General features: G+C 49.7%; 5 protein-coding genes across 6 annotated transcripts; 2 read left to right on the plus strand and 3 right to left on the minus strand.

Annotated features, from left to right (window-relative positions):
* Window positions 1-4,814: 4,814 nt before the first annotated feature.
* On the minus strand, window positions 4,815-103,781 carry SMARCC1 (SWI/SNF related, matrix associated, actin dependent regulator of chromatin subfamily c member 1). The gene is made up of 28 exons (XM_054991283.1): window positions 103,509-103,781; window positions 98,431-98,550; window positions 93,650-93,735; window positions 89,534-89,615; window positions 87,617-87,709; window positions 86,208-86,277; window positions 80,241-80,310; window positions 79,429-79,504; window positions 74,893-75,018; window positions 73,999-74,117; window positions 72,163-72,287; window positions 69,426-69,485; window positions 68,191-68,228; window positions 67,114-67,235; window positions 59,288-59,359; window positions 51,600-51,713; window positions 48,526-48,679; window positions 47,553-47,666; window positions 46,424-46,483; window positions 43,676-43,934; window positions 42,537-42,698; window positions 33,982-34,043; window positions 32,340-32,451; window positions 29,331-29,485; window positions 26,856-26,990; window positions 20,057-20,315; window positions 7,539-7,700; window positions 4,815-6,702 (listed from the first exon to the last, which is right to left on the minus strand). The coding sequence occupies exons 1-28, from the start codon at window positions 103,764-103,766 to the stop codon at window positions 6,617-6,619; spliced, it is 3,351 nt and encodes a 1,116-aa protein (XP_054847258.1). The 5' UTR covers window positions 103,767-103,781; the 3' UTR covers window positions 4,815-6,616.
* A 5,844-nt stretch (window positions 103,782-109,625) lies between these two features.
* On the minus strand, window positions 109,626-145,351 carry LOC129337375 (KAT8 regulatory NSL complex subunit 1-like). The gene is made up of 16 exons (XM_054990976.1): window positions 145,313-145,351; window positions 141,994-143,022; window positions 140,549-140,633; window positions 137,110-137,788; window positions 131,830-131,971; window positions 130,067-130,264; window positions 126,413-126,543; window positions 123,379-123,586; window positions 121,199-121,364; window positions 118,745-118,882; window positions 117,733-117,899; window positions 116,849-116,970; window positions 115,106-115,160; window positions 113,945-114,057; window positions 111,460-111,670; window positions 109,626-110,748 (listed from the first exon to the last, which is right to left on the minus strand). The coding sequence occupies exons 1-16, from the start codon at window positions 145,349-145,351 to the stop codon at window positions 110,467-110,469; spliced, it is 3,765 nt and encodes a 1,254-aa protein (XP_054846951.1). The 3' UTR covers window positions 109,626-110,466.
* Window positions 142,431-180,692, plus strand: DHX30 (DExH-box helicase 30). Of its 2 annotated transcripts, none has more exons than XM_054991282.1 (20): window positions 142,431-142,522; window positions 154,220-154,274; window positions 161,985-162,115; window positions 163,121-163,231; window positions 164,188-164,543; window positions 165,813-165,936; window positions 167,952-168,101; window positions 168,610-168,762; window positions 169,918-170,739; window positions 172,009-172,087; window positions 172,379-172,483; window positions 172,822-172,997; window positions 174,006-174,212; window positions 174,554-174,635; window positions 174,788-174,981; window positions 175,081-175,240; window positions 176,556-176,713; window positions 177,598-177,701; window positions 178,609-178,748; window positions 180,359-180,692. In XM_054991282.1, exons 2-20 carry the CDS (start codon window positions 154,247-154,249, stop codon window positions 180,592-180,594), a joined length of 3,516 nt encoding a protein of 1,171 aa, XP_054847257.1. In that variant the 5' UTR covers window positions 142,431-142,522; window positions 154,220-154,246; the 3' UTR covers window positions 180,595-180,692. The 2 variants fall into 2 exon arrangements, with proteins under 2 accessions (XP_054847257.1, XP_054847256.1); XM_054991281.1 differs by having other exon boundaries at window positions 142,511-142,522; window positions 172,012-172,087.
* Window positions 180,693-184,050: 3,358 nt separating this feature from the next.
* On the plus strand, window positions 184,051-199,541 carry LOC129337376 (zinc finger protein 250-like). The gene is made up of 5 exons (XM_054990978.1): window positions 184,051-184,083; window positions 186,928-187,287; window positions 192,003-192,123; window positions 195,147-195,260; window positions 196,275-199,541. The coding sequence occupies exons 1-5, from the start codon at window positions 184,051-184,053 to the stop codon at window positions 197,609-197,611; spliced, it is 1,965 nt and encodes a 654-aa protein (XP_054846953.1). The 3' UTR covers window positions 197,612-199,541.
* Window positions 199,542-207,105: 7,564 nt separating this feature from the next.
* LOC129337999 (tigger transposable element-derived protein 3-like) lies at window positions 207,106-210,459 on the minus strand. The gene is made up of 2 exons (XM_054992036.1): window positions 210,399-210,459; window positions 207,106-209,078 (listed from the first exon to the last, which is right to left on the minus strand). The coding sequence occupies exons 1-2, from the start codon at window positions 210,436-210,438 to the stop codon at window positions 207,106-207,108; spliced, it is 2,013 nt and encodes a 670-aa protein (XP_054848011.1). The 5' UTR covers window positions 210,439-210,459.
* Between the last annotated feature and the right edge of the window lie 2,386 nt (window positions 210,460-212,845).

A 212,845-nucleotide genomic window follows, 5' to 3' on the forward strand; every position in this document is an offset into this window, starting at 1 on the left:
AAACATGGCAGTCAGCTTAGAAAATATTTTAACCCCACCTAAAAACAGGCTCACGCAAGGCCAATTCTGCTGAGATTCCACATCTGGGGTGGGGTGCCATCACTAAGGCCCCCCCCCGACCAACCTCAGAAGACAAGGCCACAACAGACAGAAACCCCCGAGAACATGCAAGGCCAGGTGACATTCAAGTATTCGCTTTGGAAGTCAAAGCCGCTCCGGATTCTATGTAGTAACCAGCCGGAAGGCCTCACACTGGAGATGGGCTCGCTGTGGCGGTCATGTCCTCGCCTTCCCCTCTGTGTGACACTCTTAACCGATGCGCCTCTCTTGGACTGGCTGGTGTCTGAAACTCAGCGCCTGCTCTTCTGGTCCCCTGCTAGGTCTGAGCAACGGAGGACATGCGCTCCCCTCACTGTGTGCTTCTGTGCTCCGATGAGGAGGCAGCCAGGGTGACATGACAGCTGAAGGATGGGCCAGGATCACCAAAGGCAATACAAAGTGGAGCCAACTGGCCAAGAAAATACTGATGGAGCAGGCGGGCTCCATCTATTTGAGACCTGCGACCTGCTTGTGCGAACTTGGTCCCTCCTGGCTGTTTACATCTGGGGTGGGGTGGGGTGCGTGTGTGTGTGTGTGTGTGAGAGAGAGAGAGAGAGAGACGAATAACTTCTGTCCGGTTTCAAATGTACTATTCTTGTGCAAGGGGATGGAACAAGTGATGGCTGAGCAACATCAGGGATTCCTGAATGAAGCTGTTTGGATCCACTCCAGTCTGAATGCAAGCCTGGTCACGGGGCTGAAACGGCCTTGGTCACCCTGGGGGATTACTTGCACTGGGAGATGGACAAAGTAGTGCGACCCTGTTAATTTTCCTGGACTTCTCGGTAGCTTTTGCTACCATCAATCTGGACCACCTTTCAGGGTTGAGACTGGGAGGCAGAGTTTTGCAGTGGTTTTGGTCCTCCGTGAAGGCAGGCCTCTGAGTGTGGAGCGGGGAGGGGGGGGGACTGCTGCTGTGCCCCTTGGCCTCTTCCCCATGGGGATCCACCACGTTCTCTCCTGTCCCCGCACCGTTCGCCTGCCCCACAGGACAGGGGGTGGCCGGCTGCCCCATCCTGCGGGGCAGGCGAATGGCACGGCCGGCCCCGCGGCCCCCCGCGCTGCCTTTTGCCTGCCCTGCAGGACAGGGGCTGCGCGGCAAGCCGGCTGCCCCATCCTGTGGGGCAGGCGAAAGGCAGAGTGGGGGGCTGTGAGGCGGGGGGGCTGCTGCCTGCGCCCTCTGGCAGCTGCTCCCGGCGCTCCCTCCCTGGTGGCGCCGGGGGCAGACTACCCCCCCCTTGATCCGTCCCTGCTGCAGTGTGCTGTATGTGGGGCTGCTCTTGAAGACTGTCCAGAAGCTGAAATTGGTACAGAATGCTGCAGCCAGAGCGTTGACTGGCGTGGGTCACAGGGACCAAATCACTCCGGTCTTGTTCCGTCTGCACTTCCTCCCAATTTTGTTTCCAGGCACAACTCAATTTGTTGGTATTGAACTTGGCTCAGGGCCAGCATACCTTAAGGGCCACCTTCTCCTTATATTAACCTACTTCTCAACCGCAGTAATCTTGAGAGGCCTTGCTTTGGGTGCCCCCACCCTCTAAGACTAGATGGGCGGCAATCCTGAGAAAGGGCCTTCTCGGTGGTGGTGCCAAAAGTTGCAATTTCCTCCCCAGGGAGTTTTGTCTGTGTCCCCGTCATTGTCTTCCACCAGCCGGTGAAAATTTTTGTTTTGTTTGGTGTACCCTCAGTAATCTTACTGTTCCTCCTCCCTGGCTGTGTATGTGTTATATTTTTACTGCGTTTATTACTGAATTTCTATATTGTTCAAAATGTAATCACTGGTTTAATGTATTTTGTTAGCCCAACGGTGGCCCATTCAGTCCAGTATCCTGTCTCACACAGTGGCCAACCAGTTGCCCCGAGGGCCAAAAGAGCAGGTCGAGGCAGTAGCCTCTTCCTCCCAGCACTGGGATTCATGTTGACTGCCTCTGAATATGGAAGCTCCCTGGATTCTTGCTGAGAGCTCAGGCAGCAACACCACCCAGCACTGCAACGTCTGCTGGCTGTTCCATAGGCTTTGAGGGTCTCTTCTGCTAGTGCTTGCTCCCCGGCTTTTGTCAGCACTGCCCAGGCCCTCTGGAAGAGGCTCCCAGAACTTGGCAGCCCCCTGGGTCACAAGGCATGCAAGACAGAAACTGTTGAGATCTTTGGAGCCTCCCCTCATACTGGAAAAGATTTGGGACTTCAGGGGCAAGGATCTGTTAAACGGATGTCATTTGGGTTTTGATACTTTTTTGGCATCTTACCTTGTTTGAATTTTTATTTTTACTAACTGCTTTGAGTCCCAGTTATCCAGAGAAATGGGTGGCTTTAAGTATTTTAAATAAATAACCTGCCTCCACCCCAAACCAGCGCGCAAGTGGTGTGGCTGGAGAATAGGCTCTGCGCAGGACGGGACTTCCCAAAGCATCTTTGGAGAGGAAGAGTGCATTTTCTTCCAGCAGGGGGCATGCAGGAGATATTTCCAACTTGCCCAGTTCCTCTCAAGTCTCCTTGGGAAGAAGTTCCTCACGGGGGGAGAAGTCTGCTAACTGCCCTGTGCCTTGATATGCCTTTTCAGTTCCATAGGAAAGAAGTCCTCTCAACGGAGCGGCGACCACAGGACAAGCGTGGTCAGCAGCACTCAGGCACCCCTCTTCCTGCTCATCCTCATGTGGGGCTCCCTAATTTGGCCAGAAATGAACCTCCTTAAACCAAGCACTCATGAAGGATGCTTGTTTGGGGAAGACCTCAATTTGTGATACAGTCTCGTTTTATTTCCATAAAAGGTTGCTGAGAGGATCAATTTCAGCTTGCAGTGAGAGCATTACACAAGCCCCCTCAAAGAAGAGAGCGACCCCGTCTTCAGCTTTACAACCCCCTGAAGCCTGGGAAGGGGGAGGCCACACTGGAGCAGGGCGGCACCCACAATGGGCAGTGCTGTTCCTAGAGAGCTGGGCCAGGCCTGGACTTGTGGTAGCCAAGTCACTGACAGGCCGCCGTGCATACTAAACCGAGAGAGGCCCCCCGTGCACCTTCCCAGCCCGCCAACCTCTTTCAAGGGCTCATTGTTCCCAGCAACAGGATTGGCTCTTTCAATGCAAAGGATTAGTTCCATCCGTTCGGGAGCCGAGGCGCTCAGCATCTCAATGAAGGCCAAACGAAGCTCCAGTAGGAAGGGGGGAGAAGACGACTCGGAGCCATTTGAATGGTGGCGCTAACATGAGGCTGGGTGAAGCGAAGATACTTGCCCACAGGACTTTCCCCTGGACACGATCGACTTCCAACAGGGTTGTCACGCATGCAAAGCAACTATTAAACAAAATGCCCCACCAGCGCAAAGACTTAAAGACACTTCTGCCTCATCCAGTGTTACACTTAAATCAGCAGACACACACACACACACACTCTTGACTTTAAATATTAGGACACGAGAAGCCCTGCTGGTCAGACCAGTGGCCCATCGATCCCTGCATCCTGCTTCCATCAGCAGCCAGCGATACGCCAGAGGAGGCCACAAACGGGCCTGCATCTGACAATCATGGGTATGGCCACCTCTGAACCCAGCGGTCCTCTTTTGTTCTCGTGGCTGACAGCTGGCAATCAACCTCTCCTCCATAAATCTCTCTCGCCCCCTTCTAAATCCATCCGAGGCGCTGGCCATCACACCTTGTGGCAGTGAATTCTGCAGGTCAACTGCCTGGTGTGTAAAACAGTTCCTTGCATTGTCTGCCCTGGATCTGCTGCTAGTTTCACGGGGTGAGCCACTACTCTGTCCACTTTCCCAATACTAGGCCCGTTTCATACACCGTTATCGCGTTATTCCCCCTCAGTGGCCTTTTTTCCAGCTCTAAAGCCCCAGATGCCTCCTCTTGTAGTGGAGCTGCTCTGACCCCACGAGCCTCCTCCCCCTCTGGAATTTCCTTTATAAATGCAATGACCGGAACTATACACACGATTCCAAATGGAGCCTTTCCAGGGACTTGAGTAAGACATTACTTTACTCGCAGTTTAATTATTTTCAGGTCCTTCCCTGAGGATTTCTCTCTCTTCTATAGCAGGAGTTGCAGAATTGAAACAGGCATCTACTTTGGGGGCCCTGGCACTAGCTCCCCCCCCCCGACATTTATGCTCCTCAAACCTCATTGTAGTTCTGTAGAAAGAAACACGGATGAAACCAGGAGGCACAAAACATGGCATCTGCTCAACGTGAAGCAAGCAAAGCCCGAGAGCCCACTATGACCCCCAGGTCTCTCTCCTTCTCCGTCTCAGCAAGTTCAGACCCCGTTCGCATATTCTTGAAGTGGGTTTTTTTTTTGTTCCAATGGGCATCACCTCACACTTACCTATCTTGAACTTCATTTGCCACATTGTTGCCCACCCACCCAATTTGGCCACTAGACTGTTCACCCCCCGTTCCAGATAATTTATGAACAAATTAAATAGCGCCGGCCCCAATCTCGATCCTTGTGGGAGCCCACCGCTTATGTTCCTCCGTTGTGAGAACTTTCTATGCCTTCCTACTGTCTGCTTCATGCCCTTCAACCCATTTTTAATCCCTAAGAGGACCTGGCCGCGTACCCAGAAGGCATCGGTGAGGAATGTTATCAAAAGCAAGGGGTGTGGATTTTCTGCCCTGGGCACTGAAAAGTCTGGGTCCAGCCTTGAGCAGAGGCACAGTTTGGACTGCTTTCCATTTAGCTCCCCCTCAATAAATCCACTGGTCAGAGACTTACTTGTCTGTTAAAAAAACCCGCATTTTTATTTCACAAAATTGGGTGGCTGCGCTGCAGGAACAAAGTTTGTTTTTCCACACATTTGAGCAGACTGGAAGAAAAAAGTCACCCCTTTGTTCATTTGTACAGAAAGACGACCGTGTGAACCGTTCGGAGGACAGCGCAGGACACAGTCAAAAGCTGAGTAAAAAACAAGTTCTCCATCTAGAACTTTTACATCTGAAGTGGATCTCGCTAAAAACAACCTGAGGATATTAATCTAAAGAGGACATTGTTTGGAATCTCCATTCCACGCTGTTCCGAAGACGTGGGGAGGGGGGGAAGGAAGTTTCCCCTCGGAGTGGGTGGGGGCGCGTGCGCGTGGGGGGGGGGGATACGTCACAGCAGGGGGACAGAGTCGCTCTCCTCCCCCAGGCAGCCGGAGCGGATTCTCAAAGGCAGCACAGGGAGAATAGGAAGTAGCAAGGCAGAACCAGTCCCGAAGCCCATCTTCTTTCCTGCTGCGATGGAGCTATAAGCAAAGTTGTCAATCCTGGCTTCCTTTTGGGGTACACAAGGAAAATGAGGAGGGACCCTGGTGCCTGCCAGTGGGAACCACCTTGCCATGAGAGGTAATGGTGTGGACAGGCGTACCGGACAGCTTAGGATGAGAAGGGTCCCTCTGCAAAGTTGACAACAGGTTGCCATCTACCCTAACTGAAGTTTCCCAGCTACACGGGAACTTCTTGGAAAGTGGCAGACAACGGGAATGGTAATGGGATAGAGAGGAATGCCCAAGAAGCGGGCACAGAGCAGGGAGGGTGGCAACCCAGAATTTTACTGGAGTAGAAAAGGATACCCCTTTGTCCCACTATGTAGTACCACGATTGCTATCCTTGACTAGGCCTGGGGAATGGATGGAATGTGTTGAAGATCAGCAGGTGGCAGTGACGGGGTGGGTGGGTGGGAGGCCTACGTGAGAGGAGGTGGCAAAATGAGTAGTATCTTTCTCAACTACCATCAGGGCAATTCCAAAAAGGAATCAAGTACCGTTTTTTTCCCTTGCTGACTGTGCTGCCCCATCCCCCTCACCTGGCTGCAAGAGGTAGTTCTGCTAGTGACACCCAACATGGTCTCACGTGCTAGCACTTCACTGCTGCCTACAGGCATCCACTGGCTTGCTCACTTAGAAGAATCACACACAAGGTATGCTCAAAAAAAGGACAGAGAACAGTGGATTTCCTTCCTCCCTCGGCTGCTGCACTGTGTACAGGAAAGAGCGGGGGGGGGAGAGGAGTCATGTCAGCCGCTTCCCCTCTCCCTTTGCCTGCTGAAAAGACGGGAGCTGGAAACACTGCCACCACTGCAGAGGGCTTATGCCAATCGATCCGGAGCCTGGCTAATCGAGACTTCCTCTTCCCACTCCAGAGCTCAGCCAGGCTCCTGAAAACGGCCCCCTGCAGACCCTCAAGCCAGTGCGAATCAGGCTGCTCAGGCCAGGGGGATCCCCCTTGACCCCCCCATCCTTTTGCACCCCTGCCCACACTGCAGCACCTTGGTACTTTGCTGAAGCAGCCCCACTGGAGAGGCCGTCAGCTGAGCTGAGAGAGCCCCGAGGCCGAAATACAAAGCACCAAGAAGCGGCAGCAGAAGCCTGTTGTGTGGCCCTGGCAGGCAAGCAAGGCCCAGAGCGTGGAGGCCAAGCTGCCTGCCGGTGCGCCCAGGGAACCCAAGCCGTAGAAAGGAGGGGCGAGGGACGGAGGAAGGGTGGGGTTTTGGTTGCTACTGGCACAGCACGACCAATTCCTTGTTGCTGGACCGCGTCAGGGAGCGGTGGAGGGCGGTGGAGCTCCTGCAGGAGGCGGAGTTACCCCGTCGGCTGGAGGTGGCTGCTGTGGTGGTGCAGGATCTGCAGGGAAAGAAAGGGGTCTGACATAACGCTCAGCAGCAGCAGCAGCCGGCGCTGTCCCACACAAGCTCTGCTGGCAGCAAAACCCTCGTGTTACTGGGAGGCTTTTAAAACTGAGGGTAAATTTCCAATTCTTCTCAACATCCAGGCAGCAGAACCCACACCTGGAATTGCACCATCTCTTTGCCAGTCTTTGGAACCCCCTCTCCAGGGAGGGGAAAACGGTTCTGTCCTGCTGTCTTCCCCTTTCCTGAAGGAAGCTGGTATCCGGTTTCCTTGTGTTTCACTAGTGGACTGGTTTCATCCAGTTGGTGGTTGCCCTTAGCACTTTAGTGAAAAAGGCAGGCAGAAATATTCTAAATAAGGTCAGAAGAGTGAACTTGTCTCCTGGCCACTAGGCAGTGCTACCCCAGAGGCAAAGACTGCCCTCCACACAACTAAGAGGAAAAGAAACTTTTAAAATAGAAAATTTTCATTGGTAAAAGAAAGACAATGAAGACAACATGCATCCAGGACGCCCACTGCCTCCTACTGGGCAGAGAGGGCAGCGCATCGTATTAGCCCCAGCTCAGCCCCAGCTCCTTGGCACGTGGGAGCTAAGCAGGGTTTGCCGCCGCCGCTAGTACTTGGATGGGAGAGCACTAAGGAAGACGGGGGTTTCTAGGCAGAGGAAGGCAACGGCAAACCACCCCTGATCATCTGTTGCCTGGAACGCCCCACAGACTCATGAGTCTGCTGTGACTCGATGGCACGTGCTTCTTAAGATCAAGGAAGATCACGCATTTCGATGAGTAGATGGGGCCCGATGGCGTTCTGAACACGTGAAGGCCACTTACACAAGCCGTTGGGAGAAGCCAGTGGCCCCCGAGGTCCAGCCACGTTCCCTGCTGCTGGTGATGTACCCGGCTGCGGAGTGCTGCCGCTGGCTGCCGCTGTCTGCATCATCCGGCTGGGCATGGGCTGCCCAGGAATCATGGAGCCTGGCCCCAGGATCTGACCTGCAGAAGGGCAAAGCAGCGATTAGTGCAGAGCGGAAAGAAAATCTGCAAGGAAACCAACGTGGAAACCGACCGACAACAGAGGCAGTCACTGTGCAATCTCTGGAAAGGAAGGAGGTGGCCGGAAAGGCAGCACAAGTCACAGGGACCCACAACCCAGGTGGCCCAGGAGGCCCGGCTCTGGGGAGGACCTGCGAGTGGCCCAAACCCTCTTCGCTGGGAAAGGGAAAGGCTTTCCTCCCAAAGGCCAGCGGTGCGCTTCAGGAGAGCCCTGGGTCCACAGGCTTGAGTGAGTTTCCCACTAGGATTATTATTAATAATAGTGCTGCTATTCAAGGGCAGACTGGGGAGAAACAGCCCCCCAAAGGAGGGAGGGGGAGCCTGCCCAGCAGCCCCCCCCCACAGGGCAGGGGGTGTCCTTCTTCCCTGAGGCTCTGGCGGGGGGCATCCCCCCAGGCCACTGCCTCAGTGGGACTTCCAATGGCTGTCATGTAGGCCATCAGCACATGTTGGGAGACCCAGAGCCAACCCATGGGAAACCAGGTCTCGCTTGGCTCTTGTCAGAGTCCACGACAGCACTGAGCTAGATGGACCAACAGCCAGGTGTGGTGTAAGGCAGGTTTTCATGTGCAAAATGAGATCCCAGCCTAAGGGACAGCAATGCAATTGAACAATATTGTTCTGTAACAGAGAGTTTGGGGCCCTTTGGGGAGAACAGTGGGCCGTAAATGTTTTAAACCAATCAATGACAGAATTAGCCCCTGCACCCTCAAGAACAACGAATACTCCGTTTACTGCTTCAGGTTCAGCAAGAAGTGACAGAAACGGGTGAGAGGAAGGCTCCGGCTGGCTGTGTGCTGCTTTGGAAGCGGAGGACTGGCTAGTAACCGGGGGGCTGCAGCTGCCCACTCTGTTTAAGCAACGATCCTCCCAGCCAGTGCCAGACCCTTACAGAGAAACCTCTAGCCCCGGCCTGCTTCTGCACTCGTCCTTCAGCCCAGCACCACCTCCAAGAGGCCTCTCAAGCCAAGGAATCCCACTGCAAATGAGTTATGGCCGCGGCGGGGATGGAAGCCAAAGAATTTCCCAGCTGAGCTGCCTGCCAAGTTATTGGCTGCCAGTCCTAACACCCACTTGTGGTCTGTTACAGGGACTGTTTTTATTAGCATCTCGTCAGCATCTGCCACTACTTGTTTGCTTCCTGAAAAAGCCCAGATCTATCTATAGACCAAGCCAGAAGCTCTGCAGAGACCTCCTCTCTGTATTGGACAATGACACCATCTTTCCAGCAAGCCGCTCTCTCCGCTCCATTCGCGGCACCCCACTGGAGCTGGCTCACTTTCCCTTGGAGCAAGAGTCTACAAGGAGCCCCTAATCCAAGCAGGGAACAGATGCAGAAAGACTCACTTTGGAGAGGTACATTTATGCCTTGCGGCCATGAAGGGGGCCTCCACGAGAGGGTTCCCAGGTGAGCTCCCACCCAGGCCCTGGCCAAACCCAGACCTGCTTCCGCACACGGGCTGCCTCAGGTGCCTGCAGGCCAAGCTGGGGCAGTGCTTGACCTTCCTGGGCTTGGAGAGTCCTCCATTATGCCCCCGGCATCATCTCCAAGGCACACACACATGCCATATACACCCAGCGCAACTAATTGTAGCTTTCTAATCCAACAGCCATCAGCCCCTCCCTTGGAGGGGGGAATTCCAGTATTTCCCCCCCCCCTTCCGTGCAGATATCTTCCTCTCTCCCCCTTCCACAACAAAGAAAAACTGTGATATTTTTTCCACAAAGCAGACTGAAAATCTCAAAACACAGCCTAGGCAAAGGTTCTCAGATGGAGTATTGCAACTCACGCATGCAGACCACGCAGCCTCTGGGTAGCGGTAGCAGCCTCCAGTGTAGAGCTATGAGATTACCGCCACTCTCTGAAAAAGCAGCAGTAGCCAGCCAGAAACTCTGCAAGGAGCCCAGCCATCTTTTCTTTGTTGCCTTCCTCCCAAACAAAAACAACTTCCGCTTTGACACCTATGAATTGCACAATTAAGCTCTTTTCACCCCCCAGGTCTAAAGGAGAAAGCAGTAGCAAGAGATTGGGCCCAAAGCCATTGAGGAAAATTTCCTCCAGGCCTTGAAAACTCCGGAGTCTCTGACCAGGTGAATAGATCCAGAGGAGTTAGCTGTGTTGGTCTGTAGTTGCAAAATAGTAAAGAGTCCAGTGACACCTTTAAGACTAACCAACTTTATTGTAGTATAAGCTTTCGAGAACCACAGCTCTCTTCATCAGATGTATCACCAGCTTTCGAGCTCACTTCTTCAGATACCTTCTTTTTCTTCAGAGATGAGCTGCGACTCATGAAAGCTTATAACCTACCACAAATTTTGTTAGTCTTATAGGTGCTACTGAACTCTTGCTCTTTTCCCCTGGGGCTGACAGCCTGGCTCAGACCAACAGCAGCCCACTGGAACTCAAACCACAGAGGTCAGCACTGGCAGAAACGATGCAAGCAGGAGAAAGACGTTCAATACCCAAGAGAGACGCCACTTGACATAAGAACTGCTCAGTCTCAAGACCGTTTGAGTAGAGTTTGTTGTAGTCATTGATTTAAAACATTCGTATCCTGCTTTTCCACCCAGTAAGAGCTCTTAAGGCAGTGAACAATTAAAAATTCACTTTAAAGTAGCACACGCACACACAATCACACGAAACCAGCAATTAAAAACACACAAGGAAGAGGGAACCCCAGATGAAACGGAAGTCTTCACCTGCTAGTTGCCAATACGTGAGGCAGAGATCAGAGGCTGGGTGACGCTGGCTCTGAAGTGACTGCTTGGCCTGCGCGTGATTCCAGCCGCTGACTCCAGGTGGAGGACCACAGCGGGAAGGGGCTGCTGAGCCCTCTCTGCAGAGCAGGCTCCGTGTGGCAGACAAACGGAACAAGCACCTGTATGCTTTCCCCCAGCCTTCTCCTCCAGGGACGCTGCCATTTCCAAATGTGAAAATGCAGCTCAGCTCTCCCTCGAGAACTTGAACAGCACAAATCATGTTTTGTTCTCAAGTACCGGAGCCCCAATCCTTCCCTTTCCGTTAAGAAAAGCCTGGATGTGCAGACCCCTTTCGCAGACGCTGCAGCTGTAGATCCTTCCGGATCAAGGACAAGAGGTGGCTGGGCTAGATGGTTCACTAATGGGGGAGCTGCGACACCAAAACACACAGAAATCTACAGACAGTTCAACTACTGGCTTGTAAAAAGCAGCTATCATCTAAAAGGAAGCATTTGCACACTTGCCTGGCAATAATCTTAAAAGGGAAAAGCGGAAGGAAGGTGATTTTCCTATTTCCAGCCCTGAGCCCAGCTCCCAGTTGCAAGCACTCGTCTTCAGGTTGCAAAAGGCACTTTGCTTCACGGCGCTCAGCTTTCTGTCTCCATCCCTTTGACCCTCTCCCTGGCAGTGTATTAATAGCAGCCAGCTTCAGAGGTCGCCTTTGGAAAAATTCAAGTCTATTCCCTGATACTCGTGACGCTCGATACAGGCGAAACGCCTTTCTCTGCCCCCAAACTGATGAAATGGGTTCCCATCTTCCTTGACAGATCTGTTAAGCCTGAGATTTTCTAAGCCGAATGGAGACATCCACGGGAATAAGAAAGGACTGTGAATGAGCCACCCGCTTAACCCAGTGAACACGACACAGGGCTTCTAGGAAAGGTGACTGCAAAGATCAAACTGAAGTTTCCAGTCACCGAGGCCTTCAGCCAGGACTCCTACTAAACGTGCCCAAACCAGCATAGCTGAATATCATGTGCATGCTCAGCCTTTCGAGTGCCCACGCACGTGGCAACCCTTTGCTTATTTGGTTTTGCATTTATTTCGACATTCAACTCGTCTCGCTATCGAGGGCCCAACAGGCTTTCATCATTCTCCCCCTGTCCGTTTAATCCTCCTAACAGCCTACTGAGGTGAGCTGCAGAGAGTGCCAGGCGCAAGGTCAACCAGGAAACGTGCCCAGCGGAGCGGGAACTTGAACCGGGCCTGCCCACAACCAGGGAAGCCTTCAAAAGGCAAGGGGAAGGAGGGCCGAGGAGGAAGAGCCAAGCTGTGCTCTCGGTGAAGGAGACGCATTTCCAAGAGTCTCCCTCTCCTCCCCCTCGTAAGACGCCTGCCATTCACATCTTCGCAAAAGCCCTGCCTTCCAAGGCACCCAAAAGCAGGGACAGGGGGGACTCAACCAGCAAACAACTCCGCGCCATCCTCTCTCGGACAGTCCTTCAAATACTTGAAGAGGGCTACCGTATCACCTCTCCAGGCTAAACATACCGAGCTCCTTCAACCTCGCCTCACAGGACTTGGGTCTTCCCTCACCAGCGTTGCCCTCCTCTGGACATGTTCCAGCTTGTCTACATCCTTCTGAAACTGTGGTGCCCCAAACTGAACACAATACCCTAGGTGGGGGTCTAACCAGAGCGGAGTCGAGCGATACCATCACTTCTCGTGATCTGGACACTCTGCTTCCATTGATGCAGCCCAAAACCGCATTGGCCTTTCTAGCTGCCACATCACACTGCTGACTCATGTTCAGCGTATGGTCTTATGAAGACCCCTGAATCCTTCTGGTACGTACTACTGCCAAGACAAGTCTCCCCCATCCTACAATTGTGCCTTTGATTTCTATCTAAACGCAGAACTTTGCATTTATTTCTGTTGAAATTTATTTTGTTAGTTTTCACCCAGTTTTCCAGCCTTCAAGATCATCCTAAATACGATTCTCTCCTTGACTGTATTATCTACCTCTCCCAATTTCGTATAGTCTGCAAATTTAATGAGCATCCCCTCTAGTCCTTCATGCAAGTCACTTATAAAGATGTTGAACAACACGGGGCCCAGGGCACACCCCTGAGACACTCCAATTGTCGCTCCTCTCCAAGAGGATGAGGAACCATTAACAAGGACTTTTGGGGTGTGATCCGTCAACCAGCTACAGATCCACCTAACAGTGGTAGGATCCAAAACATATTTTCCCAACTGGTCAAATGGAGAGGAGGGGCATTATTCCTACACTCTCTTCCCTCTGGCTTTCAGCTGTGTCTCCTTCATCGGGTGTGCAGCTTGGCTCTTCCTCCTCAGCCCTCCTTCCTCAGGCCTTTGAAAGGCGTCCCTGGCTGTGGGCAGGCCTGGGCTCTGCTTCCCAGTCCACACATTGGAGGCTGTCCGCCCCCCCCCCCCCCGGAGACGCCAGGCCCCTCAGTCCCTCCCCTAGACCCTCCCAGGGTCTGCACACTGATTCCATCTTTTCTAAATAATCAAGGACTGACTGATGATTTGTTCTGAACCCTTTCCAGGTACAGATGTCAAGCTGACCGGCCAGTAATTACCTGGATCCTCTTTCCCCCCCTTCTTGAAGTGGGACATGTGCCCACCTTCTTCTTCTGGCACCTCTCCGTTCTCCAAGAATTCTCAAATATGACAGAGGCCCCAAAATTACACCTGCAAGTTCCTTCAGTACCCCAGGATGCAATACATTTAGCACCGAAGCTAAATGTATTTCGTTTAAAGAAGCCAGGTGTTTATGTATTACCCCTGTGCCTATCCTAGGCCGCAATTCCCTTCCTTCATGTGTTCTTTTTGCCAGGTTGAGTAGTTTCCCTCACAAGAGATGGAGACAAAGAAGGAAATAAGCAGTTCTGCCCTCTCTTTATCACCAGTTAAAATATCACTTTCCTCTCCCTGCCGTGGGCCTAACATTCCCTTGTTCTTTTTCTTGCTCCGAACATAACCAAATAACCCTTTTTTTGGTTGTGTTTAGCATCTCTCTTTAGCCTGAGCCAATACCGCGCTTTAGCCTTTCTAACACTCTCCCCCTACAAGCACTGGCTGTTTGTTTATATTCATCCCTTGGTTATACAGTCCTTATTCCATTTCTTAAATGTGTCTCTTTAAATTTCCAGACCTTTAGAAAGCTGTTTATGAAGCCACCCCGGCTTCCCATTTTTCCTTCTCACTGGAATCGTTTGTGATTGTGCCTTCAGTATCTTGCTCTTAAGAAACTCCCACACATCTTGAACTCCCTTCTCCTTGAGCATTTCCGAGTTTGGGATTCTACCTGGCGTAACTCGGAGCTTGTTAAAAATAGCTTCTCTAAAATCCAGCCTACACGTCTGACTATGTTCAGTTTTTCCCTTGCTCAAGAAGATCTTAAACTCCAAAAGTACATGGTCACCACTACCTCAGCTGCCCGCTGTTTTCATCTCATCAACCAGTTCTTCCCAGTTGGTGACAATCAGGACCAAGACAGCAGGCCTCCTCGTTTCCTTCTCCAGTCTGGAAGATGAAGTTGTCAGCAAGACAAGACAGGGCCTTCCTTACATTTAGACCTCACATTTTTAGCAGTTTGACTTCCAACAGGTATCAGGGTAATTGAAATTTCCCGTGATGTCCTATCTCTGAAAATTTTGTAATCTGGTCTAGCAGTATATCATCCAAGCCCTCTGCCTGACCTGGCAGTCTGTAGCAGACCCCCACCATAATATCACTATTATTTCTTTCTCCTTTTATTTTTACCCAGAGACTCTCAACTGACCATCAATGCTCAGATTCATGTATTTCTTCGCAAGTGTAACATCCTTCACGTATTGCTGCTCCTCCCCCTTTCCTTATTTGTCTATCCCTTTTAAACAAGTCGTATCCCTCAATCCAAGCATTCCAATTGTGAGTCTCATCCCACCAAGTTTCAGTAATGCTTATTAGGTCACAGTCCCCTTCCTGTATAAAGACTTCAAGTTCCTCTTGTTTGTTTCCCATATTCTGTGCTGGAATCCATGGTTTATGCCCCCCCCTCGGCTGCCTGACTATTGTCCGTACCTCCAAATTAACGGGTCCCTGCATATGTGCCCCTCCCTGCTCACCATTAGTGCTCTTCTTTCCAGTTATTGGTGACATACTAGCTTAACCTAGCTTAACTAGACTATTTTATTTGTGTTTTTACATTTCTGAAAATGAGCTTTTACAGGAACATTCATTGAGCATGGCCCTACAAAATATTCAAAATTCTTATTATCAATGTTTTAAGTCGGAGTATATTTTGAGCAGTAATCTGTAGGCTTTATACATATTTTTAACACAGGAATCGGCAGCACCTTAGTAAAAAAAATTGTATGGCTGATCAATGATGAAGACAGCTTTGTCAAAATACATTTCACCTTTTAGCTTAGAACTGACGGCATGAGAGTTTTATGTTATGATTGTTTTGTTACACATACAGTAATTAAGGGGGTTGATCTTTTAACACCGTTTTACAATGTTTTTAATCTGATAACTTATTTTCAGATGCTCAATTTTATCTGCTATGCTCTGGATGGGTTTTTTTTTTAATTCTGGACTTTGATTAACAACTTTTAAGGTTGTATGTTTTTATGATGTTTTATTCTGTAAGGCAGTTTGGGCAGGTTCCCTGAAGAGGCAGCATAAAACCTGTCTAAATATTTATTAAAGGGTGCTGATGTATTAGTTTAGAATTAAAAGCACGGTGTTAAAAGCACGGTGAGGAACGTGGCCTCAGAGGACACAGTCTTTCTGCAGGACCTGCTGGCGGGCACTGTTCTCCCCGCCTGGCATCTGAGGTCCTATTACTGACCTATGATACTCAACGTGGCTGTTAGAAGGACTCATAAATGTGTGCAAAGGACTCTGAAACCACCACCCAAGAAGAAAGGCAGCTGGCTAGGCAAAAGGTTGGGAAAGAAGCCCAGCCCCACAGCGACTTTCAGCTGGAAAAATTATGGCCTATATCACGAGCAATTGTGCGGTTTCGTTTTCCAATTCCCACCCCCACAACACTGCACCCAGGAAACAGCTTCCCACCTCTCCAATAACATCTCCTCTGTAGGCTATTTTTGCAGCAGAGACGAGATTATCTGTTAAGGACAAGAGATGTTTGCAGGTGACTTTCCTATCCTATCACAGGCAGCTTTCAAACTGAGAAATAATGCAGAAGAGCCCAGCCAGCGAAGACAAAAATCCCACCTAAAACCTGGATTAAGCATACATTGCAGCCCACAGCGCAGAACAAAAAAGACCGCTTGCAGGGAGGAAGAGAAAAATATGGCTTGGAACTCTCAGAAGCTGAAAGCAGGAAAAAATGATGAAATGTGACCTATATAAGGGGAAAGAGAGCTTAAAGAAAAACAGGCAGATGTTTCACGGGAGAGAAGGTAGAAAGGGGTAAAAGGCAGCCTGCTGCCCCTTCCCTCAGGGGTTTGACTCTCTCTCGGCTTGGCCCCCAAAGGCCCACTGCGCACCGTTCCTTTCAGAGATATGCTGCACGGCACAGGCATGGCCACCTGTGGGCTCGCAGGGAAGGATCTGCCTGAAAAGGGCTTCAGGGACAGTCCCAAGAGCTTTCTCAGCTGCTCCCTCTGCTAACAGCCGCAGGCTGCGTAGCTGCGTGTCACGCGACAGGCTCGGGAGCCCTCCAAGGAGTCCTGGTGCACTGTGCTCTCAGCTGTTAACCCTGCACCGTGAAGCTGGCACACGCAGCTAAGCATTTGTGCACAAGCACTCAGAGCGTCTTGAATTAGTCTACCTGGCCCTGACAACTTCCCTGGTTGCATAGTCCCACTTCAACGTCCCTGCATGGGGGCTGAGGGAATCACCGATGTCAGAGCACCCTGGGAGTTCATGGCTCAGGTGAATCTGACCTGGAGGCTTCCAGGCCCACAGCCCTGGCTCTTAAGCAAGTCCACTAAACGAGCAATGTTCTTACGAAGGAAGATTCTGTGGTTAAGGGGAAAGAAGTGGGCGCATGTGCAGGTGCCCACCCAAGCGCAAGGGGAGATCGCACGTCTGCAGAAGTCTCTGAGGAGCCCCCCCACAGGGAAATGCTGCATCAAGAGACATGCCGCCCCCACCCCTAAATTATGAATGGGCTCCACACAGTAGAACTGAAAGTCCAACACCACAGCCGCCCTTCCAAACCTGCCCTTTCTACAGCACGTCCTCCTCAGGAGATGCAGAGAATCGCAGGACCAGGCATGGAATAATTAAGCACAGCAGCTCACTTCGCACTGAGCCTCCTGCCTCTCCACCGCAAGGACTCCACTCTCTGCCAGTCACGGGCAGGCTAAACTGAGCCCTGCCTCCCCCGTCCACCTCTTCTATCCCTCATGCGGCAAGCAGTGGGGTATTTTGCAAAGCAGCAGCTGCTGCTGTCAGGTAGGTTAAGCGACGTGCCAGGGCTGACCTTTCAGCATGCGCGCCTCTCCAATCAAACATCATTATCAGGAGTTACCAAGCACTGAAACGTAGTTTCAAGTAACAGAAAAAGCCTCCATGGACCACTGCGATAAAACATCTCCTGGCATCGGCAGAACTGATGCCTGCTTCCTGACACCCCTATTGCTAATTCTAGGACAGAATGCATCTTTTTATGCATGGGCAGCTTTCAGCAAGTTACTGCAGGGTTAGGTGACACCATCCAAACTTGCTACCTGGAGTGGGGGCCAGAGCTGGCCAAAGACATGTTGCAGCCCGGACCAGGTGCACTGCACAGTTGTTGAAGGGTCTCCCAGGACCCCTCGAGATGTTGTGAGGATCAGCATGCAGAATCAAAAGCTGCAAGCCCAGCATGCCTGAGACCCGCCCAAGGGCTTTCCTGATGGCACCATGGAGGCCACGGTTAAAGGCAAGGCAGCTGCCCAGCCCACAGCCCAAGGCCAAACCCCCAGCACTTCCCCAGCCAGAGTTTTTCAGTTTGCACAGGGGAATGGGGTGTGGAGGACTGTTTAACCCAGGAAGGTCTGATTCTGACCACCTTGGCAGGAACACATCGAAATACTGGCCAAACCAGGCTTGCGGCTCGATTCCCAAGCACTTGGAGAAAGGAGGACAGCGAGGAACGGCTTGAAGCCTGTGGTCCTGTTTTCCAGTTGCACTCAAGAATGAAGACTACTGTAAACTGTAGCTGTTCTTTGCCTTCCTGGCCAATAAAGGTTTTATAAGCCCCTTTGGTCCCCTTATTCTGAGCTGTTTCCCAGCCCTGCCAGTCACTCAAGCAGCGCTCAGCCTCACGCTTCTCTTCGTGCTCTGCTGCATTCACAGGGCTGTGCTTTTTATTTGTCACAAAGCAGCAAGCAAAGCTGCTGGGAATCCAAGCGAGAGCCAGGCTGTCTCAAAGGTCAAGGGGGCTAGTGGGACCTTCTCATTCTCTGCCCTCAACAGGCGGATCTGAGGGTGACAACCGCAAGAGGCAGCTAAACACTTTTGCCTGCAACTCGCCTGCCCCTTCGCAAGCTGCCCAGATCACTCTGGCAGAAATCCACCCAGCAGCCCATTGGCAGCCGCTCCTTTGCGGCTAAACGGCCAGACACAAGGTGACCACACACCGACAAGCTCTTGCCTGGGATCCAGTTGACCCCAGGCTGGAGGGCCATGAGTGATCGTCAAGAGATGAGGCGGCAGGGCCAGGTGACAATCTGAGGAGATCAAGGTGGTGTGCTATGAGCAGCCACTTCGGAGAACCAAGGCAAGGGAGCATGGGATATCTAGAGACCTTGCACCATCACAGCAGGCGGGCCACCATGACAACTTCCACAGACTACCTTTTAGTGCCATGCGAATGCAAGAGGAGCCCTGCTGGACCAAGCCATTGGTCTGGGCCAGAGTTCTGCCTGGTGCCCCTGGAAGCTACAAACACAGCACAACACGGGCGAGGCTCCCCTGTGTTGCAAGGCAAACTCTCCCTTGCCCAGTAAGTCCACCTGGTCCCTGGGTGGAGCTTTCCACGTGCAAAGAGCTTTCCAGCCTTCTCTGTCCACTCCCTTAATACTGCTGCAAGCAAGACCACTTGGCCTTTGGGACCACTCCTTCAAGGCTGCACATGGAAGGCGGTTCACAGGACACTTCTCCAGCATATGCCACCTCGACAGTTTCGATTAGTTGTGCTGGAGGGTTTGCTAAAACTGCAGACTGGGGGGGGGGGGAACCAAGGGAAAGCGCTTGAACAAAATAAACCTACCCAAGCTCGTGCTTTGTAACATCATAAACTAGCAAGCACTGCACAACTGAAGAAAGTAAGAGGGACCCGACTTCCATCTCCTTCCTACAGAAGCACAAACAACACTTAGTTCTCTGGCATAGACCTGACATCTCCTACTGCCTCTTCTCGAGTCCCCAGCAGCAGCCCCCTGCCCACATCTCTACTTATTCCCCACAGAGCTCCCCTGGTGTTGCCACCAGGGACCCCTTCCACACTGACTGCTGTAAACTCCACTCCTGATGTCCTGGTGTGTTTTTCTAGAGAAAACTTGAGAGGCAGCTCCACCACCCCCTTCTCTCATTAGCTGAACACAAAGTCTCTTGAGCTCCGCACCATCTTCCCCAAACAGATCGACCACGTTCAGGTTGAAAAAATCTGCCCTGACTCCCAGTGAGAAAGGCAGACTATAAACAACAAACAAACAAATAAAACTAGTATCTTTTAGTAATCTGGATCCGCGGTTCTCAAGCCTGCTGTGACAAGCTTCTGAATTGGCTGTACTTTTGGAGAACACCCCGGCAAAGTAACCCCACGTTACCTCCCCCCCCTCTACTTACCCCACAGAGGTCTCTGATTAGTTGACAACGAACAAGTTTACATTTTTATGTTTTCCATTTTTACATGAATAGCCTAATGTTCATCAGCTTTCCCTTTCCCCGACAGGCTAGCATGGCCCCCTGGGAGTTGCTACCGAGGGCCAAGGGACCCACAAGAACAGTATGTCAAGTAGTAAAGAGCCCAGTAGCACCTTTAAGACTAACCAACTTTATTGTAGCATAAGCTTTCGAGAACCACAGCTCTGTGGTTCTCAAAAGCTGACGATGCATCTGATGAAGAGAGCTGTGGTTCTCGGAAGCTTGTGCCTATATAAAGTTGGTTAGTCTTAAAGGTGCCACTGGACTCTTTACTATTTTGCAATTACAGACTAACTCCTCTGGAAGTAGGTCAAGTGGCACAGAAGGCTCTGGGGAAAGAATAGGCACACGGCAGGGAACACCCTCTCCCCCTCTAACATGGCGGACCTCAGATATATGGTTTTGAAATGTACTTGGCTTGTACAAGGGGGTGGGAAGCTCATTCTTGCCCCTCTTCTTGCATGCTGCCCACCCCCATGGCCCACAGTTCTGGAAGGCTCATCAATACTGAACACTAGAGCTTTCGGGGACTGCAGGCAGCAACCGACAAGTGCTGCTTATGGGATCTTCTCCATTCAGCGCAGCAGCGGATCAAACCAGACAAAATCATGTTTTTCAGTCCCGAGTTCTGAATTTCAACCATCTGGCATGACTGGGACCCAACCCCCTTTTAAGCACGCATGATTTCCAGCCCTTACCTGGCGGTGGGGGGTGAGGAGGGGGCATTTGGTGGTGCATCATGGGATACGGAGGCGGTTGCTGGGGAGGCATCAGGCCCGGGTGTCCAGGCGTCCCCAGGGGGTTCATGCCCGGGCCACTGGAATGCTGGTGAGACTGCTGAGCGTTCTGACTGTGCTGCTGCTCCAGCTGCTGGCGAGCTCGCAATTCCGCGTATTTCAGCTGCTCCATGTGAAAGTTCTGGCGCTCCGTCAGCAGCTGCTGCCTCTGCTGCTCCAGCTAAGGAAAAAGGAAGAGCACGCACTCACGCACCGTAACACATGAAAACCAAGCCATAAACGTCCCCGTGCCTTCCTGCTCTGCAAAATGTCTCGATCAGTTAAGACAGACCTAGAATTGTGAGCTCCTGGGTCAGGGACAGATTCACTCTTCTTGATGTTCCACATAAACGGCAGAACAGGAGAGGGTGGCCCCAAGGGCAGGCCCCCAAGTGCCCAGGACATTCCCAGCTGGGCCCCGGCACAGACTGTGAGCCCCAGGCCACTGGACCCCACCATTCAGCCTTAGCTGGGCACAGGACTCCTTCGTTTTCACCCTGCTTGCTTCATGTGTGCACAGCACAGCCAAAGTTTCGACACGGGGAGCTGCTCCTCCACACATGCGAGCTGAGACACAGGCCAATGTGCGTAAGCACTGAAGGTCTGAGCAGGCCTAACCCCTTCGAAGGGGTTCTAGAGCCCCTCTGCTTCTGACTGCTTCTTCACCGCCCAGAGCCCCTGGGGATGGGCGGTATAGAAATTGAATAAATAATAATAATAATAATAGCTGCAATAGCGTGGGGGGGATTTAACTGCCCCCTTCTGCTTTGCTGAACTCAAAACTGGACCCCTGCTTTCAAAAAACCACAACAGTTATTGACTGGGGAGGGAGCAGTTAACACGCCACGTGGCAGGCTCTTTCCATCTCTCTCAACACCTTCCGTCTTCCAGCCAGACCTACTAGAACAAACTGAAGGCCAATCTAGGTCAGTATTCCATAATCAACAGGCCACCCAGCTGCCTCTGAGAACCACGGCTCACCTGCAACACCCCCATTCCGTATCTGGAGCTCCTGTTTAGCCATCAGGACTAGTAGTAGCTACTGCTAGACCTTGGACTGGATTAATCCCCCTTCCAAAGGGTCCGAGTGAGCAGCCACCACCACATTCAGAGGCACAAATTAATTCCTTACATGAATTCGGCGTTGTGTGAAGCACTCACGCTCATTAGCCTGTTCTGAATCAACCACCCATCACCTGTGCTGAGTGACCCAGTTGTACTATGAAGGAGAAAATTCTCTGCCTTTCTCCACATGCATAATTGTGTATAAACCTCTCCTCCTCAGTTGTCTTCCCCCCTTAACTTAAACAAGCCTGGGAGCGCTTCAGCCTGTCTGCTTCAAGCCCTCGTCCATTTGGGGTAACCTTTCCTGCACCTCCTGCTGCTTTAAGGCATCCCTTTTGAGACAGGCAGCTAGAATAAACAGCGCTGCTTCCATTATCCGTTTGGGTACCAAAGCCCTCCTCTCTGAGCTTAGCAGCTGGACCTCGGAATTCCAGCCCATCGCAGCAGAGCTCCCAGCGTGACGGTTTGCAGGGGGCTGCATTCCATGCTCTCTCGGCAGCACCACCCCTGCCCCATTTTTAAGAACAAAATCAAACGTGTTCCATCATCTCTGGCCTTAGCCGCCAAAGACATGCCTGTTCTGAGACCTCGTATAAGGATGGACACCACAACCTCCACACAGCGCTTCTGGGGGTCCTTTTGGAGCCCAGACTCCGTGTGTTTGATGAGAAGATGCTGCACAAATTCTCCTGGGGAAAACAGCAGCAGCAGGCCAGGGCTAGGCAAACACCCTGCAGCACCCCCTCCCCCCCAAAAAAGGATCAGGGCTCCAGTGGGTGGCCAGGAGACCACGGCGAGCCCAGTGGTTCACGGTCAATGGGCAGATCGTCGGACAGAGTGACCCCTGCGGGGCCTGCTCTCAAGTGGCCTTCAGGGTGCAAGAACCAGGCAACCTAAGTGGAAGCTGGGCATTCTCTCCTGCACAGATCCAAGGAGACCCAAATTCTGCAATCAGACATGCTAAGCGAGTTATGCACATTTTATACACATCGGCCTGGCTTACGCTGATTATTGCAACCTCTGAGTTTTCAGAGCATTTGGATTTCTGTTGCTGAAAGGCAGTAAAGGGAAGGAAGGCCCGCAGGCGAGAGATCAAGTCTCACAGAACAGCGGAAAGACAATAACCAGATACTCCCCACGTATCCTTCAGTTTTTCTGTGCAGCTTAAGAAAAACAAAGCAGGGAGAGAAAAGACTCTGGGGGTGTCGTGTTTTGCACAAAAGCGAGATCAGAGTCCAGTGGCACCTCAGAGACCAACAAGAGGGCAGCTCTGGCGCTCAGAAGCTGAAAATCTCTGGTTGGTTTCTCAGCTGCCGCTGGACTCAAATCCTGCTGTTCTACAGCAGACCAACATGGCCACCCGCCTGAAATTATATTTTGCACAGGACAGTGAATGGGGTGGGCTCACGGCTCAGTGGATGAATGTTTGCTTTGCATGCAGAAGGTCCCTGGTTCAGTCCCTGGCAGCCTCTCCAGATCAAGGAAGACCAGCAGGAGGTGAAGAGTGGGCCCACAAGCCGGGACCCCGAAGAGCTGCTTTCTGGTCACAGCAGGCAACACTGGCCGTGACTTGGTGTAAGGCAGTTTCACGCGCTCACAAACACCCTGACATGCGCCCTAACGCGAACGCTCTCCTGAAGTGACGACCAACAAAATCCCTGTGCCCCGCAGGTGCTGGGGGTCAACCTCCACAAGATCTGCACTCAGGACTAACAGGGCAGCCCAACACACGGCTTGGTTGTATGGCTGGACAAGGGCTAGATAAAGCACCGGGGACTTGTCAAAATGACACACCCCATCTCAAACCCAGCCTTCCGAGGTCACTGTCCGCTGCATTCTGGATCAACAAGCGTTCTATTTTGGCAGCCTTTGCTTGAGCACAGTGAGGGCCGGCAGCACCGGAACGGCTTCTGTTCACAAGCTCAGCACAACCTGAAGCTCCTATTCTGCTGCTCCCCTCCCCAGCACTAAAGAAGCGGCTACCCCGACGATGCTCTGAAGGGTTCCGGCTGCGACAAAGGACAAAAGCCATATTTTTCAGCGGTCAGGAGCTTTCTGGAGCGACATGGGTAATGGTTTTGTTTTAAGGGAAATGGTCCAATGCCTAAAAAGCAGGGTGAAACAGGCCATCTGCAGCACGGCTAAGGAAATTCAGGGAGAACCTGCCCCTTAGCAACAGCCCTTCCTTCTCCGCCAATCAGCAACAGGGAATGCCTGCAAATTGGGGGGGGGGAGTGCAGGCAGGCCCAGCAGGATTGCCGAGGAGGAGAAGCTGCGGCTGTCGCCATGCCATGCGGCTGGGACACACAGCCAGCCTGTCTCACACTCTGCCTGGCTAACGCCAGCCAGCGGGAAAACCCAAATCACATCCAACTGGCTCACTTGGGGGAGGGGGAGAAAGCGTTACTGCTCAGCTCCTTTGGGCACCGCTTGGCCCTTCTAAGCGAAAGCAGAAACCAGGGGGAAGCCCCCAACTCTCCCTCCTCTCTCAACCCCACAGCGAGGGGGCTCTGAGCGATCCAGAAGGCTGCTGCAGAACAAACTGGCAGGATGAGTTTACGTGGGGGGGGGGGAGAGCGGGCTGTCATGGGAGTTCTCCCTCCTGAGCCCAATTCAGGAGCGCAGGCAACCACTGTGAGGGAAAGCCCGTTCAACAACCAAGCAAGAGAGCTCGTGGAACAATCGCAGAAAGGGGCTCGATGCCAACAGCCTCAAAATGGATGCACCTCTCTCCAAAGGGACCCCTGGAGCAGAAGACTCCGGCACCTCTCCTCGGCCAGGAGTCCCGTGGGGCCGAGGAGAAATGTTTGTGCGGGAGGCGGCCCCTAAAGCATGGCCTGGAGCAGCAGGGGGCTCCACAGTGACCTTTTGCTGCATCTGTCTGCCCTCCTGGGGGAGCAAGCACAGCCCCATCGAAAGCTCCCCCTCCAGACGCTTGCCTTCTTTCGAAATCGTGGCCAGGCACTCAGTTGGCTCTGGCTGTTGAGGGCTGGGGCTGCACTGCTAGACGGACAGTGTGACACTTAAACACAGAGTTGCTGTTTGCGGATATTCCCAGGGAGTTCAGAACCTATGTTAAAAAGGAACTGGACCATGGGGAAGCCAAACAGTAAAATCCCTTCAGAGACAACTGTAGTAGTAACCTGCATCCAAAATACCCACACGAGAATACAACTTTGCCGTGTGTCAAGCAGAGAAGAGAAAAGATAAACATACACGCAGGACTGGTTTAAGAAACCATCAATGCACATGCAAAGACATGCTTAAAATTAACCGCATCTTATCCAGGAGAGGCTGCACTAATGCGTGCAATATAACGGCAGGAAGTTCTGTCTCACGACCACAAAGACTCCAAGCAGAGGTAGCGACAGGCTGGCTGTACACATGGAACAGCTCACCAGCACTTGTATTGGAAGAAAAGCCGAACATTTAGACATTGATGAGCAGCCCAAACGTAGAGCCCGTGTAACCCCTGTGAGGTAATTGGTTTAGCCCAGCAGGGTGGAGTCAGTAGCTAGAGCCAGGCTGCTGAGGAGGAGGCTGGTTGCTGGGGGGCTTAATAATAATTTATATGCTCTTATCACCTTGAAGAAGGTAATCAAATGTTGTATGTGATCAATATCCTGGGTAAGGTGATGGAGCGGGTGGTAGCAGAGCAGCTGCAGGTCTTCCTGAATGATTCCTCATCCCTAGATCCCTTCCAGTCTGGCTTCCGTCCGGGACATGGGACGGAGACATTACTGGTCGCCCTGATGGACCATCTCCGTAGACAGCTGGATCAAGGCGGGTCGGTGCTGCTGATATTGTTAGACCTATCAGCAGCATTCGACACGGTCGATCATGACCTGTTGATTCGCCGTCTTGCCAATGTGGGGATTCGAGGGACGGCCTTGCAGTGGTTCATCTCTTTTCTCCACAGTCGGGGACAGAGGGTGTCACTAGGGGAGAAGTTCTCATCCTGCCACCCATTGGTGTGTAGTGTCCCTCAAGGGGCAATTCCCTCTTGCTATTTAATGTATATATGCGCCCCCTCGCCCAGCTGGTATGGAGTTTCAGACTTGGGTGCCATCAATATGCAGATGACACCCAACTGTATCTGATGATGGACGGCCAGCCCGACTCTGCCCCAGATGTCCTGGAACGTGCCTTCGGAGCTGTGACTGGAGGGCTGAAGCAGAGCCAGCCGAGACTGAATCCCTTGAAGACGGAGGTCCTGCATGTGGGCCTAGGGTCCATGGGTGCGGGACTCCGACTCCCTGCTCTCGACGGAGCGCCACTTATGCCGGTGTCGAGAGTGAGGAGCCTGGGGGTGGTCCTGGATACTTCGCTGTCTATGGAGGCACAGATCACAGTGGTTGTTCGATCCTCATTTTTCTAAGACAGGCTCAACAACTTGTCCCTTACTTGTCAAGCCATGACCTTACGACAGTGATCCAGGCAATGGTCACCTCCAGATTAGACTACTGTAACTCGCTCTACGCAGGGCTTCCCTTGAGCTTGATCCAGAAACTGCAGCTGGTTCAGAATGCAGCTGCACGAGTGGTTGCCAGAGCGCCAATCATGGCAAATATAACACCCATCCTCCGTCAGCTGAACTGGTTACCAGTTGAGTACCGGGTCCGGTTCAAGGTTCTGGTGTTGACCTATAAAGCCCTATGCGGACTGGGCCCAGCATACCTTTGGGACTGCCTTTCCCCATATGTTCCCTGGAGGTCGCTTCGATCAGCTAACAAACAGCTGATGGTCCCTGGCCCCAGGGAGGTCCGCCTGGCCTCTACCAGAACCAGGGCCTTTTCGGTCCTGGCTCCAACCTGGTGGAACTCTCTGTCTGAGGAAACTAGGGCCCGGTGGGATTTGTTATCTTTCTGCCAGGCCTGCAAGACGGAGATGCCAGGCATTTGGTGGGGGCTGGGCTGTCCTCTCGCTGGCCATACCACTGAAGACTGTCCACCACCCATGCAGGAGCTCGTAAGTGTGGCACAGGGCATGGTGCAAGAGCCAAGCCCTGCGCCTAAAATGCTGTATTTTAATATCGATATCTGCCAATTGAGAAATTTTTATTGTATGGAATTGTGTTTTAATGTTTATTTATTATGTTTTTACTGTTCTTAGACTGTATGTTGCAAATTGTGTGTTGTCACACTGCCCTGAGCCCGTCTGACGGGGAGGGCGGTCTAGAAGTGCAATAAATAAATAAATATGACTTAAAGTGGTGAATGTGTATTGTGTTTAGTTGGTGTTACTGGGATTGTATTATTTTTGCGGGCTGTAATTCCCCAACAATTACAGCCCTGGGCTACAGTTGCTTCAAATTAGTGAAAAAGGACTCGCCACTTTGTGGACTGTTGAGCTGTTTTACCTTTTCGAAGACACTGCTGATTTAAAGTTTTCTGTATGGTTGCACTTATGAGTTAGTTTAAAAAATAGCTGTATTTTATTAATTGTTTCAAAAGTTTTAAAAAGAAAAAAATCTTTCTTAACTTAAATCTGTGTGAAAGTTTCCTTCCTAAGCCCCACAGAACCCACGAAAAGAGAAGCCACGCCCACAAAGGCCGATGATGCCCACGTGGAGAGAGACACTGCCGGGCTCTCCCGGGCTTCCCGGGCCAGGTGGAGCAGGGCGAGCATTTAGACGAAGGAAGCTTCCAGTTCTCACCGCCTCTTTTTCTCGGTCCATGATTGTTTCCAGCTCCTCGAAATGGCGGAGTTTGATCTCTAGTTTCTTCATTTGAGTTTCCACCAGGAGGGCAACCAAGGACTTGATCTTCCTCTCCTCGACTGCTGCCAGATGCTGCGGAAAACACAGACATTTTACTTACAAACAGTCAAGACAGGCGTAACCTTTGAAGTGCAAACAAAATGCAAGGCGGCCTTGATTTTTTCATGTGTGCCAAGCATTTCTCTCGTCTCTCCCCGCTCCCGCCCCAGCCTCTTAACCCTGACAACTGTAACCTCCTTGGCTTTCTAGACTCTTATCCAGTAAATCTGATTTTGCTCTGAAGTCCTTTGAAAACATGAAGCGGCCACTGTGTGTGGTGCAAGGACTCAGGCACAACAGCAAGCTCATGGTCATTTATTTATGCTGCTACGGTATCTGCATGGACAGCCGCTTCAGCCAAAGACTTCAGAGCGCCTACGCTAGTGGCCTAGAGCACTGATCCATCAGCAACTGGATAAGTGAATCTGCAAAAACAGAACTAGTTCAAGATGAAGCTTATTATGACTATTTACAACAGGAATGAAGATAAGATTTCCACTAATGTAATAACTTGGTTTATTCAACTGCTTCTGCAAATGGAACCACTCATATTAGCAGACTTGCAAGACAGTTCAAGACAGTTCTGATTATTGGGACCTCGGAAAACCTCCTTCACGCTCTGATCGGACATAACTGGGGTGATAGAAAACACAACGTGCCACAGGCACCAGGTACGGCTTGCCAAAGGTCAGATTGTATGCCAGGTTTCTTTGGTGCCCTTTTGTTCTAATTTGCCACATGCAGGCCCAAACGGCAAGAACTCACTCCCTCTTCTAGGAATTCATGAACACCTTAGTCATTATGGAAGTCAAAACGACCACATTAGCTAGAACCCTCCTATCTTTACCTGGGGGGGGGGGGAAGGGGGCTTTAGGTGGTATGGAAGGCTCTCCTCTTCCCCAAGACTGCATTTCATCATGCAGGAGGGAAAGCATAATAGCTGCAATATTTCGCTGAGTATTTTCTTTTCCTGTTTCAGGGACTTTATAAAGTGTGGGCACGGCCAGAGACACAAGCCCTATGCTACTGGATCAGCCAGCCAATGACTGCAGGAAAAGGACAAACGTAGTGCTATTTTCTGTGGCTGATTTTCCACTCCTTCCTGCTATCCACGATGATTTTTTCTGTTTTTAAAGATTCATTACACTGCCATGCTGCGAAGTCATCACCACGTGACACGAGAGAAGGGCAGGATACAAAGCAACTGATCAGAAGGGAAAACCAAGAAGCTAGCAGCAGGAACAGACAGCCAGCCAGCCGTGGTATTGGAAGCTGCCCACTCGGAAGGGTGCGGCAGCAGCAACAGTTCCACTGATGCCCCAAAGCCAGTCTCAGTGAAGCTGGAAGGGACAGCACAACGTATCCTCCAGAAGGGGCAGGCCATCGGCTCCCTGGAGGGTTTTAAAAAGTCCTCCCAGACCAGGAGGAGGGCAGTGCAAAGCAGGGAGCGAATGGGAAAGAAGCGGCCCCAGAGCACCTTCAGAAAAGCATCTGTCTTCTTAAGGGGAGACCAGGGGAAGGTGAAGAGCTGGGAAATCATAAAGGACCCCCTGGGCAGGCTACAGAGAGGCTTGCTACCCCATGGCTCATCAAACAGGACCCCCCCCCTTTTATGAAGGAATACGGCAGGGGATGGGCTGTCAGGCACTCCATGACTGAGGGCAAGAACAAGGAAGCTAGCAATGCCTTAAGTCTCCCATGCGGCATGTGGCTGGATCCTTGGGCACTCAGCAGGGAGATCACAGCAGCATTGCTGAACCTGTAAGCTCTGAGGTCAGCACAAGCAGAAAGGGGGTGGCTGTGGCACGCTGACGTTTAGAGAAAGACATCTCTGAACTGCCTTCAAAACCATTTGAGAGGAAAGGGAGGACAGGGCTTGAGGAGAAGAGCCATTTGTGGCCAGCAGCGAATCAGGAAAACGGAGTGAAAATTCCTCCAGTCTAGTACACCCTGCACCAGATTTTGCTAGCAACCACTGTGATTCAACTAGTATGCAAAAACCACCTCTTAAGATAATGTGAATGGGCTTCTAAGGAAGGAATACTTGGCTTAATGCCTGAGATTTAACCATCAGAAGAAACAGCACGTCACTTTCTGAAAGAAGCTGACAAATTTTCTGGAAGGGGGTCTCTCAGTGCTCCTTTCAGTAAGCCTACAATGGCCGCCTTAAGCCATTCACAAGAAAACAACATTTCATTTAATGATGACACTTGTACAGCCGAAGCCAAGGAGCACAAGCAGAGCATTTTAAGGCCCTGGAATGGGAAACAAGACCGGGGGCTTTGAAACAAGGGGGCCATTCGACAGGCATTCCCCCCACCCCCCCGAGCAGCACCGGAAATCAGACGCGGTGGAAACGGGCACACGCCGAACCTTGGCTTTGGTAGCAGCTGAAGCCAGAGCGGCAGCTGCGGCCGTTGCGACGTTCCCTTCGGAGGTTCCGTGCTCCCCTCTCTTCTTCCCAGCGTCGCTTTCCTTGTCTTTGCACAGATCAAGGTTCTCCTTGTTCTCTTCTCCTTCCCTTTCATCTAAACAAAATGATCCTAGTTAGCCTCGTACTTCCCGCCCCCCAGTTACCATCACGGTCACCATGACACCAACCTCAGTATTTGGGTGGTACTTAACTTCTAGCATAAAAGATAGTTAGAAATTTTAAAAAACCTACTTTCACCACCGCTTCCTTATGTTAACTGTTTATTCTCTTGCAATAAACTTGTTAGAACAGCTAACAAAACGAACACCTTGTGAGCTGCTCTGCCTTGACCTTAAAATGGAACATAGGGCCCTGCAGCTGTTCAAAATACTCCCTATTAATTGAGAAAATAAAAAGACTTGATTTCCTAATGCCCATCCTTCCAGAGGCATTTCTGCACGCCAACTCACAGGGCACCTTTGTTCACTGCACTCTCACTTCCTGTCCTTGTGGATTCATCACTTGACTGTAGCTTTCTTACGAATGGTAACAGCAAGGGATTTTCCAGCAAGGAATCTGCTATTTCACTTTCTTCTCATTTCTCTACCGCATTGCTAAAACCTACCAAATCCAATGGGTTGCCTCTTACCACTCCGCTCAGCTAAGTGTGGTGCCTCCCTCCATACTTAGCTGAGTGGAGTGAAAAGTGCAACCCATCATACATACAAAATTTATTATTCAAATATCCAACAGACAAAATTATTCTAAAGCACAGAAAAATATACAAGTATCGTGTGAAGAAATGCCCTCCACTCTGGAATCTACCCTGATCATTCTATTCACTGGGACTATGTGCTACATGCACTCCAGAGGCTGCAGCACTGGCAGAAGACGGACAGCAGGAAAACTATGAATGGTTCTCTCATTATCACAGGTAACTGATTTCCTTTACAGAGGCGGGGTCAGGGGGAGTCCAGTGGCACCTGGCGTGGGCTTTCGAGGACCACGGTTCTCTATGTCAGATGCATCTGGCGGGGAGGACTGTGCTTATCGAGGGCTTGTGCTGCAGTGGAATTGGTTGGTCTTGGAGGTGCTGCTGGACTCTTTTTGATTTTGCTACTACAGACTAGCACGGCAAACTCCTTTGAACCTTTACACAAGCAAACTGATCCCCACACCAAAAGGAGCTGCCTGCATCTCCATATCAAAGGAGTTGTTTACATCCCCCCTCTCCTCCTTCCCCCCTTCTCCTCCTCTATATTTGGCCAGTTTCCTTCTGCCCTCCATGCATCTGACGAAGAGAGCTGTGGTTCTCGAAAGCTTATGCTACAATAAAATTGGTTAGTCTTAAAGGTGCTACTGGACTCTTTTTGATTTAGCAGGAAAACTATAGCTGTTCTCTCTCCCCCAAGCTCCAAGCACTCCAGGGCTTAGTTATGCAAATGGCTCTGGCCAAAGTAAGAACAAAAGGTTTACCACCTCATGCCCTTGCTGGAATGTCACATCCCTAAAAGGGACAGAGATTGGGTCAGCCAGAAGGCTAGATAGTAATTTTTTTCCTCTTGGGGTAAAGAGATTACTGACACTGGAGCGGGGATGGACTCTGAAAAGGGAGATTATAAATTCTCAGGAAACAAGGAAGAAGCTCTCATATTTTTCATCTTTTGGCCAAGGAGGCACAAACCATAAAGGGACTAAACCTTTATAAAGGGAATTCGTTTTAACCATGCGTCAAGAGAAAATCCCAGCTCCAAGAACTAAAGCAATGATGAACTTTTAAATGCTGCAACTTCTAGAATTACTAGCCTATCTTAATTAACCCTGTTTAGGATAAGTACAGGGTGTAGGGTGAATGTACTTTGTGTTTTCACCTTTTCTTTGCACCCATGCTCAGCCTGATGCTTCAACAGACCATGTGTACCCTTTTAATTAAACTTTCTCCTATTTAGAATGCTGGACACCTGATTTCTAAGCACACCATGCCTATTTGACCTTGCTATCCAAAGAGCAGTAAAGGGGAGGGGTGGCAGGTAAGCTCACCATCCCTTGAGCACAATGGTTCAAAATTGCAAAGGTATGACTGATTGCTTCCCTGCTAGCTAGTACAAGCGAAATGGAAGATGCAGCCACTATAGAAGGCTAAATGGACAAACCTGTCTAGTAGTAGACGCTTTCAGAGCTGTTGTTGACCGTTACTCCTGGGGTGGTGGTGGAGAGAGTTTGGTACCCCAGGAGTAATGGGGAGGGGCAGCAGTGCTGGGCAGAGACCTGGGATGGCCATGTGCCTTTTCCAAGCTCCCAGGACCAGAGGAAACAGTGTTTGCAAGTTTGTTCCTTCACATATCTAAATAACAGAAAACTGTAACAGATCCAGAGGATTTAGCTGTGTTAGTCTGTAGTTGCAAAATAGTAAAAAGTCCAGTAGCACTTTTAAGACTAACCAACTTTACTGAGGCATAAGCTTTCGAGAACCACAGATGCATCTGATGAAGAGAGCTGTGGTTCTCGAAACCTTATGTCTCAATAAAGTTGGTTCGTCTTAAAGGTGCTACTGGATTTTTTACTATTTAGAAAACTGTTAAGGCACGTAAGAAGTCGCTTAACTTGGAGACATGAAAGGCGACAGAGGGCAGCCTGCTCTCCTGTTCTTCTAGATTAGGGCTGGACCCATGGCTCAGTGAGATGGAAGAACAGGCTTGATTTGCAGAAGCCTGGGCTGCTTTAGCTCAACTCCCGTCAACTGGAGCACACAACCAAGACGAAATGAGTCCCAAAATGAAGCATGAAAGGATTTCAAATCAAGATTTAGCACCAGAGCCAGGCTGCAAGATAAAGCCTGAATATTTAGTGCTGTAAGCTCCAAGAAGGGAAATGCACCTGGGGCAGCTAAATTTGGGTGATATTCCTAGAACAAGAGAGAGCCTTTTAAAGGCAACACGCAGTGAGGAAGGCGAAGCTGCGTTTCTTACCTGGTTTAGTATCCAGAGGGACGTCACCATCTTGCTCCTTTTCTGCATGTCTCTCCTCTTCTCCTTCCAGTACTTTGTTCCCATCCATTTCACTCTCCCCTTTGTTTTCTACCTAGAATGCATGAAAGGAGAGTGAGAAAGAAACAAGCTTTCAGACGTTGGCATGTTTCTCAACAACACCCCAAAAGAGGTGGATATTATCAAAGATTATTTATTTATTTATGTATTTATTTATGTATTTATTATATTAGATTTTTAGTCCGCCCTCCCAGCCAATGAAATTTTAAGTTTCCCCCAAATATTTTTTAAAGTTTCAGCATGACAGTGGTATACATTCCAAGATAAAAGTGGCAGCAAGTAACTGCAGAAGTAAGACATCGCAGCACATGGAAGTGAAGGACACAGATGCATGAGAAATGCCCAATTTTTTAATTGCTAGAGACGCAAATGCCACTAATTTCAGCAAAAAGGAGGGTGAAGGCAATTGCATTTAGGCAGATTCTGGTCTCTTCCAAAAGCCAAGCCAAGATGCATTTCACTGTGCAGACCAGAAGAGAATGGCTTGCAGCTCTCAGAGTGGAGGCCACCGTTCAATTCAGATGGTCAATACAAAACAATAAATGAAAATACAACCAATTCATTCCAGCACGGCACATACTATCTCACTCATCCAAAGACATTAATTAACCTTGGACGCAAAAGAGGAAGGGCTGGTAGAGCAGAGGGCAGCTGTCACTACACCTTAGGACAACGCCAAACCCAATCGAAGGCCACTGGTCAGAATCCAGCCCATGTCTCTAGTGCTCCTAGGTCAGCAGTTGCCTGACAGTCAAACAGGCATGCTGGTTGCAGCGATGTAACTGCACTTGAGCTAAGCAGATCGGGATCCTCAAAGAACAAGCCTCCAAGGCTGAGATGGAACTCTAGTCCCTCTCTTTTTAGTTGGTGTGTTCTCAGTTTGAGGTAATCTGCAAGACAGGGCCGTTGAGACAACGCTGCCTGTGATGCCCACGCTCGCTCGCTCCCTGGAAGCAGAAAACTAAGGCAGGAAATCCATAACGCTCATTTTCCAATGTGGCCAAGCTGAACTCCACAACTGAAGCGGGCACACCCATTCACTGCCACTGGGTGGGGGGGAGCATCGGTCTCAGAGGACTTGAGGGGATCCCATGGGGAAATTTCCTCGTCTCCCACCTGCTTTCCCTTAGGAACACTCCCTGAAATCCTGCCGTGCCTAGAGACCCCAGAGGAATGCTAGCGAGTGAAACGCAGGCCGTTGCTTCACCCCGCCCACGCCAGAACACGCCAGGGCACCGTGTGTTTTCAACATTTGCTGGGGCCTGCTGTACGCACAACAGCCTCTTGCGGTCAGGAGAAGAAAGAATTGCACCGGTCCCCCACATCTGAAAGCTCAACAGCAGTTGTAAGGGATGTATCCCTACAACAGGCAGAAAAAAGGGGGCCTGAAACTTCCATTCAGGCAGAAAACGAACAGCTTTCCACTGCGATCTTGTGCATAGTAAACATGCTTAGAGGGCTTCATTGTCATACATCTGGCTCCAGAGGCTATGAGTGAAGTATTTACTCAGATTCATGAAAGTCTTGAAGTGCATAACGAAAACTGTATCTGAAGTTACCAGACCTTAACTTTTTCTGCCTGTGTCCCATCTATCTCTGTTTCCATTTTTTCTTCTTCAGAACCATCTGCAAGGTAGAATACCAACATTTAATGCAAAGCAGACCACATGGCAAAACAAATGGTAAATCATCATAGGATTAACAGGTTTTTCCATCTTGGTTTTTTTCAGCACTTGCACCTAGCATCACTCTGCCGGGCTACCAGACTGCATTTCAACTCACGATCCCCCTGGATTAAAGCAAACCAACCTTCCAAAGTAGACGAATGCATTAAAAAAGTCCCCCCTCCCCCAGCACATGCTGCTTCTCAAGAACAGGATGACAAGAGTCTAAAAGCAAACTATGACGGGCAGCCTGCAGGGTCCCGTCGGGTTCCTCTTTAAAGCAGCCCGTGTGCCTTTAATTCATTCTATGAAGTCAGATGAGGTGGAGGGGTTTGTCTGGCAGTACTACAGGAGAACTATTCAGACTCCCGAGTTGCTCTCCAAATTCCCTATTAGGCCCACAGAGCCTCCTTTACTCACAGAGGTTGTATCCAGCTGTCCACTGCCTGCCCCGCCCCACCCATCAAAGGCCGCTGTCTCGAAGGTCGGCACCTTCTACTGACTGCCTTCTCAGTAAGGCCCTAGACAACTACTGCGATATCATCACGTTCCAAGAAGTCATCCCCTCCCATATACATCACTCTCTCCAGATAGTAACTTTCCTCTACAATCTACCAAGGGCTCTTCTAGGTTAACTCCACCATGCCGATTCCCATCGGGATTGCAAATGAGTCCCTGATGAATTGCTCTCATTATCTTCGGCAAAAAGTGACTTGTGGAGCCCAGCAACACCGTCCGACAACAGTGGAAGCTGCAGTTCGCTACAGGGATTTGTAATTATTTTTCCGAGGCACCAGGTTTTTGCTTCTGTTGGAAGACAGACTTAAAGGCTTGGATGCAAAACCCCAAATCTGGCATTGAGAATAGTTTAAGCAAATTAACTGCATTTATGCACATTTCCTTAATTGCCCTAATTTATAGGCCCAGGATCGAACATCTTGGCACACAGAAAACAGTCCTAAGTAATTGCCACTCAACACCTCCACGCAGCCTGTAAAACAAGTTAATGAGATATATAAAACTCTCACAGTGATCAATTAAAAGAACAACTCACAGCAAACACTTGTTAGTGGGTAGCTCGAGGAAGCCTTCCTCAGTTCCGGCCCTCTGCGCTCCCATTCACAAAAAGGACTCACGTTACGCTTATCAGAGAATATAAGTATTATCAGAGAAGATGCCTAGAAGCCTAAGCAAAGCACTGAAGGGGAAGCCTGACCTCTCAAGGACACTGAAATGCTCCCGCGGTCCTTCTCCGTGGCCCTGAGCCTTATTCAACTCTATCAGCACCTTCCCCGATTCCTTCACTTCTGCAGCTTAGCCAGCCAACTGTCCTCTGCTAGGATCCGCGGCTCGCCTCCTCTCGCTCCAAGATGGCTGCTGTTCACCTGGACCCTGTCCACCCACAGGAGGCACTGCTACCTGGTTTGGTGTCTCCTCTTCCCACTCTTGGCTTGGTGCCTTTTGCTGTGTTGCTGCCTTTATCTAGAGGAGATTCCCATTCTTCAAGAAGAGAAGGAGCCAGCTAACCCCAAATGGTAGCCCAAGACGGGACAACTCTTACCAAAACAATCTGTCAAGCCACTTCCCACTCATCCCTCATGTTTTCAGCAAAGGCACCTGGCCTTCCTCCTTCCACTCTCCATTCAACTCTACTCTTCTCTCGTCACAGCCCCGAATCTTCTTTTTCCTTCTCCCTGCTCTGGCTGTAGAGTCTATAAACCTTCTGGTTTAAAGGACTGGGTAGTTCTGTATAGCACCTAGCTTACTGCTGGTAATGAACCTTCAGACATATGTATGCCACAAGTCAGTCCATCACCCACCCATCCCTCAATCGACACCTGCCCACCGACGCTGTGCAGCGTCTGGCCAGCAGGGTGGATGTCAGTGGGGGACCCATCTTACTCTACTGTGGTAAAACAAAATAGAAGCCCCCTGGCACCTTATTCCAGTGGGAGCTTTCATGAGTCAGAGTTCACTTCTTCAGATACAATGGAAAGAAAGAAAAACATTTCCCTTATTATCACATAGAAAATTACAGAAAGGGAGCAGGGAAAGGGAGGACCTGAGCAAATGGCAGCCTGGCATCCTAAACCAGGCAGGATACTCTATGTTGGGAATCTGAACAGCTTGGCTAGTTAAAAGAGATGATGAGAGAGGCCAGAGGTTCTAGTAGACTCTCACATGTGGTGGGTGAAGATAAACAAAAGTGCAATGAAGTAGGGAAAATAAGCAAATGAAGGAAGAGGCAGTTTGACGCGTGAGAGAAACGACCGACACGTTAAGAACAGTCTACTGAAGTTTCTAAAAAGAAGGTCCTGTTGCGTTATTAGAAATGATAACGAGTGAGAAACTCAAGACTTGGTTAAGCCAGGATGACAGAAGGTGCTTAGTGTCTTGATGAGTTCTAATTCGGCACTTTCATGTTGAGTCCATCATCCACTTAAGCTCACTGAAGGCCTCAGATCTGGCTCAGCTTAATGGGACAGCTGCATGTGGGAGGGTACCTGGTTTTCTGGAAAGCACAATGTATCTGCTTATTGGTTAGTTCTTATTTACAGCCCATTTTTCTCCCTGATTGCAACCCAAAGCGGCAGTGAGGCAGGGTCTCCAGGTAGGGAAGAAACAGAGATTGTGTCACTAAGCAAGAGAAAGTCTTTAAGTAAAAGAGAGGGAAGGGGGACAAACAGTACACGTTGATAAGGGACAGGAGACAAACATGCATCGTACAAATACAGCTGCATTCATGCCTTGATGGATTAGGTCCCAGAAGTGGGCCAGAGGATAGAATGGTTGCATGAAACTCAGACCTGTCTATACTGGCCAAGCTATTACTTGACAGCTTCCAGTCCTGTGAAATTAGTCCTTCATTCACTTGTCACTGTACAGGTTACAACACAGACTGCTACTCCTGCAAGGTATTTATTATGGACCAGCAGTGAATACGTTACTGCTTAATACTGGGGATCTCGTTTCTATTCCTGACCTCATGTACAAACGTTCGGCAGGAATGCCTGCATGCCAGTGACTGCTGTGCAGAACCCAAAGGTGAAATACGGGACACAGGTCAGCAATCTGTATTCATCTCCATCTCAGCCTTCTCGTCCTTATTAGGCTGGGGCACACACACAGCAGGTTCCTGTTGCAGCCTCAAGCTGGAGAAAGGAGGACTTAATAATAATAACAACAACATTCAATTTATATACCACCCTTCAGGACAACTTAATGCCACACTCAGAGCGGTTTACAAAGTATGTTATTATTATCCTCACGACAATCACCCTGTGAGGTAGGTGGGGCTGAGAGAGCGCTGAGAGAGCTGTGAGTGACCCAGGGTCACCCAGCTGGCTTCAAGCGGAGGAGTGGGGAATCAAACTCAGCTCTCCAGATTAGTCCTGCCGCTCTTAACCGCTACACCAAACTTCCAAGAGATGGAGAGGGTACAAAGACTTCAGGCACTTGTATAGTTCTTTGTCTCGCCCACCTCCTTGGGGAGAAAAGAAAATTACACATTACTTCATGTGTAATTTACTGAAGTCACAGAACATGAAGAACATGAGCATCCTGGTCACAGAATACGGAACGCCCCAGCTGTGTCTGTGCCTTGCTTTTCACATCTGCGCTAGAGAACAAAAGCAGAAAACACTTGAACATCTCCAATTTTATCAGAGATCCGTTTTTTTAAAAAAAACCCCAAAGGATAAAGGAGTAAAGGAGGATAACAAGGCGGAAGTTATCACAACCTCTTGCCCTTATGCCACCCACAGCTGGATCAAACAAAAACCGACAACTGTCTGGCACAGATGACAACGCGTCTGGTGTACACGTGGAGCTCCTGCCCTCTCCAAATGCCTTTTGCTACCACTAAAGTGAGCCTCGGATGGTAAGCGGGGTGAAACCTTTCAAAATAGCACAGCTTACTGGGAGCCTCGCTTGAAGCAAGCAGAATTTGCTCGGATGTGAGAGACTGACTTGTGTTTACTGTGTGCATACTTCTGATGTGCACCTGCTGCACACACAAAATAACAAACATTGCAACATGGAACATGGCCCTTGGTTCATGCTGCTGCACGGTTCAGACGCAGGCGCGGCGGGGCTGGCAGCTGAGCAAGCGAACCAAGGGGGCTCCCCTCCAGGTCCAGAGTCACAAACGGCAAGCGGCTCCAGAGCTTGCTTCATTGCACACACTATGGATAACCTTTTCATTTTCTATTTATTTCTTTAGAATATTTCTGTGCCGCCTCTTCAGAAATCCGCTTGAAATGGTTTACAGTTAAGACAACATCACGTGATCAAAAACAAGCCGCTGGACATAAACAGCATAAAAAGGATCACTGGAGAAGCAGGACGCGAGTCCCGTGGCACCTGAGAGGCCAACAAGATTTTCACGTTACGAGCTTCCGAGAGTCAGAGAGTCCCAAGGCATCAGATGGAAAGAGACAATGTAGTTGGATTAAAGGGAAGGGATGCAGCAAAGGAAGACGTCAGGATGTAGAAGTACAAACGTTCCACCTAATCAAGCTGCTTTGTACCTTTACATCCTGACACTGTCCTTTGTGACGCCACACCCCTCTTTGACTGGGATATAAAGGCTCGAGGATCTCCATTCCTACTCGTGTCTGAAGAAGGGAGCTCTGAGTCTCTAAAGCTCACACCCTGGAAATCTTGCTGGTCTCTAAGGTGCCACTGGGCTCAGATCTTGCTGTTCTGCTGCAGACCAACATGGCCGGCCACCTAAACTATCTATAAAGCAGAAGCACAAGATTTATGTTTATATCCCGCCCTCCCCGCAAGCGGGCTCAGGGCAGGTCACAACAGTGCATAAAATATACAGAGATAAAAATACAATAATTTAACACAGCATTATAATAAAACACCTGCTCACCATATAAAAACCATATAGCATCTGACGGAGGTGGAGGTGCAGCTTATCACGCATGGTCGCTCATATATGGGAGGCAGATGGTCAATACCCACCCACCCCACCCCCACCGACACAAGGGAGACCGGGAGAGAGGCTCATTTCATGGAATCCCTGACGGCCTCAACCATACGCCTGGCGGAACATCTCCGTCTTACAGGCCCGCCTGAAGGAGACAAGATCTTGGCAGGCCCGGGTGTCCTCAGACAGAGAGTTCCACCAGGTCGGGGCAGGACCAAAAAGGCCCTGGTCCTGGTTGAGGCCAATCGAGCCTCCCTGGGGCCAGGGACCACCAGTAGGTGCTTACCAACTGATCTCAGCACCCTCCGGGGAGTATATGGGAAGAGACGGTCCCTCAGGTATACTGGTCCCAGTCCGTTTAGGGCTTTATTGGTTAATACCAAAACCTTGAACCTGATCCGGAACTCCACAGGAAGCCAGTGTAGCTGCTGCAGAACTGGAGTTACGTGTGTCCTGAAAGGCACACCCATCAGGACACGGGCAGCAGTTTTTTGGACCCGCAGTAGTTTCCGGGTCAGTTTCAAGAGAAGCCCTGCGTAGAGCAAGTTACAGTAATCCAATCTGAAGATGACCGTTGTATGGATCACTGTTTCCAGGTCACGGGTCGAGAGATAGGGAGCAAGCTGCCTGGCCTGCCGAAGATGGAAAAAAGCAAACCGGGCAACTGCCATGACCTGGGCCTCCATTGATAAAGTGAAGTCCAGCATCACCCCAAGACTTCTGACCAGTGAAACGGGCAAAAGCAGTGCCCCATCGAAGGCCAGGAGCTGGAACCCACCCCCTCTCCAACATCCCACGGCCCAAGTACAGGACCTCCATCTTCGTGGGATTCAACTTCAGTCTGCTCTGCTTCACCCAACCAGACACGGCCTTCAAAGCTCTCATCCGGGCTTCTGGAGCCGAGCCAGGCCGGCTGTCCAACAACAGATACAGCAGGTGCTTAGTAGATAGCTTTGCTGTTGCACGCCCCCCCCCAGCAAACAGGGGTCCATGGCCTTGCCCTCCAGCAAAAAGCCATTTCAAAACAAAGGCACTTGACCCAGTTTGACCATGCGGAAGCACTCCCCTCGGCCACTGTGCTAATTTATTCCATTAAGTCACAGACCAACACCAATCACGCTAACAAGCTAATGATATACCCAGTTCTGGGCTTGCCCCTAGGCTGCAAATCAAACATCCTCACAATAAGACCCTGAACACAGGGGAGAGGTTTCTACAAACCTGGGGCAACCCCCCAGCTTTGCAGACCCCGCCTCTCTTTTAATGGAAAAGACAAAACAAGGAAGTCTTAAAATGCTGAGGTCTGGGCAGCCATTTTGGATTGCTTCACCAACCTCAGACATCATCGTAACTTTCTTTGTAGCTGCCTAGGTAGTTTAAAATGGCTGCCAGTTTCATCTGGAAGCTAGAGGTGAATTGGAGGGGGAACGAGTAGGCAGGCAGGCCTAAAAGGAAGATCAAGGGTGATGGGGAGGGAAGCCATAGTGGAGAGAGGGAGGAAAGAAAAGTAAAGCTGAAAAGGGGGGAGACGAGGCCTGAAGAGAGGAAAGAAAGGGAAATGGGTGGAGCTGCAGGGGCTGCCTTGGGTAAGATAGTAAAGAGTCCAGTAGCACCTTTTAAGACTAACCAACTTTACTGTAGCATAAGCTTTCGAGAGCCACAGCTCTCTTTGTCAGATGCATTGGATGACGCCTCCGACGAAGAGAACTGTGGTTCTTGAAAGTTATGCTACAACAAAGATGGTTAGTCTTAAAGGTATCTGGAAGGAGTGAATAAAAGGGGTCAGCATCCAACACGATTCAGGTTAAGCTTATTTACTTTACTGCTCTATGCACAGGCCCCTTCCCGTGGCCTCAGACTAATCAAGCAGTCCTGAGCTATTTTCCATTCAAAAGCGCACACCGTGCTTACGCGTTAAGCAGAAGAGCCGTAAGTTAGTGTAGTGGTCAAACACCTACAGAAGTTCCCAAATTCAAACCCCTGACATCTCCAGTTAAAAACACAAGCGGGAAAGGCTTTGTGCCTGCAGACCTTGGAGGGCTGCTGCCAGTCAGATCACACAATGCTGTTCGAGACAGACTAAAAGCCTGACCCTGTGCACACCTGCGCCAGCGGATACGGTGCTGCTCATTTGCCAGTTTAAGCCCAGCAACACAGAGCTATTCGCCTTAAATTCACAGCTATGACCACCACCCAGCGTTTAAGGACCTTTAATTGTCACCTATGAACTAAGGATCTATTTAAAACCACAGGTGCTCACCTGACACTTAAGCAGTAATGATGAGATGTACCATTAGCGAAGGTGGGAAGCCCTGAGATTAAGCGTCACTGTTGGGACAACACCGCAGTGTGACTGATGGCACCTGCTCATGAGGACTGGAACAGTGGGTGGGAGAGGCACGTTTGCTATGATTGATGCAACAGGGAGAGGCCTGCTGTGTCCTCTGTGGGTTTAAGTGGCTGATGAAGACTGGGAGGGAAAAGCTTCAAGTATCAGGCAAGCACTGACAGATGAGGAAGGCGGCACGTCAGATCTTCAATGACAAGAGTGAGAAAAGGCTGGAAAGAGCAGGTCTGTCCAGTCTAAAAAAGATGGGCAAGGGCGGAGCGACAGCGGTGTATACTATTATGCACAGGGTGGAGGAAAGTGGACAGAGGGAGCCTTTTTCTTCCTCTTCCATAATTCTAGGATTGGGGGGCACCCAGCAGGGCTACCCCGATGTTCTTAAAGATCCTGAATAGTAAAGAGACCAGTAGCACTTTTAAGACTAACCGATTTTATTGTGGCGTAAGCTTTCAAGAACCACAGCTCTCTTTGTCAGAATGCATCTGACGAAGAGAGCTGTGGTTCTTGAAAGCTTACGCTACAATAAAGTTGCTTAGTCTTAAAGGTGCTACTGGACTCTTTACTATTTTGCTACTACAGACTAACACAGCTAACTCCAAGATCCTGAGAAGTGGATGTATTCACGGAGGTGCTATGCAATTACATTTTGACAAAGGTGTAAAATCCTAACTGGTGTCTTTTGTGCACACAGAAGGAGGTACTGTCCTACTTGCTCTCAAGTTCCATATCATAAAGTAGAATTTTTTCAAAAGCTTCGCTTGCTCTCATAGTATGCAGAAATCATAACTTTTTACCCTAACCCAAGCAATGACCAAGTTTGCTAAGCTGAACGAATGTGGCATTTAGGCCATCATGCTAAATACAACTCCCCCCCACCCTCTAATACCTTTATTCAAGCCCTCAGAGAAAAATGAAAGATTTATATTATTATTACGGGATACATTTTGCGAGTGGATGCCCACAGCCCACAACTGCATAATGTGTCTTTTCCTATGTCAAGGATCACATAATGAATAAAAAACAAGTGCTGAAGTCCAATCTCTGTCCTTTTTCCCAGACATGACCCATGTTTTGACATATGATGACAACCACTGATTCTTTGTTTGAAACGGAGGAGAATAGATAGATCGAACAGGCAGAAGCCTCCAGCAACAGCCTCTGGGGCTTACCAAGCTTTTCTGGCTCTTCTGGGGCTGTGCCAGCAATACAGCTGCTCTCCAGCCCATATGTGGGATCCAGCTTTCCAGAGACCCTGGCTGCCTCCTGCACTTTCTTGACATGGGCCTCAACCAGCTCCAGGGGTACCTCTTCTCGGACCCGGGAAAATTCCTCTGTCAAAGAAACGAAAGGTACTTGAGACTTCACGTTCCTGAGCGATGCAACAGAATTTCACATCATGTCTCTGCTGGATGATCAGATTGCCAGTTCTATAATAAACCAAGCACTGCGACTACAGGAGTGTCAGAGGGCAAAACAGAAGACTGCGGGGGGGGGGGGGGAGAGGTTCAGTCAGGGCAGGCAGAGGATCCAGAACTTAAGGACCTGAACCCCGTCAAAGAAAGCAACGGGGAAGCAGCCGCAGCCTGGTGAAGAGACGTATCAAATGGAGGTGATTTCAGCACAAGCAGTCTGAATGACTGATCAGGAAGGAGGGCAGGCGGAGAAGAAGCCTGTGGGGGAGGCTGCTGACTGCCAGACCCCGAAGAGAGTATTTTCCAGAGAGGAATAAACATACCCAAGTTCTCCTCTCCTCCTAAATCTACAGTTTACTAAACAAAAAAACCTGTTAATCTCACATCTTCCCAATTAATAAAGCAAGGGCTGCTCTATTCACAAATATGCCTGGATGTCCTTTAAGGAAAGCTGTGTGAAAACAGAACCGAGACAGGGAGCTGACAGCGGAACTCGACACATTCATAATAGGTGTACAAGGCCCTTTTGAAATTATTGCTTGAGCTATGGCGACGATAAATTAATTCGTAGTGTTGGCTTGGCTTGGGGAATGCTTTACAAGCGTTAACCAATTGGCAGTAAGTAACAGGAGGCAGCAGACCAATGGAAGCATGCAAGAAAGCTTCAAGCTGAGCAAATGGCTCTGGAAGTCTGAGCGTACCGTTCATCTGGTCCGCTCCCCATGTCTTTCTGCGCAATTCCTATCTCAATCTCAGTACGTTTGGAGCACTTCTGATGGCTCAATCAATGAGACGGTTGTAGATTTTCTTAAAGTCTAGGCCTAAACCATCGTCAAGTATACAATTAAGACCTTCTCAGACAAGATTGTAAGGGAATAAGAAGGCGGACATCACACCTAGAGCTGCTTTTGCTGCGGCAGAAGCCACACGGGGATCCACCACAGATGCCAGAAAAGCGACCGTGCTCATCACCGGGTTTCCAGATTGGCTGAATGGCACAGGCTGGTAAGCCAGAGGGCCCAGGGAGGCGTCCGAGTTCTCCAAGTAAGGATCCTCAATGGGCAGTCTCAGGAAATGGAGGATGCACTCATCTTGAGTGCGGCTCCCGACGTGTTCCGACACTTTATTCCAGTCATCTTTGTACATTTCCAAAGCCTGAAAAACAGAAGGGGACGGTGCATTTTAAGAGCGGCGCAACACTGAAGCAACTGGTTTCACGGGTTAAAACCAGCTGCGCAATCCCACCTCTTCCTCCAGGCACCATCCCGTTTCCCCTCTATTCTTCCCCTTCCAATTTCTTGCATGTCCTCCAGCCCTTTTTGACTGTCAAATTACTTCTGTTTCTTTGTTGGTGCTATAATTTCAAAACAGATGCCGTGTTAGTCTGCTGTGGCAAAAAGAAACAGATCAAAGTCTAACTAAGCTTATTCAAGAAGAGAGGCCCTTCAATATATGTACAATAACTTCATGCCACTATCTGCTAAGAAGCAACAGATTCACCTTGGGCCATGGGAGAATTCTGTTCCTTGCCATTTGGACCAAAGGCAAGGAGACAGATAAAGGCATTTCTTTAAGCTCTGTGGCCTATATATTGACTGAGAGGCACTTTCAGGACTTCTGAAGAATTTGCTTTTTACATGGAAGGATTAAACACGAATGAAGGAGGATTCAGACTGTAGCTGAAGGGGAGAAGCAAGTCAGGTACAATAGCTGTGAAATCTAGCAGAGACCCTTCTTCCGTATCAGATGCAGGTGTGGAATGGTGTTTATGCGAATTAGCAGCTTAGAAGCTTTCTTTTCATTTTGCATGGCATCGGTACTTTCCATCCCATCAACGGCTCCTGTCAGATGTGGAAGTCTAACATTAACTAAAACCTCTAGGCTGCTAATAAACCACATCCATCGTATCTTCATGGAAATAATCACTGCTCTGTGCTAGTCATACTATTAACAGTGTTAAAACGGTAACGTACAGCACTGATGTAAATTGCCCCATCAGCATGAACACGAACAACCAGACCCTGTCCGGTGCATTAAGTATCATTATTCTAGACATAATATTCCTGTGTGGATATCAACAGCTGCCATCAGCCTGCAGGGATGACAGTTCTGTTTAGAGGCAGATCAGGACACCAAAGCAGCTCGGGCTCAGGCCAAAACTGGCCCCTGCGGCGCAGGCAGTGGCCCAGGGGCTGCTCAGCTCAGACCCCGCCAGCAGCCGCAACCACCAACGCAGGCCTGCCCACTGATGCCTTCTGCACCACCTGGCAGCTGGGTCCAAGCTGAGTAGCCAACCTGGCTGGCAGTGCCAAAGGAAGAGGCAGCAGGGGTGCTGCTTATGCCTGTCGCTGTTACACCACTGGCTAGTTTTAAATGAGATGCCCTCGCAGCAGTGCTGGGCTTGACTTGTTCCTGGGTGCCAATGGGAATTCTCCCCGTATGCCAAAGGGCCGACTGCTCCTGCCTGTCGAGGCCTAACATGATGCACCTTCAACAAGACAAAATGCCGCAGGATACTGATCTTGTTGGGCAAGGAGGAGACTCCCAATAAACAATCCGTAACAGGAAACAGCAAATCCTATCACCAGAAAGCAACACATGTCTACACTGATGAAGCGAGCTGTGGTTCTTGAAAGCTGACAATGCATCTGACAAAGACAGCTGTGGTTCTCAAAAGCTGACGATATATCTGATAAAGAGAGCTGTGGTTGGTTGTTGTGGGTTTTCCGGGCTGTATTGCCGTGGTCTTGGCATTGTAGTTCCTGACGTTTCGCCAGCAGCTGTGGCTGGCATCTTCAGAGGCGTAGCACCAAAAGACAGAGATCTCTCAGTGTCACAGTGTGGAAAAGATGTTGGCAGGTCATTTGTATCTACTCAGGAGGGGTGGGGTTGAGCTGAGTCATCCTGTAAGGGTTTCCCAGGGTGTGGAATGCTAATGGCGGGAGGCTTCACTGTATCCTGAGGAGGTTCTTTTGCATATGGATTGGTGCTTGATGTGCTAATCTTCTCTGCAGGGCTATTGTCGGGGATAGAATGTTTTGTTAGCCTGGTGTTTTTTAAGAATGAACAGAGCATGGTTTCCAGTTCTGAAAAAGTGAGCAAGGTTCAAGCCCAGTAAGAGTTTCTAGGGTATAAGCTTCCAAGGGTCGAGCTCCCTCTGTCAGACACGAGTAGGGAAGGAGTCCCCTTTCCCTCAGACACTGTGAAGCTTCACAATGCTGGCCATTAGCAGCTTCCTCTAACAGCTTCTGGCGTGACTGGAAAGCTCTCAGCACTGTCGGCTCACAAAGGGTTGCCTGGCAAGCATAACTTCCTTTCCTAGAGTAGCATCGAATTAACAGGACGGTTTGCCTTGTGACCTGTTTTGCACGGCAGGTGCGTATCTTTACGCATTCCGACATACATAGCAGCATTAGGATTCCACAGCTGCAAGTGCAAATAATGTTAACTCTGCAAATGACATCGTATTAGAAAGAGCTCGCTCGTTTGGAGGCGCGGCTGCCATCAGCTGCAAACTGTGGGCTCTCTCCAAGAGGGTATTCCTTCCACAGACATGTCGGCCCAGCCGATGCCAAGAATTGGACCAGCTCTGCAAGATTCACACAACAGCCTTTTCCTCTCCATCACAGGTTCTGATCTCTTACCTCCAGCAACAGCAGAGTCTCTTGTTCTGTCCATTCTCGCCCAGCACTTGCGCTTTTGCTCTGCAAAAGGAAAGAGACGACCATTTACTTTTCTATCCAAAGCACAACTGAGGGAGGTGGCTCTTGCCCCCAGGCACACACTCTGCAGATCTTTGACCCGGGACCAACGTGACTGCAGAGCAGCTGAAGTGACATCAACGAAGCCACCCGCATGCCCCCAGATCTCTTGCAGAGCCAGTGAGTGTGTAGCTGCTAGGGGTAAACAAAATGGTCTGGGCTGTCCTGCTTGGAGCAGAAGCAGAGATCTCCTATCGGAATCAAGACCTGTTGCTTAGCAGACAAGAGTGGACTAGAGTTACCAGGTAAGTTGACAGCACAAACTGCTCCATACCAATTCATTCCCTTTCAGACAATTCAAATAGCAAGACACTGATGGAGGACTGACACCTGAGAGCCGTAGTGCAGAGCAGCACCAAGAAGAGGCCACGGCATCAAAGGGCAGGGAAGACCACGAAAGGACTTCCAGCAACATGGCCCAGGATGCCAAGCGGCTTTGATGCACCCAACGCCGATTCAGGAGGATGTAGCTCTCTCTAAGTGAGGATGGACATGAGCCAATTGCCCCACACCACTGAGGACTGCGGTGGAAGGATCCGGACACACCTGAACAGGTAAATGAGCTCTGGCATGGGGCTGGGAAGAAGGCAAGCCAACATGGCCAGCTGCTCATCCCCCTGATCCAAAATACGGTTGTCAGAAGGTGATATTTAAAACGGCGACAAACGTCCCAGAGTTCTTGACAGGCATTCCCAAAATACTAGGCTCTCCCATAATCATCTCAGCCTCAAAACTAGCAGCATCACTCAATACAAGATGCCAAAGACAGATCTGTGTAGGATGTATTTTCCACCTTACTCAGCTTTTCCAGCTCCTGCCTACCCAGGCACCAAATAACAGCTGTTCCTAGCCAAATACCAAAGTCTTAAGAACGTGAATACGCAGCAGCTCAAAACAGGGCACAGGACACAAGCCTCAGAGAAAGAATGGGCCTAAATATTTCTCAAGACGTAACAAGAACAAGCCTCCACTCAAGAAAACCTTCTTCAAGTGTACAAATGTTTTCTTTCACCTTTGCTAATGTTTTCTTTGAGTAGATATCTGTGCGAAGCCCGAAGTTTTGCAGATCGGTAGGCTTTTCCTTGTTTTTCTCAGGGAAATTCAACATCTGCTGAGCAGCTGGGATCTAGGTAAAGAAATGCAAAGTGACCAGAAGAGGAGAGAAGCTATGAAAGCACCCAGAACAGTTAGACGAGATTACAGTCATCAACGCTATTGAGAGCATCATGCTGAACACCGGAAGCACGCCAGGAATACTTCAGGGCAGCGTTTCTCCCAATGCGCCAGGTGATGACAGCGACCTCTTCTACATCAGCCGCGAGAAGCGGCTTTTTCTACCTTGCCATGAAACAACTGGGAATTTCAGCTTGTACCACTAATGACTGCGAAGCTCTGAAACATGATGAAGGCGGCTTTATAAAACGATGCCCAAATTGACTGGGTTTCCTGCTCAGTATTTTCTAAGCAGGCATCAAAGGTTTTTGAGAGACAGAATCAAAGTATCCCCACGCTCGGAGCAGAGCACTCTACAAGCTCACCTCACAGGACGTGCACCCACCAGTTATACCCACTTATGATTATGTTAAAACTACCGGCTCCGGCTCACCAAGTCTCGACATGCTCCTCAGGCGAGGCTGCCATGCCACTGATCCGTCCCGTCCAATCCACCTTGGCTGTCATCAGCTCTTCGGTGTCAGAGGCAGGACTCTTTCCCAACCCTGCTGCTTAAGGTCCTTTCAGCTGCAACTGCTAGGGACTGAACCCGGGGCCTTCTGCATTGAGCTATGAATCCTCTACGTATGGCTCCAGGCCATACGGAGCCACGAATGGTACAAACAGCAAATGGTCCCGCACAGAGCTGGCTGGAGCTATAGCAACTTCTTACTCAACAAACCACATGAAAACAAGTGAGACGGGAACCTCTACGCTGTAGTAATTCATTGGAAGAAGAACCCTGCTGCCAGCCATGACTTGGGTAACTTTACCTGAGGCACACGGAGATGAAGTGGCATAAGCCCAGAAGGGGTGTCAGCCAGCACATTGAAATGCGGCGTGGGAGGGGGGCCCATGGCCATTGGCCGGCTTTCTGGGTCCACTTGGTAATTAATAAGCCCCCATTGCTCCAGAAAGGCATGTACTCTAGAAGGCAACAACACAAGAAAGAAGGACTGAGGAATGGCAACAGCAAGAGGCCATAAGGGGGACATTTCCATACCAAGGGATTCATTTAAAAACACCAGCAAGCTGGTAAACGAGCAAAATCTGCAAAATCTTACCACGTCGTATGAAACAGGAAGCAACAGACTTTCCATGAGATCCCGAAAGCCCCATTTCCCCCACATTCCCTGTCAGTTCCAATAAGTGGAACTCACTGATGCGGCCGTGTTTCTGGAAAGAACGACTTTGCACGGGCTTCTGAAATGGAGTCTGGTGGGATATTTCCAGAACTACCCAAACTGCTCCTCTGATTCTGGCCTGAATGGGAAGGCTGGCTCGAGACATTTTGGGGCCTGACACCAAAAAATCCAACCCCCTCCCCCATTAAAACTGGGGCACCCCCCCCCCCCACTAGCATGGCCTTCTGCACCGGCTATTTGTGACCAGGCACAATTCACAGCCCTGCTTTCCAACAGCCTGGGACAGAGACCGGAAGGGCAGCTTTCTCCCCAGGCTGCCTCGCTTCCCAGTCAAGCTCTTCCGTGTTGTCCCTGCTCTTAATGCCCCCCCCCCCCCGCAACTGGGAAGGCCCGGAGATGCTGACCAGAGCCCTGGCACTCTCAGGAGCGGAATCCCATCTCTGGGACGCCCTCTCCCTTGAAGCCAACCTGGTGCCTGTAGTGAAAGGATAAACCGAGCCCTTCAAACAACATGCCTCGGAGGGGGAACAATGCAAGTCCTAACGTCGCATCCCGGGAAGGGGAGAAGACAAGTTTCGGGTGATCTAACCTCAGGGTCCCATCTTGCGTGCCATTCCGTCAGGCTGTCAGAGAGGCCCAGTTTTAATTTCCCTGCTTGGTGAGCCTTGGCCTCCTTATCCAAACTTTTGACCTGATTGGTCAGAAGTAGTGTCCGGGGTCAGGCCCACCAGACCCAGTGACGGATCGCCCAGACTGCCTGGTTCCACCCTGAAAACTGCTGCCACTGCTGCCGCCCCTACATACCAGGAGCAGCCACAGTCCTCGTACCAGGCGACAGGGGCCTGGGGGGACCGGTATAGAGGAGGAGCAACAGCTAGGGAAGCAAGGTGCTGCAGCGGGACACAATGCAAGGCAGCAGAGGAGAGTGGCACAGGTGGCAGTATGGAGGGGGCAGGGCTGGAGGAGCGCTTGGGAAACCGCGGCAAGATTCCTTTGCCCGAAGCGGCTTGCTGGCCAAGCGATGGGACTGCACCAGGCCGTGCCAGTCCCCCAGAAGCCTAGATTGGGTTGGGGCGGCCAGCCTCACAGGGATAGGCTGCCAGCCCAGATGGGCAGCCGCCCCCACCCCCGGGATCCTGACGCCCAGCTGGGGGAGGGATGGAAGCCCCAGGCAAGGGATAGGGTAGAAGGGCCCCCAGCAGCTAGGGATGCCCTTAGCGCAGACGATAGCCTCACCTTGGGGGCGGGAGCCTGGGGGGGCGGGGCAGGGTGCTCCTTAAAGGGAAAGTATAAATAGGGCTCAGAATCCCCTGGCCAGAGAGAAGAGTGGGAGGTCTGTACCTGGCGCCAGGGCAGCTTCCCAGGGACGAGTGAGAGTTAGGGGCACGCCACCCGGCTTCCTCACCCTACCCATCTGAGGCCAGTAAGGGGGAGAGAGCCCTCCAAAGGCAAGGGACCTGACAAGGGGTCGAATCTGCAGCCTCACTGGGACCCCCTCCGCCGAATGCGGGATCCCCAGCGTCTCAGATGCAACGGCTGACCCACGGGTTCCCTGTTCAAGAGACGGTCCTCATCGCAAGCAGGCTTGGAGGGAAAACTTGCAGCCTGCACCCTGAAATCTGATTGGGCTGATCAGGAAACTGCCCAGGCTGCTGGACAATCTGTGTAACTCTTAGTCTGGCTTGGAGCTCTGCGTTAAGACCCTGACCACAGACAGCCCGTCGGGCTGTGCCGAAGATGGCAAGTCTTAGACCCATTCCTCAGACAGGAATGTTGGAGATCCTCTTGTGCAGCATGGGTTTAGCTAGCAGCATTCTTAGGATGCTGACTGTAACTCTCTGTCTATTGATTAGTTCCCTGTTATTTGTGCTTTACTGGTTTTATGTGTAGTTATTAAAGTCCATTTTAGTCATGATCTTTGAGTGTGAACTGACTGCGAAGAATCTCACCCACATTTTAACCAGGCTGCTCTGCTTTCACACTGACTGAGTTCCTCAGCGTAAGGGTAGCTAGACGGATACAGATGGGACAGGGACAGAAGCGGGGGGGGGGGGAGGAAGAGGGTGCTCAGGTCCCCATTTCTTTCTCACGTGCCCCCCAACCCCTGGAGAGCCAGGGGAAAGCACAACAAAGGGGGGAGGGGAGATGCTCTGGATGGTGGCAGCTAATTTTGAGATTCAGGACCCTCCCAGAAGAGGGGGGAAGGGGCTCAAAGAAAAAGTTTTTTAAAATAGACGACACCCCCCCCCCAAGCTCAGTTAATGGAAACGGTGCATGCCAACCAGAAGCCACCTGTCTGTAAATGCACACTGAGAGCGTGTTCTTGATGTAGTCCATCTCTTAAGACATAAAGTATCCCCGCCCCCCTCTTTCTAACACTGTTGAAAAAAGGATTTTTTTAAAGCTTGCATGACTACTGCAATGAAGACACACAGCCAGTTTGGTGTAGTGGTTAAGAGCGTGGGGCTCTAATCTGGAGAACCGAGGAATGATTCCCCACTCCTCCGCTTGAAGCCAGCTGGGTGACCCTTGGGTCAGTCACAGCTCTCCCAGAGCCCTCTCAGCCCCACCCACCTCACAGGGTGATTGCTGTTGTGGGGATAACAATGACATACTTCGTAAACCGCTCTGAGTGGGCATTAAGTTGTCCTGAAGGGTGGTATATAAACCGAAAGTCATATAAACCGAATGTTAAGGCTTACCTCATTACTGCACAAACATCTCCAGTCAAGTTCCTTCTGCAGGCAGTACTGGTCAAGTACTCTTGAGGGTTTAAGCGATAGGTATCAATCATGAAATTGCGGTAAGCTAAGAATCTGGAAAGAAATCCACAGACATGTTATGAATACATGTCCGCACGCACTATGTGATATTTCAGAGATCCAGATGAGTTAGCCATATTAGTCTGTAGTTGCAAAATAGTAAAGAGTCCAGTAGCACCTTTAAGACTAATGAACTTTACCACAGCTCTCTTCGTTAGATGCTCTCGAAAGCTTATGCTACAATAAAGTTGGTTAGTCTTAAAGGTGCTACTGGACTCTTTGACATTTCAGAAGCATCCATGAATCTCAGAGGGTTCTTGGAGGCCTCCTTCCTTCAGTGCACCTGAACCCATGTTTTTCTTCCTTTCCACTCAGTCCCAACTCTAGCTTGCCTTTGCCAGAGTGTCCTGCGTCCAATTAAAACGGCAGACACGTTGGCTTTGCTTCTCCAGCTCCCCAAAGCCTTGAACAGAAGCCTAGTCACACTTTTTTTAAAAATTATTTTATTATTAACTTGTAACTAGTCACACATTTCAGACACAAAAGTAGAGCCCTGTCACAGCAAGGAGATCTACAGGAGAAACCAAGGCCTGCCAAAGACTGAATTTCAAAAAAACAGATAGGATACAAAGGACCACACAGCCCAAGCCTCTGCCTAAAGCTTTCCTGGCAGAAGCCAGCTGATGCTCGACAGCAGACAAAGTGATTTGACATTACTTATATATCAAAGCGACATGCAGCTACATGGTACCAAACCAGGCCCTAAAACCGCTGGTATCAGGGTGGCCAACACAGTTCAGGACTGGGTTTCAGAGGGAAAACAGGCCCATCTTTGAATATCCTTTTCTTGACTCACGTGCATATCTGTGTTAGAAACTAAACTAAGATGTATTTGCATCCGAGAGCATGGACCGACGCTTTGATCTGCTGACCACAGGGAAAAAAGAAATCAAGGATTAATTTCTTTATGCACAAGCAAGTGGTTGTATGCTTTCTTCTTGGGCATCCTTCGTTACCAAGAAGGCACATGCCTCCAGTCACAGCTCTAGCATCTGCGAAAGCAAGTGTTTCTGTTCAGAGGCGTCTCGCAGACTCCATGCAGAGTGCCTCTGATTCGGAAAGGGACGAGCCGACTCCCCTATGCAGCAAGCCTGAAAATGTTTCGCATATGAAGAGCAGCAGACCGCTGGGACACTAACCCATTTGGCCCATCTGCAGCTTTTCTTGGTTCACAAAAACAAAAGCAGGAAAGTGCATTTATTTACCCTATGGCACTGTTTACTGAAATGTCCTTGATACTGACTGTGCTAATCTCACTGTACGTAATCTGCCTTAGTGAGAAAGGCAGACTAAAAATGACACAAATACCTAAGACAAAGGAAGGTGAGAGGCCTATATAGCATTTGAGAACAACAACAGCAAAACCCCCAGCAAGACACAGACGACAAACTTCCAGAAGCCAAGAAGAGAAAAAAGGAAAATGCTGATTTGCTTCTAGAGGTCAATGGCAGCCATTTCTCTTATGAGGGCTGGAAACATAAACCACCCAAGGAGAAGATCCTGCCTGCATCTTGCTGGTCTCAATGAATGATTCCTCCCTATCAATCTCTCGGCGAGACACATTACAGAATCACAGAATCAGAGAGTCGGGAGGGGCCATACAGACCATCTAGTCCAAGCCCCTGCCCAGTGCAGGAACTCAAGGCTCAGTGACCTCTGCTTCTTCCGACCTTCTTCCACGGGCTATTGCCTCCAAAGAATTGTCCCTAAGAGCAACAGATTTCCTCACATTGTAAGAAAAGCAGACTGCTTGCAGCAAGATCTGCAGCACCAACTCTTCTGGCAAGAGCTTTCCTTCTAAATTCCTGAATTCCAACGGAACCAAGTCCTGAGAGCCCGCTGTCGGGGGCACGGCACCCTTTACTTACTGCTCCAGCCTCCCCTGGGGAGTCATGCCAGGCAACAACAATCCAAAGCCATTTAAAAGTCTAGCCTTGGAGAGCACATTGGGGGAGAGTGTTTGCAGCCAAGCACCCCCAGTCCTCATAAGAAATACCTGCAGCTGAAGACTGGAGCTGTGAGCCAACCAGTCAGGAGCCACAAGAAGTGAGAGAAGGGCAGAGGCTCCCTCTTGACTCATGGGGAAAATGCTGTACATCTGAGAGCGCGTGCTGCTGCCAAGAACAGCTGATATTGATCTGCCAACAGTGGAGGGGGTTTCAGGTAAGCAGCTGTGCTGGTCTGCAGTAGAACAGCAAGATTCGAATCCAGTAGCACCTTAGAGAACCACAAAGTTTTCAGGGTAGAAGCTTTCAAGAGTCAAAGCTCTCGAATGAACACTTCTCAACGTTAGGACCATGTGCAGAAATCGTAGCCTATACTAGGAATTACAGCTGGGCTTTTACACCACGGCATATCTGGAAGCTCTTCAGAATAGGAGTCCAGTTCCATGGCTACCCAGAGTTCTAACTCATCTATCTTTACTTTGGACTGAGTTCCAGGCCTGGCTTATTCTGATACAAATCAGGGGAAGAAGAGCCTGGTGTCTCTGTCCACAAGAGATTCCACAAACAGTAGACAACCGTAATCCCAATGTTAACCATGTCAACTCATACAAACCAATTTTTTTTAGCATACAGCACTTGCTGCAAGCTCAAATTCATTTACCGATCTGTTACTCTCATACCCCCAGGGTATTTAAGGAAAAGACTGAAATAATAGAACGCCCTCCTCTCCCTGGATCCCTGTACTTGCTCACCACCAAAAGATCCTCTGACTTGACTGCCACAGAGTCCTGGATAAAATATCGACCAGGGCCCCCTGAATGGGCAAGAATTTCCTTGGAGGTGCCCACCTTGGGAGGCACCTGCCTGCTGAGATGCTCCACAGCGCGCCTGGTTGAAGGGCAACAACCAAAGGCAGCACTGCTAGGATAGTGGTACTGTATTGCTACACTGCTTTACGCTTTTGCTTTCCTTTGCATTTCATTGTTAGAAGGATAACGGTTTTCTTCTTTGAGATTCTCTCTCTCCATCACAGTAAGGTTATTCTAGAAAATAACCTTTACAGACAAGATCGAAATGGTCCCAAATAATTGCCCTGGCATAGTTCTACATGGGGGTGGGGGGTGGGGGGGGAGAGTGCTATACACCTGACAGGCCTGACACAGAGAATGATTTGGGTAACGAGACATTCTCACGCTGGCAACATGGATCTGTTCCTCACAGCTGAGAAACAAGCAAGGAAGCGGAATGAACCCTTCCGGACCGTAATCTGCATTCGGTCCTGCAGTGCGGCCCATCAGGATCAAGACATCTCTGTGCTCAAAGCGGCTTCAGACAGGAGTATGTCCAGGGTATTTCAATAACAGAGGCCAAGGAAGGGGCAACCCAGACAGGAATAACGTTTTAAAAACAGAACTCGCAGGAGCTAGACCAATTCACATGCTGCTTTTTTCTCCCTGTTTAAAATCTAAAAACAGCAGGTCCCTACTTGAATTTGCTCTTGTGTGTTTGGATGCAGGACAAATGTATGAAACATCCACTGAACACTTCAAATTAGCGGAGCCTATGAAAGCGAGGTGAAAACCATTAAGGCAGCAGCGGGGGGGGGGGCAGAGAAGTCTGCTCTGGAAAGTGCGTCACTTGTGAAGGCTACAAAAAAGGAGCTGAAGTTGGTGGAGAACCAGCTGATCGGGCTACAGGTGGAACGAACGCAGACAATTTTGCGTCTCCAAAACGTGAAAGAGGAGGAAAAAGAGGATCTGTGGGAGGTGGTCTCGGAACTATTGGCGACACCCGCGAGGACGACTAAAGAAGAGGTTAAAAGCGCCATTTTGGAGGTCCGTCGGGCTTCTTCAAAATATGCAACAAAGCGACAGTTGCCTCGTGAGATCATTATTGACTTTTCATCTAAAAAGATTCGGGACACCATCCTATATAACTCATACAATGCGGATTTGGACTTTATGGGTTTGAAAGTCAAGATTTTGAAGGACGTTCCATTTCTAGTCCGGAAACGGCGTTTTAAATATAAAAAGTTTGCAGCTCTTCTGAGGGACCATGGAATAAAGTACAAATGGTTATTCCCGGAAGGAATATGGTTCAGATATAAAGATCAGGCCTATAAGATATTATCAGAAGATCAACTAAAGGATTTTGAGAATAAAAACCCAGAACTCTGCTGCACCAAGAACGAAGAAAAGGAGGAGCCGGAGGGGGGGGGGGAGGAGGAGGAGAGCATCGCAACAGCAGTTGCACAGAGAGAATTGCGTCCGGGACCCAGAAGGGGGAGGAAAGTTTAATCAGAATTTGAAATGTTTATTCTCTGTATGATTAACCACTCCATCATTACTCTATGGAGCTATTTTTGTATTATGACAGTATGAAGGGAAACATTGAAGTGTAGTGTTTAGTGTTTGTAGTTCATTCCCCCCCCTTTTCTTTTTCCACCCCCCTTTGTCCCTTCCCTTTCCCCTTTCCTTGTGATAGTCTGGTGTAGTGTTTTGTAGTTATTGAAAAAAAAAAAAAAATTAGCGGAGCCTGGCTGATAGCTCCACTCCAATCGATGACGGCAACAACGGGGATGAGCGGCCGCCCACTCCATTTCAGTAACCGTGGCAACAGAAGGCGCAGCTGGCGTGAGACATGGCGACCGGAGCCTTCTTTGTGCCACCATAAGCAAGCCATGCATAACCCGTTAACAAGCTGTTACAATGCACCCCAAGTTCAGCCAAGGTCCCAAGACAAACACAAAGTGCCATTTGTTTCTGTGAATATGGAAGCCTATGGTCACAGCCAATATCCACCATGCATAAAGAGCTGTTTTTCTCTCTTTCGTTTGCAGGGGAAGAAAGGAAAATCTTGTTTGCAATGGCAAACAAGGCAGAAAGCAGTTCAGACTCTTTCGTAACAGACGAACTAAAAGGGCCTTGAGATTCAGAAGCAGAATTTAGAGAGACGAGGGAGAAACCTTCGCTTTCAGACCCAAGCAACAGCCGTTCCTACCTTCATGCCGTGCACTGTATGTGAGTGACAATGCTGCTGAATGCTAGTTAGAAGCCTATTCGTGAAGAATGTAGCAATACTGCGAGAGAGTTTCCAGGGCCTTCACTGAGAGATTTCCTTTAGGCGGTGAGGGCACAACCCTGGGAGTTGATTGTGACCTATGGAAGAGCCTTTGTCCTAAGCAAGAAAAAGCGGATCGTCTGCATCGCTCCAGCCAGGGCTGCAGAGGAGTCTTGTGACGTCCCCTTCACATTTTCTAGCGCGTCCCGCCCTTCCTCCAAGGAGCTCCAGGGCCGCGGCGTTCATGGTTGACCCGTCCCCGTTTTAGCTTCACAGCAACCCGGGGAGGGAGGGTGGTCTGAGAGGGTGGTCCAGCTTCATGGCAGCATGGGGCTGGGAGCCCAGACCTCCCAGAGCCTAGTCCAACACTAACTGCCACACCTTGTCACGCAAGGGTCTGCTTCCTACTCTGGGCAGCTCTCTGCCATCATACAGCATAGTGCAGCCTGGTAAACATCTGCCACGGCCGTTTGCTCCAGCCTCGTTTGTTACTCAAGAGGAGCACGGGCTTTTTAAAAAACCTGCCAGAAAGCATCAGTAGATTTAGGACTCGCTTTTTGGTTTTAGCAGCCGTGTTTAAGTGCTGCACAGGGAGGATGAAGAAGGAATTCATGGTGTTTATCTTGCCCAACAAAGTGACATCTTGCATGTAGTGGATCCACAGCAAGTCAGAAGATGCAGAGGTTTTTTTTTATTATTATAATAAATTTATTCCACATTAACTTAAAACATAACCATACAAAACCCATGCAGAGATGCAGAGTTTATGCAAAAATGTTTATGCAAAAATGTTTATGCAAAATGTTAGTAAGCAAAATCTTGGCTGTCCAGAGGCAAAAGAACAGTATTTTTTTCTGAAAAACAAGCTGGGATATTCATGGGAGAAACACAATCTATCAACAAACAGCCACCGGCGGGGGGGGGGGGGGGGGGGTCCTCAAGCCTCTGCACAATGAGATCAGGCCTGATGTCTGCATAACTAGGGATTTCCCTGGATGTAGAAGCAGTGGGCGAACTCCCGAATAATGGGTAGGAAAAGTGTTCAAAATACACATACCCTTGGGAGTACAAATCACGGAGTCTCAGAGAGAACGGTGGACTATATACAAAGTAAATAAAACCATATAAATTTAAACAAAAAAAGTGTTGAGTATATTAGCACAGTGGATGATTTAGAATCATAGAATCATGGGGTTGGAAGGGACCTCTAGGGTCATCTAGTTCAACCCTCTGCACAATGCAGGAAATTCAAAAATGCCCCCCCCCCACTCACACACACCCAGTGGCCCTTACTTCATGCCTAGAAGATGTCAAAACACCATCAGGCTCCCTAGCCAAATTGGTTTGGGGAAAATTTGCACCTGATCCCAAGGTGGCGAGTAGCCTTACCCTGGGAATGTACGAAGGGGCCTCGAGAACTAAGCCCTGATGCGGCCCTTCCTGCCCTCCCCCTCATGATCTGCCCAGGTTCACATATATTTGCTGCATATATGTAAGACCCACAGTACAGAAAACGAGTAAGGGTTGAGTTAGTCACAGAAACAGAGATGTATACTCTCTTCACATCCATACGTGGGTCTTTATCCCAAAGATGTTTCACGTCTACCCTGCTTAATGACTGTACAGCCCTTTGCTATGCTACAGGCAGCATGCAGACTCCTCTGTTCCTGAGTGACTGGCTTCTAAGTAACCTGGGTACCAACTCAAAGACCAGCCCATAAGCCCAAAGCGGCTTTCCACTTTCTTTCTCAGGCAGTAATACTTCCTCGGAAACTTGTGAGGAGCAACATGCACGTATGAAGAGCAGCTGCTGATGTGGCAGGCGGGTGCTGCGTTCGGAAGTTGAAAGTCCTGCTGTGTGCACAAGCCTTTCTGAACACGAAGAGCATGCATGCATCACGGCATGCACCCTATGCGGGGCAGAACCAGGACTAAAACCACCAAACAAAAACTCGTCATGCCTGCATAAATCCTTTAGGATTCTTTTGAGAATTAGGTGCAAAACTCAAAATTGATCTAAGCAAAGCAGACAGAATGCACACGTTCTGCCAAAAGCTCCACAAGTAAACACATGTAAAAACAAAGTCAAGGTGGGGGGAAATCCTGGCAACTGACACACCGGCTGTGCACGCACGCATGCGCGCGCGCGCGCACACACACACACACACACAAACAAACACAGGCTTGATGCAGACCACAGTGAGAGATCCATGAAGCATTCTATGGGCTAACATGGACTGAATTATGTCATGTCTTGCACTGGCAGTTTTCATAACCATAATGTTTGAACCTGTATTTGCAAGCATGACTACTGCTTGTGCTTCATGTTGTCTAATGTATGTTCTGTTTCAACAAACACAGTTAATCTATAAAACGGAGAGGAAATACCCACGGGGAGGGGGAGGTGTGAGAAATGCACAAGCCACTACAGTGCTCCTGATCTCCTAAATAAGATTACAAGATTGGCAGCGGCATGTCTGCAGCTGGCAATAATGGCCTCATGTCAGCCAAGGATACTGAAATCCAGTTTGTGACAAACGATGAGATAAACACACTACTCACATTTCTGGGGTCTTTGATTTGTTTTTCCCGTTGAAGAATTCTGGAAGAGCACGGCGTTCGATCACGTGAATACTATCAGAAAGCAAGAGAATACGGGTCAGCCAAAAGCAGAGTCCACACTACAAAATCGTTGTGACTGCCAGGCTTTTAAACACAAACATGATACTTGATTAGAATTCTGTCCCACTTCTCAGTCAATGGCTTCTGAAGTGGCTGCGGGTGTGTTACGTGCCATCAAGTCGCTTCCAAATTAGGGCTACCCTCTGAATTAACAACCTCCAGAATGTCCCGTCATTAACAGCCTTGCTCAGATCTTGCAAACCGGAGGTTTCCTTTATTAAGCCAAACCATCTCATTTGAGGTCTTTTGATTTCCCTACTGCCTTCCTCTTTTCCTAGCATTATGGCCTTTTCCAGTGACTCTTGTCTTCTGAAGTGGCTAACAGATTAAGAACAAACATAATCACCAACAGATCAAGATGGCTAGCCGTGTTAGTCTGTCTGTAGCAGTAGAGAAGAGTTCAGTAGCACCTAGAAGACTAATAACATTTGTAGTAGGATATGAGATTTTGTGAGCCACAGCTCACTTCTTCAGGAAGTTCATACCCTACCACAAATTTTGTTAGTCTTATAGGTGCTACTGGACTCTTGCTATAATCACCAACGTAAAAACAAAAACAGTAATTAATGTCACAATCATCAATGCAAACAACAACCCAGCAGAGTAACAATAAATCACATTAATTCAGGAGCAAGAGCACACACACACACAAATATGCACGGATACTGCCAAGGCTCGAGGTACAGGGAGGCTGGCAGCACACTCACCGCTATTGCCAATGGCAAGGGAGAGGGGACTGGCAACGGTGAAGTACACGTTGCAAGATCGTGTTTGCATGTGATTGGAGAAGGCGTGTGAAGGAGCAGATGGGCTGCTGAATCCATTCAGTATTCTTTTTTAGTGTTTGGGTATAAGAGGCCTAATTGAGAAAGGACCTACGGAAGCCCCCATCCCACTGCCGAGCAAGGCAGGGCCAGGACTGAGGTCTGCCTCCAGGGAAGCACCTGCACATGCCTGGCCTTTCCCCTTTAAAGGCTACCTTCTTCCACTGATGCAGTCAGCAAAAATGGCTCTTCTGCTTTGGCCAGAAAATGACCTTTGGATTCCACCCAAGCAATTTACATATGAAAAGAATAAAAATTAAGCAAACAAATAAGCATAGTACTGGGGGGGGGAGAGGGGAGAGATGCATGTGTGAAACCTACTGCATTTCTGTTCTTGCAATTGCAGGGAAAACAAGAGTGCGAAGTTAAGTCATCCTCAGAGTGTAAAAACAAGCAACTCAGTCCACGCTGGGTTTTTCTTCCTTTAAAAATATAAATCCTGATCTCTCAGCTCAGCTTGAAAAGCTTTTAAGACACTCCGTACCTGTAACGCACTGTTCTGCATCTAATCCCTTTACCATTAGAGGAATTACGAAACAGATTTTCTGTTTTACAGAACAACCAAAATGCTAACACGGTTTTCAAAAGTTCAGGCTGAAAATAATTGGGTGATATGAATTTTCTGTTGTTTCCATTGCAATCAATTTTTGTTATCCTTTAAATACGACAGTGCTTTTCTTTAGTTCTAGCTGTTTGAAGGGCAGGTGTCAGCAAATCATGGAGTGGTTAGCTGCAGAGAGGGGGAAAGACGTCTGTACCAACGGAGATGCAAATTGCAACCTACTTCCTGCCTCCAGGAATGATAGGAAAAGGAGTAGCCACATACTAGGATTGACTTGGTTCCTTAAGGGCAAAGAGTGTTTTATGAAAGACAAATGGAACAGGTAAGGATTACCTACCAAGCCAGAGATATTGCATGATCAAACAGTACCACTGACCAGCCTGAAGCCTCAACTGAGGAGCAGGACATCCAGGGCACTGGGAGAGGCAGTGGCTTAATTCAGGCACCACACACCTGTGACAGGCCCAAACCTGGGTAGCTGCCAGCTTCTGTGCTTCCTCTCTCCCTTGGGCAATACGCAGAGGCCAAAGACAGCTAAATCCAATTACTTGCCGAAGTTGAATGTGGCCACCTGAAACTAAGATCAATTTCTTGCCTAGAAATTAGGTTCCTTAACCAGGATTAAATGGTGATTAAGAATCCCAGTTAACTGGGAAAAAAACTAACCTCAGTTTGTTAAGGCACGTTTGGATATTACAATCAACTGGAGTTTGCTGAAGACTTCCTCCCATAATTTCTGCATTCCACCTAATGGCAGGAGGAAGGGAGGGAACATGCCATGCTGACAGCTGAGCAGGTTGATACCTGACACGAACAAACTCTGTATTATTTGTCTAATCTGATCCGGTGGATACAAAACACTCCCTGGGTACCTTTGCTCTCTTCTAATGGTACCTGCTCTCACCCTACTCTCTGCAGTGATTTTAATTGATAAATTATTAGACTGCATCTAAAAAGGGTTTCTCCAACAGCTCTGCAACAAGATGTGAGAGTCCACGGGAGACATGCATGCAATGCACTCAACATCTCCCGTGAGAGGGACGGACCAGTTTCACACCTGCTGGATTTCCGCAACGCTGAAGAGTCTTGGGTGCTTGCTGGGCCAATGCCAAAATATAGCCAACAAATCTTGACTCTGTCTTGGAAGTGCCTGCATCTACTGCAGTCAGAAACCGTGGTGCGGGTGTGATATCTGAATTAAGTCCCTGTGATACGGCACAAGGTTCAACTATTCAATGTGGAACAGGGAAAGAGCAGCTCAGCTTCCCTTTGTGGATCCCAGACTTGGTATCGGAAAAGGCCTAATTTAACTGGGGCACTGGCACCACAGGCCCTAGCATTAGAAGCTGTAAACAGACACACAAAGCAACTAAACAGTGACTAGGCTGAAATTGCAGGATAAACGGCAAAGAGTCTCTACGCCTTCTGAAAGCAATGAATGTTCACCCTGGCACACTGTGTCTGGCTTCCTGAAAGAGCACTTTATCATTGAGGAGATGCACCTTTAAGGAGAGGGGCTAACAGGCAGGCAGGGATGCAAAAATACCTCCTGCCGTTCAGCAGCCAAATGACGCAAGTCTCTGAACAGCAATTATCTCAGACCAATTTGCATTCCATTTGAGGACACGGTCTAGTCTACTTCTGATGCCTCAACATGCTTTGGATTCAAAAATGTTTTCCTCAGACTAGCTGTGTCTACATACATTACAGAAACACACTTTAGACCACGAAGGATCACAGACATCTTCAAACTGCATGAAGAAAAGTACTACAGAGCTCACAGGCCCCCAAGCAAATACGGTAATGAAACTTTTTGGCTGAAACTGAGTGTGCCACCCAGCTCTCTATACATAAATCAATTATTGAGAAGAATGCCATTTTACCCAGCCCACATCCTATGATGAGTGAGGGGCCTGCTGTTATAGTCAAAGTTATTTCATCTCGATCTACCTTTATACAATTGACTCAATAAAGGAAGCCATGGTTTTCCATTTGCAAGACCTAAGCAAGGCTATCAATGATAGGATATTTTTGGAGGTCATTAATTCACAGGGTGGCTGTAAGTTGGAAGTGACTTGATGGCACACAGTGTGCACATCTTTATACAATTTAAACTAGTATTTCAAGATGTCACCAATGAAGTTTGGAAAAGGCACTAGAAGAGTGCTATCCTTCGGTTAGAAATGTGTATGAAAGCATCACTCGCATTTACCACTGGAAAAAAAGAAGCAAAGCCAGGACCCAGTTTCTGATTTAAATCAGACTGGGGATTCCAACTAGAAATCTCAAATTCAATGCATAAACTGGGGTGCTAGCACAGAAAAGGTCCTATCCTGGCCATCACTCCCCTAATCTCAGTAGAGGGTAACTACACCAATACCTCAAAGGATGAAAGCAGAAAACAGTTTTCCAAATATTTTACCAATCACATTTTTATCCCGTCCTTCCTCCAAAAAGCTCTGAACAGCACATATTGATTCTTCTTGACTCTACTGATTTTTCACAACAACTCTGTGAGGTAGATTAGGCTGAGAGGGTCTAACTGGCCCAATATCTATAAAGCGCACTGACCATAAATTCTGGTCCCAAGCCACATAGAGTGGGAAAGACTAGAACACTGAACTGGGCCCATAAACAATACAGACACAAGCAAAGATGTCTCGATACCAGCAAAATAAGTGGAGTAAAGGCAGACCCAGTCAAAAGCCTAACTTGAACCAGATGAAAGGAGCAGGTGTTCTTCAAAGACAACCCAACACAGAATACTTCCCCAGATGTTACAAAAGCAACGGAGGCAAAAATCCAAGCAGGCAATGCAAACAGCACACCAACTGAAATAGGACAATGTATTGTCGAAGGCTTTCACGGCCGGAGAACGATGGTTGTTGTGGGTTTTCCGGGCTGTATTGCCGTGGTCTTGGCATTGTAGTTCCTGACGTTTCGCCAGCAGCTGTGGCTGGCAAGATGCCAGCCACAGCTGCTGGCGAAACGTCAGGAACTACAATGCCAAGACCACGGCAATACAGCCCGGAAAACCCACAGCAACCATTGAAATAGGACACTCTGTGCCATAAACCCAGCGGCTACCCACAGCCGAGACTGGATCCAGACACACTCCCAAGCCGGGGGGGGGGGCTGCTCCTTGAGGGTATGTAACTCCTCCAGAACGAGCTGAACACCTCCCCCCCCCCCGGTGAACTGAACCAACCATCAACAGCACCCTCATCTGGTCTGGACTGAGCTTTAACTGGTACGCTTCTATCCAGTTAATTACCCTCAGCATGTAGCATAAACCCTGCCACACCTGGGCGAGATGTAATGAAGAAATGGAGCTGGGTACCAACTTCACACCAATGACACCAAATCCCCAGATCGTGCACAGGGGAAACAACAGAACCCTACATCACTGCAGCGCAGACGTGCCAAGTAGAAGATTGCCAGTGCCACCTGAATCCACTCTCCAGGAAGGAGCAGATCTACCCAAGTTCAGTAACTCGAGCTCCCAACTGCGTGATCCAAAAGGACGGCACCACCAATGGTATCAAAAGCTGCTGAGGGAGCTGGGAGACTCAACAGGGCTGCGCTCCCCCAACTTTTCCCCAACGAACATCACTGCTCAGAGCAATGGCGGCAGCTTCAGTCGCACATCTGGGCCAGAAGAGGCGGGGTTCTGCAGCTGTTCAACCTCCTTTCTCTCCAGGCACCAGGATCCTCAGGCTTTAAAGACCGACTCTTACATGGACAACAGCAATAAAAGGATAAAAAGCTATACAGGTAAAATTTAGTTATAGCTCTGGAATATCACTAGTTCTGATCTTGACGAATCTTAACGGCACGTTGAAGAAACAAAGCAACCTTTTCGGTTGTGCCAGAAAAGATCGTCATTCTAGACATACTGGGCTTTAACGTAATGAGACAGGCCCATCTGTCCTGTTACTACCAACCGTGTGAACGGGAATTTCCAAGAGCCATAAAGAACAGGGTCAAGAGAACACGTGGGGCGGTCTCAATGGGTTCTAGCTTACATGGACGAAGTCTAGCAGGACAGGCTGCCTTTTGGAACCTGCCAGATAGAACCGCTGGTGGCACAGCACTGAATCTAGCCGGGGAGAAGGCTCTACACGGTTGAGGATTTTGCAAAGAGGAGAGAGGCCGTTTGACCTACTTTAAATGAAATCCCTAACCTCAGAGGAGAGCCATGCAAGTCTGACTAAATGTGAGCAGCTGAATCCACAGAGGGCGGGACCCCCGGTGTTCTCCCCACCAGTACAAGAAGCCCACCCCCAGTGTCAGAGGCAGCAGGACTGACTTTGCTTCCTTTTCGCTAGAGCAGCATGCTTGGCTTGGCTTCCATCCGTGCACATTTCTCAGCCTTTGGCATTGTCTTTTCAACACTCACCGGCAGCTGCTGGGGGAAAAGACCTGCCAGCAACTTCCGCTGGCACCGAAGAGGGCCCAACATGAAGCGCCCGGCAAGGAAGTCCCAGTTGGCTGAGCAGCCATTATGACTGGCCTGGGAGCCAAGCACCAAGAAGACCCCTTCCCCCAGAAACAGCTCAAATGTGCAAATGCGATGGGAGCCCTCTTTGCCATCACCCCCACCACAGAGCAGGCTCCCCAAGTGGGCTGGCCTTGTCCAGGACACTCCCACTTTCGCTGCAGCTGCTTCACTGCCCTCAGCTAGGTATCACTGCGGAGCTGAACAGGCTCCGGTCAGTCGGAAAAGGTGCCCAGGAGTGACCATAGTCACAGCCTGCCCCTTCTCTGCACCTAGGGACCAAACAGGAATTCAAGAGAACGACTGGCCGTGTGAACAGGGATTCCGAGGAGCCATAAAGAAGCCATGAAACCCTTTTTACCTCTGGGGGCAAATCAACTTAGGTGGACCCCCTTCCCTTCCACTTAAGTTTATTATACTTGGTTTAGACATACCCCAGATCTAGCTATGCAAACTTTAATCCCTGCTTGAAAATGGAGTTGTGATTAATATTGTATCTCCACTAATTGCACACAGGCATTTTGCAGATGTCATCTAAAGAAATGGCTCTCTTGGGTATAAAGGAAAATGCAGAGTCAAAGGCTGTGGTTTCCAAAGCCAGCATGGATCCACACTGAAATGCTTCACACTTATTCTGCACACCTCTCCCTTAGTGATGATGGAGAGGCAGGCTCACTGCAACAACTGGCCTATTGGATCATCTGGTTCAGCATTTTTGTATTAAAGAGCATCCAGGAATTCACTGTGTTCAGGACGTATTACCTAGCATTCATCACCTAGCATTCATTTTTATTTCCAATGATTCATTTTCTATTGGCTATCCATTAACTGTTAAGAAGCCACAGAAGGTAAATTTGTAAAATAGTTGTGACTTTGAATGTTATGCTTTAACCTGGCATTTAAACCTAAAGCCAGTTTAGTGTAGTGGTTAAGAGCGCAGGACTCTAATGTGGAGAGCCGGGTCTGATTCCCCACTCCTCCGCATGAAGCCAGCTGGGTGACCGTGGGTCAGTCACCGCTTTTAGGCGCTCTCTCAGCCCCACCCACCTCACAGGGTGTTTTGTTGCAGGGTTAATAATGACATACTTTGTAAACCACTCTGAGTGGGCATTAAGTTGTCCTGAAGGGCGGTATATAAATCGAATGTTATTATTATTATTTTTTAAATTAGAGCACTACTATGTGCCTGAATTTCTGTTCTCTTTGCCTAAATACGTTTTACTTTTTAGCCAGCCTCTTTATTTGCTCCAAGCTATTCAAAACAGCTGCCATCCTGGAATCTTTACAATGCTTTGCACGATTTATGATGTTTATATCCTGCCTTTCTTCCATCATGCTATTCCAAGAGATGTAACCCCCATTTTCCCAGGTCTTCCCTCTTCCCCACGCGGGCAGGGATCAGATGTAGACCAGTTTAATGTCAGAAAAGCTGAATTATCACATGCCCTTAGCAAAGACCCCACTGCGATTCTATTAGTACCTCTAAAAACAGAGCAGAGAAGTGGTGGGAGAGGTAGCAGCTACCTGATTTAGGTGCCAGTATTCATGCTCATCTAAACAATATCAGAAGTCACTCCAAAGCAGTTCTGAGAATAGCAACTACATGGTGCATCCTACAGCGCTACTTGGCTGACAGCAACTTGTTCCACTTGTGTCAGACTTCCACAGAAGTCTGAGCTCCCGGCACCAACAGAAGGCTCCTCGGAATGGAGAAATGCATGAATATTGGCTGAGCAGAGTGGTAGGACACAACCCCCTGAAGGTCATGCAAAACAGCCTCTGGACTCCTCGCAGCAGGGAGTCGGCTAGACTCTTTTCTTACCAGTTATAGTCAAACCAGGATGCATAGCTGGGGATAATGATGTGGTTTGTCTGCTCTGTGACATTGTCTTCTCCAGTGTCCATTGAGCGGCTCTGATCCCCTTTGTTGGGGTCTTCATCTTCCTGCAGGAGGAAGCACACGGAGCGTTCTGGAATGGAGCATGTGGGTGAAGCATGCAAGAATCAAATAAAAGGAAACCAGCAAAGATGGGAGATTACATTATGTTGGTAAGTCGGCTGGCAGGAGCTAGCCTTCCAGTGGGATAAACTACCTTCACTGAGACACAAAAGGGTATGAAGCAAACCCAGAACTCCCATAACCCTGCGTCCCCGGCCGTCCGCTGCTCCGCTCCACTTTATTCCTTCCTCTCAACTGCTAATGTGACTGCTTGCTGGAAACGTCAATGAAGGCTGTTCGCTGGAGGAAACTTGGGGATGAGTAATCAGCTATTCAGAAGTCCCCCCCCCTTTGTGTACAACTGCTGTAGAAATAATTACAGGGTGCCAAATATAAGCCACCGTGATAACGTGAAATAGTAAAGATCCTTGCGCAATCCTCAAGAGCCGATACATAATGCCATCTCAGGCTTCTACAAAGCGGACCCAGGGCAACTTTTATAACAACAGGGTAAAATGGGTTAGTTAATCTTGTACAACTTCCAGAGTGCAGCAAAGAGTGGAAGGTGTAGTGACTAAATCACTAGCTGCTTTCCTGAGCGGTCCATACCCCCCCCAGCCCCCCAAGGGCAAGTGGGCTTCTTGCGGGACAGACTCCCTTTGCCACTGGCAGCACTGTTAACAAGATGGTGCTGGTAAATACCCCCTTTGGACTTGAGTGCCACATTTTTTCCAGACCTGTCAACCTCAGGAGTATCTTCATGAACTTAGGGTCTTCACGATCTCTGGGGACAATTTTGAAAAACTGAGCAAAATGTTTCAACGTTCTACTGAACCCCCACCCCTGGAACGTCAAGACCCAATACTCTGATCCAAGAACTCCCCCCCCCCTGCAAAAATGAACGGACACCATCCCTTTTAAAAGCTGGACAGAAGGGGCGGGGGAGAAGGCTGGCATTACCTTTCCTCCTGCAGCGAGGGTCTCTTCATCCTGCTCATCTGCAAGACAAAGAGCAGAGAAGGGAGTGGCGCTCACCTGCCCCCCCCCCTTCACACCCGTGGAACCACTGGATGCCAACAGGGCAGCATTCAGAGCAAGGAGAAGAACACGCAGAACACCCCCTTCCCCCCCGCTAAGCCACCTGCAGGTGAACTCAGAAGTGCTCCACTCCTCCTCCAGAAAACCTCACTAGCTATGCCTGGATGCACGACCAGCGCTGCAGCAAGGCCTCCCTCTGTATGAACCTAGGGGCCAGCTCAGATCTGGAGGAGGGGCCCTGACTCGGATTTCTACCCCCCCCCCCGAGGAGGGGGGCCCACTCACACTGCAGGGCTTGGCAGTCAAGGCTGCAGTTCTATGCCTGGAGAAAGCAAACTGCCAAGAAACGTATGCCTCTGGTCCAACATGCAGCACTATAATGTAGAAATATTTGGTGCTCCTTTTAAAGGGCCCAGTAGGTAAAGTAGGTAAAGGTAGTTAGTTCCCTGTGCAAACACTGAGTCATTATTGACCCATGGGGGGATGCTGCATCACAACATTTTCGTGGCAGACTTTTTATGAGGTGGTTTGCCATTGCCTTCTCCAGTCATCTACGCTTTAACCCCAGGAAACTGGGTACTCATTTTACCAACCTCGGAAGGATGGAAGGCTGAGTCAACCTTGAGCCGGTTACCTCAACCCGGCTTCCGCCAGGATCGAACTCAGGTTGTGAGCAGAGCTTGGGCTGCAGTACTGCAGCTTACCACTCTGTGCCACGGGGCCCAGTATTTATTTTGTGTGCCTGTAATAAGTAACTATTATAAAAATGTTATGCAGATTCAGCCTTAGCTATACTGTTTTGCAGAACTCAGAACTGCCCTATATACAGTGCTACAAGCTGCAAATAGATTTGCCACTGCACTGTCAGCAGTTTTAGCTTGGAGCAGGTCCCGCCCCCCATCCATGGCTGAACAAACAGACCAAGGGCAGCTGCAAAAAAGGTGACAAAGGATATTGACTTCCTGGTGACTTTTTGCAGGCTCCTTCCTCTCTGCTCCTTTCTTTACAATGCAAGCCTTCCGAGGATGGATCAACGTATATGGAGCACTGCCACCATACGCCCCTAGGTCAAGAAGAACTGCAAACCCAGGAAAAATAGCCTCATGGAAAGGAAGGCGCGGGCAACTAAAAGTGCAAAGTAAAGAATGTCGTTTTACCAAGGTCTGCTACTGTTCCTCCTTTCACGGGAGTGTTTTCACTGTCTTTCTTTGGGTTTACTGTAAAAAAATTAAGGAAGTCTGAAAAGAAGTCACGGTGTGCATCCTCCGCTATCATGGTATGTAAGACTCAGCGACGTGAACCCAACCACCCTCTCTCTCTCCCCAGCAGACAGGCAGCACCTCGATTGCTGATGAACTACACACTCCCACTATTTGGATTTATACAAACTAAGCAGCATTCTAACCTCAACTGAATTTCTTTGCCCGATTGATCATATCTGCTAAGTAGGAAGTCAGGGTAGCGTCCATCCTCATGCCATTCCTATGAGGCATGTCAGGCTGAGAGGTTACACCTGGTCCCTCACTAAGCGCCCCTGGCTAGTATCCAAATCCAACACAGGCCACGCCCGGACCGAGCTAGCAGGTCAGGCTCCCCACACAGATATCCCCACCAGGCCTCAGCCTAAGCCCAGCCTACTGCCTGCAACTCCACAAACTTTGCAGTTTGAGGGGGAGGGCTGATCCACCGTCACAGAATTGCATACCTTGAAACATTTTTTTAAAGGACCATAAAAACCTTTCCATTCAGGTTTGCTTTTAGTTGGCAACTTCTTACATTGACCATTGGCCAATTTCTGTGCTAAATCTTTAGCCATTTTTACTGGCAAGTTTTATTCCCCCCGAGGTGAGCCTTCAGAACGGAGGCAGTGAGGCCTCCTTGCCTTTATTATTATTTTTTATTTATTTTATTTTATCGTATTTATATTCCGCCCTCCCCGCAAGCAGGCTCAGGGTGGATAACAACATTAAAACATTTAAAACATTTCATTAAACATTAAACATAAAACATTAAAAACATTGTATAAAGATATTAAAAATAGCAGCACTCTTTTCTTGGTGGCGGCAATTTCGTTGATTACAGAAAGTGCAACAGTGCAATTGAACATGGCAGCAGCTTCAGAACAGTGGTGGGCAGCTCTCATAGGGAGGGGAGTAGATGTTATATCCTCCAGCCAGTGGAGGCCCAGCCTCAGCCATAAGCCTGGCGGAACAACTCTGTCTTACAGGCCCGGCAGAAAGATAGGAGATCCTGCCGGGCCCTGGTCTCGGTAGACAGAGTGTTCCACCAGGTAGGAGCCAGGACTGAGAAAGCTCTTGTTCTAGTCGAGGCCAGGCGGGCCTCCTTGGAGCCGGGGACTGATAGCAATTTCTTTTCTCCTGATCGGAGAGTCCTCTGGGGAATATACGGGGAGAGACGGAACAGGGCCCACATGGGGCTTCCTGTGCACAGCTGAGAGAAGGCCACAGAGAAAACGTGGCTTCTCTCTATTGTGCTTTCTTTTCTGACTGGTGCCACGCATCAGGAGTGAGCAGGCTGTGCCCAAGAAGCCCTTCCTACCATACTCCTCCTTTACTACTAGCCAACTGGACCATTTTGTTAATTTCTTCCATCCCCATGGGGGCCTTTCAGAGATGGGGGAGGGCAACTTTTGCTGATGTCCCCCCTCCTGCCACAGACATCCAACTACCTTCTCATGCAATTCCTGGGGGCATTTTAGGGCTGCAGGGGTGGGGGGAGGCTAGTGGAAATCCACGCCTACGTATTTAAGGCTGAGAAATTAATGCACAAGGGCCCAGTATTGGAAATAAATTGTAAAAAAGAGAGCCAAGAAAAAAAGGCAAAACTGTTTCCACTATCCACTCTAATTCTGTGAGATCACAAGCAGCTGTCGGAGACCAGTTACAGGAAGACAAGACTTACACATCTAGAATTTCTGAATCTGCAACATGTTAACTGTTTGCTTTGTTGGCTGCAAGACAACAGCCCAGGAGAGGTCCCTGACTGCTACGGCCTCTCTGCGCAGAAGAGGACAGGGCCTCTGTCAGCCAGCAGCCAAGACCGATTTGCCTGCCTCCCCACAGCCTTTAGTCCTGCTTAGCCTCAGGGGCCGGCTGTTCCTCTGCCCTGTGCCAGATGCATTGCTGACCGTTGTCCGATCACAACTTGCAGTGCCTCAATGCCATTTTGTGCTAAATGGAACAGCAGCCAAGACCTGCTGCCTCCAACGCAGGGACATTCAGGGGCAGAAGCAGCCAGAAGGAAGCTGCGTTCATTTCACTCTCCCTGCCACGAACCCTGTGCTGTGGACTCAAACCGAAGCACAGGACCATGAGCCAAATATGGGGCCGGAACACAGTAAGGCAGCCGGAGGGACTGCAGGGAGAGATCGGAGAGAAGAGGGGGCCTGGCTCGCTGGGAGGGGCATGCGAGAACAGTGCCGCCAGAGAGGCGTCAGGAAGCAGCCAGCCTAGGGCTGGCTTCGGGACTCCAAGAGGAACATTTACCCCCAAACAAGCAAAGCAAGTATTGGCCTTTAACTGTGAAAGAGGGATGAAAACACAACATCAAATGAAGAACACATTGTGAGTTCAGCCCCATCCTGCTGCAGGCACAGCTCAGGTGCACCCGTGTGTTAGAGTGAGAGGGCGGGAGCCTGTTGTGCTCGGTGGTGATACCCACACACACACACACCCACACACAGGGTGCGTCCCAAGGATCTGTTGAGCTACTGGAAGCGCTCTGCTCCAGCACAGAGAGACTGACTTCACCTGTTGGCAAGATGTTTTGAGCGGCTTCACCGCAGCAAGAATACCCAGAAGCCTCAACTCCCTAATATTTAGGCCCATGCGGAGCTGGATAGCTACAACAGGTCCAGCGTTTGGACCCCTGTACCGTTTTTAGGAAGGACCACTTCTTCTATGTTAGGCACAGGGACTGGATCCTCCATGTCCTTCGTGAGGTCCTCCTGGTCATCGTCTTCCTTTTGCCCCCGCCTTCTCCCATAAAGACCGGCTTGTCTGAAACAAATTAACCACAAATTAACCTTCGCCAGCCACCATCTACGTCAAACGCGCTCCGCATCAACACTGGCATGGGCATGATCCACGTTCCTATGGGATGTCTCCAGGATGGTCACACACCCAGAGGAGTTAGCCGTGCATCTGATGAAGAGAGCTGTGGTTCTTGAAAGCTGACGATGCATCTGACGAACAGAGCTGTGGGTCTCAATAGCTTATGCCACAATAAAGTGGGTTAGTCTTAAAGGTGCTGCTGGACTCTTTGCTATTTTGCCACTGCAGACTAACATGGCGAACTCCTCTGGATCCAGGATGGTGGCACTCACTGGGCAGCCCACGACCTACAACAGCTTTCTGCAACTCTGTCGATCGTACAGCAGTAGCAGAATCAAAACCCTCCACTACTATGGAGGTCCTCCGTCCAACCCTGCCTGCGGAGCTGCGACCCACACCCCGTACCTTCCTCCACCAAAGGGACGTAAAGATCTCGTGTAGCTCTACAGCGAATGTGTGTGTAACACAGAAGCAAGTGTGACTGTTACATCTGTGACTTCATTGTGTGGTTCAAAATTTTCTTTCAATAAAAGTGATTTCCTTTAGAAATCTGGAATGCTTAAAACAGCCTGGAGAGCCCCCGCTGGAACCCAAAGATAGGGGGATGTTACTGGGAAAATGTTAGTAATTAACATGCGAAGCAAGTTTTGTCTCCGATTCTGAAACCCTGGTCCCATGTAGCTAGCAAAGGGTGTCAGGTAGAACAGGGAAAAATACTCTGCAAATTGGGGGAACCCCACAGGGGCAGAAAAAAATAGAATTTGAAAATGTGGCCTGGAGTTAAAAAAAACTGCCCCTAGAAAGAAACACTGGGCTACCCTGGGAATCAGTAAGGGAGGATAAAAAGGGGGGACCAGGTCCAAGGTGAAAGTATTTATTAAGATTTTCTGTGGGATCAGAAAATCTTAATGACCACTTTTTTTTTTGCCTTCTGGTGCGGCCACTGTTTCTCCAACCAATCAGGGAGACCAGTAAGATGAGGGAGCCACGAACGATCAGCAAGAAGGGCAGCGGCTGCTGCGCCAGCAGAGGAAAGCTCCGAATGACTCTGCCCAACCCGGTTCAGGGAAAGCTGCAGGCCTCTTCTGCAGTGATCAGTGAAAAGACCCTTCTCTGGATCTGCACAGCCCTGTCCACGCTGAGCCTTTCTGAGCATCGAGGGGACTGCTTCAGCCCACCCCCCCCAACCGGGACTCCAGACCTCCCCTCAGAAACATACAGTGACAACGCGAGTACTCTGGAGATGAGATCACTTGGGTCTGTTTGGGGACTCAAGACTACATCAGGGAGAGAGGATCGAGCAACACCGCCGAGACCCTCCGCTTCTCCCTGAATGGAAGAGCTTCAATGGTTGCCAGCTGAGGATGCAGACAAAGCCATCCGGGGCATTTATACCCACTCGCGTGTGCACACCTGAGTCTTGCCCATCATGGGGAGTGAAGGCATGCGTGTACAAACAGCAAACAAACAACGTTGTTCCCACTGCCTCCCTTCTATCCTCACAACTAGGTGAGGCTAGGAGCAAGTGGCTGGCTCAAGGCCACCCTGCAATCTCTCATGGCAGAGGGGGGATTCGAACCTGGGTCTCCCTGGTCCTAATATGACACCACACCACGCTCACTTTCATCTCAAGCTGCCCACTCCTTCGATCACTTACCCTTTCTTTCCAGCCTTCTTCCTCGACTCAACCGGGGTGGGTGGAGGAGAAGGAGAGTGCCGTCTTTTCCGGGCGCCTGCAGCCGCCTTCCTATCTCGGCGTTCCGGGCTGCGGACTGGCTGTTACAGAATGAAACCTTCAGCACCAATCTTCCGTGTACCAGCTAAACTCAGCTCACTGCGGCCCACCGCCACACACAGAGGCAAGTCGTGTTCTCCTAGCCACCCAAGTCGGTTCTGCGCTATCAGCAGTTACTAACGTGGCCTTGCTCATAAATTTTCATACACGGACGGACACCCCCCACCGAAGCTCCCAGGCACAGTCTGGTTTCTGCGCCTGAATATTCTGCAAGTCCCGGGCACCCAAAACTAGTTCACGTAACCAGCAGCTGCTGCAGTAAAGCTGCTCTGGGACTGTACCACTTCCAACGAAAAGGGATGGAACGCAGGACTAGCCGCTTCTCACAAAAAAAAAAATCTCACTTTGCGTGCTTTAAAAACGACCTCTTGGGGAAAAACATTCTCTCTGACATACGAACTGCCAATGACAAAACCTAGTCCCCCAGGGAAACAAAACAACCACAAAGATCCTGGATAGGACTGCCCTACCCCACTCCCACCATTGCTCTAAGCCAAACAGCAGGCGCAAGGCCCCTTCCGGGTCAACAGAGGGTGAGCAAAGATGGTTTCTTGACCTCTCCTCACCCAGACCCACTGGGAGACAATTCTGCCTCTGCCTACAGGAACTCTTGCAGCTGCATGCCTAGCAAGCATCCTTTCCCCCCCGGCCCTGGAAGACTCCCAGGGAGCTTAATGGCTTTGAGCCATGAAAGGAAGAGAAGGCTGCCAATGTCGCTGGTTGACGCTCGGACCGCAAGAAGCAGGGAAGTCTTACTTCTTCATTCTTCATATAGATCCGCTGGCGAAAGCTAATGGGCTTCTTGTTCTCATCTACCTCGTAATCTTCTTCATTCATCCATTCATTGAACACGTCTGTGTCCAGAATCCATTTGGCATGAACCTACCAAAGCAAATGCAACAGAATGTTCAGAATAATCCCGCCCCCGCCATGCCATCATTCCTGCACACTGAGAGAACTTCGGACAGGGACTCTTCTCTGAAAGTGAAAACGTATGCCTGAAACCAGACATCGACTAACCACAGCCCGAATTCACGTAGCCTCACGAAAGACATCCCTCTGCTGCCTCCTCCGTCTGCACCTTCTGCCAAGCGGCTTCCTGTTTCTGAAACAGACCCCCCCCCATCCCCACGCATCGAGCACTCTCTTGACCCCCGTCTCCTCTAAACACTCCCAGGTGTATTTCTTAGCAAAGCCTTTCACGAACCACCCTTGCTTGACCACGTCTGGTTTTGCAGCCTACTATTTGGCCCTTGCATTTACTCATCGCATGCTACCTGGCTTTAATCCTCCTAATTTTGTTAATGTTTTTATATACACATACTCTATTATTAGCATTTACATCACTCTTTATTCAATTTATATTCTGCTCTCCCCACAAGTGGGCTCAGAGCAGATCGCAGGCAGTAATAAAGGCAATAAAAACAAATTGCATAAATTAGATTAAAACATATCAGTCAAGAGTCTAAAATGGACAGTTGCACCCGTATTACACATCACCCAAGCTCAGAGCGCCTCATGTTCAGCGCACAAGTCTTACAACATCCCTGCGGCATCAGATAGGTCAGTATTCTCACCTCCACACTGCAGATGGGGAGGTGGTTGGATTCCCTTAGGGCCACCTGGCAAGTCCAGGGCAGAGGTTGGTTCTTCTTGGCAAACTGTCCCACTCATAGCCACCATGCATCATTTGATCTACACATCTGTTCTCTGATCCTGTTAACTGCCCCTTGAGTCTTTGGGAATTTTCTTGTGTCAGAGGCGCCCTGCTTATCTGCCACGGCTGCCTATTATACTCTGTATTGTATTCTGGGCCTCTGAGAATGTGTGGAGGGATATCTGTGTAGCTGTCTAACTGTGTAGCTGCGAATGGCTTATCTTTCAGGTGGCTACTTTCACTTTCTCGACTGGCATGGGAAGTGTCCTTGAAGTGCCGGTGGGAGCCGTATCTCCCTGAGACATGAAATGAGCCCATCCTTGTCTTCCCCTCCTTTACCCCATCCATCCTTCTAGGCCCTGTGCACCTAAATTCTAACGGTCTTTATCCCAGGGTGGGAACTTTGCCCTGTAACTAACATTGCTGTTCCCCTTTACGTCACTTCTGCCAGTGCTGTTGTCCTGAGTGTGCTGATACTGATGGATCTCTAATAAAGAAACTTTAACTGGATTCTTGCAGTGAAGTAACTGGGGATCTAACTGGCAGGGCCTGACATCCTGGTCCAGCTGCCACTCTACACTTCTGGGCATTCTTGCAAGAGGAGCCAGAGGCCTTTGCTAGTAAGGAGCACGTATGTACCACAGCAGTGGACTGATCAAGGGAAAAGACTAAAGCAATTGAAATGTTATCAAACGAAACTCGATGCTTGCCTGTTTCCAAGAACTGCAGGACTTCTCTGACCTGGATCATTCCTGCATCTAATGGACGGACCCTAAGTTGCGCCACGATTCCACTAACGTTTAGTACCACAACACCCCCCCCCCCCCCGTCTGCAAATATATGAACATGCAGCACTTCGGCCTCTCTCCGCTAATGAGGGCCATTTAGTGCTGAGAACTTCTAAGCTATCGCCATCATGACAACACATTGTGACCTCCTGCCTTGTGGCAAGACTAACCACACTGCAGAATAAATGCATGCAGAGAAATGGCTCGGATGCAACTATTCTGCAGAGCGAGGCATTCACATTTCACAAAGACGTTATCCCCCCCCCATTCTCTCACCACACGGATACCCAAACACTTCCAACTCTGCAACCCACATTCAGAAGTCTGAAAGATGAGCAAAGAAGCCCACTCCGAGAAAAGGAGAGCTCACAGGGAGAAAAGAGGAGGGCCCTCGGAAGGCCTCCATGAATTTTCAGGGATAAGCCACAAGCCACACAAAACGTGTTCCGATTCAGTTCCCTGGATCTCACCTCTGTCCAAGAGATGGGCCGTTAGTCTTGACCGCAGACACTGTACATTTATGTCCATCTGACTGACAGGGGGACTCGCTCAATGCCTCCGTTCAAAGTGCAAGGGGGAAACAGAACAGCACCCACCACTCTAAGGCACTCTGGCTGAAAATGTACCGCCAGAGAAAAATCTGAAGGGTTCTTCTGCCTTCACAGGAGTAGAGTTTAAGGCCTGTCCTTCCAGCCCCCCTGAAGCAACCAGCTCCTCTGCTCCTTCACCCTGATTCTCATCATGTAATGCTCCTACTCTGCTGATGGCAGACAAATGAATTAAGGAATCTGGGAAGAAAGTTTCACGTCATGTCACAAGTAGGAAGGGCAACTATCTGAAAAGGAATAGTTTTGTTGTAACCAATCCTTTGTCTTCTCTAAACAAATGAAATCGGCCTCAAACCAGTCTACAGCACAGCCCTCTAAGCACTCTGAAAACCCCACTAAGGCCACCAGTATCAATCCAAGTTCAACAAAACCTGAACAATTATGAACTTTTCCCACAATTAATATGAAGTCCAGACCATTAACCAGACCAGCTTGCTCCTTGCAGACGAAGTTCTGGCTTTCTAAAGGCAAACCGCTCATTAAGCTGCAAGCCTTGTAATACTGTCAGAGTGTCAGTTTGCTTGTCAGTTCTCTAGCCAGAGTTACGCCATTTTACTTTGCTATAATCTGTAGTTGTTTAGTTTTCCTCCCTCTAGGCCCAGGTGGTGCCCAGGCCGCATATATCCATGGGAGCAAAGAGTTCTTATCAGCCCGTTCCGGCCAAAGACCTTGACGTCCTCGTCTTCCCGTGCCTTCGCAGACAGGACTAAGGGGGGGAGGCTGGGAATGGGTGTTTGAAGTGTTGTTACTTTCATTTCATGTGTCATTCTCAACAAAGCTTTCGTTCAGCCAAGGGCCTCAGGTCTTTGGATTGTGGACTCCTGTATCCTGAGCATATTCTTCCAATAAACCTTTTGAAACCAAGAAACCTTGTGCTTCTTGCAGAAGGGGGGAGACGAACTCTAGATAATTGGGATTCCATAGTCTGACAAATACACTAGACCTCCACCTGAGGATCTCAACAGAATGGGGGATGCTCTTTATAAAGACCCATTTCAATATTGCAGTGACCTCTCTCCGAGATGGAACCCAGACAAGAGCATAAAATCCAGGCACATGGTTACTACCACCAGGAGAGGAGAGGCCTTCCGCTGCCTCCCCAGCCTCACACACCTACCCTAGCCCCTATAAAGCAGCCATACATTCCTTCCAGCCCAACGGCTCTGGACTGCAAGTGTTGCTTTTTGGGACGCTCAAGTCTCTGCCATACAGGGAAGTCTACTGTCAGGGAGGAAAGGGCCAATGGCTACTGGCCACGGTGACTGAAGGGCACCTCCTTATACAGGGACAGCACACCTCAAACCAGCACTAGGGGGCAGTAGCATGGGGAAGGCTCAGCCGGCGCCCTGCTTGCTCGGCCCTCTGGGGCAACTGGTTGGCTGCGCACGGCTCTTCCTTACGTTCTAAACTTAAGGACAACCTTAAATCAGACACGCTTCAGGGTGCAGTGAAGTGGCTGTAAGAGAAGGCCTCGCTCCCTGGAAATGAAGTGCAAGTAAGAAGAAGAAATTCCTACCCACGACTTTAAGACAGCTTAATTACAGACACGGCAGCTTCCTCACCAATTATTCCACCAACCAGAAATTAAATGTTGGACCTGGGAAACAGCTACTTTTCTCCTTGGCACTCAAGAGGATGAATTTCCCTAAAGGGCTCTCAGCCAGTTCTTCCCCAGAAGTAATATATTAAGTACTGAAATATACACAAAATGAACCTGAGGCAAAACTCTGCCAGCTGCTCATTATAGGGTAGTTTGCAGAGATAATGTCACGTCGATGCCAGCTGGATTGCTTAGGCTGCCCACACGCCTCTGGGCTCAATCTGAAGTCCTGACATGGCCCTTGAGGTCCAGCACCTTCTGCTGCAGGTGACGATTCCAAAGACACCCATGAAAACCAGCAGGGAGCCCATCCTTTTGGGATACGAGCCCTGCAGGGCTGTGGCTCCTCGCTGCTGCTACTACAGAACTCCCGGCTCAAGGAAGCTTACCACACTGTGTCTTCGCTTAGTTTCTTCCAACATCATGCTTTTAAGAAATAAATCTCAAAGGCTTTCCAGCAAAACTGAATGGTCAACTTTTTAAGCTTTGAACCAAACTTTGCATTGCACCCCACAGCATGACTGAAGCCACATGTTAGTCTTTCAGGAGCCCTGACTCCTGGAGATGGAGGGTTCTGAAATGACCCTCACTCCAGAGCTCTTTGGAGAACGACCATCCACGCGTTTCCTTCCTGCTCACCTTCCATGGTTTTTCTGGAATTGGAGGCTCTTCAGCTTCCGCATCTATATCACCAGCATGAACCCAAGTGTCATAGCTGAAGGAAAATAAAAAGAGAATATGTGTATGGATCCCTCGGGGCAGTTCAGCCAGGACACATCGGCATAATGTTTTGCATCCACTCCGTGAAAAGCTCACAACATCTCTCTCGTGAAACACAACTCAGCATTGTACACCGAAGGTGGAGAAATAAATTGACAAGTCACTATCACCCGTATGCATAAAACTACCCAAAACACACCAGCTGCATAAAAGTGCGGGCTGGGGCACTGAAATGTGTCAGAAAGTAGAAAAAGGTTCACTGGCAATGACTCTAATGCAATGTACTGCTTGGATAAAAGAGAAGAGACCTCCCCTCCCCGGCACTTTAGCAAAGCCCCAGTTCAGGGGAAAAGCTATTCTCTCCTCAGACAACCCAGGGGCTGACCAAAGGAACACAATGCAAGGCAGCGCCCAAGAAAAGCTCCATATTCAGTGACGAGCTCTCCAGCACTCCAGCCCAGTACATGCGCATCTCTCAATCTCTCTTCCAAGCTCAGAGCATTTTGTCACCCAATCAGGAGTTGCCTGGTATTATCAGCCAGGTCAGCAGTTTTCTGTGCTCTATTGCATCTACCCTGGGGCGTTGCCTCGCGGTAAAGAAAACAAGCATCAGCCCTGCCATCAACCTTCAAATGAAACGGTTGAGGAAGAATGGCTCCCTTTCATCTGATAAGCAAAGGAAGCACTATTTCACAAATGAACGCCGGCCCTTCTCCAGCCCTCTTCCTTACCTGTCCGGATAGTAGCCCCAATGCACAAGAACCTGCTTGTCTTTTTTCATCACTGGTCTCAGCCACTCTTCTGAAATAGAAAAAGAATGCCTTTAAGGTGCACCTACAATTAAAATTACCCCAGCCCTATCGAACACCAGAAGATCATTCGTTTTAAGTAATCTCACAAAAAGACTGTAGGAGAATGCACCCGAGTTCCATTTGCTTAATGGGAATGTCCACCTACAAGAAGAGGGCACACGGAAAGCAGCAGGGCAGACCTGGAAGGTTAACAGCTTCTGAGGTTGACCGGAAGGACCTGTTTCCATGCCTCTGGATGAGAGGCACTGGGGCCACAGGAGCCAATCGAGGCCTGGGCGGATAAGCAGCAGATACGATGCAAGACCAAAAGGTCACAGAGAGCTTCACGTGCCCGTGCAGAGGATATGCTGACATTCTGTCAGATGTCCAAATGCAGAGTAGGTGCCACAGCCCAGAGCACTCCGGCAATGTTCTCAATAACATCAACGATCTTTGCTACAATTAATTTCAGTAACTTGAAAACAAAACCCCAAGCGGCACGCGGTTTTCTTTTTTGCAAGAGCGAGGTTCTGCATGCCTGCCAACACTCCCCCCTCCCATACTTTGTTGTCTAGAAGACCTCCACTCATCAAGCTTCTGACCAGTTTAGAAATGTTTTCTTTTAGCTATCTGAGCATCCTGAAAGAGAATAGGAGTTCTAAGTAAAGGTACTGCAGCATTTCAAGGTCAAAATTATTTTACATTAAGCAGGATCCTGGAAATTTTGTTCTTTCCTGCGCGCAATGTTGCTTTTGTTTGCAGGCTCTAATACTAACGAAGAGGCAGGACACCAATACTAGAAATCACTAACCACCCAGTATAACAGGGAGTTCCTAGAAATCTCTCTGTTTAACCTATTTAATGCAAATTTAAACACATTGGGGTAGCTTTAGCTGTACTAGAACGTATCACTAACCATCTAGTGGCTAATAAGAGGGGTAGGGCAAAACTCCTTAGCTCCCAGGTTCACATTCTGGACCTTCGTACCTGCATCGCTTCTCCTCTCCCATCCCTCAGTACTGGAGTTAATACCACCACCTCCCCCATCTACCCCTTATCTCCACCTTTGCTTCCTTCGACAGCTCTGAAAGTACAGCCACGTGACTCTCTTTTTCATAGGCCACAAGTCTGCAGGCTCTCTTTCAGGTACGGGAAAGAGAATGCAGCTCTCCAGAGATACTTTATTCCTAGAAAGCAAAAACGCTATTTTTGAAGTGAGATATTCTATCTTGTGCTGAGCTGACAATGCAGAGTGTCAAGGCCAAGCAGGTCACAGAGGCTCGATGGCTACATGAATACGCTCGAAGATGCAGCAACATCAAAAGGTTTCTAAACCGGCTTTGATGTGCAACTGCTCTGACAAGGCAATAGTAAAGTTTTTTGGCAAAAGGCAACATTTTAATGGCGTCACCGAAAAAGAGATTTGACCTTATAAAGCAGGAGTGCAACAACTGGAGAAATTGTTATGCCAATATAGATTAAAGTCATATGCCAATAATCAATACTGAACAATACTAGGCCTAGCTTCTGTACTCTCTAGATGAACTTTTTAACTTTGCATGAACTTTCAGTATATTTTTTCTATGTGTAAGGTAATTCAACAGGTGTGCTTTCATCCTTTGACAATTAATTAAAATAGTGGACTCTACCGAGATTGATGTTCTTCTATCAGAGATTCAACCAATGGTGATCGCCCAACTTAACTTTTTCTTGACACTTGTCAGAGATTTATAGTATTCTCTTGCAGATAAGACAATGACATAATTTTTTAACTAATTGGAAGGCTGTACTATGAAATTATGAATATTCAGTGAAGTGTCAAACCAATCAATATTTGTTTGTGCTATCATGTGAATAGACCCTAAATATTTGCACATGATTAGGTATATAATTGCAAACACAGAAAGAATAAGCAGGGTACTGATGGAAGAGATCTCTTGGGAGAATCTAGGTGAGAACCTATTTCTACCTATGTATTTCATAGAAACTTTGAGCAATGTTAAACTTAGGACTTATTGAGAAATGTTAGTGAACTTATTTCTTATTGCCTTTCTATGTTATGTTGTTATAGGATTCATATTAATAGCCATTTGTATTTTGATTACTTGCTTCATTAAAAAACTAGGGTATATTTTCAATAAAGTGAAATAAACTCTAGATTGGTGTCTGTGTGTTTGATAAGGGGTTGCAAAGCAATATTGAACCCTATATAAAATAAATGTACTGATAAACAGCTGGTTCAAAGAACTTATCTGTTTGACAGGTCTAAAGACGAACTGCTTTTGGCTTCCCCGGAGAGAGATCCATCTTTCTCCAGGCAAGTTGAAGCTTGGTTTTAGACACGGGCAACCATCTCGTTACAACATAATTCCCTTATGAACCTATCTGATCCCTAGGCTCATCTTCGGAGGCCATTTCCAGGGTCCCTGTCTTCCGCGCCTGGGCAGGGGGCACCCTGGGAGACGGCCTTCTTGGTCAAGGCAACAGAACTCTGGGACGCTCTTCCCGGTCACAGAAATATGCATTAGAGCCCATTGTACTTAGTGATACGTGTATATTCTAGTGAACTCTGTACGAACTTTACTGTAGTTTTTTATAGCATGTTGTATAGGGATGTGCACTTTGGGGATTCCGATTCGGGTTTTTAACCTGAACTGGGCCCATTTCAGAAATATTTGGGATTCCTGAATCGGCCCCAGCATTGCTGAGCCGATTCAGGAATCCCGAAGCAAAGCTTTCCGAAGCGATTTGTACTGGTTCAGGTAAAGCAGCAGCTTCCTCCTCTTTCAAGCTTCCCACTCTTTTTTACCCAATAGGAAGGGGGAGGAGGGGGTGGTAGTGACTCACTACAACCCCATCCTCCATCCTTCCATTGGGTTAAAAAGGAGACAGGGCGGGAAGCTGGGAAGCAACACTTCTCTTGCCAGTTGCAAACAGCAAGAAAAGTGCTGCTTTGAACTTCGGTGTGCTCCGTAAAAATTCCCGAATTTTTACAGGGCATACAAAAGTAGTTTAAACATCCAAATTGTTTTCCCACTTCGGGTAAAACCGGAGCGGGAAGCCCGTATCTTTGTATATCTAAGCTGATCTATGTTGTATAACAAGAATGACTTGCTTACACATACCAGGGTCCACGTGAGTGGTACAACTGCAGCACACACAATGATTGCAGTAATGCTGCCATTACTACGTTGAAGGAAAAGGTGGATGGGTGACCAGCCTAAAATGTTCGGGAGCCACCCAAGTTTCATTCACCGAGGCCACACAACATTCGTGTTTTAAAAATTCTGTTTCAATCCCAAACACATAGGGACACTGATCACAAAAGACTTCAATGCCAGGGAATGCAAAATACAAAACACAAACACAACGACGGACAAAGCAAAGCTACTCAAACATTTACAAAGATGAATACTGCCCTCTTGTGGAATCCTAATGACAGAGCACATGCTAGAGAAAGTTGTTCGCATGCACCAAGCCATGCACAATCAAAAAGAGTCCAGTAGCACCTTTAAGACTAACCAATTTTATTTTAGCATAAGCTTTCGAGAATCAAGTTCTCTTCTTCAGATGCCTGATACAGAGACTGGTCTCTGTATCAGGCATCTGAAGAAGAGAACTTGATTCTCGAAAGCTTATGCTAAAATAAAATTGGTTAGTCTTAAAGGTGCTACTGGACTCTTTTTGATTTTGCTACCACAGACTAACACGGCTAACTTCTCTGCATCAAGCCATGCACAAGCAGTTTTGCACGTGTGTTTGTTTAAAATATTTATAGCCCACCCTCCCATATAAAACTTTCAAGACAGCTAGCAATCAAAAACAGTCACTAATGATAAATTATAGAATTTAAAAAGCCAAAGAGCAATATCAAATGACTCACAATAAAAATATGACTGTTAAATGCGGAGGCAACAAGATCCCTCCCCCACCCTCTCCCCCCATGGCTGCCATATTTGTAGGCTCAACGCATGGGAGAGTGGCCTCGGTCAGCAGCTCCCGTGTGAAGAGAGTGGAGAAACTGGGCTTAGGAACAGGCCTGATTTCCCAGCAGAAACCCCACTGCAGATTTTCAGGAGCAGCTGCACTGGGCTGCTTCCCTTAACCATCTCTTTAAAAAGCACCGAAATTTGCGCTCCTTTTCCGCCTGCTGCGAAAGCATCAGGATGATTACTATCCTGGATTCCAAAACTGAAGTTCAGAGTGCCGGGTACGTTAACTCTTTTCTACAGCTAGTGGACCCTAACGGACGAGTTGGGCTGGATTCTCTTTTGCCACAAACTCACTGCGTGTAATCCATGAAACAGGGCCGCACCCATAAGGTCCTTCATTCACATTCCTGATTTATTTTTAGTAGATTTCTCTCCAGCAATCCTGAAGTCAGGGCCAGAGTCAGCAGGCCCTGGAAGGGGCGGGAGCTGCCCAGGCCCAGGATCCCAATGGAGCCCACTGCCATGGCCCTGCCCACTTGCCCCTCTACTGTTTGCCCACTCCCCCCCCACCTGCACTGCCTGGTGCTGTCCAGAGATGGGCAGCATATGGGAGGGCGCCTGCAGCCACTCTCTCCAAACTCCAAGTAGCTGTGGGGAGCTGCAATCGGGTGGGTGATGTTGCAGGGTGGGGCCTGGGACAGCCCACACAGCTACCACCAGGACCTGTTCCAATCCATGCCACCATTTGAGCTGTGCCCCCTTGGATCCCAGGCGTGTCAGTAAGCATGTGGCATGCCTAATACACACGCTCACTAACTTTCAAGGTATAAGCAAGGCTGATGAACGCAAATGAGCGTTCCAACTGCAACTCTGAAAGAGGCTGCTCCTGGAAGAGCTACACGCTTTAATCCCCCCGCCCACTCTTAAGCCTACAGCTCCATCTAATCACTGACGTCGCGCTGCCTGGCACATCCTTCACCACCTGGAAGGCTTTGGCTCAGCACTGGAGTCCTCCTGAACAATCAAATTAAAGCCGCCTTTATTAGTGTTCCTCTTGCCAGCTATGCCGTTCCTCCGTCCACACGCAGTGCCCCCCAGCGGGTTCTCAAAATTTTTGAAATGGGACTCACTTCTCAAGTTACTGTACTGTTGGAGACCCACTTGCAAACACACCGTACACCCCTTTCCTTTCCCTCCAACATAAAATGCAGGAATCTGACAGCTGAGCAAGTTTATATTCAATTTTCATATTTAAATACTGTAACTAAATAACCTGCCTGAGAAACAGGCTGCATTTCGTGGCCATTTTATGCCTCAGGCGGAGAGGCCAAGCCAAACAGGCCACCGAGCCTCCTCTCCCAGCAAACCTTCTTCCTCCTCCTCCCTCCTGGACTCCAGACTCACAGCTTGAGAGCCACGGACCCTACTAAGACTGAAGAGCACCAGCTCCTCGGATCTAAGGCCCAGTCCTCTTGGCTTATGCTACTCTATCTAGCAAATGATCCCTCCAAGGAGTTCAGAATGGCACACATCGCCTCAGTTTTCTACCCACCAACATTAGGCAGGGGCAGAATGACCGGCCCAAATTCACCAAGGGATACTGAGGGCTAAGCGGGGCTCTGACCCAGGCCTTTCCAGTCCTAGGCAACACTCTAGCCAATATACCATACTCTATAAACTGCTGTGTACAATGAAAAACTGTTTCTCATGTTGAGTGTGAATCTCATTATCCTGAAGCTTCATATAGTCATTATCTTTATGGCTGTTTCCACAAATAAAACACAAATCGTTACAATATTTTCTGCATCTAAGAAGTGAATGAAAAGGCTACACTGACTGGAACAGTCATGAAATTTAAAACCACTCCTTGTCGGCTTTCTCTGCTGCACAAACAAGAGCATTACAATGGCCTCATTTCTGAACACCCCGCGTTCACATCACGCGACTGAGGGGACTGTTGCAATGCCTGTTTTACCTTCATCCAATGAGGTAGGAATGGGATAAATATGGTGAGTGGCTTTCGACTTGTCATCTGTGGTTGTGCCCTGGGGGGAAAGCAAAGACAGATGCCGCGTCAGCAATATGAAGAGGAATCCCATTTCCTTTTCAAGAAACTTCAGGATACAACCCAAAACTGGGGAGCAGTGACCAAGGCACCATGCTGGACCGCACAAAACTATTTTGCAGAGGGCAACACTTCCTTCCATGGGTGGAAGACACCCTGCCCCATTCACAGAACCAATTCACAGCATCCAACCCATCACACCTGCACTTCTCAGTAAGCTGCTTTTCTACACTGGCCAAGCTTGTTTTTATATGCATATCATTCACTTCATAATTTCAGACTGGACCAAAATTGCACCCAGTTCTACTTTTATGTCTTGCTGTACATATTGCAATCCGGTATTATGACAGTATGAACTACGTAAATATTAACTCTTTCCAATATGAGCACCACAGGCTATAATGTTTTCTTCACTCTGCTTCTATCACAATTTAATTTAATTTAATTTAATTTAATTTATTATATTTATATTCCGCCCTCCCCGCTTTCGCAGGCTCAGGGCGGATAACAAATACAAACATGTTTAAAAACATTTAAAAACATTAAATAATACATTTAAAAACATTTAAAAACATTAAATATAACAATTCATGCTGCCCAGTGGTTCATACATGCCTCTGTGTTTGCATAGGGGTGATGGTTTAACCCCCCCTTCACGGGGGGGGGGCACTGCCCGGCGTTAGCCATATGCCTGGCGGAATAGCTCTGTCTTACAGGCCCGGCGAAATGCAAGCAAATCTTGCATTTAATAGTAAAGAACTGATCCCAATTTAAACAGCAGAAGGCCAGAATCCCTGTAACTATAGGCAACTATAACACTCGTAAATTATTCTCTGGTTTTGGTGGGGGGAGGGGGTTTTATGTCTTTGCCCACCTGGAAGAGGCACAGATGCAGCAGGGCTCAACACTCCCCCCCCCGCCCCGCCCAGCCCAAGAGCTGTTATAGTTCCAGGTTTGGGTGGGGCCTTAGGTGGCTCTCCATCCCTTGCTGCCATTGGCCACTCTGTGATGGTGCAAAGAGGAGCCACGGCAGCCACCGTCCCTCCTCGTCAAGATGTTCCCCTTCAGCTCTCTGGGAGAGAAAGACTGGAACAAAGACTGGCTGCTTGCTCACATGGCAAAACCCAGGAAAGAGGGTGCCTCGCTTAAGTCCATGGCATACCTTGAGTTTGGCAGAACTGCTGGCTCTCAAAAGGTTCAGTTGCTCAAGTCCACCCCCTTTCAACACTACTGGTGTTCAGAACTGTCAAATCCCCAGAAACAGCAGCCTCTGCTGGGCTGTGACACGTCAAACGCACAGGACACTTTCTGCCTTTTACCTGATGTCGTTTGACTATGTCCTTTAGTTTATTTGCCAGCTTCAGCTCGATATCTGGAACGAGGTAGATGATTGGTCTGCTCAGACAGTTATTCTGGAAAGGGGAAAATCAGAAAGAAGGAGGTCAGATTTATGAGCTTGGAGACCACAGCGTGGCCCATCTGTGGCATCGCTTCATTCATAGCCTTGCGCAGGAAACACAAGAGACAGTTCCACTGACAGTATTCCCAGCTTCTTATCAGCATCTCAGCCGAAAGGCCTGCACAAATGGACGTATTTAGCGATGCAGAGGTACACCTTTTACCTCTCACTTATTACTGGAAATGTTCACTACTACCACAGAGGTCATACTTCCAAGGCTATGCTGGGGATTATGGGACCTACATAGAGAAAAACCAAATGGGCCCTGAACTGCTTAGACTCTCTCTCTCTCTCTCTCTCTCTCTCTCTCTCTCTCACACACACACACACACACAGCAGCTGCTCAAGCCTTGAAAAGGAGCTGTAATCCGGCGCTGCCTTTTGCCCAAGAGATCTTCCCATCCAGGGCTGAGCTTTTTCTGACTATTCAGCCCCACCACATGTATTGGGATTAACTGACTGGCCTGTTTCTATTGGACTGGATTGTTTTGTATTTGTTAATCACCTTGGGTGCTTGTTTGTGAACAGAAAGGTGGGATATAAATAAATATTACACTGTTTCTATTTCATTGCTCTTTAACTTGTGCTATCCTGTTTTATCGCACTGTTCGTTGCATATATTATCAGGGCTTTTTTTCAGCAGGAACGCGGTGGAATGGAGTTCCGGAACCTCTTGAAAATGGTCACATGGCTGGTGGCCCCGCCCCCTGATCTCCAGACAGAGGGGAGTTTAGATCGCCCTCCGCACAGCTCGGTGGTGAGAGGGCAATCTAAACTCCCCTCTGTCTGGAGATCAGGGGGCGGGGCCACCAGCCATGTGACCATTTTCTCCAAGGGCAACCCACTGAGTTCCACCACCTCTTTTCCTAGAAAAAAAGCCCTGTATATTATACTGTCTTTTGCATCTGACGAACTGTGATTCTCGAAAGCTTATGCAATAGTAAAGTTGGTTAGTCTTAAAGATGCTACTGGAATCTTTGCTATTTTGCTACTACAGACTAACACGGCTAACTCCTCTGGATCTATGACTTTTGCTTTGGTTGCTGTGGATTTTCCGGGCTGTATGGCCGTGGTCTTGGCATTGTAGTTCCTGACGTTTTGCCAGCAGCTGTGACTGGCATCTACAGAGGTGTAGCACCGAAAGACAGAGATCTCTCAGTGTCACAGTGATCACTGAGAGATCTCTATCTTTCGGTGCTACACCTCTGAAGATGCCAGTCAGCAGCTGCTAGCGAAATGTCAGGAACTACAATGCCAAGACCACGGCCATGCAGCCCAGAAAATCCACAACAACCATCGTTCTCCGGCCGTGAAAGCCTTCGACAATATGTCTTTTGCTTTGTCTTTTATAACTCTGTATTATGCCTTGAATCTCAACAAGAAAGGTACATGACAAACTAAGTAAATAAAATAAAAAATGCCTTCCCTCCTTCGGTTGGTAGAAAACAACCTTTGGCTAAAATCTAATGGAACAAAGGAAGTTTTGCTAAATAATAATTCTACTGGTAACCTTATTTATAAAAGTGCTTACATTTTCCTTTTTTGAACTCTAAACTACCTACATCTCTCTTCTTCTGTTTCCTCTGAATCCCCTGCTCTTTAATGGGATAACCAGGCAGGTTACAAAAGCATCTGCAATTCTATGGATGTTCTCAGAAACATCTCCAACGGCCGTGCTGGCCACATTCTGAACAAGCCTTAAAGCTAGGAAGCCGTTTCCATACAGAAGATAAAAACACAGCAAAGCTATATAAACCAAGAGTCATAGAATTCTTGCCTGCACTAATGTTTTTTCAATGTTCATAAACATTTCTACATTTCGATCCATGCGGGAAGGATTCTGCAAGTCAAACCGCCTCCTGCAAAGGAAAAAAAATGCTCTAGGTACACAGTGCAAGGAATGGAAGTGGATCTTTACACTTGTATACGACAAGCCATGTACAAAAGGGAGGGAGGGAGGGAGGAACCCCACACACCCCAAAAGTCTTTTTTTCTGATTTTTCAGGTGGGAAATCTGGGGGGCGGGGGTGCTTAAATGCTTAAGACAAGTTGTTCTTTACAAAACATGTGTATAGTGTGAAAATTTTTATCTACTTCTCCCCCAACAGGGACCCAAACAGCTTCCATTGTTCTCCTGTCCTGCTTTACCCTCACAACAACCCTGTCGGGTAGGTTAGGCTGAGAGTAAGGGACTGGCCCAAGGCCACCCAGAAAGCTCCCATGGCAAAGTGGGGATTTGGGCCTGGGTTTCCCAGAGTCCGATGGGTTGGCTGAAGTCCTGGCTTTGCAGCATTGGGTCGTTAAGAGGTCCATTTCCACACCGGGGCCCCAGCTGCCTTTGATCAGTTGCACCGGGTTGGCCAGCTGAGCCTCCCCCTAGACCAATGTCAGCCGGCTTCGCTATCAGCACATTCATATTCTATTATTACAACACGCATTATGTGGCTCGGCTCTGCCTACTAAGACTTTTCAGAAACTACATTTGGGCCAAGATATTCTGCTAACGTTAAAAGAACTTTAATGAGAACCAACCAATTTGCTTGCAGGAGAAACTCAAAGTACCCATTTTTATCTTTAAAGCTCTGAAGGGACACGAACTGGGGTCGCTGATGTATAACCTGCTCGTAAATTAACCCGCTGAATTGCTAAGATCTGTATCCGCCCCCCGCTTTCAGAAGGGCGGCCAGGGGCTCCCAAAGACAGTCATGGCCCCGCCTTGCTGGAACTCCCTCCACTGCCCTTTTGGAGCTTGAGTTCCCCAGACCTGTGGCGACATTTCCGTTTGTGTTGTGCTGCTATTGCTATCTACAGCTGTTACTGCAGGTCCTATTCTCGACTGTTGCCTGTTTTATTGTGGGTATGCGCTGTTTAGGGATTTTATTGGAGTTATTGTATTTTTCTTTGATGGATGGGTTAATATTTATTTTATTTATTTAGGGAATTTTTATGCTAGACCTTCAAGGGAACCTATATAAGCAGCATATAATAAGCATAGAAATGTGAAAGTCTGGGAGGAGGAATGGAAACATTCAGAACACGAGTGATTTTTAAACATAGCTTCAGCATTTTTTTGAAACTTTTACACCCCTTAAGTAGCTGCAGTAAATTTCAAACAAAGAGTCTGTGATAGTTCTGTCCACTTAAAGGCATGCTCTTTGCAGCCACTGCAACAGAAGGGGTTTGCTCATTAGTATCACAAATGCAACCTGTGAGTAAAAGCAACTTGCTCAAAGGGAAGGCCACAGCCACAAAACCCACCAAGAACTGCATACAGATTAAGGTGCGTAGGAAAAAAACAAATCTTTATTCATTCAGTATGTTTTATATCCTCCCACACCAGAAGCTCTCTGAGCAGGTTATAAAAAAAATTAAGGATACCACAGATTTCATAAATTTTGTAGAGAACATCAACATTCCTGAGAATGCCCTACTTGTGTCTATGGACGTACAGTCTCTTTACACCTCTATCCCCCACCTGGAAGCGAGACAGGTGATAGAGGAGATTTTGGAACAGAGACCTCGTAAAGTTCCACCTACCCATTTCCTGTTAGATTTATTGGACATCATAATGGAGCGCAATTACTTCAGATTTGAGCCACAATTCTTCTACCAGGTAAAGGGAGTGGCGATGGGTTGCTCAGCGGCACCCAGCATAGCCATTCTCTTTATGGCTAACCTGGAGAATCAGTATTTTTTCAATCAAACAGTCAATCCCTACTATGATCAAATAATTTGTTTAAAGAGATCTGTGGATGACGTTTTCATGATCATTAAAGAGGATCAATGCATTGAGGGCTTGATGAGATGGTCTAATAGTTTAAGTCAACATATAAAATTCACGTATCAGAGCAATCCACATTTCATCACATTCCTGGATGTAGTTGTTTTTAAGCAGACAGCCACACAATTGGGGGTTAGACCGTTCCGAAAACCAACAGATCGAGCGGCGTACTTAGACTATTCGTCTTATCACCGCCCGAACTTAAAGAACAATATACCATTTAGCCAGTTCTTACGTATTAAAAGGAACGCATCATATTTACAAGACTATATGTATGAGGCTAGGAACATGACAGCTGCGTTCAGAGCACGGGGGTACCCGAGACAGGTGATTGCGAACGCAAGGAGAAGAGCGGAGGCTGTTCCACGCTCTACCCTATTAAAGTATAAAGTCCGCAATCGGACCGCCTAATAGTCAGATCACTTGGGCTATGAACTTTTCGCCTTTGGCAGGAAAAATAGCAGGCATTGTAAAAAGAAATTGGCACATTTTGCAAGACATCCCGAGTTGTAACTCTCCCCCGAGAATCGGGTTCAGACGCACAAGGAGCCTCCGAGACATGTTGGTTCATTCGGACTTAAAGACACAGGAGGCAGCTCCTGTTCTCCCGCAGGGTCATTATCCCTGCGGCCACTGTAATGTTTGTCCACTTAGCACCGATCCCAAAAGCATAATGCATCCCAAGACCGGCCGCCCGATGTTTGCAAAACAGTTCTCAACGTGTGCTACTAAGAATGTGGTCTATCTTATTCAATGCACCTGCACTTTACTATATGTAGGAAGTACTTTGCGACCAATCAGGCTAAGGATTCAAGAACATATTTCAAAAATTAGAACCCAAAACCAGGAAGCGCCCCTGTCTGATCATTTTAGAACGCATCATAGGAATGAAAGAGAATTCAAGTTTACGGTTTTAGAGGTAGTTAGCACTCCGGGCTATGCGAACAGGTTTTTATTGCAGTCCGAAGCACGTTGGATTTTCAGACTCAATACGTTGACACCAGTGGGTCTGAATAACGAATTGGATTACTCGGTGTTTTTGTAAATTTTAGTTTGCCCACTTTTTGTAAGTTTCATCTAAAAGCCACTGATTGGCAGTTTAACTAGGTCATAGGAATGTATTGTAATTGACTATTTATGGAGTATGTATTTATTGAATATTTATTAAATGGAATGAAATTGTGTATTAATTGATTGATCATGTATTTATTGAATATTTATGAAAAAAGTATTAATTGCATGGAGTATTTATTGTATTTGGGAAATATGGTATGTACGGTAACACTTGTTTAACAGCATTAACAAGGGCACTGTTTCTGATCTACTGATAACCTGTATGGAGGTTGTAGGTCTCTTTAAGTACTGATTGAATAATTGAGTTGAACAGTATAACAGCTGTTACTATGAATGCATGAGTACCCGCTTCATTGTATTATTGACTGCTGGTTGTTCGGAATTTAGATTCATGGCTAGTAGATGGTGATGTAAGTATATGATTCAGTTATGTATTTGAAATTAACAGGTATGATTAGCAGCCTATGTTTCTATAGCTTAATTTGTTTACGGCTTATTTTGCTATGGTCTATTATAGAATTAACGGCCTGAAGAAGAAAGTTGCTTGAAACGAGCGAAAAAGAGAAAAAGACCGGTGCAGCTCGTCACCGCTGTGGATATAATTTTTTGCTGTGGACAATTTTTTGGTTGCCAAAATTGTCAAATGTGGACATTATACCTTTGACTTTGCATGTACATAGCTAACTAGAGCATTTTCCCGACATTAGCAGAACTCATACTGTATGAAATTGTTAGTTGGGCACTACGGTTCTGCAAATTTGGGGCTGTATGATATAGGTATTTAATTGTATTGCATAAATTGCACATTGCTGTGACTTCCTTGGGCCTGCGTGCTCTTTTGTTTGGATTGGAATAATCTGGGAAGTCGTTCCCTTCTGTTGGTTGATTATAAAAAAAATAAGGCAAATCAATAAAATCACAATGCAACAATAACATACCATAAACAAAGACAGTACAAAGAACTATAAGCCCTGCTCATGTCAAACAAAAACCTCTTGCATACGAGGGAATCCAGAAGAAAGGTACTAAAGAGCTCACCATCCTTGCTCGTTTTTATACTTATAAGCAGCACCAAGAATGTGACACAGCGTTCCTCCAGCTTTGAAGTCCATGAAGCACTTTGCCTGGAACAGAAAAAAGTCCCGATGTGATAGTCGCAACCTCAAATCCCAAACAAGCAGCAAGGCACAAGCTTGCCCAATGGTGCACCCAGCCCAAGCAGTGACTGACAATATTCTCTCTGCAGCGGATATTACCAGGCTCCAGTCTAAAAATCCATACATCCCCCTCTTCTCCTACTGCCCACAAGCGTAACTCAATTAGTTCATCTATACCCAACTCTTCACCCCAACGTAAACTTTACATCGTTCTCCATTTCGTTCTCGTAGATGAGAGTGACCCAAGGCCACCAAGCAACCTTTAACGGCAGTGGGGATTTGAACCGTGGTGTCCCAGATCTCAGTCACTCTAGCAACTGCACCACACTGGCTACCCAAGGCAAGAAAATGTGGGTTACATTTCAGTCCTACGCATGGATGTGTTTGAGGCACAGCCTTCTTATTCCTGCCTTGCATTCACCACCTTGAAAACAAGCATCAAAAGCAGTGTCCTCAGAACCAACCTGAATCCTTCTTACGGAGTTTTTGGGATTTACATAAGTGTTACACAGAGAAAGAATGGGTCCAGAATGCTGCTGTGCGTGTCTTTACTGGCAGCCCGTACAGCCCGCACATGTTACTCCCATCTTGCAGCAGTCACACTGGCTTCCTGTGGAGTTCTGGATCAGATTCCAGGTTTCGGTTTTGACCTATAAAGTCCTTAGCAGACTGGGACCCGCATACCTGTAGAACTGCCTCTCCCTGTATGTACCCCGGAGAGTGCTTAGATTAGCTGATAAACATTTACAAGCGGTCCCTGGCCCCAGGGAGCCCTGAATGGCCTCGACCAGAGCCAGGGCTTTTTCGGTCCTGGCTCCAACCTGGTGGAACTCTCTGTAGATACTTGGACCTGCCAAGATCTTTTGGCAGGCCTGCAAGACGGAGACGTTCTCCCAGGCAAATGGTTGAGGCCAGTCTTGAATCTATCTAGTGAGCCTCCCTACCAGTCTCCTGTCAGCAGGGGGGCTGTACAGTCATCTCGGCCCCCCTGCGTGAGTCACAGTGTGATCGAAACGGCTCTTCTTCCCCCCTTGTGCACCATTGGCGGAGGGTGGATGGTATGGGCTGCTACCTCAAGAACCGTCCTTTATTGTAATGTATGACTGTGGTGATGATGTGGTTTTATTCTGGTTTTAAATGCAGTTTAAATCCAGTTGTGACCTGCCCTGAGCCTGCTTGCGGGGAGGGAGGGAGGGCTAGAAATCAAATAAATTTTTTAAAACATGAACCGCCAAGGAGAATGGAAACGGTCATTAAAGCGGCTCTAAGCCTGTGGAATTCCGATGCTCGTGCCTGGGACCCGATGCAAACTGTTCTCTCCAAGCTGACCGGAGCAAGGAGGACGGGGCTCTCTGTGCTTCCAGCTACGGAAGCAGCCGCTTAGCTCAGCACAGCACAGCAAGCCCCAGCGGTCCCAATCCCCGCCTACGCATTAAAGGCACAAGAGCTCCTTTCAGCCTCAGCCCTCCCTACCTTACTATTCCTCTTTCAAAAAGGAACGTGGGACAAACTGAAATGGTTCCTTCTACTTGAGGGTCCTCTTGGCCCTTCAGGAACCAAGTCAATCCTAGTATGTGGCTGCTCCTTTTCCTATCATTCCTGGAGGCAGGAAGTAGGTTGCAATTTGCATCTCCGTTGGTACAGACGTCTTTCCCCCTCTCTGCAGCTAACTACTCCATGATGTGCTGACACCTGCCCTGCAAACAGCTAGAACTAAAGGAAAGCACTGTCGTATTTAAAGGATAACAAAAATTGATTGCAACGGAAACAACAGAAAGAATATACCGCAAACAGACCGTGGCAGCACAGAGAGGGGGATCACAGCTCAGAGGCAGAGCATTTGCGTGGCGTGCAGTTCTTTAAATTCTCTGCACTCTTAGAGGAGGCAGAAAAGAACAGAGAGAGGACAGCATTCCCTAGCCGTACATATAAGAATAACAACCTACTTTTCTGCCTCCAGAGATGATGAGAAAGAGAATATCCTCCCTCAAGTTAAAGGAAATCTTACACAAAAATTGTTGCCACTCAATAATGGGTCCCAAATCAACAACCGAAGATGAATGCTGTTCAATAATTTACGCTGGAAAGAAAGGACCAATTCAGAATTGTCCTTGTATTTGATGGGCTTTCATCATGGCTTTTAGATAAATGTCAGTGTGGCTTGTCTGTAACTAGAAACTTCAAAGCTGGTGAAACTGGATTCTTCCTTCATTCTCTGACCCTCTCACGAGTTACTTAAGCTAGCTAGCACAAAGAAGTCCAAGGTCCCTGTCCTTGTGGCCAGCTACCTAATCACTGAGGTCAGTTCTTTCAGCTTGCCCTTAAGATGGAGACCTTGCAGGCTCCGTACCATGAGGGAGAATCATTCTATGCCTTCAGAGAGTTAAGTTACAAAGCATACAGGGATTCTAATTAAATGAAATTTAAATTACCAAGAAAAAAAAGACCAATTCTGATCGTTCACATTTCTATGTATGAAATTCATGAGTTTACATGAACAAGGGTGCATACTAACTGGCTGCTAATTACTAACTGGTAATTAAACCATACCGTTTTGCTTAAATAGAGCATTTACATGTACTTGGGAGCATTTTAATTCCATACTGGAAAAGGCACACTCAATGTTAAATATCAGGAGTACTGTTATCGTAATGGAAAGTGGTTCTGGAAACATCAGAACACTAGCTCTGGCATTTAATAAAAAGACAAGCACGTCTTTCCACACCGGGAGTAGGCAGACAGACTTAGGGGAAGTGCCCACCTTACAGCTGAAAGTTTGGACTCAGCCCTTTAAATTTTAAACGAGCGTTGTTTCCTGTGAAGGCAGACTCTAGCCTCCCCAGTCTGAAGGCGAGATCTACCCCGACAGAAAATACTTTAAAAAGTAAAAAGCCAAGACCGAACTCTCTGGTTGGAAGTGCTTCTTGCTTCCCAGCCTCGGCCGTCTCCCTGACGCAACTCCAGATTCTGATGTTATTGGGAGTGGTAAAACACTGGAATTGGGAGCTGTGCCAGGGAGGCAGCGTTACTGCTGGATATTGCCAACCTGACCCAGTACACTTATTATTGGGCATCTTATTGGGCAGTATCTGACGGCATATCCCTAATGATCATAATCTAAAGTCTTTGGTCATGCAGCCGTGTCCTGCAGAATTTTTTGCTTACGGACAGAATTCTCTTTAGCTCTCTGCATATATTCAAATATACCAAGCAAGGTCTCTAACTTTAAGGCGAAGGCTGCAATCCTAGGCACAGTTATTTGGAAGCAAGTCCCATGTAATATACATAACATTGTCATTTAAGCATCCTACAAGCGTCCAGATAAGGAACACCTATTCTACTTGGTCGGGAGAGTACGAAAATCATCCATATGGTCTCCATGCACGATCGTGAGGTGAAACTGAATGGGATCTCCTGGATCCCAGCACCTGTGACAACTTGCTAGTTTCTCGATCCCACCAGAATGAATATTTGACTCCCCAGACTGTGTCATTCACAGTGCTTAACCGCAAGTCAAATATTCCAGCCAGTGATCCTCATTTACTCATTGTGTCTGACCGATGCTTCTATTACCACAGAAGAGAGTACAAATATAGGCTTTAAAGGGTTTGCACTAAATTTAGATTTAAGTTTAAACTAGGTTATTATTTTTATCAAAGCTGATTATTATAGAGGCTGACATTAGCTGATATTTAAAATCACATCTTTAAAAAGAATCTCCCCGTTTTGCCTCCAAAAATGCATAGGAACATTTTACCACATAGTTTACTGGAAGTGTCAACCGTAACTTTTGATGGAAACTTTCCTCACATGAAGATAAGGAAGCTTATGTGCAGGAACTTTGTGTGTGCACGTGCAGATAAAAGCAGAGGTTAAATATATTATGTTCTCCAGAAGTGTCTATCAGGCTGATGTTAAGCCTGACAGAAAGTCCTATCAAGTACATAGATTGCTGTGGTCTTTGGATGAAGTAACACTTCTTGTGCATTAACTTTAATTAAGTCATTCAAGGTGCAAAAAAGATCAGGTACAATCAAAGAATGCAAAGGCGAAAATGCAAAAGCCAGGCAGCACTCGGATGCCTCTGAAGCACTAATCGGAACACGCGGGTCCTTCTGCATCCAACTTGACAAAGTTCTGAGGATCCTGAAAGCTTGCTCATCAATTTGTGACATGTTGCCGGGTTGGTACTAATCGGATATAATCGCACTCATGCCGTTCTTGGCTATGTCCTCCAACAGAATAAGGGGAGGTGCCTCCTGGAGTCCAGTCCAGGTCCAGCCTTCCTTCAAAAATCAGAAAAAGAGCACCCAGAGGACCCAACCATTTTGGAACACCTTTCTCCCACCCTCCTTGCTCTCAAGACCTTCACACGAAGCCCTGTTCCATGTGGCATCTCCCCAATCTATCCTCGTAGCATAGGTTTTATTCTACAAGGACTTCTGTTTCAACTGAAAACCAAATTCTTCCAGATGTCCCTCTGAACATGCATGAAACAGCAGGCATGCCTGCATTCCATGGCAGTGGCTGGGTTAAAGCACAGCTGTCCACACTGGACGCGGGCAGGTTTTCTCGGAACAGCAGCAGCAGCCCTTCTTTAAGATGGAGTGTGCTGAAAATGCATCAGCTGAAGGAATATTACAGGAGCATTTCAATACTCACAGGAAATTTGGTGAAGGCAGGATTGGCAACATGTTTTCCAAAGGCATCTTCCTGGAACTGTAGCAGCTGCACCACAAGCCCAGCCAGTGTTTTATTGGTAGGAGCATCTGCCTGAACATACTGGAACACAAACAAAGCCATTCCCAAATCAATCACTCACTTGGCAAGGCAGCAAGCAACTGTAAGGCTACAAAGCAAGGTTTATCACGCGAAAGGCTTCTGGCTTTTTCATTCTTGCTCTTACAGCCATTATGCAATGGAAGTCAGTAACTAGATACCCCGGCAAGCAGCTCTGCTGTCACTAGTCTTCAATTTACCAACTTCACTTAAGCTGGTTCTATTGATTCAGCATCAATTCATGCCCAGCGTATGAAATGTTATTGCCAACGGCAGCATTACCTCTGAGCCCCATTTAAAAAGCACACACTGATGGAGCTATTAAGCTCTAGGACTATTAAGTACTAAGGTGACACCACTTATAGGACACATGATTATAAGCAGCCACTCACAATGGGCACAGCTGATAACCATTTGGAAGGACTAGAACCAGAGTTTCAGCATAATTTCTTTTGATATTCACTTAAATATTACTGCCTTTGAAAAAGCTTATTTAAAAAAATATATCCTGCACTACTCAGAAAACAGAGCAGAGCCTCAGAAGATCAAAATTCAGACAAGGTCTGTATAGAAGCAGGCAGTTCTTTAGGTGTCCTGGTGCAGTTATGGCTTAAAGGTAATAACCAACACTTTGAATTGGGTTTGGAACAAAAAGGCAGTCTGATCAACTGTGAACATAGGACTGCTAGCATCAAAACTAGTCAGCAATCTGGCTAGTGCATTTTGTGCTAATGTAGCTGTTATGCCAATATAGATTAAGATCATATGCCAATAATCAATACTGAACAATACTAGGCCTAGCTTCTATACTCTCTAGATGAACTTTTAAACTTTACATGAACTTTCAGTGTATTTTTTCTATGTATAAGGTAATTCAGCAGGTGTGCTTTCATCCTTTGACAATTAATTAAAATAGTGGACTCTACCGAGATTGATGTTCCTCTATCAGAGATTCAACCAATGGTGATCGTCCAACTTAACTTTTCCTGACACTTGTTGGAGATTTGTAGTTTTGTTGTGAAGTTTAGATTATGACATAATTTTTTAACTAATTGGAAGGCTGTACTATGAAATTATGAATATTCAGTGAAGTGTCAAACCAATCAATATTTGTTTGTGCTATCATGTGAATAGACCCTAAATATTTGCATATGATTAGGTATATCATTGCAAACACAGAAAGAATAAGCAGGGTACTGATGGAAGAAATCTCTTGAGAGAATCTAGGTGAGAAACTATTTCTACCTATGTATTTCATAGAAACTTTGAGCAATGTTAAACTTAGGATTTATTGAGAAATGTTAGTGAACTTATTTCTTATTGCCTTTCTATGTTCTGTTGTTATAGGATTCATATTAATAGCCATTTATATTTTGATTGCTTGCTTCATTAAAAAACTAGGGTGTATTTTCAATAAAGTGAAATAAACTCTAGATTAGTGTCTGTGTGTTTGATAAGGAGTTGCAAAGCAATATTGAACCCTATATAAATAAATGTACTGATAAACAGCTGGTTCAAAGAACTTATCTGTTTGACAGGTCTAAAGACTAACTGCTTTCTGCTTCCCCGGAGAGAGATCCATCTTTCTCTTGGCAAGTTGAAACTTGGTTTTAGACACGGGAACTGACTCGTTACATAGCTTCTGGACAGTTTTCATAAGCAAGTCCATGTAGAATCCATTATGGTAACCTTCGCAGAAGGGAATGGGTGCAGGGATAAACGAGCAAGTTGGCATACCAAAGAAAACTGGTGAAAGCTGCCACATGCCAAGAGAAAACCTACATTTCCAGCTGCAGATTCAGATCTAACAATAGATCCAGAGGAGTTAGCCTTGTTAGTCTGTAGTCACAAAATAGTAAATAGTCCAGTAGCACCTTTAAGTCTAACCAACTTTATTGGAGCATAAGCTTTCAAGAACCACAGCATCAGATGCATCTGACGAAGAGAGCTGTGGTTCTCGAAAGCTTATGCTACAATAAAGTAGGTTAGTCTTAAAGGTGCTATTGGACTTGCCCTCAAATTGCAAAGCTGCTGGTTTTGTGCAGTCCTTGCCAGGATAGGTGGGTGGCAATGACCCTGACTTACAGCAGCTCAGCCTAATCCAGACTCAACTTCAGCAAGCCTTCAACTGCATAACAAAAACGACAACATTCCATTTATATACTGCCTTTCAGGACAACTTAATGCACACTCAAGAGTGGTTTACAAAGCATGTTATTATCTGTAAGAGACTGGAATAAAGAGGTCCCAAATGTACTGTTAACCAAGTTAACAGAGCACAGACATACAAGAAAACAAATCTGTTGAGAAGTGGGCTTTTATCTGTACCACACTGGAAACTGAATAAACACACTAAACCATGTACCATATTTTCTCTTTTGCATTAATGTAAAAATTAATACCATAAGCTTGTACCAGTGGACCTAGTATAGGTTAAAAACACCATCTATGAGAATTCCAAGTTTGCTCCTCCTTAAAAATCACCCCCTTCCCTCCCTCTCTCAGTCCTCATACACTGGCACTACCGCTAGGGCTAAGCATGCTGCATTTGCTGACATTCATCCTCAGCCCCCTTGGGTCTTCCATCTCTGCTCGCTGCTTTCAAGTGCCTCCAAAGCCCAGGATGAGGTCACAGATGAGTCCCCAGCTGCCGCCCACATTGTGCCGGGGCAGGCAGTCACTAGAGGAAAAGGTCTGGTTACCATGGGTGACTGCATCTGTAGGCACCTGCTATTCAACTGGGAACAGAGTAATAACTATTTCTGGCCCAAAAGTAACTTGGTGCATCAAGTGAACAATGTTAATGAACAAGCACCCTCCCCTCCGCCCCCAAGACCTCCCTTGAAACACAAACTGAGGATCTTTTCAACCATTCATAATTAGATCCATTCTGAAAGAGACCTGCAGAGCCGCCTCGCCTCCTCTCCTTCCTTTGTTCCAGGCTCACCTGCCAGTTCAAATTAACATCCGGAAATGAAACCTCCTTAGTGCCTTATGCAACAACCATCGCTACAAGCCCAGTGCCGCCGCCTCCTCCCACAAAGCTCCTGCAGCTTGCTTATGAACCCATTAATGACAAAATAAAACCAGCAGTGGAACCTGAAGAATAATGTGCCAGGTTTCACCTAAAATGCAGGCTGTTTGCATTTTTAAAACAAAGTGTGCTGCAAAGTTCTTTAATTTTAAAAGATTTTGTGGGGAGGGTGGGATATAAGTCAAATGAAATAAATAAAAAACTGCCTAAAAGCAAGAGAGGGGTTTTTCAGAATGGGGCTTAGACTAAGTAAATATAGCTCATTAAAGCCCATGAAATTTCACAACAGTAAGGAGGAAAGCGCTTTGAGGAGGGGAAGATGTTCTCCCTCCACGCTGAACCAACCCAGTCTCCCTCTTTCAGTTCCTTCCAGTCAAGTTAGGAGTGGCGAAGGGTGAATAATCAGAAACTCATGCTCTCTCTTCCCCCCACAAACCAGTTACCTGCCTTCTGTTCCTCTTGCCCAACCAGATCAATATTCAGATGTCAAAATTCAATGATTCTGTCTTTCAACAAATTACTTTATAATTTCTGCATTACAACTAATTATGAGTTCTGGTTTATCATAAATTACTTCAGCCACAAAGCTGCCAAACTATGCCCAAATCACACCGGCCATCTTACTAAAGATGCATGTATGGAAACTGAGCTGCCACGGAGAAAATGCCCCAAGGAGAGAAGCTCAGAGGTAGGTTTTCAAGTGGGAAATGCCTTCCTCAGATCTGCGTTCTCCGGAATCTTTGTTTATACTTGCAAGCGGAGTGCCGCCTGCCCGGTGAATCAAAAATTCTGCGCCGATGGGGCTGAGCAACCACAAAGGTCCCTTGTGTTTTGGAGACATTTCATTTCCCTTGAATGTGAAACACTTCATGGAGCCGCCATATGGGCCTGTCCTCCTCACTCCCTCCTACCATTTTTCTATCCTGCTTGAATGAGAGAAACCTGCCAGCTGCTGCCTTCACTTTTGCTTGAACAGCGGGAGAAATGGATTACGGCCAATCTGAGAAGCCACAGGCTACGCAGGGGCAGAACCTGGGCAGTTTTACAGAAACAAGGGGAAAGCCACAGAAGCCAGGCCCTCCTCACTTTGCAAGCAAAGCCCCTGCACAACTTCAGGATTTCATTTTGGCAGCGTGGATGGAGAGCAGCCAAAAGTGCCACTGCTCAGCATACAGCCTGAGGACTCTGAACAGGGACCTCTTCCGATGTCAGGATACTTTCATTTGTGTGTGTTGTGAAGTTGCCGCCAACCTTCGGCTTCCCTATCAACAAAAGACCTCCCCCCGAACGGCCTTCTCTGACTGAGCCCCCCCCCCCCCCCGTCTCTCTCTCCCTGCTGCCTTCCCCTTCCCCCCGCATCGTGGACTTCTCCAGAAAGGCCCGTCTTGTCCTCTCACGCGAGGCTTTCTTAAACATCATGATGTTAAACGACCTTCTTCCCGAGCAGCAGGCCGCGGCCGCTTCCCCTCAGGTTCTCCAAGGCCGTCGTGGGGCTGACCCTGACCCGCCTCCATGAGCTCTGGGGAAGGGCCTGTGCCCCGGGGCCCTTCGCCCCCTTCCCAAGGCAGGCCTGCGAGGCTCGGGAGGCGCCGCCGCCGCCGCTGCTTCAACGCCCCCGCCCGCCTACCCCGCCGGGCCCGCCTCCTGCCGGGCGCGGGGCCTCCTCGGGGCACGGGCAGCCGCCCCGGCTCGGCTCAGCAGGAGGCCGAGGGCCAGACCCTCCCCGCGGCGCGGCGCAAGAGCTCCAGCGGGCCGCCACGGCCGCTCCTCGCCCGCCCGCCCGCGGGACCCCAGCGGAGCGCCCCAGGCGGGCCTCCCGGCGCAGACAAAGGGCCACGAGGCGCGGCGGGGCCGGCGGGACGGGCGCCCGGCCTCCCCCTCCGCCCCGCGGGCCCGCGTGAGGCCGGGCCGGGCCCCGCTCGCCTACCTTCTTGCAGTGCTTGCCCAGCCAGGCGCGGGCGGCGTCGAGCTGCGCGACGGTCTCGGGGCTCTCCCAGAACTTGCCCGCGGGGCCCCCGTCCTTGCGGCGCGACACCGACACGGGGCTGGCGGAGGCGGCGGAGCCCACCGAGCCGGGGCCGCCTGCTGCTGCCGCCGCCGCCGCCGCGGGGCCGCCTGGGCCCGGGCCGCCCGCCCCGGCCCCGGGCACGGCCGCCGATCCCGCCGCCGCCGCCGCCGCCGCCATTGTCCTGCCGGGCCTCCCGCGCCGCCTCCGCCACCGCCGCCGGGGCCCTGCGCCGCCCACTCTCCTGGCCCCGCGCATGCGCAGAGCCCGCGGGACGCCGCGGCGGCTGCCACACCGCCGCCAATCTCCGCGCGCACGCGCAGGGGGGAAGCGGCCCTCCAGACGCGCTCGCCTCACGCCGCCTTCCCCGCCCGCGCGCGGGCCGCCGGCTCCTCTCGCTGGCTCGCAGGCGGTAGGGCGGCGCGGCGCATGCGCGCGAGGCCGCCGCCGTCTCCGGCAGGCCCGCCCCTCCTCGCCTCTGCGCGTGCGCCGCGAACGGAGCCCGGCCCCGCCTGTCGGCCGTCTGCGCCTGCGTCGTTCCTCCGGCCGCCTTCGCTTCTTGGGTGCGCATGCGTCTGCGCCGGGGGCGCTGTGGGCTGAGGAGTTGGTTTCCCCTGCAGGGAGAGTTTTCTGTGGCGCTCAGCAAAAGCCCCCCTCCCAATCGCCCGTGCAGGCTCGCCTCTGAGGCTGGACTGTGTTTTATTTATTTATGTGATTTGTACTCCGCCTTTCTCACTGAGACTCAAGGCGGATTTTGATATTGATAGCTGTGTATTATGGAAAAAAGCAGGAGTCCAGTATAAAACTAACAGCCCACGCTGAGACTAATGAAATTAGTGGTAGGGTATGAGTTTTCGTAAGCCACATCTCACTCCTTCAGGTACTGTGTATTAAGCGTTGTGTGTTACATGCCATCAAGTTGCTTCCAACCCTATGAATGAAAGACCGCCAAACATCCTATTGTTGCAGCTGTTGTTATTCCCGATTACACAGTGCAAGTGTAAATGCAATATAATGAACAGCTAGGACATTCACTGATCAAAGCAGAATAATGGACAACTGTTAGGACATTCAGTGAACTATGCAATAGGGTAGGGTAGCAGAAATTCGGAAAACAAGCATAAAGTCCAAACACAGGAAAACTTTCTGAAACAAAGCAAGAACTAGTTTACATGGCATGTTTAGCAAAGTGGAGACTCCCTAATGGGCACGTCTACGTCAGCAGACAATACTCGACAGAGTAGCATGTAGTCCCTGTCCCTATCAAGGCATCTCTCTGAGCTTCTTCTTAAAACTCAGCCCTATAACCTGAGCAGAAAGCCTTCCTGAATAATTCAGTCTTGCATAGTTTGTGGAAAGCCAGGAGTGCGGGAGCTTTCCAACCTGCAACCGTTCTACAATTTGAGGGCTACTACAAAGAAATAGTAAAGAGTCCAGTAGCACCCTTAAGACGAACCAACTTTGCTGTAGCATAAGCTTTCGAGAACCACAGCTCTTTGACTCGTCAGATGCATCTGACGAATTTTGCTACTAGAGACTAACATGGCTAACTCTTCTGGATCTATGACTACAAAGAAAGAGCGGGTACTGGCAGCTGCTAATTTAGCTGCTGCAGAAGACCCTGTTCAGATGACCAAAGCTGCCAGGGTGGACCATAGGGAGAGAGGCATTCCCATACATATGAAGGGCCCGTGAAGGGCTTTGAATATGCTAGTCGTGACCTTGAATCCAGCCCAGTAGCTGATCGGAAGCCAATGGAGTGACTGCAGAACGGGAGTGATATGCATGCTCCCTCCCGCTCCTGAGAGTAAATGATCTGCAATATTTAGCAGCAGCTGGAGTCTCCAAGTCAACTTTGAAGGGAGATATATGTAGACTATTACAGTAGTCTAGACTAGATGTTATTGTGCCATGAATCCAGGTGGCTAGATCAGTCGTGTCAAGGTGGGGGGCCATCTTCCAGGCAAGTCTGAGTTGTAAAAAGGCCTTTTTGCAGCTGCATTTACTTGCTTCTCTGGCAGCAGCGCTGGATCTAGTATAACCTCTCTAGGCTCTTTACTGAGTCAGCTAGGGTCAACCGAACCCTCCAAAAGGTCAGAAGCACCTCCAAGATCTCTGCTTTTCCAACAAACATCACTTCTATCTTGTCTGGGTTCAATTTCAATTTATTTGCTTTCAGCCAGTTGACAACAGCTGCCAAGCAGCTATTCAGTACCGCTATTGCATTGCCAGGGGATTTGGATAATGAGATATAACGCTGGGTGCCATCTGCATATTAATGGCATCCAATTCCGTAGCAACAATTAATTCTCGTAAAGGGCTTTACATAGAGGTTGAATAAAATGGAGGATAAGATAGGTCTCATTCTGGAGATAGGTGATCTCTCACAGCAACCCTTTGAGTCTGTTCCATGAGCAACAATTTAAACTAGTCCAAGGCACATCCTTTGATTCCCACTTCTGTCTCTAAAAGCCTCAACTAGATAAGATTGTCTACTGTGTTGAAGGGGTGGGGAACCTTTTTTCCGAGGGCCAAGTTTATGTTCTGTCCTGCGCAGGGAGCAACCTTTCTCCCACGCGCGACATTGCTCCCGAAAATGTCTGGGAGCGATGTCACACACACGGGAGAATCAGCGCTCATGTCCCCTTTCTCCCTGCTGCCACTGCTGTGGCCCACTCATGGCAGAGCGACAGCAGCAGCTCTGTCATCAGCACCAGTGCCCCCCCTGCTGTCGCCGCCACCACCGCTGGCTCTCACCGCAGCAGTGGCACAGGCCACTTTCGCCAGCGCTGCAGGTCACTCTCAGTGGCAATGGAAGTGTGTGGCACTGGCAACAGCAGGCAGTGGCAGCAAGAGCTGCCCGCTTCCACTGCCGCCGCCGCCTACTCTTATGGTGCGGGAGCATGCCACTTGTCTCTCTTCGCGGGCCAGTCCAAATGACTTCGCGGGCCGTATACAGCCCCCGAGCCTGACGTTCCCCACCCCTGCTGTAGATAGATAGAGGAGGAGCAACATTGAAGCATGGCCTTTGTCTACATTCATGCAGAGGTCATCGGCTAGAGCCACTAGCTTTGTTTCCATCCAGACTTGTTCACATCTTGCAAACTGTATCTATCTACCTGTAATTTTATGTTGTCTGCAGGATTTCATAGTCTCGGGTTGAAACGCAAGTGGTTTTAAGTATTTGCACTATGTTGTTTTATTGCATTTTATTATGTTTTGTATTGGTTTTTGACTGATATAATAGTTTATGATGTGAACTGCTTTGAGCTCTTAATTAAAGAGAAGCTGTATAAAAATCAAATAAATAGAAGAGATGCTGGAGAGGCCATCAGAAAACAGGGCCTCTGCCCCCTTTTGCTCGCTCCAGTCACAGAAATCAAGCAGGCTCAGGCAGGAAGCATTGTGGAGCAGGGCTGCAGCGTTCCTGCTTTCCGTTAAAAAAATCGTGCTGATAAAGAACTGGCTCATCCCCGCCCGCCCCCGGTCCCCCGAGCAGGTCCTTCCCCAACTTTGCTTGCTGTGGCAGTTTTTTGATCGCAAGGGATTTTTAACCATGCTTCAAGTGGTGCCATCCACAAATCCGTTTATCTCTGTGCCTGTGAGCAAGGCCAAATCCTCTAGAAAGAGCACCAAATGGGGTGGGGGTACCAGTAGCATGGAACGCCAAGAGAATGCCAGAAGAAACAAAACCTGCGGTATATGTCTTTAAGTAAACCGTTAGCAACTCGTTTTCACCCAAGTCTTGCATAGGAGGGGCTTGATTAGACCTCTGGTTCAGCGTGTTAGAAACAACAGTCTATGGGAGCAATGAAGAAGTCTGTTGTTGCAGCTATCCAGGTTACCCGAGTACTGATGACCTGGATAGCTAAGCCCAATCCTGCTCATCCCACCCTCTGCAAACTACTAGCAGAAGACTGGCACCTATCCCTGGGCATTTTGGCACCGTGGCCAAGGCAGCCTCCTCTCCAGTTGCCACCCATGTAGCCTCAGAGCACTGGAGGAGTGTAAAGCAGCAGGTCCTTAAGGGATGCTGACCCAAAATGGCATAAGCCTTCCAAGGCCAGCGCCAGCGCTTTCAATTGGGCGCAGAACTGCTGCTGGAGACGCTTCCGTGCAGAGATTCTCCCAGTGGTGTCAACAACGGCTTGAGCCTTCTCAGGTCACAGAAAAGCCAAGGTCAGCCTGGCGGGAAGAACGTCCTTTTCTTGGAAATGCAGTTCACTAGAGAAGGGAGCCGTTTCCCTTGAAAGGCCCAGATTAGAGGAAGGGAAGAGAGGCGTGTGTAGAAGAGTAATGGTTCGCTTGAAGCTGGCTTCACAAAGGTGGGTCCTGGGAATGTTAATTGCCTCCTGTTGTGCTGAAGGCTGCCAGCTTGAGTGCGTTTCTTTCCCCTGCTTGGGTGTGGCTGAGGTGCACGAACCTAAGAGCTGTTGGTACCTTGCCTATGGCCTTGCCCGAAGGGAATACATTTGAAATACCCCAAACAGTTGTCCAGTTCAGTGCACGCGTAAGGCTTTCTTCTATCAGCATCCACATCTTATTACTTCACAAGATCTTAAAAGTGACATTTGAGAGAGATGCTCAATTAAATGGTGGCATTAAGAAACACCAAACCCATCTGGCACAGATCAGGTGTGCAGAAATGTTTCTGCATCAGGAATCTGACCTCTCAAGCAGCTTGTATTTAATCACAAGCGAGCAAGTAGTGCAAGCCACATGTGCTGTTCGGGCTCATCTGTTATCAGGTACTGGGGCCCATGGTTTTTAGACAAAGCAGAAAAATATCCTGCTGGTCTTTGACTACTGGTTCAAACCCAAACTTTTAAGCAGGAGGATCTGCTCTCGATACAGCAGCTACCCCTCAGAATGAAAGGACAGTGTCTTGAAGTGGTGCCAGTTCTTGTTGAAGCTTCTCTATTAAGCCTCTATTCTCTGATTAAGCTAAGCTAATACAAGTCAAATGCTAAACTGTCCTAACTGTTGTTCATATGGGTCTCAGTGAGGCTGGATAAGTGGAATAATTTTACAGTATTACAAAGGAAATGCAAGCTTTACTGTGGTAGGGGCATCTGCAGCGTTTATACCAGGGCAAACTCAGTACTGTAGAAAGCCCATGGAAAAACATGACCTCTTTCTGCCTCTCCAGCTCTGTCTGAAGGCAGGGCCTCATCAGCCCAGTAAGGTATGGTAAAGATACCATTCTCTGGGGGACTGTCAGAGCCAAAGGTTGGCAGGATTAAGCAAGCCACTGTTAACATATCTGATAATCTCTTCCAAAATTTTAACAAAACCACCTGTGTGTGATTACCGGGAGAAAGCAGGAAAGATCCTGCCAGCAGCAGCTGAATACCATCTGGGTCAAGTTTGTTTGTACTCTGCTTGCGGGTACTTTAGCCTGAGCATGACCAGAGATGCCAGTCCTTAAGTGTGAGCCATGAAAGGTCTTCGGCAGACCAAGTCCAGCCCAGGAGATGTTTGTGGTTTTTCTGTCTTGTTTAAATGGAAATTGTACTCTGGAACCTTCTATAAGCTGTACGGGGCCCTATGGGGAGAAAAGCAGCACAGAAGCACCCTAATTAATAAAAGCAGCTGCCCCTTTTGCATGATGACCTCCTAAAAGGCCAAATGTTACCAGAATTTGAATGAGACAGGAGTCAGGGGAGAATGCAGCAGCTCTTACTTCACCCCTCGCCAACCTCCCCCCCCCATCAGTTTTATTCATCTAAGTGGAGCACAGGAAGGCTATCTTCAGAGCAGCCGTGTTTCAAACACACACTTCCATAAAACACCTCAACTTCCTCCCCTCAAAGAAGGAATTCAACTGCTGCACATGTGGCTGAATCAAGAGGGCTTCCCAGTGAGAGAGACGTGGACACAACATACACAGAAGCAACTCAAGAACTGCTTCCAAGAAGAACAACTGTGTTCCAGACAAGACAGAACGTTGCTTGCCAGCGGGGAGGACCTCCCTGGCAGAGCAAAAACTCCCTTTTGGCTTATTCTAATGAAATGTTCCAAAAACACACCAACGGCCACTAGAGCGAATGCACCAGCCGTCCTGCCAGTTTTATTACATGTATTGGGAGATAAATGAAAATATCCATACAATGAACAGGATTTACATCATGATTTATCATATATCAGCAACATCGCATTTCTTTAAGGCCAAGATAACACGATTCATGGTTAGAGGACTGATCATTTTCAAATGACGTTTCAGAACTAAAAACCGTCTGAACCTTGAAGAGGGAACGTCCCCCTCCCCCTCCAGCACTGACTCAGATGCTCATGCACAGCAAGGACCCCTTGACTAAGACCTGCCTTGTGGAGAGGGGAGGGGGGCGGTGACCGGTGTGGATGACTTTTCACTGCCAGTTCCCAATGCCCATTCTCAAACTGGAATAAAAGCCCATGGGGACGAGGCGTTCAGCTGACTGGCACCTTGTCCACGAAGCATCCTCTGAGTGACAGACCTCTACGTTTCAACAGCTCTACTGCGCCTCTGCTGCTTGGCCTTCATTCTCTGGGGCCTCATTCGACCGCTTGGCTGCTCCCTTTTGGGGTTTCCTTGGGCTGCTGCACCTGTAGCAGCAGCACCTAACCTTCTTTGCCAGTAAGGCGCGAGAGTTCTTCCATCCAGAATAAACCTGCAAGCGAGCCTTTCTGGGTGGCTCCCTCCCCCCCACGACAGAGCCTCTGCGGCCTGTCCAGCCCTCACTGATCTGGGGGGAGCCAGAGCTCCAAGTTCACAGCTGGACCTCTGCTGTGTGCGCAGCAGCTCCTTCTGCTGCCATTGCTCTGCTAGGTCAGCTCACCTGCCAAGCTCTGCAATACCAATCTCTACAGTATGGGTGCAACTCTAACAGGGCCCAAAAGCTCATCTGTTGTTGATAAGCCTTGGGGCGACACCGTGCTGGCTTGCAAAATCCTCCAGATCCTTGCTGTTGTTGGACTGCACCTGCCCTGTGGACTCAAGTGACTCCCTGGGATGAGACATGCCAGAACTTATATTGTTAGTCCTCAAGTGCGGGTGGCGGCCAGAGCCCCACTGCTGGACGGCACTTGCTTGCTTCCCTAAAGCTTCCTGTGGTGGCTCCTGAAGCGCTCGACACTCTGCGTCAGAAAGGGGGAAAGTGCGGAGTTCCCACGGCTGGACACTCTAGGACAACAAAGAGGACAGACAGAAACAGGGGTTTATTTCAGTATTTCTAGACCGCTCTCTCCTCGGGCCCAAGGAGTTGCTGCGTAACTGGAACAAAAAGGTTCAAACTTAACTCCGGGGCAACAAGGAGCTACTGCTTCTTCCATCCTCATGAGGCTCACAAATCAGAGGTGGTCAGGCAACCAGCTGCTGAGTTATATTTCCATTCCATTAAATTCAGATATATTTGATTGTAACTTTAAAAGAAACAGCACTTGCCATTTCTTCGCAGTGAACGGGATGAACACTCTGCTTGCTTTGAACACCCAAACGGGGCCATGCTGATGAGCAGGGGGAACGGATCCACTGCACTCCTCCTCCCAAAGCCCCGAGTCAGGAGGCGCGCTGGCGCCAGGGGGCTCCATCGCCCTCTGCCACGTTTTCAAGGGAACATCAGCTCCATCAGCTGTTTGTAAGCAGCGCTTGAATTGGCCGTTTCGGTCAAAGGCAACTAATACTGTGTTGCAGAGTCTGTCAGAACAAATTCAAGGTGGCTGCGCCATCATTTCGTGCCCTCAAAGAGGAGCAAACGTGCTTAATGGTGAAGGACCCCAACCACACCCACCCCATCTGCCTCTGCTAGTCTAATATGCCTCTCAGGACACCTCAATTCCCTATACTTTACCAGCTTAATGGGACATGACATTGTGTGGCGACAGCAGCCCTCACCTGGATGTCATCCTCTATTTCTGGGAGGGAGAAACTTGTGTCTTCACCCAACGATGGGCCTCCTCTGCTCCTGCCGATGAGAAGGGGCTGCAGAATATTAAAAGGCTCTGGGCTGGAAGATCCCGTGGGAGAGAGACTGTTATGGTGATGAGACAGGGTGTCCACAGAGCCTGGCTGAGGTACGCATCGGCCACCTGCTTTGTTGGAGCCCCTAAAACACAACAAGAGAGAATGGCATCGTGAGCAAAGAGCCATACAGCGAGGGCAAGGCGCAAGCAGGAGCAACCTTCAGAGGACTCTTCTGACCTACAGAGTCCGCAGCAGTGTCCGCTGACAGCCCCCTCACATCCACGGGGGCCCCCTCAGAAAAGTCTATTTTCTACACACAGTGGTGACAAGCTGTCTGGAATCCACATCATGCTACGCCCTGAAGCTAAGCTCCGTTCCTAGACATGCCCCTGGGGAAAAGCCACCCCAGCTAGAGGCCTACACAGCTGAGGCGGAAGAACAGGAAGCAGAGAGTATGAACGCAAGGAAGGCCCTGAGGGACCTAATCCAGCATCCAGTTTCACACAGTGGCCAACTAGTCACTCCGAAGGGCCCACAACAGGGCACAGAGGCCGAGGCCTTCCCCTGAAGCTGCCTCCTAGCACCTGGGCTTCAGGGGTTTAAGGCCTCTGGATGTGCAGGGTCCCTTCAGTCGCCACGGCTAGTAGCCACTGACAGACCTCTCCTCCACGAATCTGTCCAATCCGCTTTTACAGCCGTCTAAGCTTGTGGCCGTCACTACACCCTCTGGCAGCAAACGCCACATTTTATTCACTCCCTGAGTAAAGGAGTATTTCTTTCTACTGCTCATCATTCATTGGATGCCCTTTAATTGTAGCGAGGGAGAAAAGTTCTCTGTCCAGTCTCTCTGCCTCATGCATAACTTTATAAGCCTCTATCATGTCCCTCTTTAGTCTCTTTTCTAAACTGAAAAGTCCCAGATTCTCCAGCCTTTCCTCCTAGGAAAGATGCTCCAACCTCTTAATCATCTTGGCTGACTTCTATACTTTTTCCAGCTCTGCAATATCCTTTTTTGAGATATGGTGACCAAAACTGTGTACAGCATTGCAAATGGGAGCACACCAGAGCTCTGTGCAATGGCATTACAATACTGAGCGTATTCTTATGCTCTGTTCCAATACTGCTTTCTGCACAGAAAGAAGCCTGCGAGAATCAGCTCCCCTTTTTTAAGAGGCTCTAGCTCACAGGGTAGGGGAAGAAGAACGGGACAACATGTAGGCAGCTGACACTAAGGACTCGAGGAGAGGAGTGCCAGCGGGGCTTTCCTACGGCCTGACGTTTCACTCAAGGCCCCCTGCATTCTGTCCTGCCCCACATGCCACCATGTGCTTATGAATCCGAACTCTTTTCTTCCTTCCCCAATTCTTAGGTGAACATTTAAACGCTTCCTGATGAAAATGTAGAGACTTAAATTGTAATGAATCCTGAAATGAGAACATCATTGCTCTTTTGTAAGGAGCGGATACAAGTATCTTTCGCTGTTTATAACCAACTTTTACAATCCTTATTACAAAAACTCAAATTCACTTTCTTGTTAAGCGTATGTCAGGGATCCAGTCACAGCCCTCCCAAACTGGCAACTGCTTCAACTCATGGCCTGCAACCTGGCCCTGGAAAGCCTGGGAATGAGGGGTGGGGGCAGAGAGCTCCTCCGGCCCCTGTCGCTTCAATGCATGAGAACCCCCAGCACAGGCCAGGTGCAGTGATGGGGCACGGCCTGACCCACGGACTGTTAAGTGGCCTGCCCTGCCCTCACAGCTGTTTTGCCAGGTTGGGGAAGGCAATCGACCTGGTGTCCTCCGCCCACCTTGAGGAATGGGAGAGGCGGGTCACACAAGGGTGACTGTAACGCCACTGCTTAACAGGCCAAGAGGCAAGGTCTGGCTGTGAAAAACCCTTTAGCCAACGAGCGGGCCCAGAATGGGGAGAGAAGGGGCAAAAACACCCAGTGATGGGAGCTGAAGAGACGGTACCAGCTTTTTCATCCTTCCCGTGGGAAAGAAGGGAGTTCCTACACTGTGTGGCCTCCAGGGCTGCCGTAAAGAGAGTGTAAAGCGGCCAACAAGGGGACACACCTTGGGTTGAGAGGAGAGCTCGCATGACATTGCCCCCCCTCCCATACCAAGGCCATGGGAGCTTGGGGAAACAGTTCATGAACTGAGGAAGGGTGGGACCCCCCCCCCAGCCCCTTCTCTTATAGCAAGTGAGTCTGAGGCAGGGGGAGTGAAACTGACAACTGTACTTGATTTGAAACATGACCTGCAGGACTCTAGTCAAAGCCCCTCGAGCCATGTCTCACTGGCAACCTCTTTCTAGCCACTCTTTACTAGTACTTCTCCCATGAAACAGAGAACAACACATTTGCCAACTGAGAAGATACCTAGTCTACACGAGAGAGCTACCAGAAATCTAGTACCTGTTTCCTCGTCGTTGGGAAGTGGTTCCTGCCCAGGAATCCCAGCGGGTCCGTTCCAGCTCTTCGAACATTTGATGATGGTTCAGATATGCCTCGTCAGAAGTGTCTTCTAGCTACGATGAAAGAGTGTTAATCTCTGGACATTCAAAAGAGCCAAAGTGGTTTACAGATTAGTACTAAAAACTTCTCTGGCTTAGTGCAATAACCACCATGTGATCTGCAGAGGCAAAGTTCAACGCTGCAAATTTTTAGCATGATTTCTGAAGATGCGACAACTCCTTAATACCTCTATCCCTTGAATTGCTGGTTTACAGACACTGCCTCCCCCCAATGCATGAGCACAAGCAAACAGATGATGAGAAAGGACATCTTAAGCACATCAGGAACTGTGAAGAAAAGCACACCCGAGCTTTGTTAATAAAGAAACGAATTCTGTATTCCTCCACTGCAAAGAACGCAGTTATGGCTGGCATCTTTCAAAACACGCGTGTGCTGATTCACATACGTTCCCCTTTCCCTTCCCAGTCCCATTTGCCTGCCAAATAGATTATTCTTATTCTGTGCAGGTGGGGGGCTGTGCAGGTGGGGGGCAAAACTGCTCTTCTGCCCTGTTTTTTGAGTGCAGGCCTGCTGACAAAAGAGGGTTGATTTCACCCCCTTTCCCATACCCAGACCCATGCAGGTCTCATGACCTCAGGAATGTTATCTATGGGGACTGAAAGAGACTGTAGGGAGAGAAGAGATACATGGAGATAGTCCATATGCCTCCCGCTCCTGTTTTGTAGGATACAACCCAGTTTGTGTAGAATGTGCCTATGCAGACAGCTCAGATCCTCCAAAGCAGAGACGACAAACGATTTTTCACATTAAGTGATTTGTGCATCTGCATGGGCGGTGCTACACAAGCCCTTGTAAGCAAATATAAGCCACAGAACAAGCCAGATGCACACCTTTGTGGGAAAGTGTGGCTAGCCTGAGTCATCAAACAGCACCAAATGGTAGAGCAGAGTATGCATGCCATGTAAGCAGTCAAATCTATAGAAAACAGCTCTGTGCATCTGACAGTAAACGCAAAGTGTCTAGCCCAGGAGTCCTGGCCCCAATGAAAGTAGCAACCGTAACAGAAGAAAAATATTCATAGACTGAGATACGAGGGCTTACCTCTGTGCACGCTTCTCTTGATGCCTCCAGTTCTTTGGGATCCACCAACCTCCAGCTGCAAAACAGTCACTCAAGGTCAGAGGAAGCTCTCCTCAAGTAAAAGATATGGTGACCTTAGATCCTGATTCCAACTTTAGACTGCAGGTAAGCTGACTTCACCACTAGTCTCAGGAACCCTATCTGCTTTTCCTTTGTCCAAAGTCACCTAATTCCGGCATTTCCTAGATTGTATATACCTAAACAGACTTCACCTGCAGGAAGTCAGATGTTCTTGTAGCCTCACCCCACAGTGGAGAGGGGGTATCAAAGGAATGTTCGGCAGGTGGCTTAAACGATTCTCCCTGGCATATGTTTCTCAAGGACTAGATCCTTCAAAGGTTATGACCTACTCAATCAAAGGGCTTCCCCCACCACTTTTCAAGCCGTCCTGAGCATACACAAGGACCTGGGACGCCACGTTAATCAGATACTATGAAATGGAAGCCCAAGTACAGCTTCAGCCACAGCAAGAACAAAGGGACATAGAACAGGTGGCCACACTGAGCCTCTATTTTTGATTGGCAGTGAACGTTCAGCGGATGATTGTTGATCTCCCAACTGCAACAGGATACCTTCCTCTCCTGAAGTGAGAAATACTGCACTGAACACAAGGGTGAGGGCTGTGGCTCCGTATCAGAGCACCTGCTTGGCATGCAGAAGGTCCCAGGTTCAATCCCTGGCATCTCCAGTTAAAGCATCTGGCAGCAACTGAGGGAAAGCCCTCAGGCTGAGACCCTGGAGGGCGGCTTCCAGCCTGACTGTGATGGACCAGGTGTCCGACTCAGAATAAGCAAGTCTCATGCATGTTCACAACTTATCATGAAGGTCCTGATACTTGATAAGGTCATCCTGGACACACCCAAGTTTTGGAAGCAACACTGATTTTTATTCTGACATTCAATCACAACAGGGGACTCATCTACCAACTTATTTTTTCTTTCCTTTATTCTATTTGCACTGCCCTCATTCATTGTTGACCTTTTGGGCCATCCTTTTTTTTCTTTTTTTTTTTACACAATTGTTAGTTGGTCAGACTCAGTTTGTCTAGGTGACACACAGAATTTGCTGCAATTGAGAACAACACAATTATGCGTTTCGTGACTAGCCACATCACTCTGGACCTGGACAGAAGGTGGCTGCTGCTTCTCCAAGGTGCACAGTCAGGGAGCAGCCATTATGCCACTTTGAATACCCATGAAGAGAAAGACCACGAGAAACTTTTTAATGAAGTATCTCAGATCTGCAGGGGAATGGGGAAGGGGCCATGCTGATGAGTCATTTATAGTCCTCCTTTCTCACTGAGACTCCAGGCGGATTACATAGTGTGAGATTAGTACAATCAGTATCGAAGGCATTTCCATACAGCGTCAAGGACATTTCCATAAATGATGCCATAGGGCAAATAAATACAAGTTTACAGAGACATAACATTAGCAAGGATCGAGACCTCCTTCTGAGGAGTTCCAGTTGGACTGGGGCCCGCACACTAGAACAGATGGGGCTTCTATATTAATCCAGCCCTGTGCTTGAGCAGCGAAAGTCATTCAGTATGGCATGTTAATCTGTAACTCTTGACTACAGGGTTTCTTGGCACAGTAACTAATCCTCTTTCTTCATGAAAAAGGATGCACCTACGGGTAAACGGAAACATTCTAGTTGTCTTATGAATTTAGCAAGTCTCAAAAGCTTCCAAAGAGAACCCACCTTGGTGTCAGAATCTGTTTATATTGCAGCTTCTCTACTCGTGTGGCTGCAGCCATTGATACTGGTATCACTATATTATTGATGTCATAAGAAGATTCTACTTTTTTCTTCTTTGCAGGCTGCTGAAATCAAACAAAACGTTAGAAAGACACAACACGATACTATCAGGTCATTTTCAAACAGCACAGAAAAGGGTGGGGAAAGGTCCCTTGTGAAGAATATACAAGGGGGAAAAAAAGAATAAAGTGCATTCTGAGTAAAGGAAGAGTAAACAGTGATGCAAAACCAGTTTTATACATCATGAAAAAGAGGGAAAGTTTAATCTGACCTTTAGAGTTAGTTTTTAAAAAGGCTAATACATAAATAATGGGAAAGGGGGGAAATCTAAACCTTAAAAAATAAAAATCTTAAAAGCAAAATTTAAATGTCCTGTATCAACAGCACAGCAAGCAACCCGAGACTAAGACAGAGGGAATAATTCCCATCAGGGATGAGAAACAAAACGGAGGAATACAGAAGCAGCAGAAGCTACAAGCAGAGCCCGCAAGACACAGGACATCTGGAGTAGTGGGGGGGGGGGGGGCCCACTGGAAACTGTGACCGGGAAGACCCTTGTTCTTCCACAAAAAGCAGAAAACGAACAGAGGAAAGGGCCTGTCTGCAATAAAGACAGCGAACTGCCTCAGCGGCCACACCCCAAGGCAAGAACTACCGAAGCTAAAGATGCCCTCCTTGAAACGAGAACGAAATGTTCTTTGAAAGCAGCTCTGGAACACACGTTGCTCATTAGAAAAACGGTATAGGCTAAAAGACCCTCACTCAGCAATACCCATTATTGCCTTTCTGCTGTTCTGCTTGCCAGAGAGGTCCGTTTTCCAACTCACCAATGTTGAGTTGCCAGCAGCCATGGAATTGCCAGGGACTTGGCTGAAGTGTGGGGCAGAAGTATGTTCTAGGCACAGAGAGGACATGTGATGTAAGTGGCTGGGTTTGTGAGCCTGAGAGCTGGGAACCAGCAAGCTGTGATTGGTCCACCCTTTGAGCAGAGAACCTATCAGAGGAATACAGCGGAAACACATGTCGGTTAGTAAATCGCGGCTATTCTTTGCCTCAGAAACCAGGAGATGCGAGTTCTGCAACATCTCACCAAGTACCACAGGGAAGACGGAGATCTTTGCTCCGCCATGCGTGTGTGTTACGTGCCGCCAAGTCGCCCCTGACCTATGGCGACCCTATGAATGAAAGACCTCCAAAATGCCCTGTTGTGCTTTTCTAAAAGAAGCTATTCTCAAAGCAGGTGGGCAGGCACTGCAAATGTGCTGATGTAAATAGGACCCTGAAATACTACTCCTGTTACTGCTTTGTGAGGGCCCCCACTATAAACCCCTAAAGCTCCAAAGGAAATGACATCATCAACAACACTGAAAGAACAGAAAGATTTCCCCCATCTGTGACAATATTCCAACGGGTGGTCACCCAATGAGTTGACTCGTGGTGGGACAAAGGAGGGATAAAGGACAACGTTTGCTCATGGGATTCACTGCCACGAGTCACGGTTAAGCCCACTTGCCTAGATGGCTCTCAAAGTCATGGGTGACAGTTGCCATGGCTAACAGCCACCGACTCACCTAAATGAAACCTCCAAAGGGAGCACGTGTCACTGCCAGGGTTGGGGAGAGGAGACGTGGGGCAGCCATCACTTCAGCGCATCCCTTGTGAGCTTCCAGCAGAATCCCACTGCTGGGTGGATCTTCGGGTCTCAGGCAGCCAAGCGGCCACGCCCATCCCCCGACCACCTCCCTCCCTCCCTCCCTCCCAAGAGGAGGCGGCACCTTCTATGGAGAATCTGCGCTAGTTCACGTAAGCCATGCTTTCCCTATTATGTGATGTATTTACCAGATGCAGACAGAGAAGATGAGCAATTGCTTGTGAAGTCTTTAATCCCCCAGTGAGACATTCTCAAAGTCCGGAGCTTATGGCTTAGCCTGTGGTCCTCCCGCAACAAGGCTTCAAAGTGTAGATGGAGAGGGCTGCCTAGACACAGAGAAAAGAAGCTGCTTTGAAACCAACCCTGCAAAGCTGCAGTCGGCACACGACACAGCCCAAGGTTCACTGCAACCTAGTTCATCTCTCTCTCTCTCTCTCTCTCTCACACACACACACACACACACACACACACACACACACACACACACACACACACACACACACACACACACACACACACAAAGTCCTTTCGACAGGTGGCGTTCTGAACACTCACTCGGTCTCCACGCCCAACACTTCGGCCCCTATCAGCAACAGCCGGAGGCCGTCTTTGCATCCCAAACACCTCGGATACATTATTTGCACTAATATCTGGCAGCTGTATAGTCAGACAGACCTGCAAATAGTTTTAGAATCAGACACATCTTAAACACATCCCATCACTGCTGTCCTTCCTGATTATATGAATATGCAACAATGGCAAAACTCACATCACATCACATCACATCACTCACTCGCTCACTGCTGACCTCAGAATTCCAAGAAAAATGGAAAGTATTTTTTGATTATATAGCTGAAAATCAAGAATTTAAACTTAAATTTAAATTAAAACAAAGTGATAAAAAGAAGAGATTGGCAATATTGTAATAAAATCATTATTAGTTATGAAGATAGACAGACAAGGTAGAAAAAAGATATTTAAATGGAAGGAAAAAGTTAAGAACACGTAAGCAAGTTCTACATATATGATCTGACTGATAATTATATGATTAATGACTGGATTTATATGATTGTGCTTATGTTCTTTGTATGGCTTAGATGATTGTAGACAACTGTAGAAGTGGACAATTGTAGATGTGAATGATTTAGATGACTGTATGGTTGTGGTTTGTTTTAAGTTTGTGAGTTTATTAATTTAAATTTTAAAAAATTATTTTAAAAAGACTTGGTGTTGCAGCAGAATACCGAAGATCTTTGGAGGCCTGTATTTATTTTCAGGCAAAAGCCTGCTCCCAAAGCAGCTTCCATTCATTTCAAACAAAGGTGCAAGCAAACTCTAAAACAAGTTCCTAAGGAAAGCAAGTCCTTAGTACTGCCTGGATGCAGGCATGCCGTGGGACTGCCTTGCGGCTTCCTCTTTTCCCCTGGCCCCAAAAATCCATCCCAGAGGCCAAGGCCAGAAGGCAGATGCAACTATGAGAGGGAGGGAGGGAGGGAGGGAGGGACTATGTTTTCATCACCGTTAAGTGTCAAGCTTTCTTTGTAAAACGTTTGGATTCCAAGGTTCTCTCAATCATCTTCTGCGTTGTCTGCTCTCTTGTGAGCGGGTCTTTTTGGATGATGTTTCAATACTGCTTTGTGGTTGAATTTTACATAAGCCACTCTAGGGAATCTTTTGGAATGACAAGATGTATTTTAATGAGTAGGTCAGCAGCCCTGCTGACGTTCTACTAATGCAACTAACAAAGCAAAGCTGTGCTCTTTCAGGGAATCCAGTTCTGGGACCTGTTGTGATTGTGGCAACTTTTCTTTTAAATTAAAAAAACTGGCAACTCTATGCATAAGCATCTCCCTCTTATTCCCTCCCCAAACATGATCTGTTGCACCGTCACAGTTGAAAACCTACCCGGACAACTAGTTTAGAGGCCCCAGAGGATTTCTCCCTGTGTATACAAAATGGTCACGCACACACACGTTGAATAAGCTGCAACTAGGTTACCAGATTCCAATTCCTAACTGTACCATCATTTCTTGGTTCTTTCCCTGCAGACTGGAAAATCAGCTCAGAAAAAAGAACCAGGGACAAACTATAACGTTTAAGAATGAGCTGCCACGGACTGAACAAAATCATCTTGATGGAAACCTTCTTCAATACGTGTTTGCAAAGGACAAAAATTGAGACTTTTGCCAGCAGGTATCACAAGAAGAAATACAACTGTGTAGAGGAGAATGACAGAGACAGGGCTGCTGGAACTGATGCCACCGGCCAGCTTACATAAAAATCCCTTCAAAGGGCAGCAGCAATTTTAACACTCCTTGTTAGCTCTTTGTAAGCCTGTCAGTAAACAACGTGTTTTCAATGCCTGCTCTAGATTTAGGGGCCTTAAAAACCTATGCACTCATGCTCCAGAAAGGCCTTCCTGCGATGGAAGAAGCATGAGAAACAGAACGAAGGTTTCGGACATGAGAAAAGTGCTGCTCCCACAGATGGTGCAGGGAAGCCCACTGGCAATACGTGGAGAGCAAAAGCGTGGAACTAGAACAACACTCACTACAAATGCTTACTTGGCAAGAGGGATGAAGAAAAGTCTTCTAAAGAAAGAGGTCCCTCGTTTTGTAAGTAGAGACTCTAATTTTACTCACCATGAGGAAACGAGAGTATGGGATGGAAGCCAGAATCCAGCAGTGCGATCCGCTCCGCCAATGACATGGTTTCTGGGTCTAGGGTCTGAATGGAGGCCTTACAATTGCACAAGATGCAGGAACTGGGGTGTTCGCAGCTGCATTTTTTGGTAAGAGGCTTCTGTGGCTGGAACAAAAAGACAATTAGAACAGCTATCTAAAATGAAATGGTTTTGTTTCAGGGCGAAACCACATGAAACACTGGAAACCTGTGATAGAATTTCCTCCTGAGCCATTCAGCAGCTGGAGGAGTCTTGAATTAGGCGAGTGGGTGGTGTTGACCGCGTTCTGCAGCAACATCTTCCTGAGAAACGTCTCGTGCAAACACCTCAAGCTGCTGCTAAGCAAAAACCCAAGTACAATGGGATGCACCCAGGGAAACAGAGCAGGGGGATGCTTTAAAACCCACCCACCCCTCGCCCATTTTAGAGCTTCAGCCCCAACTGAACCCACCCTACAGCTGCTCTGAAGTTAATGTTCACACTGGGAGAGCCCATCCTGGATCCCCAAAGTCAGGTGTGATTGGCCCTCAGAGCCTAGGGGCTCCGTCAGGCTAACAAGGGTTTGTTCCCACTTCCACTATAAACCCAGACCATGAGGCCCAGTAATTCAAACACAATTTGCACTGACCTATCCAAAAATTCAAGTTCCAGAGAACAGAGGCCACCAAGCAGCTCTTGGGGCCACACATGCAACCGGGGCGCTGTGGGTGGGCCGAATAAGGCACACCACTGCCACTTCCTACTACACTGCTCATAGCTTTTTCTTTTTCTTTTTTGCCAACATCCACTTTTTACTGGCTCTCATAGTACAGTCCCAACCCTGAGCTAAGAAAATTTGCATTAACGTTTGTTCAGAGCTATTCTAGGAACTGCACCACTCCAAAACGGAGAGAAGCTGTCACTCTGTGGATCAGCAGACTCGAGCTGCGGCACATCCAGCGAAGTGACCACAGAGAGTAGGGTAAAAAAAAGGCCCTCTGCCCAAGACCCCAAGAAGTGCTGCTCAGAGAGTTGCGGCCATTCCAAACGTTCAGAATGGCAGACCTGCCAAACGTGGGTGGGGCTTCGTTTCAAAACACACTTGGAAAGACTGGCAAGGGCAGCCACTGCTACAGAAACACCCGTGAAAGCAACTGCTACTCAACGCAAAGCACAGCTACCACCTCTGCCCTGGTTTTAAAGCAGAGGAGTTTGGGTACGGAGAATCCCAACACACAAACTTACATAAGAGTGTCTGAAGGAGAGTACTGGAGGTAATAATCCAGATACGTATACCAAAAGGAAAAAAATCAAGAAACAAGATGTACCATATTGCAGATGCCTTTATAAGGGTATGGCACTGGTAGGAGCAAACCAGAATAGCTGGACTGAGCCAGCCAGGCCTCACAGTGCAGAGGCTGCATGTGCTAAACCATCCAGTACATTTTTTATGCCACACTTGCTCAAAAGAGCTCAGGACAGCATACATGATTCTTGCTTTCCTGTTTTACCCTCCCAATTCCCGCAAGTTAAGTTCGCCTGGGAGAGCACAGATGATTAAAAGTCATCCCATGAGCTTCATGGTTGAGTGGGGATTTGAACCTGGGTCTCCCAGGCTGAGCTGAAGAAAATATACCCAGGGGTCATCTAGTCCAGCCTCCTTCACAATGCAGGAAATTAACAACTATCTCCCCTCCCCATCTCGCCCAGCGACGCCTGCTGTATGCCCAGAGGAAGGCAAGAACCCTCCAGGATCCTCAGCCAATCTGGCCTGGGTCCCTTCCAATTCTGTTTCTATCCTACTCCAACACTATTCTAGCTACATCCCTACACTGGCTCTCCACTATGCCTCCTGCTGAAGCGACAGATTCCACAAGGGGCACAGATGTTGGCTTATTGCAGAAAAACATAAAAGCATCTCAAGGCACAGCCTAATAGATTTAGTGTGACTTGAGCTTTCGGGAACTACAGTCCATCCCATCAAACCTACCTGATTATGAAAAGGGCTCCTGTCCAAAAATATTTATGCTACAATAAACCTGCTCCTCTTCAAAGTTCCATGTAATGCTTTTTGTTTTTCCTACTGGAGCATGAGAGTAAATCAAACATTACAAAAACCTTGTTCCCACAATAGACCTAGAAGCGAAACCTTACACCTACCTTTCTGGAAAGGTGACAGACTGTGTTGACTCTCACCAGCCTGCGTTTCCTGTATCTGCACACTGGACGGATTCTAGCGGCGACACAGCTGCTGTCAGGGGGGGAAGGTGCAGCGGGCAGGCTGCTGCTCAGCTGCTTTGGTTTCTTGAGAATCCTGCCAGCACCTGCACCGTCCTGGGAGGAAGACTTGGTGGAGCAAGTGTTGAAACTGCAGCCAAAAGGAAGAATTTCACACACTGAGAATTATTGCGAAGAGGGAATGCAAAAGGCAATCGTTTATTTTGGCCATCCCAGAGAACCACACCTTTAGGACGTTTCTCAGATGATGGCATCGATCTCTTTAAGAGTTTTAAATAAATGTTACTCCTTCTAATGCAATCATACTATCCCGAAACTGTTGGCAAAACAGTCATAAATACAATTTGTAGTGCGTTCGTCATGCTTGACCAACTAGCTCAGCAAACGTAGTACAAACCTTTGAAATTATGGATACGTTCTTTCAAAACTTGAGGCTCGGGTCTTTCTGCTATAACGTGAGAATCAGCGTGTTACAAAACACCAAGGGTTCTTTTCATGCTTGTTGAAAGCTCCCAAAACTAGATTTCTGTATTTTTTTAACTATTTGATTTTCAGTACAAGAATAAAGAAAACAAAACATTTGAAGACAAAGACTGACAGATCAATAAATCAGTCTGATTAGAAAAAGGGACAAAGCCAACTGACTGCCAAGAAAGCAGTACAATGTATTAAGTACAATCAAAAGCATTTGATTAATGAAAGCAGGAAGAAATGAGAACACTGATGGTTTCTGTTGGAAATGTGATGCATCTTCAATGAACCAAAGAGGGACAACAGACGACGTGTCTTTATGGTATAATGCCTACAGGCGGTGAATCTATTTTACCCATTATCAAATTGCCCCAGATCTTGTTACGCGGCTTCTTTTTACAGAAATAAGTCTCTCAATTTTTCATTGCGCTGCCGAGATCCCCGCTGATGGTTACGCTGCAATGCAACATTTAACTTCTGTAGTAAATGTGGAAAATATATATTACTGCTAGGAATTTAACGCTGACTTAGAACGGGGGGGGGGGGGGTTGTGGCTCAGTGGGGAAGTGCTTGTTTCACATGCAGAAGGTCCCGTATTCCAGCCTCGGTGCCTCCATATCAAGCAGGGGTTGCTGGGAAAGATCTCTCTCTCTCTCTCTCTCTCTCTCTCTCTCTCTCTCTCTGGCAAACACCCTAGAGGGCTGCTGCCAGTCAGCTGGTGTTACTAAGCAAGACAGACTGATGGTCTTAGTTGCTATAAAGCAACTTTATATGTTTAAAACTACTCACCTATGATGGTATCAGGCCTCGCTTATTCAAAATAAGGTAGCAATGTCTGCCAGTATCACAACAGTAAGACTGCAAAAGAGTTGGCTTTTCCACTTCCTTATCTTCTACGTGTACTAAAGTCTATTACACACATACCAGCTAGTCTCGGTAAGTAGATTTGCATGAACAGCACGGTCAGTAGTGTTCTGGTGACACAAACTGTTAAATACCGTGAAGAACTCAAAGACGGCTGTCCCAACAGGCAACAGAATGTTTTTTCATCACCTTTAACTTTAACAGCTTATACAAAAAGTAAAAGGCAGGCAAAAAATGCGGTGCTTGTGTTTTCATTTGTTTTTATGCCTCCAATATATCAGAAGGGCTGACAGCCAACAAAGATGTGCTTACGGCCACATAAATTAAGCTCAATTCTGTGCAGAAAATAAATACAGTGCCAAAAATGTTGTCCTTGCCACTCTTGAAGGGGAACCCCCCCCCAAATATCACTGGAACAAGAACAGATGCGACTATGCCAATGAAAACAAGCAGAACCCACAGAAACACCTAAAATGAAACTCCTGCCTGCAGCATTCCCCTTTTGGGTTTCTTTTACAGGGTGGGAAGAACAGGAGCAGCAGTGATGGCGGCAGCAGCAGCAGTCTCTAGGCTCCTTCAAGCCAGTGACTGTATAGGCTGCAGACTGGAGAGAGAGAACGTGGGGTGCCCCCCCCCCAAACCTCTCCCTCTCACTTTTGGAGACTGTCCTTGGGGAAGGGACTGTGTTTGTGTCCGTGCCAGTGTCGCATCAAGTTTGGCCGGCTGCCTTGATACTGGCTTGCCAACTTGGTTTGGCTTGGATTCTCTCGTTTGACATCTGTTATGTTGGGGTTTGCTACCACACTGGCCCGGGGTTCTGCCTGGATTCTGGTATTTGACCCTGGTACCTCACAGGAATGTTGTGAGGATAAAATGGGTGAGAACAATACAAATCACTTTGAGTCTTCACTGGGGAGAAAGGGGGAAATGAAATAAAATAAATAAATAAAAACCTATACTCAAGGGAAGACTGACCATAACAAAAACAACAAGGAATGAGACTTGGAGAGAGACTGGAGATTCCACAACTAGTTCAAACCGAATTTGTCTGACCAGGTTGAGTATGAAAAAAATGTGTTGAGGAGAAAGGGCCATGCTGATGTGAAGAACAAGACTCGGTTCAGGAGCCCTCGCACGTGGCCCTTAAGGCCTCACATCCAAGAGCCTTGCTCGCAGGGAGACTAGGAATAGGGAACCCATCCCTGTTCATCAGGAGAATGCAAAAAGGTGACCAGAAGCCAGCTCAAATAGTGAAATGCAAAAGGCTGAGACTAAAGACAAGCATTTGCAGCCTGACAGGCAACAACCAGTCTGAAATCTTTCTTCCAAGTCCAGCAGAGAACAGACAGAGCACCCACTGCACAAGGATAAGCAACAACCAGCTCCAGACAGTGAGACACACTAGCTGAACATACCAACTTCTCACAAATTGATGCCATCTATCTTATGTTAGGCCAGAAAACTTCCCAAAAGAGCCATACAGATGGGAGAATGCTTTCCCCTTCAAGAATGTATGTTGATTTTGTTCACTTTCGTTAAGGCTGGTACAGGCAGAGAACGCTCAACTCAAGATACATTTCAAGCACCACTCTGATCAACCTGTAAGAAAAGGAGGACTAACCAGTTGCTTATTCCGTTGACTTGATGGGGTGATGTGCAGGCTTTGGGGGGCTCTGGAGACCCCCCATTGATGGGTGCGCAGGAGGGACTTTGACACACAAGATTTCTTAAAGACTGTGTAAGGCGAGCATTCTGCAAAAGAAAAAAAATCTCAAACTATGGGAAGTTTGGTGACAGAATGAATTGGAAGACTCGTGTGTGGTTGGGGGCGAGTAAGGCAGCCATCTGCAATTGGAAAGCAGAGCTCCGAAGTGCAACACCCCAGCAGGGACAACCCAGAACAATCTCCTGCCATTTCCATCCACTTGCATTCCAAAACTTAAAAGTATGTAACATGTATTTTAGTTTAAACAACAAGGACCTGCGCTCACATTTATTCAGAAATGGGTCCAAAAATGTATGATTTCTTGACCCTTCTGACTAAACCTCAGATTAAGGTCATAGTAAATTAAGACTGTAATTTGCATCATCTTAATTTTGCCTTTCACTTTCAGATAAAGCACAAATCCTACAATGCAACAATTCAAAAAAGCCAAAGTGGAAGCTTCTCAAGATTTCTGTTCTCACCACAGCCATTATGTTATATGACTCTTGGAAAATACATACAACTACAAGCAGTCAGGCTAGAGCTACCAGGCAACAGCTAACAATTTACTTAAGATATCAGAACCCTTTCGACATCTTTTCTTCCTAACAGACAAGATGCAGCAGTACAGGAAGCTTAGTTGTTCACTGTGGCATTTATAACAACAATAATAACATAATAACATTTGATTTATATACCGCTCTTCAGGACAACCTAATGCCACACTCACAGCGGTTATGAAATATGTCATTATTATCCCCACAACAAAACACCCTGTGAAGTGGGTGGGGCTGAGAGAGCTCCTAGAAGCTGTGACTGACCCAAGGTCACCCAGCTGGCTTCAAGTGGAGGAGTGGGGAATCAAACCTGGCTCTCCAGATTAGAGTCTCACGCTCTTAACCACTACACCAAACTGGCTCTCCAGTTTGTTTATAAAACTAGACCTCATGATAGGTAAGAGGCTAACAGTCATTTAATAGGAAGCACATAGACTCAAAGGTAAACTGATCACAGGCACAAGTTTGAATGCATTTATGCATCTGCTGACCTTTAAACACAATCTGATACAGAATCTGCTATCCTGAGAATTTTTCTCTCACCTTTTGAAATTCTAAATCTGCAGAAAATAACTTAAAAGTAGTGGGCAGGTGGACTATTCAAGAGCCAATGAATTAGTCAGAGTAAAATTCTCAGCATTTTAATCCTTTGTGACTAGCTTCTACAGTTTTCCCTAAGAAATGCCGTTTTAACTTTCTCATGCAGAAACAGCATGCTTTTCTATAATGCAAGAACTGTGTTGTAAACAAATTTAAGGATCAAAATTCACACTTCGAGAGCAGTACGTAAAGTTTCAACAAATCGAAAAGAACGGCTCTTGGAACAATGCTTCGCAACACACAGAATCGTAACTGAAACTAACCATTGTTAACTGTTGAAGTGGAAGGCAGCCCTGGAAATTCAGCAGCTGAGTTCAGCTCTCCAGGCAAAGGCGGTGGCTGATCAGCAGACAGGCATTTGAACCAGATCAGGGATCATCATGAGCCTCAGTTCATATGGAGTTGCCTCCTGCTGAGTCAGACCCTTCGTGTAGCTTAGTATCGCCCACGCCCTACTAGTGGAAGCTCACCAGGGTCTCAAGGCAGAGAAAGATCTTTTCCAAACTTGAGCCAAGGAATAAATCAGGAACGTTCTGTATGCAAAACCTGTATGCTTTACCACTGTTTAGTAGTCGCTATCCTAAAGTCTCAGCATAGGTATGGCAGTCTCTCTCTACCCCTCATCCATGAGAACGTTTCTGAAGAAGAGACCCCTCCTCATCCTTCCTGAGGTATTCTTCACTACCTGCTGAGAAGCAGATCACCAAGGTAGCTGCCTCCAATGTACAAAGATACTGTAACCAAGCTACAACTTGCCACTTTCAAGAAATGGAGAACTCCTAACTACATGGCTTCAATGAACTTGATCCAACTAGCAGGGAAGGAATGGGATGTGTACTCTTGTATTCTAAATACGCAGATTGCACCTACTGCCAAGAAGATACTGAATCTGAAATATTGAAAATGAGCTGGCAGAATGCGCACGGCTCCGGTTTCTCCCTGTTCTTCACTGATCACAGATTGTACCTCAAAGGCCTGCTGATCCTTTTTCTACAGCGTCTGACACTGTAACGGAGCAGCAGTGTAATGCACCGCTCAGGCAACACCTGATTGTATTTTCCTCTGAATTCATCTACTTTAATAAGCTCCCACAGAGAAGGCTTTGCACAGCAAGCACCTCAGACCCGGCTGTTCCAAGACCTCTCAAATCCAAATTCAGATCTATCCAATTTAGACCATCACATGAGGTGGCCAAGAGGTCACCCCTTCTCAGTCCATGGACTTTTCAACAGAGGGATAACAAAAAGACCACTAGAAAAAAGAAACTAAATTTCCATTCAAAAAAAATTCCATCATTTATGGAGAGCTTTAGTTCACTGTGCATGGAGAAAACAGGGGGGAAGATCTTTGGAAGGACAAAGAGCTTTGGGGGGCAAGCGGGAGAGGCAACTGAATTCCCCCCACAGTCTATTCACTGGCCATCATTACGGAGATCCCCAGCAGCCATCAGGAACAGTGCCAGGAAAATCCAAGCCAATGAAGAGTCCACGGTGGAAGTCAGTTTCTCAAGGACAGCAAGGCACAGCTTAGGGAAAATGGAGTCAAATAAAGGCATCCTTAGAATTATGTGCTCAAGATATATAAGAGAAGAACAACCTCCTTCCAGAAAGCTAGTACTGAAGGGGGCCTGTATGGTTTCTTGGAAAGATGGGATTTGATCCCAGATCCAATCAACTCAATCAAAAACTTAACAAGTAGCAAACAAGTTACCATCTCTCAGCTTCAGTTTTCCCACTTGTAAAATGAAGTGAACAGTGAACGGTGATGAGATTGCTGCTAATATGGCTGAAAAGGAATCTTATTCGCTTCCAGAATTGTTAGTTTAAAAGCCTTAAAAACAAACAACTTTGGGGAAAAGAGATCAGTAGAAGGGCTGCTTCTGCTCCAGCATCTGTACCACCAGCTAACTCAGAGGTCACCTGCAGCTTGCCTGCCCTCCCCCTCCTCCAGGAGAGAAAAGCCTGGAAGCTGGACAAAGTTCTCAACGGTCAGGGGCCAAAAGAGGTTGCACACAGAAACCAGCACTGAACTGTAAAGCACCAGCCGTGTGTTGTCACAATTCTCTACTGTTAAATTTCTAAGGAGTCCAGTAGCGCCTTTAAGACTAACCAACTTTATTGTAGCATCAGCTTTCGAGAACCACAGTTCTCTTCATCAGATACAAGAGAGCTGTAGTTCTTGAAAGCTTTTGCTACAATAAAGTTGGTTACTCTTAAAGTTGCTACTGCAGACTAAGATGGCTAACTCCTCTGGCTCTATGCCCATGTTAAATTTCTAGATACTGAGTTTTTACCAGCCGTGACATAAGGCAATGGGGATTTTATTCAGAAGACATCACACTCCTTAACAAAAAAAAAAAAGGCATTAATATTCTTGATTACCACAGAAGAGTACATGTTTCTTACTAACTGACCTGCTTCTCTGTGTTCTGCAGGAGGTAGGAAGGGATACAAGGAGACAAATCGCACTGCTTGTCTCCAGTAGGCACCATCATGTTGGAGGAAGGAGACATCACTTTATTCCTCCTGGGGCTCGCCACTGCTGCAGAGCCTAATCTATTTGGCTGCTTCCTCACATCTTCCTGCTGGAGATCACCCAAGACAACTGGGCCCTGAAGAATAAAAAGGACATTGTTCACACGCATGAATTATGATGTATCTGAGAATTACCAGGGATTAAGAACTGAAAACTTCCCATATAACTTTGGAGGGAGGGTTTAAACTGTGGTTGGAAAAAGGCAAACATTCTAAAACCATTCTATGCCTACTCAAACTTGGCAGGTTGTGACACAGCTGCAGAATGAAAACAAGGACAGGCGGCCTTCACAATGATGAAGGCAGCTAGGCGCAGCCAATCATCACGCACATTTTAGATGACCCTTCTCACTCTTACAGCAACCATGTTTTGTTGGTTAAAAAGACAAGGCGTTTACTGGATTATATCAAGGACTTGTACCTTTCGTCTGGGAGAAGCAGCGACTGCTTTGCAAAGCTGCTTGCTCCTCCTTGTAACCAGTTTGTTTCCCAAACTGAGCACACATGGCCAAATTGCGAGATTTATATAGAAGGCGTAGAACTGAGCATTCCTTGATGTACAACTGGAGCTCTCTTTCTGCATATTTTTCTTTCTTTTTTGCAGATTGTAAGCACCCCGGATCTGCAGTGTGTGGCCAAGTTCCAACACACACTGCCCCACTAGACAAGTAGAAAGTCAAAGAGTTTTGAGATTTTTATTTCCAGATGCATCCATCCATTACACCATGCTGACTCTGAAGAGAGGTGATTTTGCTCCTCAATGCAGCCCATCAGACCATGTGGTTATTACTCCACATGGGCCCTAACTACTATTTTATCAGGGTCAGAAGAGAAAACAGGAAAGATCCATGGCCATCAGCAGCTTTGGCTGAAAAATCATTGGATCCAACGGTCTTCCAAAATACGAACACTGCAGTACATGAGAATCGACTTGCAACAATTTAAGCGTTTAGTGTATTTGCACTAGTTTCAGGCCGATTCACTCAGCATATTAAGAATTAGGCAAATTAGGTGAGAAATAGGCACTGCAAGAGGAGTGGGAAAGGACCACGGGCAGAGATTGACAGGGCATTCCTCTGTTTTCAGGATCATGCACTCTTATGCTCCCCCCTGTCCCTAGTTTCAGGTCATGCTGTTTTAAAAAACTGACAGCCTCAGAGCTCAGGTGTTTCACAAGATCTTAAAATCTAAATGTCAAAATGTTCCATTCATAGTTCAATCACAGCCCTTCAGATCCCTGAACATTCCAGTTGTGTACAAGAAGCCTATCCTGCTCTAATAACGCACGCTGTAACTAGGAGGATCTGCCCTGCACATTCAAGCTGAGGGCCTTAAGATCGATATACATGTAATAAGATAGGAAGACTGGGGGTGGAGCAGGAACAAACTATAATAAATCACTTCCGAATTGGATGAAGCATCGCAGGACTGGATAACACTTCAAAAAGCCATCCAATCCACTTTCAAAAGTAGGACCAGAAGGAAGTCCAGGTATCCAATTGCCTGGATACCCAAACAATTAATAGTGAATGATCTCTAACTCTAGTTACCAAATCAGGTGGAGTTCAAGAAAGAATTACTGATGGCTTGATCTAGAATGTCTGCAAAGAGAATTCATCACGAAGGCATGAAACTGCCCTACCTTGCCGGCACGGAGCTGCTTGTAAACTTCAGTCTGCTGCCTTATGCGATACTCTAAGTCAGAAACTTGAGCCTGCAGCCATGTCCACCGACAGATAATGGCTGCTCTTTCCATTGCCCACTGGCGTTCTGCAAGATGGCGCCTGAAAAGCAATTATTTGCATCTTAGAATTACTTTGTCACATTTAATAAAAATAACAATAATAACTGCACTTATATACGGCTCTTCTAGACAGATTAGTGCTTCACTCAGGGCGGTGAACAAGTTAGTGTTATTATTATCCCCACAACCCAGCTGGGGCTGAGAGGAGTGGCTTACCCAAGGCCACCTACTGAGCTCATGTAGTGGGATTCGAACAAGTAGAGTGCTGACTCGCAGCTAAACTACTTTACCAACTTGTGAAATAGCCTGCCTCTCCCAGCTTTCTGCAAAGTGCGAAAACAAATTATTCAGGAGGGCTTTTTCTGAATGAAACAAACGTCTTTATCATTCTGGTAACCTGAATACAATTTTCAAGTGAGAAGAAAAGTCTTCCAGTTCAATCCACAAATCAAAGTTCATATTGCTCCACAACTTGTAATTAATCAAGAATTCAAACTTAGCCTATAGTTTCACACGCCATTAATTCAAAACTGAGACTTACTAAACAGCCACACGAGATATAGATTATGCAGGAGAAATTATGAAATTTCACAGGAAGGCAAGTGAAACCCCTTTCTCATTGGACTTGAAAATTAAACAAATTAATGAACTGCATAAAAGGAAAGCAACATTCTCATCCCTTTGGAAAACAGATACGGCTCATTTGATCGTAGTGAACTCTGAAATCCCCTCTCTATATACACAAGACATACTCTCTTAAAATATAACTACGGTCAAGTAGACTAACAGGAAAAAAACCCAGGAAATCCAACCCATACAGCTTGGCAACAGATTCTGTACAGAAGTATATCCCCGTGAAAGACTCTTAAGAAATCACTAACTTTGATGTTTGCAGCTCACAATTCTTTGTCATCACACTGAATGGATGACACAAGCTAGCATCAAGAGGATACTCGAGTTCAAAGCACCCTTTCACTGGGTGGGATAATGGGAGACAGCTTTTACTGGTGTTTCTGCCGCCAGTGCAACAAGCAACTACCTAAAAAGCATCCGACTGTTTCAATTAAAGCAGCTCCAAGAATAATACTCAAGTGTTTTTTTCCCCAGACGGCTTCACATACCCTACAAAGGACTTTTTACTGGCCTGCCTTTCAGAGCTGTTGCACTATCTCCATCTCACCGAGGAAGAGGCTGACAGCACAGTGCTTTCCTTACCCAAGAAGTGGTTGAGACAAAAGCAGAACTGAGGACACTGTTAAGACTCTCCGCTTCCAAGAAGACAAGAACCCGTCATCTCTAAATAGGGCCTCGTCCTGCAATTACTGCGCAAACAGGATCAGCAGGAGATGTCACAGAACCTGGACCTTGGAGAATATTGACCAGGGCCTGCAGCAATGTTCCGCTGAACTTTCAACCAGCCTAGCTAGATACTTGAAGTACTGTGAGGACATCACAGTAACAATAATGGTGGCTAGACATACACAACCACCGAATTCCCGTCTCCCAGAAAACTACCAGCAGCCCTTCTTCAGCATGCCCCTGCATGTAGCCATTTTACTATCCATTTAAAATTAGTCTCTGAACTTTTTTCTCCCCTCTATTTTCCAATGAAAAGGATTTCAGGAGAGAAAATGCAACACATCATCGATAGGTAGCAGCGGCTGTTTTTCATTCAACACCAAAAGTCCAAGCTTTGGGTTATATTTATATTTTTCTATTCCTATGAGCAACTCTGGAAGTTGTCTAATGCCCATCTCACACTTTCCCACGGGCCTCTATATAGAAGTAATTAACCAATATAGAATTTTCTCCCTGTCTCTGGTACAAAGCCCCTTTCAATCCAAAGGCTAGAATGATCAGAATTTGGGCAATTGTGTGACCCTACAGAATCAGCTATGTGTCTGAGACCTGAATTGTACGCCTTTTGCAGCTGATACAAACATTTGTTTGCTGAGGACTGAAGTCTTTATAAGGTATATATGGCTAGATACAGGCACTTTACGTTGTCTCAACTGCAACCTGCCACCAGTAAGGGGAGGATCATAAAATTTTCCATCAAAATGAGGGTCCTTGGACTGCTAAACTGAAGTATCACAGCAACATGCAAGCTATGCAATCATTCTGCTTCTCTACTATTCCATCAAATACTGATTTCCTTCCCAAATATTTAATTGCCATAAACGTTTATAGACAACCACCCTTAGTGAATTCTGAACATTAAATACAGATTAAAATAAACAGGCTTTTTCACTTTTTATAATGACTCATTCTTATCTGGTGAAACAAAAGGCCTTGACTGAATTCCATTAGGACAGAACCAATGAAAGTTGTTGCATATGCTAAACCAGTGAGCATGCCCCCAAAACAAAGCAGCATAGAAGTGTAATTTGGAATTAATCAGGGTTTTATCGGCCGGGGGGGGGGGCCTGCGTATTCTAGTAAGTCTTGGATTGTAGCCACACAATAGTGTCCCAGCTGTTCTTTCGTTCCTGAAACTTGCCACATATTGCTTTCTGGTTCCTCTTGCCACATATTATTGCTTTCTGGTTCCTCTGTCCATAGTGGGGTCCTGCAGGGCAACTGGACAAAGCTTTCTTACAGCAGACTTTGAAAAGCTACACTAACACCATGCAACACTGGGCCCGCAAGAGCCATTCCATCACCAAAACCACTCACATCCCAGACTGCATCTTTGGAGCTCAGGACAGCATAAGCAGCATTGTTCACCTAACACCGTACAAGAAATTTCCCCCAAAGGTCCAGGAAAGGACGTGTTAAGTTCCCAACAGTGCTGAACGGCGTGATCAAGCTCTTCACCCGCATGCAGAAGGCCCTAGGTTCAATTCCTGGCACCCCCAGTTAATACACGAGGCAAAAGATCTCCACTTGAGCCCCCCAGAGTAAAAATTATGGAGCTGGATGAGCCAGACTTGATTTAGCTATAGGGCAGCGTCTTGCGTTCATGAGGATCATGCAGCAAAATAGTTTCCTACCATTAACCTAGACTGGTGGTAATTGCCAGTCTAGAAATGGAGCCTTTGCTAAGAAGCTCTCCTTTCTCTAACTTCCTCAATATTCTCAAGACATTTCCAGAAGTTTGCTAGAGAATACATGTTGGCATATACTAAACTGCATTCAGTTATTTCATTTATGTGCCAAGCGAAAAATTCTAACCTGGAAATGGTTCCATCTAAATGGTATAGAGACTAATACAAAACCAGTGAATTGCAAAAATGTGATGTTGTGAAAATCCACTAAGTCTCCTTTGGATTTCATGTTTCTAGTCTAACCTTAAATAATTCTAATGAAATGTGTCCTTCTACATTTAAAACAGTTTTTAAGTAATTACTTTTATGTTCAGCAAATTACTTTACATAAAGTACTGTAAACTGCCAAGAACTATCAAGAGCCAAATCTTTTGCCTAATAATCTACAAGAGGATGTAAAGAACTTAATTGCCAAGTTCAGGTGAACAACCTGCTATGAATTTTGAGAAATAGTTTCAGACCAGACGCAACAGCTGCGCTTGAAACATACACTGTGAAACATGAAAATTTGTGTTCTTCAATGATCACCAGCTTTTCACTTACTATGTAAGAACTATCGGACCCTCGCAGACAAGAACATACCTCCTTCAAATTTTGTAGAGCACCAACTATTAAATCCAGAGGAGATATAGCCATGTTAGTCTGTAGTAGCAAAATACTATTAAAGCGATCACCAGACGGCAACTCTTTAGCAAGTACTCTCCTGTGTAAGATGGATTATTTGTTCTTTGTTGTTACTTTTCAAGGACAAATATTACACCCACTATTAGATCCTTTAAAAACTAACCAGGCAGATCAAGAAGACATTGTTGCTTGCTCCAGGTTTAACACACCCTGCACTGTTAAGGACGCTGACAGTAAATGTCATTCCTGACAGAAAGCCCAGGAGCCTGCCTGATGGGCGTCATGGTGGCTTCCAGCTAAACATTCTGGATTGTTCTGCCCCTCAATGGCAAACGGTTCTACGAGCACCAGGTCAAGTCATTCAGTGCTAACACAGCAACTGCTACTGTGCAGCATCCTAGACAACAAGCAGGAGATTTAGCCATAAGCAGCTTACTCCGTGTTGCTAGAAGAACGCTGTAAAAAGCAGAAGATACACCTCTGATCTGACAACTGTCTTTTATAACAGCCCAGACTAATAAGCTGTAAATCAGCATATGTGAATTTTTAAGATAAAATCAACACACTTGCTCTATTTATCATTTTAGGATTCTTTGAAACAAGTTGTATAAGTAACTTGTTCAAGGCCATCCAGGCTTCCCATATCCAGGAACAACTGCCTGCCTGCCACCTTCACAAGATCAGCCATCAGCGTGCACCAGGCTCTAATTAGTGGACTTCAGGAAGTGTGCGTTCTGTGTTCAACTCCCACCTCAATTGTGTGCATCTGGATAACTAATATCTATGATTCTTTCTACTTAAGAACTCAGGGGATGACAGGGGCCCCGTAACAGCTGCACACACACAGACACACGCTTATCGAAAGCATCTGGCCACGACCAAGAAGTTCCGTGTGTGTGTGTGTGTGCATATGTGCAATCAAGTCGCAACCGACTCATGGTGACCCCAGCAAGAGCCTATCAAGGCCACTGAGAAGTAGTGGTGTGCCACTGCCTTCATCTGCAGAGTCTTCCTTGGGGGTCTCCCGTCCAAATACTGACCCTGCTTAGCTCCCGAGATGAGCTTATACCATACCACCTTCCCTCCGGGGTATTTCCACAAACCACCCCAAAAGGGGCAACGCGGAGGGCATGTTGCAAAGGGGCGGCAGCACCGTTTGCTTCTTCATCTCTGGGCTAGAGGCCGACAGGGTGTTCCAGGCGCCAAAGGCTGGACACTTGCATGGCCCCCCTCGGAGGACTGCTGGCTTCGGCCAGGCCAATCTTCCGCCTGAGAATATTCTTCTGCGAGGAGACCCCCGGCCCACCGCCGCTGCCTGCCCCGTTCCCACCCCTCCCGCTCCGAGGCAGCACTCGTCGCCCTTCGCCCCGCCGGCGACCCCCACCCCACCCCACCCCCAGCAGGGCCTCGACCCCAGCCTGGCCGAGCACAAGGCGGGAGCCCGCCGCTTCCTCCTCCTCCCCCCTCCCTGCCTGCCTGCCTGGCCAGGCGCCCGAGCGGCACTCACCCCAGGGCGGCTGGGCGCGGCGGCGGCGGCGGCGGCGCTGCCGCCTCGGGGCCCTCGCTGTCCGAGGAGGAGGACGAGGACGAGGAGCGGGCCGAGGAGCAGGCGGAGGCGGAGGCGCTGTCGGTGGCGTCCGAGTCGCAGGCGCGCTGGGCGGCGCGCAGGCGGGCGGTGGCGCTGGCGGCCAGCTGCCTCAGCTCCGAGCCCAGCGCGGCGGCGGCGGCGGCGGCAGAGGGGGACCCGGGCGGCCGCCCCGCGCCGCGCGCCAGCCCGGCCAGCTGCTGCCGGACGTGGCGCTCCACTTGGCGGGCCTGCAGCGCCCGCAGCCGGCGGCACAGGCTCCGCGCCCGGCCCCACAGCGCGGCCTGCCGGGCCCGCGCCCCCGCCTGGCGCCGCCCCGCCTCAGGCGCCGCCATGGCGGGCCCGGCCGCGGTCGCCGCCGCCGCCTCAGGGCGGGCCCGGGCTCTCCATGGGCTCCGGCCGGGACAATGCGGGCTCGCTCGGGAGCGAGCGCGGGCGCGCGCCTGACACACAGGCCCCCTCGGCCTCGGGGCGCGCATGCGCAAGCGAGGCGGGAAAGCGGGCCGGCCCTCGCTTCCTCCGGACGCGCCCGAAGACGGTCGCTTCGCCCGGCAGGGGGCAGCCAACGGCGCTTGCGGATTGCGCCTGCGCACGCCCCACCCTAGCCCACCACGGCCCCACGCACGTGAGGAACGGAGGACCCGCCCACCTCCGTTACCCTTGGCAGCCGCGCCTCCTCTCGGGCGGAACGTGCAAAGCAAGGCGCGTGCGCACATCGTACTCCGCCCGCGCCACAAATCCGGCGCCTGCGCACATAGGCTGTGCGGGACATAAACGCGCCTGACTCTCCAGCGTAGTGTTCGCGCTACGCACATTGCCGACCATAATAGGGCTCCCTAAATAACCCCCCCCCCCGGCGTCTATTTCTATATTTTAAAAAAATCAATACAACGTTCAAAATGGTACTTTGAGGGGGCTGCCTGACAGGCAAACTTTCAGAAGGTAAAGCCTTTAACCTGTAAATTTCTGCCAGGCTGGCAACACCCACCCCTGCCAATGCCAGGGAAAATGAGCGTGACGCCGGGCAGGTGACTCGGCTTGCAACAATTATGAAAAGCCTTGTGTAACAATGCCCGCATGGAGCGCACACAGAAGAATGAGTCACAAGCTAGAGGAAAGACGCAGATAGAATCAAATGGGGAAAAGGCATTCCTTCAAGACACGGGTCTCTCGCCCTTTGGCCCTGTGATGGCAGTGGTCAAGGCACCTCCTCCTCTTCCTGCCCAGAGGAAAGCTGGCAAGCTGCTACTCAGTAGGGCACAAACCAGGGCCGGCCCTCCACTAAGACTACTGCATGTTTGCATTGGAGGTAGGGTTGGTATTCCCCCGCCAGGGGCAGGGGATGCCCAGATCCTACCCTTTCCCCCCCTGTGCCCACTTACGTAGCTGGCGGGGGGGGTGCGCGACCTGGGGAGCCCCATCCCCGGGCGGTGTGGCACACCCCCAGGTAGGGGGCATGCCCCCACGCTGCAAGAGCAGGTGGCGGTGGCAGCAAGAGCAGGCTCTCCCTGCGAGCATGGCCGCTCACTCTCACAGCCACCACTGCCACTGCCCCCATGGCCCCTGTGCACCAAATGAGGATGAGCAAGCGACTGGGCAGCGGCTGCGCTTGCAGCAAGAGCCGGTGGCAGTGGCAACAAGGGCCCCCTTTGACCCAGGGCGCCCTTTGACCCCCACGTGATGACATCACTCAAAGTGACGTCATCACATGAGCTGGGAGCACGCGCGCATGTGTGTGGAAAAAGGAAGCCAGGATAAGTACCAGCTCCCAATCCCCCACTGGGAGACTCCAGGGACCTGGGGATCCCGTTGAGGGGCTCCAGGTCCCTCGCAACCTTAATTGGAGGTGGGGGGCTTTTCATAAGCTTCTGCTATTCATGTAATAGCAAATGCAAACAAACAACTGCAGCAACATCTTTGTATGACTTCATATCTAAGAAAACGTAAATAGAGGGAACAAAAATTTAAAACAATTTTTATTGAAAATTAAGTTCAGAGGCATTTTGGTTTGAAATTTTTAAAAGACCTGGGGCACAATCAAGTGCCAACGAAATCCTCAGCTGAGTCATTCCAGTCTAAGTCCATTTAAATCAATGAGCTTTGACTGGAGTAATTCTGTTTAGGATTTCACTGAAAAACACTGATTTGGGGTGCAAGCCTAAGGGGGTTTACTCAGAAGAAAATCCCATGTTATTCAACAGAATTTACTCCCAGGAAAGTGCCATTAGGTTTACAGCCTTCATTAGAGAAGTTAAGTGTATGCTTAAGCCTGCAATCTTAAAAACACTTTCCTGAGAGTAAGCCATTGAATAAAAAGGATTCTCCCAACACCTCTTCCCCTGAATTAACTTAATTTTGGATGGCTCTTGCCATTCATAAGGATGCTTAAGGTGTACAAAAGCTGATAAAATATCAATCAATTTCAACATGGTTAAGTAGTCTTTAGTCTATGAAAGCTCTCAAAATATGTTATTCTTAAAACACAGTGTTGTCTATACATTGAAATAAATTTTAAAATTAGCTACATTCTAGTAAGGAAATTGTTAGAAAACTCCACTTTGAAACATATGACCCCCATCAAAGGGATTCTTTTTCCTCCAATTTATTCCAAACCGTAAGGGTTTTTTAAATTGTAAAATGCAAATGAATAATATAAAAACAAACCAAGGGGGGGAGTGAAAGGAGTAAACTGAAACATTTCCAAGGAAAATTCTGCAAACGAGACAAAACTTTGATTTTCCAAGGCACCTAGATAATACTATTTAAATTGTTATGTTACATTTCTGACTACTGCTAAACATGGACAAAATAATGAATAATGGAAATGAAATAAAAATGGAGTATTTCTGCAGAGCTTTCATGAGTCTTACTGTGCCATTTTGCCATCGGACTATACTCCCCGTCTTGCAGATAACATTTCTTGCTCCTGCTTACAGCCACTCTTAACACACACAATACTGGATTTTTATGGTACAATTTGAAACAACTTTTACTAGGCAGTACCTCTAACCGAACACAATGAGACATATGTCTAAGTATAAACATACTTAGGATTGAGCTGCAGGGTTCATGCTGAGAGCCCCTTCGAACTGATACTCTACATCACTTCTATTTTTGTACCACAGCTACCACAAAAGTAGTACTCTTTTGAATAAATAATAACACTATTAAAAGACCAAATAAATATCTGGCCTTAAGCAACATATAATCTCTATCTGGTGCCCTACACCGCTTTCCTGGTACATCTGTACCTTCATACTGGATGCTTTCTCCATCTTTAACAGATCACCTTGAGCCTGATTTGGAACACAGCTAATAAGATGTTTTCCTACAAGATGCGAACAGTCTAGAAGATTCTTACCTTCACATGACTCTCCTTTCTGCTCCACTATATTCTGACCCATCAATTTTTGAAGGCTGAAATAATCCCAGCACTGTACAGCCGTCTGAAATGAAGACATCAAAATAAACTTCAGATTCATCCAGATTTCATCTAAAAGAGATCGATATATAGCTGTAGGTCTTAGAAACACAAGCTGTAACTGCCGTAGCATAGTGTTTAAGTGGTTTGGCTAGAAATCAGCTCTCTGATGGTTTGAATCCCTCCACTGCCACGGGCTCTGCCAGGTGGCCTTGGGCCCAGCCACTCCTCTTAGCCCCAGCCCCACAACGGTATGGTGGGAATAATAACCACACTGAGCTGTTTCACTGCTCTGAATGAGCATTCATCTGTCCTGAAAGGTGGCATATAAGCACACTGTTATTACTATTATAAATTTTCACTTAACTGGCCTTCTCCAGAGGTCCAGAAAAGCGAGAGCTACTTCCAATTTTCAAATATAATTTGAAATCTGTCAATATAATTTCCTCTCTGCTTAAAAATTTTACAGGATGGCCCAATGCTGATATTTTAAAGAAACTTAATGGGTGTTAACCAACAGGTCACTATTAGCAGTGCTAAATTTTTCTCAGTGGCCTGCAGAATTCGTGGTGCAATTTTATGAATGGATTTTAAATTTTAACTATTGGACATTGGTAGGACCAATTCTATTTTCCTATGACTTCACTATATAGTTCTTGTTTCTGATCTGTACTGGTAGACCACCGAATCAAGAAATTGATTGATTGAATACAGCAAGCGAGCAGCACGCTGTCCTAGCTCAACAAATAGGGACCCATCACACCCACCACTTAAGGGACACGAACATCACTCTTGCGGCTGAAAGGCCAATTCCTTGTGGAAACATCTTCAGTCGTTAGGCAGGGATTTTTTCTTTGGGTCTGGATTTAGTTGGCACAAAGCTGGCTGCCACTTCCACCAACCAGACTCGGGAGGCGTAAAGAGCCCCTCAGCTATGCATGGAGGAGGGAGCCCCGGCAAGCGACCCTCCTGCGCTGAAGAAGAGGAAGGCGCCCTGGGCCTGCAGCCGACCCATTCCCGGGGCCTCCCAGGCCAGCCGTCCGGCTGCCATCGCCCCCGGCCCCGGGCTGCAGCCTCGGCTTTTCCGGCGGCCTCCCGCCCAAGCCCTGGAGCGAAGCCCCGCAGCCAAGGAGCCGGGTCCCAGGCCGCGCCTGCAGCCGCCGGATCGGAGGCCAGGCCCGCCCGGCAGTTCTGGGAACGGCAGTAGGCGGCGGCGGCGGCCTCGGGGGCCGGCAGAGGCCTTCCTGGCGCTGGCCTCCGGGGTGGGCCCCCTCGGCCGGCGGGCGGTGCCCCGGAGCCCCCCGGCCCGCTCAGCGCTCTCTGGCCCGCGCGCCGCTTCGCCTGACGCGTTTGCCCCGGCAGGCCACGGGGAAGGGGCGGCCTACCTGCGTGGCCCTCGCTCGCTCGCTGGCTCCGGGGCCGGCTTCGCGTCTGCCCCCGAGGCGCCAGCAGGGCCTGCCTCCATCGCCGCGCCAGCCAGCCAGCTTCACCGGTGGGAGCTGCGCGGCGGCGCGCGGACGGAGCTTCAGAACGCCCGACAGGCCACGCCTCCCCGTCCCGCCCGGGCAAAGCCGCACCGGCCGAAGCGCCGCCTGCCGGGCTGCCGGAGAGCCGAGGGAGGGGCCCCGAGACACCGCCCCCCCTTCCGCCGTCCCTCGGTGTGACCCCGTTGCCTTGGAGAGGAGGCAGGAAGCCCCGCCCCCTCCGCTTTCGCCCGCTCCGGCTCCCTCCAGGTACCGGAAGTGGCTCTCCGCCGAGCGCCTGCTGGGAGTTGTAGTCCCGGAGCCTGAGAGGGAAAGCGGCGCACCGGCCGGCCCCGAGCCAGCCGCCCATTCAAGCGCCCCCCGCCGCCGGCCGCGCGTCTCGGGGAGCGGAGCGAGCCGCGACGAGGGGACGGAGGCGGCGGAGGAGGAGGTCGGTGGCCGCGGAGGAGGGGAGCGCGAGAGGCTCCCGTGGTTCGGCGGGGCGGCCGAGGGATGCGGGGGAGGCTGCGCGGGGCTGCCGCCTCGGCCTGGGCCGGCCCCCCCTTGAGAGCCCGGGCGGGGCGAGGGGCGAGGCTGGGCGGCGGGCCCGAGGGGAGCCAGGGGCGGGCGGGCGGGCGGGCGGTGGGGCAGGCGGAGGGCCCGGCTCGCTCCCGGCAGCATCCCCAGCGCGGAGGGAGGCGGAGGAGCCCCGGGAGCCGCTGCCGGCCAGGGCGGGCGAAGCTGGCCGGGAGGGTCTGCAGGCGGTGCGAGGGCGGCAACGGCATCGCGCAGGCCGGGTGGGTCGGCCCTTCGGGGGCTGCTCGCCCGGCCCGGCCTGGCCCGGCCCGGCGCCTCTGGGCGCTGCTGCGCGTGTTCTCCGGGGCAAGAGCTGCAGATGTCATAGGGTCGCCGACTGTGGGCTGGGGCATCCCTGGGGCGGGTGCTGAGGGGCTTGCGGAGAGGAGGGGTCTTAGCAGGGCTTGAAGGCCGGAGCCCCCCTCCAGGGGGCTGGGCTCCGGAGCCTGGGACCCGTCAGGATCCCCGGAGATCTCCAGGCCAGCCCTGGGGGTTGGCAACCTGGTGCGAGCGCCGAATGCTTCTGGCTGACAAAAGCCTGTGCCGTGCCCCAGCAGCCTTTCTTTTCTAGGGCTGCCATGTGCTACCGGGGCTGTCTCTTCGGCATGGTGCAGGAAATAATAGTGTGGTGTCTGGTGCAGGTCGAAATCCAGGGTTGGAGCGGTTGGCCCAGAGGGTTAGGAGGCACCTTTGGCCTGGGAGTTTGGATCAGTTTCCATCAGAAGAAGCCTATGCAGTGGGGATTCTGGGAAATCTTTCCGAGGAAATCTTGTTAACTTGAATACATATACGGACTTGAATACATATGCATCTATCCATTCTTGGTTTCAGAATTTGTGGCTGCCCGGAACTTAATGAAAAGACTCCTTTCATGACTGCTATGGTTCCATAGAAATCTAGATTTCTTGTCTGTAGAAAAAACTGTTGGTGCTGTTCTGCAGGTTTGGGGGAAGAACCCCCACAGCAAGAAGGGTTTGGAATAAAAGTACAGGTTGGGGATCCATAAGTTTGCCTGAGAGAGATTCTGAAGACGCCTGGATGGGGCATAGGATCTAACTGACTAGAAGCTCTCAAACATAAAGCTTGACTCTCGATCATCAGACCTGCCAAGAATGTACACAGCTCCAGAGCTGTGTCTCAAATGCTAGCATGAGTTTGCAGCACGGCACTTGAGCAGATGTCCTCCCGAGAACTGTGAAAACTAGGATGAGAGAGGGTGAAAGCCACGCTGTCCCCTCCGTTATTTGCAGAGGTTTGCATATGGACAGCCCAAATCTATTCCAGTTTCAATCTACTGCATCTATTCTGGGCCATGGAGAGAATATGAGGTAGTAGCTGGGAGTGCTTGTGATGGGCAAACTCCTCAAAACTGGGTTTTGAATTTGCAGATGAGTTTATAATGAGCAGGTAGCAGGTTTATAATGAGGGGCAGCAAACGAGTTGGGGTGGGAGAGCAGAAGGCGTTTCAGCACACGCAGGTTTTTCTCACTCTGTATGGGAAATTGCATCTTCCTGTCTTAAACATCCAAGAGCAGTATCTTCCGTTGCCTCTGGTTGCGCTTGTTGTGAAGGCCTTTGAGTATCAGGTGCACACTCTAAACGTGCCTTCGTGCTTTGTGCGCTATTGCCAAACATGGATTGGTCGCGCATGAAGATCATACTGCTTGCATCTCTTTAACTCTCTCAAGGCAAAGTTCTGACAGCCGTGGCTGGGGCAGTGGTCATTACATTCAGGTGGACAGAGACATGTTTTCTGTGTGCCTCTTCTCCAGTGCCCTTAAACAGGAGCTTCATCAGCATAAATTAGTGTGTAATGATGCCTCCTGGAATATAAGTGAAGCGGAAGAAATGCTTAATACACCAACTGGTTCACCTATGGACCTTTTTGACCACTTCCAATGATGGCTGTCGACAGAGTTCTGGCATCTGTGAAGGCCACTACTCATGCACTGGATCCTGCCTATCTTGGCTGCTAAAATCATGCAAAGGCCACATTAATGAATCCTTGAAGTCTATCATAAATAAGACATTGGCTCAAGGTGCTTTTCCTTGGCTACTCAGAGGCAGTTATCCCCCTGCTACTTAAAAAATTGTCCATAGGCCAAAATGATGTAGCCAGTTGTTCCCAATCTCTAATCTGCCCTTTCTAGGCAAGTGATTGAGGAAGCAGTAGCAGACTAAATCCAGATCTTTGATAACTCTGGTGCTCACCTTTTCAGTCTGGGTTCAGGCCACGCTGTGGAACAGAGGTTGCTCCGGTAGCTTTAGCTGATGACCTCAGTCTGATTGTAGACAAAGGCCATGCTGCTTTGTTGCGCCCCCTAGATCTTTAACACAGCAGGCCGTGCCGTCCTATTGAGGCGTTTGGAGACGGAAGCAAGTATCAGGGGATGTGTCTTGGGCTGGTTTAAATCACTGCTCATGGAACAGACTCAAAGAGGAGTTGTTGGAGACCATCTGTCTTCATTGTGAGAATTATCTTGCAGGGTTCCATAGGGCACAATCTTGCCCCTTGTGTTATTCAACCTCTGTGTAAATTCTTTAGGAGACATCCCTCGTAGCTATGCAATTGGATGTCATCAGTATGCAGATGACACCCAGCTCTGTTTCGTCGCTATCCAAATCACCAGGAGGCGCAGTTAAAGATCTTTGGTTGCTGCCTGACCGTGATGATGGTTGGGGAGATAGGTATCTTGAAGGACATCGTGCGCCCCCCCCTTCTGCTGGAGTTCAGTTGGCCCTTGCAGAGCTGAGGGGTTATGTGGGGTTCAGCACTACTGCTGAGGAAAAAAGAGCCCTCTGCAAACTGTCTAGCCCAGAAGGTGGTCCTCTACAATTGACACAGCTGATCCATCCACCTGGATTCACAGCATGGTAACATTAAGGCATTAAGTGCAGAAGTATCCCCTCAAAGTCAACTCAGAGACTCCAGAAGGTGCAGAACACGGCAGCGCAGTTACTATCAGAGGCTGGGCGGAACAGGCATATTACTCCCACGACATTGGCTACCTATCAGATACTTGGCTCAATTCAAGACATTGGCTATCACATAGAAAAAACCCTTTATGGCTTTGGTCCCTCATATCTGCAGGACCTCCTCTTTCCCTGTGCTCCGCCATGGCAGCTTTGCTCATTTGAACAGGGTCTTCGGCAGGTGGCACCCATCTTATGGAGTGGCCCGCCTGATGAGATTAGGAGAGCCATGGTCTCCTGGCTTTCCACAAACTATGCAAAACTGAATGATTCAGGAGGGATTTTTTTACACAGGTAGAAGGGCTGTAAAGGAAATGATCCAGAGATACACTTTGGTTCAGGAACAAGGGCTGTGGAGTATACTGCTGTTTACCTCTTGCGTAGCTTCTGCGTCTAATGGCTAGTGCTTTATCTCAGCTCTGTATTCAGATTTGCGTGTATGCAAATTTCAGTAGTCTGTAACTTATTGCATTGTTTTGAATGTCTGTTGAGTTGATTGTATTGACTTCACACTATGTAATCTGCCTTGCGTCTCAGTGAGAAAGGCGCACTATAAATAACGTACATTTAATTTTTTTTTTAAAGCCTGCTTCAGTTTCATACTGTGTACTGCAGTGAGAAGACTGTTGAATTAGGATCTGGGACATCCAGGCTTAAATCTCCATTGTGCTGTGGAAATTATTTTGTTTTTAATTACCTTTATTGGCATTAAATTAAACAAGCCTGTATTTTGATATACAAAATAGAATCAGAATTTATATCCTGATTGGTTGTTGTGGGTTTTCCGGGCTGTATTGCCGTGGTCTTGGCATTGTAGTTCCTGACGTTTCGCCAGCAGCTGAGAGATCTCTGTCTTTTGGTGCTACACCTCTGAAGATGCCAGCCACAGCTGCTGGCGAAACGTCAGGAACTGCAATGCCAAGACCACGGCAATACAGCCCGGAAAACCCACAACAACCATCGTTCTCCGGCCGTGAAAGCCTTCGACAATATATCCTGATTCTTATAGCAATTATAAAAGAAATCTCACTACTGAGGGGGAATTTATTTTATTCTTTATTTACATCATTTCCAGTCTGCCGTTCTCATTGAGACTCAAGGAGGATTACATAGTGAAAATCAAATACAATCAACCAGATGGGATATCCAAAAGGTTAGTAGAGTTTGGATTGCATGTTCCTGAGACAGCCACAAACCCAGGCTAATCTACCTCACAGGGTTGTTGTAGAAATAAAATGGAAGAGAGAACAACAATGTTAGCTGCGTTGGGTTCCTGTTGGGGAGAAAGGCAGGGTATAAATGAAATACATAAATGTGTTATTGGCAGTTAAATCTGGGGAGGTGACTCCTCATCTGTTTATGACAGTGAAGTAAGAAACATTGAATACTATAAAGAATATATAAACATAAAGGGAGACTGCAATGAAGAAATCCGAAGAAGACTGAGAATTGAAAGAGCAGCTGTGAGGGAGCTAGAGAAGATCCTTAAAGATAAAGATGTCTCTCTGGGAACCAAGATAGAGATAATCCAAACTATGATATTCCCTATTGCTATGTATGGATGTGAAAGCTGGACAGTGAAGAAAGCTGACAGGAAGAAAATTGATTCATTTGAAATGTGATACTGGAGGAGAGGTTTGTGGATACCATGGACAGCCAAAAAAATAAGTGGGTACTAGATCAAGTTGAGCCTGGATTCTCCCTAGAAGCTAAAATGACAAAACTAAGGCTATAGAACTTTGGTCACATCATGAGAAGACAAGATTCTCTGGAAAAGTCAATAATGCTAGGAACAGTGGAAGGCAGCAGGAAAAGAGGAAGCCCTAAAACGAGATGGCTGGACTCAATCAAAGAAGCCACGTCCTCCAGTTTGCAGGATCTGAGCAAGTCTGTTAAGGAGGGGACATTTTGGAGGTCTTTCCTTCATAGGGTTGCCGTAAGTCGGAGGCGATTTGATGGCACATCATACACACCCACAAACATAAAGAAAGGTGTACTTGATATGTCTACTAAACATGAATTAGCTGAGAAGCCACCTCCAGTCATCTTGAGTGGATGTCCTCTCAGAGAGTAATCTCCAGCAGGTCTGCTCGGAATCCTCCCGAGGTCTGTTCAAGGGGCGTAATGCCGAGAAGTTGTCCTTGGAATTGGTACCTAAGTGTAAGATGAATTACAACTATCTTTACTCTTTATATTTTAAATCTGTATGTTGATCTAGGCAAGGCTCAACAAATCCCTGGAGCCTGGACATTTCATGGTGCTGCCCACTGTGTTCCTCTGCCATTTAGTGTAAGCACCTCTTCATGACTCTCGGTAGAAGTACAAGGTTTACTTAGGTGAGGGATAGAGGTTAGCTTTCTGTTGGGATGACAACCAGCATAACCCATATTTATTTATACATCACAATACTTTTGTTACAGCTTTTAAGAATGGAAATAAAGAGTTTAGGATAACAACAACAGCATTTGTTTTATAAACTGCCCTTCAGGACAAGTTATGGCCCACTCAGAGCGGTTTACAAAGTGTTATTATTATCCTCATGACAATCACCTTGTGAGGTGGGTGGGGCTGAGAGAGCCGTGACTGAGCCAAGGTCACCCAGCTGGCTTCAAGCGGAGAATCAAGCCCGGTTCTCCAGATTAGAGTCCGGCCACTCTTAACCACTACACCAAAATGGGAGCAATAATGAGAAAGTATGGTCATTAAAATATAAATCCCTGAAGGCTGAAAAATGAATCTGGCTTCTAAATTTCTGGGCCGGTTCCTAAAGCCAAAGAAAATCTGTCAAGGCCTGGATATAGGGATTAAAAGCCAGTAGAACAGCTCAGCATTCAGGTGAAGCACTGAATGATTGTGAGTGAGTGAGTGAGTGAGTGAGTGAGTGAGTGAGTGAGTGAGTGAGTGAGTGAGTGAGTGAGTGAGTGAGTGAGTGACCCCCCCCCCCAATGTGTTCTTGAACAAAATGGCTTAATGTACTATAGTTTTTTACAGAAATTTTCAGGTCAAACTGTTGGTGGGTCTCAGTGAAAGGGCATTGGGTGGGGTGGGGGGAATACAGCTGCACAGCATCACAGACTGCTGCCCCCCCTCCCCAGGACACCTTTTCTTCTGGATTTAAAGAGCTATTAATTCTTTTTAAATGGACAGCATTGTAAAAAAGCTGTTTGGATAAGACCATGTTAGGAATATGATTTCTACAGCGTATGGCAGTGTACAAGTGGCTTTCCATTTCTTTTTCATCCTTCCGACAGCCCTGTGAAATGAATTGGGCTGAGAGAATGCATCTTGTTCAAGCCCCATGCAGAAAAAGCTTCGGACGTCAGCATGGCTTGGTCTCCCTAACATCTATAGCATTGTACATCAGGGCCGGCAGCAGAAGAAAGAGGGTGGCTTGCGTTTTGTGTGAAGTGCTCCAGGAGAAAGACTTCCATATACTTAAGCACGCGGCTTTGCTGTGCTGTTACACTGAAGTTTGTGAGCTGGTTCTGCATCCCACGTTGTCATAAGTAATCACTTGCCTGTAAGCGCATTCCTGAGAAACTGAGCTGATAGAACCCTAAATTTGCCCTTCAGAATCCATCATATAATTTGCGTCTCTAGCATGCTCAGTGTCTCTGGCTGTGATCGCTAAGTCCTGTGCTGTCCAGATCATGAGGGCCAATATTCCTCTGACTTGGAAACCCTACGCCAAAAAAAAAAAGCCCCCTCCCATGTAGGTGAGGTGAGGAACAGCATACGGCTTTCAGCTTCTCTCTGGCATGCCTGCATGACGGTCTGAGCTGGGTCGAAGAAGGCTGGCTCAGAGAGGAAAGGAATGGAGACTGAAGATGGAATATTTGAGCTGGGCGAGCTGAGAAGCCATCTTTTCTCAGGACTCGGTGCATCAGCCGGCGACCCAAGAGCCAGTCAGGGCCAAGCTGTTGATGAGCGTTTCAGCTGTGTGAAAATTTAGGGAGGGAATTGAGAGCCTGTCTGAGAACAGCCTCCCAAGGGAACTCCGAGACTGCTCCACAGGCCTTATTCATCAGCCCAGCCGGCACATATCTACCCAGGCCAGAGCCTGGAATGTATTTTATTTACGTTATTTATCAGCTGCCATTCTCACTGAGACTCACAGTATGGGAGCTCTGCTATTCTGTCTTGCATCTGGTCAGCCTAATTTTGTTGTCCATTAGATACTTTGTGTGTGAGGCGGGGGTGGGGGTGGGGATAATTCTTCTCTTGGAGCTGTCATCTACACCCTTGAACCTAGTTGTGACAGTGGTAACTCAGCAGGGCCTTTCACAGTACTTGTGGCAAACTATAGGCTAAGTGTCAGATGTTGCTATGCTTTGTATCACCAGCAGGTTCAACTTTAACATCGTTTAGGAAATCCCATTTGCTCCTCAGCTATTATTTACGCATTTGGAATAAGTGAAGAATGTTTGGCAAAACAAGGTCTTGCTTGTAGTCCAGTCCTCCTGAGTTGCAATGCTAGTAACAATCACTGCATTGATGTGTTAGTTGGGGGCAGCCAAGCAGCTGTTCCCCTCGTCCTTCTCCCACATTTAAGTCCTAGCCAATATCAGCGCAAGCAAGATGGAAAATTAGCCCTGGCCTTTAGGCTGCAGAACTCCTGCAATGGCCTTCCTCTGTAGTTCTAACTGGAGCTTCCCGGTTAACTTAGATGGGAGGCCAATGCATAGAGCATTACAATAGTCACACCTTGATGTTACCTCAGCATGGATCCAGGTGGCCAGGTCGGCCGTGTCGAGGTAAGAAGCCATCTTCCAGGCCACAGTGAGGTTGTAGAAAGCATTTTTTTACCTGCCTTAATTTGTCTAGGCTGGAAAGTGGCCCCCTATTTCAACATGGCTGATCAGGGCCGATTCCAGATGACTAACCTTAAGGCGCTTCATGCCGCCCTCTTCTGGATCGCGATGGGGAAAATGCGAAATATCGCGTTTCCTTGCACGAGTTTTGCGTGTCGTCGCGCGATCCGGAAGAGGGCGGCATGAAGGGCCTTAAGGTTAGTTATCTGGAATCGGCCCTGGTCACCTGGATCCATGCCATGGTAACATTGAGACTGGACTACCGGTATACACTGTACATAGGTCTCCCCTCTAAGTCCACTTCGGGACTGCAGCTCAATTATTATCGGGAGCTAGGAGGAGCGTGGATATGACTCCCATTCTACAGTCACTCCACTGGCTCCACCTATCAGCTCCCAGGGTCAATTCAAGGTCCTGGCTATCACAAACAAAGCTCTCCATGGCCTCGGTCTGGCATTTCCGTGGGGCTGCCTCTCCCCCTACATATGTTCTGCCACAGCAGCTTCGCTCATCTGAACAGGGCCTTCTGCAGGTGCCACTTTGCACATGGGCAAAATCAGGAGCTGGCAGTACACGTGCGTTCTCTGCAATTCCATCTTATGGAGTGGCCTACCCGACGAGGTCAGGCAAGGTCCCACTCTCTGGGCTTTCCGCAAGTGATGCAAAACTGAAGTATTCAAGAGGACTTTTTACTCAGAACTGTTCTGTAAGGAAGTTAGCTGATTCCAAACACTTTGGATAATGCACTTCCAATCCTCTTTAGAGATCATTTGGAACTGAATTTTTTTAGTGTGAAACCAAAAATCCACTTCCAAACGATAGCTAAAGTGCATTGAAAGTGCATTATCCAACGTGTGCAGAATCAGCCGTTGTGTCAAAGAGGTGCATCAGTAACGAAATAGGGACCATAGACTTTCCTATGTGTTTCTGTGCTGTCTGTTGCTTTAAGTAGGATCCTACTGAATAGTTCTATATTGTTTTAATATTTCATTCTTAGAACTGCAAATGTTCTGTTTCAGCATTTCTTCAATTCTGTGCATTGTATTTCTGCTGTTTTAAATCTTTGCAAATTTGAATTTATATACCCATTACATTGTTTATTGAAATATCCTTGAAACTGACTATATTGACTCACACTGTGTAATTTGCCTTGAGTCTCAGAGCCGAAACAGACGAGACAAGTTCCCTCAATTCAACCTGGGTTGAACTGCCTCAAGGTTTGACAGGAAATGTAGGCATTTCTCCTTCCCCTCGCTCAGAGGAGGAGGGGGGAGGAGGAGGGCTCCTCTCGCCCGGCCGCGGCGCGAGGGACTCGAGGAGCCTGGAAAGTGGCGGGGGGATGCTCTTAGGCTGGGCGGCAGCGGTGGCAGCGCTCTTGCTGCTGCCGCTTGCCGCCGCCGCCTCTCTCGCCGCTGGAGAAGGAAGCCGAGAGGAAGGAGGACGAGAGGAAGAGGCTGGGGCAGGGGGCGGCTGCAGCAAGAGCAACGCTGCCACCGCGCCCCAGCCTAAGAGCATCCCCCCGCCACTTTCCAGGCTCCTCGAGTCCCTCGCGATTGGGAACGGCGGCGGCTGGGCGAGAGGAGCCCCCCTCCTCCCCCCTCCTCCTCTGAGCGACAGGAAGGAGAAATGCCTACATTTCCCGTCAAACCTTGAGGCAATTCAACCCAGGTTGAATTGAGGGAACTCGTCTCGTCTGTTTCGGCTCATAGTGAGATAATGAAATAAATAAATAAATTTATTTACAATATGTATAGTCCACCTTTCTCACTGAGGCTCAAGATGGATCACAGCATTATAAATAGTGCAACCAGTCCGTATAAGGCAACTAATGAACAAGGCAAAAGGACTAGGGTTACCAAAGTAGAGAACAAGACGATCAACAAAAGTGATCTGAGGCAAGATTTCCTATAAATGATGCAGACAGGATCACAATGTAAGGACGATGCAATAAAAGCAAGGGATACCTACAATAAATATACGGGTTGGGATCAGCATGCCTGGAAGACTTCCTTACGAACCTGCCTGCCGACCGCAGCCATCTTTGGAAGCCCTGGTTCCGGTGCCCCTGCCACCTGAGGCTTGACAGGAGGCAGCCCGAGAAAAGGCCTTCTCAGTTGTGGCACTGGAAATCTCTCCCCTGGGAGGATCCGTTGTCTCCTTTTGCTGCTGTCCTTTTGCCAGAGAAGACTTCTTTGTTTATCTGGTGCTCCCTCCAGCCCTTCCTGTTTTAATTGCCATTTTCATGTTTTTATGTGTGTTTTAAACTTTGTTTTGTTTTAATGATTTGGTTTTCTTTGATTTTAATTCTTTTTAAGATGCTCTTTTATTATATGTGTTTTTAACTTGTTAGCAGCCTTGGTGGCCCTGATGAGGACAGAATGGCAGGGTATAAATTTTGTAAATAAAATAACTATTGCACTGGACTACAGTTCTGCCCCAATATAAAGTCTACCTCCTTGGCTGCTCATTCTCCTATCGCTCTCATATCTTTTTAAAAATGCCATCTTGAACATTACAGTTTTGCACATTCTGTGAGACGATAGAAACACCGGAGCTTTTCTTACCTCTTCGGGCAAGTCATTCCATAAGGTGAGAGCTATTACTGAGATTGCTTGTGAACCAGCAGCTGCCAAAACCCATTTACAGGACAGGAATTTAGGATGCCCTGCTCAGGTGAGCGAAGCTATCGCAGGAGAGAGACTCCTGTAGGGACGTGGGCTCAAGGCCACCCAGGGCTTTGGAGGTGATCAGCATCACCTTGAATTGAACTTGGTAACCAGTGGAGTGTTTGCAGAAGAGGCGTGGCATGCATGTTTCTTCTCCCCTAAACAAGCTTTTTACTGATCGCTACATCATACGGCAATCCTGAGAAGCCTAGCACCGTATCCTGTGCAAATTTCCTGTGCCTGCCCCACGGTGTGCTCCTAAAGGTCAAGAGGGCAGTTGGCAAGGGAGAAGGCAGGGCAAAGCCAAGACTCCTCTGCCTTTTTACTTCCCATGTGCAATTCTGGCTTTGAAGCTGCTGGCCAAGCGTTAAGGTAGATAACACGGATTAGGGGAAGGGGATGTGGCTCAGAAGCATTGCATATGCCTTGCATACAGAAGGTCCCAGGTTCAATCCCTGGCTTCTCCAGTTAAAACAATTGAGTAGGAAGTAACGTGAAAGGTCTCTGCCTTAGAACCCAGAGAGCAGCTGCTGGTCAGCGGAGACGAGGCTGACCTTGGTAGAGAAAGGGTCTCAGTAGAAGGCAGTTTCATTTGTGGTGTTTGGTGTACAAAGCAAACGTGGACACGCATGGCCCGGCGGACCTCTTCTCAGCCACCTATTCCATTTGCTGTTGGCAGTTTTTGTTTCGGAGAGAAGCTAGAGCTGGTTCTCGGCAAACAAGCAGCTTTGTGTTTCTGTTGCCCAATGATCTTGAACAGGTTTCATTGGACTTGAAGGTTTTCCTTTCGTAGGTAAGAGGTGTAACTACAGTAGATACTTTTCTGTTTCACAGCATCCAATTAGCTGCTTCTAGTCCAAACAAAGCAACTACTGAGGGATTAGCAATGAGGTATAATTGGGATGAGGAAACAGGCCATGAATTAATGTGTGTCAGTCATGGAGTCTGAGTTCCTAACAGCCCCTATGATTTGGGCTGTGCTGAGTGGCGTAGAATCTCAGGCCCTTTGGCTTTGTCTCTGTCTCTGAAGATGAAACACACTGTTTGGAGGTTTGGATAAAACAACCACTGCTCTCTCTGACCCATATTGCATCCTCTCCCCTCACCCTCTTGTTTTTCCAGGGACTGAGTCTTTTCACTCTGCCAGCGATGTTCTCCCTAAATTCATGTAGAAGAGGTAAGAAGCAGCTGAAGTGGAATGGGAGGGCTCTATAGGTAGGTTTCCTATATGCTCTCTGAAACAAAGAAAGGAGTGGGGAAATCCTGGCTCGTCTGCTGAGCTGAAAACCACAGGATTCTGTTTGGTCCCTGGTTTCCGGAATGCTTTCCAGGTGCCAGTCAGTCGAGGCACATCAAAATGAGGCAGAGAGCAAGCCGTTTTTGTAGTTCTTGAAGCCGTGTGGGAAGCTGTGTCTTAACAGTCTTGGTGTCCACCATCACAGCAGCTGTGTTCCGTAGCTCATGGTTCCCATTCAGCAGACAGGGAGCTGGAGTGACCTGTCCAGAGCAGAGCGGGGAGGGCTTCAGCCCAAGTCCATTCTCTATCCTCTTGTGGTTTTGCTTTCTGCCCATTTATCATGAGACGGAAAATTCAGTAGCTTCACCACTCTCAGTTGTGCCCCTTTGTCCCACCCGAGTGAGACATCGACCTGTGTGTGTTGTGTTCTCCTCTCACCTTGTCTTTCCTCACCCCCCGTTGTTGAACCAAACTTGATGTGTAGCTCCTTATTAGTTCCTCACTCTAGTTGGTCCAATCATTAGTCATCCTTGCTGCTCTTTCCAAGTCTGCAGCTGTTATTTTTGTCATTTATAGTCCACCTTTCTCACTGAGACTCAAGGCGGATTACACAGTGTGAGATTAGGACAGTCGGTATCAAGGACATTTCAAGTACTCATGCTGGAATACACAATCCCCTGGGGGGAGGGGGGTGCCAGCTTTGCCACCCTGCCCTGAGACACGTTGCCCAGGAGTGGTGGATCCCAAGACTGTTTTCCTAGGCACGTGCCGGCCGCAGTGGCCACGATGAGGGCTGAATCAGCTGCAGCTGCCCAGCTCCTAAATCCAGAAGAACAGGGTCAAGAGGCGAAGGAGAGCAAGAGCTGTTGTGCCAGGGCTAGTGGTTTGTCATGGGTTCCATGATGGTGCTAGGAGAGAGAAGTTGAGAAGTTACCTTCTGCCTGCCTAACACAGGCTTGATCTGTGCTGGTTCATCCCCTTTGGAGGCAAGCACGGCCTGACCTGCTGAGCTGCAGGACAAAGTGTGGCAACTATACCCTGTTAAAACGCTTTCCATCACTTAATAAAAAATTCATGTACAAATAAGGAGACCATTGACTTTGGGTGTTTTTCCTATACGCTGTGTCACCTGAGCTGAAAGCTTTCGTATAACTAACCGTGACAAACCACTAGCCAGCCTCATGTGTAGACTGTCTGATCTCGCCTTTTTCTTTGGTTCTGCATTCCTGTTTTCTTCTTCTCTCCTGTCAAAGATGTGGTTCTTCTGACTGTTCTTCTTTTCCATTACTACATTTTACACACACAGAGATATCTTTTCCCTAGATCCAGAGGAGTTAGCCATGTTAGTCTGTAGTCACAAAATAGTAAAGAATTCCAGTAGCACCTTTAAGACTAACCAACTTTATTGTAGCATGAGCTTTTGAGAGCTGTGGTTCTCGAAAGCTGACGATGCATCTGACGAAGAGAGCTGTGGTTCTCGAAAGCTTATGCTACAATAAAGTTGGTTAGTCTTAAAGGTGCTACTGGACTCTTCTTCCTAGAGTGGCTGAGGAATAACCTCGTGCCCTCCCTTTTCCACTCACAATTTGGACTGCTGAACCCTCCCACCCGCCAAGGGCGGCCCTCCTCTGCATCTTCCCTGCCCCCTTGTTCATTGCTGTTCTCCCTCATGGCCTAACTTCCCACACTGCTGCCCCACCGTTTCCCATGCACTTTACCATTATTTTTGCATTCTCCTTTCCTCTTCCAACCCCATCTCCCTTCTTACATACCTGTTGAGGTCCCTTGTGGGGCAGTTTCCTAGTCTCTTTCCCATCAACAACCACCTGCTTTAGGCAGCATGAATCATGTATTTTGTCCCTGCACCCTCAGTTTCTCCTTTCTTTACAACTTAGCCCAGGAGGAAAGACCTCTTACTTCGCAGTTCCTGTTCCTTACAGCAGTTCCCATTTGTGGCTGGTGAGCAGCCTTCATGCCAGCTGGGCATAAGCAGAAAAGCAGCAGGTTTTGTATGTCACAGGAACAGTGCCACACGAGTGGAACCACAATCACAGAACCAGAGAAGCATCCTCAACAGATTCCCTTTCCATTGCATCACCCCTTCCTTACTCAGGATACCAGTATTAGAAAAATTGTCTTGCTGTGTAGTGCCACTCCCGCATTAGGGTGGGGTCTGGCGGAATGGGGCCATGGGATCCACGCCTGAACTTTTTCCTCCACTCCCCTCCCTGGACCGTGGCCAGAGAGTGTTGCAAGGATATAAGACTGCAGTCTTTGCTTCGGACGAGTGGGGCTTGTCCAGACATCCTTATTCTGTGGGGGCTTGGGCAGGGGACACTGTGCTTTTCCTCTTCATTGGGACTGTGTCCCGCGGTGGAGGAGGCCGTCAGTGCCTTGCCTTCAGAGCTCCCATGGGCGAGGGCCTCCGATGTGTCTATACTCTCAACAGCTTGCTTTCCAGGGCGTGGGCTGGTTGCAGGCAGGTGCTAAGTGGGGGAGAGGGCCTGAAATCGTCCTTCTATGGTGCTTGGTGCCTTGGAACTGATCTTGAGTCCCTGACTGACCCACTTCTTGTTCTTGGTTGTACTTCTGCAAAGAGGAGGTGAGTGTCTGGCCCGCAGTGCCCCTGGGTGGAGTGCTTGGGCATATGTCATGTGTCTGCCTGTGCTCTGCAGTCTTCAGTGTGGCAACAGTGGGAGCTTACCTAAAATTTGTTTGTGTGTGTGTTTGTCTTTATGGGCCCCAGCTGGGGCTCTTTGGCAACAGGCTGCCACTTGGGAAGTGGTGGGGAGGGAGTGGCGCTTGGTGTGGTTTAGTCTGCAGTATCCAGTCTATTTCATTCTTACAAGCAGCTGTACAAACAGAGTTCAAGGTTTTAATGGCTCCACCTACCCACCCTAGCAACCGGGGGAGGGGAGGACTGTAAAGGAGCAATCCTAAGCAGGGTTACAAAGAAGTAAGGCCCATTTTATTCAGTGGGGCTTACTCCCAGGAAAGCGTCCTTAGGACTGCAGCCTGCAACAGCTGTCCCCTTCCTGACTTAGCTGTGTGATGAGCACGGGGTGCCTTTCGCTTGGAGCCCTTGTGGTTGCTGCAAAGGTGAGCCTCCTTTGGGGTCTTTGTCCAGAGGCTGTTGGGATGTAGAATATACACCCCACCTCCCTCCTCCTCTTGTGTGAGTGCTTCTCAGCTTGCTGCATTTTCTCCTTTCATATCCTACCATTCATTTTCCACTGGTTTGTATACACACATGCCTGAGTTTGCTTCCCATTTGACAGAACTGCCTCTGTTGGTTCTCCGTTTCCTGTGCATTGCATAGTGTGTGGCAGTAGAGCAGCACTGTGTCGTGCCATGCCTCTCGATGTGTGCAATCTGTCGACTCTGCCGCAGTTTGTGTGTCTGTGGCTACAGCACAGCCTTCCACCAGTGCAAGAGTATAGAAAGAATCCGGTTCTCCGACCCATGCATGATGTCTGAGGGCACAATCCTACCCGGCAGTCAGTGCCTGGGCTTCTTGCGCTGGTGTGGAATGTCTGACGCAGATGTTTGCATCCCTGTGGTTACATCAGGTTCTCTGTGCAGGTGTGGTGTGGTGTGGGTGACAGCATTATCCATCGTGGCAGAGCTGAGCTGCAAGGCCTTCTGATGACAGGGGAGCTGCAGCCTTACAGAGGAGCCAGCCAGCCAGCCTCTCCTATGGTCTTGCAAGAGATTTTGTTATTATCTTCATCTCTACGTTAGCACACAGCATATGTATTGGGTCTTCCTTAATAGTTAGTGGAGCCCAAGTCAGTCATCCAGTTGGACCATTTTGTGCTGCTAGTTCTGGCATTGCATGGGTAGCTCTCAGGCCTGCTTATATCCCCCCCCCCCCAACCTTCCTAAAGGGCTAATTATTTTCAGACCGGTTCATGTTTTGTGCTCCAATCCTATGAACTTCCACCTTCACAAAGCAGCATTCTGGGCAAGGCACAACTGCTGTGTTGCTTGTAGTATAGTGTTGGAATAGGGAGTCCACCCAAAGGCATTTTGTGGGCAGGCACCACACTGCATAAAATGCTTGTGCGCTGGTTGCTACCACTGCCCCCACGTGCGGCAAAGCAGTCGCCCTGGAAGGCTGAGCCTTGCTGCCGAGCAGAGGGCGAACATTGGCAGAGCCCCCCCCCCCCCCCCGGGCTCAGCCACCAGGCGGGCAAATGTTCTAGGTGTGCCTGTTGCTTGAGAGCCAGGGGCATGAGACCCTAACGTTGCGCTGGCGCCTCTGCGGCCTTGGTCCTGGAGGCAAGGCGATGGGACAGTCTCAGGAAGCCGGTTCTTGGCGAGAGCCCTCTTGCCCCTGGGACGGCCTGGGGATCGCGGCCTCGCTGGGGGCAGAGCTGGCTGGAGGGGCGTCGTGGCGCACAGGGACGGCCCTCCTCCCCGCGCCAGCCCCGCGCCCCTGTGCTGCTGCGCTGGGGCTTGTCCCGGGCCCAGAGCCGAGGCCCCTCCGTCCCTCCCTGCCCGCCCGCGGCCGCGCTGCTGTGCCGGGCGAGCGGCGTGCTAAGCCCCGGCGCCCGCCAGGGGGCGCTCCGAGCCGCCGCCCCCGCCCCCTTGGGCGCGGGCCGCTCCCGGCCGCCCCACGCATGCGTGCGCCTCGCAAGATGGCGGCCACCAGCCGGCTCCTGCAGAGGCTGGCGAGCGGCGCCGGAGGGCCGTTGCGGCGGGCGCGCTGGAAGGCGCGGCTGGCGGCCGGCAGCCCGCTCCGGAGGGGCCTGTGCGAGGCCGCGGCCGGGGCGGACGACAAGCGGCGGCCGGAGGAGGAGCCGGCGGACGGCGCCATGGGCCTGCACGGTGAGCGCGGACGGCGGCCCTCGAGGCGCCTCCTCGTGCCCGCCCGGCGGCTGAAGGGCGCGACGCGGGCCAGCTGCGCCGCCGGGCTGCCTTTCCCCCGCCTCGGGCCCAGGCAGGGCTCGCCCCCGGGAACTCCCAGCCCAGGGGGAGGGGGGGAGGGCTGCCCCGGCCGGCCTCCGCGGCCTCCAGCCAGGCGCCGCCGCCTCGCCGCGCTCCTGCCGGCGTCTGGCCCCGGCGGGCGGTGCGCGGGGCTCCCTCTGGCCCGGGACGGGAACGGAGTGTGAGGGGGGAGCCTCTTTCCGGGCACAGATCCAGAGGGCCAGCCGGGGTCAGTGCGGCCAAGAGGCCAGCAGAGCCAACCCAGGCAGGTCTACTCAGAATCCTACTCAGGTCTATTCAGTGGGGCTTCCTTCCAGGACAGTATTCTCGGGATAGCGCTGTAAACAACTGTATCGTAGCATAAGCTTTCGAGAACCACAGCTCTCTTCGTCAGATGCATCGGATGCATTTAACAAAGAGAGCTGTGGTTCTCGAAAGCTTACGCTACAATAAAGTTGGTTAGTCTTAAAGGCGCTACTGGACTCTTATCTTTTCAGTCAGGCCTTCCACTCCCTTCAGGCAGGCTCGTCTCCATCCTCGAGCAGCGCTGGGCCCCTTTGGAAGCGGAGCTGGCCAGGTTCCCTTGAAGACTTGCCTTCATTTTGCTCATTAACCCCCCTGGTGTTTTGACCCTGCTTTACCTAATCTATGGGATGTTTTATATATGAGTTATTGTTGTTGTTATTGTTGTTTATTCAATTTATAGTTCGCTCTCCCCACCAAGCAGGCTCAGAGCGGATCACATCAGTTTAAAAATACAGATAAACAATTAAAACTGGTAGCATACAAAGAGCAGTTGCCATTTGGTTTCCAGCATCCTCAAGAATTTTCACTCTCTTTACTCTCAACATCCATTTGGCGGATCCCCTTTTTAATAATAATAGTAATAATAATATTAGTAACAGTAATAGTAGCAACAATAACAACAGCTGCACTTATGTACTGCTCTTTTAGACAGATTAGTGCCTCACTCAGAGTGGTGAACAAGTTAGTGTTATTATCCCCACAATGCAGCTGGGGCTGAGTGGGATTTGAACCAGTAGAGTGCTGATTCTCTCAGCTCAACCACTGTGCTACAGCAGCTCTCCTCTGTCTATATTCAAATGTTTCCAAATTGGACTTTCTGGGCGACTTTCCACTTCCATAAACGTTGGATTTAATAGCCCCGTAGTCCCTGTTCCCAGCTAATTCTGCAATACTTCCATCAGGTCTCCTCCCCATCTCTTTCTTGTGACTCAGACTTGCATTTATCTGGGTGGTGCTTGGATAGTTGAAGTCATTCGGTTCTACAATATACTCTGCTGTAGTTTCCTCTCACCTTTTCTCCATCTCCAGAGCACTCAAAGTTCTGGTCAGGTGGGCAGTAGGTCACCCCCGATTTTAAGTAATCTTTTGAGCTTGGTAGCACCACCCGTAGTAATTCCATGGGAGTGTTCATTTCTCTTTTCTACTTAGACTGTTCATACTCTTTGGCATATGAAGTGTCCCCATCCCCAGTGTGTCCTTTCTATAGAGTTTAAATCAAGAGATGGTCTCTAAATCTTGCAAGCTCATAGTAAAGTGAGGAGGATCCACGATGAAAAATGTAGAATCAGTGGGTGTATCAGTGGGTGTACACTCCACTGCGGCGGAGTGTAAAAAGCTCTCCTCTCGTGCCTGGGAGCCCTGTCCTCTTCAACCTCTGGGTAATGCTTAATTCTGTGAGACCCTACTTTGAGTGGGGTCACCGTTCAGGATTAGAAGGCAGTGGCTATGAGGTGCAAGACGTTCTTGGTGATTGCACAATATTGGAGATCCAGAAACCCTATCCACCGCTGGATTTTACATGATCAGAAAATTTTATTTTAAAAGACCTCTCCTTGATCCAAGAATTCTGCTTTGACACCTATTCTGCTGTTTTTATTTGCAGGTTTTATTGGTTCTACCATTTCAGTTAATTGCTGTTAACTTTTTTTAAAAAATGTGTTCCTGTTGTGAACCACCTTGAAAATAAAAAAACAACAGCACTCTTGTGAATCCATTATAGGAATCTTTTGGCTCGATATTGTAATATTCCCAAAGATTGTCGGTTGGTAGGTTTTGATGAGTTTGGCACCAAGGAAGCCACTGGACTGTGTCAGTCTGTTCAATTACCAGTTTTCTCAGAACTCTTTTTTATTCTGGATTCTTTCCTTTTTGCTTTCCCATTAGATAGGACAATGGAAGTGGGTGAGTTACTTCGGCTTTCCTTTCTCCTTTGTTCACAATTCCAGTTGTTGCAGTAATGTGTATGGACCTAAGGAATTGTTCTCTCAAATCTAAAAGTGCTTGTTATTGATAGATGGTTAGGAGAAAACATGAAGATATGCTTGCCAAGTTCTTGGGTCATACATTGAAGCTGTGTAATCCCATTTGAAAAGCAGATTGGGTATACAGGAGTTTGTTCCTGAAGCTGGGCAGTAATTCACATTACATGGCTCATCCCCCAATGAAAAGCACATCCTACACCCAGGAATGTTCTTGGTGACTAGCTATGGGCATCATAGTTGAACACACTCATCCCAGTGACACCAGGACTGTGGGAGACAGAAGTGAGTGGAAGGCCGCTTCAGTTGTCCACTGCCTGGAATACAGGGATGATGCGGACCTCACATGGACACTGGGTGCATTGCCAATTTGGCTGAAGCGATGGAAATTCCTGAAACTGACAGGTGTTTAACATCCTCCAACTCTTCCTTTCAGATTCAAGAGATTTGTTGAAGGAATTTCCCCAACCAAAAAACTTACTCAACAGTGTGATTGGAAGAGCCTTGGGCATATCCCACGCACGAGACAAGCTGGTGTATATTCATACCAATGGGCCTCGAAAAAAGGTACCCTTCTGTGTTCATCCCAAGTTTGATATTGCCTAATGCAGGGAGAGAGAATCCCACCTGATCCCTATGAGATCTGCTTCCCTGCTGGTATCTGAGCGGCTGAGATGTGGTGATCCTGACAGGTCTGGCAGTTGACATTTTATTTATTTATGTATTTTTGTGCCCTTTTCTCCCCAGTGGAGCTTCTAAGCTGCTTACATCGTTCTCCTCTCTTCTGTTTGATCAGTACAACAACGCTGTGAGATAGGTTTAGGCTGGGAGAATGCGACTGGCCCAAGGTCATCTAGCCAGCTTCCCTGGCGTAGTGGGGTTCAAACCTGGGTGTCCCAAGATCCTAGTCTAACAAGTATACCATACTGGCTCTTGGGAATACCAGTGTTGGTGATAGCACCTTTATAATCTTGACCTGAGTTACTGGGTGGGACAAGGGGGAAACTTTTACGGAGCGAGAAGCATCATTGGCGGCCTAAGGACAGCAAGGAAAGACACAGGCTGCCGGGAAGGTCCGTGGAGAGACATCCGAGGAAGGAACTTGCGGTTGTAGTGGAAAGCTAAGTGAAAATATTGGCTCCATATGCAACACAGCAGTGAAAAAGATGAACTTCATGCTGTGCATTAGTAGGAACGCAATTGAAAATAAAATGGCCGATACTGTAGTGCCCTTTTATAGAGCTATGTGTGGCCTCATTTTGGAATACTGTGTGCAGCTCTGGTTTCTGTATCCCAAAAAAGATGTTGCGGAGCTTTAAAAAGTGCAAATGAGAAAAACCAAGATGATTAAGTGGCTAGGAGTGCCTTTTCTATGAAGGAAGGCTGGAGAATCTAGACCTTTTAAGTCTAGCAGAAAAGACAGCTGAAGCTAAGGGGAGAGTAATAGAGTTTCCGTTATCTTTAAAATGGATCAAAAAATGGATAACGCTCTTTGTCCGTTGTGGAAAGGAAAAGATGTGCCAAGCAGAACATTCTGGATGCCCAGTTGCTTGCTTTTTCCCTCCTCTTTAGAAAGTCACGCTGCTCATCAAGTGGCCAAAAACGGTGGAGGTAGAAGGCTATGGGACCAAGAAGATTGATGCAGAACGACAGGCGGCAGCCGCTGCTTGCCAGCTCTTCAAGGTGACTGGGGCTGTTCTTGGCTTCTTGGCCCACAGATGGGCAGTCATGGTGCTCTGTGGCCGGTTGGCTTTCTTTTTCTTGGTTGCTGAGTCAGTGGATTAACTTTTAGTGATCAGAAGTAAGCTGGCAGGGGACTGGGGTTAGGGCGGTTGACATGGGTTGCAGAAGGTTTTAGTGCTGCAGACCTGGAGTAGCTGTTCTCCCCCCATCCCCACCCCTTTGTTATCCCATCCCAGTGCTTTACACAGCACAGCAGTTACTTTGCAGGTGCACCAAAATCATAGGCCTGTTGGTTGGTTGGATCTGGTTATTAACAGTTTGGTGCTTTGCGTGTTGGCTTGTATCACAGTCAGCATTTCAACCCAGGGCAGACAGGTTTTTCAGCCTGAGGGTTCTCCCAGCTGCCACCCCCACTGGAGTACTCTGAGTGGGCATCCACCTCTGGGCCCTCAGAAGCAAGCAGAGACCCAACAAGGCCCACCCTGCTGCTCTTAATGGCTCGTCCTTGCACTTGGCCCTCAAGCTGTTAAGCAGTTTGGTGGGGGGAGCATCTGCAGTCTGGCCAGCGCTCCCAACACAGTTAAGCTGGCCCCTTGGCTGTAATTGGGCCACTTTTGCCTTAAATATAGCTCTATCCCCCCCCCACACACACACACACATACAAAGATGCTCACCTGCTTGCTATGCCTTTGGGTTCTGCTAATCAGCCATCGCTGTTCTATCTGCATTGCTCTTGCTGAGGTTTGAAATGCGGCTGCAGACGGTGCCTGGCAGCTTAGAGCTGTTTTGGTCATGGCTTGGCCTCAGCAGAGAGCCTGCAAGCCCCAGAAAGACGCTGCCCCCTGGTTTGGTGTGCCCAGCCCAGCCCAGCCCAGCTTAGCAATGTACATTGAAATGCTCCTTTGCCTCTCTGCCTCCTTAATGGCTCAACGGTGGCTTCCTTCTCCCTCTTGCAGGGTTGGGGTTTGCTGGGACCCCGGAATGAGCTCTTCGATGCTGCCAAGTACCGCATCCTTGCTGAGCAGCTGGGCTGCCCTGAGGAGAAGTGGTGCTCGGAGGGCAGGTGGCGCTCCAAGTCCGGACCTTCCCTGGCTGATATTTCAACCTGCTGGAGGCGGGTAGAGCCGGACGAGCCCATCCAGGCCCTGGAGCACAACCAGCTGCTGAAGCCCATCCGCAAGGAAGAGCTGGAGGAGGGGGAGCTGGAGGAAGGGGAGCTGGAGGAGGGGGAGCTGGAAGATGACGCCATCAACGTTTCCGACTATCTGTCCGTGGCGCATCCTGGGGCTCGGACGCCCTCCAGAGACATCAGGTAGAGCCGTTTGCCTTGAAACGGAGATGATCCTTGCGTCCCAGCTCTTGGCTGCTCTAGTTCAGAAACAACAGGGGACCGTGTTAGGGAAGGGGAGGCCCAGAACGCCGCTTTGGGTCTCATCCGCAGCCCTCAGTGTTCATCTTATAGCCTGTCATCCCTTCGACTCATTGAACTTTGAGGCAAGCAGCAGCTCCCTGGGCTTTTGGGCAGAGGGAAGCCGTTCCCAGCTCCCTGCTGCTCAAGCCCTCCAAGCGGGAGGCGTTGGGGACTAAGCGGGAGGCCTCCGGTATGCCCCCTCCCTCCCTCCCTCCTCCACATATGCGCTGTCCCCTGGGAGCCCCGCTGCCCGCCAGACTTTGATAGTTACTCTGCACAAAGTTCCTTCCCCCCCCCCCCCGTGTACCTTGCCAGGAGCAGGAGCTGGCTACGGGGGACACCTGCCTTCTGGTGCTAGGATAGAGGGGAGGGTGGGCTCAGCCTCAGCTCCTTGAGTGCTGCGGGAGTCTTCTCCCAGCTCCCACCCTGACCCCAAGAACTGCCCTGCTTCATTGCGGAGGTTGCCCCGGCCGGCATCTGCTGATATGTGCATTGCTGCCTGCAAGCCTAGCCTTTTCCTCAGGTAGGCTCTTTGCAATTGGGGTGTGGCACTGGGGGAAGAGCGCGAGATTCTTGGCCACCTTCTAGAATGTTCTGAAGGTTCTGTCAGTCAGTGTGATGCAAAGAATGTGAGACACACAAGAGCCTGGCCTCGGGGAGCAAGAGGGGGCTGGCCACATTCCCCGCCATGTCTTTCTGCAGGTGGACTTCAGTAGACGGCAATCACGCTCAGACGTGTGTCGCTGACCAGGTGTTGGAGACCCTCTTGAGGAACGTTACTGTCTTGTTAAAAACAAGGGGGAAAGGGGGGCCTCGTGGTTGCAGAGAGATGTTCAAAGCTGGGGAGGCAGTTGGTGTTCTGGAGGGGGCTGCCCTGGTAGAGGACTGGGCTCTTTGGCCTCCCTCAGTTTCCAGCCCCTCTCCATCACCTGCCAGTTCCCTGCCTCCAAATATCTCAGACTGTGCCCTTTAAAAGACACAAAAAGCAGCGTGGGCCATAAGAAAATAAGGCAATAAACAGCCTTACCAGGCTAGCAGTGAGTGTTTTAGACCATTAGAGGGGTTTGTAAAAGCGCGATTGTGGCCTCTCCTCCCCCTCCACGCTGATGAAGGCATTGGGGGTGTCAGTAAACCGTGTAGGTTCAGCATCTCTGATCTCTTGTACTGCAGGGATGGCTTCTCCCTGGATATGACGGATGACAACACAGCACTCCGGGCACTGACCCAGTTTCCGCTCCCCAAAAACCTCCTAGCCCAGGTGATTCAGATCGCCACTTCTTCATCCACGGTCAAGGTGAGTCCAACTCAGACAGCAGGGGGGCGCTTTTGAGGGGAGGATGAGGAGAGAGATGCGAAGGCCCGCAAAATGTTGGGGGGGGGGGCGGGGGGGAGGGCCTGTTCTGCCGGCCGACATTATTTTCAAATATACACGTTGTTAAATGTGACCACTTCTATCCACAATTAATATTCTATGACACTGATGACAATACGTTGCCGTAAAGTTAGTTGTTTTCATCAGTGTGAAAAAGTTTTTGTCATCCGAGTATGCTGTTAAACGTATTGGGACTGGTGGAAACTATTTCTGTCCAAATTACACACTTAATTTTGTTACTACAAAATTTCTTTTGCACTTTCAGCTTTTGTTTTTTCCAATGGCAAAAACAAAGATACATATACTAAAATATTTTATTTGTTTATGTCATTTATAGTCTGCTTTTCCCACTGAGACTCAAGGTAGATTACATAGTGTGAGATTAGTACAGTCAGTATCGAGGACATTTCAGTAAACAATGCCATCGTGTAAATAAATGGAAGTTTACAAAGACGTTGCGTTAGCAGGAGTCCAGTACAGAGTTGAAGAAATGCTAAAACGGAGCATAACCAATTCTAGGACTGACAGCATAGAACTATCCAATAGGATCATACTTAAGGAAACAGCTAATACTTAGGAGCAATGCATAAGGCAACATAGTGGTGCAGTCTATGGTCCCTGTTGCATGAGTGAAGCATCTCGTTGAGAACCCCTGTCTACAATGCAGCCCTCCTAGCTGAGTAAAAAAGCCCTTTTGAATAAGTTCTGCATCATTTGTGTACAGCCAGGAGAGTGGGGGCTCTCCTGACCTCCTCAGGCAGGCTGTTCCATAGGGCAGGGGCCACCCCAGAGAAGGCCCGTGTACAGGCAGCTGTTGATTTTGCCCATGTGCAGGAGGCCCTGTTCAGAGAAGCAACCAGATGGGTAAGACGAACAGCTTTTGGACACCAACCAGAGAAGCTTAGCTAGACAGAGTTCGTTTAGCAGCAGCCAAGCAGGTTATTTGCTTTTTGTATCTGTTGCCTGTCTCGTTTGAGTGCCCTCATGCTTTGCGACACACTCTAAACCTAATAAAAATACATTTTATTCAAGTAATGTCTGGATTTACTGACTGAGGCGTGAGTAGACGAGTCCAGGGGGCTGGAGAATCAGGGCCTTGGGGAAGGCAGAGGCCTCAGACCAAATTCAGTTAAAAGGATCACGCTCCTCTCCTGCCTGACAGTCAGTGTGGCTGTTTTCAGCGCCTGATGTTGGAGGTTTGGGGGGCGGCATGAACCATGCAGAGGTCTTTGTCTGTTGGAGGAAGACTCGGGCGAAGGGAGTCAGAGCATCCAGGCATGTCTTTAAAGCAGTAAAATGAGGGATGAGAAGAAAGTATGGCAAAGATTTCAGTTTTCCCCCAAATTTCCCTTTGGGCAAGAGGGAAGAAAAGCCAACAATACTTTTTCTTTCCATGGCTTTTAAAATTTCTGGGAAAGGAAAGTATGCTTAAAAGAGGCTGAGGATCCATCCTGCCTTGCACTGAGTTTGATAGAAACAGAGGCCTTCCACGGGGGTGTTGACTAGAAAATGAGAACTGCCAGAAGCGGAGAACAGATGGGCAGCTCTCTGAACCTTGGCTGTGGGTTACTCACTCGACAGTGAAGGCACGTGCTTCAGGAAAAGCCAAAATCTTCAGATTCCCTCAGCAGTCTGCCCAAGGAAAAACTCTTCCTCCTTCTCCCCAAATAAACTTCTCCTTTTCCTAGTCTATGTTGCTTTGCATGGAGCAGCCCTTCAGAGAGCATGCAGCAGCCCCAAGCTCTAGTGTGCTGTGTCAGGAGGCACGTAGCAGAATCTGGCCACTGCTAGGCCTGCGACTAAAGAGACAAGCATGTTGGTCTTCACCACCGCGGTGGTTGGTGGTCCTCCACACCAAGACTGACGGCATGAAGGGTTGCATTCCCTCCCTGCAGTCGTTGCGAGGGCCTCTGCTGATTCCCCATTCCCTCTTGCAGGAGTACATGCAGTTCAGGACAGTGGGCACCAAGACCAAGATCTGCAAGCTGACGCTCCGCTGGCCGTGCCCCATGACCTTTGCCGCTAAGGGGCGCCGCAAGGTGGAGGCCGAGAACAAAGCAGCTGCTTTGGCCTGCCAGAAGCTGAAGGTGGGTCACTGGCCCAGAGCCGAGAAGGGCCCAGAAGGCTTCCTGGGCCTCCCTGCTGCTCCGGCACTCCAGGGGGATCCAGGTTGGCATGTCCGACACAGGGATTCTTTCAGCAATGCTTCCATCCAGTGGATCTCCGTTTGCTCAGCAGGCCAGAGCCATGGTTGCAGGTGCCCTTCTGAACCCAAGGGTATTGCAGGATGTAGAAGGTTCAACCACTCCCCCTTCCCATTGGCATGGTTCCCTGTGGGCCGCCCCATCCATCTGTCCCCTGGCCTTCTGAACTCCCAGAAGATATTCCCCTCCCTTGGCACAGCCAGATTAGCCACCTGGCTCCATGCCACAGTAATATCTACTGTAATGCTCTTTACAGAGGTCTCTCCTCAAAGTCAGCTTAGAAAAACTCCCATTTGGTGCAGAGCATCATAGCTGGGTTATTATCAGGAACTAGGCGGAGCAGACATCCCACTCGCATAAATAAACGCCTCTGTGTCCTGTTCTCTTGCAGAGCCTCGGCTTGGTAGATAAGAACAACAACCCCCTGAGCCATGCCATGTATAACATGACATCCCTCCGGGAACTCGGAGAAAACCAGAGGAAGCCCTGCCACATCAAAGTCCCAGAGGCCACGCTGCACAAGATCGAGAACTACCTAAACCACGTAAAGGGGGGGGGGTTGCATTTTACATTTGATTTATACATGGCGAGGCAAGTTTCTAAGGGTGCCGCTTTATTCACCAAGACCTTCCTTTTCCCACTGAGAGCTTCTTGTTGAGCTTTGTCCTCATTATCCATCCCAGCTTCCTCGTTGCTGTACAAAGGTGGATTGTTTATTTTACACTTTTCTGTGTTGAAAAGCAGCAAGTATGTTCTAAAGGAATAGGTAAAACAGTGAAAACACCACAGAATACAAGAATCTAACCGTGAATGGAGCTGAGCCTGAGGACGGGGTGGTGTGGAATATCTGATTGCTGCCTGCCCCAGGGGCCCCACCAAAGGAGCAGGGGGTGGGGCATGACCCTCAGATAAATAAATAAAATTTAAAATATTGATATATCTGCCTTTCCCCCAGGCATCCTGAGCCCCAAGATGGGGCAAAACGTAAGGACGTTATGAACAATTTAAGAAACATCAAAAACTAAAACTACCACTACTACTACTACTACTACTAAATACCTGGGTTTATATACCGCTCTTCTAGACAGATTAGTGCCCCACTCAGAGCAGTGAACTAAGTCAATGTTGTTATTCCCACAATACGGCTTTCAGCCGTTGCTGACAGGAGTGGGTTAAGGCCACCTACTGAGCTCATGGCAGTGGTGGGGTTCAAACCAGCAGTGCTGATGTGCTATGCTACGGCAACTTACGCCCTGGCCAGCCAGGTGTTCCCCCTTTGTCACAAGCAGCTGAGGTCAAGACAGTGGGTAGCCCACAGCCACAAATAAGCTCTCGTTGGCGTTCTAGGACTTAAATCCAGATCTCACAGTGGAAATGAGGCACAGCTTGGGTGACGGGTAGACATACTGAACAAGAAAGCAGATTCCAGGCAACGGAAGGTGATGCAGCAGTCAGCCAGCGAGGCCCCCTGGCTTCAAGCCAAGGCCTCCCCGCCTCCCTCTGCCACCTCCAGTCAGTGCTGGAGATGATAAATCTGTCGTGGCTTTTTAGGGGGAATGCTGGGAACTAGCTTTGCCAGAGTGCTGGATCCATAGGTTAAGCCACAGCACTTTAAACTGCTTTGCATCAGGCTCCAGTGTCGCCACGTAGGCATGCCGTTTCAGAGAGGGCCCTGACTGGCTTTCTTCTCCTCTCTCAGTACCCAGTAGACAGCCGGGATTCCAGACCTCGGCTTGCCGATGACATGATGAACCTGAGCAAGGAGACTGGCACCCTCAGCGACGCCATCACAGGCAAGCCCTACGTCCCCATGCTGGAGTCAGAGGAAGTGCGCCTGAGCCAGAATCTCCTGGCCCTTTGGAAGAGGAGGGGCTCGGCGTGGCAGGAGAGCCACCCTCTGCCTGTGGACTCCCACAGAGAAGCCATCCTCTCTGCTGTGGAGCAGAACCCGGTGGTGGTGATTGCCGGGGACACAGGGTGTGGGAAAACCACCCGCATCCCCCAGTTGATACTGGAGCACTCTATTCTGGAAGGGCGTGGGGCTCGCTGCAATATGGTCATCACTCAGCCTCGGCGGATCAGCGCCATCTCCGTGGCCCAGCGTGTGGCCCAGGAGCTGGGACCAAACATGCGGAAGAACGTGGGCTACCAGGTGCGGCTGGAGAGCAAGCCGCCTGCGCGAGGGGGAGCCCTGCTCTTCTGCACCGTGGGGATCCTCCTGCGGAAACTGCAGAGCAACCCTCGCCTGGAGGGCGTCAGCCACGTCGTCGTGGACGAGGTGCACGAGCGCGATGTCAACACCGACTTCCTGCTTATCCTGCTGAAGGGCATCCAGAAGCAGAACCCAGACTTCCGCCTGGTGCTCATGAGTGCCACGGGAGACAACCAGCTGTTTTCGCAGTACTTTGGGGACTGCCCTGTGGTCAAGGTGCCAGGCTTTATGTATCCCGTCAAAGAGTACTACCTGGAGGAGATCACGGCCATGCTGGGGCGGCACAGGCATCGCCACTACGAGATCAAGGTGAGTCTTTGGGCTCCCTGGAGGTGTCCCCGAGAAGGCCACTGGGCATGGCTCGCTTTCACACCGTGCTGGTCAAAGCTTCCTGCCAGGGTGACAGCCAAGGTGACTTGTGCATAGATCGGCAAGTGGGGTGGGTGTGTCAGACGGATGCCGGCTGCTGGTCCCGCAAAGTCTCTTGAAGCAGCTCTCAGTTAGGAGCTGGCAACTCCAGTGCAGACTCGGACCGATGGAGGGGTGCAGTGAGCACACTGCATACGATGTGCCATTTGGGACAGAATAGGGTGGGGCTTGGGCGGAATGGCCCTTTCCCCTTACTGGTTGGCCAGTTGCACGAGGGAGAAAACCTTGCTTGGTTTGGTTATGGGCTTTGCCTCTTGCGGGAAGGAACAGCTTCAAAGCCTGCCTTTGCCTGAAAATGGAGCAGAGCTAACAGAGTATATTTTAAAAACGAATCCCCTGAAGTCATAAAAATAATAAAAATGCTCATCAGGCACTTTTTCTGTCGCTGACCCAAGAACGCTCCCCGCCCCTCCCCATACCTCACTGTGCCCAAAGGGCAGCAGCTGTCGCTCTGCACTGCCTTAGTTCTGGTACGCAGTGCACCGTCCTTGGGTCTCTGGCTATGCTGCAAGTCACTGGAAGTGCAGAACAGAACGGTAAGTTCAGAATTCAGTCTCCTGAGCATCTCAGCATCTTTTTTTTTTTTAAGAGCAAATTTATGGCCCTCATAAATGCAAATGATGTTTGAATGTGAATTAGCAATTCCTGCTGAAGCCAGGGAGGCGGCAGAATACCGGTTCCTACAGCAGCTAGGAGCCAAGGTTCAGTGTGCGTGCTCCTTTAACTGGCCCGGCATGGAGTGGGTTCTTGGTTCCACGCAAGGGCAGCTCAACTTCAGCACGGTTGCTGGAGCTTGCTGGTCAACGGATGCCTTCTGCCTTTGTTCCAAGCCGGGAGGGGGAAAGCATGAATTTTCCCAGGGGAGGACCCTGAGACTGATCCAGGGAAAGATCCCCTGGTTCCAGACGTGATGGACCCGGCCTGCCTTGGTTCACTGGCCTGCCTCGGTTCGCATTAGCTGGGAGGAAGCAGAGTGTTCAAGAGGCAGCCTGCTTGCCCCCTCCAGAGCCACTCCGGCTGGCCGTTGGGGAGAAAGAGACCCTGCAGGAGGATCCCCTGAGGCCAGGCGGAGAACTCTGCCCGGGGTGCCCTTTGCTGGGTCTCCTGTCCTGCAGGGAAGAGACTGATTTGGCCTCCTTTGCTCCTCAGCAGTCGGATGAGGAGTGCGTCCTTGACCTTGAGCTGATCTCTGACCTGGTGCTCCAGATTGATGCCCACGGAGAACCAGGTAAGGGGCTTGACTCGATGTGGCTGAAGAACTCATGTTTCTTGGAGCGGAGCAGGAGAAACTGCATGGAAAGGAGATTGGCGTGGCCTGCTGACAGCCCTGCCTGCATGGGGGGAGGCCTTAAGCAGCCCCTCCTCCCGGTTGCAGAGCACGGGAAGCCAGGCAGAGCTCTCCCCCCCCCCCCACCTCCACTTCTCTGCCTTGACCTGCCTGGGTGCTGGGAGGTTCTCAGGCACCATCTGGAACTCTACCCCCTTGCAGACCATGCCTGTCCTTCCTTCCTACTGCCAGGTGGGATCCTCTGCTTCCTGCCCGGCTGGCAGGAGATCAAAGGAGTGCAGCAGCGCCTCTTGGAGAGCCTGGGAACTCACAACAGCCGCTACCTTGTTTTACCAGGTAGGGCGGACCTCAGCCCTGGTCCCTGTCCTTTGCTTGGGTGGCAGTGCCGGGAAGGGGAGGGCTTGTAGCATTCAGCCCCTGCTCTCTGGACACAGATGCCAGCTTCAGCTGTGGCTTGGCTTCCCGCGAGTCCCGTGATGTAAGAGAGCAGAGCCTGGAGGCTGCCTGTTGTGCACTCCTGCGACTCTGTTGTTAGACTTTTGAGTTGGCTGTTAACTTACCTTCAGCTGCTTCGGAAGCCACTCTTAACTGAAGAGCAGGGGATAAACCCAGGTTAGTGATGTGCCTCTTGGTGGAGGGGAGGTGCTGACTGGCTTACCCCCCTCCCCACACAGTTCATTCCAACATCCCGATGATGGACCAGCAGAGCATCTTCCCACGGCCGCCTCCCGGTGTACGGAAGATTGTCCTCGCCACCAACATTGCCGAGACCTCCATCACAATCAACGATATTGTGCATGTTGTGGACAGTGGGACCCACAAGGAGGAACGCTATGACCTCAAGACCAAGGTGCGTTTGCTGCCCCGGCCCCGCCTCTGAGCTCCTCCCTCGGCCCTTTTCCTCCTCTGCCTCTGAACCCCCACAGGCCTTCTTGTGCCTGATCTTCAGATGCTCCACTGGCCTGTCCTCCACCTTGTTTTTAAACCATTGTCAGTACACAATCAGTTTGTAAGAACATGTGTAGAAGTCTGTCACCCCACCCCCTTCCTTGCTTCCTCCATTCTCGTGTTCTGTGGCTTCACCAGCCCTCCTCTCCGAGGTGATTGAGGTTCTGTTTAAATTCTGCGCTGTTTGTAAAGCAGCATCTCCAGTGCTGAGCTGAGTGAATATAAGGTCACAGTTGCGTTCTTAGAGCCAGAGTCAAATCCAGCAGCACCTGAAAGACTAACAAGATTTCCAGGTTCTAAGCTTTCAGAAGTATCTGACAGAGGAAGCTCTGGCTCTCGAACACTTATACCAGCTTGGGGTAGCGGTTAAGAGCAGCAGGACTCTAATCTGGAGAACTGAGGACTGATTCCCCACTCCTCTGCTTGAAGCCAGCTGGGTGACCGTGGGTCAGTCACAGCTCTCTCAGAGCTCTCTCAGCCCCACCCACCTCACAGGGTGATTGTTGTTGTGGGGATAATAATAACACACTTTGTAAACCGCTCTGAGCGGGCGTCAAGTTGTCCGGAAGGGCAGTATCTATACATCGAATGTTGTTGTTGTTGTACCCTGGGAAATCTTAACTGGTCTTGAATGTGCTGCTGGACTTGACCCTCGTCGTCCTACCGCAGACCAGCACCGCTACCGACCTGCAACGAATTGCATTTTTGAGCCAGACAAGGAGGCTGCGCAGGATTCCCAGCCTCTGCCGTGGGGCCCCGCCTCTCAGGAGGGTCTGTTGATGCTGCTGCCCTGCAGGGTGCTACTATTTCGCGCAGGGCTCATTTGTCCCAGGCGGTCGCTGAGGGTGAAGGTGGCTTGATCTGAGCAGGTGCAAGCGTTGTGCCGGAGTGTCACATCCGTCTTTCCCAGGTATCGTGCCTGGAGACTGTGTGGGTGTCAAAGTCCAACGTGATCCAGAGGCGCGGGCGTGCTGGTCGCTGCCAGTCGGGCTTTGCCTACCATCTCTTCCCTCGCAGCCGCCTAGACAGGATGCCCACCTTCCAAGTGCCTGAAATCCTCCGCACCCCTCTGGAGAACCTGGTTGTGCAGGCCAAGCTCCACATGCCAGAGAAAACGGTAGGTCCGTCCCCTGCGTGGGCAGCTCCACACCCTGCAGGGCCTTGTCCTGTGCCGTTTCTTTGTAGAGGGAGCCAGGAGAGCTTGCCAGTAGCCTGAGTAGAAGGCCTGGCCCTGTGCTGGGGTCATAGTCTGCCTGCCAAAGATCTGCCACCTTTGGGTCAGAACTGAGCGTTCTTGGCATGGAGAAGAGCTCTAAGATACTCAGACTGGTGCGTGCGTTCGTGCGTGCGTGTGTGTGTGTTCAGAGCCATATGTAGCTGGTACCTTCCTGACTTCATTTCCGGTGGGGAGGCTGGAGTGCTCCTCCTCTTTATGCTGTGTGTGTGCTTTGCTCACAGGCTGTTGAATTCCTCTCCAAAGCCTTGGATAGTCCAGACATCAAAGCTGTGGATGAAGCCGTGATCCTTTTGCAGGAGATTGGTAAGTGACTGAGCTCGTGGGGGGGGGGGGGGGCTGTCACGAACGGAAGCGCCTCCTGAGGCCATGTGGGCAATAGGGAGGGGGGTCCCCTTCTCTCTAGCGGCCGGCTGTGGAAGGCTCACCCTGCCTGGCTGATGCTGAGGCCCTTCCAGGTGTGCTGGACCACAGGGAGGCCTTGACCACTCTGGGCAAGCGTCTGGCGCAGATCTCCACGGACCCTCGGCTGGCCAAAGCCATTGTGCTGGCCTCCATCTACCGCTGCATCCACCCGCTCTTGGTCATCGTCTCCTGCCTCACCCGGGACCCTTTCAGCAGCAGCCTGCAGAACCGGACAGAGGTGGACAAGGTGAGGAGAGGGGGATGGGCTGCTTCAGCAGGGGGCTGGGACAGGTGCAAGTGGCGGAGGGCTCACCACCCGCCGTAATGGGGCCTTTCCGTTCCCCAGGCCAAGGCCCTGCTGAGCCAGGAGAGTGGCAGCGACCACCTGGCTTTTGTGCGGGCTGTGGCAGGCTGGGAAGATGTGCTGCGGCGCAGGGACAGCCGGGCTCGCGACAACTACCTGCAAGATTATCTCCTGTACGCCCCCAGCCTGCGCTTCATTAACGGTAAGAGCTGCTTGGCCATTACAGGAGCGGGGAATGGAGCTGGGGCAGGAAGGTCCACATGAGTGTTTTGGCTACGGAGCACTTCCCCTCCCGTATTCTTAGCCAGATGCCTTGGCCAACCGGGGCCTAATCCATACAGCTCCTTCTCTCCCATTTAGTTGCATCCAAAGAAGGGAGCTCTGACTCTCGAAAGCCTACACCCTGAAAATCTTGCTAGTCACTGAGATGACGCTGGTCTCTAACCCTGCTGTTTTACTGCAGAACAGTGTTGGCTACCCGTGTAAAGGTTCCCCCGGTTTAGTTTTCTCATTCCTCTGCTTTCTGAGCCAAGGTGCCAGGGCTTGAGTCAGTGGACAATATGTGGCTGCTTCTCTCCCCAGCTCCCAGCGTGCCATTAATGGGGGGGAACCCCTTTTGTCGCTGGCAGGCTCTTGTCTCGCTGCTAGAGAACTGAGTATGATGCTTGGGGCAGAAAGTGCCGCCCGAATGAGTACACACCCTGTGGTTTGCGTTTGTTTTGTTTTTTGCAATTCCCTTGCAGGGTTCTTCCATTTCCTGTCATAGTTTTCTCTGTGGCCCATCGGCAGGGAAATAACAGTCTGTGACAGAGTATGACTTTATTATTGCTGATGGGAAAGATTCTAAAGTTTTTTGTACTCTTCTTGTTAGCAATAATATTACCGATAACCGCCGTAATAATGACATCCCACCCAGATCACTGATCTGGCCCAACCCTCCCCCCATCACAGCTTGACCAGGCAGCACCAAGGCATTCACTCCCCCCACACCTCCTTTACTGGCTTTCCTTCAGAACCTCCTGAGGCACACCACGCAGGGGGCTTCATTCGTTCATTGTGTGCAACAGCATTCAAGTGCATGGGGGGGGGTCGCTCTCCTATACCCAATCCGTAGGTCAAGCAGAAGGTTGGTTTGGCCCTAGAGGGGGCAGCTTCAGTAGCCGTGGAGCTTGTTCCTGGGCTCCCGGTTTCTGCAGTGATGGAAGGAGAGGAGCTTGGCCCCCCCAGGGGAATTCTGCCTGCTGTGCCTGAGAGCGGAGGCAGGGAGCCGCACAGAGGCAGGGGGGGACACTGAGACAGGCCTAGGCGGGAGAGGAGGAGGAGGAGGAGGACGGCAGCACCCGGGAAGTAGACCTCTTGCGCCTGCCTCCCTGCACTCCTCTGCCTCTGCCAACATGATGCCCTCCATCGAAGTGCATGGCAAAGCCAGGGCAGAACTAATACTGGGTACTCTCTCCCCCCCCCTTCCTTTTTCCTTTCCACCAGTGTGATGCTCCATTCCGCTTCTGCCTCCGCAGGTCTTGTGAAGCAGTTCTCGGAAAATCTCTATGAGGCTTACCTGGTGCCAACCCCCTCTGACTGCCTCCTGCCCTCATCTGTATGCAACCAGTACAGTGAGGAAGAGGAGCTGGTGAAGGGCGTTCTCATGGCTGGGCTGTACCCTAACCTCATCCAGGTGAGACTCCCTCCCTTCCATACGGAGTTGCAGAGGGTCTGGCGGGGGGGGGGGGTTAAGGTTGACACTCGGACACGCTGAGCTGGGAGGACCACCTTGCACCCCATCCCCTCTGAGCATGTTGGGTGTCTGAGGTGGAAAAGCCACCCCCGGTTCTGCCCCCGGAGTCCTCCGCACCCCCTGCTGCAGCCTGGAATGAAGGAGGCGGCTGCTTGAATTCACTGGTGGTTCCAGAGGCTGAATGTGCCTCTGTGCCGTTCACACCGACTTGGGATGCAGCCTGTGTGAACGGGAACAAGACTCAACAAGACTTGAGGAGGGGGAGGCGTTCCCCCCGGCTTCTGTGTTCTGACTCAGACCCAAGCAAAACACAAAGAGTCAGAACATAGAAGCCGGGGGGGGGGACGCCTCCCCCTCCTCAAGTCTACCTGAGCTCCACACTCGTCCTCTGGATCTCTCTTGCTGGGACAGCCAGGCCCTCCTTTCTTGGGCAGGGGGCAGAGAGGAGGTGCCCCAGGAAGTGATGCTCTTTTCTTCAGGCCTCGGTCTCCCGGAGGGAGGGGGATTGTTTGCTGAGCCTGGGAGCGTCCCTTGCCCGGGTTCCTTGTTGGTTCTGTCCCAGCACGGGACTTAGTATCGGGCCCCGATCTCAGCATCCTGAAAAATCTTGGAAGGGAAAACTTAAGTTCATGTTTGTCAGTGGTCAGAAGCAAAAGAGGTGTGCCAGATTGGTGCCACTTGCCAGCTTTTGCGGTTCTTAAGCGCAGCGCCCAAGGCCCCACAGCCTTGTTTTCTGGTTCAGGGACTCTGGCCGGTCCTCCTCCTGTTTCCCCTTCTTTTTGCCCAGCCTTGCTCATACATCATTTCCTCTTGTGTCTTCCTAGGTGAGGCAAGGCAAAGTGACCAGGCAGGGCAAGTTCAAGCCCAATAGCTACACCTACCGGACAAAAGCTGGCACCGTCCTTCTGCACAAGTCCACCATCAACAGGTGAGTGGCCTGCTGGGGCAGACGCAGGCCAGGGCGGCTCACAGTCCGCAGGTGTCCCACCTTGGATGGAAAGCAGGCTGGAGGGTGGCAGAGGCAAGCAGCAGATGAGAGGATTTCTCTGTCCCATTCCCTCCACTCCAAGCATGAGTGTGTCAGCCTCTGTTGTATCTCTTTTCCCCTCCCACCTTAGATGTCTTTTTTTCCACTAACCTATCAAGCCCCTAATGCTTTGGCTTTTTCTCCTAGAGGAGAGGCAGTTTCCCTGTTCTGGATTTTGTCCAGCGCTGCATTATTCGAATTTCGGAGAGGATTCCAAAACTGCACCCAGTTTCCCAAGCTCAGGGGTGCCACCAAGGGATCTGGCCACTTTCTGTTGTGTACCTTCCCTGGTAGTTCCTGTCATGGAATTGACCTCCTTTGCCGGTGGTGGCTGGCCTCCTGAGTTGATGCTGCCATTACGCTTCTCACCTGGAGCCCGTGATCTCTTTCTTGATCAGTCGGATCGCATGTGGGCACATGTCGTAGAGACTCCCTCCCTCCCTAGGAATCTCTTGCCCCTGGCACTGAGCTGTGTGTGGCATGTTGCTCATTCAAGCAGCATGGAGAGATTCTTGGGGAGCTCTTTGCTGTCTGCTTGGGATTGCAGCATTATTTGGTGTTAAGCTGCAATCTTGACTGTCTGGTTGTGCACCCTCAATTCCAGATTATTTATCAACTGAGTGGCATTGATCCATGGGGACCCCCATACTTGCTTCCTTCACTTGTGAAGACTGTCCATTTACTCCTCTGCCTCAGTTCCTTATCCACAGGAATGCCTTTCTCTTATCCCATGGCTGCTGCTGGGTTTGCTCAGGGGCTTCTGGTTGAGGGACTTCGTTTGCGGCTCAGTTATTTCTGTTCCCTGCAGAGAAGCATCAAAGCTGTACAGCCGCTGGTTGACGTACTTCATGGCGGTCAAGTCCAACGGCGGTGTGTTTGTGCGTGACTCTTCCCAGGTGCACCCACTGGCCGTGCTGCTCATGACAGACACGGACATCCATGTGCGGGGTAAGTGCTCCCACCTCCAGCAAAGAGCCTTAGAAGAGCCTCAGGAATAGCCGCCTCCCTAATGTCTCAGAGGGGCCTTTCGCATGAATCAGGAACACTTCCTTGGGCGCCCAGCACATTTGTGCTTTGGTCTGCAATCAGCTCCCCAGACTGCTACCATGCCAGCACAGCAGCCCGCCCCCGGCATGTGTAAAACCCGCTGACTCATGTTGTTGGATGCTCACATCAACGTGTTTGTATGATCAGAATGGCTATACGTGCGTGGTGTAGCGGTCTGAGCATCAAACTAGCATCTGGGAGACCCAGCTTCGAATCCCAGAGGGCCCTTGGGCCAGTCACACACTCTCAGCCAAGCCTGCCTCACAGAGTTACATGGATAAAATGGAGGAAGGGAATAAAAGTCAGGCAACCTGTGACTGGGGTAAAAAGGTGGAGTATAAATGAAGTTTCCAAAAACAAGAAGCAGGCCCAAATCTTTCTGTCCCGATGTCCGCATGAGGCGTTTCCCCCTAAGAATATGCTTATTAGCTAGAAGGATTGGCATTTGGGGTGTTTCTTGGGTATTTGTAGATGGGTTTGACTACAGCTGCAAGAGGGACTCGGCATCAGTCCAAGTCTGCCGGCTGCCAGCTTCAAGCATTGGGGTGCAGCTGTGGGGTGTGCCCCCCTTGCTGGTTGTTTTTCTGCTACTCCTCAGTGCAAAGGGGAATGAAAGTAAAGCCAGGCTTCCACTCTAGCAGCAAAGGGAAGCTTCGGTCCATGGCATTGCAAGCAGTGATGCCTCTCAGTATGTCTCAGAACTGGTCTGCACAGGTTGTGGCTGGCCTTGGCAGCCCAGCGCCCAAACATTAGTCATTCCCAGTTCTTTGGCTTGAGCCATGCTGGACTGGCAGTGAGGGAGAGGCTCTCTCACTGGCTCCCAAGAGTTTCTGCACAGCACAGTTGGTAGGGCAAGAGGCTGGTGCTTTCCCTCCAGGGAGGGTCAGCTGAGTTTACTCACCTGGGACTGGGTGGGAAGTGCCCACTTCTTGCAAGGAGGGATTGGGTGCCATCCCCAGAGGCCAGCGGGGTGAACCAGCTTGCCCCTTCCTTCCCAGAGGGAAAGGGGCCTGCCTTTCACTGGCCTTAAGAGGCCCTTGGGAGTGGTGCAGATCTCTCCCTGCCGGCCTCTCCCTTCTCTCCTCAGCCCTCGTTGAGAAATGTGGACAGCCCAGAAGAGGCGGTTCTGCACTGCTTGGCCAGCATGATCCGTAACGCCTGCATCATACGCAGTCTGTTGATGCTGGCCCAGTATATCCACCTTTTGGACTCATCCGTCAAACCTCTTTATCAGTTTGACAGCTTTTTTTTACAACTAGTGGGTGCTTTAATATTTTGATTTCCAACTGTTTGCCTGCCCCACTCCTCTTGTCGTGGATTGGAGTGTGTGTTTCGATGGAACAATGGCACGGAGAATTCTCCTCCAGAATTGGAGGGAGGGAGGGGGGACGTTTGAGAAGGGCTTCCTGGCCTTGGCTGGGAGCTGGCCGGCTGTGGGCGAGTTGTCGGGGGCTCCCCAGGCCTGCTTGGTGCTGCTTCCTAACCGGCTCCCTGATCTCTGTTCCCCCAAGACGATGGCTGGCGGGCGACCGTCTCCCTGGTTGACAGCGACCTCCTGGTGCTGGAAGGGGACTCCTACACCGTCCGGCTCCTGCGTGACTTCCGCGTGGCCCTTTCTCGGATGGTGGAGGCCTGCCTTTGCTATGAGATGGCAGCCATTCCTGGGGACCTTCATCACCAGCACAGCCAACTGCTGGACATCCTGGTGGATCTACTGAAGGGGCCTCCGGGCAGCTTTGGAGCTTAGCCCCGGCCGCCGCAGAGGAGCTGGACACGGGGACTTGTAATTTGTATAAAGATGTTGACAAATGTTTATTTAAATAAAGTTCTATTTATCCCTTGTGACATCATCTGTATGCATCCCGAGGACTCCTGGTGCCTGCCTGCCTCCCCACTCTCGGCTTCGGCTTGTGGCTCAGGAGAGAAGCACACAAGGTCTGCCTGCAAGCAGAGCCCGCCCCCCCCAGCCCCCACCCCAGACCGGTCTCCCTCAGAGGAAACGGGGTGCGTGGTGCCCCCTCGCCTGTGCACGTGTACATTCTGCCCCCGCAGGGTCTGCATTCAGCGATGGATCTTCGCCAGCCGCCCGGAGAGGAGGAGCCTGCCCCAGCATGGGGTGTTGTGTTCCGGGGATGTGAAAGAACTGGGTCCTCCCAAGTTTGCAAGAGCCGGCGCTGCCCTTTGACTGCCTGAGGAGGGTTTCCAGGCCAGCTGGAGAAGGGGGGGGGGGGAGACAGAGAAAGCACTGATGTCCTTGTTATGCACTTCTTCAAAAAACAAGCTGCCACTCCCAGTCTGAAAGTGGTCTTGGTGCCGAAACAGCCCAGGCATTCGACGTGCTGCCTGCACAAACTGCCTCCTAGGCCCTCGGCCATGCCAGGCTCCCTGGGGCTGCTGCTGGGTTGGGCTTGGCAGGGAGGAGCAACGGTGCTCCTCCTCACAGTCATGCCAGGCCAGCCAGGGCTGTGTAGGAGACTCTTCCGAGTCGTGTGCTGGAATTGTGTCAGGTGCTGCTGGTGGAAGCTGGGCCTTGATTCCTAAGGCCGCTTTGTTTTCTGCAAGGGCAGAGGTGAGAGAAGTCCCCGGGGCTCCCCTGGGGATGTTCCTTCATGCTGCCTGTAGGCAAAGCAGGAACCGAGCGGCAGGGCCTGCGAGCCTTCCTGCAACAGATGCTGCAGCTAAGGAAGGCCCTGCGTCTCCCTTCCTGCCCCTCCAGTCATGGCTCCTGCCACTCCCCCCGCATCGCCCTGGGCTTTCTTGCTGCAGTCTTTCAGGCCATGCTCGGTGGCACGTTCTCTCCTATGTGGACAACATGCAGAGGGAAACGTGGTGGGAAAGGGGGGCCCGAGACCAGGCAAATCCTGGCACTTGGGCTCTGCTCTACCCCACCGCCATTTTCTTGGTATACAGCTCCACAGTAACAGTGGCAGGTGGGCCAGAGTGAGTGGAGGCAGGGAGGCATCCCTTGAGAGACCCAGATCAGAATTGGGGAGCCTGCAGTGGAAGCCAGACGCTTCTGAGAAGAGGCAGCAACTGCTGCCCACTGGGCAGACAGTGTCCAGCCCCTGAGGAAGCAGCTCCTTGCCCTCTCTTGCTAGAGTGTCTTGTGGCACCTTGAATGCCTTCCTATGGTAGAAATGTTGGCTAGGCTGGAGCACACCACCTTGGCTGCGTGGAGGTGGACGCTGATCATCTCCTAGGGACGGCACTGGCTTCGGTGGCATGAAGCGTGTATCCATTTTCATGCATTGGATGAAGAGGGGTCCAGCCCAGCCCATGATATGCCTTAATGTTTGTTTTTGAAGGTGCCAAAGGACATGCTTTGGTTTTGCTGTAAGAGACAACACTGCTGCCTCTGTGGAGTTGGCTGAAGTGTGTCTCTTCGGACCCCTGCAGATGCCTAGCAGCCCCGGGATGGGGTGGGAGGGTGAGGAAGCTGTTTGCCTTCTACGTGGTCCAAGCAGCCTCTTTCCAAGTTCCATTTCCCACCCCAGGACCTCAGAACGGTTTCCTGCCCCTTTCTGGGTACAGGGCAGCTGGCCACCTGGTCTTACATCTCGCGTCCGTGGCACTCCCTTTTCAACCACTGTTGTGTTTTCTCTGTTGGGTATGCAGTAGGCACGTTTGCCACCTCGGTGGGTGGGAGCAAAGTCCAACGCAATGGTCTGCTTCCAAGCTGGTCTGTGATACTGAGTGGCTGTTTCATGATGGTGGATCTTTTTACGACCTAGTCAAAAGACAATAAAAAGGGATACAAGCTGTTCCGGCCTTTGGCTCTCTCATTGTCAGGGTACATGGGTGTGTCACTCCGCCTTCACCCCAGAGCTAGAAGCCCAAAGCTACATGTTGTACAAGGGCTCTGCTCTCACATTGGTTTCCAGTGCCAGGGCTGAGTTCCAAAATACACGAAGCAAAAGGTGTGCCTCTTCACCTGGACAGAGACAGCTTTGCCCTTCCCATTCAGAAGCAGCCCTCCTCACCCCACACCCCTACAATCACACACACACGTATGTTCAAGGAGCAGAGTTCTTCCCCAGAGTGTTCTTCAGAAAGTGTTGTGAAAGCTAACTATTGGATAGGGTATGTTGAAATGGACAGGCTTATTTTGTACCAAGAAAAGTTGAGTTCAGTGATGCCAAAGGGTGAGAGTACAAGGCCTGTGGGTCTTAGTCTAGGGCACGCAGCTGGGGTCCAGCCATTGCACATGACTCCAAGAAGGTCCTCCTGTATTAGAAGAGGGTGAACTTCACCAGCTACGTGCCTACAGACCTGGAGCAGTTGACATAGAAACACCACCTGTTGGACAACACTAACATCAGTTAGCCTGGACTGTTGTATGGTTATGTGTGGACACTAGCATATTGGATGTTAGGTATCTGTGGCATATCTTTTTGATTGTGGGGGAATACTACCTAGAATAGAATGTATGATGAATGCACTATTCCAGTACAGATGGGAGCTGGTAGATATGGGGTGAGACTGATCAAAGATGGCCAGTAAGGCAAGGACGCGCGCTGACTACCTGATCTCTGTCGCATCCCTAGAGCTAACTCTGCATTGCTCCCTCCCCGCCCCCCTATAATGCTATGAAATGTCCAATCAGTAAAGCACAAAACTGTATTCTTCACTGAGTCGTTGTAGGAAGAGGAAATTGGCTTGGCTTGCATAACAGACGTGGTTGGAGGAAAATGACATAGAAGGTCTGTCTCAACTAACTGCCTGATTGTGCAGTCCTTCACCAACCCTATCCAGGTGGTTGTAGAAGAGGGGTTGATATTATCCTCCATGAGTCTTTCCGTTTCTGCAGACTCTCAGCACAAACTGTGGCTGGCATTGCCCGTATGCTGCTCTTACTTTGGGAGCTAAGGTGAGATTAGGCCTTCTTGTTTACCAGCCACCTAATTTCCCAGCAAGTGCGTTTTATGAGCTGGCGGAAATGCTCTCAGATGTGGTGCTGGAGACACCCAGACTCATTTTTATGGCTTCAAAATCTCTGCTGAGCTCGTCTCAGGGCTGGCCAAGGATTTTATGACTCTCTTGACAGCCCTGGGCTGCTCTCAGGTAGTGGCAGGCCCCACGCATAAAAAAGGCCTGCACCTTGGACTTAATCTTTTGCACTGAGCTTTTGAGGGATGGTCTTTTGGCATTGGATCAGATTGGAGATTTGGCCTGAACTGTGGTCTGACCATTACCTACTCAAGTCATGGGTGAATATGGCCCCAACGCCCCACCAAAAGTATGGACCCTGTTGAAATGGTCCACCCACGAAGCTCGTGTTTCCTTCTGGATTCCAGAACGCTCTTGGGGATTTTAGAATTCCAAGCACAGGCTCTGTGGAGGCTGCGGTGGAAGAACAGAACGTGAAGCTCCTTGAAACCATTGACAAGACTACCCCTTGACCTCTCCCGCTTTTGCAGTGGAGGCCAGCCTTGTGAGCTTCTGCCACAAGGGTGGCTGGGTGATCTAAGGAGGGCTGGAAGGCATCTAGAAAGACACTGGTGGAAAGCTCATGCTGAATCTGATAACGTGCTACAGAGCCCACTGGACCTATGAAGCAGCAGTGATAGTTGCAAAAAAAATTACTTCTCTATGACCATTACATCAGCTAGTTCACAACCATTCAAGTTATTTAAGGTATCTCAACATCTTCTAACTCCTAAATCTGAACTTTACTGCCTCAAGAACAGACAAATAGCTGTGACACATTTACAAAGTTTTTCACTGATAAAATGCCAGGAATATGCTCTGATCTGGATCTCTGTGTTATGTGCCATCAAGTTGCTTCTGACATCCTATGAATTAACGACCTCCAAAACTCCCTATCATTAACCAACTTATTCAGATCTTGCCAACTGTGGAACATGTGGCTTCAATAATTGAATCAAGCCATCTCGTTCGGGCTCTTCCTCTTTTCCTACTGCCTTCCACTTTTCCTAACATTTTTGTCTTTTCCAGTTAGTCTTGTCTTCTCATGATGGTGCCAAAGAATGATAGCCTCAGTTCCAATATTTAGCTTCTAGGGTGAATTCAAGCTTGATTTGATCTAGAATTCACTTACTTGTCTTTTTGGCTGTCTACAATAGCCATAAAACTCTCTTCCAACACCACATTTTGAATGAATCAACTTTATTCCAGTCAGCTTTCTTCATTGTCCATCTTTCACTTCCTTTATGGCTGCCTTTCCAAGTCTCAATCTCCTACTGATTTCTAGTTGCAGTCTCCCTTTTGCTTGATGATTAAGCCACGGAATGGACAATCTTAAACAATTTCAATTCCTTCATTGTCACCTTTAAAATTATGTAATTCCTCAGTAGTCATTACTTTTGTCTTCTTGATGTTAACATATGGAATCCTGCTTTGATGCTTTCTTCTTTAGCTTTCATCAGTCATCATTTCAAGACTTCACTATGCCAGTAATGTGGTGTCATCTGCACTTCTCAAACTGTTAATGTTATTTTCTACCAATTTTCACTCCACCTTTTTCAAAATCTAATCCATCTTTCCTTATGATATGCTCTGCATAGAGGTTAAACAGGTGGGAGATAATATGCATCCTTGTCTGACACCTTTGCCATTTGGAAACCATTCTGTTTCCCCATATTCTGTCCTAACAATAACCTCTTGTCCAAAGAACCAGTTGCACATCAAAACAATCATGTTGTGACACCTCCATTTCTTTTAACATCATCCATAGCTTTTCATGATCCACACAGTCAAAAGGTTTGCTATAATCTATCATCTACAAAGCACAGGCTGATTTTCTTCTGAAATTCCCTGGTATGTTCCATTAGCCATCGTAAATTTGCAATGTGATCTCTAGCGCCTCTTCCTTTTCCGAATCCTGCTTGAACATTTGGCATTGCTTGTTCCGTATCTGGTGAGAGTCTTTGTTGTAGGATCCTGAGCTTCACTCTGCTTGTGTGGGAAATTAATGAGATGGTCATTAGTTGCTGCAATCTTTGACATCTCCTTTTTTGGAATTGGAATGTAGATGGAGCGTTTCCACTCTGTGGGCCATTGCTTTGATTTCCGTATGACGTTCTTGTTAAGATTCTGAAGGCTCAGTTTGCGTAGCTTGAAATAGCTTTATTGATATCTCATCTGCTGCTGGTGATTTGTTTCTCCCAATATCTTTGAGTGTAGCTTTCACTTCATTTTCTAAAACAGTAGGATCTTGATCAAAAAATTCTTCTTTGAAGGTATCTGTCATCCGTTCATCTCTTCTGCACGGTTCTTCAGTGTATTGTTTCCATCGTTTCTCTTGTTCTATTTATCTGTACTGGGTGTTGTAATAGTTCTCATCCCCGGCTGCTGGCAATAAAGAGAGTTTCAGGTAGAGAGCTGTGTTTGTCTGTCTGGTAAAACAGCAGGATTTGAGTCCAGTGGCACATTAGAGACCAGCAAGATTTTCAGGAAATGAGCTTTTGAGAGTCAGAGCTCTGATGCCAGATGAAGGAAGCTCTGACTCTCGAAATCGTCTGCCCTGAAAATCTTGTTGCTCTCTAAGGTGCCGCGGGATTCAACTCCTGCTGGTAACAAGAAGTCAGGGACTGGGGAAGGGGGAAAGGCAGGCCTCTGTGCCCTGCTTGTAGGCCTGGCAGAGGCAGCGGCTTAACCCCTGGGCTGTCCCTTCAGTTCATTAAGGACCCACTACTGAAGCTGGACCACAACTGGAGGGGTGGAAAACGCCGGTCCTGCCTCTGGCACGTTGCGCACTGCCAGGCAAGGAGGCCCTCAAACCTGAGGGAGGGTTGCCATGCAGGTTGGTTCCCCGGTGCTGCTGCCTCCAGACCTCGGGGTTACCCTGTGCGAAGAGGCAATGCTGACTGGCGGGTCCCAACCCGCCCCCAGCACGACCTCTTTATTGAGTGCTGAAGGGAGAGGGTGGCCGCTTGGCACGTGGCGTTGCCCCAGGGAAGGGGGGCGTGGAGCCTCAGGGGCCCTTTGCACCTGCCCTGCAAGTTCCCCGGCCATCGGGGGTGGACCTGGCGACCGGAGGAGCGAAGGACTGAAGGGCAGGCGGGGCAGCGGCTGACCCGGGAGAGGCGACAGAGACGTGAACTGGGTTGCCGCCCCCCAGGAGGGGCCGGGAGACCTCCCGGAATTCCAAGAGACGCGTTCCCCGGGAGAAAACGGCTCCTTCGGGGGTGCCCCCAAGGGCCCCGCGCCCAAATCTCCAGGAATTCCCCGCCGAGGCAGCCGAGCCCGCTGGGCTCCAGGGGGCGGGACTACAGTTCCCGGCGTGCTCGGCGAGGGGAGCGCGCCTGCGCCCGCGCCCGCGCCCGCCTGCTGCCTCGGCTCCGGCTCCGGCTCCGGGCATCGCCGCCTCCTGCCCCGCCAGCAGCGCCGCCACCGCCGCCTTCTGCTCCGGCTCCGGCTCGCCTTTGTCCGCGGCGGCGCGGCTGGCCGGCCCGAGATGGCTGCGGGGGCGCCGGGCCAGGTAGGGGCGCGGGGCGGCGGGGCGAGTGGGCCGGGCGGCGGGGCTCCCCTCCGGGCACGGACTTCGCGGGAGCCCCCCTCCGGCCCGGGCGGGTGCGTGAGTCGCCGCGGAGGGACGGCGGGCGGGAGCCCGAGCCCGGCCCCGCGCCCCTGCCGAGGCCGGGCGCGGCGGGGCGGCGCTGCCTGGGCGCCCGAGGGATGCTCCGGCCTCGCTGCTGCCGGCGCTCCCGCCCGCAGGAGCCGCTGCCCGGGCGGGCGAGGGGCTTGCCGAGGCGGCCGGGCAGGGAGAGGGGCCCGAGAGGAGGCAATGGCGGCCGGGCAGGGGCGCCAGGGGGGAGGCCCGCGGGCCCTGCGGAACTGCCCGCCACAGCCTCAGGGGGGCGCCATGAAGACTGGGGAGGGGGCGCTGGGGGTCCTGGCCGATGGGCGCCAAGGAAGGGGCGGCCGGGGGCCCAACTGGGGGAGCCGTTTCTCGCCCCGACTTCAGCCCCCGGGTGGGCGGCGGGCGTCGAAATAGATACGGGGTGAGGGAGGGGCGGGCCTGGGGGTGGCCCCCGGTGGAAGAGAGGGGTGGGGGAAAGCAGGAGGGGCGCAAGGCAGCTGGCGGGGGGGGGGACCTTTGCTGGGCACCGTCCGCTTTCAGCATCGAAACCAGCAGCATGTGCCCGGCCTCTCTGGGAGCAGCCCCTGGCACCTTTTTCTCCCTCCCAGGCACAGGCCCCCCCTGCCCCCTGTTGCCCTCACAACAACCCCGTGGGTTAAGCGAAGAGAGGGGGGCTGGCCCAGAATCACCCAGTGGGGGTTGTGGCGATGTGGTGACTTGAACCCAGATCTCTGACTACTGCGTTGCACTGGCTCAGCGTGGCACGATCCCCCAAAGAGTCTCTCTTGTGCCTGGTGGGATACCTGAGAAGCAAGCCGTGACGGCCCTGGAGGCATCATACAGCCGACCAGGAGGCAAAACTCGATTCAAGGCGCCAGGCCCTTAGGCTGCAAGCCTCTGGCATTGCGAAGAAAAGACTTTCTGGTGGGCCAGCTTAGCCTGGGTGCCTCTTTCGGGGACCTCACTCTGTCTTGGCTGTGCCGTCCCTGCTGATCCCTCTTGTCTGTCTGAAAAGGGCAATTTGCCCCTCGAACAGCTGGATTGTGGCTATCCGCTGGTCTCTTTCAGGCAAGCAGATGTGCACAGAAAGCCCCGTCTGGATGCCTTCTGGTCACCAGTCAAGTGGCGCACGCTTTCAGTTTTCTGGAAAGGCAGGGGATGGGGCCTGGAGTTAGCATTTTCCTATGGGGCTGAGCACTCGGGCAGGGCCACGCTGGACCCGGGCTGCTGCCCACGCAGAGTGATGAGGCAGTGGCTCCTTTGCATGGGCAGCTGCCCAGTTTCAGCACAGCCCTGTGTGAGTGCCGGGTCCCACGGGAAAGTGCTTTTTCCTCGACTAGCATCACAGGTAGGTGGATGAGCCAAAAATCCATTTCCTCCCATTTGGCCTATTCTTCATGTTTGGGGAGGCACATCTGCATTCTCCCACGTTCCTGGTTTGCAGGACATGAACATGTTGCTGGGCTAGCGCGATCTGCTGTCTCCAAATTGGCTCGTGCCCAAACTGTTAATAGTTATAAAAACTGGGGTACTGCTTTATCAACAAGCTAGCTGGCTACATTAGCGCCCCTCGTTTCCTGCGAGGCTGCCTGGAGGCCCCCAGACATCTATACTGGGTTTTCTCTGCCTCTTCCTGCCTCCTGCAACAAGATAGACTGGGCTGAGAGAGGCAGCTTGGGGCTAGTGTCCCGGACTAGGGCTGCAGAGAGCCCGGTTCAAATTCCCACGCAGCCATGAAACTCCCAGGGCAACCCTGGGCCAGCCACTGAGAGCGGGACCACAAGTGACGCCTGGCACAGGTTGGACACTTGTCAGCTTCCCTCAAGTTTTGATGGGAAATGTAGGCGTCCTGGTCTTGCAGCTTGGCTCTCCGACTGCTGTCCAATGGACTTTTCAACTGTCACTTGTCCAACATTCCGCCAAGCTGCCTACATTTCCCATCCAAACTTGAGGGAAGCTGGCAAGTGTCCAACCTGTGTCAGGCGTCACTTGTGGTCCTGCTCAGAGTCTCACCTGCCTTACAGGGTTACTGTGAGGGTAAAATGGAGAAGGGACCTATGCTTTCCACCCTCTGCTGTTTGGAGAAAGGATGGGATAAAATAAAGAGGAAGGAAGTGAAGTAAGCCTGAGGTCCCCTAGCGAGCGGAGACCGGAGCCAGGGTCCCTGCAGCACTCTGACAACCACACCAGCTGCTCTCTCGGTTTTAGTACAGGGCAGAGGTGGGCAGCCTTTTAGGCCCCAGTGCTAGGAAGGAATGCCACATCCACCCGTGGAGGCATTGATGTGGCCATGGCAGCAAACAAAATGACCGGGTGGTGGTACTGTTGACCAGGCACAGGGTGAATAAGCTGAGCGCCAGCAGCATTGCCAGCAGCACATCAGGGGCTGTGGGGTCCTGGAAACTGAAGGCGGGCATAAGGCGTGACAGCCACAGCCACAGCCTCGGGAACAATATGCAAGTAGAATGGTTCAGAAGTTCAGGCTGCTCATAGGTGGGTTTTAAGAATGAGCCTAACTGTGGAGTTGGTTACGTCTATGTACATGAGACATGTGGCGGAGCCAGGCCATGCCCGTTCGCTTCCAGACTCGCTCCTGGGATGCTACCAACCCTTCAGCACAGGGGAAAGTGGCTTCTGTGCCCACCCCCAGCCATTCCCATCTCAAGAACTGGGTTACCTTGACAATCATTAAAAGTGCCAGCCGGGTTTTTGTTTTTTTTACCATTTCAAATTCTGATTCCAGAGTGACCTCCAGTTTGGGTTTTCCCCCATAACCAGCCAGTTTGGTGTAGTGGTTAAGAGCACAGGACTCTAACCTGGAGAGCGGGGTTTGATTCCCCACTCCTCCGCTGGAAGCCAGCTGGGAGACCTTGGGCTAGTCACAGCTCTTCCAGAGCTCTCTCAGCCCCACCCGCCTCACAGGGTGTTTGTTGTGGGGATAATAATATACTTTGTAAACTGCTCTGAGTGGGCATTAAGTTGTCCTGAAGGGTGGTATACAAATCGAATGTTATTACTATTGTTATTATAACCTATAGCATAACATGCTGATAGGGCTGGCAGCGGAAGTTTGCACCCAAAGGGGCTGGGTGGTGCCATTCCCACAGACCATTAATCACCTTGCCTTACCTGTGCTCACGTAATGAGGGAGCAGTCGCCTGCAGCCCCCGGCTCTTTGTTCTGAGATGAAGTTTATAATATTGCTTTGATTTACGGTTCTTTTTCAACTGAGTGGAAGGTTTACCACAAAATACGCCTTTTAAAAAGTGAGATTAGATCTTGGCCCTGGATGCTAATTTTTCTTCCGTTGATATGTAGATGCAGATGTGGGCGCAAGTGTCAACAGCAGCTCACCGTGTTCTTAATTTTTAGTGCTGGAGTGAGATTGTTGGCTTCTAGCCCCAGGGGGGGCAGTGTATTCCCTGTGATAAGAGAGTACGGCTCGCCGTGTGTCCTTTCCTGGACCCAATCCTGGCTCTCACAGGTTCAGAAGCAGAGGCGGCTCCTTCTGTCGGGAGCAGCTGGTTGGTAGACAAGGAGGGCAGGGCCAGAGTCGGCATACCCTGCCGTTGGGCCCAGGGCTTCTGGCAGAGCCCACTGAGGCCAGCCCCCTGCCTGGGTGCCCTTCCTTCACCCGCTCACTTGCAAGCACTCCACCTCCTCTGCTCTGCTACTTGGGCTGCCCCACACCAGCGGGGAACAGCATGAGGGGGGCACCAGTGGAACTCCTGGCAGTCGCAGGGGCAGCGTTCTCTGCCCCTTGCGCCACCGAGTGCTGTTGAGAAAAGGACAGGTGGGCTGTGAGCGTTGGTGGTGGGGGCAGTCGTGAGCCAGCAGGGGAAAGGCAGGTGGGGGGTACCTGAGTGGGGCAAGAGGGGAGGTATGAGCAAGGGTCCTGGTGATGGGGGTGGTGGTTCTGAGCGCGCTCTCTCCCTCCCTCAAAACCTGGAACCAGTCCTGGGCGGAAAGTGCCTTTTCTCTTTATTCCCTTAGCTCCCGAAGGGGCTGTGCTGTATCAGAACTGTTTGTTCCAAACTGCTGCAGGGCTGGGCTGTTTTACAGAAGCAGCTTCCAGCTGCTCTGGGTATTGACACCCACGGCTTTCAGGGGTTGTTGGGTGCATAAGTACCCCCCCCATGTGCGGGGGTGGGCGAGGTACTTTACCTAGTGGATGCAGACCATAAATTCTGCAGGAAAGCAAACTTCCCTGGCTTTGCTCTCGTTCCAAATGCTTTCTGGCATCTTGGATATTCATTGTCATGTGTTGGTGGTTCTTTTTTCCGAACGTGTAATGGCCCCAGGGAGCTGGGGTTTGCTTTGCTGGGAGAACAGAGGAGGCCTTGTGTGGCTGCCCCAAGCAGCAGCTCTGGAGGGTTGACTTAGGGTGGGGAAATGACTTTAAACCCCCTGCGTCTTGTGGTGCCCATCCAAATCATGCCCCTGCATGCCTGCTGTCGCACAAAGAAGCAGCCGTTGCTGGGACTGTTCGGTTGTGCCTGCATCTGGTCACTTAGAGCCCCCCCTCCCAAGACCACTTTAAATAACTCTGTAGGAGGCACCAGGATTGCAAGATGTCCAGGAATGCTTTCTGGGGTCATTTATTGTTGCCACAGGTGATGTTTGAGGACGTGGCCGTCTACTTCTCGCCAGCGGAGTGGGCAAAGCTTGCGGAATGGCAGAGGGACCTGTATCGGACTGTGATGGTGGAGAACTATGAGGCCATTGCCTCTCTGGGTAAGGATCTCTTTCGCTGCCCTTTGGAGGCCTATCCGGATTCTGAGAGTCTGGGCGAAGGGTAGGGCTGTGTCTGTGTCTGGAGGCACCAGGGTTGGAGGGGGCATTGATCTCAGCAGCGGCCTCTCTTACAGAGGGAAACTTCATCTCTGCTAGTGTAAAGACTACAGCTCAAATGCCAATCTTCTGCCCTTGGCTTGGACGTCTATGTCCAAACTCAGGGGCCCTTAGGGAAGCTTGCAGGATCTATGGGGATGCAGAGGAGGCTGGAAGACCAGTGCCAACAGATGTAGACGGGGCTAGACTGCCGGAGGGGAAGGCGAGGGTGTTCTTGGAGGAAAGGGCAGAGTGCTGGGTCAGGATGTGTGAGACAGTAATTATACCCAGGCTAATTATTTGCTTCATTTTTACTTCACCTTTCTCCCTGATTGGGACCCAAGGTGGCTTATGTCATCCTCCTCTCCTCCATTTTATCATCACAACAACCCTACGAGGTAGGTTAGGCTGAGAGTTTTTGTGCCTGGCCCAAGGCCACCCAGCAAGATTCTGTGGCAGAGGCGGGATTTAAACCTGCGTCCCCCAGATCCTAGTTCAACAGTGTAACCACTACACCGTGCCAGATATTTACATCTGTAGTGAATGAGGAATCCCGTTCCCTGTTAAGATTGGCGTGGGTGGGGGATACGTAATGTAGAACTTGTTAATTAATTCTAACTCAGCACTTTCCCACTGGATTCTCCTGTGGAAGTTATTTTGGAGGAGAACTTAAGAGACGAATTAGACGAGATACTTGCCACGTGGAGGACACGTGTGAGTTTTCTGCAAGTTTTGATGGGAAATGTAGTGAGAGAGAACTGGAAGACTGAAATGCCATTGTCCATCCTCCCCCCCCCCCCGGTTTACAGTCAGATGTTGTCACTTTATTCTTTTGCTCAGGGACTGAACCCCTGCAGAGAGGAAGGGCCTTGCTGGCCCATATTGACCCGTGGTGATGGGGCAGGTGTGCCTGGGGTGGGGGTGGGGGTCTGTGATCCGTTTGCAGGAGGTGGAGCTCAGCACAGTTGCTGCAGGCTGTGGGTGGGTGATGAGGCTGTGCCTCTCATGGGTAGTCTGTACTTGTAGGCGAGAGGGTATGTTAGCGTAGGGGACTACCTGGAAACCAGGCAAGCGGGATCCCTGCATCTTGGAGGGGAATTTTTCATCACAGCCCAGCCGATGGCACCCTTGGCTGTCCTTGGAGCAAAACGAAAGGCGGGTGAGAGCGAGGTGCTGGCCGTGGCTTCCTACACATGGACACTGGTGCCCTTCCTTTTCCCCAACTGCGGGGAGGGGAGGAGTTATGCAGCTGCTCCCGGGAGCCCTGTCTGAATCCCGCTGCAGCCAATGTGAAATACGTGTGCTGCAGCTGGTCTTTTCGGCTGCCTTTGCCTGGGCACAGCACAGCCTCTGGGGCAGGGAAGCTCTTCCCCGTGAGGGTCCCCAAGCCTTCGGCAGATAAGTATGAAAGAGGCAGAGAAGTGTCAGAGGATACCCAGAGCTGGCAAAGAACTCAGACCTCGTCCACGCTTTGGAATGGGAGGGGCAGGGACAAAGCAGGTGGCAAACCACCTGAGGGACCGGACCCTGCCTCCGACGATCTCTTTCCATGAATGTTAAATATCTGCAGAATTGTTTGGCTTTGCTTTCATGATCTGTACGGTCCCTTCAGCCCTGACCTGGCCAGCCCGATCTCGGCAGATCTTGGAAGCTAAGCAGGGTCGGTGCTTGGATGGGAGGCCACCAGGGAAGTCCAGGGTCACTCCACAGTGTTGGGCAAGGGCAAGCTACCTCTGAACATCTCTTGCCTTGAAAACCTTGTGAGGGCAACATAAGTTGGCTGCAACTTGATGGCCAAAAAAAAGACTAAGGGAATCCGTGTGGGGGTCAGAGGTGGCCAGGAGAAGTTGCCTAGCCCTGGGCAGACTCTCCGCTTGCAGGTACCAGGAAAGCCCTTTCTGTGCTGGAGAGCCCCGATGCGTTGGCACAAGCCGGGCTGAAAGATGGCCCTGGGGTCTGGCTGTGCGCATGGCAGAGAGACGGGCTCAAGCCTGCCGTTCATCCCTGGCTCCCCCACATTCTTGGACTGCTTGGGGGGATGGGGGGGCTGTCTGCCATCAAGGCTCCAGTTGCCCTTCTCTCATCCTGCTTGTTATGGGGTGCTGGAGGGCTGCATCCTGCTGAGCTCGACCCAAGCTGGGGGGAAGAAGGGCTGGTGTGCTTCGGCTTCCTGAAGCCGAGTCTGCAGCGCTCCTCTGGCCCACAGAGCTTTCTTCCGAGGGAAGAGGAGTCTCTTCCGTTGCCGGGGGGAAGGCTTCTGGCTTTGGCTGAGTGGAGTGGGAGGGAGCCAGGCAGGAGACAGGTGCGCATGGTCGTTCGGCTAGATCTGGAAGCTGATATGCAAGAGCTGCTTGGGGAGCTCAGGGGGAATATGCCCCCTCATTTGCACAGCAACTTTGTCCTGTGGTGGGAGTAAGAGGAGTGGAGGCGGAAGAGGCTGTTGTCTGTGGGGGAGCCGTCCCAAGGAAGTCGGGAGTGTCTTCGGGTCATTCATTGCAGATGGGGGGCCGGGTGTGCTGTAAAGGGACAGCCAGAAGGAAAACGGCAGAGGAGCGCAGGGGCAGACACGTAAATCTGGCACCAGTTTCCTGGAATGTGAAAGTCTCTTTCATTCCAACATTTTCACTGGCTAAACCAGAGGTTGGGTTGCATCCTGGCACACCTGTGATGCCATGCGTGTGCCCTCAGTGTGTCTTTGTCCTTTCTCCCAATACGATTGGGTTTGGGCTGTAAAGCTTTCCAGTTTGGGGTGCACCGATTGGTGCTAAGGTACCCCCTGGCAGTGCGGATGTGACACCCCCGCCCTGACCCTGAGGGAAGAAAGGGGCCGATGGGAGGAGGACCTTCATCTCACCCCGCCCCCCGTTCTGGGGTTATGGGGGGAGTGCAAGGGAGGAATTCTGTATTGCTTTCTGCTCTCCCAACAGGGTATCTTTCCATCAAGCCCGAAGTCATATGTAAAATAGAGCGAGAAGAGGACCCCTGTATAGAGGAACCCCTGGAACCCCCACGATGGAGGAGACCCCAGAGCCCCTGGCTGGGTGAGTAGATGGGGGTGGGACTAAGATGAGGGCATCTAGGGCTAGAGAAGGCAGCTGGATGATTTATTTCAAATGCTTATCATCTGCCCTCCCCATTAAAAAAAAATAATAATGTGCTGCCTCAGCCAATTTTGAAATGCTTCACCTTTCCAAGCAACAATCAGTAAAACAGGTAAAAAGCAGCAAGAAATAAATTGGCAGCAGCAAACGGTTCCAGGTTCCAGTTAAAATCGTAGTGGGTAGTAAGACTGCACTCCTAAGCAAAGTCACACTCTATATCAGTGGCTTTAGAAAAGCATAACTCTGCTTAGGAACAGAGGAGTTCGCCGTGCTAGTCTGTAGTTGCAAAATAGTAGAGTCCAGTAGCACCTTTAAGACTAGCCAACTTTATTGTAGCATAAGTTTTCGAGAGCTCTCCTCGTCAGATGCATCTGACGAAGAGAGCTGTGGTTCTTGAAAACTTATGCTACAATAAAGTTGGTTGTTGCGGATTTTCCAGGCTGTATAGCCGTGGTCTTGGCGTTGTAGTTCCTGACGTTTCGCCAGCAGCTGTGGCTGGCATCTTCAGAGGTGTAGCACCAAAAGACAGAGATCTCTCAGTGTCACAGTTGGTTAGTCTTAAAGGTGCTACTGGACTCTTTACTATTCTGCTTAGGACTGCCGTATTGAGCAGCATCTTTAAAGCAGGGAATCGCATGAGACCGCAGGCCACGCAAAGATAAGGCTCCTGCTCCCAGGTGCCTTTTGCTTGGCAGGCTTGGGGGAGGTGAAGAAGCATTGCCAGGAGAGAGGGGCAGAGTCGAGGTGACACCTCAGAGAAGCCTAGGCTCAGAAGCTGCCTTATGCCGAGCCGGTCCGTCTGGCAGCACCTCTCCAAGACCACCGGCAGAGGAGCTCTTCTGCCACCTCCTGCCACCTGAGTTCCTTTTCCCCTCAAAGTGGCAATGCCAGAGCTCGGATCTAGGACCCTATCTGAGTCCATGACGGCGGGAATTTCTTTTCCTTTCTTCCCAGCAGGAGATGACATTAGGTTGGAGGACGAGGAAGAAGACGATGGGGCAGGCGCCACCCGGCAAATCCCAGTCCGGCGCAAGAGGAAGAAGAAGAACTACTCGACAGGAAGGGAGAAGCCAGTGACTCGGGCAACAAACACCCTCACCAAGACCGAGACTGGTTCTCTGCCACGGGTGACGCTGAAGATGAATCCGCCCAAGTGCCCGGAGTGCGGCAAAAGCTTCCTGAGCAACGTGGCCATGACCATCCACATCCGGACGCACACGGGGGAGCGCCCCTTCAAGTGCCACCTGTGCCCCAAGGGCTTCCCCTCCAGAGGGGACCTGAAGCGCCACATCAAAACACACCTGCGCAACAAGGATCCCCCCAGCGCCAGCTCTGTCCCCAAGGGGAAGAAATGTCTGACTGCCAGGCTTCAACTCCTGCGCCACTTGGGGGCTGCCGCAGGGCCCAAGAAGCCCCACACCTGCCCCCAGTGTGGGAAGAGCTTCAACAAGAAGCAGGACCTGCGGAAGCACCAGGGGACGCACTCGGCCGAGAGGCCCTTCGCCTGCCTGGAGTGCGGGCGCCGCTTCCGGCTCAAGCAGATCTTGGTGGCCCACACGAAGGTGCACGTCGGGGAGAGGCCCTTTGCCTGCGCTCAGTGTGGGAAGCGCTTCCGGCAGAAGCACCACGTGGAGAGCCACCAGCGCGTGCACACTGGCGAGAAACCCTTTTCGTGCACGACGTGTGGCAAACGTTATGCCCAGAAGCAGCCGCTCATTAGCCACCTGCGGGTGCACACGGGCGAGCGGCCCTACTCGTGCGCAGAGTGTGGGAAGTCGTTCAGGAACCAGGCGACGCTGACCATCCACTACCGCATGCACACAGGGGAGCGGCCCTATCGCTGCTTGCTGTGCGGCAAGACCTGCAGTCAGCTGCAGCATCTCAAGAGCCACCAGAGGGTGCACCGTGGGGAGCAGCACCTCATCGAGGCTGGGGACAGCAAGGCCCTGGCTCAGAAAAGAGCCCGGGAGATGGCAGAGAAGCCCTACCCGTGCCCCAAGTGCGAGAAGCGCTTTCGGGATGAAAAGATCATGCAAGTCCACTTTAAAACCCACGAGGACAAGAGGTCTCTGAAATCTGGAACCTCGCTAGCTGGAATCGTTCTTGGCCAAAACGCTCCTCCTCCTGTCCAGCCAAAAACATCCCGGCCGGAGCCCAGATCCGTTAGTGGAGGAACAGGTGCAAGAAAGAAGGGTTCTGCTGTGAGGCAGAGGTCCTTTGCCTGCTCCGACTGTGGCAGGAAATTCACACAGGCCAAGTACCTCACCCTGCATCGGCGAAGCCATACCTGAGAAGAGTGCCAAACCCTTGGGAACGACCCCCTCGTGCGCTGCCTTTGAGAGGAACCTGCCAAGCCATCCCTTTTGTTTGGAGCGACTCCGCTGACCGCCTTTTGAGTGAACGAAAGCTTCCTGGGCCACATGCTGGAAAAGAGGCTTCCGGCGAGGCCTTGTAGAGAGAGAGACAGACAGACAGACAGACGTCTGTCCCAAGAGCATCTTTTCCCGCTTCTTCTTCTTCTTCTCTCTCTCGCTTTTTCTCCAAGAATCCATCTTGAGAAAGATTCCTGTGTAACTTGAAAGCCTGCGTTCTGTACGCTTTTTGCTGTGTAGGAGGATATTATTTGCTAATGTTGATATTTCTTATTCTACGGATTCAAACTCTGCTGAACTCTGGATCTGTCAGGATGCTGCTCTGAGAGGGCACCCACTCAGTGCAGCGATCCTGGCATTGTCTGTGGCAAAGGCTTCTGGTTCGATGCCCGGTGGCCCAACCTGCTGTCGTCTCTCGAGCCCGTCAGAGCCCTGCTGTGCCCAAGGATTTCGTACTGCCAGCAGGATGTGAGATGGAGCCTCTGGGGCTCTGGAGCAGAGATGATGTAACAAGAGAAACAGGCACAGCTTCGTAAGAGGGAACCGTCGGTAGCTTTTGGGCATCATAGCAAAGAACAGGACTGCCATGCTCAGAGGCAGGGGGCCAGACCCGGAAAGGGCTGTCGACTGCAGGGCTGATTGCTGCAGAGGGCTCAGTTGGGTGGCTCTTTGGCCTGATTCAGCAAACTTCGTTCTTCATAGTTTGGTAGCGTAGAGGCTACTGGACAGCTGCCCTGAGCTGCCCAGGGGGACACACAAGGAGTTGATCAGCTTTTTCACTGTACTTTGCAGCAGGCCTGTTTGCATGCCTGTCAGAGAGGATAGCTTCAGAGGGGTACCCGCATTGGTCAGCAGTAGAACGGGAAGAAGAGAAGGAGATTTAACTCTCGAAAGTGTATACCCTGGAAAATCTTGCTGTCGAAGAGGAGGGTTTCTTAATCGGAGCCTCCAGATCTCTCCCTTCTCAAAGGTATGAGGAACCACTGCTTGCCCCTAAGGACCAAGCAGGTGCTCGAGGCGTCTTCATTATCCAAAGAACAAAACAAAGAACAGACTCCCTGAACAGGAATCAGTCCAAGTTTGCAAATGGCCACTGGCCCGTCATAGCCTCGTGGAGAAGAGAAGGGGACGTTTGTTAGTTGGAAGACAGCAAGAGTTTTTTCCCATCAGTGAACTAGTATAACTTTATGTGAACATGATAGTAATCAAGAATGAATTCTTCCTAGAAGCTGAAGTGACTAAACAGGCTTTTTTACTTTGGCCACATCATGAGAAGGTAAGGCTCACTGGAAAAAAAATAATGCTAGGAAAAGTGGCAGTAGGCAAAGAGGAAGACCCAACATGAGATGGCTGGACTCAATAAAGGAAGCCGCGTCCTTCAGTCTGCAAGATCTGAGCAAGGCTGTCAATGATAGGATGTTTGGAGGTTCTTAATTCATAGGGTCACCATGTTGGAAGCACCTTGATGTGTGTGTCTCTCTCTCTCTCTCTCTTTCTCTCTCTCTCACACACACACACACATATAGTGACTGTTGTGAACTTTTATTACAAGGATCAGTTAGCCATTCTTGAATACAATTGGACTCCCATTTCACACAAGCAAAGGAGTGACTAAAATGATCCCTCTTCCAAAGTGCACTTAAAGGCTGGGGCTGGTTCCAGTTGACAAGATTCGTAACACACCTCCAGCTGAATAATCCATTTTAAAATCACAATTGGCAATCGAGTTGCAAAAATTTCTGTGTAAATGTGCATCACACACTGTGCTTGCTGGATTTGACATTTAACTGTCTCAGCTGGGCAAACAGAGTAAAAGTAAACCGGGCGAAGGCCGCTTTCACACAACAGGGATCCTTCGCACTGTGTTCCTTGCTGTTGTGAGTGCAGAGTTAAGGGCGCTTCCACACGTGAAAGTTTTCTGCATTCCTGTCTGTCGTCAGAATTTTCCTTTCACATGCGCTGGTGCAACTTTACATTAGTTTTTTTGGGGGGGGGCATCGTCATCACCCCTGCCGTGGCAACTCCCCCCCTCCCCCTTCCTACACCTTCAGTAGTGCTGTAGTGCTGCCATTAAAATTTGAAATAGGTACATGGCAGTGTATCTCTCTAGCTCCATAGTACAATATTGACATACAAATAGTATTCCTCCAGCCACCTTGCAGCTTTCACTCCCCAAACTGAAAACTGAGAATTCAGAGGAACGGTTTGAAACGTCAACAGAAAAATGATAAGTCTAGTGCTATAACACAATAGCAGTGACCAGTATTTTTTTAAAGGCCACAGTAAGCCCTGACAGAAAGTCATGGCAGGGGGGGGGGGAAGCTTTGGGATGATGGTGCCTGTGAGGGGCTGAATGTGGGGGAATAGTGCCAACGAGGGCGGGAATTTTGCAGCAGGAAAACGCACACCCTTCCTTCCAGGCCGTGTGCTAATGTGCGTAGACTCGCAGTGGTGGGCAGGGTTAGGGTGTGTTATTGAAACAGTCTTGGGGAGGGCGGTTGCCCTAAGAGGATGTCTGAATGATGTAGGGTCAGGCTTGACGGAATCTCTGGAGCTCAGGACCTAGAAAGAGGAAGGCCCTCGTGGTTGCCAGACTCCAGGTGGGACCTTGGGATCTCCCAGAATTACAACTTCTCTCCAGGTGACAGAGATCAGTTCCCCTGGAGAAATGCCTGCTTTGAAGGTCAAACTCTGGTACTGTATCCTGCTGACCCCCCCCCCTTCCCCAAACCCTGTTCTTTCCAGGCTCCACCCTCAAAATCTCCAGGAATTTCCTGACCCCGAGTGGCAACCCAACTTGCTGCCCACAGCTGCCTCGTGTAGAAATTCTCTTGCCTCACTAGACAGTCCCACCTTTCTTCAGTCCTAAGGAATGGAATTTTGTGGGGAGAGGCACAAATGCACAGTGACCCCCCCCTTCCCCATCTGCTTTACTTACTTTACTTTAATTGAATTTTTATACCGCCCATCTCCCGAAGGACTCAGGGCGGTGTACAACAAAAGTAAAACATACAAATATAAAACACTAAGAATATAAAATAAACATATTAAATAATTTAACTCGAAACAGGACAGTTCAGTTAAAACACATTTAGGCCAGCCCCGCTTGTTGGAATAATAACGTCTTAAGGGCACGGCGAAAGGTGTGTAGGTCAACCTACACTGGGACAACAAGCTTCTTTGCCTGTAGAAAACTTAGCTTTTTGTGCAGATGCGTTTTTGATCGAAACATGAGATCCGTCATCTGCCTTCTGGAATGGGGGTCTCGGGAAGGCCCCGCTCCTGCCAAGGCTGGCCAAAGATGGGAGGGTCTGGAAGAAAAATGGATCTCGCTTTCTGGGGGAAGGGGCCGAAGCTGGTTTGTAGCATGTTTAAGGTGGCAGGAGAAGCATGCCACCAAAGCGGCGTCCCAAAACACACTTGACCGGCAAGTGGATTGAGTGGAGGGCAAATGAACAGGGAGAAATACACTTGCCATTCAAGTGTCATTTGTCACTTGTAGCTTGGCCCTGAGCTTAGTGGCGTTTGGTGCGGAGCAGCCGTGCCGGGTTTCCTTTGTACGTGTTGAGCAATCTAACTCCTGTGTCTGGCATAAATTAAAGACCGTTTTGTTTCTCTTCTGGCGCCTGGTTTATCCCACAGTCTGCACTAGTTTTGAAAAATGTGTGCTGTTTTATCCTCCATCGTGAATGGCAAGGAGGTGAGAAGATCACTGGATACACCCAGGGCTTTTTTTCAGCTGGAGCGGGGTGGGGGGAGAGTTTAGATCGCCAGCAGCATGGACGGCAATTTAATCACGCCCCCCCCTTGCTGGAGCGCTCCCGGGGGTGGCTGCGCCCTGCTGGAAGTGACATCATCACGCAGTCCTGGGAGTGCGCGCACACATGCTTTGCGCGCACGCACATGTGGTACCAGGGGCACCACCTCCTGCCGGGAGTTGCCCCACGTACTGCCAACGCCAACCCACTGAGTTTCACCTCCTCTTTTCACAGGAAAAAAGCCCCGGGTACACCCCTCCCCCGCCTGACCCAGGAACTTCTTGGGACCCCACGTGCAGCTTCTGAAGTTTCGGTGGCATGTTTTACCCACACGAGAGTCACAACATAGCAGCCACGACAGCCTGGAACTTGTTTGTTTTTAAAAAGAAAATTGATACACCCAAGTTTTGATGCTTGCTTTCATATTGGGTTCTCTTGGGGAGTAGAGACATGCCCACAGCCCTCCTCAGATGTGGGCAACAGAGAGGCTTCATCGTCTCGATGCAAGCCCAGAAAGGCCTCCTTCCAGAGCCTCCGCTGACTCACCTGCCCCTGTCCTCATCTGATGGGCCTCTGGTTGCCAGCCTCCAGGTGGGTTCTGGAATGCTTTGGAGGTTGGACTCCGTGGAATTATAGCTGACTGAAGTCCCTCCCCTCCCAAATCCTGCCCTCCCAGGTGCCACCTTCAAATCTCCAGGAACTTCTGCCCTGGAGTTGGCAGCTCTAGATGCACCCCTGAATGGTCAGTCCCGGACTTCTCCATTCAATGTGGCTTCAAGCGGGGAGGGGCACGTCTGACGGCTTGACTCAGCACCCAAAAGCACTCGTTTCTGCATAGAAGGGCCCCTTCTGGAAATAAGGGGGACAGTTCCACCCCCACCCTGGCCATTGTCAAAAATCCTGTAGATGGGAACGTCTTTCTCTGAGCTCCACCCCACCCCGGTTGGGTCACCGAATCCGCTCATCTGGGCTCAGAATAGGCAGGGGTGGGCCCCAGCAGCCAGCTCAGGTGTGCCTCATTCTGGCTCCTCAAGGCAGGAAATGCCCAGCACCTTCAGACATTCCCTCCCCAGTGCCAGAGGAACAGGACTGTACCCCCCCTGCTGCCCCCCACCCAAATTAGGCACCCTCCAAAACATTCTTCTAGTTATTTGTGTTCATGCAACCCCTTTCCAGAAACATCAGCGTCCAAAAATCCTTGTTTCTGCAGCCTGGAACAATGACGACCAGGTATGCTGACGGTCCTGGAGCCCCTGCATGTACTTCCTTGCCCTGCTGGGCAACACATCCCAGAGGGTGGGCTTAGAATCCCCCCCCCAAGCATGGCACCCACGTGCTTTGTGTGTGCAGTGGGAGCTGGGATTCTGCAAGAGGTGCTTTGGCCTATTCAGGAACACAGACTCACGTTGTGGGGGTACAGGACCCATGTCCCCTGGTTGGCTGGGATGAACCCACCCCATTCCATAGTGCTGGGATCCTGGTCCTCTGAGTTGGATCATACCGGAAGGGGTCATTGGGATCCATGGGGCTTTCCCAAAGGGGATCTAGATCCGCAAGTTTCTCTGTGGCTGTTGCTCCTCCTTGGTAGGGGGGAACTAATGCATGGTCTGCTAAGTATCCAAAAATTAGGACTTCCCACTTATGAAAAAATAAGATAAGACTTTAAAAGTATGAGACAAACTCTAATTTTTGCGGTCTGTTTGAGCTGTGGCTACTAACCAAGCTGTCTTTTCAAGGCTGATCTTCCCACCATCTCACTTCATCTATCCGACTCAATTCATAAAGAATGATACTCTTTACTCGGTGCCTTGATCTGTTGTGGGAATAAATCTAGATATAATAAAGGGATTTTTAGGACTAAGGGAAAAAGAAAGGTAGGAGTTCCTAATCTCTTCCACATTAGAAACTTGGGGTATATTTACTCTAAAGCCAGTGTGTAGAGAAACCTTTCAGCCACAAAATATTCCGTTCAGGAAATATTCCTTTCTTCTGTAACCACTTCATTTGATAACTACATTAGTAATCTCTTTACACTCTTAATTTTCTAAACTGTGTGTAAATGGGTTAAAATATTAACCCCATCACAAATTGTTTAAATCTTCCTCCTCATTTCAAACCTCACAATATTAATTTCAACACAAAGATACAGTCTGCGCCTTTGCAACTATCTTCAACAATGCCCGCTGCATCGACGAAATACTCTTGGACTGAAATCAGATGGTTGGTATGTACACTGGTCTATCAACAAGCACTTGGTTTTAGTCTGTTCTTACACAAGTTTCTAGGGGTCTTCTTTTTGAACTTCTTTTAAAATCAAACTTGGAAAAAGGGTTAAACTCTTCTTCAGCAGATCTTGTATTATGGAATCTCCAACTGGGGAACGCAACTGTCTTTGTCCTGGGGGTTGGATCCCGCAGATGGGGTTGGCTAATAGCACCCCCCCCTCCCCAGAAGGAGACCTCCCTGACAGAACAGGCTCTTGTGTCTGAAGTCTCTTTTTGCAAGGGGAAAACGCTACGTTAGTAGAACAGATTTGCCAGATCCAGTGCACTGTGGGGAAAAGATTTAGATACCTATTGATGAGAAAAACTGGGCAGACTCATTTACCTCAGGAGCAGGGCTTTTTTTCTGGGGAAAGAGGTGGTGGAACTCAGTGGGTTGCCCTTGGAGAAAATGGTCACATGGCCAGTGGCCCCGCCCCCTGATCTCCAGACCGAGGGGAGTTGAGATTGCCTTCCGCGCCACTGGAGTGACGCAGAGGGCAATCTCAACTCTGCCTGGAGATCAGGGGGCGGGGTCACACCAGCCATGTGACCATTTTCAAGAGGTGCCGGAACTCCGTTCCACCGCGTTCCAGCTGGAAAAAAGCCCTGCTCAGGAGCAATAAGATCAATGTGTGTCGAAATGAGGGAACGGGACTTTGGTTCCTCACTGTGCAAAAATGAATTACATTAAAATACCTATTCTAATACCTGCTGAAGAGGGTGCGAGAAAATTGGATAATGGTTCATGATTGGTGGAGCTGGCTGAGAGTGAAACAGTTCTGGCAACCTTTATTGATCAAGATTAGCAACCCAGCGTGGCATTCTTGCCACCCTGATCTTAGAACAGTACATACTCCTGCATCCAACAGTCCACTGTTCAGAGAATGTATTGCCCATTGACTCTTAGGAGCTAAGGAAACCATTGCTACTACTCAGTGGAAGAGAACCACATCCCTCAATTACACCGCCTGGGCCAATGACTTTATGACTAGTTTCCTGATGGAAAGCTGGTTGGGCTACATAAATTATCTAACGGTCAGACTGATCCGTGAAGATCTGTTTTCCCTCAGAAACTATTACTAGTAGCCCAAACTAGCTCAAGCTTGTCAGAATTTGGAATTAAGCTAAGCAGGGTCATCCACGGTTAGTATTTGGATGGGAGACCATTAAGGAAGATCAGGGTTGCTATGCGGAGGAAAGCCATGGCAAACCACCCCTGCTCACCTGCCACCTCTGCCTCGAAGCCCCATGATGTCAGTTGTCACTTGACAGCACTTTATTATTAATGTTTCAACTCTAATAGCTAAGTCCCAAACTAAAAAGAGGTTTTACTTCTTAAGAAATGTCTAGTATAATGAACAGCTATAAATGACAGCAGGAAGGGGACCCTGCCCCGGTTGATGAATCTGCGTGGGGGTCTCATTCCCGCTCTCAGAATTGTCCACGCTCACCTAATATTTAGCCAATTTAAATAAAGGGTAGCCTTTGTTACCATCTGCAAATCTTTATGGGATTTAGGCCTATGATAACGCAATATAGTTGTAACTAATTCTTGGGGGTCTGTAAGACCGTGTACAATGGGTTTTATTTGGCGTGTGCATGAAAGTGTAAACGTTTTCTGGATGTAACGAATGCTAGGAAGGTGGGGGGGGTACATTCTCCTCCTTCCTCCTCCCCACTCATTTCTCCTGGTGGCAGATCAGTTGTTGCTGCAAATGGAAGCAGGTGGTGCCAAAATGAACTCTGTGGCCTTACCCTGTAAACTGCAGCTACTGCCCAGACGCCACAGGAGACCGCTGGAGCTTTACTTTCTGTACACTTTACTTCCCATCACTCCTCCATCCTTCAGTCGCCTTTAGCAAGCCTGAAAGTCAGCAGGAGAAGTGGGGTGGGGCAAGAAGCAGAAAGAGAGCAAAAGGGGGATAGAGAAAGAGGAATGAATGAATGAACGAACGAACGAATGAATGTGAACAGTCAGAAAGGAGAGAGTGTGAACACAGGAGTGGAGGACAAAGAGAAGACAGAAGTGGAAGGGGCAGGAAACAGGGCGGTGTGTGTGCCAGGAAAGGCACCTGTAAGCACCATTGTGACACCCACGGGTGTAGCATGCTGGGGAAGGCTGTTCGAATTCTTCTTGATTCATAGACTTTGTTATATATACTCTAAAAAAACCTTACACACAAAAGAGTGTTTTAAAAATTCAAAAAAGAAATTTGGCACAGGCATCTCAAAACTCCCCCCTCCCTCCCCCAATAATTACCCTCCTGCTCGGTAACCAGTTAATTTCTGCCACCATTCAGGGGGCCCCTCTCTTCGCGATGACGTTCCACCGGGGTCTTGTTTCCTTGTCCATGCCTGGGAGTAGGCAGTGCTGGTGTTCCTGGCTCCCACTCGTCCACTGAAACGGTGCCTTGACGGTGGTGTGGGATGGTCCTGGGGCAGCCAGGTACGTCTCGTGCGAACACAACCTCATCAGTGACAGAAGAAAATGGAAGACTGGTCCCTGCCCGGGGCTCACAATCTACACAAAGTCTGAGCGATTGGCACCAGGAGTTACACAACGGCACAAAATGCCTCTGAGCTCAGTGACGGCCTCGCTGAGCAAAATGAGGAGGGCGGCGCGAATGTCGAAACCACCATTTTCAGGCTTCACACAACCTCTGCTCAGCCCCGGCACATCAGTATCTCTTCCCCCGCCATAGTTTCTGTTTTTCATGACCTTCCCCATAATGTCTTCAGCACAAAAGTTCTCAAAATGACAAGGATCCTCCCTAGGTTGTTGCAGGGAAACCTGCACCTCTTCTACCCGCCCCTTCCTTTCAGCCTGGAATGGGTCAGGAGCACAGGGAATGAGAAGCCATCAGAGCACATTAGGCTGGAGAGCAGCATCCGCACTGCAGCAGGGGGGCGGGGGGGGCCAAGGCGCACACATTGCATCTCCTCCTCCCCTCAGATGCCGTCCATCCTGCCATAGGAAACAATGCACCCCAGTTACAGGGCGGTGTCCCACGAACAAAGCTTGATCCTGTTAACAAGTATGCCAATGGGGAAAACTCCAGAGGGTCTCCCAAAAGTCCCCACCTCTCTCCAGTTCCAGTCAGGTCACTTCCCTGTTAGCAGGCTGGGCTCTTTGTGCAAAGGCCCCATCTAGTCTGCCACAGGTGTGCTCCTTTTCTAGAGATCCGTAAGGACAACCTACACAGATGTCTCGTACGAGCGTGCCCCTTTTCAGGGAAAACTTGCAACGGCTGTTCCTAGCGTTAATTTCCAAGACTTCAATCACAGCACTAGTAAATCACATCAAACTGCCCAAAGGCCTCTGTGGATTCACAGGACCACCCCCCAAAGTCGGACATGTACCAAGAGCTACACAGCATGTTTTGGCTCCGGGTCACTCTTTGTTAAGGGCTTTGAGCCTCGATACTTGCATATGGGCCAGAGACATCCCATGAACCATGTCTTCTAGCTTGTAGAACTTCTGGAACATGGCTGGCGACAGCGCGTGGCACTCAAAATATCGCCTCAGTTTGGCCAAGCTCTCCATGACTTCTGCTTTGGAGGGACAGGAGGGCACAATGAAGTCCTCTGCCCGGTCTTCTTCCTCTGCTGTTGCGCAGGTTGGTTCTTCACTCCGCTGGTCCCCGCTGGCCATCTCAGCACCGTCCTGCTCCCCAAAACACTCCAGCCCTTCATCTACTAGTACAAACCGCTCAAACTGTTCTTGGTTCATGAAGCCAAGGGCTCGGACAACATCTCCAGGAGGAGCTGGGATGCGGGGAGTCACGCCGAAGCCAGCCGCTCGGAAGCTGTTAGTGACTGTCTGTGGACAGACTTCTGACCAGGCTTGAATGATCATGTGGATAGCGTCCCAGAGTGTCAGGGGCCTGGACAGTTTGCTTGGAGAGGTGGGAGACAGGCTGTCAAGCACAGCGAGCAGGCGGATTAGCATCCTCCTCCGGTAGTGGCATTTAAAACTCTGGATAATCCCTCGCTCGAGTGGACGGATTGATGAAGACTGAGGAGGCAGGAACACCATCTTGACATTAGAGAGCTCGGCAGCGGGATGTGCCGCACATTGGACTAAGAACAGCACCACGCTCCTCTGCTTGCGTTTCATATCTTCATTGAATTTCCGGAGCCACTCGGAGAAGATGGCTGCCGTCATCCAAGCCCTGCTACTGGCTCTGTATGTGACAGGCAGCTCCTCGGTGCTGACCCCCTGGAAGCAAAATGGTTTGGGCCCTTTGCCAACAATCAGGGTGTCCCTTTTATCCGAAGCATCCAAGTTGGTGCACAGTAAGACAGTCAGTTGGTCCTTGGCATCGGCTCTCTGCTCCATCGCCAGCTCTTCTGGGGTTGCCCTGAATAAGAGGCCAGTTTCACCACAAGTGTAGACATTGGGGGGATCGTACCGACTTAGGAAATGGGGCAGGACCATGTTCTCCCAGCGCTCCTCCTCCGGTCGCTCTCCCTTCTGTCTCTCTGTACGGGCCCTTCCTTGCGCAGGTTTCTGCCTGGATTTGAAGCCAGCCAGCCAACTGCACAGCTCCGGCTTCCCTAAAGTCTCAGACAGGCTCATGGCCTCCTCTTGCAGCTGCCTCCCATTGGTGGGGAGACTGGGCACGCAGCTCTGCTCAAGCCACTGCAGGAGGGCTGCCCCATTGGCTGCACCCTTTCCTTCCAGCTTGCGCTTACGCCCCAGGTTCCCATTTTTACACCACTCCGCCAGGATCCGCTCTTTGTTCTTGATGATGCGGCAGATCTGGGGCTGGGAGACGCCAAACCTCTTGGCCAGTTCGCTCTGGGAGACCTTGGGCCCTTCCAGCATCTCCAGCACCCGGACCTTCTCCTGCAAGGACAGCTCCTTCCGCTCTTTCCTGTGCGCGACAACCTCACTGGGAGGAGGCAAGCCCTTCTGCCGACAGCCAGCGTGGCTGAAGGAGCTCCCCGCTGGGCACGCTCCCCGGCAGCTGGGGAGGGCAACGTGCTCAGTAAAACTTCTCCCGCAGTCACTGCAGATGTACGGACACTGCCCGGCATGGTTCAGCTGGTGCTTTTCCAAGCCTGCCTTTGGGCCAAAATTCTTTCCGCACTCCAGGCACCAGTGTGGCATCTCCCCCACCGGGGCTCTGCAGGTCCCGAAGCCACGAGGGCTGTGGCCAGATCCCCCCCGGCGCTCCATCAGCACTCCCTCTTCCCCGGCTGCCGCAGGATCCAGCAGATGTGGCTCTACGAGGCTCTTCCCTGACACAGGATGATGATGGAACCCATTCTTGGTCGCTTTTCCGGGCAAAGGGTTGGCAGCTGCTTCCTGCATCTCCAGACCCTCCTCCTCCTTAACCCTTTTTGGATGACGGTCTTCTCCTGGGGGTGGGCAGAGAACAACAAGGGTTAATGCAGCAGCCAAAGGAGTGGACAAGCCCGCCCTTGTGCACTTTCATGAGCCCCAGGAGAGCCCCGGATTCAAAATCCCTTACTGGCTTTGTCTGACTTCCAACCTAGCTCCAGCTGGAAAACCGCACCCAAGGCCAGAGCCCAAAAGCTGAATTTGGGGAGCTTAAAGGGAGAGGCGTTACTTTGGCAAGGAAAACCAGCCCTTCTAGCCTACTCTGTGAACCCTTCTTCCAGCCTAAGGGGACTTCCTTTGATAGAAGAGGCAGCAGGAGCCTGCTGAACACCCGTCTGCAGAAGTCTCCTTAGGTCGGAGGATGGCTTCAGACTCCCCCAGCAGAGTGGTAAGATAGAGCCTGCGGATCTGGTCTGCTAGGGAGATGCTTTCTTACGGGAGGCGTCTCTTCCCCAACGCAAGATGTCTGTTGCATTAGCGAAAGAGGTCCAGCCACTGGAGGAAAGGGCCTCTGCGAGCGGGACAGATCCACAGGACCCAGCCCTATAAGATCCTGTTGGGGAGGCCTGGTGGTTCCGGGGACGGAGCTGATGCTTTGCATGGAACCAGTTATTTCTACATAGCTGAGTCAAGGAACTCGTGAACCACCCAGTCTTTGACTCAGGAGGCCCCTCCTGGCTGGACTGCTGCTGTCGCCTTGAATTGTTTCTGTTGCAGAAGGTCTTTTCCAATATCAAATACTTCTGCTCAAACCTGTGGGAAGGTTTATTACTGGAGGGCCGTTTTTATGTGTCGTTGGCAATTTATTTCAATCTACTGAAATCCACCTTGCGAATGCAGCGAGGAATGGAAGGGCAGATGAATGGAGGTTTTAATTTCCAACAGCTGTAGATTGAAAGTGCAAAGAAATTGCACAGTTGCTGTTGGGCTTCATGTAGAAGTGTCTGGTGACTAGCAAAGAGCAGTTTCCATTTGAATAAGATGGATTTGGGGAGGGGGGAGGATTCTGCCTGCCTGCTCTTTTGGAGGAGGGCTAGCAGGGTAATGCCTGCAACTTAGCCAGCCCATTTCTTCACTTCCAAAACATGAGGTGCTTGTTTGGGTTCAAGCCTACACACCTTGTGACTCAGAAGCTCTTCCCCGATTTGCATGTGTGCGTGGGCTGGGTGGTGCTACTAGGAGGTGAGCAAAAGGCACACACAGCACATGCCCAAAGCCCCTGCCTTTCCCCATATTTCCATGTTGCATCCTTGAAAAAACAAGCTAAACTCTGGCATGCTCCTCTCCATTCACCACCACCCAGCCCCACCTGCGGCTCAGCCGGGATGCTGCCTCACCTGAGCATGTGTCCAGCTGGGCTTTGCCTTCTGGGCTCATCCTTTGGATCCGCTTAGTGTCTCAGCTGGGATATTGCCTCCCTCTGAGCCTGGAGCCAGCCTGGCCTCTCCTCTTGCTGTCCACCACCACCAGCAGCAGCAGCTCTGGGACCAAGGGGAGGGGGCTGTGCGATGGAGGATGCTGGAGGGCTGTGGAGCATCTGGGAGAGAAAGGAGGCTGCAGCGCTGTCCCGCCCCCCCTGGCCAGGCCAGGTGCAGGCCAGGCAAGAAGAGGCAGCTGATAGGATGCTCAGCCCCTGGCCTCTGCCTGCTGTGTGTTCACTTCTCCAATTGGTCCTGGCTGGCACTGCTTTCCCGGTTCAGATGTCTTCTGGGCTGGGATTGGACAGGGATCCCTCCAATGGGCAGCCAGGGTCACAATGGTTCCTGCAAGCACCAGCTGCCACATCCGCCCGCAGCTTCCCCCAGTCCGAGAGAAGCGGAGGGGGATGCAGAGATGGACCCCAGCCGGGCAAGCTCGAAGACCAGTCCTTCAGCCTGGCCCAGGGGTGGCACCTGCTGCAGAAGAGGGCAGCGGGACACTGGGCCAAACCACCCGACTTCTCCCACACTGTTTTATAAGGCAAAGCGTACAGATTAAAAATTACCCCCTGCCTTAGACATGTCAAACGAGGCTGCTTTAAAAGTAGAGGCTGCCGCAGAATTATCGCTTGCGCCAACAAACACTCATCTCTGCCACATGTGAAGTGAACATAAAGGCAAGAGTGCCTCTGAGCAGCGGGAGAGTTATTTATTTATTTTACGTCATTTATAGTCCGCCTTTCTTGCTGAGACTCAAGGCGGATTACATAGTGTGAGATTGGTACAATCAGTATCAAGGCTATTTCCATAGAGTGTCAAGGACATTTCCGTAAACAATGTCATAGGATTTTACAAAGACATAGCAGACAGAGTTCAAGAATTGCTGAAACAGAACATAATCAATTCTAGGACTGACATTAGACAACATGGAGCACAAGTGGTACCTAGGAGTGCATATTTAAAGCAACAGATAATATGTAAGGCAATATAGTGATGAAGTCTATGGTCCCTAACTCATTAGCAAAGCATCTGAGACCCCATCCCTACAATGTCCCTCCCATTTGAGTAAAAAGCCTTTTTGAATAATTCGGTTTCGCATTATTTGTGGGAAGCCAGGAGAATGGGGGCTCTTCTGACTTCCTCAGGCAGGCCGTTCCACAGGGTAGGGGCCACCACAGAGAAGGCCCGTGTGCAGGCTACTGTTGATCTCACCCATGTGCAGGGTGGCACCTGCAAGAGACCCTGTTCAGATGAGCGAAGCTGCCATGGAGGGACATTGGGAGGGAGGCGGTCCTGTAGGTATGCTGGGCCAAGGCTGTGAAGAGCTTTGTATGTAATAACCAGTACCTTGAACTGAGCACGGTAACTGATAGGTAGCCAATGGAGCGACTGTAGGATGGGAGTGATGTTCATGCTCCTGCTTGCTTCTGCTAACAGTCGAGCTGCAGCATTTTGCACCAATTGGAGCCTCCTAGTTAACTTAGATGAGAGACCAATGTATAGTGCATTACAATAGTCAAGTTTTGATGTTACCATAGCATGGATCCAGGTGGCCAGGTCGGCCAGGTCGAGGTAAGAAGCCATGTTCCAGGCTAGAGCGAGGTTGTGGTAAGCATGTTTTGCGGCTGCCTTGTTTTTCTAGTAGTAGCACTGGATCCAGTATAACCGCTAGGCTTTTAACCGAATAGAAAGTGGGGGATACAATGTCTTTCAAGATCTCTGCCTTCCCAACAAGCATCACTTCAGCCTTGTCTGGGTTCAATTTCAATTTGTTATTTTTCAGCCATTTCACCACAGCTATCGGGCAGTGATCGAAGATTTCCACTGCATCCTGTGGGGACCTAGATAGCAAGCTATAGAGTTGGTTGTCACCTGCATATTGATGACATCCCACTCCGTAGCTGCAAATGAGTTCTCCTAAAGGTTTTATATGGAGGTTGAATAACATGGGAGATAAGACTGCGCCCTGCGGAATCCCACAAGATAGCTCCCATTCTGGAGACAGCTGATCTCCAACAGCCACCCTTTGAGTTCGCTCCATGAGAAACGATTTAAACCAGTCCAGGGCACATCCTTTGATGCCCACTTCTGTCTCTAGGCGCCTCAACAGGATGGCCTGGTCTACTGTGTCAAAGGCTGCAGACAGATCCAGGAGATGCAATTGAGGAGGCATGGCCCTTTGTCTGTATTCAGGCGCTGGCAGAAGGCAGGGATAGAGGGGGACAGAAGACGGATGGCTCTCCCCGGGGAGGGAGTTCCCAAGTGTTAGCTCTGTGACCGAGAAGGCCCGTTCCTGGGTTGCCACCTGTCTAGCCTCAGATGGCGGGGGCACCTGAAGATGGCCAGAGTGGACAGGGAGGTTCGTA

Source organism: Eublepharis macularius, chromosome 11 (assembly GCF_028583425.1).
Source record: "Eublepharis macularius isolate TG4126 chromosome 11, MPM_Emac_v1.0, whole genome shotgun sequence".
Taxonomy (NCBI): domain Eukaryota; kingdom Metazoa; phylum Chordata; class Lepidosauria; order Squamata; family Eublepharidae; genus Eublepharis; species Eublepharis macularius.

Excerpts from the sequence above, each read along its gene's own strand:
- SMARCC1 (XM_054991283.1), bottom strand. The coding sequence starts at position 103,766 with ATGGCGGCGGCGGCGGCGGCGGCGGGATCGGCGGCCGTGCCCGGGGCC. Across the intron at positions 75,019-79,428 it reads TTCCAGAAAAACCATGGAAG|GTTCATGCCAAATGGATTCT; the intron begins GTGAGCAGGAAG and ends TTGCTTTGGTAG. Across the intron at positions 7,701-20,056 it reads TCCTCACCCCCCACCGCCAG|GTCAGATCCTGGGGCCAGGC; the intron begins GTAAGGGCTGGA and ends GCCCTTCTGCAG.
- LOC129337376 (XM_054990978.1), top strand. The coding sequence starts at position 184,051 with ATGGGTGAATATGGCCCCAACGCCCCACCAAAA. Across the intron at positions 192,124-195,146 it reads TGAGGCCATTGCCTCTCTGG|GGTATCTTTCCATCAAGCCC; the intron begins GTAAGGATCTCT and ends CTCTCCCAACAG. Across the intron at positions 195,261-196,274 it reads ACCCCAGAGCCCCTGGCTGG|CAGGAGATGACATTAGGTTG; the intron begins GTGAGTAGATGG and ends CTTTCTTCCCAG.
- DHX30 (XM_054991282.1), top strand. The coding sequence starts at position 154,247 with ATGTTCTCCCTAAATTCATGTAGAAGAG. Across the intron at positions 172,484-172,821 it reads CCGCTACCTTGTTTTACCAG|TTCATTCCAACATCCCGATG; the intron begins GTAGGGCGGACC and ends CTCCCCACACAG. Across the intron at positions 174,982-175,080 it reads ACCGGACAGAGGTGGACAAG|GCCAAGGCCCTGCTGAGCCA; the intron begins GTGAGGAGAGGG and ends TCCGTTCCCCAG.
- LOC129337999 (XM_054992036.1), bottom strand. The coding sequence starts at position 210,438 with ATGAGCCCAGAAGGCAAAGCCCAGCTGGACACATGCTCAG. Across the intron at positions 209,079-210,398 it reads CCAGCTGGACACATGCTCAG|GAGAAGACCGTCATCCAAAA; the intron begins GTGAGGCAGCAT and ends GCCCACCCCCAG.
- LOC129337375 (XM_054990976.1), bottom strand. The coding sequence starts at position 145,351 with ATGTCCTTCAAGATACCTATCTCCCCAACCATCATCACG. Across the intron at positions 130,265-131,829 it reads AGCAGCTCCGTGCCGGCAAG|GGCCCAGTTGTCTTGGGTGA; the intron begins GTAGGGCAGTTT and ends TTTATTCTTCAG. Across the intron at positions 126,544-130,066 it reads TGCAGAACACAGAGAAGCAG|AATGCTCGCCTTACACAGTC; the intron begins GTCAGTTAGTAA and ends TTTCTTTTGCAG.